Source organism: Saccopteryx leptura, chromosome 3 (assembly GCF_036850995.1).
Source record: "Saccopteryx leptura isolate mSacLep1 chromosome 3, mSacLep1_pri_phased_curated, whole genome shotgun sequence".
Classification (NCBI taxonomy): domain Eukaryota; kingdom Metazoa; phylum Chordata; class Mammalia; order Chiroptera; family Emballonuridae; genus Saccopteryx; species Saccopteryx leptura.
In genome coordinates this window covers 341,470,914-341,759,271 of record NC_089505.1, presented here as the reverse complement: position 1 = coordinate 341,759,271, position 288,358 = coordinate 341,470,914, and the positions used below count along the sequence as shown (strand labels likewise).

The window sequence follows — 288,358 nt, the reverse complement described above, 5'->3', positions numbered from 1 at the left end:
AATAAGTGAGGTGGGCCCTGGCCGGTTGGCTCAGCGGTAGAGCGTCGGCCTGGCGTGCGGGGGACCCGGGTTCGATTCCCGGCCAGGGCACACAGGAGAAGCGCCCATTTGTTTCTCCACCCCCCCTCCTTCCTCTCTGTCTCTCTCTTCCCCTCCCGCAGCCAAGGCTCCATTGGAGCAAAGATGGCCCAGGCGCTGGGGATGGCTCTTGGCCTCTGCCTCAGGCACTAGAGTGGCTCTGGTCGCGGCAGAGCGACGCCCCAGAGGGGCAGAGCATCGCCCCCTGGTGGGCAGAGCGTAGCCCCCTGGTGGGCGTGCCAGGTGGATCCTGGTCAGGCGCATGCGGGAGTCTGACTGTCTCTCCCCGTTTCCAGCTTCGGAAAAATACAAAAAAAAAAAAAAAAAAGTGAGGTGGTTAGCCAGAATAAGCCAGTGCAAAGGTCCTGGGGCAGGAGTATACTTGCATATTTGAAGAACAGCAAGAAGCTAGTGTGGCTAGAGCAAAGATAGCAAAGGGGTGCATAGCAGGAGAGGAAGTTCTGGATATAAATGACACTTGCTTCTGTTGAATATCAGAAGCTATTGCAAGGATTTGGGCTTTTACTTCGAGTAAGAGCCATTGTGATTTCTGAAGAAACACAAGGCATGACTGACCTGAATCACTCTGGCAACTATGTTGTGAATACTAGGAAGAAAGGAGAGAAAGGATGAAATTGAAAAGACTGGTTTAGAGGCTACTTCAGTTAATAAATTCTTAATCTTTTTTTTATAATAGAATTAGTTTTTATTCCTCCTTTTGCAAATTTTTTCATAGATGTGCTAACATCTGCCTTAGAATGTGGACCTACTTAAAAAGTCATTTTTCTCAGCTTTGAGTCTTCACACAAAACCCAAAGAATCCTATTTTAACACCCTATCACACTCACCTTATGTAATGGAAAGAGCTTCTCCTCAGGCCTGGCTATCTCCAGGGGCAACCCAAGAGATCAAAACAAAGGTTAGTCTGTGAGGAGGATTGAAGGGCAGATGATGGGGGCAGAGAGGAGAGTGTGCTGAGTCACTAGGTGTGTTGACATTGCGCTAACAGAGGAGAGCCAGCAACAATATTTAGGCCAGGGAGTGATAAAAATTGTATTTTAGATTTTATGAAATAATCTAAAATGTGGAAGATGAATAGAAAGGAGGAAATAATCTCAGAATGGCATCTTTCAAGATAAGAGAGCCTAAGCCAGAGCAGAAGGGAACAAAGTCAAGGGAAATCTTGAAGGTAGAATATAAGGGCTGGATCATGATTATCATAAAAATAATAGAGAAAAGAAGAGATAAAAATATGCAAAGGAATTTCCAAACAGTGATACTATTAACAAGCTAATAAACATTGGACTAGGTCAAGGCTGATGAACATCATGATTTTTCTACATACCAAGATTATTTTCTTCACTTAACCAATGCTTATTACCATGCCAGTGTTTCTGTATCTTAAACATTTCATGCTATCAAAATTTGAACGTAACCTGACCGGGTGGTGGCACAATGAATAGAGCGTCAGACTGGGATGCGGAAGACCCAGGTTCGAGACCCTGAGGTTGCCAGCTTGAGTGAGGGCTCATCTGGTTTGAGCAAAAAAGATTTGAGCAAAAGGTCACTGACTCGAGCAAGGGGTTACTCAGTCTGCTGAAGGCCCATGGTCAAGGCACGTATGAGAAGGCAATCAATGAACAATTAAGGTGTTGCAATGCACAACGAAAAACTAATGATTGATGCTTCTCATCTCTCCATTTCTGTCTGCCTGTCCCTGTCTATCCCTCTCTCTGTCTCTGTAAAAAAAAACAAAAAAAAAAAAAACCAAAAAACAAAAAACAAAAAACAACTTGAACGTAAGGATAAGATGAGTAAGGAAGCAGAAAAAGAAAACTGAGAAGATGCAGACAGGTAAGAGGCCACATCCCCAGAAGATGAGAAATGTCCTAAGCAAATCAAGCAGGATCCCAGAATCCAGAGGGCGAGACAACAGCCCTGTGTCCCCTGCCTTGTCTCACTCACTCTGCCTGCCCAGTGCAGATGGAGAGCCCTGGTCCGTGAGAACGCGTGACAGCTGAAAAGCAGTCGGGAGCCTCCGGATGGCTGCTGCCCTTGACTGTGGGACATCCCTGTTCCTGCTAAAGCTGCTTTCTGCCAGACTTGCTCTTCAACACAAAATATTTCATCATGCAGTAAAACACTTTTCTTTTTGAATACTTTTACACCTATCAGCACATGCAGTACATACAAAACTGGCTTTAAAGTACAAGCAGCTTCTACGCCTGATAATGGGTCCTACAAAAGAAGGAATTGGGACTCTCCCCCCCTCCCCCGGAAAGAGAAAGGGAAGAGGCAGAGGGGAAGAAGCACTTCAGGGAGGGAAAGATGTGGGTGGATGGAAAGGGAGCTGGGAAGGCAATCGGAGAAGGAGTCATGGAGAGGGAGAGGAGAGAGGAGAGCCAACAACTGAGCCAATTAAAATACCGAGGAGCAACTTCTGCCTGAAGATTAGGATGAAGGAACGAAGGGAGGAAGGGAAGAAAGAAGGGAGGGAGGGAGGAAGGGAGGGAGGGAGGGAGGGAGGAAGGAAGGAAGGAAGGAAGGAAGGAAGGAAGGAAGGAAGGAAGGAAGGAAAAGAAAGAAGGAGTATAAAAGGGGTGTGAACTGTCCTCAGAAACAACCTTCAATTATACATTCCTGTTCCCTGTGAGGCCAACCTTGAGAGTCTTCCCAGAGTGAGTGACAGCAGTGAGACCTGTATTTCTCTTCTAATGGAGCCTGGAATTAGACAAGACAGGTGTTGCCTTATTTATTTTCTAGTTTTCACAGTCCTGAGCCAGCATCTCCATTGCACATCTGCCTCTCTTTTCTCAATTAGTTTAAAAGCATCAGCTCTCTCTTCTGCCACCTCATCCCCTCCTAATTGTTTCACTGTGTCCTTCTCTCTGACTTCTGGTCGACTCCTGTGTCCCAGACCCAGCTAAAGTCCATTTCTGGATCATTTGTGAGGTAGGCAAAGCAGTCAGACATATCGGGGTCACCTCATTGCAGAGTCCTTGTTTGCTCTCTGTTCTTCCTGCATCACAAATAGTTCGAGAGGCCAGCTTTGTGTTTTAGAAATTGAACGAGTCTCAAGTACAGTATGTCTGTATGACTTTATTCCTGACATTCCAGAAGGTAGAAGCTCAGAGGTTCTTAAAGGTCTGGAGGGGCCTCCTAGGAGGAAGGACAATGTGCTGGGGAGTGGGTGTTCCTTAGTGGCTGGAACACCTGGTGTGGCTCTCTGTTGAGTATGAACAGCCACTTCCTTCAGCTCCCTTGGCCTAATCTCATCTGTGATATTGTGATTATGCTGAGGCTTTTGTTAGGATCAGGTGGGACAGAGTACGTGACAGTGCTGTGTGAACTAAAAACCCTATACCAGGGATGTGTAATTTGTGTTTCAGAAAAACCTGGGATTCCTCAGAAAAGCCTCTGCAAGGTGAGAAAAATCACTGACCCGGCTTCCTGGCTAACTCCCACCAGTTCAACCAGGGAAGTTGAGCTTTTATTCATTTTCTATACAATTTAATTCAAAGAAAATAGGTTCAGTAACCTTAAAAATTGAAAAATGGTTGTATTTGACAAGTTATTTCTTTTCTTCTACTTTTCCCCTCAAAAATATCCCCAGTTAAGATGAAGCCCCTCTTGGCCCCTGCCAGTGGCGCAATGGCAGAGCCTCTGCCTGGAGAGATTTTGCTGGTTCCAGCCCGGGTCAGGGCACACATGAGAAGCAATCAATGGTACAACTAAGTGAACAAGTTGATGTGTGTTGGTGTGTATGTGTGTATGTCCCTTCCTCTCTCTCTCAAAAAAAACAGAAAAGAAAAAAAAAGAAAAAAGATAAACCCCTCCCTCACTCCTGCTCTATTTTTTTTTTAAAAAAGGACAACAATCCTTCCTCAACTCCAGCCATGATGCTCCCTTACCTTGCATTTCACTTCCTTCTGGGTTTTTTTTTTAATTAGAAAATTAAATTTAATAGGATGACAATGATCAATAAGGGTACATACATAGGTTTCCGGTGAACATTTCTATAGCATTTGAACTATTGATTATGTTGTTCACTCATCACCCAAAGTCAAATCATTTTCTATCACCTTATATTTGTCCCTCTTTACACCCTTTACCCCACCCCTGGGCTTCCCCTTCCCCATATCTCCTTCCTCCATACCCCTCCCCCGTAACCACTGCACTCTTATCTATGTCCATGAATCTCAGTTTTGTATACCGACTATGTGTGAAATCATAAGAGTTCTCAGTTTTTCATGATTTATTTCACTCAGTATGTTCTCAAGGTCCATCCATGTTGTCATAAATATTACTATGTCATTTCTAAAGGCTGAGTAGTATTCCATTATATATATGTATCACATCTTCTTTATCCAATCCTCTATTGAGGGACACTTTGGTTGTTTCCATGTCTTGGCCACTGTGAATAATGCTGTGATGAACATGGGGGTACATGTGTCTGTACATACCAATGTTTTTGAGTTTTGGGGGTAGATATCAGTAGAGGGGTTACTGGGTCATACAGTAGTTCTATTCTTAATTTTTTGAGGAACCACCATACTTTCTTCTATAATGGTTTTAGTAATTTGCATTTCCACCAGCAGTGAATAAGGGTTCCTTTTTCTCCACAGCCTCTCCAACACTTGTTATTACCTGTCTTGTTGATAATAGCCAATATAACAGGTGTGAAGTGGTATCTCACTGTAGTTTTGATTTGCATTTCTCAAATAGCTAGTGAAGATCATCTTTCTTATATCTGTTGACCATTTGTATGTCTTCTTGGGAGAGGTGTCTGTTCAAGTCCTCTCCTCATTTTTAATTGGATTTGTTTGCTTGTTTGCTGCTAAGCTTTGTGAGTTCTTAATATAATATAATTCACCCCTAATTGGAACTGTTGTTTGCAAATATAATCTCCCATTTAGTTGGCTGCCTATTTGTTTTGTTGTTGGTTTCTTTTGCTGTGCAGAAGCTTTTTAGTTTGATATATAGTCCTATTCATTTACTTTTGCCTTTACTTCCCTTGCCTTTGGGATCAAATTCATAAATTGTTCTCTACGGCCAAGGTCCATGACTTTAATACCTATGTTTCTTCTATGTAATTTATGCTGTAGTTTCAGATCTTATATTTAGGTCTTTGATTCATTTTGAATTGATTTTTGTGCAGGGGACAAACTGTAGTCAAGTTTCATTCTTTTGCATGTGACTTTCGAATTTTCCCACCACCATTTATTGAAGAGGCTTTCTTTTTTCCATTGTATATTTTTGGCTCCTTTGTCAAAAGATGATTTTTCCATATATAGGTGGTTTTATTTCTGGACTCGCAATTTTGTTCCATTGGTCTATGTGTCTATTTTTCTGCCAATACCATGCTGTTTTTATTATTGTGACTCTGTAGTATAATTTAAAGTCAGGTATTATAATATCTCTGGCTTCGTTCTTTTTTTCTCAGGATTGCTATGCCTATTTGGGTTTTTTTATGGTGATTTTTTGTTTTATTTCTTTTAAAAATGACATTGGAATTTTGATGGGATTTATATTAAATTTATATATTGTTTTGAGTAATGTGGTCATTTTAGCTATGTTCATTCTTCCAATCCATGAACATGAAATATTTTTCCATTTTATTGTGTCTTTTTCAATTTCTTTTAATAATGCTTTGTAGTTTTCAATATATAGATCCTTTACATCCTTCATTAAGTGTATTCCTAGGTATTTTGTTGTTGTTGCAACTGTAAAAGGGATTATTTTTTAGTTCATTTTACAAGGTTTTATTGTTAGTATATATGAAAGCAGTAGACTTTTGTATATTGGTTTTGTATACTGCGACCTTACTGTATTGGTTTATTGTTTCTAATGGTTTTTCAGTGGAGTCTTTAGGTTTTCTATATAGAGGATCCTGTCACTTGCAAAAAGTGACACCTTTATTTCTTCTTTCCTGATATGAATGCCTTTTATTTCTTCCTCTTGCCTGATCGTTCTGACTAAAACTTCCAGCACTATGTTGAATAGGAGTGGAGAGAGTGAGCAGACTTGTCTTGTTCCTGATTTTAGAGGTTTCCTTTCTTCTGTGTGGCCCTCAGAGCCAGTGGAAGACAGTGACCCTCACCCCATGTGAAAGTCCCTTAGGACGCACCAGAATGTTCCTACAATTGCTCTCCAGCTCTATCTCTGCCAGGCAGCATTGCCCACTTCCTGCCATCTATGTGTGGTGTGCACCCCCATCCTCTTCCTGTTCAAGCCCTTAGCTCAGGTGCCTGTTGCCCACCAGCTCCCTCCCTGGGTGAACCAGCAAGGAGGCACACTGCCAGCAAGGCTGTCTCAACACTGAAATGGCCCCAGGGTGAACTTCAGAAGGGTGGGGGAACCAGAGACAGAAGGGGCTGGGAAGGAATGGGGAAGGCTGAGTGAGGATAGAAAGCGTAAGGCAAGCTGAGTGGAGGTAAGGCCAGAAAGTGCTTTAAAATAAGGACACATTTGCTGACTGTCCTCCCCTAATAACTACTTCCCCTCTGAAGGGACACTGCCCTGGCATTGTACAAAGAAGCCATAAATAGCCACCATCACCAGCCCCTCTGCCAGACACCCACCCGTCCTTCCCTGGCAAGGAAAAACGCGGCAAAATGTAGTTTGATTTGTGGCCTCCTTCACCATCCCTTTGGACTCCCTCCTCCCAGGCATAGCTCTCCAGATTCGTTCATGCTAAGGTGATAAGGAGCTTAATGAGTTACCTCTCCTGAAAAGATTGGTACTTTTAAGGAGCAGCTCAGCTAAGCATCATTTAGCACAAAGGATGAGACTGAAACATGAGATGTCAGACTTAGACCAGCAAGGGAGATGATTGACTGCTGAATCTCACAGCACCTGACACCAGTTCCTGTGCTAACAATTATTTCTGGACCTTCAGTTACACTTACTCCACACACCTCAACCAGGCCCCCTTCCAGAAAAATGCCCTAGCCCTTCTCCAGGTGGAGGAAGTTGACTGCAAGGCCCCCTTCTACAGACTCCCATCTGCCCCACCCTTACCATTTTCTGCTTCTGAATTGTACCAGGTTCTGGCTAGAGAGCTATAGCTTCTGAACGCATGTAATAAAATGAGATCTGTGATTGAATGGGATGGCTTGATTGCTACTTTGATGAGAATTCCATTTTCTTATACATATAGAACTGTATAGAAAGCATTTGAAGGCATTACATGACCTTCCATCCAGCCCCTAGGACAACAATATAATTAACTTGCTTAGTCTCCCAACTCCCCCTGGAAAAGATTTAGCATTCTGGTCTATGGGCATGGCCATGGCTGTATTCCTTAGAATAGAGTTGTTATTTTCCATGATAATTGCAAACATCTTTATGTTTGTTTTAAGCTGTCTATTCTCTGCATTTGTAATTCATTAAGTATTAGTTATGGCTTATCTAGGACTTAAGAACAAGAAAGTGGCTAGTACTTCGAAGTGCAGTAAATAATGTAATATGTAAGCTCCAGCTGGGTAAAGAAATTGTAAAGCTAAAGAATTCAATTTGGTTTCCAACTCCCTCTGGGCTATGTAACCTTACAAACCTTTTGAGACAAATCTTCGACTTCCAGCAGGGTTGAAATAGAATATTTTTTAAAATATTGTTTGAATAAAATGGAGATGGGATCACCAGGATTCCACAAAAGATAGTCTAAGGTAATACAATAATTTTTTCTCAAGGAAATGTCTTCTTGAACTATGAAACAATTTGCCTCTAATTCAATAGTCTCAATCTACTGGAGAAAACCAGGAAGTAACTTTTCCCCCAACCTAGCTTCAAAATGGAGCCCCATTGACCCATTGTCTATTATCATTGAAGCTTAAAATATTTAGCTTCTGCATAGACATGCTCCCAGATGCCTCAAATGACCTAGATGCTGCTTTCACAATCTACTTTGGGTTGATTATCTGGGAGACTCCCAACAGAGCAAATTGAGGACAAATACAAAATTCTTTCAGGCAGTCATCTGGAAGAAGAGAAGAGGACTGTCCTGCCCCAAAGGGTTGGTGCTATAAGTTGGCGTCTGCTTAGCTAAATCAAGCTGCCTTTGAAAGATGCTTAATGAAGCGGCCAGAAGTGGAACAAAAACAGTTCTCCCCTCTTATGCCTTGGATGTGGTTGTGAATAGGTCTTTATAGGGAAAGAGCTAAAAATATTTTAAAAGTGATAGTAATTCTTTGCCCCTGAACACAACACATAGCCAACAACAAATGACCTATATTGTAACTCCAGCAGTGCTGTGTATGGCAAAGAACACATGTTCACATATGTTCTCTTAGCTAATAACCACAAAAACCCATGAGGGAAGACATTTAACCCCTGTTTTACAAAGTGGTTACACAAGGTCATACAACTATTGAAAAGTAAAACTTAGTTGAAACTGATAGATTCTCATCTGATTCTTGGTTTTGTGTTACTTGTAATACTTTTCTGCATTGCTTCCCAGTCTGACTTTGCAGTAAGCTTTTTAAGAAATCCAGACTCAGGGGACAGAACTGTCTGCCATCCACTGAGGAGAGAGTTAACCAAAAGGAAGGAGAGAATTGGCTGGATGTGAAAACACTTATGGGCTGGAGCAAGTTATATTTCTAGATGCACAGAAGGACAATTTGCCCAAATGAGTGAGTGACTCATTGTCTGTTAGGTGCTAGGACTGAATACAGATTACGTGCTGACAGAAAGTTGCAAGCTTGAAGACCCAATCAAAATAAGATTAATGGCTTATGCATTCATTTTAGGACATACATTTTAGGCTTCTGTAGGATTGCATGATTAAGGACACTTTCATTGAGTGGATAATAAAGAGAGAATTGGACTAGCCAGATTCAAGGGAGATAGGTGTCCTATTATTTGCTTCTGATCTTATCTTTATGATGTGCAAGGTAAAACCAAATCTAGAAATTTCCACTAAATGCTAACCTAGAAATTTTTACTGCTTGAGATTTTTACATTATTTCAGGCAACTGTATTTTTAACAGAGAATGTTAAGGCAATTATTATCTAATAAAAAAAAACTTTGTAGAGTATAACATGCATACAGAAACGTACACTTCTTATAATTATATGACTCAATTATCACAAACTGCACAGTCTACAACAGTCTTGCACCTGTGTCAAGAACTTGATCAGCACCCCAGAGTGCCTCTCCTCTGTTCTTGAAATCAATGTTCTTCCCTCAAGAGTCACCTCTCCCCTAACTTCTAGGCTTTCTCCTTTTCTTTAAAATAAACCAATTAACCTCCTATTAAAGTATTTCACTTTAAAGCACTTTTTATCTGTATGAAAGATAAGGAAGACCTTAAATAATTACTAGTTTACAATAGACTTTTCTAATAACAATCCACTCAGCATTGTTGAATCACATAAGACCTATTTTGTAAGCTTTCTCTTCTTCATAAAAACCACATGGGAGACTCAGACAAGCCATATTTGGACACAGTAAGGCTTGACATCTGAATCTTCAATTTTTTTCTCAGAAAGAATTATTTCGTAAGTTGATAAGCAAGAGTAAATATTTTCAGATCATTTCAAAAAATGTTCTTGGCCCTGGCCGGTTGGCTCAGCGGTAGAGCGTCGGCCTAGCGTGCGGAGGACCCGGGTTCGATTCCCGGCCAGGGCACACAGGAGAAGCGCCCATTTGCTTCTCCACCCCTCCGCCGCGCTTTCCTCTCTGTCTCTCTCTTCCCCTCCCGCAGCCAAGGCTCCATTGGAGCAAAGATGGCCCGGGCGCTGGGGATGGCTCTGTGGCCTCTGCCCCAGGCGCTAGAGTGGCTCTGGTCGCAATATGGCGACGCCCAGGATGGGCAGAGCATTGCCCCCTGGTGGGCAGAGCATCGCCCCATGGTGGGCGTGCCGGGTGGATCCCGGTCGGGCGCATGCGGGAGTCTGTCTGACTGTCTCTCCCCGTTTCCAGCTTCAGAAAAATGAAAAAAAAAAAAAAATGTTCTTGAAATCTCTCCTATAGGAGGTTGGGTCAAGCTCTCTATTTCTATCTGTCTTCTTTCTTTCTGTTAAAATCTTGATCTGTTGTTCAGCACAAGGATTTTTCCCCCTCAAACCCAGAGCTACACACGTGTTGTTAGAAAAGTAGTTGGTATTCAAGGCACCAGAAGAAGCCCATTCTAAATTAAATGAAATTTCGGTGTGGTTATATAATACCAAATCAGATTGTCTGATTTTAACAGAGATTTGGTTAAACTCAATTTTATATGTAATTTCCTATTTGTAGAAACTAATAGAAGGAAATTGTAATAGACATGAAAGAGAATAGGAGTCTTATAGAGTTTGTCATACTCTGTTATGTATTAAAATGATAACACTGATTTCATGGTCCACTATTTTATTAAATTCCTGCTGTCATTAATGCTTGTATAATTAAAATAGCCTTAAATTTAATCCAGAATTTACTACATATTTACAACTTTCCCCTAACACTTGGAAATCAGATTTTAGAGGTTTTCTCCTTAAAGGGATGTGATTAACCTTTGCACCAGAGCCTATATTTGATTTTAGCAGCCCAAAGAAACAGGAAAGAAGAGCTTATTTGATGAAAACTGTACATAAAGTTTTTCCTAGTGGGAAGGATTACATATCAAATAAAGTAGTGTGCTTTAGGGATTTTTTTTTTGCATTATTAGTCTGTTGAGGGGCTATCTTTACATTGAATGCAACACTGACATCCAATCATTTGAAGCTCACACATTATATGTATGTGCGTATATACATATACTCATATATGTATAGACCTTAAATAATTACTATTATTCCCCTGTGATATTCCCTTTATTTAAATGATTGGGTCTGTACTACATATGTTTATATTGTATATATATATTTGTATGTATATATTTTTGTGCCTCAATACTATATATATAGTGTATATGTGTATGTGTATATATATAATCTTCTGTGTCTATATTCTATATATGTATATTATATATATGTGTAAATTTTTCTCTACACTATATAAGTACATAAATATATACATACAATATACATATATAAAGTATAGACACATAAACATTTATAATAAAGGAATTATCACAGGTGAATAGAGAAGGGAAACAGAAATATGTTTTTATACATAGTATGTTTATACATAAACATATGATGAGGTGTCAATTTCACAAGGTTGGCAGTTAGTGCTGCATTCAATAAGCATACATACATTTTTATGTGCGTGTTTTCTCTAGCTGTCACTGATATTTCCTTTGTTATAAATTACATTCAGTAAATGGGTAGGTAGATGGATCAAAGAAGATAGATAGATTGTGATTCATTTCTCTGAATTCTTGTGCCAGTTCCAAATAGCTTTGTGATATATTTAAAAATCAATTAAAATTTCATGACCTGTGGTGGCGCAGTGGATCAAGCATTGACCTGGAATGCTGAGGTCTCCGGTTCAAAACCCTGGGCTTGCCCAGTCAAGGTACATATGATAGTTGATGCTTCCTGCTCCTCCCCCTCTTCTCTCTCTCTCTCTGTCTCTAAAATGAATAAATAAATTAAAATATTTAAAAAATCAATTAAAATTAATAATAGCCACCATTTATTAGAGTATTTTCCTATATTAACTTTAGAATTAAGTAGTAATATCTCCAAGAATTCTATTTAAATTTTTTTTTTTTTTTTTTTTTGAGAAAGACACAGACAGACAGGAAGGGAAAGAGATGAAAAGCATCAACTCGTAGTTGTGGCACTTTAGTTATTCATTGATTGCTTTTTCATATGTGCCTTGACCAGGGGGCTCCAGCTTAATCAGTGACCCCTTGCTCAATTCAGCAACCTTGAGCTCCAAGCCAGCGACCTCTAGGCTCAAGCCAGCAACCATGGGTTCATGTCTATGATCCCATGCTCAAGCCTGCAACCACGTGCTCAAGCTAGTAAGCCCGCAATCAAGCTGGTTACCTCGAGGTTTCAAACCTGAGTCCTTAGCATCCTAGGTCAACGCTCTATCCACTGAGCCACCCCCTGATCAGATTTATTTGGATAATTAAAGTTGTATTTAACCTCAAAAAATTTTTCAGAATTTATTTTTCATAAACATATAACCTTCTTATGCAATAATATAGCATTGTTTTCTATTTTCTGGTCTTCTTTTTTAATATTAATAAAATATTACATTTTTCTTCATATAAGTCAAAGTACTTTTTCCATAAGTTACCTTATATACCATATTATTATTGCTGCTGATAGTAAGATCTATTTTATTATGATATTAAATATCTACTGTAGTTACTGTCAAGAACTGTGTAGGATCTGAGGTTTAATACTAGTTACAAGCTAATATGCCAGCCTGTTACTGGTTCATGAATGCTGGTACAAGACATAAGACTCCTGGGTAAGAAAACAACTTTATTATTCACAGCAAAAGCATTAGCCAGAATGTCAGCACGATGCTCACATAGCTTCTCCATCTCCCCATGGGAATGAAGTAAAGGACTCATCATGGTTGCCCACACACACAGGGGCAGCACTTACAGTAGAACACAGAGATGGAGGTACTCTCCACTTGAATAGTAAGCAGAAGTACGTCTGTTCTTCTTCCCGGGGTGGAAATGTTATCTTATCTGTCAGAGAAGTTTCTGGAAAACATAAACCTGAGAGATAGCCAGAGCAAAGAATGGTCAGGCCAGGGCTTTTTATTCTTGGTATATCCATCAAGTATGCACATGGACATTTAAGGCTAATAGTGAATTGCCTCTCACAAAATATGAATACATGAGTGGTCTTGGGTTTTATGGACTTGTCTCATATGCAACAACTTTATTCAACTCTTAATTTGAATAGCTTTTCAACTGATTCTTTTGAATAAGGTATAATCTTTTTTTTTTTTGTACATAACATATATTGATACATCAGTGGAGTCAAATAAATAATCAAAGTTACCTACGTAACATAGTAAAGTCTATATCTGGAACTTAAACTTTAATATTCTAATTTCAAGTGCTTAATCTTCCCAAGATAAATTATATATTTCTTTTATTTGAAAATGTATTTTTAATAGCCATCACATTGCCATAGAGCATTACCATCATCTGTTTATGTATTTGTCTCTGAACTTACATTTTATTCTCCTTGAACAGAGGCTGAGTTTATTCATCTTTGCAGCCCTGGTGTCTTGTAAAATGTTGGAGTGGGTCAGGATAGATATGGATGGATGGGTGGATGGGTGAATGGGTGACTAGATGGATGCATGGATATATAAATGCATCTTAGCTCTATATTTTCAAACATCCAATAATAATTCTTTCTTTGCCAAATATTTTCCAAGGAAATTCTCTATCTAAACTGTATTAGATTGTTTCTGGGTAAACAGAAAACACTAGCATGAATTTCTAAACTGACCTGGCAAATGTTCATTGATTTGTTTTATTTTTTATTGAATCTATAGGGTAACAGTGGGTAATGAAAATTATATAGATATTAGGGGTTCAATGCTATAATACATCATCTGTATATTGTATTAGGAGTTCGCCATCCCATGACAAGTCTTCTTTCATCAGTATTGTATCCCCCCTTTACTTTTTCCTACCTTCCCCACACTCTTTTGCATCTAGTAATCACCATACTATTGTCTTTCTTGAGGGGTTTTGCATAATCCCATCATCTTTTTCACCTAGTTCCCCCACCTCCCTTCCCTCTAACAAATTGTCAGTCTGTTCTCTACCTGTGAGTCTCCTTCTATTTGTTTGTTAGTTTATTTTGTTTATTAAATTCCACACATGAGTGAAATCATATGGTGCTTGTCTTTATCTGACTGGTTTATTTCTTTTAGCATTATAATCTCTAGGTTCATCCATGCTGTCACAAAAAGTAACATTTACTTCTTTTTTCTGACTAAGTAGTATTCTGCTGTGTAAATGTAACAATTTTTTTAATCCATTTTTCTATTGATGGACACTTGGGCTGCTACTGTAAATAATGCTGCAGTGAACATGGGTGTGCATATATTCTTTTGTATTAGTGTTTTGGGTTTCTTCAGACATATTCCCAGAAGTGGAATGGCTGGGTCAAAAGGCAGTTTCATTTTTAATTTTTTGAGGTAACTTTACACAGATTTTTACAGTGGTTGCATCAATCTACATTGAAACCAACAATACATAAGAGTTTCCTTTTCTCCACATCCTAACCAATGCTTGCTGTTTGTTAATTTATTGATGATGGCCATTCTGACAGATAGAAGGTGATATCTCATTTTGGTTTTAACTTGCACTTCCCTGATGATTAGTGACATTGGGTATCTTTTCATAAATGTCTTGGCCACCTGAATGTCCTCTTTCGAGAAGTATCAACTCAGGTCCTTTGCAGATTTTTTAATTGGGTTGTTTTGGGGGAGAGGTGTTGGTGTTGGTGTTGAATTTTATAAGTTCTTCATAAATTTTTTATATTAACCCCTTATCCCATGTATTTGGAGAATATGTTCTTTCACTCAGTGGCTTATTTCTTTTTTATTTTGTTGATGGTTTCCTTTGTTGTGCAAAAACATTTTAGTTTGACATAGTCCCATTTGCTTATATTTTCTTTTGTTTCCCTTATCCGAGGCAATATATCAGAAAAATAAATATTGTTACAAGAAATATCCGAGAGTTTATTGCCTATGTTTTCCTCTAAGATTTTCATGGTTTCAATCTAAAATTTAAGAATTTAATCCATTTTGAGTTTATTCTTGTGTGTGGTGTAAGAAGGTGGTTTAGTTTCATTCTTTTGCATGTATCTGTCCAATTTTTTCCAACACCACTTATTGATTGAATAGACTATATTTACCCTATTGTATGTTCTTGCCTCCTTCCTCAAATATTAATTGACTATAGTGGCATGGGTTTATTTCTGGGCTCCCTATTCTGCTTTATTGATCTATAGCTCTGTTTTATGCCAGGACCATGCTGTTTTAATTACTATGGCCTTGTAGTATAGTTTGATATCAAGTAGCATAATTCTTCCAATTTTTTTTTCTTTTTTCTTTTTTTTTTTTTTTTGAGATTGCTGTGGCTATTGGGGGTCCTCTGTAGTTCTATATAAATATATGAAGTATTTTTCTAGTTATATAAAATACTCCAATAGCATCATGATAGGAATTGCATCTATAGATTGCTTTGGGTAGTATGAACAATTTAATGTTAATTCTTCCAATCCATGAACACATTGTAGCTTCCACTTATTTTTACCTTCTTCAATAGTCTTTCTTCAGTGTGTTACCATTTTCTAAGTACAGGTATTTTTTACATTCTTGGTTAAATTTATTCCTAGGTAATTTTTTATGCAGTTGTGAATGAAAGTGGGTTTTTTTAGTTTTCCTTTCTGATATTTCACTATTGGTGTATAAATATACAAGTGATTTCTGGATATTTATTTTGTATCCTGCTGCATTGCTGAATTTATTAATCAATTCTGATAGTTTTTTGGCAGAATCTTTAAGTCTCTCTACATACAGTATCATGTCATCTACAAATAATGGCAGTTTTACTTTTTCCTTTCTAATATGGATGCCTTTTATTTCTTCTTGTCTGATTGTTGGCTAGGATTCCAGTATTATGTTGAATAAGAGTGGTAAAAGCAAACATTTCTCTCTTGTTCCTGATGTTAAGGGAAACACTTGTAGCTTGTAGTTTTTGTCCATCAAGTATGATGTTGGCTGGGGCTTTGTCATATATGGCCTTTATTACATTGAAATATGTTTCCTCTATTCCCTTTATTCCCATAAATGGGTACTGACTTTTATTAAATACTTTTTTTTGCATCTATTGATATGATCATCTAGTTTTTATCCTTCATTTTGTTTATGTGGTATATCACATCAATTGATTTGTGGATATTGTACCAAACTTGCATCCTCCAAATAAATCCCACTTGATCATAGTGTATAATCTTTTTAATTTATTGCTTGATTCAGTTTGCTAATATTTTGTTGATGATTTTAACATCTATGTTCATCAGGGATATTGCCTATAATTTTCTTCCTTTGTAGTGTCTATATATGTTTTTGGAATTAAAATAATGCTGGCCTCATAAAATAAGTTTGAGAGTTTCCATTTCTCTTGAATTTTTGTAAATCATTTGGAAAGATTATGTTAGTTCTTCTTTGAATGTTTGGTAGAATTCTCCTGTGAAACCATCTGGCCCAGGACTTTTATTTCTTGGGAGTTTGTTTGTTTTTTAATTACTGCTTCAGTTTTACTTGTTGTAATCTTTTTATTCAGAGTCTCTAATTCTTCCTAATCCAGTTTTGGAAGATTGTATGTTTCTAAAAATTTATCCATTTCATACAGATTGTCCAATGTGTTGGCATATAATTGTTTGTAATAATTTCTTACAATCACTTGTATTTCTGTGGAATTAGTTGTTACTTCTCCTCTTTCATCTCTGATTTTATTTGAGTTATCTCTCTTTTTCTTGATGAGTCTTATCAAAGGTTTGTCAATCTTGTTTATCTTTTTAAAAAACAAGCTCTGGGTTTCATTAATCTTTTGTATATTTTTAGACTTTTTCATTTATTTCTGCTCTTATCTTTATTTCTTTTCTTCTACTCACTTTGAGCTTTGATAGTTGTTCTTTTTCTATTTACTATAAGTGTAAAGTTAGATTGTTTATTTGAGATTTTTTTTTGTTTGTTTCTTGAGGTAGATTTAATGCTATGAATTTTCCTCTTAATACTGCTTTTATGCATGTCCCATGGATTTTAGGTTGATGTGTTTTTATTTTCATTTATTTCAAGGTATATTCTGATTTCTTTCTTGATTTTACCATTAACTCATTCATTGTTTAGTAAGGTGTTACTTAGCCTCCATGTCTTTGTGTGTTTTTCAGGTTTTTTTCTTGTGATTTATTTCTAGTTTCATACCATTATGGTCAGAGCAGATGCTTGATATGATTTCAATCTTCTTAAATATATTGAAACTTGTTTTTTGTTCTAACGTGTGGTCTATCCTAGAAAATGTTCCATGTGCACTTGAAAAGAATGTATATTCTGCTGCTTTGAGCTAAAAGGCTCTGAAGATATCAATTAAATCCATCTGATCTATTGTGTCATTTAAGACCATTGTTTCTTTGTTAATTTTCTGTCTGGAAGATCTGTCCATTGATGTCAATAAGGTGTTAAATCCCCTACTATGACTATATTATTGTCAATCTCTCCCTTTATGTTCATCAAGATTTGCTTTACATATTTAGGTGCTCCTACACTGAGTGAGTAAATGTTTACAAGGGTTTCAACATCTTGTTGGAGTGCTCCCTTTATCATTATGTAGTGTCCTTCTTTATCTCTTACTATAGCCTTTGCTTTAAAGTCTATTTTGTCAGATATAAGTATTGCTACCCTAACTTTTTTTAATTTTTCATTTGCATGAAATATCTTTTTCCATCCCTTTACTTTTATTCTGTGTGTATCTGTCATTCAGGGTTGTTCTCTTATAGATAGCATATATATGGGTCTTCCACATCTGATCATGTCACTGCTCTATTTAAGGAGAAAACACACACACAAATGTGCCTTTCAAAGGTTCCTCTTTGCCTTCAAGATACAATCAAGTCACTTGACAAGATATCAAAATTGCTATAATCTTCTTACTTCTCAAGCTTGGCCACTTAGCATGACATTGCCCCAAATCTAAGCATCAACAATGTCATAATCGTTGGAGTTTCCCAAGCAAGTTCAGACCTACAGACCTTTTCCTGTCTTACTTCTTTTATCTACAATATTTCCTTATACTTCCTGCTAGACAATAATTAGTCATCTTTCAAGATTAATTTTAAATTTCATATTTCATAGAAAGCTTTTTCTGATTATTTCTCACAGTAAACTAACCTCTATTTTATGTCTCCAATAATCTCTAATTATACTTAATTACTTTGTTGCAATTACTAATCTGAAAGTGTCTGCATTCCTAATGTCTAGCTCATGTTTCATCTCTAGAGTCTAACACACTAACATGTGGTATGTACGTGTAACTATTAGCTTTTCTTCACTTTCTTACCCTTCTCTTCATGACCAAGTTTATTACCAATAAGGTATTTATGAGCTTTTGGCTTTGAGACATATTTCCTGTGAAAATGTGCAAAGATTTGTGAGCTGACACACTTACAATAAAAAAAATAAACTTGACTTTTTAGTTGTTGTTAGCTTATGCACTTTTATTGCAAAGTAAAGAAATAATGTTTAATCTTGATTTATTTTTCAAATATTAAAAACAACATATATAATCCAATTATTTCTTTCATATACCCCAAGTATCTACTCTAATTTTTTCCTTCTATTTTAGAAATAAGGAAACAAAGAAAGGAACAGAAGCCAAAATAATGATGTTTCATCAACAGGACTTCTATCCGTGATGACCACACCCACAAATAAACTGAAATAACCTACTGATTTAAACAAATATGTGTGTGTTCTTATTCATTAATTCATTAAGATCTCTTTTAAACTGGTTCTTTATTTAAACCAGCAAAATATCAAGACCCACTTGCTGACTGGCATCAATATCCAAAGTGCCAAAAGGAAAACAAAAACTTCTGTAGTGGTTTTATGAAACTATATTAATAAAGATGGCTTTTGATGAAAGCACATCCCCCACTGGCACAGCTAACTTACAGCAAAACTGTGAGGTAGCCAAACTGTTTATGGAACCCTCCACCCTCCTTCTTTACTCCTTCCTTCTAGAATCTTCACTCTCCCGAAAGACCCAGTATGCTTCTGCTACTCTGCCCTTCCGTTCTTTCTAGTACAACAAATAAGACATGGAAGCATGTCTGGGATTCTGTAAGATGCAGATTCACCACATTAGAGATTCTGATTCCTCCCCAGGTCTGGGGTGAGGTTCAGGAATCTGTATGCTTAACAAGTACCCCAGGGGCTTGGGATGACCAGCTAGATTTGGGAACTACCAATCTGAGAATTTCATTCTTATCAAGGGTATAAAACTTCATGGTTAGCCTTCTCAAAGGACTTGACTATTCAAGAGCCTCCTAGAGAAAGGCAATGCTTAACACAAAGGAATAAATTAGAGCAAAGAGTGAAGAGGATATTTAAGGCAATTAGACAATAAATATTCAACCTATCAAATCAAACCCTACAGAAATCATCTCCATATGCCCTTTGAAGTTCACTAGGGTCATTTGTGCCTGTCTCACAATGTCCAAGATGAAGGAGAAAAGGAGGGAAGAGCTGCTTCTCTCTCTTTCCTTCCCTCAGCCCTCTCTCCCTCTCTCTATTTTCATCCTCTTTTTCCCTCTCTCTCTCATTTTTGTACCAGTCCTTTCCTTTTTGAGAAAAAATAACATAATCATCACAAGCTGCTGCAATTGATAAAGGAGTTCAAAGGCCAAAATTAAGTTGAAAGCTCAAGATTAAACTGACTCCATACAGACAGGCAACCTAAAATGGCCCAGTTATAAAGAGCTGCCTGCGAAGGAGGTAGCAGCCGCTTCCTAATGACTAACACCAGCTAAACAGCTCCCATGCTCTGGAATTGCACGTGTGTGTTGTAGCTGCCCACCCTCTGATGCAGGCAGACAACACGAGGGCTTTAGTACCAGTTGTTAAAAATAAACTGTGAGCTCTCAGAGGAGAGACAGTCTTTGCATTGAGGACACACCGCAGGGCCTTCAGCCTAGAAGCTCTCAGTCCTCAACACTGAAAACAAACTCAGTGGACACAACTGGCCCAGCCCTCCAACCAGCCCCAGAGGTAAACCAAGCCAGAGACCGCTCCTTCAGAATCTGAAAAGGGTTGCCGAACAAAGAAGCAATCTGTCAGGTTCAGTGTGTGGTCGTCATTTGTACCTCTGGATTTTATGAAGAAATAGAGCCAGCCCCTGACAAGTTAGGAATCAAGTACCTGTCATTTTCTTGTGTTTGACACATGTGTTAATAAACACCCCTACAATTTTCTGAGGATATTTTTCTCTGCATCTTGAGTTCATGGGACTGTAAGGGAAGATTAATCCAAGGATTTGTTATATTATATATATAAAATCATGTTCAGGAGTCACATCACAACCCCAGTACTTTGTTAAAATACTGATTGGGTAATGTGTTTAATACTCAAGAATCCTGCTGATCCTCTTTATTAAGTTCCTTATAGGAACTCTTTAAGCAGTGAACAGAGCTGAGTAACACAATATTCATTTAAGCTCAAGGCTCACTTTAACCCGGGTGCTTACAATCAAGGTTAAATGATCCCCGAGGACATTTACACACAGACTCAGTGTAAACTATATGTTTTCCTGATCTTTTCCAAAGATAAAGAAAATAGGAGGATCTGAAGGGAGAGAATAACATTTGAGTTGTTATTCTCAACACCTCTCCCTCCCCTCAACCACACTGTGTTGACACTAAATAAAAACTGAAATACAAGCACTTTTTATGTGGTGAGCACTGTCCTCACATAACTCAACCACATTATGAGGTGGGTGCCACTGGAACTCTATTTTACAAATGAGAAAACCAAGGCAGATAACTTGCCAGGGGGCCACCAAAATTCATCATGTGGTCAGTCAGGCTATCACCTATTTTTCAAATCTCTCCCTCATGGAACTTCTAGTCCTGCTGACTCTGCCTAGCTTGTCTTTGGTATTCTTCTCCAGTCTTACTGAATTTTAGTATCTCACCCCTGGGATCCCTCTTCCATCTTAAAGTCACTCATGACCTAAAAGGGAGTCAGCAGAAATGTTAGAGCAGAAACAAGGGTCCTTGGCTTCGGAAGAACCCGCTCCTTTCCTGACTTGTCCATTTTTTCCTGGGTCATCTTGAGCAAGACTGAGCCCCCATATTCTCCATGTCAATGGGGGCAGGAAGTCACTGCCCCTGGAGGACAGGGAATGGCCAACACCCAACAGCCACAGGAGTCCCTAGCGAAGAAAGTAGCTAACACTCCCACCTTCCCTGCCCCCCTGTCTGGTAAGCTCTGACCCTGGAGAAAAGGATCAGTGCCAGTCATTGAAGAAAGAGAAATACATCAATCTCTAGGAGAAAATGTTTTGTGGAAATGGTTAGCTATTAAAGCAATCTGTTTCAGACAGATTATTTTGAGGAAATAGATTCCTGTGGTTCCAGAGTGAAATGTTATTCTAGTCTATTTCCCCAATACACCCTTTAAGGATTTGTCTGCAGGCAGGCTGAGCATGCTAATGGGGAATCGAGACCTCAGGGAGACCCAGAAAGACAGTTGACTAGAAGTTCACATGGTAGAAAGGAGCTGATCACCAGGCTGGTGGACATTAGAGAACTTGAGCTCTGGTTGAGAACTAGGGCTCTACAATCAGACAGCATATATCAAATTCAGCTGACTGGCTATATGAACTCTGGTGAAAATAAGGCCTATATACCAGACTGAAATCAAACAGTGAATAACAAACTTATATACCAGTCTGAAATCAAACAATGCATAACAAACTTGATTGTGGTAAGTCAGGTAACAAAAAGACCCAGTGCAGTAGGTGGGGGTTGACAAAGGAAATTGGGGTGGGGGTGTATAACTTTTTTGCCCATGTTTTCAATCTTATGAATTTGGCTTTTATAAGGCTACATTCCTATGTTGGAGATGAAGGTCAACCTGATGTGAGGTGGTGGGGAGAGGCATATAGGACCTGCCTGTACTAGCTGCTTGGTTTTTCTATAATTCCAAAAGTGTTCTAAAAAATAAAGTCTATAATTTAAAAAAAAAAAACCTCACAAAGATCCACCCTAAGAATACCTAATTGAGACACTTATCCATGGCAAGTGATTTAGGACACTACAAATGACCTATATTTCTGTATAAGGATAAAAAATGAATTATGCAACTAGAAGATTATCAGAGAAAATGTTATGATCATCATTTGTTGGGCCACTGTTTGACCTTGTCAACAATCAAGAATCCAAACTGACACCTTTTTCTCTTCAAAATGCAACCTTACCTTATTATAGTAAAACTTAACCAGGAGGAGGAGCACACTGCCGTTTTAACGCCATGACTCTGACCTTCACATCTTCCCATGATGGGCTGCTTGACTGAAGAGAAAAAAAATAACGGTAGAAAGTGCCAAACAAGTGGTACTTGACAGAGGGCTGGAACAGAACAGTGAGTCCCTCACAATAAAGAAACTTCTAACAAGAGCCTTTTCAGACATAATCAGCTCAGGGAAAGAAACGGCAGAACAGACTGAACATTCAAATTCAATTTATATTATTATATTGATGCTGCATTTATAGAGTGCTTGTTTTTGCCAACACTGTCAAGCACATTAGGCTAAGTTCTGCACAACAGAATTCAGAATACTGAATAGGAAAGCTGCACTGTAAAATTCATCACCTTCAAAAATCTTTTAAAAACTCCACAAATACCACATCCTTGGGGAGATATGACTTGGGAATCACAGCAACCTCAGGAGAGATGTTTGTCAATGTTTTATTTCTCACTTTTTTTCAACTGGTTCTTAAAAGGCAACAGCCATGCCAGGTTTCCGGTCTTCATGGCCAAGAATGGAAACATAAAAGCCCCGTTTGGCACTGGCCATGCTGGGGAGCGTCTTTCAGAGGCTGAAGATGGTGGGGGCTGTGACAGCAGCCCCTGCAGAGCCCTGACTGTGGCCTGCCCTGCTACCTGTCTCTGGGCACACTGCTCTGTCCTAGTAAGGCGGTCACGTGCTACACTCCAGTCCAGGGGGGTAAAAGGGATTTTTATTTGAAAAACAAAACAATCTCATAGATGTTCTAAAAGCCAGAAATGAAATAGTCAGCCATGTAGAAACAAGAACTGGGGAATTTGATAGTAAGACTACGCCTTCCATTCCTCAGCGAGCCTCTAGATCTCTCAACATCACTTCCCATGGGCATCTGTCTACCCCAGGGGTCGGGAACATTTTGGCTGAGCTATGAATGCCACATATTTAAAAATGTAATTCCATGAGAGCCATACAACGACTCGTGTACATTACGCATTATCCAATAAAAATTTGGTGTTGTCCCGGAGGACAGCTGTGATTGGCTCCAGTCATCTGCAACCATGAACATGAATGGTAGGAAATGAATGGATTGTAATACATGAGAATGTTTTATATTTTTAACATTATTATTTTTTTTATTAAAGATTTGTCTGCAAGCCAGATGCAGCCATCAAAAGAGCCACATCTGGCTCATGAGCCATAGGTTCCCAACCCCTGGTCTACCCTATCGCCTCTCAGCAACCTGGTTTTTGAGACCTGCTCAAGGCCTCTCTGCTCTCCCCTAATTCAGCTATCATGTGGCTCTGGCCTGTCCCAGTGCCAGTTCTGGTTCCCTTTCAGCTTAAGCACTCATCATCTGGCTCTGCCTGTCAGTGTCTCAATTCCAGGTGAGGTCCTGTGACATAAAAGAGACCTACTTCTTTCAGGTACTGAGGGTTGGGAGAAGGTGATAGGGAGAGGGGGGATTCTAAGAATGAAATGTAAGAAGGGAGGAAGTAATTGACTTATCCATGCTCCATCTCCCCTTTAAAATTTAACTTATTATGCCAATAACTCGTATTTCTTTTATTTTTAGTAAGGGAGACAGAGACAGGAAGGGAGATCGATGAAAAGCATCAACTTGTAGTCACTTTAGTTGTTCATTGATTGCTTCTCATACGTGCCTTGACAGGGGTAGGAGGAGGCTCCTGCTGAATCAATGACCCCTTGCTCAAGCCAGTGACCTTGGGCTCAAGCCAGCGAGCATGTGATCACATCAATGATCCCACACTCAAGCTGGTGACCCCGTGCTCAAGCTAGTGAGCAAGAATCAAGTCAGCAGCCTCAGGGTTTTGAACCTGGGACCTCAACATCCCAAGTGGACACTCCACTGCACTACCACGTCAGGCCAATAACTCATATTTCTTACAGAAAAACAGAAAATAATGATAAATACACATTTTAAATGCCTGTAATCCCACCACCCAAATAGAATTACAATGTGCCAAATGCAAACATTTTGGCACAACTTTTCAGAATTTTTAAAATACACATATATTTATAAATACATGAATATTTATAACAAAAGCAAGGTTGCTTTATGCACACTACTTTAAAATCTGCTTTTTTTACTTAAAAATGCATGTAAATATATTATATATATATCTATATCCCTGTAAAAAATATTGTAAATCAATATCTTTTTTTAACTGCTGCATAATGTTCATTTTATGGATGTGCCGTAATTTAACCAGGCTCCTCTTTTTAACGTTTAAGTTGTCTCAATTTATTTCTTGTTATTAATGAAAACACTTGATCAACATCCTTATACACATATGTCTGACAATGTCCTGAGACTTTTATTAGTATCAATCCTTTTAATCTTGGTTAGAAGGCATGAGACATATGACCAGAGTATTCAGAACAAATGTAGTTCTGATATACATTCCCATGGATACCATATCTATATTTGGTCTTAGTCTCATTCTGGCAGAGTTCCTAAAGCCCTTGGAATTTACTGCATTGAGAGTGACAAAGGTTCCTTTGTTATGTTAATGAGGTGGCTTTTAGTGTGCACTTACGGAGGGGAGTTGGTTACCAGTAGAACCAATCCTGATTAGAAAGTTGAAAATTTTAGTTAACCCCTCTACTCCCATCATCTCCTGAGAGGGGAGAGAGGCCAGGGATTGTGTTTAATCACCAATAGCCAATGATTTAGTCAATCATCCTGTGTAATGAACCCTCCATAAAAACCCAAAAGGATGGGATTCAGAGAGCGTCTAGCTTGGTGACTATATGGACATTGGAGATTTGAGGAGAGAGGGCAGAGAAGCCTGGTGTCCTTTCCACATGCCTCACCCTGTGTGTCTCTTCCAGCTGGCTGTTCCTGGGTTTATTCTTTTATAATAAACTGGCAATCTAGTTGGTAAAATGTTTCTCTGAGTTCTGTGTACCATGCTAGCAAACTAATCAAACCTCTGATTGACAGGCAGAAGGTCAGAAGCATAGGGAATAACCTAGACTAGTGATTGGCATTTGAAGTGGTATATGGACAGTGATATAGGATGTCCAAGTCCTGTGGGATCTGACACTATCTCCAGGTAAATAGTGTCAGAATTGAGTTAAATTGTAGGAAACACAGCAAGTGTCGGAGCATTGTTTGGTGGTGGGAAACCCACAGGCACTCACATTAGAATTGGGAGCAGAAGTTTACCTGAGAACTATCATTCTTTTTAAACTTCCTACATTTCTTCTTAACTGGTTTATCTTCACCTAACTTGCCATTCATGTGACAACTTGATCTAAAGTTGTATGCAATACAGCTCCCTTTAGACCAAGCATGCTGCATCTGTGGCTCTTCATGGCCAGATGTTTCATTTGCAAGAACATTATGTTCGGTCTGACCTTTTTCTTCCTCACTGTCTTTGAAACTTGCTGAAATATTTGGATCTGCCTTTCCTTTACCAGCTGGGTTGAATACAGAAGTGTAGCTCTCCTTCTCTATTTGAAGCCGTCAAACACAGCATTACCAGGTGTAACCCAGAGAGTTTATGAATATTCATCTCTGACCAAAGAACATAGACATATCCTCTGAAAGAAACTGGAAGAGTCTGGTAAATTATCTGAGGGCCTTATACTGAATCAGGCTTTACCATAATGCTAGCTTCTTTTTCTTATTCATTCAACTATCGATAAATGTCTTAGGCGAGATTTTTTTTTGATACAGTCATCTTGAGGTGCAACATTTAATAGTAAGGAGTGTACCAATAAGGACAAACAGGAAAGAAGTGGATATTTGACAAATTTGGGTGATCAAGGACAAAATATTTTAATGGTTTTTTAATAAAAGCAAAACATGTTTATTGTAGGAATTTTCTCAGATATAAGGGGAAAAACAACAACAACAACCACAAAAAAAAAAATCATCTGCGATTACATAACCCAGAGGTAATCAACAGGAATAACACCTTTATGTCTATTTTCTGAACCTAACTTCAGCTTGATCCCAAATAATGTCTTCCAAGAATCACTTCCAAAAGGGCCTTCAGGATGCAATTGAAAACATCTTTAAAATGGTTGTTTACATAAAGTAAGTAATAATTAACCACTAAGAAGAAAGAACAGGGGGCATCTCGGTAGTGTTTTTAGGAAAGAAAGAAGGAAGGAAAGAAGGATGGGATGGAGGGAGGAAGGGAGGGAGAGAGAGAGGGAGAAAGAAAATATTGTGAGATTAAAAAGCGGAGAGGAGATAAATTGAGAAATTTATACACAGAAAAATGGAAATCACTGGTGTTTATAAAAGTAAAGGGAAGATATAGAAGAAGAGGAGATAAGTAGCCAAATCAGAGCAGATCCTTTCATTAATCAGGACTTTGTAAAAGTTTCAAGTGATGAAAACTCAGTGTGAAGCAGAACACATAAAAAAGGGGCTATTATTTGTGACCACACTGGTGTATTTCTAGTAACTGAAGGAAGATGAAACAACCATATCCATGCAGAGTTAAGCTGTGCCTCCTGAACAATAGGAACGAGGAACTCAAACACCACCTGTATTGTTTTAGTGCATCTCTCGCTTTGCTTTTCTCTATGACTATGTATATCATCATATCGCACTGCAGACCACCTGACACCATGAGATAGAAAACATAACGCCCAGAGCTCACAGGCTTCCTACCCCAAGCCTCCCGCAATTTAGAGGGTCTTTCTTCAGTTCCAGTTAGGAAAATCCCAGGAAGTACTCTGCTTTGCCCACTTTGGATAATTTGTACACTCCTGAACCAACCACCTGTGAGACTGATCTGACAAATTTAGGTGATCAAAATATAGATGATGTCAAATAAGAACATGGCAGGTCCCTCTAGAATCACACAGTTAGAGTGGAAAGAAAAAGAGAGTATAGGATTGTTTCTAGACAGCTCTGGAAAGGCAAACTAGAGATTCTCATGACTGTTCTCAAAGAAGCATGGTTTTAAATATTTGGAAGAAGTTTGAGAGATAACAGCAAATCATTGTAGCTTACTGTTTTTCCTAGAAAGCATAAAACAGGTGCTTCCCCCTGGGTCACCCACCAGTGCCTATTTGGTTGGAGGTGTTTCATTCAGTTCCTAGAAGTAACCCCACACCCTTAGCATACTGTGCCAAGAAACATGGAGTGCCCAGAGAAACAGATTCCTACAAAGCCTATTAATGCATTTTCGTGCTCCAAAGACTTTCACAAATTTCAAACTTTGAAACTGATCCCTTAATATTATAGATCGTGAGCAAGCGCATCAGTAGAGGGCGTCTGTGAGGCACGGAGTTTTGGGAAGGAGTGGCACCATTGTTGGGTGGAAACTCCCTTGTGTTGAGCAGTTTATGTCAAAGCCCAAGGGAGTTAGTTACCTCTGAAGAAATGGGAAAATGGGCAGGGAGTCAGCATGACTTTAGAGAGAAAGGGAACCAGCCTGTGAGTCAGGTCTTATCTGGAACTAAAAATCCTGGCTTTTGGTGGAATGGCTCCTGAAGCATTCATTTACCCTCAAAAAAACATTATGTACCCAAACCTGCTTCTTCTTATTTTTTTTTTCCTTTCTTCTTTTTTTTTTCTTCTCAATATTTGGCTAGGCATCTTGTTTTCTTTTCATTTATACAAAACTCTTGGTAAGTGAAGTAAGATCTTGCTTCAACTTTTTAAAACAGACCACCATTCTAGTGCATCTGTCCTTCTGGATTATAAACTCCGTAAGAGCAGGGATCGTTTGCTATTGTCTGGCACTACTATCTCTTCTCTACTTCCAGGCTCTGGGTGGAGTGTGGCTCCTAGGGCTCAGTAAATATTTGTTCAATTTAATTAATATATAGTCATTAAGTACTTGGATATAGTAACAATGCCAACAATTAAAGGCAGCTTAAATGCATTCTATAAATAAGATTTGGTTAATCCACCCTTTCCATTACTTTTAAATTTTATTCAGTTCCCTTTAACCAATATCTACTAAGTGGCTTACTATGTACAACTAATTGTGCTCAGAACTCATAACAAGTTCAGTATAATTACCACTACAGCTCAGAAGGAGGGATGCTCCCAAGGACCATTTAGACTTGTACAGAAATAAAGAGTAGGCAAGCTAAGATTGAACCACTATTTTCTGTCAAGATGTGGGGGATGAAGCTAACAGATTCGAGCTGGCTACAGCTCAGCCCCCTTCAGTATCAAGAAACCCAGCAGGCTAAACCCAGCATCTTGCTGCTGCTCTTGTTGCTGTTTTAAGAACAAGCAGAGTGAGTCAGAGGGCCAATTTTTTTCTCTAGTGTGTTCTCCAAAGAAGAGCATGGAGAGCCACTCCATTTGAAGAGTCGCAATTAATGTGCCATATATTAACTAGATTATCTGGGAACCATTTGCAGACCACTTCAGACTCTACTTTGTAATTGCACATTTGGACAGTTCACAGCATTGTCTAGTTCTAATTTATCCTTATTTTGCTACTCCTTTTCTGCGTGTTTTTAAAGGTTCTTCTTTCAATTTAAATTTTAAAAAGGTTCTTTTTCATTTGGGAAAAAAATGTTTTGTTTTATTTTTTTTAATTCAGTGTCCAAAGCATTGTCAAACAGGGAGTCCTTTCCCTTCTCTCCAGGTATGATTCTTCTAATGTTGAAAAAAATTTAAGGAATAAGTAGCAAAGCCAATCCAAACAAGAAACTTAAACCTCCCAGGTTATCTAGGTCCAGAAATGCCATGAGATTGAATTTTTGCTTCTTAGTCATCCTGGAAATAAATAGCTCTGACATTAAGAGAGAATACGGCCCTGGCCAGCTGGCTCAGCGGTAGAGCATCAGCACTGCATAGGAAAGTCCCAGGTTCGATTCTTGGATGGGCACAGAGGAAAAGCATCCATCTGCTTCTCCACCCTTCCCCCTCTCCTTCCTCTCTATCTCTCTCTTCTCCTCCTGCAGCAAAGTCTCCATTGGAGCAAAGTTCACCCGGGCACTGAGGATGGCACCATGGCCTCTGCCTCAGGCACTAGAATGGCTCTGGTTGCAATGGAGCAATGCCCCAGATAGGCAGAGCATCGCCCCCTAGTGGGCATGCCAGGTGGATCCTGGTCGGGCACATGCAGGAGTCTATCTCTCTGCCTCCCCGCTTCTCACTTCAGAAAAATACAAAAAAAGAAAAAATGGAGAGAGAAAGAGAGAAGATACAACATTCACTAGACATATTATACATCTGTCATCACCCATGACAGATATAGGACCTAAGGAACAGTAAACAAAATTGTTAGTCCAACCACATCTCATTCATAATTCTCCAATGAAAGCCCGGATTCTCTTTCCCTCAATTATAAATAAAGGAACCAATAATTCCTGCAGCCTCTCCTTCCTACCCACATTCAATGTACAGAGTTGATTATCATCTTTCATCCTTCTATCAGAAAAATAATGTTAAATAGAAGTATGTGTGTGCATGTATGTACATAAATATATATATAAACTATATATGCATATATACAAATTATTATGTATGTGTATATTATGTATGTGCATGTGTATATTATGTATGTGTATGTGCATGAAGATAGGTATATACAGTATATGTTTTTTTGTATATATATATGCTTTCTTTGTGATTAGATTATAGACTGCTTTAAAAACCCCTGATTTTAAACCCTTGACTACTTGGATGCTTTGTTCCTTCACGCTTTTTCCTTTTACTTTGCTTTTTTTACTTTATTCCTTTGCTTTTTTCCTTTTACTTCCTAATGTGTTCTCCAGCTCTCTGAGCTCTAGTCATATTAGCTGACCTCCAGCTGCTAAACCACACCGAAATATAGCTCTCCTCAAAGCTTTAAATGTGTGCTTCTTTCTGGCTGGAATGTCCTTCTTCCCAACCCAAGCCATCAACCTTTGCTTAACTATATACTACTCTCCGTCATTGCTTCATAGCATTTCCTCAAAGAAGCTTCCTCAGAGTCCCTCAGACTCTGTTTGCCCTGTGGATTTCTTTTTTACCTGCTTTTCTCAGATTTCTATTGAGTCTTAGGAGTGAGACAGTCAAAAGCTTTAGTAAGCCTGAGAGCACAGTGACACTTGTCTGTTCTGAGCTTTACTGTGGAGTGACCTGACTGAACCATTTGACTGGCCAATCCCAATGTCAGCATCCATCCTGACTGGTCAGGTCCCCCAGAGAAGACTCTTCCAGCCTCCTACCCAAAGGGTAAAGGCTTGGCTGCCAGTATTCTGGAAACTGTGTCAACTAAAACTAATGGCAGTCTCCGCATTTAGTATGTAAATATTTACTCAGCCCTCCTGTTCTCAGTAAGTCTCCACATTAGTTTCCTATGCTGGTTTAACAAATTACTACACACTGAGTAGCTTAAAACAATACAAATTTATTATGTTACAGTTCTATGGTTAGAATCTGAAACATTTATACTGAGATAAAATCAAGATGTCAGCTGGGGTGGATTTTCTTTTGGAGCCTCTAGGAAGAATCCATTCCCTGCCTTTCTCAACTTCTGGAGGCTGCCCACTCTCCTTGGCTCAGGCCCTCTTCTTCCATCTTCAAAGCCAACAGTAGCAATCGAGTTCTTGTCATGCCACTACCTCTCTGGCCTGGACTCCTTCCTCTGCCTCCCTCTTCTACTTATAAGGACCCTCGTGATTACACTGGGCCGCTCAGATCATCCAGGATAGTTTCCCAAATCAAGGTTAATAATTAGCACCCCTAATTCCACCTACAACAATAATTCCCTTTTACCATATAACCTAATATAATCCTAGGTCTGGTGACTAGAATGTGGTTATCTTTGGGAGCCATTATTTTGTCTACCACAGCATCTCAGTCCTCGGCCATGCCGAGGGCATCAACAAGTCCAGAGACCATTGGTTTCATCCTCTTTAGACACTAAATCTCGTTTTCCATGTGACAGGATATAAAAGGGGTAGCCATTAATGACTAAGAAGAGTGGGGAATAGATTTCGAGGGTCTAAATACAGTACTTCTTAAAGAGAATTTCAACAAGTCCTCTTGTTTCTATCTCTACTTTCACTGCCTTCCCACACACACCCCTTTTATAAATGCCTAGTATATGTACCAGATACACCAATCCCTGAGACTTGGGAAGATTTCTCGATTATTCTAATACACTGAGTTGCTTCTTGACTTTCTCCACAGCCAGTTTGGGGATTTAGATTTCTCACTGTCTTTAAGTCAGTTGCCACTCATTCCACCTTCCACAATTTTATTACTTCTCCTTAGTTCTCTCTATTCTTGTGGGCTTGTCCCCTTTTGGTAGATTGATACAAAAATATCTCTAATTATTCCCTTCTTCATATCTATGCTCCTTGAAATGTAAATTTTCAGCTCCTTCCATTAAGATATAGAGTCAGTTTTCCCATCCCTTAAATCTAGACAAGCCTTGTGACAAGCTTGGGCCAATAGAATTTAGCAGAAAAGATGATGTGTCAGATCTGAGGGTAGACCTCAGGAGACCTTACACACTCCCACTCACTTTCTTGAGATCCCCTTCTTTTATACATGAACAAGCCCAGTCCGGTCTGATGAAGGACGGTAGCCTGAGTCTATCCAGTGTTCCCAGTGGAGGCCAAGAGATGAGGAAGCCCAGCCAAGATCAGCAAAGCTGAACTTGTCCTTCAACTGCCTGAAGCCACACAAAGGAGTCCTGATGAGACCAGATAAATCAGCTATTTGAGTCCAGCTCACACTGCTGATCCATAGCATTATGAAATAAATCAGTGATTGTTGTTCTAAGCTGCTACATTTTATGGTGGTTTTATTGTTGTTGTTATGCTGCAACAGCTAACTCATATAGCCTTTAAAATCTATTTAGTATTGTCGACTATAAATTTAGGGACTCAATGTTGACACATATATGATCAATCCTCCGTCTTTTTCTAAAACTCTTTTTTTTATTATTCTTTTTAGAGAGGAGGGGCGGAGAGAGAGAGAGAGAGAGAAGGGGGAGGAGCTGGAAGCATCAACTCCCATATGTGCCTTGACCAGGCAAGCCAGGGTTTTGAACCAGCAACCTCAGTGTTTCCAGGTTGACGCTTTATCCACTATGCCACCACAGGTCAGGCCTTTTTTCTAAAACTCTTAACTGATTTATTTCCCAATATGAGACCCATTCAATAGGAAACTACAGAACTAAACGTAGATATCATATCAAAACTTAGTACTTAAAATTTATCCATTTATTTTTAATTTACTTACTTGATTTTTATAAAACACTAACTTTATCTAACACACAGCTGACACAGCTTTTCATTTAGGATCATCCTTGTTGGTCAAAGAAGCAATTAACATGATGATACTTAATATTCCATTTGAAGCATATTTCTATTCCTGATACCCACAAATAGAAGACAAGATGTGTTTTTCTTTATCTTACACTCCAGTTATATTCTCTCATGGTATTCTCAAATAAGAAGTCCTTTAGTATCTTTAGTTAAAGGTTAGTATAGAAAATAATTTTGAAATGTGGCTAGTTAACGATTAAAATCAGTTCTCCTGGTAGTTTTTTTTTTGTTAATTTTGCATAAACAGCCCATTTAAATTGGGTATAAATAGCCCATCTAAAATGAACTAGAGCCTGACCAGGCGGTGGTGCAGTGGATAGAGCATCGGACTGGGATGTGGAGGACCCAAGTTTGAGACCCTGAGGTCGCCAGCTTGAGGACGGGCTCATCTGGTTTGAGCAAGGCTCACTAACTTGAGTCCAAGGTTGCTGGCTCAAACAAGGGGTCACTCGGTCTGCTGTAGCCCCCCCCCCCATCAAGGCACATATGAGAAATCAATCAATGAACAACTAAGGAACCGCAACGAAGAGTTGATGTTTCTCATCTCTCTCCCTTCCTGTCTGTCTGTCCCCTATCTGTCCCTCTCTCTAACTCTCCCTGTCTCTGCCACAAAAAGATAAATAATAAATAAATAAATAAATAAATAAATAAAATGAACTAGAGCTTTCTAACATACTAACAGTACATAGTTCACAGTTCAATGTTTCAAATCAAAATAGTAAGTATTAAGATCCAGATATTTTAACTTATATTTCCTAATATGTGTAAAGCCTTGTTTTGTTGGCATTCATCAATTTATTTTATTTTTATCAACTCTTTATCATCTTAACTGTTATTTATTTTTCAAGCTTTCTCATAAAATAAATCAGTTGAAATATTGTATTGAGGCATTTAACAGAACAGGCCTTTCATATATTTGAAGGAAGACTGCTATGTCTTTAGCTCTGATTATCAACCCAAAGCAGAGTATAGCTCTAATCAATACAATAATTACTATATCTCATCCTAATTATGAGGCCCTGGAATGTAATCATTATTACAGAGAAACTTATAATAATTTTCCTAAGCACTTTGCTTTTGTCAACTCAGTCACAATTAAATGTGCTTATTTTAGGCCCAAATTCAGCAATAATAGCTGATTCACAGTCTTTGTAGGCAACATAAAGGATGTCTGAGAAATATATAGCAAACAATAAAAGTAAAAGGATGCAATCTTCTTCTGACCTTGGTTACTAATGGATTTGATGTTTCTCTAGCATCTACCAATGATCATGCCATTTCCTAGATAAGATAAAATGCCAATACCTTGAATCGAGCAATTTCACAAAACACATGAAAAATATAGATATGTAGCAACTTTATAGGAACATCTGAAAAAATACACAATATAAAAATCAAATGAAAGAATCAAGTGCCAGTGAGCATATATGCTAAAAAAAATGGTAAAGATGAGATATAATAAGAGCCCAAAGAAGAAATTAATGAATGGCAATAAAAGCTCGTATTTTTGAGAGTTTACTATTTTGCATTCTCTCAATAATCCTATAAGATAGGTATCATTATCCTTATTTTATAGATAAAGTAGCTGAGGAACAGAAGTTATATAACTTTCCTAATATGTATTATATAGCTAGAAGCAAGTGGAGCTGGGACTCATATCCAGGCAGCCTGCATTCAGACCAGGCCCTCAAGCACTGCACTACATTGATGAATAATGCACTCCAAAATAAAGCTGGATGCACATTACTTTTCATGGAAGTCTATCTTTTCTAACCCAACTTCCTCTGTTAACTCTAAAATGCCCCACAAGACATAAAAATGATTATATTAGCATGAGTGGATCTGGATGTGGAATTGCATCACTATATTTAAAAAATTCTTTGCCTTGGTGATTATTCTCAAATGTCCTTCCTATAGTCTGCCTTTCACCTTTTGCTTTTTAAAAAATTTTTATTTATAGGCCTGGCCTGCGGTGGCACAGTGGATAGAGCATTAACTTGGAGCAATGAGGTCACTGGTTCAATACCCTGGGCTTGCCCGGTCAAGGAACATACAATGAGCAAGCAATGAACAGCTAAAATGAAGCAACTGAGTGGATACTTCTTGCTCTCTCTCACCCGTAACAATCAATAAATAAAGTCTTTAAAAAGGATTAAAACTTTTTATTTATTGATTTTTAGAGAGAGAAGAAGAAGGGAGATATATATATATATATATAGAGAGAGAGAGAGAGAGATCAATTTGTTGTCCCACTTATTTATGCATTCATAGATTGATTCTTGTATGTGCCCTGACCAAGGGTGAAACCTGCAACCTTGGCCTATCTAGACAACACTATAATGAATCGAGCTATTTGCCCAGGGCTTCACCATTTGCTTTTATCTGACTTAATTTTTATAAAATACCAATGTTGGTGGCCTATTTAAAAGAGTGATACGCTTTCATGATTACTGCAGTAGTCATAATCTCTTTTATATTGAACAGGTGTGTAATCAATGCTCCTTTTCAATTCTGTGGAGTGTGGTCCTCCTTCTAATTGCAGTAAATTGGTTGCACTAATCACTTTGAGTTGTTGGCCAACATAGTTATAGATTTCTACCTGGTGTTCTAGCAGAAGATAATTGCTTGACAATACAGAGTATTTCAACAGAGTTTATTGTAAAACAAATCCAATGGTAACTTCAAATGCTGGCTTCATAGTTCATTCACTCACTCATTTATTGACTTATTCAAAAGAAGACACTGTGCATTGTGTGTGTGCCAGACATTGGACGACACCCTGGACAAATAGAAGGCATAAAATACACTTTCTGCCTTGAAGAATCTCACAATAGAGTGGATATCATAATGAACTAAAGTATTTTATGAGCCATGAGAAAAAAGGATGTATAAAAATTTACACAAGAGGCCAAAGAAGTGAATGACTAAGTGCTTTGGAGTTACAAGGTCAAAGCCAAAAAGGAGGTAACAGCACGAGCTAAGCCATGCCAGATGAGTAGGGATTCACCAGCTGTGGGCAGTGGTGCAGGTCCCAGGACTGGCAAAAGGTCTGAAGATGAGGCTAGGTCAGCAGATTGGATTCAAATTGTCAAGGGTCTTTTATTTTAGGGGAGAAACTTAAACTTTTGTTCTTTTAACAATAAACAAGCATGAAAAAGCTTTAATCAGATAAAACTCATATCACATTGTCCTGTCAATTTCTGTGTACAAGTCTTCCCCCCCCCCACTGGACTTATCACAAGGACCTTAACATCACAGATGCTCTATAAAGTTAAGTTAATCTTGAATACTTGGATTAATGACTTAATATTTCTAGAAAGATGACTTGGTCAGCCATGCAAACCATAAATATGATTAGGGTCAGTTGGAAGGCAAGGAGACCATTTGGAAAACATATATGTGCAGCAATGACATAATGAGAGACCAGATAAAGCACGACAAAAAGAACCAAAATGCAAAACCACTTAAGCACTGTAGTGAAATGGGCCACCATCCATTCTACTGATTGACCTTATGAACTCCTGTGAACAAGTGTGAAAAAAAAAAAACCTGGCCTGTAATACTATTGTGCCAGGTATGCAGCTTATGGAGGGGCAGGCATTTACCTGTTCTGCCACCCTCTTCTTGAATGCCCAGAATCTGTTGGCAGCTGATGCTGACAAATTCCCCATAAGTCAGTGCTGGGCCGTGTGCACCCAGGCCCAGCAGTCTTTCCTGAACTGAAAACTGTCCTTTGTTGTAACCCACATTTTTCATCAAACACTTTAGGTATCATCACCTTGCTCTGATATGAAGTCTACCTGAACTGTCAGAAATTCAAACTCTAGAGAGGAATTACAAGATGGCCACGGAATAGACAGATGTTCCAACTGCCACCTCCCAGGACCAAATTGGATTACAACTTAATTTAAGAACAGTCATCTTGAAAAATCAACTTTGGACTAAATGAAGAGAAGTCTATAACCAAGGATCACAGAAGAAGCCACACCGAGACTGGTAGGAAGGGTGGAGATGCAGAAAGGGCTGCCTGCTTGCAGGAGCCAGCAGAGCTGAGGGTCCAGAGGGACTCTCCCCATGGGGAAGGTCACCCTGAGAGGGGAGGGTCCTCAGCCCCAGGCTAGACACCCCAGTCTAGAGCCCCAGAACCTAGAAGAAGCACCACAAAGCATTTGACGGTAAAAAGAGCGAGGTTTCTATCTGTGAGAAAGAGATGCAGACTCTTGTCTTAAAGGGCTCGGGCAGAAAATCTCATTCACAGCCACTTATCCGGGACTCTGGCAGAGGGAGGGCTGAGAGAACTAGAATTGCATGAGGAGAGTGTAAAGTTGGTGGCCCAGGGACAGATACTGTAGGGGACACCAAAACCCCTGTGCTGAGTCATTCTCCAATACCACAGTTGTCATCTTTCTTGGGTGGAGCAGTCCCCTCCCTGTGCCATCAGCCTGGAAAAAAGCAACTGCCCCACCCTCGAGAATCTCTCCTACCTGACCCCATAAAGACAAGGCCATTCTGAGAAGTCAGCCAGGAAGCAGGGGGCACATCAGTGACTCAGTGTTCTGGCATTGAGACTGGAGCTTTCCCCGACACACTCCCAAGAATAAGATCATGGGAGATTCAGTAGAAACCATCCATACTATGAACAGACCACATCTCTGGGTCTCAGAGGCCACACCCACTGGACTCCTTGGGGCCACACCCCACTGAGGTTTGTGAAAAAAGTCTAGACAGACTGACACCTGAGGCCGAGGGGCAGAGCCACTCCTACCACCCTTCCTGATCCCTGAATTGCCCCAGGTTCTAGACTCTAGCAGAGGTTTTATTTCAGTGGCCGAGTCCAACAAGCAGTCAGCAGACAGAGGCTGCAGGCAACAGGGTCTCAGGGAACCTTGGCTGTTTGTGGACCTTCCCCAGATCAAGTGGGGGTAAAAGCCAGTTTAGGTGTGCAATTTGATGTTTTCATGTGCACCCAGGCCAGCAGAGGCAGCCACAAACTCTGGATTGCTTGTAGCTCCAGGAAGGTTGCTGAGGGCCAGTCACGGGCAGTGCCCCCCTCTGGTCTACACTGGGTTCCCTCTAGAGAGCCCCAGGGATGGCATATCTAGTGGCCAGCTGCAGAGAGGTTCAAAACCTAATAACTTTTGCTGGTGACCTGTCCTAAGGAAGGGCTCCTCACACCTGGGCCAGCTGAGGCCAGTTCCACTTTCTGTGATTAGCACCTGAACAGTGGCTCGTATGCATTGGACAGGGAGGAGCTTCACAGTCACCTGGCCTTGGTGCTGGATATCCTGCTTGAAAGGCAAAAACCGTAGGCTGAACCAAAAACACAAGGCTAGTGTGTTCCAAAAAGAAAATTTGTTTTAAAAACACCTGGGTACAGGCAGGCTGAGACCAGCAAAGGGTGCCAGTCCTGAGGGAGGAATGGGGCAAGGGTTATATGGATTTGTGAAAGAGCCTTGAGCAAAGGCAGCTGCAAGATCACTTCTTCTGTTTGTGGTTGGCAGTGGCACCACTATTCCTCATAATTGTCTGCACCCTAACCCAATCATCCCTTTTCAGCATCCAGGTACAAGAGAGGTCTAAATTGGATTACTGAGTAGGTAAGTCCTTCTTCTTCCTTCAGGCCTGCATTGCTGTTAAAAAAGATGGTGGCTGAGTAACCTTTTTATCTATCACTGCTCCACTGGGTTCCATGGGGGAAGGGAGAGAGGCTTAGAACACTGTTGGTCAAATAAGTTTGTAAATATGATGTATATGTTTGCTCACTTTGGGTGTGGGAAACAGGCTGTAAGCTAGCAAAGTCATTATAGCCTAAGGCTTACTTTTAAGACTAAACATTTCCCTTCCTTCTAATACTAAAGTCTTCTTAAAACTAAGCCTTTCCCCACATCCTTGACTGTTGCATGATAGGGGGTGGTGCACTCTTATGAGGAATCCTATTTATGCCTCAGATAAGTGGTTCGGTATCAGAGACTTCCTTTTTTATATACTGGCTTAAAGGCTTTAATTTTCTACACTATAAAATGAAGTAGACCAGAGGGCTCTCACTCTCTCTCGGTTTCTGCTATCAGCATTGCAGAGGCCTCCCTGATCCCTTGCCCTCTATGGGAAAAGAAAATTTTCTGCTTTTCCCTTAGCTTTTCTTGTGTCTTGCCTGTCTTGGTGAGACACCAATAAACAGAATGGCCCACCATCCTCTGACTCCGCCATTTCTTTACTGTCTGCCCGAATTCAATGAGAACCTGCATATGAATGGCCATGATAGTGGTCCCTGGCCTTACAAACATGGACATTTAAAGTGTGGGTCCCCACAAGCCTATTGTTGGGTCTGGTCAAGGGGTTTAGCCATTTCTTGGTGAGGCACAGTCGGCCCCAGGAGAGGACTCTCTGTCTTCCTCCTTGAGACCAGGGTCTCACCAGCTGGAAGAACTTCTGCAGAGGGGACTGTTGGCCCCACTCTATCTGAACCTGCTGTTCACCTTGTTGGGGAGAAATAAAATTTGAGTATCTGTTGGTCAAATAAGTTTGTAAATATAATATATATGTTTGCTCACTTATAGTTTGCATTGGGTGTGGGAGACAGGCTGTAAGCTGGCAAGGTCCTTATAGTCCAGAGGTCAGGAACCTATGGCTCGCGAGCCAGATGTGGCTCTTTTGATGGCTGCATCTGGCTCACAGACAAATCTTTTTTTTTTTTTTTTTTTTTGTATTTTTCCAAAGTTGGAAACGGGGAGGCAGTCAGACAGACTCCCGCATGTGCTCTACCAGGATCCACCCGGCATGCTCACCAGGGGGCGATGCTCTGCCCATCTTGGAGTGTCACTCTGCCACAATCAGAGCCATTCTAGCGCCTGAGGCAGAGGCACAGAGCCATCCTCAGTGCCCAGCCAAACTTTGCTCCAGTGGAGGCTTGGCTGCGGGAGGGAAAGAGAGAGACAGAGAGGAAGGAGAGGGGGAGGGGTGGAGAAGCAGATGGACGCTTCTCCTGTGTGCCCTGGCTGGGAATCAAACCTGGGACTCCTGCACACCAGGCCAATGCTCTACCACTGAACCAATTGGCCAGGGCCTGACAAATCTTTAATAAATAAAATAATAACGTTAAAAATATAAAACATTCTCATGTATTACAATCCATTCATTTTCTACCGCTCATGTTCATGGTTGCGGGTGGCTGGAGCCAATCACAGCTGTCCTCCAGGACAACACCAAATTTTTCTTAGATAATGCATAACGTACACGGGTCGTTATATGGCTCTCATGGAATTACATTTTAAAATATGTGGCGTTCATGACTCTCTCAGCCAAAAAGTTGCCCGGCCCCTGTTATAGCCTAAAGCTTAGTTTTAAGACTAAGCCTTTCCCACACTTTTAATACTAAGATCTTTTCAACATCCTTCTAATACTAAGATCTTCTCAGAACTAAGCTTTTTCCCATACACTTTACTATTGCATGATGGGAAGTGATACACTCTTATGAGGAATCCCATTTATGCCTCAGATAAGTGGCTTTGTATCAGAGACTTCCTTATTTGTATATTGGCTTAAAGGCTTTAATTTTTACACTATAAAATAAGGCAGACTGGGCTTTCTCTCTTGGTTCCTGCCACCAGCATTGTAGAGAGAGAGAGAGAGACAACGTTGTTCCAGCGGAGAGAGACCACGTAGTTGGAGATGAGGCAGGCAGCCAAGATAGAGTCCTGCAGGGAGAAAAAGATGGGGAACAAAGGTGAATAAGGCTGGTGGGGCCTTTGATTCTAGGAAAACTGGAAAGATTCTCCTGGTTGTGGAACTGGAGAGACACGTGAGTGGGTTTTGGTGCACCATGTGTTTGTTTTTTACTCGTTGGCCTGTACAAGTCTAGAATAAAGGTGATGGCCCACCAGTTCTTGGCTCTGTTGCTTCACTATCGTCTGTCCAAATTAAATGTGAACCTGCCCAGGCCATGTGGCTCTGCTGGTGGTCATGGCTACTGGTCCTACAGTATCCAACAGTGGCTGAGGAATTAGGCTCTGGAATAAGAGCCACTTTCCCCATGCTGAGCTCCTGACCAAGAGAACCCTGAAGTAGAGGGTTCCACTAATAATGTATTCTCAACATCAGCTTCCCTAACCCACCAAGCTTGCAACATGTAGAGGGGTTGCTTGGGTGAAGCCAGTCTGAGCCCTCACTACAGACTTTCTACAGAAGACTCTGTGGGAAGACCAGGCAGCTGCAACAGGAGGTGAAGCAGCTGAAAAGTGGAGGCAAATCTTATGGAGCTTGGGAATTTTACAGAGCTGCTGTTATCTGTATGCAGGAAGAAACTGATCCTTATACACAGGTTGGCCCCTCTCACATTACCCATGCACAGAAAACACAGACACAAACAGCAAACAGAGCAGTAGCTCCAGACAGATAGCCCACAGCAGGTTACAAACAATGGCTGATGCCAACCCAAGAAGACCTAGAGCCAACACAACCAGTAGTGGGTGGCAGACAGCACCAATGCTAGACTCAGCTAGCTACACAAGCAGCACACCCAAAGGAGAAGTCCAGCAGGCACCAGACACTGTGGAGAATAAATATGTCCAATAGGACAGACACTGTACAGTGTCTAATACATATAATCAAGGTTGACCCTTAGAGCCAGCCAGCCTGAAGAGATAACTGCACCCATGAAAGGACCAACTGCATTCAATACTCACATACAACAGGAGGATAAATATTACCCTTAAGAAGCTTTCATAGAGCAAGGCACTCAGGTGGCCTGGAGGTCAGTACCACCGAGCTCATCTTCCTCATAAAGACACCACTACAAATTTTAAAGTCAGACAGTGGTATGTAATACACAGACAATATGGGCAGACAAAGAAATATGACCCAAATGAATCACCAAGAGAAATCCCTGGAAAAACAACTAAATGAAGTAGAAGTAACCAAACTACCAGACACAGAATTTAAAATAATAATTTTTAGGATGTTCAAGGATCTTAGAGCAACAACAGAGAGTCACAATGAGAATGTAAACCAAAAAATAAAAATAAAAAAGGACATTGAAATTAAAAAAAGAACCAGTTAGAAATAACAAATAAAATGTCAGAAATGCACTAGAAGGAATCAATAGCAGGCTGGATGAAGCAGACAACCCAATCACCAATTAAGAGGACAAGATAAACAAAATCATAGAAACAGAGCAGCCAAAAAAATAAAGGCTCAGAAAGACTGGGGAAATTCTAAGAGAACCCTGTGACAACATGAAGAGAAACAACATCTGCATCACCATAGGGGATCCTGAAGGAGAAGAGAACGAACAAGGGATAGAGAACCTGTTTGAAGAAATTATAGCTGAAAATTTCCCTAAATTGGTGAAGGAAAATGTCACACAGGTTTAAGAAGCACAGAGAGTCTCATTAAAGAGGAAACCAAGGAGTCTCTTTTAAGAGGAAACCAAGGAGGCCTACAACAAGACACATCATAACAAAGAAAGAATACTAAAAGCTGCAAGAGAAAAGTAGTTAATTACCTACAGAAGAGTCCCTATAAGGATAATGTCTGACTTCTCAACAGAAACATTTGAGGCCAGAAGGGATTGACAAGAAATACTCAAAGTGAAGCAAAACAGGAACCTACAACCAAAAATACTTTATCCGCAAGGCTATCATTTAAAATTGAAGAAGAAATAAAAGGTCTCCCAGACAAAATAGGATTCAAGAAATTCATTACAACCAAACCAGTACTGCAAGAAATGTTAAGGTACCTGCTATAAAAAAGCAAAGGAAAAAAGAAATCGAGAGAAAGAGGATTTTAGATTTAAAGAATAAAATGGCAAAAAAAACAAGTACATATAAATAATAACCTGAAATGTAAATGGATTAAATGTTCCAATCAAAAGAAATAGGGTAGCTGCATGGATAAGAAAATGGTACCTGTATACATGCTGTCTACAAGAGAGCCACCTCAGAACAAAACATACACATAGACTGAAAGTGAAGGAATGGAAAAAAACTATTTCATACAAATGGAAATTTTAAAAAAGCTGGGGAAGCCATGCTTATATCTGACAAAATAACCTTTAAAACAAAAGCTATAGTAAGGGATAAAGAAAATCACTACATAATGATAAAGGGAGCAATCCAACAGGAGGCTATAACATTGTCAATATTTATGTGCTTAACATAGGAGCACCTAAATATATAAAGCAGATTTTGATGGACATAAAGGGGGAGATTGACAGCAATACTATAATAGTAGGGGATTTCAATAACATCAATGGATAGATCCTTCTGATGAAAAATTAACAAAGAAACGGCCACCTTAACTGACACACTAGATCAATTGGATTTAATTGATATCTTCAGAATCTTTCACCCCAAAGCAGCAGAATATACATTCTTTTCAAGTGTTCATGGTACTTTCTCTAGGATAGACAACATGTTAAGACACAAAACAAGTCTCAATAAATTTAAGAAGATTGAAATCATATCAAACATCTTCTCTGATCACAATGGCATAAAACTAGAAATCAACTACAATAGAAAAACTGAAAAACATTCAAACACTTGGAGCAGTGGTAGTCAACCTGGTCCCTACCGCCCACTAGTGGGTGTTCCAGCTTTCATGGTGGGTGGTAGCAGAGCAACCAAAGTATAAATAAAAAGATAGATTTAACTATAGTAGGTTGTTTTATAAAGATTTATTCTGCCAAAGTTAGCAAAAATTAGATGTAAAGTACTTGGTAAGTAATTATTATTATATGCTTTAACTTGCTGTAACTCTGCTTTATAAATTTTATAAAGTAAAGTTACTTCCCTACTTTATAAATCACCATTACTATGGAACCAGTGGGTGGTTAGAAAATTTTACTACTAACAGAGATACAAAAGTGGGCGGTAGGTATAAAAAGGTTGAGTACCCCTGACTTGGAAGCTAAATAGCATGTTATTAAATAACAAATGGATTAACAATGAGATCAAAGAAGAAAATAAAAATTTCCTTGAAATAAATGAAAATGAACCTACAACAACCCAAAATCTATGGGACACAGCAAAAGCAGTCCTGAGAGGGAAGTTCATAAAATTATAGGCATACCTTAAGAAGCAAAAAAAAAAGCTCAAATAAACAACCTAACCCTGCACCTAAAATAAGTAGAAAAAAAACAACAAATAAAGCCCAGAAGAAGTAGAAAGGAAATAATAGCCTGACCTGTGGTTGCACAGTGGATTAAGTGTTGACCTGGAAACACTGAGGTCGCCGGTTCAAAACCTTGGGCTTGTCTGGTCAAGGCACATATGGGAGTTGATGCTTCCTGCTCCTCCCCCCTTCTTTCTCTTTCTCTCTGTCTCTGTCTCTCTCCTCTAAAAAAATAAAAAATAAAAAAATTATAAAAAAGAATAAATAAAGAGTGAAGCACAGTTTTTTATTTTTTTTTTATTTATTTTTTTATTTTTTTGTATTTTTCTGAAGCTGGAAACGGGGAGAGACAGTCAGACAGACTCCCGCATGCGCCCGACGGGGATCCACCCGGCTCGCCCACCAGGGGCGATGCTCTGCTCACCAGGGGGCGATGTTCTGCCCCTCCGGGGCGTTGCTCTGCCACGACCAGAGCCACTCTAGTGCCTGGGGCAGAGGCCAAGGAGCCATCCCCAGCGCCCGGGCCATCTTTGTTCCAATGGAGCCTTGGCTGCGGGAGGGGAAGAGAGAGACAGAGAGGAAGGGGAGGTGAAGAAGCAAATGGGCGCTTCTCCTATGTGTCCTGGCCGGGAATCAAACCCGGGTCCCCTGCACGCCAGGCTGACGCTCTACCGCTGAGCCAACCCGCCAGGGCCAAAGCACAGTTTTTAAAAAAAAAAAAAAAAGAAAGAAAGAAAATAATAAAGATCAAAGCAGAAATAAATGACATAGAGGCTAAAAAAAAAAATACAAAAGATTGATGAAACCACGAGCTGTTTCCTTGAAAAGATAAATAAGATTGACGAACCTTTTACCAGACTCATCAAGAAAAAAAGAGGACCCAAATAAATAAAATTAGAAATTAAAGTGAAAACATAACAACTGGCACTGCAGAAATACAAAAAATTGTAAGAAAGTGTTATGAGATCAATATGCAAAAAATTGGACAACCTAGATGAAATGAATAAATTCCTAGAAATATATAATCTTCCGAAACTCAATCTGGAAGAATCAAAAAATCTAAACAGATTGATTACAACAAATAAAATTGAAACATTTAGAAACATTTATCAAAAAACTCCCAACAAACAAAAGCCCTGGACTGGCTGGTTTTACAGGTAAATTTTACCAAAACATTCAAAGAAGAACTAACACCTATCCTTCTCAAACTATTCCAAAAAATCTAAGAGTAAGGAAGACTTCCAAGCTCATTTTATGAGGCAAGCATTATCCTCATTCCAAAATCAGGTAAAGACACTAAAAGGAAAGACAACTATAGGCCAATACATCTGATGAACATAGATGTATTCTATGTAAAATTCTCAACAAAATATCCAGATCCAGCAAACCAGATCTAGCAATACATTAAAAAGATCACACATCATGATCAAGTGAAATTTATTCCAGAGAGGCAAGGCTGGTACAATATTCACAATTCAATAAATGTGATTCGTCACATAAACAAAAGGAAGAATAAAAATCAAATGAATATATCAATAGATGCAAAAAAAAAGCATTTGATAAAATCCAGCACCCATTTATGATCAAAACTTTCAGCAAAGTGGGAATACAAGTAACATACCTCAAAATAATAAAGGCCATCTATGACAAAGCAACAGCCAACATCATACTCAATGGGCAAAATTTAAAAGCAATTCCCCTTAAGGTCAGGAACAAAGCAGGAATGTCCCCTTTCACCACTCTTATTCAACATAGTTCTGGAAGTCTTAGTCACAGCAATCAGGAATGAAGAAGAAATAAAAGGCATCCAACTTGGAAAAGAACTAAAACTGTCATTATTTGCTGATGACATGATACTGTACATAGAAAACCCTAAAGTCTCAGTCAAAAGACTATTAGGCCTGATAAATGAATTCAACAAGGTGGCAAGATATAAAATTAATATTCATAAATCAGTGGCATTTTTATACATGAACAATAAACTATCACAAAGAGAAATTAAGGAAACAACCCCCTTCACTTTTGCAACAGAAAAAATAAAGTATCTAGGAATAAAATTAACCAAAGAGGTAAAAGACTTGTACACAGAAAATCATAAGACATTGAAGAAAAAAATCAAGGAAGATACAAACAAGTGGGAGTATACACTGTGTTCATGGATAGGAAGAATAAACATCATTAAAATGTCTATACTACCCAAAGCAATCTATAGATTCAATGCAATTCTTACTAAAATACCAATGGCATACTTCAAAGATATAGGACAAATATTTCAAAAACTTATATGGAACCCAAAAAACCCCCAAACATTAATAGCCTCAGTGATCTTGAAAATGAAGAATAAAGTGGGAAGTATCAAACTTCCTGATATCAAGTTATAGTACAAGATCATTGTGATCAAAACAGCTTGGTACTGGCATAAGAACAGGCATACAGACCAAGGGAACAGAACAGAGAACCCAGAAATAAACCCACACCTTTATGGTCAATTGATATTTGACAAAGAAGATAAGAGTATACAATGGAGTAAAGACAGTCTCTTCAATAAATGATGGGAAAATTGGACAGGTACATGTAAAAAAAATGAAACTAGACACTAATTTACACCATTCACAAAAATAAATGCAAAATGGATAAAAGACTTCAATGTAAGTTGTGAAACCATAAACATCTTGGAAGAAAACATAGGCAGTAAACTGATACCTCTTGTAGCAATATATTTGTCGATATATCTCCACAGGCAAGTGAAATAAAGGGCAAAATAAACAAATGAGACTATATCAAACTAAAAAGCTTTTGTACAGCAAAAGACATCATTAACAAAAATAAAAAGACACCCCAAACAATGGGAGAAAATATTCACCAGTACATCTGACAAGGGGTTAATAACCAAAATTTATAAAGAACTGCTAAAACTCAACACCAGGAAGGTAAACAATCCAATTAAAAAATCAGCAAAAGAACTGAATAGACATTTCTCCAAAGAGGACATTCAGATGGCAAATAGGCATATGAAAAAATGTTCAATGTCACTAATCATCAGAGAAATGCAAATTAAAATCACAATGAGATACTACCTCACACCTGTCAGAATGGCTCTCATTAACAAATCAACACACAAGTGCTGGTGAAGTGTGGAGAAAAGGGAACCCTCCTGCACTGCTGATGGGAATGCAGACTGGTGCAGCCACTGTGGAAAACAGTATGGTATTACCTCAAAAAATTAAAAATGAAACTGTCTTTTGACCCAGCTATCCCACTTTTAGGAATATATCCTAAGAATCCCAAAACACTGATTCAAAAGAAGATATGCACCCCCATGTTTATTGCAGCATTGTTCACAATAGCCAAGATCTGGAATCAGCCCAAGTGTCTGTCAGTGAACAGGTGGATAAAAAAGCTGTGGTACATATACACAATGGGATACTACATGGCTGTGAAAAAGAAGAAAATTTTACCTTTTGTGATGGCATGGATGGACCTGGAGATTATTATGCTAAATGAAATAAGCCAGAAAAAAAAAAGAAAAATATCATATGATCTCACTTATATGTTAAATCTGATGAACAAGGTGGGTGAACTGAGGAATGGAATAGAGGCAGCGGCGGGGTCACGAGGAGCAGAGGGAAAGCTGTAGAGGAAAGTGGGATGAGGGGACGGGATCAGAGAAGATGAAGGCATTAGTTAAATTATATACACGTAACACATAGATACAGATAATGGGACAGCAAATCCCAGAGGGAAGGGGGGAAAGGAGCCAGAGGGAGGGGGTGTGTAACAGGGGGCATGTGGTTGGGGGGTGAGGGTGTTATATGAGTGGGACACTTGAATTTATTTTAACACAATAAATTTAAATTTTTAATTAAAAAAATAAATTTTTTTTAAAAAAAGAAATTTAAACTGTCTTTTCTTGGTTTAACAATGGTGCCTTCCTACATCAGCAAAATTCTGTAGCAGCAGTGGTAAGAGCAATACTAGGCAAAAAGGCTTATAAATAAGAGAGAGGCTGAGAGTTGACAACGCATGGAGAATGCAGATGAGAAAAGAGAGTAAAGCTTCGGTGCACAGTTAAGTACCATGCTTTACAGCCAAAGCAGAAACCTCCGATGGCCCAAAGAGCTGAGGGATACATGAAATCACTGTGAGGAAAGTGCTTAGAGAATGTAATAGACCAATATTAAAAACCATTACAAAAGGGAAACTACCCTTTTACTACATTACTATTAGCAATATGTATTTATAAAGATGAATAGAAATTGTTTTTTACCTGATTCTTGGAAGGACCTCTTGAAACAAAAGCAGTAGCAACATCTTTTTTTAAGTACGGTATGCTGTTTTCACCGTCTAGAGTTCTTCCTGTGAACTCAAATTGTTCTTGATTAAAAAAAACTGTTTTCTTCCCTAAACTCAAACCAGGAGTATAAGCAATGATTTTTTCTCATTTCCTCCATCTCCCACCATCCTTAGAAGCTCAAAGGGCCTTAAAGATATACTATTCACAGGTATCTTGCCAGTGACAATTTTTCCTAAATGTGAAAATTACAAGTGAAAAAAAACACACAAAATAAGCGAATGGCTTACCATTTGAAACACAAACATGATTAATCCCCATATCACATACTCATAAACAAAAGCACAATCAATATTATACCACGAAGGCAAATGACATTTGAAAAATCATCAAGCTTTGAACAAAAACAAGAAACTAAGAGAAAGAATTGGTCTCACTTACAGACGATGAGTTTGGCCTATCTAAAGAAAGGAATATACCCACGTCTTGGTAATTGTCTTTCCTCCTTTCCTATTCAGCTTTAGATAAGAGTGTAACAACAACAACAAAAACAATAAGAATCAAAATGTTTAAAACCTATAAAAACATGTCTGTAGTTTCAATTTTAAGAGATTAAGAAACAAGCGCACTACAAAATAATCCTATTTTTATAGAGAACTCTCATGACAAAAAGTTTCAATTTCAATCTTTGTCCTTAACTCTACAGCGTGGTATCTCCCTTATCAGAACCACACCCTTGAAGAGTCACAGGAAACAAGACATTTTCATATTTAAAGCTTTAAAACTCACCTACCTAAATATGTTCACTGTGATGATAATCATGGCAGTTCTTTAAGCTGATGAGTAAAACCAGAAGTGTATATCTATCTAATTGGCACTTCCATCCCAGCTGACTCACCCATGGGGCCTGATAAGCTGTGGTTTGCCAGCAGACTCACATGCCAGAGCTTGGGCCAGGGTGTCACCATATAACCTTCCTATCAATGGAATCAAGTTCAGGTTAAACAGAAGTCCAGAAATAGGTTAACAGATTTTCGTATGCCAACCAAGCACAAGGCACATTGTTTCTCATTAATTGTTAGTACCAAACCATAATGATGTCTTTAATTACTTTTACTTACTTTTATTTACTTTTTTTTGAGAAAGGGTTGCATTAGTCAGCCCATAGATTGGCTTGTTTATTTTTGTTTTACCAGTAAATCAATTGATGTGGAAATGTTGCTTCATTTAAACAGCTATATGTCAACAATGTACTTTTAAAAATACCAAATATTCACACAAATCATCTCTCTCTCTCACCCATGCACATGCAGATACATTCAAATGGCCACATGATAGGGAAATAGTTTTATGTCTGTATGAGACAAGCGTGTGACATTCAGCTACACATGTCCAACAAGTGCTGAGATATTTGTCCCTGGAGTCAGAGAGGTTCAGTATGGAGTAGAGATATGGGAGTCATAGTATAGAATTAATAATGAAAGATATATCAGTGAGTAAAGTCATCAGTGGAAGAGAAGGTACCTTTGTGAGTGCCATATTTGAAATGTTATCTTTATCTCAAATGAAGGAATTGAATTAACAATGTAGTGAGCATTAGTTCTTGCTTCTGTTGGCCGAGAATGTGTTTTGTTTGGTTGATTTCGTTTTTGCCTGCACAGCATCCATTCTCATTTAAGAATCAAGTGGGTTAACACTTTTCCTTTCCTGGTGTTGGGCAGATAAAATATATTATGCTCACTTTGTTAAAGATGGAACTGCCCACATGGAAGCCCATCGCCCAGGTGATTGCTTGGGATGGGCATGATTATGTCAATATGTGTTCAGGGAGGGCTTTCACGCCAAAAGGTTTTAAAAGGAAGAGAGATCACATTGTTCGGGAGAAGAGTGATTACGTTCTAGGAGAGGCCCGTGCTGTAGGAGAGCAGAAAAAGTTCACATGGAGGAGGTCAGGAGAAGCAGCTAACATGGTGGAGTGCTGAGCAAGAAGTCAGTTTGTGCAGAGTTTGTGCAGAGAGAAGGAGATGGGAAACAGAGGTGTATAAGGCTGGTGAGGTAGAAACCTTTGATTCTAGGAAAACTCAGATAAGTCAGTGGCTTTGGGAGCCCTGAATGGAAAGGGAAGTGTTTTCCCACTGTGTGTATTTCTTGCCTGCCAGGTGCAAGCTAGGATTAAAGCAAATGGCCCACCAGTTCTTGGCTCCATTGTTTCATTACCGTCTGTCCGAATCCTATGAGAACCTGCATGGGCCAGGTGGCTGTGATGGTGGTTGTGGCTACTGGCTTTGCACCTGGGTAAGCACACCTGCCAACCCCAATCTGTGCCAGTAAAAGTGGGTCCAGAGACTTTTGCTATCAGGAAAGATCAACCACTTTTTGCAGCAGCTGCTGAACTGGAAGACTCTAAGCCTGAAGCTATTATTCAAGATTATCTTCTTCACCCCTTGGAGAATGCTTGCTTTGAGATGATGTTAACCTGAAAAAAGTAGCTCAGAGAGGCAAAGAGAGGGCCTCCTAGTGGTATCATTTGGTCTATCAGATTAAGTTATTCCCAAAGCTGAAGTACCTCAGGACTTTTCATGTAGTACTCCAGCCTGCTGGGAACTACCAGTGTCAAGTGGAAGAAACCTACTCAAGACATAAACTGATGTCAAGAGGAAGAGTGGGAGTGTTGAGCAGATAAAATATATTATGCTCACTTTGTTAAAGATAGTGCTGGAAGCCCTTCGCCCAGGTAAATTAATGTGTGTGGGGGACAGGCTGTAAGCAGGACAGGTCATTATAGCCTAAGGCTTAGTTTTAAGACTAAGCTTTTCCCCACACCCTTGACTGATTGCATGATGTGGGTGGTGCACTCTCATGAGAAATCCAATTATGCCTCAGATAAGTGACTTTGTCTTAGAGACTTCCCTATTTTGTATATTGGATTAAAGGTTTTGATTTCTACACTATAAAATGGGGTCAGAATGGGAGTTTGCTCTCTCTTGGTTCCTGAGATTAGCATTAGAGAGGAGAGCAGGGAGAGGCCATGTGGAGGAGGCTAGGAGAAGCAGCCAAGATGGTGGAGTGCTGAAGGAAAAGCCAGTTTGTGCAGAGAGAAGGAGATGGGGAACAGAAGTGAATAAGTTTGTTGAGCTAGAAACCTTTGATTCTAGGAAACTCGGATAAGTCAGTAGCTTTGTGAGCACTGAGTGAGTGGGTTTTGGAGCCCCGTGTGTGTTTTTACTTGCCCAAGAGATGCAAGCTAGGATTAAAGATGATGGCCCACCAGTTTTTGGCTCCGTTGTTTCATTACCATCTGTCCGAATCCAGTGCAAACCTGCATGTGAATGGCCGTGATGGTGGCTCCTAGCCTAACAGGGAGGCTCGCCAAAGGAGGCAAGGAAGACCTCCTGAATCCCCTTCTCCCTTAGCTTTTATTGATCAGAAGCAGAACAGAGGTAACAGGATTACAAGGGAGGGAAGCCAGATGATAAGGGAAAAGAATGACTAATGGCCATTTTGCTGACAAGGAGAAAGGGCTAATTTGGGTCAGCACATTCTTTTTCTTTTGTTAATTAACAAGCACAAAGGAAGGGGCAATCTAGAACCTCTAGGATAATTTTTTAAAGATCGTTCACATGCATTCTTTTGTGTCTGCACGAAGGTCATTCACTCAGATAGCTTCTTGGTGTTTGTATCCAAGAGACTTTCACTCAGGGCTTTCAACTAAAGTTAATCCAATCCAAGTAGTAGAGAGTTCAAGGTTAGGTGGATGATTCCCTACATTTTCACTTGCAACTGAAAAGATCCTGATTTATACAAATACTTGTGGAAATGAGTCAGTGTTGGGCAGATGAAATATATTATGCTCGCTTTGTTAAAGATGGCTCTGCCCACAAGGAGGCCGTTGCCCAGGTGATATTAATGTGTGTTGCCAGTGAGCTAAAGGCAGGCAGAATCCTTGTAGCCTGGGGCTTAGTTTTGGGCTTAAGCCTTTCCAACTCTTTTTGATGTGGGGTGGTACAATCCCATCATGCCCCTGATAAGTGACTTTGTATTAGAGACTTCCCTATTTTGTATATTGGATTAAAGGTTTGGATTTCTACACTATAAAATATAGGGGCAGAATGGAAGCTTGCTCTCTCTCTTGGTTCCTGAGATTAGTATTAGAGAGCAGAGAGCAGAGAAAGGCCACATGGAAGAGGCCAGGAGAAGCAGCCAGGTGGCGGAGTGCTGAGAGAGAAGCCAGTTTGGACAGAGTTTGTATAGGGAGAAGGAAGGAGATGGGGAGCAGAGGTGAATAAGTCTGGTGAGCTAGAAACCTTTGATTCTAGAAAACTCGGATAAGTCAGTAGCTTTGTGAGCACTGAATGTGAGTGGGTTTTGGAGCCCAGTGTGTGTTTTTACTTGCCCGCCAGGTGCAAGCTAGAATTAAAGCTAATGGCCCACCAGTTCTTGGCTCCGTTGTTTCTTTACCGACTGTCCAAATCCAATACGAACCTGCATAGGCCAGGCTGCTGTGATAGTAGCCTTGTCTTCTGGCTTTACAGTCAGCATCAGAATAAGAGGAAAAGAATATTCTATCTGTAGCTATTTGAAGAATAAAACTTTTTTTTTCAAAATACAAGTTTCTATGATTTTACTTGTTTGTTTATTGAGCTGTATAAGCATTAATCTTTTCAGATCAGATATATAAAAACACAAACATGGCCCTGGCCTGTTGGCTCAGTGGTAGAGTGTCGGCCCACAATGTAGATGTCCTGGGTTTGATTCCTGGTCAGGGCACATAGGAGAAGCACTCCCCTGATTCTTTACCCTCCCCCTCTCACTTTTCTCTCTTTTCTCCTTCTGCAGCCATGGCTTGATTGGAGCGAGTTGGCCCTGGGTGCTGAGGATGACTCCATAGCCTCCACCTCAGGTGTTAAGAAGAGCCTGGTTGCTGAGCAATTGAGCAACACCCCAGATGGGCAGAGCATCACCCCCTATTGGGCTTGCCAGGTGGATTCTAGTCAGGGCACATGTGGGAGTCTGTCTCTCTGCCTCCCCTCCTCTCACTAAATTAAAAAACAAACAAACAACCAAAAAAAAAACCCCCCACAAACATTCAGAACTGTGGCAAAGATAGAGTCTTCCAAGAGCAGCAAAGGAAACAATGAACTGGTGATCCACCATAACAGCCCCTCCTTCCTCAAGAAGGCTGCCTCTCAGTGGCCTTGTCCAGCACATAGCCATGGTTAGTCAGCTTCTACCCAAATCTTTTCTAAGACTTACTTAAAATACACACAACACTTTTATAGTTGTTGATTTTTCAATTAAGATATTTCTCAATTCTCAATCTACTAAACTATACAACCTCTCAGGCAAAATTCATACACTGCATTAAAAAGTAAAGAATAGTAATTTATAAGAAATTTGAACTTTTTTGGTACTTGTATTATATGGTAAATGCTCAGAAGAGAAACATCAGCTTGGCTTACATGTGCCCTGACAACAATTTGAAACCATCAGAACCCAGAATTACAACTGCTTTTACATAATGAGCCCTACTATGTGCCAGGGACCAGGCTAAGTGCTTAAACTTCAACAGCACTAAGGGGTTGATATCCTTATCCCATCATACAGGTATAAAAAATGAGAGAGTCAAATACAGTGAGTAGCTTGCCTAAGTCATAGAGCTGTGAAATTATAAGCTACATCACCTTATGCTGAATCCAAAACTGATGTTCTTAACCATTCCATTATATTGTCTCAGCTCCACTTGAGGGGCTATGAGATGACTGACCACTTTTGCTACTGGGACTTGATTTGCAAGGCTTCCCCAGAATTTAGGCAAACTGGGGGGAAATGGTAAGAGAAACTTAGAATGTTTTTCAACACCTTAATTAGTGGAGTTTAAGCTCTTACAAAAAAGAGAGTGATGAGCTCAGAATTCATTGCTCACAGCACAGTGTCATATCTTTACCTTAGCACTTATAATAGTACAAGAATTAGTTATTTCCTAGTTTCTTTCCCCATTGGACTGTGAAATTCTGAACTAGGGATCATGCTCCACTGATCTCTGAATCCCTTGAGCCTGGTAAATGGTTCCCACAAAGAAGTTTAATACATTTTTAGTGACTGGGTGAATATAGTCTCAAGAGGTCCTTTTCTAAGCTGTATGTCAGATTCTCCTCAAACAAGGGTGAGTTAGTAGGACTTTTCCTCACCCTGAGGCCCCAAGAAAGGACCACTGGGGCAGTTAAACCTACAACGCCATATGCTTTTGAGTAAATTTACTTATCTAATGCAATACCAAATGAATCAAAAATGTTCTCATTATAAAAGTAAGACTTGCACATTATAGAAAATATAAGAATAATGATGAATTTTTAACCACTCATAATCTTACCAATGAGAGATAGCCACAAATAACATTTTGTTGTTTTTCCTTGCAATCTTTTACATGTATACATACATACAACTATAGATGTGCTTATATAACACATTTTCTCTCAACATTGTATTATGAACATTGCCCATATGTTTACAAAATTATTGGAAACAGTTTTAATCACTGCAATAAATTCTGCATTTGATCTTAGCCAGAAGGCTGAGAAGTGATAACTGCAGTAAATTCTATCATGAGGTGGCTTCACAATGCATTTAATCTCTCAGCAACAATAACAGTCAACAGTATTTATCGAGTACTGTGCCTACTCTGTATGAGGCTTCAATGCTAAGCTCTGGATACAATCAATGGTGTAGATACGATATGTATGAAATGTGTAACCCACTCTTGAACCTTTTGTTTGTTTGCAATGTTTTACTACTTTAAGAAAGTGTGATATTTTTATACAAAAATCTTTCTAGAAGCTTTTTACTAATTGTAAGCCAAGTCATTAAGGAATACATATTTTATCACAAATATTTTCATATATGTGTGTGTATGTGTATAGACACATACAAATGGATATATAATGATATAAAAATTTTACAAAGCAATACTAATTCTTACTATATACAACATATTCCTATTTTTCTACTCTAGCCTTTTTACATTTCTTTTTCAAAATGACTGGTCTTGGTCCACTCCATTGATTTATGACCCAGTAATGAGTAATGACCATAGTGAAAAACATTGCCTTGAGCATGGCAAAGCACCCTGTTTTTCACTAGGAATGCTAATAAGAACTCTAGAACTGCTAAGGATCAAACTCAGTTATTAGCTATAGAAGAGGCAGGGAGCTTTCTGGAAAAACAAAAACACTCCAGCCAAGTCTTAGAAAAGATGATGTTAGGAGAACTGTTAACCATCAGCTGAAGAAGCTACTACAAGCATTGCTATCTCTCAAAGCTAACAACTAAACGGAGGAGTCCTCACTAAGAGTGTGGGGGTCTCCAAACTTTTTACACAGGGGGCCAGTTCACCGTCCCTCAGACCACTGGAGGGCTGCCAAATACAGTGGTCCTCTCACTGACCACCAATGAAAGAGGTGCCCCTTCCAGAAGTGCAGCGGGGGCTGGATAAATGGCCTCAGGGGGCCGCATTGTGGCCCGCAGGGCCGTAGTTTGGGGACGCCTGGTGTGGCCAATAACAGCATGTGCCAGAGGCCTTCACTGTCAGGATCCTTCTCTGAGGAGAGCAATCGCCAGGAGCAGTGGAGTTATCCCTGACAGATGATTTGAGGTTAACAAGACCATCATTAAAGTATCAGATAGAGTATCTGGATGGAGGGATTTAAATGCCCAGAGATCTCCATAGACCTTGTTATCTTTGAAATCAGAGCAATTGTTGAGTTTCTCAACACAGTAGGCACCAAGGATGAAGAATACTTGTTTTATTGCCTGGAAATCCAATAAAGTTAGAGGCCCGGAAGACCACAGAGACACTGAGCTGTAAGGCTTTCGATTTCCTGGGGCCCAGAAAAGTGGGTAAACGGTTTTACAGCAAAGGCAACAGTGAGCACAATCTACTCATTCAGCTAGTAGAAGCATTCGGGTAGGGTGAATGAGTGTTACCAGGAATATAGCAGGCTAAATATTTTAGAGGGAGCTAAATATTTTAGAATCTGAAGCAAAAAGATGAAGACTATAGAATTTCTTAATTCAGACCCTGGAGTGACCAACCATTCTGGTTTGCCTAGGTCTGCCTCATTGTTGGCCCAAAAGGTCCTACAACCCAGGAAGCCCCTCATTCTGAGCAGACTGAGACAGTTGGTCACCCTGAGTTGAAGCCCAGAGAATTTGCAGCTTACCAACAGTGTGATCTATTTATTCAACATCTCTGAGTAATATACTTTACAGTTCTGTGTTTCAGTTTTCTCATCTGTAAAATGGGAACAATAGTGGGTAATGGGAACATTACCTACCACCAATGAAAGGAGATCATTCGCACTTTTTTAGCAGTTCTATTCCTACACAGATGTAAGGGTTTGCCTCAGAGCCAACTCTAGCCATAAATGACCTAAGCTCAGCTTGTAGGAGCTTGATGGAAGAATACAGCTGTAGGCAGTGTGTAGTCAGAAGAGTGAGAATACTTGGGTTCTAGTACCCATGGCAGGCTTTTGCACCCCAATAAAGTAGGGGTGATTTGGGCTATACAAAAATGGCCTGGAAACCAAGCTTTCAAAAACAAGAGAAAGATATTGTTTGTAAAAAGAAAAGTAAGCTTATTGTAATTTTGCAACTATGTCCTAAAATATCTGCGACAAAATATGCAAGCTACCTAGCTTGTTTTTGCCTTAAAAACAATCAAAAGGGTGGATAATTTCATTAGATGTAGCCTGTCAAGTGTAAGAAAAGTGATCTTGTTCCAAGAGAAATGTTGTAGATAATTCACATTTTATTGCCTTTATATTGTTTCTCTCATATTCCAGGTAGCTTCTTGCCTTGTTTGGACTCATGGAGCTGTTTTTATTGAATAGTTTCACTCTCAGATTCATATGTTCCAAACAAGTTAATGGCCCTTGTTTTCATTATTGATATAGGCCATGACTAAGTCATTTTATACTTGTATTTTTACTTCTTACCACAAATATTTCCACACAATGACTATAAAAATGATTCAAAAGCAATCCAAACTTCCTAAAGTAATCAGAATATCCTCTCAAACTTTTATGCCCCAACTTTTCAAAAGTATGGTTTGAGAGAAACTCTTTTAGGGTAACATCAAAAAAAGCTATGACGTAGAATTATAAAAGGTTAACAGTGGTAAAATACAAGCTGTTAAGCAAAGACTATGGTCAAAAAGGGGTTCTGGGAAGATTCAGTAAAGGGAAAAGTGAACCTTAACAGCAATAATGATGGTAAAGGATTTTTTCATCCAGTGATGCATAAATCTTAGGAAATGAATTAAGATTTTTTTTTTTGACAGAGAGAGTGAGAGAGTCAGAGAGAGGGACAGATAGGGACAGACAGACAGGAACGGAGAAAGATGAGAAACATCAATTCTTTGTTGTGATGCCTTAGTTGTTCACTGATTGCTTTCTCATATGTGCCTTTACCAGGGCACTTTGGCAGAGCTAGTGACCCCTTGCTGAAGCCAGCAACCTTGGGCTCAAGTCAGTGACCTTGGTCTTCAAGCCAGTGACTTTTGGGCTCAAGCCAGCAATCATGGGTCATGTCTTGATTCCATGCTCAAGCCAGCGATCTCGTGCTCAAGCTGGTGAGCCTGTGCTCAAGCCAGATGAGCCCATGGTCAAGCCGGCAACCTCAGGGTCTCGAACCTGGGTCCTCCACATCCCAGTCTGACATTGTATCCACTGCACCACTGCCTGGTCAGGCAAGATCTTAAACTCTACCTGAGGCAAGAAATAAAAAGAAGAGAAATAAAATTTTAACATAAAGATTAGGTGAACATAAAATTTAAGGAAAGAAAAGTTTCATGACCAAAAAAATTTCTCAAACATAATACTTAAAGAAAAAGAACTGATATTTTTCCCTCTGTTCTGTGGGCTAGCCACTGAATTAGCCGCTCTCCTGGCAAAAATTTTAAGATAGGTATTAAAATTCACATTGTCTTAAAAGGGTAGTAACTTGTGGGGCTGGGGCAAGTTACACAACTATTAAATGATTCTTAGGCTTTGAATCCACATCTCTGTCTCTAAAGTATGCATATAACTCAAATTAATAAAGATGAACTCTTTAAAAATTGATTTGTATAAGACTTCCATTGATCAGGACCTAAATATTATTGAACTTGACTTCTTTCTTAACTTCTAAACCCAGTTCCTGCAATGTCCCTTAGGCTCACCTCAGACTGTGAGCACTCATTCATAGCAAATAGTCATAATTTTCCCAGAGGTTATAGGCCACATCAGAGCAGGACATCATGGCCGATTAGACAGTAGGTGTCATCTTTGGAAAGAGTCAGCTGGGCTTGCACCCTTTTCCTACCAGATGTGGGGCTGGGGCAAGTCACTTATTTTCTCTAAGCTTCAGCTTCCTCATCTGAAAAATGAAGATGGTAATAGTATCTGTTTCCAGATGTGTTTGAAGATGAACATAAGTGGTATTAAAATAATTAGCATAGTGCCTGGTGAATAGTAGGGTTTAACCTGGTTAAGTACTATATGTATAGTCTTTTGCCGGGATTGAGGAACTAGTCATTTTGAAGCCATCTACAAACGTACATTGAAACAGAAATGCCCAGGATTAGTTCAGGTTGACTTAATGTCCCAGGAGCGGTAAGTGCCTACTGAGGCTGCTCTGGCTTCATACAAACCAGCAATGCCTGTCAGGACCTAGATAAGGATCACTTCATGTTGAGTCTTGGGCACTCATTGAGACAGACCGTAAAAGCTAATTATACCCACCTTAGTGGGCTGAGCTGGAAGAACAACACAGCAGCTGGCAAAAAGCAAGCATTGCCATGTATCTTCCATCCAGCTGCACTCCGCGCCTTGCCCTTGCCAATCCCTCATGTAAGATCAGAGGCAGGCCTCTACCTTGGTCTGCATCCTGAAGACCATGCCTTAATTCACCTGCACTGTTCTAGGGACTAAGGATGCTGAGGTGAACAAGACAAATGAGAACTGTCTCCCTAAGCAGCTCCTATACTAATTAGGAATATAAACAAATAAAAAATATGATTTTGAATAGCAATAAAAGTTATGAAAGAAATGAAATAGGACATTGGGGAAGAGAGTAATGGGAGGGTTTAGAGTCATTTTACAAGGCATCTCTGAAGGGTAACATCTGAACTGAGATCTAAGTTCTTCAGAAAATAAATGATGCTATAGGAAGGAACAAGGGAATAGTACAGAAACATTATTACTACAGAAGACCCTGGAGTGGCTCAGAGATATTATAGGATTGTAAAATAAATGCATCTAAGTACATTTATAATGAAACATTTCATAAATAAAAATTAACCATAAAGATGTGACCAGTTCTATTTTGTCCAAACATGTCACTCTATCCACTTCAATGTCCTTCCCTCTCTGTTAAAGACCAAAATCCTGTCCTTAACTGAACAAATCTTTTTTATTTATAAGCCTCATATTCTCATTTATAAAATGGAAACAATCTCACAGTTGATCCGTGGGCTGGTAAGGACTAAACAAGAGAATGTGCTCAAACTACTTTGCTCAGAGTCAGTTGGTCAACAATAGTAGCCATCCACAGAACATAGGCTTCCAGTGCACCTGAAAACAGAAAAGAACAAATCTCTGTGCCTTTGAATAGACATGGGACAAACTCATAGTGATGGTTTTAATGTATGCATGTAGGATTTATTAAAAGTAAAAGTTTAAATACCTGAAATCTTTATAGTAACATAAACATAAAAACCTCAAGACCAAATTAAAAAAGAAAAAAGAATAAACAGATGAGCATTTAGAGGGTCAGGAATAAATTGAGAGAATAAAAAATAATGACATCAAGGCTCGGAAGGAACTTGGTGCTGTTTTGCCGTCCAGGAAAAGCACTATGTTCCTAAGTCATAGTCCCCTGGGACTCATCCCTGAAAGAAACATCAAGGGGCCTTACTAGAAAATCTAACAGGCCCAGACTCATGTTTTCCCAGACACAACATTACTTCCCATCTCCCTCCGTTTAATTCAATCTGGATATATTGTGAGCAGAAACTGTATGGCAGAGAATTATGGTGGTTGTTTTTCATTGCATCTACAAATATCTCTGGAGGCCCTTTGATGTGTTCCTGAAGTAGGTATCACACAGGCCCCTGGAACTGGGAGAACTGGGCGCTCCTGTCACTCACGCTCACCATATAAGGACAATGCTGGGTGTGAGTTTTTGATGGACTGAAATCAGTTTACACAGGGCTTGTGCACAAGTTCCTGAGTGGATTGTGAATTAGAAGAAACAGAATGTTAAATCATTGCTCTAAAGTTAATAGTTAATCAACGTATTCCCTTTGGAGTGTGAAAAAGAGCGAGACCCTGGTTACTTCTCAGCCTTCCAGAGGCGCTCTGAGAACACTAGTCAGTGATCTAACAACATTTTTCAATGCTGTTTAACATTCAAGAACTGTTTGTGGGAGCCAGCTCTGACTACTACTTAATAAAACTAACAGGGCACCATCTAGAAGGATTGTGGTTTCAGCATCATCAAAACATGCATTTCCAACAAAAATAAAAATCAAATGGGAAAAAGAAATGCTATTTGGGGCTTAGCAAATACTTTGGTATCATCTATAATTCACACTACAAAACCTTTAAAAACATAGAGCATATCAAAAAGTAAAACATCCACTCAGTAGTGAAATCGATATAGCATATAGCATTTCAACATTATGCATTACAAATACCTCAGCTTTCTTTCCAATGGTCTTAGTGTCTGCATTTAAATGGTTGTTTTCTCAAACTGAGCCAATGTTATGAATTTTTTTCCCAAATTAGTCTTTGGTAAACTTCAACTTCCCATCACTGCCATTTATTTTGCTCAAATAAACCTAAACTGAAAACACTCCAAAATATAACAGTTTGGGGAGAAAGGAATTCTATGTGCAAAACATGTAACAAAAAGATTCATTCTGGGTTTGAATGAGAGAGTCATTTACACAAAAACCCAACAGGTAATTTAAGAACTTTTATTTATAACTAAGCCATTTTCATAGAACTTTAAAACAGGAACTCAAATTCTACACATCAAACTCAAGAGTAGATTTAGCATATGGTATTTTACTTGGTGTTTAACAGTGAAGTAGGTATTACTACCTCCGTTTTACAAATGACAAAACTGAAACTCTGAGGTTAGGCAAAGTTCCTAAGTCATTTAGCCAGAATTCAAATCCATGTTTGCATGGTTCCAATATCTATGTATGTGTATAATATCATGTTACTCATATTGTTCTTGGCTCCCTTTCAATCTTCCCCACGTGATGACAAGGGCACAAACCAAGTCACACCCTACTGTCTACATGACTTTATACAACTAAAGACTCTACAACTGTCTGATTAAACATCTGATCTCTGATGAATTTATAATATTTACCTTCAGTGTTCAACGGTGATAGCAATACTACTGAAAATTATAATCTCGTAGATTCCTTTTGCTACAAAGTGTGTTATTTTTTTAATTTAGAAATTAAATTTAATGGGGTGACATTGATCAATAAGAATAGATAGGTTTCAGGTAAACATCTCTACAGCATTTGAACTGTTGATTGTGTGATGTGTCCATCACCCAAAGTAAAATCATTTTCTGTCACCATATATTTGTCCCTCTTTATTCCCCTCCCCCACTCCTTTCCTTCTGGTAACTGCTTCACTTTTATAGTCTGTTATTTTTAACACCAGAAGAAGTATTATGACGTTTTTAGTTCAGAATTCTTTTTGTCTCAGTGATGGGAAGGAATATTTATTCCTCAGATTCATGAATTGTATTTATAACAATTCAGAAGAGTCTTCAGTTCAATACTATTAACTTTAGCTTTGGATTTAAAAAACTTCAAGAACCCATCTAGAGGTCAGGAATCTTTTGATTGCAAGTGACAGAAATACAACACAAATTGGTTTATGTGAAACAGTAAATGTGATGGCTCATGTAACTAACTAGTCCAGACACAGTGTGGAAGATGACCACCAGCACCTTCAAGCTTATGTTTTGTCAGCTTATGTACCTTAGCAGAAGGAGATAGTCTCTTTCTTAATAGTACCAATAAAAGTCTTGGGATGAACTTCATTGGATCAATTCACTGTTGAACTAATACCATAACTAGCAACTAGAATAGGCTGACTGACTATACTTAAGTCACCTGCTAATGGCATGGACTCAGAGGTAGAGGTAAGAGGAGGGTTCCAAAGGAAAACTGAGATACAGTTGTCTGGAGAACAGAAAATGGATTCTAAGCAAAAATAGTATGTGTGTGCACTGCACGTTTCTTACTTTTATTGTTTATTATTCTATCGATTTTTTTGTTTGTTGTTAACATAAAGGATCGTAGAAATTCATAAAATACATTCTTGCAAAATACCTTCTGTTCTCAAAATATTAGCATTAATTCAACCTAACCAGTTCAAAAAGTACTTGGTATATACTTTCTTACACCATATACAAGAATAAACTCCATAGATTCTACAGAGAAAAAATTCACTCAAGTATGGCTATCAGTTTCCTTCTTCTCTCACCACCCTTGAAATGAATGAATTTGGTTGATAGTATCTCTAGGTGAGTGACTTCTTTTAGGCAGCATGCCTAACATAATGACAGAGGAAATCCCTCCTAACTTTCCCAATGTGCCTCCTTAGTCTTTTTGTTTTCAAAATAAAGTTTCCGGTCAACTAAAGCTTTTGATTTCCTCTCTAAAAAGACCAACAGTCATTGAAAACATCTTTGTTTCTACGTCCTGATAACATTCTCACAACACCAGTTTTATACATCTTTTTGGATCCCTGACACACAGTTAACCTGGATCCCAGAAAGCTAAGATATGAAGACTATAAAAGTTAAAATAACTCCTAATCAACCTGCAACCATCTAAGTAGTTCACATTCTATTCTACATTTTATTTAAAATCTAACAGGTCAAGTTAACAAACATACCATGAAAGAGGCATGGCAATGTGTGCAAATGACAGCACAGAATGATTTCAAGAAATACAATTCTGAAAACATTATAGACCCGGCCTAGCCAGTTGGCTCAGAGGTAGAGCATCAGCCCATTATGTGGAAATTCCAGGTTCAATTCCTGGTCAGGGCACACAGGAGAAGCGACCGTCTGCTTTTCCACCACTCCTCTCTGTCTCTCTTTCTCTCTCTCTCCTCTCTCTCTCTCTCTCTCTCTCTCTTTCTCTCTTCTCTTCTTGCAGCCATGGCTCAAATGGTACAAGCAAGTTGGCCCTGGGTGCTGAGGATGGCTCCAGGGCCTCACCTTAGGTGCTAAAATAGTTCAGTTGCCAAGCAATAAAGCAGCAGCCCCAGATGGGCAGAGCATCACCTGGTAGGGGGCTTGTGGAGTAGATCCCCATTGGGACAAATGCAGAAGCCTGTCTGTCTGCCTCCCTACCTCTCACTTAATAATAAAAAAATTATAAGTTACAAAGCTGAATATCAGCTGCCATTATTAAATTAAAAAATAGAATAAAAGGTCTAAACCCCAAAATTTAAGCCCTTCTCTTTTAAGTTAAAATTAAATAAAAAGTTTTCAATTAAACCCAAAAGACAAAAAGATTAAATTAAAAATAAATTAAAGACTTAAATGGAAGACTTGTGACCATAAAACTCCCAAAAGAAAATATAGAGAGAAAATCTTGGACATTCCTCTTAAAATATAGAGAGTAAAATCTTGGACATTTTCCTGATATAGCTCCTCCTCAAACGAAAAAATAAATAAATAAACTGGGTTAAATTAAAAGTTTTTGCATAGCAAAAAAAAAAAATCAGAAAATGAAAAGATAACCTACTGAATGGAATAAAATACTTTCCAATGATACCCAGATCCTGCCTCCCTCACCTAACGGTACAGAGAGTGGCACAGACAAACCCCACAGCTAGCTCTCAGAGCCACTCTTCCCCCCTGAAAAACAGAGGTGCTCTACGTCTGTCCCCCAGGTCTGTTGAGACATGGGAAGGAGCGCCTGAAACCCTGAGATTGCCGTTGCTAGAGCCGTAAAGCCAGAAAGCTGAATCCGTAAAGCTGAAGCCATAAGGTTGAAGCCATAAAGCCCTCACACACGCCCCAACCACCAACATAACAATGGTCCGGGCTACATTATTGGGACAGCAACGTTTCAGTGGAAGACAGCCTAGGGCCTCACAGACCTAAAAAGCTATAATACAGTGACACCAACTAGAAGAAACCTCTCAAAACTAAAATTTGCTTGAACAGGTGGTGATGCAGTGAGTAGAGCTTTGGACTGGGATGCGAGGGACCCAGGTTTGAAACTCTGAGGTTGCCAGCTTGAGCACGGGCTTGTCTGGTTTGAGCAAGGCTCACAAGCTCAGCCCAAGGTTGAGCAAGGGATCACTCGGTCTACTGTAGCCACCTGGTCAAGGTATATATGAGAAAGCACTCAGTGAGCAACTAAGGTGCTGCAACAAAGAACTGATGCTTCTCATCTCTCTCCCTTCCTGTCTGCCTGTTCCTATCAGTCCCACTCTCTGTCTCTCTCTGTCTCTGTCAAAAAAATTATTTTTCCTTATTATTTTTCTTTTTTTCTTCTTTTTGTTCTTATTCTTTTTTCTCTTTTTCTCTTTTGAGTTTAATTTTCTTTAATTTTTATACTTTTTATTCCTATTTTCATGGGAGTTTTGTTTTTTATTTTTCTGTTTATTTTTTATCTTTTTTTCTGTGTTTTTTTCCTGTCATCTTTTTTAAATTTTTATATTTTTTATTGTCTTTTTTAAATTTTATATTTTTTGGTTTTGTTGTTGTTGTTGTTGTTAGGATTCTTAACAATACCACACTCAAATGTCATCAAAGAAAAAAGAAATCAGATACAATGGCTACACTAGACAGAGACGTAGTTCAGAAAACAAATGAAAAATCTCCAGAAAAAATCTCAATCACATGGAAACCTTGGAGTTAAATGATAGAGAGTTTAAAATTGAAGTTCTGAAAATACTCAATGAGATGTGAGAAGACACCAATAAGCAATTTAATGAGATCAGAAAACAAATTAATGAACAAAACAAATACCTTACCAAGGAAATTGAAACTTGAAAAACAGATATGAAGAGCTCAATACATAAATTCAAGACTGAGATAGCAAGTTTAGTTAATAGAACAAGCCAGATAGAGGAAAGAATCAGTGACATCAAAAACAGGCAACTAGAGATGCTACAGAGAGAAGAGGAGAGAGACTCACAAATAAAAAAAACCCACTGAAATAGCTCTACAAGAATTGTCTGACTCCATCAGAAAGAGCAATATAAAAATAATGAGTATATCAGAAGAAGAAGAGAAGGAGAAAGGAATGGAGAGCCCATTCAAACAAATAATAGATAAGAGTTTCCCAAGCCTATGGAAAGAGGCAGAGTCTTGATCCAAGAAGCAAACAGCAATCCAAACAGACCTACTCCAAAGCACATCATATAAAATTGTCAAAAATCAATGGCAAAGAAAGTTCCCTCAAGGCAGCTAGGGAAAAGAAGACCATAACATATAAAGGAAAACCCATTAGATTATCATCATACTTCTCAGCAGAAACTCTACAAGCCAGAAGAGAGTAAACCCAAATATTTAAAATACTGAAAGAGAGGAATTACCAGCCAATAACACTATATCCGTCAAATTTATACTTCAAATATGAAGGAGAAGTAAAAACTTTTACAGATATACAGAAGCTGAGGGAATTTATCACCAGAATATCCGCACTGCAGGAAATAGTCAAGGGGGTTATCTGACCAGATACAAAGAACAAAACAAATCAAAACTACAATTAAATCTTCAACAAGGTCACAATAAAAACAAGGATACTCTGTGACAACAATAACATATAAGGGGAGAGGATAAAGATCTTCAGTATCAAAGGAGGATGGGATGCAGATGCACTCATAAGACAAAGGACTATTGCACATATGAACATTTTTCTCTTAATGACCTAATGGTAACCACCCATAAAAAAAGCTACTACAGGAGTGATGTCAGAGAAATGGTGCTGTAAAGAGTGATACCAATAAATCTCCCCCAAAATTCAACAAGATCTTCAACCAGAGACAGAAAAATCTATCCTTGGAGCCTCCAGAAGTTCCACACTAAACATGAAGGTATGATTGAGCGAAAAAATGACTAAATATATAATCAACCCCGAAGAAAATAAGGAGGAAGAAACACTCCACCTTCCTCACTAAACTAAATAAGGGCTGCTTTCACTGGGAACTGAAAGTATAGGAACTAAGGCAGGCAGAGGGTGTGAATAGAACCAGACGGCAGCACAAACGTCCGAACCAGGCTGTGGCACAGACATCTAAGCCAAGGAAAACCTGTGCTTGTGGCAATCCGGTCAACACAAGCTAACGCTCGCGCCAAACCCAGACAAAGAAAGGCACTTGGGACAGCCATCCGCCCCGATCTCCTAGTTGGCGCGCGCAGATAGTGGGCAAGAGATTCCTCCTAGAGCCCCGGGAGTGGGCGCCCGTGTTACCGGACAGAAGGACAGAGTCAGAGGTCTTTTTATGGGCCAAAAACAGAGTCTTGAGATCGCCCCTCCGCCCTGAAAAGCAGTGCGCGGGGATTGAGTGGGAGCAAAATTTCCTATGCTAGAACTTTTCTGTGTGGGCGGGGCGCCTCACCGGGAGTGAGAGGTGGCTGGCTGGATATCCTGGTTGGTGAGCGTGATTAGAGGGCGAGAGATTTCCCCGGGAGTGGGCACCCGTGTTCCAGGACAGAGGGGCAGAGTCAGAAGTCTTTGTGTGGGCTGAAGCCCCGCCTGATTATGCTAGGGGCTCTGACTGATTGAGCTTTACCCACAGCCCTGTGCTGAGTGGGAATCGAGTGGGGATTTGCCAGCTCTTTGAAGCTCTTACTCTCCAGGCAGAGGCAGCAGCAAACCCATAGCTGGATCATCAGGCTACTAATTCACGAAGGAAAGACTAGGAGAGAGGTTCCAGGAACACGGACTCTCTCATTGGCGGAGCCTGCAAATGCTAATGAGCCTCGACTGCCAACGAGACTGAAGCCCAATATATGACATCGCCATAGAGACTTATCAACTGCAAACCTCTACCTAAGCATGCCACAGGGGCAGAACCCGGGGTACAGAGTCACCGACCAGTAAGAGGGAGAGAAAAGAAAAAGCAAGAAGATAACCTCTCAAAATCAAGAATAATCCACAGACTTTATAACCTATCCCATTTTATTATATTTGCTTGTTTGTTTCTCTTATCTTCTTGTCTTGATTATTTCTTCCTCTTCCAATTTGGTCGTTTAATTCTCTGCCGGTATTACTCTCTCCTTTCCTTAAACTACACTACCCATAAGTGTTACATCTCCTATTATCTTTACTTTCTTCTTCCTTTCTCTCTATGAGGGTTGCACTCCAAAATCCTTAACTCTCTCTCTCTCTCCTTTTATTCTTTTTTCTTCTTTTTGTGATTTCCTCTCTTTTTTTTTGTCTCCCTCTATATTAGTTTCTTCTTTTCTCCTTTACTTGTCCTCTCATTCAATCCTCAATCACGAACAAATTATTTTATCTGGGACTCAAATTTTTCTTTGTGGCACTTTGGGGTTTTTTTACTTCACTTTTTTAACTCACTAGCAGTGCTCCCAACCCTGGCTCTCCATTTTATCTAGTTCTTGCTCCACTAAATACAATAGTAATTTTTTAATCTTTTTCCCCTTTTTCCTGTTTCCCTCTTATTTCTTTCATCATATCTCTTAGTCAACCATGACCTAAAAGCAAATCATTTTATTCTTGACCAACTTTTTTCCTTTTTTGCATGTTGTGGGCCCATACCCAATTTTTGACCCTTTATCACTTCTCCCCAACTCAGGCCCTTCATTATAGGTAGTTTTTGTTCTATTTAGCGTAATATAATTCACAGTTCACCACAAGAGGGAAAAAAGGGGGGGAATAATAATTTTTTTTATTCTTTTTTATTTTTTATTTCTATTTTTTTAACTTTTTATTCTTTATTAATTCTCATTAATACTATCAACAAAACCACCCTCAGATGCCATTAAGAAAAAGGAAATCAAATATCATGGATACAAAAGACAGAGAGGTAGCACAGATAGATGAGGGAAAATCTATGGAGAAAAAATTTAATATATTGGAAAACTTGGAGCTAAATGACAGAGAATTTAAAATAGAAATCCTAAAAATACTCAAAGATATACAAGAAAATGCAGAAAGGCAATTTAGGGAGCTCAGAAAAAAACTCAATGAACACAAAGAATATATTACCAAGGAAACTGAAACTATAAAAACAAATCAAACAGAGATGAAAAACTCAATTCACGAACTGAAAAACGAGGTAACAAGCTTAGCTAATAGAACAGGCCAGATAGAGGGTAAGATTAGTGAAACAGAAGACAAGCAACTTGAGGCACAACAGAGAGAAGAAGAAAGAGACTCAAAAATTTTAAAAAATGAGAAATCCCTACAGGAATTGTCTGACTCCATCAAAAAGAATAACATAAGAATAATAGGTATATCAGAGGGAGAAGAGAGAGAAAATGGAATGGAGAACATATTCATACAAATAATAGATGAGAACTTCCCAAGCCTGTGGAAAGAACTAAAGCCTAAAATTCAAGAAGCAAACAGAACTCCGAGTTTTCTTAACCCCAACAAACCCACTCCAAGGCACATCATAATGAAATTGGCACAAACCAACGACAAAGAAAAAATTCTCAAGGCAGCCAGAAAAAAGAAGGATACAACATATAAAAGAAGGCCCATTAGATTATTGTCAGATTTCTCAACAGGAACTCTACAAGCTAGAAGAGAGTGGACCCCAATATTTAAAGTCCTGAAAGAGAGGAACTTTCAGCCACGAATACTATACCCATCAAAGCTATCCTTCAAATATGAAGGAGAAATAAAAACATTCACAGATACAGAAAAGATGAGGGAATTTATCATCAGAAAACCCCCACTCCAGGAATTCTAAAGGGGGTTTTCCAACCAGATACAAAGAACAAAACAAAAGAAAACCACAAGTAAAAGCTCCACCAAGAACACAATAAAACCAAATTTAAACTGTGACAACAACAAAAAAAAAGAGAGAAAGGACAGAGATTAACAGTAGCAAAGGATGAATGGAGTGCAAAAGTACTCACAAGATAGTGCACTACAATGAACAGGATAGAAACCCTTTTCATTACTTAATGGGAACCACCATTGAAAAAACCACCACAGAAGCACATACATGATTTAAAAAAGATAGCAATAGAGGAATGATGTATGGAATACAATCAAACAAAAAAAAAAGAGAAGAATCAAACACGACACAAAACTAACAGAAAGCAATGTATAAAATGGAATAGGGAACTCACAAGTGTCAATAATTACACTAAATGTAAATGGATTAAACTCACCAATAAAAAGGCACAGAGTAGCAGAATGGATTAAAAAAGAAAATCCAACTGTATGCTGCCTACAAGAAACTCATCTAAGCAAAAAGGATAAAAACAAATTCAAAGTGAAAGGCTGGAAAACAATACTCCAAGCAAATAGCATCCAAAAGAAAGCAGGTTTAGCAATATTCATCTCTGATAATGCTGACTACAAGACAGCAAAAGTACTCAAAGACAAAATGGTCATTTCATAATGATTAAGGGGATGCTGAATCAAGAAGACATAACAATTCTTAATATATATGCACCCAAGCCAAGGAGCACCAAATATATAAGACAGCTACTTATTGACCTTAAAACAAAAACTGACAAAAACACAATCTACTTGGAGACCTCAATACACCGCTGACGGCTCTAGATTGGTCATCCAAACAGAAAATCAATAAAGATATATTGGCCTTAAACAAAACACTAGAGCACCTGGAGATGATAGATGTCTACAGGACATTTCATCCCAAAGTGACAAAGTATACATTTTTCTCCAGTGTACATGGATCATTCTCAAGAATTGACCATATGTTGAGCCACAAAAACAACATCAGCAAATTCAGAAAAATCGAGGCTGTATCAAGCATATTTTCTGATCATGAACCCTTGAAACTAGAATTCAACTGCAAAAAAGAGGAAAAAACTTCACAAAAATGTGGAAACTAAACAACATACTTTTAAAAAATGAATGGGTCAAAGAAGAAATAAGCGTAGAGATCCAAAGATATATACAGACAAATGAAAATGACAATACGACATATCAGAATCTATGGGATGCAGCAAAAGCAGTGATAACAGTTCATATCACTTCAGGCATACATGAACAAACAAGAGAGAACCCAAGTGAACCATTTAACTTCACACCTTAAGGAACTAGAAAAACAAGAACAAAGACAACCCAAAACCAGCCGAAGAAAGGAGATAATAAAAATCAGAGCAGAAATAAATGAAATAGAGAACAGAAAAACTATAGAAAAAATTAATAGAACAAGGAGCTGGTTCTTTGAAAAGATCAACAAAATTGACAAACCCTTGGCAAGACTTACCAAGGAAAAAAGAGAAAGACTCATATAAACAAAATCCAAAATGAAAGAGGAGAAATCACCATGGATATCATAGATATACAAAGAATTATTGTAGAATACTATGAAAAACTTTATGCCACTAAATTCAACAATCTAGAAGAAATGGATAAATTCCTAGAACAATACAACCTTCCTAAACTGAGTCAAGAAGAAGCAGAAATCCTAAACAGAACAATTAGTAGGGAAGAAATAGAAAAAACTATTAGAAACCTCCCCCAAAATAAAAGTCCAGGCCCAGACAGTTATACTAGTGAATTCTAACAAAAATACAAAGAAGACTTAGTTCCTATTCTACTCAAAGTCTTCCAAAAAATTGAAGAAGAAGTAATACTTCAAAACACATTTTATGAGGCCAACATAACTCTCATACCAAAACCGGGCAAGGACAACACAAAAAAAGAAAACTACAGACCAATATCTCTAAGGAATACAGATGCTAAAATACTAAACAAAATACTAGCAAATCGAATACAACAACATATTAAAAAAAAAATACATCACGATCAAGTGGGATTCATCCCAGAATCTCAAGGGTGGTTCAACATATGTAAAACAGTTAATATAATACACCATATCAACAAAACAAAGAACAAAAGCCACATGATCTTATCAATAGATGCAGAAAAGGCATTTGATAAAATACAACACAATTTTATGTTTAAGACTCTCAACAAAATAGGTATAGAAGGAAAATATCTCAACATGATAAAGGCCATATATGATAAACTATCAGCTAACATCATATTAAATGGCACAAAACTGAAGGCTTTCCCCCTTAAATCAGGAAAAGACAGGGTTGTCCACTCTCTCCACTCTTATTTAATGTGGTTCTAGAGTTTCTAGCCAGAGCAATCAGACAAGACAAAGAAATAAAAGGCATCCATATTGGAAAAGAAGAAGTAAAGGTATCACTTTTTGCAGATAACATGATCCTATACATCGAAAACCCCAAAGAATCTACAAAAAGACTACTAGAAACAATAAGCCAATACAGTAAGGTCACAGGATACAAAATTAACATACAAAAGTCCATAGCCTTTCTATATGTCAACAATAAAACATTTGAGAATGAACTCCAAAAAATAGTCCCCTTCACGATTGCAACAAAAAAAATAAAATATCTAGGAATAAACATAACAAAGAATGTAAAGGTCTTATATAATGAAAACTACAAACCATTGTTAAGGGAAATCAAAAAAGATACAATAAGATGGAAGAACATTTCTTGCTCTTGGATAGGAAGAATAAATATAATCAAGATGGCCGTATTACCCAAAGCAATATACAAATTTAATGCAATTCCCATCAAAATTCCAATGACATTTCTTAAAGAAATGGAACAAAAACTCATCAGATTTATATGGAACTATAAAAAACCTCAAATAGCCAAAGCAATCCTAAAGAAAAAGAACAAAGCTGGGGGCATTACAATACCTGACTTCAAACTATATTATAGAGCCACGACAATCAAAACAGCATGGTATTGGCAGAAAAATAGACATTCAGACCAATGGAACAGAATAGAAAGTCCAGAAATAAAACCACATATATATGGTCAAATAATTTTTGATAAAGGGGCTTACAACACACAATGGAGAAAAGAAAGCCTCTTCAACAAATTGTGCTGGGGAAACTGGAAAGCCACATGCAAAAGAATGAAACTCGACTACAGTTTGTCCCCTCATACTAAAATTAATTCAAAATGGATCAAAGACCTAAATATAAGACCTGAAACAATAAAGTACATAGAAGAAGATATAGGTTCTAAACTCATGGACCTTGGTTTTAAAGAGCATTTTATGAATTTGACTCCAAAGGCAAGGGAAGTGAAGGCAAAAATAAATGAATGGGACTACATCAGACTAAGAAGTTTTTGCTCAGCAAGAGAAACTGACAACAAATAAACAGACAGCCAACTAAATGGAAAATGATATTTTCAAACAACAGCTCAGATAAGGGCCTAATATCCAAAATATACAAAGAACTCATAAAACTCAACAACAAACAAACAAACAATCCAATAAAAAAATGGGAAGAGGACATGAACAGACACTTCTCTCAGGAAGAAATACAAATGGCCAACAGATATATGAAAAGATGCTCATTTTCATTAGTTATTAGAGAAATGCAAATCAAAACTGCAATGAGATACCACCTCACACCTGTTAGATTAGCCATTATTAACAAGACAGGTAATAGTAAATGTTGGAGAGGCTGTGGAGAAAAAGGAACCCTCATTCACTGTTGGTGGGAATGTAAAGTAGTATAACCATTATGGAAGAAAGTATGGTGGTTTCTAAAAAAAACTGAAAATAGAACTACCTTATGACCCAGCAATCCCTCTACTGTGTATATACCCCCAAAACTCAGAAACATTGATACATAAAGACACATGCAGCCCCATGTTCATTGCAGCATTATTCACAGTGGCCAGGACATGGAAACAACCAAAAAGCCCTTCAATAGAAGACTGGATAAAGAAGATGTGGCACATATATACTATGGAATACTACTCAACCATAAGAAATGATGACATCGATTAGCCCTGGCCGGTTGGCTCAGCGGTAGAGCGTCGGCCTAGCGTGCTGAGGACCCTGGTTCGATTCCCGGCTAGGGCACGCAGGAGAAGCGCCCATTTGCTTCTCCACCCCTCCGCCGCGCTTTCCTCTCTGTCTCTCTCTTCCCCTCCCGCAGCCAAGGCTCCATTGGAGCAAAGATGGCCCGGGCGCTGGGGATGGCTCTGTGGCCACTGCCTCAGGTGCTAGAGTGGCTCTGGTCACAACATGGCGACGCCCAGGATGGGCAGAGCATCGCCCCCTGGTGGGCAGAGCGTCGCCCCATGGTGGGCGTGCCGGGTGGATCCCGGTCGGGCGCATGCGGGAGTCTGTCTGACTGTCTCTCCCTGTTTCCAGCTTCAGAAAAATGAAAAAAATAAAATAAAATAAAATAAAGAAATGATGACATCGGATCATTTACAACAAAATGGTGGGATCTTGATAACATTATACGAAGTGAAATAAGTAAATCAGAAAAAAACAAGAACTGCATTATTCCATACATAGGTGGGACATAAAAACAAGACTAAGAGACATTGATAAGAGTGTGGTGGTTACGGGGAGGGGTAGGGGCACAAAGAAAACTAGATAGAAGGTGAAAGAGGACAATCTGACTTTGGGTGATGGGTATGTAACATACTTGATTGACAAGATAACCTGGACATGTTTTCTTTGAACATATGTATCCTGATTTATTGATGTCACCCTAGTAAAATTAATAAAAATAAAATAAAATTTTAAAAAAGCCACTACTGAAACAGCTTTAAAAAAACAGAAATAATGTAAAGAAGTATGTAATACCACTAAACAATATCAACTAACAGAAACAAGAAAGAGAAGAACCAAACAATATAACATAAGAGCCACCAAAAAATATAACATAAAATAGCTATAGTAAATCCTTAAGTGTCAATAATTATCCTTAATGTAAATGGACTGAACTTACCAATAAAGAGGCCCAAAGTAGCAGATTAGATCAAAAAGCAAAACTCAATCATATACTGCCTTCAAGAGACACATCTAAGCTGCAAGGATATAATTAGATTCAAAGTGAAAGGTTGGAAAATGATTCTCCAAGCAAATAATATCCAAAGAAAAGCAAATGTAACCATACTCACATCTGACAATGCTGACTTAAGATAGCAAATGTAGCCAGAGAAAAATATGGACATTTCAAAATGATAAAGGGGACATTGCATCAAAAAGACATAACACACCTTAATATATGTGCTCTGAATCAGGGAGCATCAAAATACATAAGACATCTACTAACTGATCTAAAGATAGAAGCAGACAAAAACACAATCATACTTGGAGATTTTAACACACCATTGAGGACTTTAAATAGATCATCCAAACAAAAAATTAACAAAGAAATATTAGTTTTAAACAACACACTGGACCAAATGATCATAATATTCATTTCTGGGAATTTCAACCCAGAACATAAGATTATATATTTTTCTCCAGTGTGCATGAAACATTCTGAAGAATAGACCATATGTTGGGCCACAAAACTAACATCAACAAATTCAAGAAGGTTGAAATTATACCAAGCATATTTTCTGATTATAAGGCTTTAAAATTAGAATTCAATTGTAAAAGGAAAGTAAAGAAACCCATAAAAAAGTAAAAATTAAACAACATACTTCTAAAAAATGATTGGGTCAAAGAAGAAACAAAAGCAGAGATCAAAAGATATAACAAACAAATGAAATGGCAACACAACATATCAAAATTTCTGGGATGCAGCAAAAGTGCTAATACGAGAAAATTTTATATCCTTACAGGCTTATATCAAGAAACAAGAGAGGTCCCAAGTAAACAACCTAACATCACTCCTTAAGAAACTAGAAAAAGAAGAACAATGGCAACCCAAAGTCAGCAAAAGAAAAGAAATAGTAAAAATTAGAGCAGAACTAAATGAAATAGAGAACAAAAGAAGTATAGAAAAAATTAATACAACAAAGAGCTGGTTCTTTGAAAAGATAAAAAATTTAACAAAGCCCTGGCTAGACTCACTAAGGAAAAAAGACAATGAACTCATATAAACAAAATCTGAAATGAAAGAGGAGAAGTTACCACAGACATTATTCATAGCTATACCAAGAATCAGAGTAGAATATTATTAAAGATTATATACCCCTAAATTAAACAACCTAAGGGAATGGCTAAATTCATAGAATTATACAATTTTCCTAGACTGAGTCACGAAGAAGTGGATAACCTAAATAGACCTATAAGCAGGGAATAAATAGAAACAACTATAAAAAACCTCCCCAAAAACAAAAGTCTAAGACCAGATGGCTACACTGGTGAATTCTACCAAACATTCAAGGAAGATTTGGTACCTATCCTCAAAGTATTCCAAAAAATAGAAGAAGAAGCAATACTCCCCAACACATTTAATGAGGCCAACATAGCCATACCTAAACCTGCAAAACCTGGCAAGGAAAACACACACACACAAAACTACAGAGCAATATCACTAATAAATACAGATGCAAAAATCCTAAACAAAATATTAGCAAATAGAATTCAACAACACATTAAAAAAATAATACATCACAGTCAAGTAGGATTCATTTCAAGAGCACAAGAATGGTTCAATATGGAAACTGATCAACATACTACACCACATCAACAAAACAAAGAACAAAAATCATATGATTCTATCAATAGATGCAGAAAAGGCATTTGATAAGATACAACATCCCTTTATGTTTAAATCACTCAATAAAATCAGAAAAAAAGGAAAGTACCTCAACATAATAAAGACCATATGTAACAAAACATCAGTTAATATCATACTAAATAGTGAAAAAAAATGCAGGCTTTTTCTCTAAAATCAGGAAAAAGACAAGGTTGCCCACTCTCTTCACTCCTATTCTACATAGTTCTGGAAATTTTAGTCAGAGCAATCAGGCAAGAGAAAGAAATAAAAAGCATCCATATTCGGAGAAGTAAAGGTATCACTTTTTGCAGATGACATGATCCTGTATATAGGAAGCCTAAAGACTCCACTGAAAAACCATTAGAAACAATAAACCAATACAGTAAAGTCACAGGATACAAAATTAATATACAAAAGCCCACTGCTTTATTATATGCCAATAATGACACATCAAAAAATTAACTAAAAAAAATTCCTTTTACAATTACAACAAAAGATAAAATGAAATACCTAGGAATAAAGTTAACAAAGATGTGAAGGACCTATACACTGAAAATTACAACACATTATTGAAATAAATTGAAAAAGACACGATGAAATGGAAAAATATTTCATGTTCATGGATTGGAAGAATCAATATAGTTACAATGGCTATATCGCCCAAAGCAATATACCATATTTGAAGTCAGGCAAATGACAGCCTCAAAGTTTCCTATAGTTTTTCTAACCAACTACACAGCAGAGAACACTGATAGGAGGTTCCAGGAAAAGGAGACTAAATTTTTGATAGAGTTCCATTCCAACAGGGACAGCTGGAATGTTACACAGGAAGACAAGGTCGACATGGCATACTAAATGGACACTGGATTCACAACTGTTAACTGATTTCACTTATTACCTGCTAATGAACCCTTTGTCACAGGAAAAATTCAGCAGTCTTAGAAATGTCAACAAACAAATATATGCATTGTATGGGCTAAGTCCTTCACAAGCAATACTTGATAACACTGGGGAACAAAATTTTTGTTGCATCCACAAAAACACTTGTTCTTACCTAATTCGAGTGTGCTGATCTCCAATCTGACATTAGTTTTTCTCTGTAAGCTACAGTATTTTGCAATTCAAGATTTTAGGTTTTCATCTTATTGTAAAATTTTCAACATTTAATTTAACATAATTAAGTATAGAATGTCTTCTTGGGCATCATCTTTGCAAAAATATAATAATTTATATAATGCAATAAATACATGAATGCACTAAAAGATATAATTGCATCAGAATTTGTCTACAATTTCAAAATAGAACATATTAAAACACTTATTTTGCCCTGGCTGGTTGGCTCAGTGGTAGAGCATCAGCCTGGTATGCAGGAGTCCCGGGTTTAATTCCCAGCCAGGGCACACAGGAGAAGTGCCCATCTGCTTCTCTCCCCTCCCCCTCTCCTTCCTCTCTGTCTCTCTCTTCCCCTCCCACAGCCAAGGCTCCACTGGAGCAAAATTGGCCCGGGCGCTGAGGATGGCTCTATGGTCTCTGCCTCAGGTACTAGAATGGCTCTGGTTGCAACAGAGCAATGCCCCAGATGGGCAGAGCATCACCCCCTGGTGGGCATGCCAGGTGGATCCTGGTCGGGTGCATGAGGGAGTCTGTCTGACTGCCTCCCCGTTTCCAACTTCAGAAAAATACAAAAAAAAAAAAAACCCCAAAAAACACTTATTTTAATCATAAAATTTGTGCAAAACTTATTTAAATTCTATTCAGGCAAAAATTTGCGTTTGTAGCTCTTGCATTTCTGTACTTGTTGAAGACAATTTCGTTTGATGCTCCAGCAATAGTCTGCTCATCACTAAGAACTCCAAGATTTTTGGGGAACTTATCAAGGTGACTGTTCAGGAAGTGAATCTTAATGTGCATGTTACATCCAATGTCACAGAAAGCCAACAGCATCCTTTGAACCAGAAGTTCATAGTTTTCTACTTTTTTGATGTTCTTTGTAACTGCCACAAAAGACTGCCATGCTGCTTTCTCCTCTTTATTTATCTTCCTGGAAAATTCTTCGACACGTATGAGGGTTCAAATTTGAGGTCCATCGAATACACCTGCTTTTATCTTCTCAAAAGACAAGGCAGGAAAAGCAGAAATAATATGTTAAAAGCATTCACTTTCTCTATTCAAAGCCTGAACAAACTGCTTCATTAAACCAAGTTTGATGTGAAGTGGGGGGAAAATGATCCTCTCTCGATTAACTACAGGTTCATTCACAATATTTTGCATCCCTACTTCCAGAGCTTCACGTTTCGGCCACTCCTTCTGTGTCCGGTGTTTCTTCCGAGCTCGGCTGTCCCACAAACACAGAAATCAAGGATACTTTGTGAAACCTTTCTGTTGTCCTAGCAGGAAATTGACCATTTTAAGATTCACAAAAATGACCCAGTTATGCTCCTCATACTTCAGAAAGTCAAGGACAATTTTAACATCATTATAATCTTCTTGCAGATGAGTTGAATTACCAATTGGAACTGCTGCATAAACATTACCGTTGTGTAGGAGAACACATTTCAGACTCCATTTAGAGCTGTCAAGAAATAGCCACCATTCTGTTGGACTCAGTGGTAACATCTAGCTGGCTGAGAAGACTACTGATATAATGACAGCAAACAAAGTGTCTTCAGGAAAAAAGTCTACAAAAAGTTGTTCACGCTTCCTGAAACAGGATACTTTAGCTGACCGGTGAAGTACATTCTTTTCTTGAAGCCTGGAGGCTAATAACTCAGCTGCTTTCTTTGATAGGCCCAAATCTCTTACTAAGTCATTCAATTTGGGTTGGCTAAACTCCTGAGGGTTAATGACTGGTTGGCATCAGAAGAAGAACCTTCAGATTCTACAACCATTTCCTCATGCATCTTATCAAAATACACTTGATTATCATATTCACGTTCTTCGTCCTTAGAAGAAATAAAACCATTGAAAACTAGAACCAGGAGTGTCTCAGAGTGTGGGATAGGTTGTATTGCTGAAGGAATATTAGGATGTGCGATCATATGCCATTTTTTCTTGCCTATGCCCTTTGTATGGATCAGACAGAAATAACAGTCACTGCTGTGGTCCTTAGGTTCACGCCAAACCATGGGAATACCAAAAAGCATTCCTTTGCATTTTCCTTTTGTCCAGTCACAAAGCATTTCTTCACAATTATGACACACAGTATGAGGAGCCCAATTCTTGTCTTGATTGCCAAGGGGAACTTGAAAATAGGCAATATATGCACGTGTCACAAATGATGAAATATTGCACCTTTGACGCTGAAGTGTGTAACAGCCACATATATATATAATAGAAGGTGTCAGGACTATTCTTACATTTACGCCTACTCAAAGAAGCCATGATTCAATCTTAAAACAAAATAAGAGAGTGTTTTTATCAGATAATAATTTTTTACATTTAAAAACAACTACAATTATGTAAAAGTGATGTTTGTAAAACATTAATTGCCTTGTGGTTATGTTCAATCCAAGAGTCATAGCCTTTTAACTTCATTTTAAAAACCAATGCATGCCATTAACTGTAACAAAAAGAAATTAAAATTGCATAAAAAGTAGAGCATGCACCGAAAAACGAATTTCAGATTTGAAATCAGCGATGCAGAAATACATAGAAAAAGTTCTAAAACCTCATGCAACAAAAAATGAAAAATAATTGTTTCCAAGTGTAATGAAACTGAGACCCATGAAGATGAAATAGTTTATTCCAAGATTAGTCGGCAGCAGGGCCAGAATTTCAAAGCAGATCTGTCTGCTTTAGAAAGCCTGGGCTTCTCTCAGGGATCAATGGTTCTCTGCTGCCCAGTTTTGTGATACGGTCCTTGCCTCTTTGCAGCAAATATTCCTAATGCTAACCACCTTCTTATTGCCTCCCTAGACCTCCAAATAGCCTCTACTCCTGAATTCCCCTACAGAGCTCAGCCTTGGGCCTCTTCAGTGCCACCTGTTCTGACTACCACTGTCCTAGTGAATGAATCTACTCATTCTATGACTTGTCACCTGGACCAGATGTTCCCCTAGAATTTCTAGCTGGGTTTATTCTCTTGCTCACTCCCATCTGGATGTTCTAGATTCTGTTATTTCCTAGCCTTTCCTTTTTTGCTGAAGTTAATTAAATTAATTTTTACCAAATTCCAAAGCTATCAGTGTAATCCTTTGTTGGTTACATGGATGATTTTGTCAGCAGAAAAAACAAGTTGTTGGAAAGCCACATGCAAAAGAATGAAACTGGACTACAGTCTCTCCCCCTGTACAAAAATTAACTCAAAATGGATCAAAGATCTAAACATAAGACCTGAAACAATTAAGTACATAGAAGAAGACATAGGTACTTAACTCATGGACCTGGGTTTTAAAGAGCATTTTATGAATTTGACTCCACAGGCAAGAGAAGTGAAGGCAAAAATTAATGAATGGGACTACATCAGACTAAGAAGTTTTTGCTCAGCAAGAGAAACTGATAACAAAATAAACAGAAAGCCAACTAAATGGGAAATGATATTTTCAAACAACAGCTCAGATAAGGGCCTAATATCCAAAATATACAAAGAACTCATAAAACTCAACAAACAAACAAACAATCCAATAAAAAAATGGGAAGAGGATATGAATAGACACTTCTCCCAGGAAGAAATACAAATGGCCAACAGATATATGAAAAGATGCTCATCTTCTTTAGCTATTAGAGAAATGCAAATCAAAACGGCAATGAGATACCACCTCACACCTGTTCGATTAGCTGTTATTAGCAAGTCAGGTAATAGCAAATGTTGGAGAGGCTGTGGAGAAAAAGGAACCCTCATACACTGTTGGTGGGAATGTAAAGTAGTACAACCATTATGGAAGAAAGTATGGTGGTTCCTCAAAAAACTGAAAATAGAACTACCTTATGACCCAGCAATCCCTCTACTGGGTATATATCCCAAAAACTCAGAAACATTGATACGTAAAGAGACATGCAGCCCCATGTTCATTGCAGCATTGTTCACAGTGGCCAGGACATGGAAACAACCAAAAAGCCCATCAATAGATGACTGGATAAAGAAGATGTGGCACATATACACTATGGAATACTACTCAGCCATAAGAAATGATGACATCGGAACATTTACGCAAAATGGTGGGATCTTGATAACATGATACGAAGCGAAATAAGTAAATCAGAAAAAACCAGGAACTGTATTATTCCATACGTAGGTGGGACATAATAGTGAAACTAAGAGACATTGATAAGAGTGTGGTGGTTACGGGGGGGAGGGGGGAATGGGAGAGGGAAAGGGGGTGGGGAGGGGCACAAAGAAAACAAGATAGAAGGTAACAGAGGACAATCTGACTTTGGGTGGTGGGTATGCAACATAATTGAACGATAAGATAACCTGGACTTGTTATCTTTGAATATATGTATCCTGATTTATTGATGTCACCCCATTAAAAAAATAAAATTATTATAAAAAAAAAAAAAAGGAGAAAAACAATCAAATTAGAAAACAAGTAATGAGATAGTAGATTTAAGTCCAAAGATGTCAATAATTAATTTTAATACAAATTAACTAAATCATATTTAAAAGGAAAAATGGTCATTAAGAATAATGGCTCATGGACAAATCTTTAATAAAAAAATAATGTTAAAAATATAAAAAAAAAAAAAAAAAGAAAAAACAAGTTGTTATGCTTTCTGTCTAGTAAAAAGCTTCTGCATTAGGCTTTTGATCCACAAACTTAAAGTGGGACCCCAATGTAAAAAGATAAGATTGTGACCTCAGTAATTTAAAAGTATATTCTGTTATTGAGAAAATATGCAAGGAATGAGAACTGCAGCAGCTACTCTGGAGAGTAGCCTGGCAATAGAAAGAAATTTATATACATGTGACCTTTAACCTCTCAGTCCTGCTTCTGGGATTCTACAGAGATCGAAGCTGCAGGGCCTAAGGATGTATAACAAGGATGTTTGTTACAGAACTGAGGAAGGTGGCAAAAACTTACAACAACCTACACAGGGAGAGTTGAATAAATCATGGCACATTCAAGCTAAGAATGCCACCCTTTTAAAGAATGAGCTAGGCCAATAACTATTAAGCTGCAGGAAAGTCTGGCAACTTAGACCAGCCTGACACACCAATCACTACATACATACCCACTGACCAAAAGACCTACCTGAGCCACGGACCATCTTTATATTGTCCTCACCTAACCTCGCCCCGATTGAGCTCTACCCAGCTCTAAATTCCTGGCACATCATCTCACTTTGAACCCACGCTTGGCCCTTTGCCTCTTGGTTCTTGTTCATCCTAACATTTGATTCTCAATGCTCCTCATGACTCTAAACGCAGCCCTTTAAAAGAAAGAGTTGTATCTACAAATATCGAGCTATAGAAAAGTCTAGGGTATTGTAGAAAAGTTATATTATAGGATCTCATTTTTGGAAAAACAAGCAATAGCCAAAGAAATATATATAGATATAGATATTCACATTTAGACATTTGTATGAGATTTAAAAAATGTTAATTTTTTTTATCCCAAGCTGTTTTAATTGACAACCTCAGATGGTGAGAATGGGAACGGAAATGTAATGAGAGTATATTACAGTAGTTCTAAAATTTGGAAACCTTTGGAGATGACGTCAGAATAAAATTTGGAAACCTTTGATTTATTTCCAAGTTAAGTAATCACATATAATTAATATGATAATTTTGAAAGAAGACGTAAATAAATTTTAAAGGGACAAAAGTCCAATAAATATACCTGTTAGGAAATGAACAGTAACAAAAAAACACTCCCTGGTCAACTTCAGGGACCCTGTTCACCTTTGTGAATGCCATTCCCTCCTGCTACCCAGAGGATATCACCAGGGTACAGAAGAAAGGGTGCTTTCTGGAATTAGTCACTACAGTAGCCCAAGATTATCCATTCCAGGCAAAAGGAAGGGCAACTGAACCACATGCTGAGGTGAATCCATAGGCAGTGTGGTGAGTCTGACACCTGCAGAGGGGAGGGAGCCGTGAAGCTGTACAGGACAGCACAAACAACCTAGCTTGATTGGCAGAGCATATCTCAACATGTTTTACTCCAAAAGAGACCAGACAGAAAACATTCTCATTCACGACACACAGCCTATGGCCACACTGCAGTTTGATGAAGCCCAGCATTACAATAATTCAAAATTACCTTTTGGTAATAACTTTCAGCAAATTTCAGTAGTAGTTAGCAAATTTTCAGCATATCTAAGATGGGTCTCTGGTTAGATGCAAATCCTCAAGTCCCACTTATAACACTGGACCTTTCATCTCCACTAAGAAAACACCTCAAATGCAAGAGAGACTATCAAAATACAAACTGGAGAATCGATCTGCTCTAATTCATATTGAAAAAAATGCTTCACAAACTCTAGCACTTTACTACAAGCAACAGATGACATGAGACACACCTAAATGTGACTGCACGCCCCTAGCTGATTGCAACACAGCAGCATACTGTGATTCCACATCAGAGAGCGTTAATGAGGGCAAGAAGTGGGGTTCTGAGCAGAACCTGAAACATGTTTGTCAGAAAAGGTGTTACATGATGTAATTCATGTTTTAGAAAGTCCTTTTTTTACAAGTGAAGGTAGCAATATATTTATATATCCCGTGCCAATCCCAGCCTGGCACTTTGACCACTATGCATACACCCATTGATCAATAGACATGACCATGGACCATCCTTGCATATGTCTCACGTAATATCACCCTGACCTACCTACCCAGCTTCAATTCTTCACTCATTTCCCAACTTTGTAGCTATCTTTAGCTCTCTGGCTTTGGTACTTAAACTTTCTAACATTTAACTCTCCACATTCCCCAGTGGATTCATATTTCAAAACATGCCTATTTACTTCCTCCATTTCTAGACCGCTTTTGGCAGGAGAGCCTGGACTGGTTTTGCCCCTTGATGGAAACCTCAGTTGGGCCAGTCCCAGGCACTCCCCGAGGAAGTGGAGTGGCTGGAAATAATGAGGAGAAGTAGAAACTGGAGGCAAAACAAACAAAACCACTGGTGAGAGCAAAATCCCAAGAATTCAGACCAGAGACAGTGGGGAATGAACTAAACTTAAAAATATAACACCACACAAAAAAGAGCTGAATTGACAATGACTAATTCCCTGCTAAGAAAGGAATTGTGAAAGGTTTACTGAAGTGTTTGTGTAGCTTAAGCAAATATCTACTACATACACACATAGAATAAAGAACACAAAATGAACTCTAGGTATTAACACTAATCCTTCCACACTTGGGAACTTACTGAAAAAAACACCCATAGTCACACATGCTTTTAAAATATGATTCTGAAATATTCTCCTTTGATCTTTCTTGATTCCATTAGAAGGAACAGTTTCTGGTTTCAGGGCTTTTACAGTCACTGTAGGAAATTCTCTCACAATACAATTGCTCAAGTTCAAACTCTAAGCACAGTACCTTAAGGGTCACAAATCAACCTCAGTGTTTTTATAGGGTTATTTTTCTTTTAGCTCAGATTGTATCTTAAAAGGCACAATAAGTTGATGGGTTTTGTGCTTGGTGTCAATAAAGACACGAATATCTTACTTGCATCCTGCTTCACACTTTTATAGGACCCCATCTGTTCCCTGTTTACATTCATGTTTTTGCTTTAACCCTGTATGCATTTCAGTTTATTATCTCTGATACTATTTTTATAGCATTGTCTATATATCTTTCTATCTACTACTACTCAGATCTAGACAATATGGAACTTAAGTTGGCTTCACTCTCTCCGAACACTCATTCTACCTAGTTGTCTGCTGCTTGCTGCAGCTGCTGCAGCCGCCTGTTATGTAGAAATTCTCTTCCCTGCCCCCTCTTTCCTCCCTCTCTCTGCGCTTCTCCCTCCCTTGCTCCTTCCCACACCTCACCCAAAGATATGCAGAAGTACCCCCATTGTAAAAAAGCCATGATACCACCTCAGTTGCTGGGTTACACTCTTATGCACTAGCCTGAGTGTGGCCAACCAACCCGTGTACAGACACTATTTAGTGGTTTCATGGCCTCCCATCTACAAAGCCTGAATGGAACTATTTTTCAAAGAGGCTGATTCACGGCAGCATTTGAAAGATCTTTCACCCAACTCAGTTCATTTATACATCACATGACTGTGCAAGTTCAGGCACATTTCTAATCAAGCATCTTATCTCTTATCTCATCATATCACATACAAACTGTTTATATTATTTATTTTCAGACATAGTCTATTTATTTATTTATTTATTTATTTATTTATTTATATTTTTCTGAAGCTGGAAACGGGGAGAGACAGTCAGACAGACTCCCGCATGTGCCCGACTAGGATCCACCCCGCACGCCCACCAGGGGGCGACGCTCTGCCCACCAAGGGGCGATGCTCTGCCCTTCCGGGGCGTCACTCCGTCGCGACCAGAGCCACTCTAGCTCCTGGGGCAGAGGCCAAGGAGCCATCCCCAGCCCCCGGGCCATCTTTGCTCCAATGGAGCCTCGCTGCGGGAGGGGAAGAGAGAGACAGAGAGGAAGGAGAGGGGGAGGGGGTGGAGAAGCAGATGGGAATCGAACCCAGGACTTCTGCACGCCAGGCCGACGCTCCACCACTGAGCCAACATGCCAGGGCTGTCTATTTATTTTAATTCCCAACATTTTATGTCTCTCTACTTGGGGAAAATGTAGCAGCACTAAAAACATTTTAGTTTGGGTGAGAATAGGATGGACACTGTTCACTATGGTGATCACCCTACTCCCCTGGTAATATATGCAATAATCATAAAAATCAAAATGAGTAAACTGTAGTTGCAAACCTAAAAATCAGTTGTCGGCACATTAATTTCCCTACATGCCAAACTAGTAATGTTGATTATTTGTTGTTGACGCAGAATGAAATGGGTTGCATTAGGACGACCATCTGCTCTGTTTGAATTGATAAGTGGAAATGAGACAAGAAGCAGCCTGTTTATAGTCAGTACAACTTAAACTTATGTAACAGAAGATAGTTTTTCATTTGGAGGGACTGAACAGAATATTTTCCAAAGATATAACTTAAATGAACACCATTTTCCATAACAATTCAAGTTGGATTTTTCATTTGGATAGTTTTGTCTCCAGTTGATAGAACAAAAGCTGAATATTCATTCCTTTTGTGATTTGCACAGTTGAAATGTGACATTTCATCACTCATCAGTGCTTCATCTGTGATAAGCAACAAACATTCTATAAAGCTTTAAGGCCAATGAGGTTATTCAATAATTATTTTTACTATCCATCCTGCATAGACTTGTGATGGCATCTCGGTTATCACACTTCCCATTCATTACGGTGATTAGAGGATACTTTGATTCTTTCATGGCAGGAGTGAGGCTGTTCCTAATATTTAACACGAATGGCCATCCTCCTGCAGGCTCTCCAAATAGATGGTCAGCAGTCATTCTGTCAGAAGTAGAACTTAAAAGCACTGGCAAACAGCTGCTTTGCTGAACCAAACAGCACAGAGGTCTCAGAATGAAAACAACATGGGGCAAGACGTGCTGTTGTTGACGCTGCTCTCTTCCCTGAGACCTGACAAAGTCTCAGATGTTTTATGGATGTGTACACAGATTGTCGGGATTGATACGGCTAGTGATAATTTTTCTAACTTTTTTTTTAATTTAGAAAATTAAATTTAATGGGATGACCTTGATCAATAAGCTAAGCTTTAAAAATAGGTCTTTCCCCATTTTTATAGATAATTTCCTATTACTGCCTACGAGACTAATCAAATTATTTTATCACTTCTTCTAGGATATTAAAAAGGGCATTTGGTGTAAGTGGCCTCATAATAATAAAGCCACTAGCATTCTCCCAGAAAACCTCTCTCTACCAGTTCACACCAGGACTGTCTTTCATTATGCCTTATGTGCATAATCCAATCTCCACACAACAGTTTAGAGCAGTGGTAGTCAACCTGGTCCCTACTACCCACTAGTGGGCATTCCAGCTTTCATGGTGGGTGGTAGCAGAGCAACCAAAGTATAAATAAAAAGATAGATTTAACTATAGTAAATTGTTTTATAAAGATTTATTCTGCCAAACAGCGAAAATCTGACATAAAGTACTTGGTAAGTAATTATTATTATATACTTTAACTTGCTCTATAGTAAAATACTAAATGTAACTCTGCTTTATAAATTTTATAAAGTAAAGTTACTTCCCTACTTTATAAATCACCATTACTGTGAAACCGGTGGGTGGTTAGAAAATTTTACTACTAACAGAGATACAAAAGTGAGTGGTAGGTATAAAAAGGTTGACTACCCCTGGTTTAGAGAAATCTTTCAAAATATGTCACTTCTCAGTGTAACACCTTTTCTGGGCCTTCCATTATACTTAGAAGAACATCTAAAATCTTCAACCCCTTTTAAAAGGCTCATCATGGGCATATTCCTAGCTAATTCTATAGCCCCATATTGTGCCAATTTCTTCTTATTTAATAGTTTAGGCACTTTGGCTTCCTTTTGTTTTTTAAAACATGGCAAAGTACACTTCTCCAAGGGGCTTTACACGTACATGGGGGAGGGAGACTGGATCCTACAACTTCAGTTCTACTAGGCTCACACTTACTTCCTCCTCTCCCCTCTGAATTTCTTCATGCTGTGGAACGCAACTTAGATAATATTTGCTGACTGTCTTCCCAGTGTGACTGTGAGCCCCATGAGGACGGACTTGTGTTTATCATATTTACCACAATAGCCTCTTGTACGGATTATAAACACTCAATGACTATTTATAGAATGAGTAAGTGAATACATTTTTTAATAATAAGCTTGCATCAGAACCATTTAGTATTTTACTATAGATATTTTTAAGACAAAGAGAACATTGATTTGATTGAACTAGCAATAAAAATTTTACTTCAGAAAGATGTAGTTCTTTCTCCTTTTCAGTCATCTCAGTAAAACATGCTCCCTCCCCCCAAATTGACAATATATAGAAAATACATTTGTGACACAAAATCAAGGTGATACACTTCTATTACGCTTGCACATTTCAAGTTTTGGATGTATCATAAGGAGACTGTCTAGTCTTCCATCAACTGCCTACATATCTAATAGTTCCAATAAGTCATTTTTCATTTCTCATGAGGTAAAAAAAGGACATAGTTTGTGTAGTCTTTGAGCATAAAAATAATACTGAGTGAAACAGGAGTGTATCAAGTGATCAACTAGTAAATGTTTAACAACCAGCTGGGTCCAGGGAGAGCAGAGCTATGACCTGCAGCTCTTGCTGGTATCCATAATGTAAATACTCCCACCCTGGTCAATTTCAAGCTGACTGTGCTCAATAAATGATTTGAAAAACTCCTGAAAATTTAATAATTGGCTCTTATAAACCCATGTGATCATCGCTAGCATACTACTAGCTGTATCATTCCACAAAATACCCATATTTTCCACATGTACGCACATAATCATTCACCGTCACCCCGCAAACATGAAATTGTATAGGATACAGAATAAATTTGTTAACTTTCAAAAAATATGCTCTGTGCAAGATAACGTGATATGTGGAAAAAGAAAAAAAAAGAACTTGTAGGTACAAAGAATATATGTGGCAGTTTACTGTGATAAAGTTATTTTATAATTATTTGAGTTCCTCCTTCTGTTTCCATTTATATAGTCCACCCCATGGCAATTCCAGAGCTTAGACCTCATGTGTTTTACTTTATCTAAAACTTTTAAGTAGTTAGACTGCAAATGTTAAAAATCACAATAACACTTTTTCCTAATTGTTAGGGTTGATAATCATGTGCCCTTCTTTATCCCCCTACCCCTGCCACACACACACACACACACACACACACACACACGTACACACACACACACACACACACACACACACACACACAGTTACTTGTCCACTTTGTAGTATACGTGAATGTTTACCAGGAGCTACTTACTGAACTGATAGGCTCTGAAGACTCAGAAGGACACAAGCCCCAACTTCAAAGAGTTCACAGCCTTGTGAAGAAATAGACAAGGACAATTCTTAGCAGAAAGTCCTGCCTGACCAGATGGTGGTGCAGTGGATAGAGCGTTGGCTTGGGACACAGAGGACCCAGGTTCAAAACCCCAAAGTCACTGGCTTGAGCACAGACTCATCCAGCTTGAGTGCGGGATCATGGATATAACCCCATGGTCACTGGCTTGAGCCCAAGGTTGCTGCCTTGAGCAAGGGGCCCCTGGCTTGGCTGGAGCACCCTGGTCAAGGCACGTTAAGAGAAAACAATCAATGAACAACTAAGGTGCCACAACAAAGAATTAATACTTCTCATCTCTCTCCCTTCCTGTCTCTCTCACTCATTCACTCACTCACTCACTCAACTCACTCACAAAAACAAACAAACAAACAAAACAAAAACAAAAACAAAAAAGAAAGTCCTGGGATGGAGGTAACCTAGTTATTCACATAATACCTGAGATATTACATGTAATACCACCAACATTGAAGAAGCCAACACTGAAGATGTTGGCTTAAAGAATGAATAGGAACTGACTGAAAAAAAGTAGGCAAAAAACATTCCAAGGAGAAGGAAGAGAAATAGATTAGGTGCGTGTAAGGTGCAGTCTTGATGGACGTAATTGAACAGAATATAAGAGGAGCATGGGAGGAATTCTGAGGCTGTGGAAACAGGCACTGGCACAGGCATTGACACAGGTCAGGTTCCTAGAGATCCTTGTGTGCCACCAAGGAGCCTTGCTTTTATACTGAACACAATGCATCAGGGAGTACTAATGGCTTTTAAGTGGGTGAGAGGTGAGATTAATGCCTTAGAAAGATTATCCAGTACGTAAAGACACATGCAGTCCCATGTTCATTGCAGCATTGTTCACAGTGGCCAAGACATGGAAACAACCAAAAAGCCCTTCAATAGAAGACTGGATAAAGAAGATGTGGCACATATACACTATGGAATACTACTCAGCCATAAGAAATGATGACATCGGATCATTTACAACAAAATGGTGGGATCTTGATAACATTATACGAAATGAAATAAGTAAATCAGAAAAAACCAAGAACTGTATTACTCCATACCTAGGTGGGACATAAAAACGAGACTAAGAGACATTGATAAGAGTGTGGTGGTTATGGGAGGCGGAGGGAGGGAGAGGAAAAGGGGGAGGGGGAGGGGCACAAAGAAAACTAGATAGAAGGTGACGGAGGACAATCTGACTTTGGGTGATGGGTATGCAACATAATTGATTGACAAGATAACCTGGAAATGTTTTCTTTGAACATATGTACCTTGATTTATTGATGTCACCCTAGTAAAATTAATTAAAAAAAAAAAAAGAAAGATTATCCAGGCCACAGTGAGGACACTGCCTGGGAGGTGAAAGAAGTGGGTGAAAGACCACCTGCTGGGATCATGTCCCTGAGCCCAGGAATCAACTCTCCTTCCATCACCATTTTTCCCTGAGTCTTCTGCAGCTCCCAAGTCACTTCTTTTTATATTGAAGAAAAATGATTCCAGTCTGTTGTCTCATTTGGTCCCTAATGCTCTCTCAGGCCCATGTTCTCTAAAAATATTAATCAACATGAGTCAGCATTTTGCATTATAAACTTCAAAGGAAAAACAACACAGGCTTAAAAAAGTTAGAGGATCAGATGCCTAGCACAGAGTTCAGTTTTACCAAGGGGTTATTACAGCTGTTCTGGCCATCTATTGCTAAATCACAAACGTCTTCACAAACTGCAATAATCATAAATTAGCTCTCAGGATTCTGAAGGTTGACTAGATCCAGCTAGTCACCTGCAATTCCAGCTTGTCATGCAGTTGCAGTTAAATGGTGGCTGGGAGCAGAAGCATCTCAAAGGCCTCTCCATTCACATGTCTGGTGGTTGTTTCTGACATTTGGGGATCTCAGTAGGAGCTGTCAAGTAGCCCTCCCTATGTGGACTGGGTTTCCTCAGAGCATGGTGCTGGATTCCAAAGTGAGAGGAGAGAAAGAGGGTCAGGCTATTTCTAATCTAGCCTAATTATTCACATAGTGTCACTTCTGCCAATTCCATTCTTCAGAAGTGAGTCACTCTTACACCATTCACAAAAATAAACTTAAAATAGATAAAAAGCTTCAATGTAAATCACGAAACCGTGAACATCTTGGAAGAAAACATAGGCAGTAAACTCCCCATACCCCTCGTAGCAATATTTTTGCCGATTTATCTCCATGGGCAAGTGAAATAAAGGGCAAAATTAACAAATGGGATGATATCAAACTAAAAGGCTTTTGCACATCAAAAGACACCATGAACGAAATAAAAAGAGAACCCACACAACGGGAAAATATATTCTCCAATATGTCTGATAAGGGGTTAATAACCAAAATTTATAAAGAACTTCTAAAACTCAACGCCAGGCAGGTAAACAATCCAATTAAAAATGGGCAAAAGAACTAAATAGACACTTTTCTAAAGAGGACATACAGATGGCCAATAGGCATATGAAAAAAATGTTCAATGTCATTAACCATCAGAGAAATGTAAATGAGATACCACCTCAAACCTGTCAGAATGGCTCTCATTAACAAATCAACACACAAGTCCTGGTGAGGGTGTGAAAAAAAGGTAATCCTCCTGCACTGCTGGTAGGAATGCAGACTAGTGCAGCCACTGTGGAAAACAGTATGGCCAGGGGTAGTCAACCTTTTTATACCTACTGCTCACTTTTGTATCTCTGCTAGTAGTAAAATTATCTAACCACCCACTGGTTCCACATTAATGGTGATTTATAAAGTAGGGAAGTAACTTTACTTTATAAAATTTATAAAGCAGAGTTACAGCAAGTTAAAGCATATAATAATAATTACTTACCAAGTACTTTATGTCGGATTTTCGTTAAGTTTGGCAGAATAAATCTTTATAAAACTACATACTGTAGTTAAATCTATCTTTTTATTTATACTTGGTTGTTCCGCTACCACCCACCATGAAAGCTGGAATGCCCACTAGTGGGTGGTAGGGACCAAGTTGACTACCACTGAGTATGGCGTTTCCTCAAAAAAAATAATAATGGAACTGCCTTTTGACCCAGCTATGCCTCTTTTAGAAATATATCCTAAGAATCCCAAAACACTGATTCAAAAAAAGATATGCACCCTCATGTTTATTGCAGCATTGTTTATAATAGCCAAGATCTGGAAATAGCCCAAGTGTCCATCAGTGGACAAGCGGATAAAAAAGTTGTGGTACATATACACAATGGGATACTACATGGCTGTGAAAAAGAAAGAAATCTTACCTTTTGTGATGGCACGGGTGGAGATTATTATGCTAAGTGAAATAAGCCAGGCAGAGAAAGACAAATATCATATGATCTCATTTATATGTGGAATCTAATGAACAAAGTGAGCTGAGGAATGGAATAGAGGCAGAGGCAGGGTCACGAGGAGCAGAAGGACAGCTGTCAGAGGGAAGGGGGATGAAGGGATGGGATCAGAGAAGGTGAAGGGATTAGTGAAATTATATACACATAACACATAGGTACAGCTAACAGGACAGCAAATCCCAGAGGGGAGGGGGGAAGGAGTTAGGGGGAGGGGGGCAAAGAGGATATAATGGGGAATAAAGGGGTGGGGGTAAGGGATTTATATTCAGCGGGACACTTGAATCCATGTAAACACAATAAATTAATAAAAAAAATTTTTAAAGTGAGTCACTATGGCCACTCTATATAAAAGGAGAGAAGACTTACAGCCTGCCTTTTTTTTTTTTTTTTTTTTTTTTGTGACAGAGACAGAGAAAAGGACAGATAGGGACAGACAGACTGAAAAAGAGAGAGATAAGAAGCATTAATTCTTTGTTGCGGCACCTTAGTTTCTCATTGATTGCTTTCTCATATATGCCTTGGCCAAGGGGCTACAGCAGAGCGAGTGACCCCTTGCTCAATCAAGCCAGCGACCTTGGGCTCAAGCTGGTGAGCCTTGCTCAAACCAGATGAGCCCGTGCTCAAGCTGGCGACTTCGGGTTTTGAACCTGGGTCCTCCGTGTCCCAGTCCAACACTCTATCCACTGCGCCACCACCTGGTCAGGCCAGAGTCCGCCTCTTGATGGAAAAGTGTCAAAGAATTTGCAGGCATCTTTTAAAAAGATCATAATCACTTTCAGGGTTTTGATCAATGCAGGGGACATCCATCTTCACTTCAGTGCACCATGCAGGAAGTGGCCAAATATAACCATAACCGACAGTTTCTAGAATACATTGAAAGGGAGCAAATTGCCCCATCTAGCCATCTGCTAGAGAGTCAGGTCTCAAAAGATTTGACTAAAAGATAAATATATAAAGTAAAAGTTGAGACCAGGTCATAAGGGACCCTCTTAAGAAGCAAACATGTAAGGGGTAGTAGAGAAAGAACCCAAGCTGTTCCTTTAGCACAATGTGGGATAGGCTAATTCAATTTCCAAAGAGAGATGAATCTGAAAACTAACAGCAGAACCTTTCACTTTGAGATATATACATTATATAGCAAGTTATAAATATTTGTCACTAGAGATTACGTGTTGAATAATTCTCCAAAAATTCTTTTTATCGCTTTTATCACCTTTACAGAGGTGATGAGCATATCCATATGGATACTTGGAACTCAGAGTGAATAAAACTAAGTAAAAGCTTCCCTAAACAGAGTTTTCTCTTAACAAGATTTATTTCTATCCAGGTGTGCTATACTTTACGCATCTACTTTATAAGCTGAGGAATATTTAAAATTCACACAGCTTATAAGGAGGTTACACTCACATAATTTATAATACCTGAACATCCAACAGTTGTTTTATTTTTTTTAGTTCTAAATAGAAGAGGGGAAAAGTGAACACACTAGTTGTAAGAGAAAGGCTGAAGGGCATTATTCCTTCTGCCTGGTTCTGACAGTGCTAATAAGAGGTAAAAAGAAAGCACATCTATTTTTAAGCCTTTATAAATTGCCCGATTCCTCAGTCTGTCCTTCAAATAAGGCAACTTGGGTTAAAAATGAATAAATAAAAATAAAATCAGAGACTAGTCCCTTAATCAGCAATTCTTGGTAGCCATATATTTATTGATCTTGTAAAGATTGTTTTGATATAGGATTCTCAAATTTTAAAGCTCGTAAGATTCATCTCTAGAACTTACTAACATGCAGATTCCTGGGTATAGTCACAGAGATTGGGCGTCAGCAGCATATTTGAGTGCCTGCAGAGTTAATTGGTATTCCAGGCAGAAGGGATACAACCATGAACAAGGCAAAGTCTCTGCCTTCATAGAGTTGACATTCTAGACAGGGAGATGGGCCATAAACAAATAAGCACATGATATAATTTCAAGCAATGATGTGCTATTTAAAAGAATAAGCATTCTAAGAAAGGAGAATACTGAGCGATACTGTCTAATTTATTTTAAATGGAAGTGTCTTTATTGTTTATAAATGTAACACATCTAAAGAAAAAAACTGTAAAATGCCATATGTGTAAAATAGAAAGCAAAAGTTTCTTGAGAGATAAAAATCACTAAATTTTACCCATTTCCCTATGCTGCTCCTTGAAAAGAAAACTATAGAAAACATTTGAATATAATTGTGCAGAGATCCTCAGATTCATTTGTTCACTTGGCTGTTATTTATTGAACACCTATTATTAGGAAAAACAAAGCAGTGAGAGGCAGAGACCCGGTGGCAGGCCCAAGGCTGACAGTCTTTCTAGTGGGGTAGAAACTCAAGTACTAAATAAATAACTAATATACTTTCAGGTTGTGATAAATGTTATAAGGGGAAAAAAGCAAGCTGGGATGGAATAATGTTCAAGTTTAAATTAAAAGGTGGTGGGGAATAAACAGAACCAAGAGTGAATTCTTGGCAAATAAAAGCAAGACAGTTTATACCAGAAACCCGATAAAAACAACAGTGAGTAAGGATAAAGGAATCTTAAAGTGAAAAAAGGAACCGAGTGAGCTCTTGTCAGCTGACCTTGACTTTCTCACTCCAGTTTGAGGTCTTGTCCTAGGGAGTTGATAGGTACCTGGGAAGCAACCTGGGGATCCTGGGGTGAAATAAAGCTTTTGAATGACAGGAATGGAAAATCTAATTGAGAGTCAACAAGACAGAAATCAAGAGATGACTGAAAAGAACAAATATTCTGAAAACTGTCTCCAACCTGGAAAACTTAGTCCAAGCTCCTGCCTTCTCTCTCTGAACCATTCCCCTTTCACCTCCCCACTTCCCTCAAAACTTCCTGTCTCATCCCTATAGTCACTCCATTCCCTTCTCTACCCTGCAGCCTGAACAAAGTGTTTAATGTGGGTTTGTTTTGTGTTTTGTTTTTTTGACCATCAGTCTAAATACTCACTGGGCTCTTCCAATCTGGCCTTCAGTTCTGGGGAAACCTTTAAAATTATTTCTCCCCTTCATTTTAAAGTCTTTTTTTCTACTGTATAATATAGTGCTTAAAAACCAAAAGTTTTAGTGTAACATATATTTATAAGTAACAATCTCTGTACAGTGTCCACTACTCAGGTCAAGATTAGAACACCACTGGTAGAAGCCTGGGGAGACTAACTGAGAGAGGACAGTCAGGGTGGGCCTCTCAGAAAGGTGACACTTGCTGAGAGACCTGAATGAAACCTGAAGATCTAGGCAGGAATGACATTCCAGGTAGAAGAAACAGTAAGAGCAGAGTCTCTAAAACAAGAAAAACCTTGACATATTCCAAAAGCAGCAAGAAGGCCCATGAGGCTAAAGCAGAGTGAGGGAGAAGCGCGGTTGAAGACGAGGTCAGACATAGGCACAAAGCAGATAGAGGGCATCACAGACTAATGACAAGGAATCAGAACCTCATTTTGAGTGTGCTACAAACCACTGGAAGATACTGAGTGCTGAATTATGTGATATAATAAACCTTCTGAAATGGTCATTCTGGTTTGTATGTGGGAAATTGACATATAATGAGGGTTGTGGGCAACCAACAGTCTAGAGAGGAGATGGTGGTGGCTAGAGAAAGAGTGTTTGAGATTAAAGTGATTGGATCCTAGGTATTTTATAAGATAAGCCAACAGAATTTGCTGATGGGTTGGCTATAGAGCATGTAAAAAAGAAAAAAAGGAAGGAAGGGAGGAAAGAAGGAAGGAAGGGAGGGAGGGAGGGAGGGAGGGAGGAAGGAAGGAAGGGAGGAAGAAAGGAAGGAAGGAAAGAAGGAAGGAGAGGGAGGGAGGGAGGAAGGAAGGGAGGGAGGGAGGGAGGGAGAAAGGAAGAGAGGGAGGGAGGGAGGGAGGAAGGGAGGGAGGGAGGGAGGGAGGGAGGGAGGAAGGGAGGAAAGAAGGGAGGAAAGAAGGAAGGAAGGAAGGAAGGAAGGAAGGAAGGAAGGAAGGAAGGAAGGAAGGAAGGAAGGGAGGGAGGAAGGAAGGGAGGGAGGGAGAGAGAGAAAGAGAGAGAGAGAAAGAAAGAAAGAAAGAAAGAAAGAAAGAAAGAAAGAAAGAAAGAAAGAAAGAAAGAAAGAAAGAAAGAAAGAAGAAAGAGTCAGAATGACTCTGAGGTTTTGAACCGGAACAATTAAATGTGAAATGGTTCCATTAATTGCATTAAGATATCCTGGGGAAGGAGCAGGTTTGAAGACATGGACATAAGAATTAAGTTTGAAATGCATGTTAGATATTCAAGTGAAGACGTGGAGGAGGCATCAAATGTTAAAGACTGGCATGGGGAAGGGGGATCAAAGAAACTCAACAGTGAAATTGTTCACCTCAGAAGTGAGGATAAATTAAGAGAGCAGAGGAGAACCCTTTGGTTCTCCACAATTTATCAACAAGGAAAGGGGTTAGGGGAACCAAAAAATATAAGCCAAGACAGCATGTTGTCTCTGAAGACAGTGAAAAAAGTTTTTCAACAACAAGAAAGTGACCAACTGAGTAAAGGCTGCTGGGAAGATAAGAACTGACCATTGGGTTTGACAAAACTGAGATTATTAGTAACCTTAGTAACCTTAAGAAGATCAATGTCTTGGAGTAGTGAGAACAAAATAGTGGGAATAGCCTGATTGAAGCTGGCAGGGGAGGGGGAGTGGAGAATGAGAAGAGAAAGTATAGACAGTTTTCCTAAAAGAAAAACAAAACTATGGGACAGTAGCTACATGGGAATAAGGTATCTAGAGAACTGTGTCAGGGCTGGAGATACTCTCCCACATTCGTATGCTGAAGGGAATGGCCCAGGAGACAGGGAGGTCTGGGTAGTGCAGGAGATCCAGGGGAGTAGCTATGATGCGATGCACTGTCCTTGAGTGAGTGAGAAGGGAAACCCTCAGTATGCAAGGGGAAGAATCACCTTACACAGAAATAAGGACAATTCACCCATCATTACAGGAAAAAAGATACAGGGACATAGGTTTCTTTTCATGACCCTGGGTGATTTTGGTGTGAGTGCCCCTAACCCCATTTTGAGAAATATTAATTTAAATAAGTACTTCTTATACAAGGAAAGAAAATAGATTCTTTCATGCGTCAGTGTAAGGGAGGCATGAGGAAGTGGAGGCCAAGAGAGCAAAATGACTTTGCCAAGTACTGTTTTCACTTTAGTGCAATCCATGCTGTCCGCATCACCCCTAAAGCGGAGATGCAGCACAGAAACAGGAAGAGGTACCGCGATGGTTTGCTCCCCTACTCAAATACTACAGAGAGCACACTCTAGCCTGCCCCCTGCCCACCACCACCTCCTAAACAAAGTCAGATTTCTTTCCAGTTGCTTCAGATCAGCATATCTAACATCCTTGAGGTCACTGACTGGAATGCAGATCTAATAAAAGTTTTAAACCTTGTCCTCAGAAAATAGTTGCACAGTGACTAGAGCTCTTTGGTTGCAACCCACAGAACCACTTTGATTACACAAAAGGAAGTAATTTGTGGAAGATAAGGGGAGAGGTCACAGATACAAAGGGGAGGCTGATAAATTGACTTAAAAATTCAGAATTAAGTAATTCTAAAGGGACTTAGTTTATTTTAGGAATTACTCAAGGCAGCTGATGGAGAATGAATAAACTGTAAATGATTTCAGTCTTCTGTTATTTGGATTATGACTCAAATTCCAAAATGCGACTGGTTCATTAATTTAACAAAGATCATGGACCTTGACCTGGACTAGAGAAGTGTGGGACACTTTCAAATAGCCTTCCAGGGTGTATCTAAAGCAGGAGTTTTACTCCAAAAGACAATCAGGGTGATGCTGCCACTACAAGAATATGGAAGGCAGCACATTAGAATACCAAAAAATATCTTATGTTTCAACTACATATAAATACAACATTTTATATACAATTCTGAAAGATTCATAAACCCTCCAGAACCCATAAGGTATCTTCTGGGATTCTTGCCCCAACCAAGTCAAGAACCCCTATTATAAACATAACGACTATATATTCTTGGTTATCACCTTAGTAAATACATGGAGTCCTGGATTGTTCTGGATAAAAGAAAGAAAGTAGTGGCTTTTCTTCCCCATCTCCTTCCATCCCTTCCAATCTGAATAGGTTGGGTTGTTCACAACCATATGACAAAGAAAGATGGCACTTAACTGTTGGTCAGACTTCACTGTGACCCCACATGCTACAGGAAAAGAGCCCAAGTTCTGAAACAAGAGGATCTGGGTTTGAGTTCCACTCCTCCCAACTACGAACAAGCAAACTTCAGCTTGGCAGCCTCTTTGAGATTCAGGTCTTTAACATTAAATTTCTCTGCTTGCCTCAACAGATACTGTGAGGTTCACATTATTACCTCAGAATACATAGTGTAAACTATAAGGTTATGAACTAGTTTTATATATAATGTGTATGTCTATGTAGATACAGATCAAGATGTATAGATAGATTGATGCTAGAAAAATAGATAGATGATAGATTAAAAGATTAATAAATAGAAGAGAGGTATATAGATAAATATAGATGATTGAAAGATGATAAATAGATAGATAGAAGATAGATTAGATATATATAGATAGATGATAGATAGATAGATGATAGATAGGTAGATAGATGATAGATAAGTGATAGAGTACTTCAGTGGCTGTCAATTCTGGTTAATGAAAAAAAATCTAAGACTGTTTTTTCAATTCAAATTCTCAGGTTTCTTCCTCTACCTATAAAATGAAAATCTCCAAGAGTGAGGATATATGTGCAAGCTTCTCATATTATTGTGAAGTTAACTAGACTTGGGATCACATTTCAAATCTTGATTATTCATAGTGATCTTCTGTGTGTTGATGACTGGAAAAAGTCAATATTACTACTTGTGAGACTATCTAGATTTGGACTTAATAAGGAAATATACTATTAACTTATTCTATACCATAATCATATACAGTATAGTAAGAGAATCCTATAGCCCCATTGAGGAAATGCCAGTGTAGCAATAACTTGTTTAGAACAAATTCTGCTCTCATTTATATGCTAAGAACCATTAAATTAACATTTTATTGCTCATGATCATTATAAGCACCACCGATTTATGAATATGGCTGTTTCCACAGTTTCAAAAACTTTGCAGAGAAGTCTGTAGATTCCTGTAGTCCTTTACTATGGAGATGATGTAATGTATTCTTCAGTTGGGGGGAAATGAGAAAAATGAATGAGAATGTAATATAATACAAAAAAATTTAAAGGTACAGAGCTTAGCCACAACATTTTCTTTAACATCAGAGGTGGCTTATGATTTTTTTCAGTCTTCCTTATAGAAGAAAGAAATCGCAAGGCAGAGGAGACTTTCCAAAAGCACATTGAATTCCCTCAATCTTCTCCAGTCTCAGCTCTGCACTGTTTTATACTAGATCTTAATAATGTCCTCACCCTGTTTCATATTTTTTTAAATGTTAAATCTTAATAACATAGGTCATGGATAAGCAGACAGAGGTCCTGTGACCTTTCTTGTGGTGAGTATTACGTTTCCTACCTGAGAGTAATGTTGACCCTAGTTCTCTTGTCCTGAGAGAATGAAGGTACAACATTTCTCCTGAGCGCTTTGTCATAACCTTCCCAGGTGGCTGCTTCCAGACAGGAGCACCAGCCCCTTCCTTGCTGACCTCCCCTAGACAGAAGGCCATCTAAGAGATGTCAGGCGGAGTCAGGAGCATCATACATCAAGATGCTGATCCTTGAATTAGGCAATAAAAACGTTTCAAGTTTTTTTTGTTTTTTTGTTTTTGTTTTTGTTTTTTTGCATTTTTCTGAAGCTGGAAACAGGGAGAGACAGTCAGACAGACTCCTGCATGCGCCCGACCGGGATCCACCCGGCTCGCCCACCAGGGGCGATGCTCCGCCCACCAGGGGGCGATGCTCTGCCCATCCTGGGCGTCGCCATGTTGCGACCAGAGCCACTCTAGCGCCTGGGGCAGAGGCCACAGAGCCATCCCCAGCGCCCAGGCCATCTTTGCTCCAATGGAGCCTTGGTTGCGGGAGGGGAAGAGAGAGACAGAGAGGAAGGCGCGGCAGAGAGGTGGAGAAGCAAATGGGCGCTTCTCCTGTGTGCCCTGGCCGGGAATCGAACCCGGGTCCTCCGCACGCTAGGCCGACGCTCTACCGTTGAGCCAACCGGCCAGGGCAAAAACGTTTCAAGTTTTAACATTTTACACAAACTGACTGAAATTGTAAATTAAAAAATGAATATCTTCCTTGTATAACCAGGTTATCCCCTTTATAGGTTCAGGTGCAAAAGGCCCCAGAGCTGCACCATGCACTGGAGCCCCTCACCACAGATTAGAAAGGGCTCAGTCTCTCCTCCTGGACCCCCTTCTCTGAATGTTCAATAGTCCCCTAGACTGCTTTCTGGAGGACCAAGTTCCAGCTGATCTACTCTCAAATCACACTGAAACCAGAATTTATACACATTCCCTTGAAGTTGGTAGAAACCCAGTTGAAAGAAGGTTAGGTTTTCCCAGAGTTAACACAATGCTGCTTTTGCCACCAGCATCTAGATAGCACATCGGCCCCTGATGTTGTCACTAATTGCTAATACTCTCACCAGTATTTGAGTTCACGGCCACCACTGGTGGTTTTCACTCTGTTGTTACCACTGCGCCACCTCAGGTCAGGCTCAATAGGTTTTTATAACTGACTTTTATGGCATCTCAATCTCTTTCGTCCTACAGATTCCCTGGGTTCCTAATACTATCGATATTTAGTTTGCTCTTGTCTTAGCCACCTTTGAGCTCCATCTTTAAGGTACCTGAAAGAAACCAAGTGTGACTAAGGGCTGTTAATAGATTTTATCGTTTTGGATGATAAACTGTAGTTAATAGATTCAGTATATTTTTGTGTGTGTGCGTGTGTGTGCACAGACACAGACACACACACACACACACACACACACACACGGGAAAGAAGAAATTACAGCAAGAAAAAAATGTGCAAGGGTTCTCTTTGTGATGAGACTGCTATACACCCAGGCAGTTCCATACAGAATGGCGGATTAAGTATTAGGCTATCCAGGAATTAACAGTCGTCCTTGACATTGTATACAGCCCAACTCCTAACACTTAGTAGCAGTAAGCCTCACAATGGTAAGCACAAATGTGAGTACCTCCAAAGTAGGTAAGTAAACAGGTAAATCTTTTTTATGATTGTTGACCTTTATTATTTAAACATGGTGTTTTATTATATATGGACCCTAGTAGGTTAGAAAATAAATCTTAATAATAACAAAATTCTACATTCTGGCCAACGTGTCCTTATTTGATATGTATAGAGTTTTAAATGCATAACAATGGCAAAATTTGCTCAAGGTTATTCATTACTAATGTTTACTCTATAAAATGCCTGAAGGCATTCTCAGTATAAAGGGTATTATGTAAAATATTACATATTTTTTCCATTTTTATTGCTAATCTAATAGCTAGAATACCTTCTGGTATGGTTTAAAGTAAGAATAAATCACTTATCAGCGTCTTTTATGGATAAACAGCAATGAGGTAGCAAATAAAAATCAATAAGATGTTTCTATTGCAGATAAAAACCATGTTTTATTTAATAATTTAAGCATAAATACAACAAAATATCATCAATAATTTTTAAATTTATCTTCATATATGTTTTTTGTCTTTTTTACATTTTCAAAAGTAAACTTTGATTATATTTTTATTCTGTTGTGCAGTAGTACTCAAATTATGCATGGGTTGTGCTTTTATGATTTTTTTTTCTTCTGTGAAATATAACAGTTGCATGCACAAAATAACAATGTAGAATTTAAGAAAGTATCACAAACAGAAGATGAATCTAACTATAATCTACAAGTAAACGCTGTCACTATCCCAACAGCCTCCGACTGACTGGAGCACTAACCACCCTCCGCGGAGGATTACTATCCTCATGTAAGAATAATAATCACCTTCTCGCATGCTTTCAAATTTACCACCTAAGCTTGCACTCCCTAAACCTAGACTTTATTTTTTTTAATTTTATTTATTTATTTTTAGAGAGGAGAGAGAGAGAGAGACAGAGAGAGAGAAAGAGAGAGAGAGAGAAAGAGAGAGAGAGAGAAGGGGGGGAGGAGCTGGAAGCATCATCTACCATATGTGCCTTGACTGGGTAAGCCCAGGGTTTCGAACCGGCGACCTCAGCATTTCCAGGTCAACGCTTTATCCACTGCGCCACCACAGATCAGGCCAACCCTAGACTTTATTTAGCTTTGTCTTCTTTTTGAACTTTAAATCAATGGAGTTACACACCACGCATTGTGTCTGGGCTTTTTCACTTAATATTGTGTTCGGTAGAATCACTCATAATGAGAACGTATATATAATTCATTCTCATTGCTGAAAAGTATTCCATTGTATGAAGTAACACAATTTACTTAATCATTCTATTATGTATGGATATTTGGGTTGTTTTCAGTTTGAGATTAAAAACTGTGAAACTCTGTAGGTGTATGGAGCAATAAATTTTTTAGTAAATCAATAGCCATCAGAAATGCTGTACAGTTCATCCCAACTCCACATCCTCAGCGCTAAGCGCTGTGAGGCTTGCACAGCTGTGAACATCATTACTAAGTAGATAAGTAGACAAATAATCTTCCTACATAAGTCCTGGCCCAGACATGCTAGCAGTTCTGTTGAGTATAATATTTCTGGGCAAGAAATTCCTGTATCACAGGACATACGTGTCATCAACTTTCCATAGATTATATATACTAAAGTGTTGTTAATATATACTTTCACCAACATTAAGTAGGTGCTTCTGCTGCTCTTCACCCAGATCTTAGTTCAAATTTATCTCCACTGAACATTATTTCCTCGCCATCCTAGTACAAGTGCCTTGCCGCTAACCATCCCCTTATTCTTTTAGTCGATTACTCTAATTGATTTGCTTCAAGCTATTTCCCACTATCTGAAGTCACCTTATTTGCTTTTGCTCTCCTCAATTGGGAAGTAAACATCATGAGAAAGGGACTTTATCTTGTTCATGACTGACACATAATGTCTGGAACATAACAGACTCTTGATAAATACTTGAGTGGATAGTTGGAAGTTTCCTATACATCAGAAATAGTCACAATAATATCAATAGAAAAGACTTTACAGAATATAAACTTTGAATCTCCTCTTTGCAAGGAACAATACTTTTTGAATAAGAGTTTCATGCTCCATGTAGTATGTTTAATAGTTAGTGATCAGGAAAATAATTAACCATTCAGATTTCGCTGTAATATGGCCATCATGACATGTGTTGAATAATTTTCCCTGTCTTATGAACACAGTGGACACCAGAATTTCACAGTTGCTGTGAGAAAACGTATACCTACAAATCAAGGCTTCTTATTTTTTTAAATACAGTTCATAATAATCAATTGATATGCCTGCTCTAAATTATAATGCATGGTTTCCCAAGGAACCTGGTATGTAATTGATTCTCTGTTCTGAAGGCCTATGATTTTTTATATTTATAGAATCCCTCAACCAATATTGTTGTCTTGTTTTTAGCTAGCACTTGAAATAAAGGTTCATGAATCTTTATCATGTATTCCATTCCTCTGGAATAGAGAAGTAGTAGCATGTGACTTGGAATATGTTTATTCATATCTTTGCATTTCTACTGTAAGTTCATAGTGACAAATACCCACCAATATAGCCCACCGTGAGCAACTTGTGTGACCAGAGCCATGACCAATTGAATCTAAATACCTGAAGCAGACAATGATGTATTAGACTATATTTTCACAATAACCTTTAAAAAATCAACACAATAGTCTATCTTAAAAGCTCTAAATAACCAAATAATAATCTGCCCACATATTCAGAGATAAGTTTATATATAAGTTCTTCATTGCTCCATAGTTTCTTTCTTTCTTTCTATTTTATTTTATTTTTAGAAGCACTGACCATGTGACCTTACTATTCGAGCCACAGTAAATTGAACCAAGGATGGGTACCTGACTCAAGGCTGGCCAGGGGCATGTGAAATGGCATGAGACCTCTGCCAGCAGGGCCACTCTACTTGGGAAAGTAAGAAACTAAATAATTCAGGTTATCTCTCTTGGAGACTTTACATGCAGGGCATGTGTAACATTGCAGGAAGACTGGGGGACATGATACAATATGTGGTTTTAATTATATAACTTGGGAAATATAAATCATAGTTTTATTTCTTCTATAATCCTACAGATATTAAATTATTCATGAGGATAGAAAATAAAAACTATGAGCATTATCTTTTTCAGAGATCTACTAATCTCTGATTTAAGACCTTGTGCACCAAATTCTGCTTGGACAATGACAAAATCATCAGTTGAAAGGGAAGGCAGAGAAAACAAAACACCAGAGAAAAGGCAAGAAGCATGGGTAATAGAAACCTTAAGAAAGCAAAAATTGCCTGACCAGGTGGTGGCACAGTGGATAGAGCATCAGACTGGGATGCGGAGGACCCAGGTTCAAGACCCCGAGGTCGCCAGCTTGAGCACGGGCTCATCTGGTTTGAGCAAAAGCCCACCAGCTTGAACCCAAGGTCGCTGGCTCCAGCAAGGGGTTACTCGGTCTGCTGAAGGCCCGCAGTCAAGGCACATATGAGAAAGCAATCAATGAACAACTAAGGTGTTGCAACGCGCAATGAAAAACTAATGATTGATGCTTCTCATCTCTCCGTTCCTGTCTGTCTGTCCCTGTCTGTCTCTCTCTCTGACTCACTCTCTGTCTCTGTAAAAAATAAATAAATAAGTAAAGTTAAAAAAAAAAAGAAAGCAAAAATCAGGAGCTAGCAAGTGGGAGAGTAGAGAATGCTAGTTGTAAGAGCTAAAGAGGTAGTGAGTGAGCGCTGCGGACCAGCGTGGCTAGTAATTGTCCAGGTCCTGAGTTAGAATGGTGTGAAATGAAGAAAGAAACTCAGAGAGAAAAAGGATGGAATTGGGAGGTTTCTTTGCACAATCGATGGCTTGCAAGAGCAAGTCTTCACCCCCAAACCGCTTTATTTATAAGGCAGAGCAAAGTCATTAGCAAATCAGAGATATATCTCTGATACAAAGTCATGTTTCCAAGGCAACCCAAGAATTCTCCCAAGTGCAGAAAACCCTCCACCCTGCATAACATCTTAACTTCACAAAACAAAGGGTAAACATAGCTAACACGGAGATGGGGAGAAAGGCATGTAAATTGCCTTTACCAACTTAAACAAACAGTCAGAGGTTGTGGAGAAGAGCTTAGCCTTTAGCTTAAGCCTTAAACTGAGAGGGCTTTGCCAGCTTTCAGTCTCCCACAACTGAGAATAAAAAAGCAGAACCATTCTTTTTTTTTAATTTAGAAAATTAAATTTAAATGAGGTGACATTAATCAATATGAGTACACAGGTTTTAGGTAAACATTTCTATGGGATTTGAACTGTTGACTGTGCTGTGTGCCCATCACCCAAAGTCAAGTCATTTTCTTTCACCTTATATTTGTCCCTCCTTATTCCCTCACCCCTCAAAAGCAGAATCATAGTGGTGAGATACTAAGATAAGTAACAATACTACTAAAGAGACAAAAACTATCATGAGAATCCCACTATATCACAACAGTTCTTACAGTTTGATGTGAAGTTCTATTGTGTGGCCATAGTATTTAGTGGTCTTCCTTTCATCAGAAATATGGTGTACACAACAATCACCTGAGATGTAAGTTAAAAATCTGCTAACTTCCAAACCCAAGAGTTTCTGATTTGATAGATCCATGGCATTGTCTAGAAATTTTCATTTTATATATCTAAGCCTGATGAATCACCCCTTAATAAACATTAATTTAAGCCATCCTGAAATTGTATATGTTCTCTGCAACCAGAAAGAAAATCTACCTAATACAGTTCCCATGTGTGACTTGAATTTTGCGATCATAGCTCAGAGTTCTATTTGAAAACACATTGCTGTATTGGCTTTTATAATTATTTTCACATTAAATCTGATTGTTAAGGATGCTACATTTCAAGTACAGCAGACTGTATCAGGCTGGTCCTCCACTGTTCCATCCAAGAACTCTGCTCCATCTAAACTCATTGATTCCCAAATACAGATCAAATATTATTTTTGTCTGAACCTACCCATATCTCATCCACCCTACCCCCACTTAAGGAAATAGTGAAAAAGAAACCCAAGAGTTGGCCTGCTGGAATATTGGGTGAGGACAGTGTTGGCGCCCCCAAGACTGAGTTTGGGGGCTGGAATGAAAACTAGAACTTTTTGCTAGAGACAGTCCACAAGACCAAAAATCAAGACAATAGCCAAGTCAAAGTCCACTGGTGAATACCAAGTTGTAAAACCAATGCAGAAGTGGGAGGCAGGATTCAGGGCAGAGGTCTCAGAGCTAGAGGGATATAATAGGCAGAAATAGAAATAGAGTCTAGGTTAAAGGTACCAGGCAACCCCAAGCCAAATGGCATGAACACCATTGGGTAGTTGTGACTTAAATTCATAGGCTGATGGGTACATAATGAATGGGTGACTCAAGCCAGATCAGAAACTTTGTGTAAAAACCCATCTCCTAACAACTTGTCTATTTCTCAGATGCTTGTAGGTCTGGAAATTTCCCAAGATAGCGTTTGTCCAGATACTATTTGTGGGCAGAATTCCCTTGTGCCATTTGACTGGAAAATATCATTTATTTTGTGGATTGATGGCTCAATGTCTTCATTGTAAAATGAGAATTATAATAGCACCTAATCTAAAAATTAGTGAGGATTAGAAGAATTAATACATGACATGAGATAATGTATATGTGCCTGACACTTACCAAGCACCAGAAAGTTGTTGATTACTGCTGCACCACTGTTATTGTTCATTGTTATTGTTGCTATAATTAACTGTTATCTGTGTACAATCAATTCTCTTGCCATCATTATCCTTTATGCTGGATCTTTTCACACTGACTTCTTGCCAAAACCATACTTTCACTCTAGGCTCTATATTACAGACTGAACTCCCTCTTAGAAATTTCCCTGTCCAATCCCAGTGCTTGACACATAACCCATACTATGGTCTGAATGTTTGTGTTCCCCCAAGTTCATACATTGAAATCCTAATGCCCAATGTAATGATATGAGGTGATTAGATAATGATGGCAGAGCCCCCATGAATGAGATCAATGCTCTTATGAAAGAGACCCAAAAGAGCTCTCTCGCCCCTTTGACTCTTTGAGACTAGAATGAGAAGTCTGCAATCCAGAAGAGGGCCAACACCTGACTATGCTGGCACACCAACCCCAGAGTCTCCAGCCTCCAGAACTGTGAGAAATAAATGTCTGTTGTTTATAAGCTACCGGGTCTGTGGTACCTTGTGATAGCAACCCAAATGGACTGACAACCCACTACCTACCACTTCCTGATAGACAGTGTTACCTGTGTCTCCAGGTAACAGGTCATTTCGTTCCAACTCACATCTCCAGACAGGACAAATTTCTTTTCCATTCTCAAACACTTTTGATGAACTAACTGAGATACTTCTTGCTTCGTGAGCTTTACATAACCTAAAGCCATTTTCTGGAATGCCTACTATATGTAGTCTGAATAATTAGTCTACCAATTAATCACTTACCAATTAATCACTTGCTGTCTCATGAAATCTTTTCAATGAGTCTCTTGGACTGTTATTTGAATCATGTTTTATTATTTAATTTATCGCACATCTGTCTTGTATACCCAATAAAATAGTAGCCCGCTAGATGATAGCAACCATATCCTATTTATCTTTGGATGCCCCATAGCTGAGCATCATGCTTTTCACAGAGCTCAATAAATTTATGTGATTTGATTTGAAATGCTTAAGTTTGAATACCATAAAAGACTACACCATTCCACACACCAAGGAAGTCATTAAGATTTAAAGGGGCCATTGAGGACTAATCCTATAACTGAGAGAAGAGTAAATTGCTTACTTTTAGCATATGTGTTAACTTTCTAAGTCACTAAGGTTCCATTTAAGCTATTTACAAATAAATTACTAAAGGGATCCAGGTAGCTCTACAAGGTTAATTCCTTTCACTTCCCCCTAAGATCAAAACCAAGCCTCCCTTCCTTGTTCTGAGCAACCCCAGCCAAGTCCATGTATTGCTTATAAGATATTGAGAATTATATTTACACAGAGTAACCACTTTAACTGAACTTACAATGCTGAACAAAGCACTTCTGTAAACTGCAGGATGCAGTGCACTGCTGGTACCCAGTTGCTATTGATTTACTATGTTACTAGCATCACTCCTCCCTTCTTCCCACTCCATATTCTAAGATGCTCGTGTGTAACATGGGAAAGAGGAAAACAAATGAACTCAATTGCACTTGCTATTAATTGATGTTAGGACTGCATCAGGAGTAGGGATACAAAAAAGATTTAAAACGTGAAAATATCACATCTGGTTTATGGAACTGCTATCCTTTGTGAGGGTGAAGTGGCTGGAAGAGGAGTGGGAAAGGAAACATATGAGTATAACATATGTGGTATATACTAATATAATAAGTGACATTCGCAAAGTGTTCTGGGAAGAAAAGTGAGGAGTCCTGCAACTTTGGAAGTGGGAGCAGCAGATACTCGAGCTATACCCTAGAGGTTATTAGGAATGCTGCAAGGGAGACAAGAGGGGAAAAGGCATTCCAAACAGAGAGCTACATAAAGCAAAGAAAAATGGTTTGACTGGGAAACGGCAAGGAAATGCAAGACAGAAAGAGACCTTAAGTAGAGGACTTTAACCTGAGCTCTGAATTTTATAGACCAAAAAAAAAACCCCAAAAATGAGCCCAAGGGATGATGGGTCATTTGAACCTGCATCTGTCTGACCTTTGTAAAATCTAGTGCTGAGTAAGTTGCATATTTAATAGAAATTTAATGCAAAAAGGAGGATTGGTGAGCAAATGCTGCTTAATTAGAAGTTCTTCACCAGTTGGGTTCATTTGTTCACTCATTCACTCACTCACTCAACATCAGCTGTGTACCAGATACTCACTAGGAAATAGGAAGCTAGCACTGCATACATAAACCAGGATCTTTCAGAAGTAACAAATTAGTGGGGGTTAGATAGTACACAGAAATGGGCTGTTGGAATCGGGCTTCTGCGTTGTGGCAGGGGACACAGAAAGTGCAATGAAAGCTCAAAGTGCTTGGGAGAAACTTTGCTGCAGGTAGTAACATCTCTGCAGGCTAAACCCTGAAGGTTGAGAAGGAGTTGTCACTGTTGAGAAGAGGTCATATAGCACACGTAGAGGTCCAAAGATAGACAACAATCCCCAAATAAGAGAATGCACCGTGCCTAGGGAGAATAAAACATGTTCTATTTGAAAGTACAATACATATGATGTACGAAAGTAAGATGGGCCCCCTTCCTCCCATGCCACCCCTTAGCCAACTCCCACTTATCCTCTAAGTTGCAGTGGCATGTTACTGCCTCCCTTCCCTGACACTCTCAAAACCAGGTTCTCTTAACACCATGGCCTTTTCATCGTAGACTGTAATTGTGGATTTATTATCTGGCTTTCCCACCAAACTGTAAGCTCTTTGAGGACAGTTACAAGGTCCTGACTCACTGTTGCATCTCCCATACCTGGTAAAGTGTCTTGCACAAATGTTTGTAGGGGTTAATGTGTGAACATTGTGGTAGCCTGAAAACCATCTCCCAAATGATATAATTCTAATCCCTAGGGCCTGTAATTATTATCTTATGGGAAAAAGGTGACTTTGCAGATGTGCATCAATTCAGAATCTTGGGAGGGGGGATATTATCCCGGATTATCTAGGTGAGCCTTAATTGCAAACACAAGTGTCATTATATGAAAGATGCAGCAGGAGATTTGACTACAAAAGGAAGAGGAAAAAGCCATGTGACGACAGCGGTAGAGATTGAAGCGATACAACCACAAGCCAAAGAATACTGGTAGCCATCAGAAGCTGGAAGAAAAAGAATGGATTTTCCTCTAAGACTTTGGAGGGAACACAGCCTTGCTGACACCTGGATGACAGCCCAGTGACAAGAATTTTAGACTTCCACCCTCCAAAACATAACAAAATAAATTTCTATTGTTTTAAGCCACCAAATTTGTGGCAACTTGTTATAGCAGCCACATAAGCTAATACAAACACTGGTACACATCTTCTCCCATAAGGAAAGTTGTGATGTTGCTGTTAGAAATTAATTCTTTTGGGTAGATTCCTAGAAGTGGAAAGGTAGGCCAAAATATATAAGCATTTTTTAGACTCAATAAAGATTACTAAATTGATATCAAAAAATAATTTATATAAACACCAATAATGCAAGAGAAGGACTATTCACCATACTCTTTCCATCAGTAAATATTTTTTATTAATTTGTGTGCTATTTTGATATGTGAAAATAGTATTTGAATCTTATTTTAATTTATACTTCTTTGGTTGCAAATGAAGACAAATATTTTTCCAGTTGTTTATCAGTTTTATTTCTTTTGAATGTGTGTGAAGATAATTTTTTTTTTTTTTCATTTTTCTGAAGCTGGAAACAGGGAGAGACAGTCAGACAGACTCCCGCATGCGCCCGACCAGGATCCACCCGGCACTCCCACCAGGGGCGACGCTCTGCCCACCAGGGGGCGATGCTCTGCCCATCCTGGGCATCGCCATGTTGCGACCAGAGCCACTCTAGCACCTGAGGCAGAGGCCACAGTGCCATCCCCAGTGCACGGGCCATCTTTGCTCCAATGGAGCCTTGGCTGTGGGAGGGGAAGAGAGAGACAGAGAGGAAAGCGTGGCGGAGGGGTGGAGAAGCAAATGGGCACTTCTCCTGTGTGCCCTGGCCGGGAATCGAACCCGGGTCCTCCGCATGCTAGGCCAACGCTCTACCGCTGAGCCAACCGGCCAGGGCTTGCTTTTTTTTTTTTTTTTTTTTTTTTTTTAAGATAATTTTTAAAGAGAGATTTGTGTATATATGAGACAGAGAGAGAGTCAGAGAGAGGGGTAGATAGTGACAGACAGACAGGAACGAACAGAGATGAGAAGCATCAATCATCAGTTTTTCGTTGTGACACCTTAGTTGTTCGTTGATTGCTTTCTCATATGTGCCTTGACCGTGGGCCTTCAGCAGACCGAGTAACGCCTTGCTCAAGCCAGTGACCTTGGGTTCAAGCTGGTGAGCTTTACTCAAACCAAATGAGCCCGCGCTCAAGCTGGTGACCTCGTGGTCTCGAACCTGGGTCCTCCACATCCCAGTCTAACGCTCTATCCACTGCGCCACCACCTGGTCAGGCTGTATATATTCTTTCTGTAATAAAGACATTATACTTCTGTTTCTTAAATTTGCTAAAAATACTTTATCTTATTCTGTCATTTGTAAGTTTATTTAGGTTAGATTGAGGTGGGTTTTTTTTAAAGGGGCTGTGCAAAACTTTTATCTACAAGAGTAAGACAAAGCTATCTTTCCTTGTTGCTTTCTTGTTTGGCTTCTAAGCTTAGAAATTCCTCTTCCCTTTCTAGAAGCCTCATAAAAAAATAAATTCTGTTTTCTCTTATCTTATTTGTGGGTTAATTTTATATTTAACCTTTCTATCTGCCTGAAATGTACTTCTGTGTATGGTACAGAGTGAATAACTAAATTGATTGTTTTCACAATACATCAATGCTAATTGTTGCTCCACTTATTGAATAATCGGTTTGTTTGCCACTGCTTTGTAATGCTTCTTTTGTTATGTAGTAAAGTCTCATAAATAATAGTTTGTGTTTCAGATCTACACATTGTGCTTCTCTAATCTGACTGTCTATTATCATATCAGTGTCGTGCAGTTTTAAATACCACATTTTGAAATTAGTTTTCAAACATGGTCAGTCTCAGCCCTGTCCATATTACTTCTTTTTTTGAAGTGTTTCTTTACATTTTTAATCCTTCAGTAACTTTTCAAAAATTGTTTTTAAAAAATTATTTATTCTTGTAAAACAAATTTATTCTTTAATTTTTTCCACAACAGTAAGTATAGTTAGATTCATAAGTGCTTATAAATAGTAGCTATTATTAATACTGCTAAAGAATATCTTAAAACATTTTTTCTGCTTATTTGTTTTCTATGTTATGTAGAGTAGTTCATAATTTTGCCAGTTTAGAAACAACTTAGTCCAAAAATTATAGCCAATCTTTTTTTAGTAAATGAAATTATTGCTAGTATCTGAGACAAACACACACACACACACACACATCACTAAGAAGTATCTATTTTAAAAGATTTTGAAATACATGATTAAAAGAATGGTTATTCTCACAGAAAATGAGACCCACAGTCTTGTACATGATTCTTCTTCAGTTTCCAAAACTGCTGAGTTGTACTTGTCTTGTGAGCCCTAAAACCATACATGCACTTCAATAAAAATTAGGTCAGTGGTGAACTCTGACTAATGTAAGAAACCACTTGCTTCTATATATTACTAAACATCTTGCTATAACTTTCAAAATACAAACACACAACATTGCTTATTAGATTTAGCTTATCTATTTGGCTCCTTTTTTAAAATTTATTTCTTACCATATATGAACAAAGCTAATCCTTAAGGATCATCTACTTTTACAGTTAAATGTTATCTATTTTCTATCATTTGCATCTTCTGTGAGCTAAGGGCAAGAAATACAAAAACTAACAAGACACTGATCCTGCCCTTAAGATGCTCAGACATTGCAGGAGAAGCAGACAAGTAAACTGCAATGAAACCCTGAGATGATGACTCACTTCCTGTAAATAAAGTCAGCAAAAGTGTTCATCTTGAGAATAAGGTGGGATGGACACCACAGGGATCCCTCCTCCTAACCCTACTTCATTTTCTTTGAAATACCAATTGGTACCTTCTATAACAACAACACAATAGGATGAAAATTTCAATGGCCTATGGGAACATAAAGAATATGATATTTAAACTAGGCCCTAAACATTAAGTAAGAATTTAATTATTTTTATTATTGATTTTAATTTATTGTGTTTACATAGATTCTAGTGTTGCCCCAAATACATCCCCTCTCTCCGGTATTTCCCTCAACATCTCCCTTGCCCCCCTCCCCATAGCGCCCTCCCCCCTTCCCTTCAGGTTTATCCCATCCTATCATCCCCATTCCCTCTATTCTCTTTTCCTCTGGTCCCTTTGATCTCTCCTCTGTCGCAACTCCGTTCCTCAGTTCACATTGTTCATTGGATTCCTCAAATGAGTGAGGTCATATGATATTTTTCTTTTTCTGCCTGGCTTATTTCACTTAACATAATAGTTTCCAGGTCCATCCATGTTGTCGCAAAAAGTAAGATTTCCTTCTTTTTCATGGCCCTATAGCAGAGGTCCCCAAACTATGGCCCGCGGGCCACATGCAGCCCCCTGAGGCCATTTATCCAGCCCCCGCTGCACTTCTGGAAGAGGCACCTCTTTCATTGGTGGTCAGTGAGAGGAGCATAGTTCCCATTGAAATACTGGTCAGTTTGTTGATTTAAATTTACTTGTTCTTTATTTTAAATATTGTATTTGTTCCCGTTTTGTTTTTTTACTTTAAAATAAGATGTGCAGTATGCATAGGGATTTGTTCATAGTTTTTTTATGGTCTGGCCCTCCAATTGTCTGAGGGACAGTGAACTGGCCCCCTGTATAAAAAGTTTGAGGACCCCTGCCCTATAGTATTCCATTGTATATATGTACCACCGCTTTTTAATCCACTCATCCACTGAAGACACTTGGACTGTTTCCAGATCTTCGCTATCGTGAACAATGCTGGCATAAATATGGGGGTGCATTTCTCCTTTTGAAACAGTGATATGGTGTTTTGGGGGTATATTCCTAAAAGTGGAATAGCTGAGTCAGAAGGCAGTTTGATTTTTAATTTTTTGAGGAATCTCCATACTGTCCACAGTGGCTGCACCAGTCTGCATTCCCACCAGCAATGCAGGAGGGTTCCCTTTTCTCCACATCCTCGCCAGCACTTATTCTGTGTTATTTTGTTGATGAGTACCATTCTGACAGGTGTGAGGTGATATCTTATTGTGGTTTTAATTTGCATTTCTCTAATGATTAATGATGTTGAGCATTTTTTCATATGCCTATTGGCCATCTGTATGTCCTCTTTGGAGAAGTGTCTATTCATTTCTTTTGCCCATTTTTTTATTGGATTGTTTATCTTCCTGGTGTTGAGTTTTACAAGTTCTTTATAAATTTTGGTTATTAACCCCTTATCAGACATATGGTCGAATATGTTCTCCCATTGTGTAGTTTGTCTCTTTATTCTGTTCTTATTGTCTTTAGCTGTGCAAAAGCTTTTTAGTTTGATATAGTCCCATTTGTTTATCCTGTCTTTTATTTCACTTGCCTGTGGAGATAAATTGGCACATATATTGTTGCGAGAGATGTCAGAGAGCTTACTTCCTATGTTTTGTTCTAAGATGTTTATGGTTTCACAGCTTACATTTAAGTCTTTTATTCATTTTGAGTTTATTTTTGTGACTGGTGTAAGTTGGTGGTCTAGTTTCATTTTTTTGCAGGTAGCTGTCCAGTTTTCCCAAAACTATTTGTTGAAGAGGCTGTCTTTACTCCATTGTATACTCTTACCTCCTTTGTCAAATATCAGTTGTCCATAGACCTGTGGGTTTATTTCTGGGTTCTCTGTTCTGTTCCATTGATCTGTATGCCTGTTCTTATGCCAGTACCAGGCTGTTTTGAATACAATGGCCTTGTAGAATAACTTGATATCAGGAAGTGTGATACCTCCCACTTTATTCTTTCTTTTCAAAATTGCTGAGGATATTCATGTTCTTTTTTGGTTCCATATAAATTTTTGGAATATGTGTTCTATCTTTGAAGTATGCCATTGGTATTTTAATTGGTATTGCATTGACTTTATAAATTGCTTTGGGTAATATAGATATTTTAATGATGTTTATTCTTCCTAACCATGAGCATAGTATATGCTTCCACTTGTTTGTATCTTCCTTGATTTCTTTTATCAATGTTTTAAAATTTTCTGAGTATAAGTCTTTAATCTCCTTGGTTAAATTTATTCCTAGGTACTTTATTTATTTATTTTTTTTGGTTGCAATAGTGAAGCAGACTGTTTCCTTAATTTCTCTTTTTGACAGTTCATTGTTGGTATATAAAAATGCCTCTGATTTCTGAGTATTGATTTTATATCCTGTCACCTAGCTGAATTCATTTATCAGGTCCAATAGTTTTTTGACTGAGACTTTAGGGTTTTCTATATACAATATCATATCATCTTTAAATTGGATCATTTACATTTAAGGTTATTATTGATATGTAGTTGTTTATTGCCATTTTATTTTTTAAAGCTGTATTCCTCTTTTGCTATATTCTTTTCCCCCTTTGATCTGTTTACAACAGGCCCCTTAACATTTCTTGCAGCATTGGTTTTGTTGTAATGAATTCCTTGAGTTTTTTTGTCTGGGAAGCTTTTTATTTCTCCAATTTTAAACAATAGCCTTGCTGGATAAAGTAGTCTTGGTTGTAGGCTCTTGTTCTGCATTTCTTTGAATATTTCTTGCCATTCCCTTCTGACCTCAAGTGTTTCTGTTGAGAAGTTGGATGTCATCCTTATGGGGGCTCCTTTGTAGGTGATAACTTTTTTTTCTCTAGAAGCTTTTAACATTTTCTCTTTATCTCTTAGCTTTGGTATTTTAATTATGATGTGTCTTGGTGTAGATTTTTTTTGGTTTCTCTTTAATGAAATTCTCTGTGCTTCTTGAACTGGTGTGACTTTTTCCTGCATCAATTTGGGAAAGTTTTCAGCTATGATTTGATTGAACAAAGTCTCTGTCCCTTGTTCTTTCTCTTCTTCTTCAGGAACCCCTATGATGCAGATGTTATTTCTCTTCATGTTGTTGCAGAGCTCTCTTAGTGTTTCCTCAGACTTTTTGAGTCTCTTTTCTTTTTGATGCTCTGCTTCCATACCTTCGTTTATCTTGTCCTCTAACTTACTGATTTGATCCTCAGCTTTATCCATCCTGTTTTTTATTCCTTCCATTATGGTCTTCATTTCTGATATTGTATTTGTCATTTCTGACTGATTCTTTTTATTATTTCAATGTCCTTCTTTATACTCGCTATCTTTTTATTTAGGTGTTCGTTATGTCCATCTACTGTTGTTCTAATATCTTTGAACATCCTAACAATCATTGTTTTAAACTCTGTATCTGGTAATTTCGTTATATCTGACTCATTCAAGTCCTTTTCTGGGGATTTCTCTTGATTCATTTGTGTTGCATTTCTCTGCCTTCCCATTTTGTCTGTATGTAAGAAGGGTGTGGCCACTGGAGTCCAATGGGTGTGGCCTGTTTGTTCCCTAGGTGTTGTCTGTCTGTAGGCCTGCCACCCCCTGTGCCACTGCCTCAGGCGTTGGGGTATGGTGTTGCCTGCGCTTGACCACTGCAGTTTCCACCTCTCCTCCACAGAAGAGACTGTGTTCACGTGCCCAGGCTTACAAGCCTCAGCAGGCCTCAGCCTTTGCCCCACCCCGCAAATGGGGTTGCAAGCATTGGCACCACGGGCAGGGCTGCGCACCTAGGCTCAGCCATAGGTCTTTGTTCCCGGGCTTTTGCCCTGCCCCCATAGGTGGATCTGTGCTGTACATTGGGCCACAAGCCCCAGCTCCACAGGCCAAATGGGGCTGTGTGACCATGCTCAGCCACTAATCTCTACAGTTCCCAGGCTTTCGCCTTTCTCCTGCAGGTGGGATTGCAGGTGGGACCACTCTTGCTTGCCCAGCCCTGCAGCTGGGCCAGACCGCTTTCATGTCCCCCCCTCCATTGGGCGAGACTGAGCTCACTCTGGCCCTCATTCGTGGCTGTCCATGCTTCCACCCCCACTGATGGGATTGTGCTTCTGTGTCCTGCCACCACCCACCCTCCGGCAAGCCCTCAGCAGTGTGGGTGGAAGTGCAGCAGCTCAGACCCTAGCACTCAATACTGTATTCCTGAAGGCTCCCTCCTTCTAAACGACTCTGCTCTGAGTGTGGTGAGAGAACTTGTTTGGCTGATGTCCTGCTTCCCTTTGTTGGTATTGCTGGTTCCAGGGGAAATATTCACTTTGGATTTGGGGGGTGACTCTGCTCAGGGGTTAGGGTGGCTGCCCCTCAAATTGTTTCTCCCTGTGCCTCCTAGATTACACTCTCTTCCTGATACTCCGGTCCTCTTATCTATCTCCATCCCCCAGAGTCCCAGGTGAGTGGTTTTGAAAGAGGTTTTCTGCACGGTCCCTTTAAGAAGAATTCTGGGTCTGAGAAATCTGTCTCTCACAAACAGTATCGTGGCTTGTTTTGCAGCTAAATACTGTCCATATGCTTCTAGGCTCTGGGGCTTCAGGCTGGGGCTGTGTTCCTGGGGCTCAGGACCCTCCCCTCCACTAAACTCACTTCACGCCACGGGGGTATTTCCAGGCTGCTGTTCTCTCCTGGGAGCTGGGCAGCCCTCTCTGCATTTCCACTTTTCCTACCAGTCTCACTGTGGCTTCTTTGGTGTTCCTTGGTTAAAGAGTCTTCTTAGTTTAGTCCAAAGTTGGTTTTTCCAGATAATGGTTCTTAAAATTAAGTTGTAATCCATTTTGGTTCTGGGAGGTAGATGTTGGACATCCACCTACTACATCACCATCTTGCTGCCCCAAATTTTATTTTTAATGTAGAAAAAAATGAGAAGCATTTCAGGAAAATGGAACATGAGGATGTATTGGATCAAAGACAGACTTGTTTCTTCCTTGTCTTTACCTCCTAAACTATTCTTTCCTAATATTCTCCATCATAGTAAGGGACACTCAGTTACACAGTCCACAATGCATGGGTCAACCCTGATCCTTCCCTTACCCACATCTACATCCCACTGGATTCATTCCATCCATCAGTTATACCTCAAAAATATACTTTGAATACTTTCCATTTCTCTCTAATCCACTGCTGCCATCCCAATCTAAACTACCATCATCTCTCACCTGGACGAATCCATCAACATCTGATTGATCTCCCTGCTTCTGACATGTTCTGGTCCAATCTAGTCTTCATGCAGCTGTCAAAGTGTTTTAAAATATATGTGTGAATCTATGTAACTCCTTGTTTCAAAACAGTTCACCACCGCTATCTGACCTGTGGTGGCACAGTGGACAGAGTGTCGACCTGGAATGCTGAGGTTGCCAGTTTAAAATCCTAGGCTTGCCTGGTCAAGGCACAAACAATAACCAATCAATGAACAACTAAAGTGAAACAACTATGAGTTGATACTTCTCACTCTCCCCCACTCTCTCCTCTCTCTATAGAATCAATTAGTAAAATCTTTAATGAACAAATAAATAAATGAATAAATAAAAAATTTTTAAAATTAAAATAAACGCTCTACTTCCCAGAGCATTTGGGATATGCAAGTCCCCACAAAACCTCACTCAAACCTCTTCTCTTAGCCCATCCAGCCCCTCACTCCTTGGACTGTAGCCGCATTGACCTTTCTGATTCCTAGATCCTGCTTGACTCTCTTGTTCCCTCTTCTAGGAATGCTCTTCCCTTAAGTCTTCACGTGGTTGCTGCTTTATCTTTGATTTGGCTAGTAACTGTTACTTCCTTAAAGAGGTATTCCCTTGGACACCATATCTAATAAAGCCTCCCCCTTATACACATCTCATTCCCTACCACAGAATCATCTTCATTTCCTTTACAGAACTCTATGACACAAATTATAAATATTTTGTTTATGTTTTTATTTATATATTTATTCTCCAGTTCCTCCTTAAAATGTAAGCTCCACAGGGACAAAAGCTATGACTGGTTGTCCCTTGCTGTGTTCCAGTGCCAAGCATAGTGCCTAGTACTTGGCACCCAATAAAAGATTGCTGGAAGGAGAGAAGGACGGAAGGACAGAGAGAAAGGAATGAGGAAGGTAAAGGGGGAGGAGAGAGGAAAGAAGGAATAAGAGACAGACTATAGGTAACCGGAAATTAATGGTTTGATGTTCAGGACAACTTCAGAGCAAATTACATAAGAAGAGTAGCTTCAGATTTTGAAGTGTTTAAAGACATAGCAGAAGAACTTCTGCAAGCAGACATTTTGGATCTGCTTATGACACCAACACTCACATAGCTGAGAGAACTAAAGCTGGCAATTAAGGCTGGCAATCAGGATTTTTCAGCTCTTGCGGATTTAATAACCCTCAATTTGCAAATGCTTGTGCCAGAAAAACTGCATGTGAAAAAAATGTTTTAAAAAACATGAAAACAACTAATAAACAAGCATCAATGTTTGTCTAAATATCAGAAGAAGACTAAAAAGTAAAGAAAACATCTCAATAATTCAGTATATCCTACCAAAACAGCAAGGGAACATGAACTAGAATGCTTTGTTCAAAATAATTGTGGTTGTACCAAAACTCACCTCTTTCTCCTAAATCTGACCCTAAGTCTAGCCCTAGTTGTCGAATCCTTTTTCCTCTGGTAACTTACTACAAAGGTATTTCTTCTTTTTCTTGTATTTCCATATCTTGCCCTCTCTGTAGGCTCCTTTCAGAAGTCCAAAAGAGTTCAAATTCCTGTTTCAAAATATATACTTTTGGCTTTTAGTTCCCCACTAGCAATCCTGTCCCTTCTCGGCAAGCTCTTCCAAAGAATGGTCTTTCTTCCCTTGTCACTCTGCAGTGAACCATAGTCAAGATTCTGTTCTTCCGACTCCCCTGACGCACCGCTCTGGCAAAAGATCATGCCTGACATCCTGGCCTACTGGTCTCTTTGTATTCGAAATCTTGACTTCTCTCTATCACCTGACTATACTGATATCTCCCTGCATGGAACAACTCTTCCTTTGGTTAGCAGGAAGTATTTCTTTTGAATGCCATGCTATTCATCTTGTCACTTCTTGGTTTATTTTCCAGATTCCCTTCCTACCCAGTCTTCCAATATTGGTAATAGCTATAGATGGCTTTCCTATTGTTTTTCAATATTAACGTTCTCCTATGTAATTTTATCAATTCCTGCAGCCCCAACAGCTTGACACATACATGCAAATTAACACCCAAATCTATGGCTCTGTGTCACACCTGTCTTATATGGTCCAGAAATATTTGTTTACTGCTTAGCTTACTCGCAGACATCTCAAAATCAGCTCGAATCTGCACTCTGTATTTGCTCTTCTTTTGAATTTTCCCCATTTTAGTGAATGACCCATCATCTATCCCTTCATCCAAACCATTCTAAGGCTCTTGCTGCCTTCAATCTAACATCCCTTTTATCTATTCACTATGTGATAGGCAGAGAAATTTTTTCTCAAACTGCAGTTTCTTTCATTTGTCCCACTTCTTTATACCTTTGTGTCTGCTCACCCACCCTCTTTGGCTTAAGTGTCTTAGTCCATGGAGATTTCTTTTTTTTTTTTTATTCATTTTAGAGAGGAGAAGGAGAGACAGACAGAGAGAGAGAGAGAGAGAGAGAGAGAGAGAGAGAGGAGAGACAGAGAGAGAGAGAAGGGAAGAGGAGCTGGAAGCATCAACTCCCATATGTGCCTTGACCAGGCAAGCCCAGGGTTTTGAACCTGTGACCTCAGCATTTCCAGGTCGACGCTTTATCCACTGTGCCACCACAGGTCAGGCCCATGGAGATTTCTTAACTCTCTCAACTCAATAAAATTGATGATTCGGCCTTATATTCCCATTGCATTCTATGCTGACAACTGTCATGCCACCCTAAATACTCCACTGCACCTAAAAATGATTCTACTATATTCTAAGTTCTCCTAACTTTATTTTAGGTTCTTTGATGTCAGAAATGGAACTTACTCATCTTTCTACTCCTGGCATGAACATAGTACGCAGCATATAACTAGCAACAACATAAGTCCATTGAATAAGTGACTACTCCTTACATTGTCAGAAGAATAAAAACACCATCACAAAAGGCAGTCCTTCATTTCTAAAAATGGTAATAACATAGCACATTAAAAATTCACCACATCAACCCCTGGCTGGTTTTATCAGTGGTAGAGTGTTGGCACCAGCGTATGGATGTCCCAGCGTATGGTTTAATTCTGGTCAGGGCACACAGGAGAAGTGCCCATCTGCTTCTCCACTGTGCCCCCTCTCACTTCTCTCTCTCTCTCTCTCTTCTCCTCCCTCCTGCAGCCATGGCTCAATTAGAGCGAGTTGGCCCCCAGGACTGAGGATGGCTCCATGGCATCTGTCTCAGGCATTAAAAAATGGCTCCAGTTGCAAGGGAGCAAGGGCCCCAGATGAGCAGAGCATCACCCCCTAGTAGGCTTGCTGGGTGGATTTTGGTCAGGGTGCATGCAGGAGTTTGTTTCTGCCTCCCCTCTTCTCACTAAATTAAAAAAAAAATTCACTACATCAATACTCATCTCTCTCTCAATGTTTGGTTCTCCCTTTAAGATACAGTTCTAATTATAATAGTGTAGTATTCCAGCCGGCTGGGAACTACCAGTGTCGTGTGGAAAAAAAACCTACTCAAGACACAAACTTATGTCAAGAGGAAGAGAGAGGGAGGCCTGCCAAGGGAGGAAAAGGGAGACCTGCTGAATCTCCTTCTCCCTTAGCTTTCATTATCAGAAGCAGAACAGAGGTAATAGGATTATAAAGGAGGGACATCAGGTGACAAGGGGAAGAATGATTAATGGCCACTTTGCTGTCATGGAGAAAGAGCTAAATTGATCAAAACATTCTTTTCCTTTTGCCAATTAATAAGCGCAAAGGAAGGGGCAATCCAGAACCTCTAGGCTAATTTTCTAAAGCCCATTCACATGCATTCCTTTGTGTCTACACAAAGGTCACTCATTCACATTCTTGGTGTTTGTATCCAAGAGACATTCACTCAGGGTTTTAAACTAAAGTTTCCCAATCCAAGTCATGGAGGGTTCAAGGTTAGATGAGTGTGATTCCCTACATAATAGTAATGAAATATCAAATGCCTGCTGAATAGTATTTTCCAAGGCAAATGTAAAGCATGGGTTTTCTCGATCACCTGTAGATTTGCTGTACAATGTAGCAAGACTCATTTGTTAACTGCAGCACATCTGCTCCCGCCCCAAGTACAGTGTGTCCATAAAGTCATGGTACACTTTTGACCGGTCACAGGAAAGCAATAAAAGACGATAGAAATGTGAGATCTGCACCAAATAAAAGGAAAACTCTCCCAGTTTCATACCTATTCAGTGCAGTTCGATGTGGGCTCACGCACAGAATTTTTAGGGCTCCTTAGGTAGCTATCCCGTATAGCCTCTACAGACTCATCACTGACTGATGGCCTACCAGAACGGGGTTTCTCCACCAAACTACCGGTTTCCTTCAACTGCTTATCCCACGCAGTAATGTTATTCCTATGTGGTGGTGCTTCATCATAAACGCGCCGATATTCACGTTGCACTTTGGTCATGGATTCAAATTTAGCAAGCCACAGAACACACTGAACTTTCCTCTGTACCATCCACATCTCAACTGGCATGGCCATGGGCTGCTCCGCTGTATACATGGTGTTACGTCATCATCTGCGCATGTGCACATGCTGCCACATCATCCTACAGAAACTGGGAGGGTTTTTCTTTTATTTGGTGCAGATTTCACATTTCTATCGTCTTTTGTTGCTTTCCTGTGACCGGTCAAAAGTGTACCATGACTTTACGGACACAATGTAGAAACAGTGTGCCCCTACTTTGAATGCTACACACCTCTGGGCCCTGCGCCCTGGGCCCTGGGCCAACCATGTGCTCCTGGTGCATCAGATTGTAGAAAGCGAATAGCAGAAGCAGCTTTATTTCACATTGACACTCCAGCCTTGGTCTGGAGCCATGTTCATATTGGGGTTCTCCTGAAGGTGTTATCCAGTACTCAAAATCCAGCCTTATTCAACTTTCTCCTCCTTCCTGAATCTAGTTTGACTACCTGAATCTGACCCATATCTTGTTCTGACCTTGAGATTTTCTATAAATTAATTCCAAGAGGACATGGCCTATATCCTACAAGCAAATGGAAAACAGCAACTAATTAAGGGGGAATACACTAGAATTTGGTAGGAATAACAAGAAGAGAGCCAGAATTGAGACCCACCAGTGACAGAAGTCAGAGACCAAGATTTATAAGAAACTACTTATATGTATAGTCAAGTCTCAGACCTGGTTCCTTAAGACCAGAGATTACCTGATTCAAGGGGGAATTCACTGGATAGAGTTTCAGAAGTAGAGATAGGGAGAAAAGACCTGTCAGAATCAGAGGCAGGAAGGCATTTCAGAAATTGGCTTACTCCCTAAGAACGTGTGTGAGTGGAGTCATAACAGGAACACCACTGTCGGGTTCTGAAATCTGTGCTTATTGGGCAAATACCCTGAACCCTCAAGGGTGTTGGTAAAAATCAAAGCTAAGATACATACATAGAACACCTTGCTCAACCTGCGGCATGTACGATGTTCTTACTGTTCAGTTTGTTATCATTATTATCTCAAACTCACAAGATCATCAGCCACTTTTCCCCCGTGAGATTTCTCTTCGTTGGTTCAGCATTTCACTATCTGAAGAAGCTTTGCAAACTCTTCAAGCTTTACAACTTTAGCATGCTCATCTTTCTTAAGAATCTTTTTAAAGATGTTGATGAATTGCTGTCACTTTTTTCTAGGGAATTCCACTGTGAATCTTTCTCTGTGCAGAGAATTTTCTGGTATACTCAGCCTTTCTTCAGTATATTTAAATAATACCACTGTGATTTTAAAATATGGTCCTCATTGTATGGTGACTCTACTTTGCTTTGTTTTGATGATAAGTTCCTGTACTGTCTCTGGATCTACCTTCTTGGGGTCTTCAACGGACCTCTCTTCCTCCACTTAACTATGTCTTAGAAAGCCAACATTGATCCTCCTCACAATCTGAAGAGTCGGAATATGGTATCTTGTCAGGGGTTTCATAAAGTTCTTAAATATTATTTATTAACTTGCTAAATATTCGTAGTTTCAATCCCAACACTTTTTGTACTAACATGCTACTATTGCTATGATTTCTTTCCTGCAAACATAGACCAAAAAATCACACATAATACATATTTTATTAGCATAGGCAATAAAACAAGAAGATATATTTGTAGTATGAATAATCTGACTAAAAATAAATGTCCTATCATAAAGGCCACATAAAGAAACAAAACAGCCTCTAAAATTTCATTCTTACATAAATGATACATACATACATTTCAAAGAAGGTTAGAAGGGATCTACAAGAAGAACTTTGTCCATTTCTGTCATGCTTGTATTTTGAATTTCAAATAATTGATTGCACATAGAAGATGAAGGATCGGCGATTTTAAAATACATTCCATGTAACATATATTGTCACTCAATAATATTCAATATAAATTTATCAACACAGAATCCTTCAGATAGGTAACTGCATTAATATTTCACTAGACTGACATTCCGTCTTTTAAAACTTGGTTATAATATCTGGAGACTCTTAAAATTGAAATCTGAATTCCCATAAAAGTATAAATTTCTTCACTATTTTTCCTTTACCTGTCTGAAATTTTGTTGTTATTATTCCATATGACATGTGTGTGAATGAGTGCAGAATTTCTACCAGCCTAGACCAACCATGGCTACTGGAAATAATAGTATAGTATCCAGATAATCAGGACTGAGATCAAGTCCTGCCCAAACAAAAATTATTTTTATTACTAAAACTTATTCTTAGGAGTAAATGTTATACTCACTCCTGAAAAAAAATAGAGTTAGAAAGAATTTGGAGTTCTGAAATGGACTCTTTTAGGTTCTTAAATTTCGAGTTACAAACTTCATCGCATGGATGAAGTCATAATTGCTTGCAGTTTAAATATTGAAAAAAAAACTGACCAAAGTGAATCAGCTATTAAACATGGAGAAAAGAGAATAAGGAAGATATATACTCAAAAGGTTATACTTATTTCATAGATTAAAAAATACCTTTGCAATTGCTAGTGACATTCATTTGTTTCCAAAGTGCAATCTAATTTCAGATTTCTGCATGCTCGGTTGGACCATCTTTTATTACTGTTTCTCAATGGTCCACAGTTATCCTTCATGATGTGAAATGGTTCTTCAGTGTTTTTTAATGTACTTCTTCTGCATCCCTTATTTGCATTCATTTCATTTAATTCCTATATACAGTAAATGCTTAGAGTTCTCATTATACAGCTCTCATACCTTTCAAGGAACATTAGGAACTCTACTCTTTAAAATAATTATTATACTAATCTTGTTAAAGCCATGAAGTTTGGACCTATAAGACCGAATGGGTTCAAGCATCAGCTTCAGGTGCTGAGGATAACTCAGCTCATTTGAGCATCAGCCCCAGATGAGGGTTGCCAGGTGAATTCCAGTGGGGTACATACAGGAGTCTCTCTCTCTCTCTCTCTCTCTCCTCCTCTCACTTAAAAAAAAAAAAAGTAGAGTGAGTTTTCAAGAAACAGTGATCATTATACTGCCTCTGGAAGTGAAAGCAGCTTGCAAATCGTTACATAAATGTATTTATACAAAGTTAGCAATCAGAGACATGTGAAGTTCCTATCTCAAGTCTTACCAGGAAGAGTAAGAAGAAAAAGCATATGGAAAAGAAACAGGAAGGCAAGCAACAACAGTGAAATGGCACAAATCTATGACCATAGTAGAATAATGAATATGTCAGCAAAATTTACAAATGAAGAGAGAGGTCATCAGACTCACAGCTACAATCTTCTGCTTGGTAGGTTGGCCAAATAGCAACTGGTTAGTTAGACATAGATGTCTCTCTTAGAGAATCAGACTTAGTCAATGGCTGGCCCTCACCATAATCATAACAAACATATTCTCTATCTAGAGCTAAAAAGAAAAATATATACGTATTTGGCTTAACATAATAGTATATGGCATAATGTAAGTCTCAAAAGTCAGGATAGTGACTTCTTGTTGGCAGGGTCTGACATGCTAGGCTAGGATGGGGATTATGTACTAAGATATTCAGTTCTATTTGCTCAAGTAAAGTTGGTAGAAGTAGAATCTTACTTTAGAATGACACATCAGTTAATCCATGATGAAATTCATGGTGACAGGAAAACTACTAATAATCATTACCATTGTTGCTATTATTAAAATCAAATGTCCAATACTCATTATCACATGACATTTTTCTAAAACTATTTTTATATTTTAAAAACAGGAAGTAGGAAAAGTACAAAAATATTTTTATATTTTTATTCAACAAATTGAATAAAAATAAGCATAGAAAATTCTTTTGTTTATTTTTTCAAGATTTTATTTATTGACTTCTTTTTTTAAGATTTTATTTATTGACTTTTGGGTTTTTTTTTTAAGATTTTATGTATTGACTTTTGGGTTTTTGTTGTTTTTTTTTTTTGTATTTTTCAGAAATGAGAAGTGGAGGAGGCACAGAGGGGGGCATCAGGCAGACAGACTCCCACAGGTGCTTGACCAGACATCGCTCCACCACAACCGGAGCCATTCTAGCGCCTAAGGCGGAGGCCATGGAGCCATCCTCAGCACTCAGGCCAACTTTGCTCCACTGGAGCCTTGGCTGCGGGAGGGGAAGAAAGAGATAGAGAGAAAGGAGAGAGAGAAGGGTGGAGAAGCAGATGAGTACTTCTCCTGTATGCCCTGGCCAGGAATCGAACCTGGGACTTCCACACGCCAGGCCGATCTCTACTGCTGAGCCAACCAGCCAGGGCTTATTTATTGATTTTACAGAGGGGTGGTAGTGAGAAGTATCAACTCATCACCAGCAACTGCTTCACTTTAGTTGTTCATTGTTTGCTTTTGCTTATTATATGTGCCTTGACTGAGCAAGCCCAGGGTTTCAACCCGATGACCTCAGCATTCCAGGTTGATGCTCCAGCCACTGCACCTCCATAGGCCAGGCAAGTAGTATCTTTAATGTTTTATATCTAGTATGAGGAGAAGTGAAGCAAAGTATTATAGCTATTAGGTAAGTATATCCAATATGTATGGCTAAAATGCCAATGACCCATAGCAATCATGCCTTGCTATAACAATTAAAAATTGGTATGCCTACCTGTTGGGTTGCCCTGGTTTATGATTCTAGAACAGAAATCTTATTCCTGTATATCAGGACAATAAAACTTTCTAGTTAAGTAGCTAAATGACTCAACTAAGTCAGACTGATTGGGTGGTGGGTATCCTCCTTGTTCGCCATTGCTGCTTCTACACCATTCTCCCTCTCTCTGTCATTCCATTGCCCCCTGATTCTCATTTCTACTGACTATTTCACTGTGATGGTTAAATTTGGTAAATATGGTTAACCAGTCATGGTTCATTTGGGTCATTTAGACTATAACATCATGATGTGTCAATTTGGTTAGGCCATGGTACCCAGATAATTGGTCAAACATCAGTCTAGATTTTACTGTGAAGGTATTTTTTAGGTAACGTTAACATTTAAATCAGTAGACTTTTAGTAAAGCAGATTACCCTTTCTAGTGTAGGTGGGCCTCATTCAAACACTTGAAGGCCATACAGGAAATGTTGAGGTTTCTCCAGAAAGAGAAAACTCTGCCTTTGGTCTGCCTTTGGACTCAAACTGCAATATCAACTCTCCTTGAGTCCCCAGCCTGCCAGCCTATCCTGCCGATTTCAGACTTTTGGACATGTCAATCCCTATAATCACATGAGCCAATTCCTTAAAATAAAATTACTCTCTCTCTCTCTCTCTCTCTCTCTCTCTCTCTCCCTAATGGTATAATTTTATATATTTGTTTTGTTTCTCTGGAGAACTGTGACTTATATGGTCAGCTTGAGATACACGATTAGTTCATATTTACTGTTGTTTAAAACCAACCAATTCAGATCTCTATTTTGATTTATCTCAATAATGCATGTTCTTCCTCAATTGAAGGTTTCTCCCTCATTTCCCAGCCACAAGATAAGTCAAAAACTCCAACTGGCTGGAAAATTGAGTCTTCCCCCATCCTCCCTCAGCTGATGGTCTTGCTTCCTATTTCACTGAGAAAACAGAAGCAGCCAGAAGAGAACTTCCTCAAGCCCCTATTACCAAAAACCTATCCACCTACCTGTTATTGGTCCATATCCTACTATTGGTCCATATCCTTGGACTTCCTGCCAATGCACTTTTGACTGAGATCAGTTTCTCCACTTATCCACCAATCCCTTCTCACTGACTCCAGAAATCCTCCCCCTCTTTTTTGTCTCATCAAATTCCCCCTGTCTTTTGCTTCGATGGGAACAGCATTCAAATATACTGTCATTTATTCCATTTTAATAAATAAATTTTCCAAAAACTCTTTAATTGCACATCCCCTTTCGGCTGACATCTAAATTCTCTGTTCCCTTTATAACAAAGTGCCTCAAAACTCAAAAGCATTGTTTAAACTTGCTATCTCCAATTCCTTTTCTTCTCTTCTTTTTTGACCCATTCCCTTCTGGTTTTTACCCCCTCCACACTATTGAATCCAATCTTGCCCAGGTTACGGAAGACCTCCATGTTGTAAATATAATTAAAGTCAGTCTTTATTTTGCTGGACTTACTAGCAGCCTACATCACAGTTAATGTTCTCTCCAACTTGAAACACTCTGTCTTGGTTTTCAGGATACCAACATCTTCCTAGTCTTCTTCCACTGACTGCTCCTTCTCAATTTGCTTTTGCTGATTCTTCTTGTTCTGCAAAATGAGATGGATCCCGAGGCTGAGAGCCACTGTCTTCCTTATCCTTCTGTCTTCAGTTTCTTCGAGATTTCATTCAGCCTCAGAACCCACAGATTTATTATAACTCTAGATCTCTCCGCTCTCTACTCTTCCTTCAGATGTCCATATGGCTCACTCTCTCACCTCTTCTCAGTCTCGGCTAAAATGTCACCTTGTCAGTACAGCTTTCACCACATAAAATTGAACCTTCCTCTCCCCACTGTCCCTCTGCCCAGCTCTGACAATCCTTATCTCTCCCTTCTCTCTTACATTATTATTTTTTACAACGTTGAACATGCTCTCACATTTACTTATTTGTTTTGTTGCTTGTCTCTTCCACTAAAAACTACATTTCTTAAAAACAGGAACTGGGGTTCTTTTTGTCCCCTGTTTTTTGCCCAGAACCTAAAGCATTTTATACATTGTAGATGCTCAGTATGCTGGCTGAACAAATGGTCTTGCACAGTTTTTTCCCCCATTTTCCCCTGTGATGCAGGAACTAAGATTCCTTGCTCAGTTTTCCTACAAATTGAGGTCTTCAAAATCTGCTGATAGACTTCCCTGATTCTAAACACGCTCCTGCCACTTCAACTACATAATTGCCTACCACTTGAATCACACCAATTATGTACCCCTTTTTTTGCACAAATAGTTTCTTCTGAACATTTTACTAACATTATTTATTATCTATGTCCAGAGATGAGAGGACTATTGATCTGCTCAAAGAACACCAAGGCGGCTGGTGTGACCGGCTTCAGCAGATCGAGCCAGGAAGATAGTAGTGGGCGATAAGGTCAAAATGGTAACCAAGAGGCAGTGAAGGAAGATGGAGATAAAGTAGCAGCTTGTAAACTTGAAAAGACTTGAGGTTTTTCTCAGAATAAGTTGGGAAGTTCTTGAACATTTTTGAGTGGGTATAACGTGATCTGACATGTTTTTAAAAATTCACTCTGCCTGCTAGTTGAAAATGTCACTATTCAAAGACACTTAATTTTTCTGTACCTCATTTGCAAAAACCAGTAAGCTAGATTAGAGATCTTTCTAGGTTGTATCAACATTAAGAAATCATAAAAATATGAGTAGAAAAGTTTTGTTTTGTTTTTTAACCCCTGGTTTAGTTAAGGGTTTTTGTGATTGACAACAAGGAATAAATCTATTGATTAACTTGACACTATTGTTAAATAAATACTTGGAAACAGTTAATTCATGATGAATGAGGCTGCTTGTCAAAGTGCCTTTCAAATTCTCAGATTCTCCTATTTGCTATGGCTTCAAAGGTATTTTCACATGTCCCCACTAAAACTCGGATTGAGGAGCTTCTCATAGGAAAAACGGCAGAAATTCAGCAGATGCAAGATTTATTGTGATTCAAATTTGAATAAAATTAATCAAATCATGGCACAAGAAACTGAAGTACAATACAATGTATTGAAATGTGTTCTTTTCCTAATAACACTTTTTAAAACATGCAAATGGTACTGGCTTAACCAGACTAAGATACCACAGATATTGAAGGTTTTTCTGCTTTTGATTTATTCTCAGTGTGAGAAGAGTCCATTTTTTAATCAGGAGTCCCCACAGAAACAAAACAAGTAAGATGGATGGATGGATGAAGATAGATTGATGATAGATAGGTAGGTAGATAGATGATAGACAGATGATAGGTAGATAGATGATAGATTGATAGATAGATAGATAGATAGATAGATAGATAGATAGATAGATAGATAGATACATAGATACATAGATACATAGATACATAGATACATAGATAGAGATAGATATTTTAAGGAAATGTCTATGATTGTAGGAGTTGACAAGTACAAAATGTGTAGACTGCAGGCTAAAAATTCAGGCAAGAGCTGACAGTGCAGTCCAAATTCCACAGGGTAGCAGGATGAAAACTCAGGCACGGTTTCTATGTTGCAGTCTTGAGTAGAATTATTTCTTCAGGAAATTTCAGTCTTTGTTGTTAAGGCCTTCAACAGATTGAACGGAAGGTAATCTGCTTTACTCAAAGCTGATTTAAATGTTAAATGTTTTTTGTTTGTTTGTTTTAGCAAGAGAAAAAGAAACAGAGAGAGACAGAGAGAGGGACAGATAGGCAGAAAGGGAGAGAGATGAGAAGCATCAATTCTTCGTTGCAGCACCTTAGTTGTTCATTGGTTTTTTCTCAAATGTGCCTTGACCAGGGGACTGCAGCTGAGCCAGTGACTCCCTGCTCAAGGCAACGACCTTGGGCTTCAACCCAGCGACCTTTGGGCTTAAGCCAGTAACCATGGGGTCATGTCTATGATCCCATGCTAAAGCCAGCAACCCCATGCTCAAGCTGGTGAGCCTTGCTCAAGCTAGGTGAGCCTGCACTCTAGCTGGCGACCTCAGGGTTTAGAACCTGGGTACTCTGCATCCTAGGCCGACGTCCTATCCACTGTGCACCACCTGGTCATGCTGATTTAAATGATTACATACAAAAAATACCCTCACAGCAATATCTAAACTGGTATCTGAGCAAATATTTTGACACCATAACCTAGCTAAGTTGACATATAACAGTAATTATCATATCATGTTAACTGCAATTCAAAGCTCCTTCACATGGTAAGGTCTCAGTAAATGCTGAACTGAATAATATATATATTTTTTTCTCTGTATTTTTCTGAAGCTGGAAACGGGGAGAGACAGTCAGACAGACTCCCGCATGCGCCCAACCGGGATCCACCCGGCACGCCCTCCAGGGGCGACGCTCTGCCCACCAGGGGGCGATGCTCTGCCCCTCTGGGGCGTCGCTCTGCCACGACCAGAGCCACTCTAGCGCCTGGGGCAGAGGCCAAGGAGCCATCCCCAGCGCCCGGGCCATCTTTGTTCCAATGGAGCCTTGGCTGCGGGAGGGGAAGAGAGAGACAGAGAGGAAGGAGGGGGGGGGGTGGAGAAGCAAATGGGCGCCTCTCCTATGTGCCCTGGCTGGGAATTGAACCCGGGTCCCCTGCACGCCAGGCCGACGCTCCACCACTGAGCCAACCGGCCAGGGCCTGAACTGAATAATATTAATCCTCAACCAGCACAGATTATTCCACTCACCTGACTTTTTTTTTTTTTTTTTGCATGATATTCCAATTGCATTATTCTTCCCTTTCTCTTTTTGCTGGAAACAAAAGCAAGACCTATAATTTGAATTTCTATTATTAAATCCATGCACGAGAACCATCAGTACTATTAATGAGGAAGGAAATGTCAAATTTTCTTCTACTTCTCTAGCCCTGTGATGCTTACATAAATTATATTTGAGACTTGCTAAGGAAAAATCCCTAGATTAGATTCATCTATTATATGTGGAAAGTAACCTGACAATGGACAAAAGTGTTCTAAATGAAGTTGGGTCTGCAATGTTAGGAGAGACACAATGTATTTTCATGGAACTTAAAGCCCTCTTCTCACAGCTAGATTTTCACATACTAGAGTTTCTTAGAAAAATCCTTTTCTTAAGAGGAATTTAGGAAGTTGTATCCTAGCATCTTAGAACACACCTGTCTGTCTACTTTGCATTGACTAGTTTTCACCCTGTGTTCTGGAGTGAAGATGAATAACAAAGGTGAAAGTTACCTGCTCAGGATCCACTATCTCCTTGAATTTCCCAGTTCCAACTGCTGACCGTCCAACTGCTGTGCTCTCTGTCCATCAGGAGTCTCCTGCTGCCTCAGTCCTTCCTGCTGAGGCTATGTTTCCCCCCCAGGACATAACCTCTTCCCTGTTGCTGTCGCTTCATATATCATGCTCTTTCCATAAGATTAGGCTTCCAGTTTGGAAGCCAGTCCCTCTTAACTCCCCCACATCCACTGAAGTGTATAGGTCTAGTTCAAGGTCCTCATCTCTCCCAGAATGCCTGTCCTGTAGCAGAATTCACAGAGTATTATTACCCCTATATAAATGGGCCAGGGTTTTCTCACCTGTAAAATTAGGAGATTGGACTAGAGATGACCCTTTCAGCTCTGACAGTCTTATGATTCTATAAATGCCTCTTCTATTTAATGGTCCTTGACAGCACCTCAAGGAAAATGAAATCACACCAAGTCCTGAGTAGATTATTTCTCGACCTACATTTCTATGCCTAGCTCTCTTTTCTGATGATCAATTTCTCATAGTTCTCTTGGAGTAATGCTTCCATTTTTGGAGAGTAATTTTTTTTTCCTCTAAATATAGTTATTTCTCTATAGTTATTATCAGTTCACCCAATGATTTTAGTCAGACCATTAGTGATGTGCTAAAGATTTCCCTTCTGCAGTTCTTACACAACACAAATTAAATTTAAACAGCAAGCATTGCTAATCTATGACTTCCTGCCCCTCAGAAGCTTGTCACTGAGTTTTCTGGCCAACACTCACACGTGCTTCTGGTCCTGGGCCTTTGCTGGCAAGGAGTTGCTGGGTTTCCCCACTTCCTCCTCTTTTGGGAGAAGAATATTTCTATACAGTGTGTTTATTAGGAACCTTATTTCCGGAAGCTTGAAAATAGAAGCTTAAGAACAAAGCTAATTTACATAAGATACAAACCTATCCTTGAAAGCATAACACATTTGAAATGATAGATTGAGTAAAAGTTAATGTAGTTTTCCATTATGTATAAGAATAAGGCAAATTCTCTTGTCATTTATTTTTACTTTTCTAAACAAAGTTTATAACAACGAAATTTTTATTCACTGAAATACTGTACTCTTTTTTTCCAAAGACCTTTAGCAAAGACTGTTTTAGGAAAGACAGTATCTGTACTGCATGCATAAACCACATCTTAGAAAAAATGATTAATGAGATTGTTTCCCTTTCCTAAACAACTGAATTAAATTAAAGGCACAATCAAGCTTCTGGGCTGCACAGAAGTCAGTCATTAAAGTTGCTTTAAAAATTCAATAGGAAACAGCTGGTTCAGTGGACATGGATCTATGGCTCCTGTAGAGTTGAACTTGTCTGTCCCAAACCACACTGAAGTTATTCCAATAGCTCTGAGCAAAATGGTGACAGAGTAACCAGCATTAAACAAGATAAAGGATATGTGTTCTTTGGCTATTATGTTAGCAACTAAGTACATTGAAATACAATCAGCCAAAAATATAATTTCCAAAAAGAACATTACTGATATAATAAATGTTTATGACCTTTAAGTCTTCTAAAGGTTTAGCATGGTTCCAGGAGAAAAAAATTAGGCATTTTTTGCACTGCCATACTTTCTAACTAAGGCAAGAACTCCCTCGTGGCAAGAGGTCACCTGAGAGGGGCTTTGGGGAAAACTTCTTGGCCCCAAATCTTTCCTGCATCCACTGACATTACACTCTGAAACATCCACTAAGGATGTTTAACAAGGATGTTTAACATTTTCTCCCTTGTACTCCTGAAACTATATTTGGCTTCGAGATACATTCACTTATAAAGTTTTTTTCCTAAGAAGAATTTATGTTGGAGGGAAGGTTGGTGACAAAAGCAGAAAAATGCCAGGAGTCTGAAGTCAAAGGAAGAGAATAAAAACAAGGCTGGGAGGAGAGAGGGGAATCATTGGGAAAAGGAAACAATGGGTGATGAAGACAAATTTTATGTACTGTGCTTCAATGTCATGTCCAGGGTCCATGCTTAGCTTAGAAATCCTTAAATTTAAATTCAGAATGGATAATTTTGTGATTTAAAAGGCTGAGAAAAAAAAAAAAAGGTAAAAGGCTTGATGGAATAAGAAAATACACCGAGCACCAGAATTCAGCTTTGAACTAAATTAAAGGGCAAACATATCTATAGAAGCCTTCAGATAAGCATATTAGACTTTCTTGTTGCCAATTGTATTACCTGCTCTTCACATCTTGACCTTTAATTATTTAAGCTCTCTTTGGCACTGACACTCTTTACCTCTCCTTTCTTCTTAAAATTCTCTTCTTTGCCTGTTTTCTGTGATACCAGGCCTTTATCAGTGCTGGTAGCTTTCTTGAGCTCAATTTTCTCCTATGGGATATATAGTATATATAACCAACTCCTTATTGGGCTTCTCTACCTGACTATGTTGCTCAAAGTTAGGCTCATCATTTTCTTTGTCTATAGGAATCCCAGTCTTAACCATGGGAAATTCTTTCTAAGACCCCTAGTGAATGCTTGGGGTAGTAGTGAATGCTTCTGAGAGTAGTGAATACTCTCAGATGGTACCAAAACCTATGTATACTATGATTTTTCATACACACACACACATTATATTGATATTATGATAAAGCTTAATTTGTAAATTATGCACAATAAGAGATTAAGGACAATAACTACTAATAAAATAGAACAACTATAATAATATACTATAATAAAATTATGTGAATATGACCTCTCTCTTTCTCTCTCTCAAAATACCTTACGTACTGTACTCACATTTCTTCTTGTGTGATGTGAGATGATAAAATGCTACATGACAAGAAATGTTTGCAGTTTCAGGTGTGACAGCAAAACTAGCACAAAATTATTTTTCCTTCTTCACAATTTCATCGATAGAAGATTCATTTATACCCTAGAGCTTAGCATACAGTTTTTTATTCTTTCCTTATAATTGAGAACTCTCACTTAAAGGAGGCACTTTACAGCTTCTCTCTAGCATAAGGTAAATTGCCAGCATCATTATTCTTGCGCTTTGGGACCATTATTAAGTAAAATAAGGGTTACTTGAGTACAAGCACTCTGGTACTGCAATAGTCAATTTGGTAACTGAGATGGTCACTAAGTGATGGGTAAGGAGCATCTCAGTGTAAAAACACTGGATAAAGGGAGGATTCACATACTGGGAGGGACCAGTGGGACTCATGAGATTTTCATAACATGGTAGCATTACTCAGAACAGCACGCAATTTAAAACTTATGAATTGTTTATTTCCCAAATTTCCCATTTAGTATTTTTGGTTGCAGATTTTTGGTTGACTGCAGGTAACTGAAACTGTGAAAAGCAAAACCATGGATAAGGGGTGGGGGTTGGGGGCAGTACTACTGTACTGTATTATCCTCTTGACTGGTCTCCCAATTTGGGCCGCCTCCCATTCTGATAGAGGGGATTCAAGAGTTAAAATTTTAACTTGAGTAATAGTAGCTTTAGTTATAATCAATAGGCTTAATGGTTGATGCAAGTAAAAGCTTTATTCCAGGAACTGGGATACCTGACTTAACTGGCCTATATGACTTCATTAGATCTGCAAGCAATCCACCTTTGTGCCCCAGGGGTCTGTGAACAAAGCCTTTGTGCTCCAAGTACTCTGACTGTGATCCTATTAAATTTGACTCTGATATAATTAACTTTCCCTTGAAATTCTAAAACCCTTACCTACCCTCTTCTTCCCCTTATAAAAAGATTAGCTGGGATAGGATGTGGAAATGGCTTTTTAGGGTACCTAACCCATCTCCTCAGATCTCCAGCCATCTGAATAAAATTCCCATAAAGATTCATTCCCTGTCTCTACTTATTTGGCTGAGTGGTGACAGGTAGCACAAAGGCCAATATTTCCAGCTTTAATTCCTGGCCCCATCACAGATGGAAAATGGCTCATGGGCTCAGAAGGCTCCCATCTCCAACATCTTACAGAATTAAATCTATATACATCTGTATGTTATTTAAGACCCTTTATAATGTAATTTATGACTATAGTTTATTGGGGTGACACTGGTTAACAAAATTATAGGATTGTATGTTTATTTCCTTCCCACCCCCAACACACACACACACACACACACACACACACACACACAGCGCTTATATATCTGCAATACCAAACTACTTTATATCCTAAAACATACCCTATTCTTTTCTCCTATTTCCACCATCTGATGTTCTTTTGCCTGAAATGCTTTTCCATCACCTCTTGCCTATTTCTTTTTTTTTTTTTTTTTTTTTTTAACAGAGACAGAGAGAGAGTCAGAGAGAGGGATAGACAGGGACAGACAGACAGGAATGGAGAGATGAGAAGCATCAATCATTAGTTTTTCGTTGCGCATTGCAACACCTTAGTTGTTCATTGATTGCTTTCTCATACGTGCCTTGACTGTGGGCCTTCAGCGACCAAGCAACCCCTTTGAGCCAGCGACCTTGGGCTCAAGCTGGTGAGCTTTTGCTCAAACCAGATGAGCCCTCGCTCAAGCTAGGGAGCTCGGGGTCTTGAACCTGGGTCTTCTGCATCCCAGTCTGATGCTCTATCCACTGCGCCACCGCCCGGTCAGGCCCTATTTCCTTTTTTAATGTCAATCTCCTACTCATGCCTTGTTTCTCAAATCAAGATTTTTGTCTTTATGAGACTTTCTCTGATTTTCCCTGAGGCGTATCTTATGTGCATCTACTACCTCTACCATGAGATTACCATGTTCATTCGCTGAGCAGTCCCAGCATCTGCAAAAATGATGGGTAAATAGTAGGTGCTTAATAAATTTTTGTTGAGTAAATGAGTGCTGCTTATATTCACCAGTATATCTGTAAATTCTTTTGTATCAGCAATGACTAGCCTGACAGTGTAGAATCTCCACCATTAAGTGATTGAGCCAGGTAATGTAAACTTCTACACTTTACAATCTTTAACATATTTCAAGTATTCAAAATTATAAAGTGAATTATTATTAAAATTTTTACAATGTGATAATGTTCAGAAAATTGACTTTATTTTGCTGAACAATCAATTTTAGTAAATATATATTAATGCAGAGAAGACAATATTGATAACAAATGATAAATAATAAATGTAATTTACTTTGGAATTTTGAAGTAGGAAGGTGCTCTTTGCATTTACATTTTAATATAGAAGTAACTGATGACCCCAAAATTCATAAACATTGAACAAATCTTGAATTCATGCTGTAACGGTCTGGCCATCTGGTTACCTTTTCTGCCCTCTGATCCTGATTTCACACTGGGTATTGATTTCATTACCTCTTAGACTGGTGTTAATTAAGAACAACTTCATTTCATAGACAATAAAATTTGAATATTTCTGCACACCTGAAGCAAAGTGTTGGTTCACAGCTTCCCAAAGAACATTTTGAAAGCTTTCCTTTCTACGGGTTTTTGCTGGGTTAGAGAACAAAGGACCTGCTTATTTTAATAGTCAATAAAATTAGTGTGCAATTTATAGGTCATATAAGGCCAACTGGCCAGCTGAAATCATAAAAAGCCCATTTAATTTATGGTATTCAGAAAATATTACAACATTAGCAATAAAGTTGTAGAAAGCTATGGCTTCAACACCAGAATATTAAAAAATAAAAAAAAATTTTTAAAAAAAACTCAAGCAATATCTTGCACATCAGCACATAAGGTGATTCGGGCTTTGTCCAATAGTTTTACTGACTCTTTCTAAAAAAGTCTATCTGTGTCTAGACTCCAAAGAAAGCAGCCCTATTTGCCGGCAACCTGGGACTAATGTCAGGTAAAGCATGGGTCCTCTGACCTCTAGGCAAAGAGTTTTGCTTCTTCTTTCCCTTCTGGGACCTATTTTATTCCTGAACTCCCTTATCTACTCAATGAATGTTTACTGAGCATTTAATAGGAGACAGGTCCTCTTCTGGATGCTGAGGATACAATAGCAAACAAAAGAGCCAAAAGTCCTAGTCTCTCTGAAGATTTCTGTCCTCCCTTTCTTTATCTACCTCTCTCAGTGAAGATGGGAGAATCTGAGTACACTAGTTCTACCCTTCAGACCAGCAGATGCACCAGTCCATAGGCCACAGATGGGATTAGTGAATCAGAGTCCTCCTATCTTCAGAGATTGGCTCATGTCTCCATTCTTAACATGCTTTTTCTTTTTCTTTTCTTTTTTTTTTTTTTTTACAGAGGCAGAGATAGACAGCGACAGACAGACAGGAACGGAGAGAGATGAGAAGCATCAATTATCAGTTTCTCGTTGCGCGTTGCGACTTCTTAGTTGTTCATTGATTGCTTTCTCTCATGTGCCTTGACCACGGGCCTTCAGCAGACCAAGTAACCCCCTGCTGGAGCCAGCGACCTTGGGTCTAAGCTGGTGAGCTCTTTGCTCAAGCCAGATGAGCCTGCGCTCAAGCTGGCGACTTCGGGGTCTTGAACCTGGGTCCTTCCTCATCCCAGTCCGATGCTCTATCCACTGCGCAACCACCTGGTCAGGCTTAACATGCTTTTTCTGAGTTAACGGGAGGTGCTAATAAAGTGGCTTACCAATACAGATCTGAAATCTGTACTAGAAGGAGTTTCCTGGGGAAACTGCCTGTTCTGACGAGGGTGGACAACACTGAGAGCAGACCTTTTTTTTTTTTTTTTTTTTTTTTTTTTGTATTTTTCTGAAGCTGGAAAAGGGGAGAGACAGTCAGACAGACTCCCGCATGCGCCCAACCGGGATCCACCTGGCACGCCCACCAGGGGGCGACGCTCTGCCCACCAGGGGGCGATGCTCTGCCCCTCCGGGGCGTCACTCTGCCGCGACCAGAGCCACTCTAGCGCCTGAGGCAGAGGCCAAGGAGCCATCCCCAGAGCCCGGGCCATCTTTGCTCCAATGGAGCCTTGGCTGCGGAAGGGGAAGAAAGAGCCAGAGAGGAAGAAAAAGGGGAGGGGTGGAGAAGCAGATGGGCACTTCTCCTGTGTGCCCTGGCCGGGAATCGAACCCAGGACTTCTGCACGCCAGGCCGACGCTCTACCACTGAGCCAACCGGCCAGGGCCGAGAGCAGACTTCTTGAATGACATCATCCCCTGAATAAGGAAAGAGGGAGTGGGAAGAAATAAATGTGCATGGCAGGCAGCCCGACTCTCTGCTCTGCCTGTGTGAGGCAATGAAAAAAGGTCAAAATGTCCTGAGAAGCCTCATTCCCACATAGCCTGGTGGCGGGGGTAGTGAAGGTTAGAGCTGATGGGAATCAAATCTAGAAAGAGCACAGTCAGCACAGCTGCTGGGTCTGTGCCCTTCTTCTCATTTGCAGACCTGCTGCAGCAGCCTCCACAGAACTTGGTCTCCTGCTACTTGCCACTAATTGTCCTTATGCCATGCATTTAAAGTGCTAAAAGTGTTTAATGAAAATTTGTATATTTGAGTATTGATAAATTGGAGTTTCCATCTCAGGAGTGTCTGTACTTCAGCAGGCTAGCAATAACATGGAAAAAAAAATTGTGGTGACCAGAGTTAAGTGCCTGGGTGACTAGAACCAATGAACACAGTGCTTTGATGTACTTAACTTTTTCTCAGTTACTTAATTTATTTTTTTGAGTATGAGAATAAAATTTTTATATTGAAATGCTTTTGACACCTTTTCTTCCCTGTTCCCTGCTGCGCAAGTGAAGCAGTGGGCTACAGAGACCAGAAGGATTAGACTGCTCTTTTTCATCACAGCTGGTACACATTCAAAATGCAAACCCGCCTGGGTATTTCCAAGGAGAATATTCTTTTCATGATGGAGCTAGGGTGATCTATTCTTTAGTAGAAATGACCTGTTTTCATGGCCTGATAACGGAATGGTTTAATATAATTTGATGTATTCTTTGGGATCAGAAAAATCTGTCATAGATCTTTGCTGAAGATTAGGGCAATAAGCAACCTAAAGTTCTTTGATCTTCAAAGGAAACTATAAATAATGACAAGGTCACTAGTACAAGCAGCTAAAAACCAGATTGGTGCTTCATCTAAATGATACTTGATTTTTTTCCAAAGCTCAGGAAAATAAAACTTTAAAAAATGACTTATTTTTAAAAAGAAATTTAAGAGTTTATGGCTAACTTAAACCAAACTCAAGGTAATATCATTTACTTGCAGAAAATAAAAGACAGAAAATAATTATATATATTTTAAATTGTATAACGTTAGAGAATAAGGACTGTTTTACTTGTGTCGCTTATGTGTTTAATTATAGCAGCTGCCATTTACTGAGTACCTACTAAGTACCTGACATTGTATTAAGTACTTTACATAAAACATGGTAGAATGACTAAGAGTGCATGATCAGGAGTCAGACTGACTGAGTTTCAGTGCTGACAATTTACTATCTGTGTGATCCTGAGAAAAATGCTGAAACGCTCTGTATCTGTTTGTTCATTTGAAAAATGGGATAATAATAGTACTGACATCATGGGGTTGTTTTTGAGAATTATATGCATAGCAAGCATATACGAACTCAATAAATATGAGCAATTATTTATTTCATTTAAAACATTTAGATAATTTAATGAGGCCCTCATTTTTTTCAATTTTACTGGTGGGAAGATAAGGTCTAAAACATTAGATTACTTGACCAAAGTTAATTACCTAGATCAAATTCAACTCTGTTAAAATCTTAAAGCCTATACTTTTAACAACTACTGTCTATTATATTGTCAAACATACAGGTGAACTTCAAATCCATTTTGGACTTGAGAAGAGAATAAAGAAGTTATGTATGCCTGAAATGAGCAATATTTCCCTATAGAGTCATTGGGGTGCCATCCACAGAATCCAAATTCACTTCTGATGGGCTCATATAAGATTCCAACCTATAAGCATTTCCAGTTCATATCCTCAATCAATCATAAGAAGAAATTAAAAAAAAAAAGTTATGTACATTTTGAAAACTAGTAATTAAACAATAGATATTCATAGTATCTCTATAAATACCAATGTCTGTAAGTTCCACTTCTCTCCTTCTTTCTTGGTAGGTGCAAATGTTTCAGATGTCCACAAGAGATAGATGTTTTTAGTATTATAAATTCATACATGTTATACATTTGAGTATTTCAGTTTAAAAGTTGAGCTTATGAGGGCAAAACTAAATCTACGTAAATTAGGGATATTTAATTTTTTAAATTGATTTGAGAGAAACAATTTATTGTTCCACCTATGCATGCAGTCATTGGTTGGTACCTGTATGTGCCCAACTGGGGATCAAACCTGCAACCCTGGTGCATCAGGATAACACTCCGACCAACTGAGCTACTTGGCCAGAGCCTGAATTGGGGCTATTTAATACAAAGCCAGGATTATGTTTTTGGCTACTTGGTACAAGGCTGGGTATGCTGGCAGAGTACAGAACATAATAAATAATAACCACAATAATTGTGCTAGGGAACTGGTATAAAAGTTTCCTAGATTGGTGAATATCATTTGCTACACTATATTATGCAACTCCAATGGAAGTTACAATTTGCTTGTATAGATACTTAACTTCAATCTTTTTAAAAAATTCTTTCTGTTTTGGTACTTCTATGTGTTTATCAAGTTTGTTTTTCTTTTTTAAACATAATATCCTTCTGAGGGGAAGTTAAAAGATTTAGCCTTGTCTGGTAGCTTGCCAAGTAGAAAAACCACTATCATCATTTTTCTTTCCAAGAAAAGAAAATGATGCTCAGACTAGTAGACTTAAATTCCCACTTTAACATTGGTTTTAATGAGATTTTCCAATGATGCTAACTGGAGCAGGGTCTACACCAGAAAGGAACTTTTATTGGGGACAAGGATAAAAATTAAACCATTATATGTGGTGATAATAAAAAAAAAAGGAGAAGAGTTTAAAATCAAAACAGAAGGATCATTTAAGGACATGCCTCTATATAGTGGAGGATCCATGACCCTTTCAGAATATGTCAAGGAAAAGAGAAACATTCCATGTCTTTCTCCACTTCCAAATGCATCTATTTGAGGAGTTGGAGAACAATTTGGGAAAAAGATTAAGAAGCAACTCATATACTGCTCACAAAAATTAGGGGATATTTAAAAATGAATATGAAGCAATTAAAAAAAAGCATTTGATTTTTTTATTAAAAAAGAACATCAAAAAAGTAAATGACAAGTCAAAGAAAGTTGTTGAATTATGCAAGTGAGATGCAAAACCAACTTTGATTTCATTGGTGAAAATGCACTATACAAAAGGCTGAAAGTACTGGAGTATCTGCATGTTCCCTGATCCCCTGATTTTTGTGAGAAGTATAGTTGCCCTGTTCAATTTTTCTTAGACATTCTTTTAATGGTTGACACACCTTTTCAAGAATCTGTTGAAAATAATGAAACTTCTGCCTATAAAAACACAAGAGCACAAGTTTTCATATAATTTCAGGAAACTTAAAAGACCCCATGAAGACCATCTAGGGATCCAGGGACCCAGGCTGAGAATTGTATGTCTCAGGGGCATTCTTTATGCTTTATAGGGTGCAGATCAGAGTGCTGGCCAAGTTAAATCAACAGTCCAAAAGAAATAGAACTGATACCAATGCTAACCACTTTATTTTATAGATTTCTAAGTGCTTTCTCAGAAGTTATGATACATCATCCCAGAAGTAGACATCAGACATCTAGGTACTCAGCTAGATAGAGTAGGTAAAAGAAAAAAAGAAGAATATTGAAGACCTAATCAGTACTGTTGCTTACTAATGTCTGATATTCCATTAGAATTAGATTTTGTATAAATAAAAATGTTCCCTCATGAAACATAAATATCCTTAGCTGGTGAACATTGAGTTACTCAACTGCTGATACATTACAATGGATATTTATTAGATCTTTTCCAACTGGAAACAAAATACTTAGGTCTTGAAGGCACTGAGCTAGACATCTTGGGGGAAAAACAAAACAAAATTCACAGTCACCAGTACAGTGATACCAGAGGGAAAGGGAGCAGGGGGAGGTAGAAGAGGGTAAAGGAGGCATAAGTGGTGACTGAAGAAGACAACTTCGGGTGGTGAACTCACAATACAATATATAAATGATAAATTATAGAACTGTGCATTTGAAACATATAATTTTATTAACCAATGTCACCCCCAAAAATTCAATAAAAAATGTAAAAAAGACAGATACCTTGATTAACAGTTCTCAAAGTTTTATCTGAGAACCCTGCTGAGGGACAGGAGGGTCCCTTTGCCAATTATATATCTGTGTAAGCCTGGATTTTCTTCACATACTTCAACCAAAACAATGTATTACAACAGATTGGATGCAGACCAGATATAAGAATCCAGTTGTCTTCTATTACACCAGACAGTAAGGAGATTTACAAAGATGGAAATGCCACACTTCTAATTTTTTTTTTTGACAGCAGAGTTAACTTGTAATATTTTATTTTAAATAAATTTACAAATATTTCAAAATTGTTTTAATTTCTAAATATTAAATGGTAAGACATACAAGCCACATAAACAATGGCTCTTTAGAGTCCTCCGAAATTTTAAGTGTTTTTAAAGAGACCAAGACCAAAAAGTTTGAGAACCTTGTAAGTCCCAGAAGACAGGTCTGGGTGGATGAGCAAGTGTAGGGGTGGGAGGGGAATGAATGCATCTGGCCAGAGACTGATTAGGGCTCTGTGTGTCTTGCCTTGAGGATATAGTTCCTAGAAATGGTACTAAAATTGGAGAGGGGAAGGTGTAATCCATAGTCTTCCTTCATTTTGTTTGTGGCATGTTCTAAGCACAGCCCTCATGTTAGCACCACTTCTAGAGAAGAGCTCAAGAAAGAGCAAGTAGAATCTAGAATCCTAAAACTAGGAAAGACAGCTGCAAATTGTTCAACGAACACTGAAGCTGCTCCTCCTGAGAGTGGAAAATATTTTTGGAGTTCTGGGTTTTTGGGGTGGGGGGTAAGGGAGGTGTTTGGGGCCCTCCCAAATGATACAAAATTTGTTAATTACTAGAGTTTGTACTGTTAACGCATTTTTAAAATCTTTTGGATACCATTTCTGGGAAAAACGTCTTAAAGGGGACAAGTTGGTAGGGGATAGAGGGAAGGCCTAAATGTACCTTCAAAGAAATGTCTTCAAATTAACATTTACCTACTATGCACTAAGCATTGTACTAGAGAATGGTGTGTATAGGGGAAACAATCTTGAAATTGATAAAAAAATTGTTTTAAATCATTTACTTGCTACATCGTTTTGGGTAATTTAATCTGAGATTCATTTTCTTATCTATAAAATGTGGATAACAGTATTTATCTCAAAGATTGTTAGGGATTAAAGAGATAACCTATGTCAGTAGGACAGCATAGTGCATCATAGATAGGTCTTCAATGACTAAACGGGAGAGGACGTGTAAAAGCCAATGATAACTCTAGTAAAGGAGATAAGATGCGTAGACAAACACTTGAAAAATACAAGGCGGAAGGCCTGAAGTTGCCAGTGTCACTACGAATGCACTTAGAAAGTGCTACGGAGATCGAACATTTGTTGAGATCCAGGGAATTTGTTTAGGGAGATTGCAAAATGTTAAATGAACCCCCGCACTTCTCCATCTCTAACTAAGGTTGTCTCCAGCCAAGGATCACAGCCCAGTTCCAACCCAGCCTCCGCCCCCCTCTGCCCCGCGGGAGGTCAAACTGCCCCCCGAGGTTTCCACGCCAGACGGAAGAGCTCTGCGCCCCAGCCTCGCGGGGCCAGCCCCACACTTTGAGCGTGAGTGCAGCCCGAGATGCCCAGCAGGCGTCCACAGCGACCTGCGGCCGGGGTCCGCCGTACTAACCCGCGCCCAACACCCCGAGCTCCGCGCCGATGCCGAGCGAAGGCATGTAGGGGCAGGAAAAAGGAACTCCCAAGTTCCCTGCCTCCGACCACACACTCTCCCCTCACACGCAGCCCTCTCAGCCTCCCAACTCGCCCTCACAGCAGCCAAAGGGGCAGCGCCGAGGCCGGGAACTGCGGCGGAGCTCCGCAGCCGGCTGTCGCTCGGGATCCCCGGGGAACCTAGCGCCCGGCGTTCGCGCGCTCGCTCATCGATTGGCACTGTCTTGCTCCTCCAGCTCCAGCCGTCGGGAAGCCAGCCCCGAGACCACTCAAGTCTTACTGAGCGCGGGGCGGGAACCAAGGCAGGCGAGCCAGGGGATTGCCGATCGCACGGATGAGGGCGGCTGCCGGCTCGCGTTCTGTCTGGCGGGTGGCGGCGCCCGCCAGCCTGTGCCACACGAGGCTAGAGTCGCGAGTCCACCGCTCCCTCGCCTCGCGCCCGCGCGCGCTTTGTCGGTCAGCCCCCGGGAGGGCCGCCCAGCGTGGGGCTCTCACGCCGCCCGGGGTGGGAGCGGGAGAGCGGCGGAGAGAGAGAGGGAGCGCGCGCGGGCGGCGGCCCCTCCCCTCCTCCTCCCGCCGCCGCGGAGAGCGCAGGGAGCAGCCGGGGGCTCGGCGGCGGCGGCGGCGGCGTCTGGCCCCAGCTCCTCCTCCTCCTCCTTTCTCTCCTCCTCCATCTCCTCGCTCCCTCCATCTGCCGTGGTTATGGCCCGTTGCTGGAGCACAAAAGAGTCTCCGCGGTGGAGGTCTGCGTTGGTCTTGCTTTTGCTCACCGGAGTGTACGGTAAGTGTCCGCGTCCCGGCGCCCCACTGACTGGACAAAGCTGGGGGCGACCCTGGGCCCCGAGGCCTCCAGGACAGGGGTTCCCCGGGAGGACCGGGAAGAGACCCCTGGTGCCGGCGGGACAAAGACCCGGCGAGGGCTAGACGCCGCGGAGGGGGTGGCCCCGCACGGAGATGCTTTCGTCCGCTCTCCGCCATCCAGACCCTCGCGAGGTCGGGGAGGGCTGGGGTGTCCCGGCCCGGGAGAACCCCAGTGGAGCACGGAGGGGTGGCGGGCGGACTTCCCGAGCGGGGCTGGAGGGCCCCGGCTCCGTGCGCGCACACAGCGGTGTCTGACTGTGAGAGAGAAAGGGAAGTCGCCCCCGCCGCAGCCGGGACGGTCCTGCCAGCCCCCTCCCCTTTCCCGAGGCTGGGAAGTTCTCTCCCCGGTGAAATTCCCACTGCACCCGCCCCCGTCCTCCCCTCTCCCCGGAGAAGGAGCCCGCTGTGTTCTTCCCACATCTGCACCCGGGGGCCGAGGCTCGGTCGATCCCGGGCGTGCAGGGTCCTGTTCCTGCCCCCGGAGCACCGCACAAGAGAAGGCCAGAAAATAGTTTCCAGCCCCACCTCAGTTTCTCCCTCTTAGGGCAGACGTGTCTGCGCCGACTCCTAGTTCATTTGTCATTTCATCCATCATGGTCCGCTAACGTTGTCACGGTTGCTTTATTCTAGTTTACGGATTGCGTTATTTATATCACTTTGAGGTTGAAAAAAGTCTGAAAACGATGTGTGAGAACTTAGTTTTATGTTACATTGGGGTCCGAACAAGAGCTAAGGAATTAATTGGGAAGAACCTTTATTGTTTGAGAGACTTGAGTTCCACTACTGACTTCACCGTTCTTAGTTTATCAGTTAAAACATTCTGGTCGGTGTTTCAGAGAACACAGATAACCTTGACTTTTTTTGGAGTGGTGCTTTGATATCTTCAGAAGGAAATAAGTAGAAGTTACCATTCCATGGTTAAATTTTACTTGTAAAAAGTCAAAAGCGATTTGCCACAAGCGTTAATAAAACTAATGAAGTTTGGTGGTGAAGTTCGGTTAACATGTAATTCATGAGCAAGTATTAACTCCTTTGAAAGCGTTTATCTATGGAATTAAATGTGATGGTAACTTTTAAAACGCGGGAGCTAAAATAAATAAATAAATAAATAAAACGCGGGAGCTTACACATGAAAAATTTAATGAACTTAAATTGAAATGAACTGACAGCCAAGAAATAGGTTTTGTGTGTGTGTGTGTGTGTGTGTGATAGAAAGAGAGAGAGAGAGAGAGAGAGAGAGAGAGAGATTCAGAATATATTGCTGCCTGACCTGATTCATTATTATTTTTGTTTAGTGAGGGGAGAATTTTGGTCCACATTTGATGTGATAATTGCCAGTGTGTGTGTGACCAGAAAACCCAGGCCAAGCATGTGATTGTTGTTTCCAGCTAGTGACTGTGATCCCTACTTGCCTGATGACTGTGGGTTTGGGTCTTACACCAGAGATCAATAAGCTATTAAATTGTTTCTTCTAGCCTGAAGGTGGGTATAGTTCTGTTCTAGGTTTGGTGTAGTGGCCCAGGAGAGAGACAAAAGTGAGAGGGATCTTTAATCTAAGGTGATTAGGATTGTCTAGCTTTATCTTCTCCTATAATCAGACTTGCATTTTAGTGATGTCTTATCCGAATGGATAAATAAACAGGTCCTTTTGCTCTTCTCTCATTAAAGCCTATGTCATCAGTGTTTGAACTAAAAGTCTTTTTGCCTCTAGGAATAAGAGGCTATGAACCCCATAGTTTGCCTTGGTGTATTCTTTTTTACTTGTACACAAAACGACGTTCTGTAGGTGCTTATCAAAGATTCCTGTTTTTGGAATTTGTGTTTAGTGAATAATTGTTAGGAGGCAAAGATTGCAACTTCTTTTCTCAACAGTGTGGGATCAGATTATAAAGCTAGCAAGTGATCTTGCCAAGAGTCGATGTCTCAAGCCACAGTATAAGAAAAAACGAGGTAGTGAGCCACCCAGAAAGTTAGACAATGTGAGCAGAGTTGAAAGGGACCCTTTACCCTGCTACTGGTGAAATTCTCTATAAAGCTCCAGTTTTGTCCCTCTTCTGTCTCTCCCACCATATGTGGGTTTATACAGAGAAAAAAGCCGTGACAATAGTGTGTGTGTGGGGGGGGGGAGGTGTTGCTTCCATAACAATAGTGAGGTTTGTTTAACTTGAATATGTACTAGCTGTAATGAGTAGTGGATTCATCCTGAGAAATTGTCATCACCACGAGCCTCTTAAAATAAATATTAGCTGTAATTTTTGAAACAGTTCCTTATACATTAAAAAGGTGTTTGTTTGTTTTTTTAAGTGGCTTCAGAAACAATTAGAAAGCTCTGTTAAAACAACCAACTGTTAAAAGTACCTTTTAACATAGACACAATGAAGAAAAGTAGGTTGATTTTATATTTCAATATTTAGGCAGTTCCAGTTAACTCTTCAGAGTGACTCTTTCTAGCTATTTAAACTACAATATTAAATGGCTCCCAATTGTACCTTGAATCTTTGAAACATTTCATATATCTTTTTTAAAAATCTGTGTATTTTGGTGTTCAGTCTCTTAACATGGCCATTTTAATGGACTATGTGACTATTAAATGTGACCATGTTAGTGGATAATGTGACTATTATACTCCAAGTTACTTTTCTGAATACCAAAGCCTTATTGGAAACTCTAAATTGTGATATGGAATACAGTTAATGTTTTCTAGAAGTAGTTGTTCCGGGACCAATAATTATATTCCAAAAGCTGCTGCTTTGAATGTTCCTGAGAGTTAGTAGAAAGATCTGGAAGTTTGAAGGGATAATAACATTGTGAGGGAACTGTGAGCTTTGGTAGGTATTGTTTTTAGGCCATCTGTAAAAGGAGAAGGTGCTTCTTCATAGTTCTCGTAGGGATGTCTGGCTTTTGTAAATGTAGGAGGTTCCCAAAACTGTCTCCTAGAAGCTGTTATTTGGTATAGTAATAATTTGGTAATTGTTAAGTTTCATTGCTTTATCCTTTTCCACTTCTGTTTGTCTCCCACATTAGTGTATTCTAACTTTTTATTGTCTTAACTCCCTCCAAAGTACATATTATATTACCCCCAGTATACAGAACAAAGCTTATGAGATAATACTTAGCCTTACTACCTGTGATGCACCCTAACATTTTATATTCTGTTTATCCTTTTCTCACTTGTCCTGTGCTGGTTTCAGCTGATGAAATTATTTTTGGACCCACTAATAGATTATAATCCATAATTGTAATGTGAAAAACACTGCCCTACATGAAGCCTTAACATGTAATTTAAAATGTTTGTTGTATTTGTGTATCCTTTACAGTAGCCTTGTAGATGGATAGTTTGGGTTGTTTGCTGGCTGCCAGAACACTGGGGCATGAAGACTCTTCCTGGCATGTACTGACTGACCTGTGTTGAAGCCTTCTTTATTTACTTTTTTTTTTTTTTTTTTTTCTGAAGCTGGAAACAGGGAGAGACAGTCAGACAGACTCCCGCATGCGCCCGACCGGGATCCACCCGGCATGCCCACCAGGGGCGGTGCTCTGCCCCCCAGGGGGCGATGCTCTGCCCATCCTGGGCGTCGCCATATTGCGACCAGAGCCACTCTAGCGCCTGAGGCAGAGGCCACAGAGCCATGCCCAGCGCCCGCCCATCTTTGCTCCAATGGAGCCTTGGCTGCGGGAGGGGAAGAGAGAGACAGAGAGGAAAGCGCGGCGGAGGGGTGGAGAAGCAAATGGGCGCTTCTCCTATGTGCCCTGGCCGGGAATCGAACCCGGGTCCTCCGCACGCTAGGTCGACGCTCTACCGCTGAGCCAACCGGCCAGGGCAAAGCCTTCTTTAAATTGGGTTTTAGCTTATTACAGCCAGAAGACTTTGTTGTACACCGTACTGTTCTAGATGTTGTGTAGCATAAAATATTGTTTTTACTCTTGCATTTTATATCTAATTGGTAAATCTTTTCCCATGAATTTTATAGACCATCTAGTAACATTTTCTTTAATTCCAGTTTAAAGATAGACTAAAATTTCCAATTTTAGAAAGATTGTAGAAATAACTGGAACATAAGAAAAAAGTCTAAACCGGATTCCAATTCTAAAAAGTTAAGCTTGATTACATAAAATATGTTAGATAAAACGGAATTACTTGCTCAACATAAACTCCTTGGGTTTATAAGCTAAATTCTATCCATATCTTCAGGAGAATATGAAGGTATGCAGCACATTCCACACAATTCTAGGTGGTTTTCAGGCAGAAAGTATTAAATAACCACTTTCAGAGGGATAACTATATTTCCGGAGGAGTGGGGAAGAGATTTGAATGATGAATGGTAAATGATTTAGAAGCTTCCTGGAAAGTAAAATTTCTGAAGAAAACATAAAAGTGATGTCAGGCTGAAAAGTGAGCAGTAGGTAAGAAAATGTTTGGAAAGAAAAGACTGGCTTTTGTGGTTCGAAAATGTAAAGCTTATCAAGAGAATAAGGGAACAATGAGACCTTTTTGTGTTTTCGATCTGAGGTGTTTTTGTGGTTGGGTTTTTTTGGTGTTGTTTTTTTCTTATACTTATCAATGATATTAGCGGTTAAAGAATAAAAAATAAAGGAGATAAACATATTTAATATAAATGTAATTTATATAAATTTAAACAATTAGAAAATGTTTTTATTTCAGAATTTTAGAATGAGTATTAATCCTGTTCTTGCTGCAAGTTTTTATAGGTAAATGAAGATTGTTCTAAACTTTGGAATGAAAGTTGAGTTAATGATCTCCAGTTTCTAAGGTCACCTTTCCCTCTTGTTTCTCCTCTTTTTCTCCTCACCACCCTGTCCCAGTACTATTTTTGGGAGGGGTAAGTAATAAGATGTATAGTAATTATTTCCATTTTTTAAGGTATAGGACTAGATCCTGCAAATACAGATTACTAGTTTATCTGTTCAGATGCATGCCATCAGTCTTTTTAAGTAGATGCCAATGATAGATGTGTGTGTGTGTGTGTGTGTGTGTGTGTGTGTGTGTGTGTAGAGATACTTTGTTTCGATACTAAATTAGCTTAAGAAATTCTTACTGTCTAAGCTATAGAAAGAAGAGATGGAACTACCATTTATTAAATTAAATTTGTAACATTAAATTAAGTTCGGATACAGTGCTTGGTCTTTATTTACGCCAGTTCATCTTCATTAGGTCTTGTTTAGCAATCCTGTGTAAGGTATTTATTTCTTTTTTTTATAGAAAATTGTAGCTCAGAGAATCTGTGACTTAGCTAAGACCAAGCTAGAAGTAGAAGGACCGAAATTGTAACCTGATCCTGTCTGTCCCTTCACTGTGTAAGGCACAACAACCTGATGGACATAGTTTCTGCCCTCAAAGGGTGTACAGTCTCGTGAATAAGTTATAATAAGCTCTCTTAACAGAAACAAGGGGCAGAAATAACGAATAACATACACAGGGTAGAGGAAGGCTTATTTGTGGAGGAGACATTTGTAAGACTTAAAGGATAGCTAACCATGTTTGGGATAAGAGAGCCTTGCACATGGGAACAACACAGAAAAGACCTACAATTATTAAAAAGTTGATGTGTACGAGCTGGCGTGTTGCAGGTAAATGAGTAAAATTGTAGCTGGAGCACAATGGTCCAGCTACAAGAGAGTGACAGGTAAACCTGGAATCTAAGCAAGACCTTGGATCTTGGACAACTATGGTAAAGGTACAGGTTCAAGTTTAATTATTAAAGAGGTGTAAGAGACATAATGTGACCTATGTTTTGAAAACAATTCACTTTCACCACTATGTAGACTAAGGATTGTTGTGAAGTAGGCAAGAACAGAGATGGCATGATTAGGTTTTGGCTGTAATCCACGTGAGAGACACAGGAGCTTGGACCAAAGTAGTAACAGTGGAGACAGAAGAGTATGAATTGCGCTTTTCATGGAGAAGAAAGTGGTACTTTCTCTTGTCCCAAGACGGAAGGAGAAAGATATTGGTGCAAGTGCACTTAGGTCTGCAGGTTTTGGGGGTGGGAAGATGGAGATTTTTCTAAGAAATATGACATGAGATCATCAGGTTAGAGTGAAGAGGAGGGATGAGAGATTGAGGATGTTTAGGTTTCTACAATTCAGTAGAACAGCTCAGACCCTTAGTTAAGTTGCTATTATTTAATCTAGCAAGTAGAGGCCTAACACTCAATGCAAGAAGGGACACTGGTGAGTAGTTGTATTAACTAACACACAGAACAAGAAGGGTGAGGACTTGAGTTACAAGGGAAGAGACTTGAGCTTTCTATGGAGAACCCAGTTCTAAGGACTATCATTTTTGTCAGTGAAATAACTACAGAATACAACTTTCAGACAGGAAACAAAGGGTGGGAAAAAAGATAGGTTTTTAAGGACTTTTTGCCCAAGTTAAATGGTTTGTACTAAGTGATGTATTAAAGATTGCTTTATGTCTTAGAAGAGTCAAGAATGCATTGGTAGATTAGAGAATTTCAGGAATTTGGGGGAAATAAAGTGACCTTTTCCCTTTTCCCTCTGGATTATATAGCTTATTCACAGAAGATAGAACTTTAGAAGGTCCTGAAACTTTAAAATAAATGAAGCAGACAGAACAGTTTTCTAGTTTTCTCTTAAGTTTTTGATAATTCACTGCCTTGGTGTTTGGTGAAGAAGTAACATGGTTTTACATTCATTTTCTTACCATTGAGTGAGAATAACTTGATACCTATCTTTAATTCTCTTACATTTCAGTTTTCAGAGAAATGGGAAATGTACTAATCTTTTCATATTGAGATTATGGAACATAGTACAATGTTTAGTAGTTGGAATTTACCTTTCAAATATAAGTAAGAAACTAAGTAAACTTTTTCCTATCTGACTTATTTTCATTGATTGTTAAAGTATCTTTTACTTTGTTTTTTTTTTTTTTTTTGGTTGTTTTTTTTTACAGAGACAGAGAGAGTCAGAGTGAGGGAAAGACAGGGACGGAGAGATGAGAAGCATCAATCATTAGTTTTTCATTGTGCATTGCGACACCTTAGTTGTTCATTGATTGCTTTCTCGTATGTGCCTTGACCGTGGGCCTTCGGCATACCGAGTAACCCCTTGCTTGAGCCAGCGACCTTGGGTCCAAGCTGGTGAAAATTTTTGTTCAAACCAGATGAGCCCACGCTCAAGCTGGTGACCTTGGGGTCTCGAACCTGGGTCTTCCACATCGCAGTCCAACAGCTCTATCCACTGCGCCACCGCCTGGTCAGGCTCTTTTAGTTTTTAAGTTAGTAAATTGGTGAAAAGCTGAATCTTAGTATCTGGTGTATTCTGAAATAGAATTCAGTTTCTTGAAATTATAATTGCCTGTTCTAGTGACACTAAACCTTTTAGAAAGAGTAGGAATGCAAAACTCCTTTACAAAACAATGTCTTGCTTAAATACTTAAGATAACTGTGGACCCTGAGAAAGAAGATACCTACTAAAAAGAGTTCCTCATGGCTAACTGGGCTTAAATTTAAAAAACAAACAAACAAAACCAGTGCCTAGCAGCCATTTCTGCAGAAGGGCCTCTCATGCAATGCATTTGGACCAATCAAACTGTGAAGATTTGGAGTCCTCATTTGCATGAGGACAGACCAGTTGGGGACCAGGGGCGAGGACTCTGTCCATAGAAGTCAACTCCCCTCTAGATCTAAGAGCACACTTTCCCATTCCACTGAAGACTGATGTCTCCCTGGAGTAGTGTGGAGCAGACCAGCTGGGAGCAGAGCAGAGCTGTCTACTCAGAGAGGGGCCTGGCCCCAGGCCTCTCTCACAGCCGTGCTGTATCACAGTTGAGCTATTTTGCACTAAATAGTTTCCTTCTTCACCACACCCCAAATTAGGGATTTCGGTTAGCATTGAATTGATGCCAGTGACCATCAGTTGACATAATTCTGTGAGGTAGGTATTATTAGAAACTGAAGCTTTATTGAGAATAGTGGTTTTGTCTAAGGTTCATATCTCCCTAATGCTGTTTATTTTTTGTAGAGATCCATTATTTTTTGTCTATATTATTGTTACAGCCCCCACCTACTCTTGATTCTAGTCTTGTCCTCATTCAATCATATCACATATAGCAGCAGCCAGAGTGACTTTTCTCAAGTACAGATATGATTATGTAATTTTCTTGCTTAAAACTCAACAATAGTTCCCTATTCTTAAAATACAAGCATAACTCAATAGGCCCTTCAGGATCTGCCTATTTTTTACCTTTCTTGTCTCATGTCACTCTTCACCCACTAGTCCCCTCCCCATCATTACCATATTGAACTCATTTTTCTTGTCTCCTGGCCTTCACATACATCATTCTCTGCCTGGCTTTATCTTCTTTCCTCTACCACTTTCTTAACTGGGCTAATTCCTGCCTGTTTTCCTTTTCTCGAGTTGTTTCCTCCTTTGGGAAGTCTTTCCTGGTTCCATTAAATGAGGTGCCCTTCTCATAAGCATCTCAGACTGTTCTGTGCAGCATTGGCATTGGCCTGTTTTACTTTGCTCTTTCCCCCTGGAGCAGTGCTGTCCAACAGATATATACAGTATCTCTCTCTCCTTTTCCACAGTTTCGCTTCTGCAATTTTAGTTACTGGTGGTTAGCTGTGGTTTGAGAATGTTAAGTAACGTATTCCAGAAATAAACAATTCATAAGTTTTCATTTGTGCACCAGTCTAAGTATCATAAGGAACTCTTATGCTGTCCCACTTCATCCTGCCCAAATCATGAATCATCCCTTAGTCCAGCGTATCGACAGTGTGTGCTACTCGCCCAGTAGACAGTGAGTAGCCATGTTGGTTATCAGAGTGACTGTTGCAGTATCACTGTGCTTCTGTTCAAGTAACCCTTATTTTATTTAGTAATGGCCCCAAGCATAAGAGGAGCGATGCCTGCAATTCGGCTGCGCCAACGAGAAGCCCTGAAGTTCTTCCTCTAGATGAAAAGATATGCAGTATGTATAAGGGTTTGGTACTATCCACTATTTCAGGGATTCACTGGGGGTCTTGGAAAAAATACTAAAATGTGAGCCTCAAGTGTTGTTATATATATAAATTTTTTGGTATTAATGTAAATAATATACTTAACGCAGTATATCTAAAATATTATTTTGACATAATCAATAGAAAATAAATTTTCATACCAGGTCTTCAAAATTCAGTGTCAGTTTTATACTTATAGCTCATCTTAATTAGAGTAACCGCATATCAAATGCTTATTAGCCATTTTGGAAAAACAGTGTCTTTTAAAGCTGAATATAAATATGCCCTGTGATCTAGCAGTTCTACTCCTAGGTATAAACAGAAGTGGGAACATAATGTGCACCAAAAGACATGTACGAGAATAGTCATAGCATCCTTATTTGTTATAGTTCCAGACTAGAAACAGCCCATATGTCCATCAGTGATAGAATGGATGAATCAATTATAGTATAATAGCTTCAGGGAAAACTAAACAGCAGTAGTTCTCAAATATTTGGGTCTTGGGACTCCACAATTATTGAGAAATCCAAAGAATGCTTTTTTATATATGGGAGATGTACATGTTCTTAAATAAAAGAAATTAAAATTGAGGAATTGTTAAAATATTTAACTCATTTAAAATGACATAAGAAACCCATTACCTGTGACATTAAATAAAATTATGTAAAATGACAAATGACTATAAATTTTTCAAAACAAAAAATAATTTAGTGAGAGGAATGATACTGCTATACATTTTTTGCAGATTACTGTAATGCCTAGCTTAATAGAAGACAGCTGATTTCTCATCCCTGCTTCTGCAGTCAGTCTGCTGTGACATATTTTGGTTGAAGTATACTAAGAAAATCTGGCTTCACATAGATATGTCATTGTAAAGGGGAAAGTATTTTAATAGCCTTTTCAGATATATGAATATTCTTTGATGCTTTACCAGAACTTGACAAGTAGTACTTTTTTAAAGTTAAGTTACAAGGTGGAATCTGAAACTGTATCATGAACTTTCTGTATTCTGTTATACTCTGAAAGGGTCTTGGGGTTTCCCAGGAGTTCACTAACCACATTTTGAGAATAACTTGCTACACAGTACTGGGAAAAAAACAAACTACTAGTATAGATAGTATAGGTGAATTTCACGTGTTGATCAACTGAAGTCAGATTAAGAATATTGGGGGCGAGGGGTTTAGTGATTAACCATGGTACCAGGGTAACTTTTGAGCTGCTGTTGAGACTCTATTTCTTGACCTAATTGATGATTTACACCGAATACAGGGTTTTTTTTTTTTTTCAGTTATAACGTGTGAAATTGTAAACTTTCAATTTGTACATTTTTTTGTATGTATATTTCAATTAAAAGCTAGATAATAAAATTTTTTTTAAAGAGCACTGTTCAATAATAGTATCCTTAGAAGGTTTTTTTGATAATTTAGATTCTCTCTAGTGTTTTTTTTGTCTTTTGAGTTTTTCTTTGTATTTGATAACTAACATTTTAAAAACATTGTACTTTGAAAGATTTCAGACATATTCAAAAATAGGAAAATTAGTATAATTAACCTAATAAACACTGTAAGGTATTTTCCCCGCTGAGGAAGAAAGAAGGGCATAGCCACGAAGTGTGGGATAGCAAAAGCTTTATTTAGTAGAGCGCTTCCTGGATGAGGTTCTCTGGTCCACAAGACGGGCCAGAGAAGTCGCGTGGATTCTTCCGCTGGGGGTAATTTATAGGGTCGGTATGGTGATGGCGAGTTGATATGACGTGGAGAAATTTCATTGGCTGACAGACAGTCGTTCTTTTTCAAAGGGCTTCTGGGAAGTTTTTTTTTTGGTGTGCATGGGTGTCAGCAGTTCCAGCCAAAGTTCCCAGGCCTGGTTCCTCACGTGACCTTCCCCTATTGCCAACCGACCTCACATTCCGACTTTTTATGTTAGGGGCAGTGCTATTCGTCTGGCTACTTCCTGCTGGTTAGGGGCGTCGTGGGGAAGGGAGATCTGAAGGGGTGGCTCTGAGGGGAGTTGCGTATATGGGTGAAGGAGTATCTGGTTGATAGTGACTCGAGAAACTTCGGGGATGCAGTCCTTTAAGGATTTAAAGAAAGAGGAATAAATATGAGTAATCTGCTGATGATTAGAAGAGGACCTAGGATACGAGCAGCCCAGGTGAGGATGGGTGGCCGCCACCAGGAGTTAAGCGGGTTGTAGAAGGAGAGGTCCTTGTGCAGATTCTCTTGTAGACAGTTGAGGACCCCGATGCTTTCTTCCATTGGGCCAGTCTCATTGAACAGCATTGCTTCTTGCTTTAACTCACTCTGGATGCAAGTTTCTGGTGGGAGGGACAGGAACAACAGGAGGGTCTGCAGGGCCCAACCTTTTGGTGAGCTGGAGACGGGTAGGACCCAGTGGTTCCAACTGCTAGCGGTCCTGCATGGGGGCAACCTTGAGGTGAGAGACATGATACCAAGGTGTTTGCCCTAGGAGCTTGGCTGCAGTAAGAATAGTCAATATTACCATATGGGGTCCTGTCCACCTGGGCTGTAGGGAGCCGGGCTGGAGCTGCCTCAGAAGAACCCTGTCTCTTGGCTGGAGAGGGGCCGTTGGGTGTGCTGCATCTGGACCCCATATAGGAGGAAGGGTCCAGTCCGCGTGTTCCCTGAGAAGATGGCGGAGTAAAGACAGAAAGGGGAGATATGTGGCAAGAGGAGGGGGTTGACAGGTAAGTTGTGATTGATTAGGAATGGTCTACCATAAACCAGCTCCAAGGGGCTGGGCCCAGTGGGGTTTCATGGGGTTGCTCTGATTCTGGTGAGTGCCAGGGGGAGGAGGTTCAGCCAGGAGAGTCTGGTCTTGATGGAAAGTTTGGTTAGCTGACCCTTCAGGATGCCATGGGTCCTTTCCACCTTACCCGACGATTGAGGGTGATAGGGTATGTGGAGTCTCCAGGTAATGTTGAGAGAGGTGGCAACCTGTTGGACTATTTGGGCAGTGAAGGCCGGGCCGTTGTCTGACTGGAAGGTAGTCGGCAGTCCAAATTGCGAGATGATACATTCAGCGAGAATGGAGGCAACGGTGTCTGCCACATCTTGAGAGGTGGGAAAGGCTTCTATCCACCCTGAAAAGGTATCAACAGAAGTTAAGAGATAACGGAGTTTTTTGTGAGGGGGCATGTGAGTGAAGTCAATTTGCCAATCCTGCCCTGGCGTGTGCCCCCTCAGTTGATGAGTAGGGAAGCGGGGGCGGAGTCCCCCTTGTGTAGAGGCTTTGGAACAGATAGTGCATGCTGCGTGTACCTTTTCAATAGTCTGCTGGAGGCCTGGGAAGAAAAAGAGTGGTTGCAAGAACCGATAGAGAGCTTTTGGCCCTATGTGTAAGGAACAGTGCATATCAGAAAGGAGAGTTTCAGCCTGTCCTTTTGGTAAGGCAATTCTATCTCCGAGAAATATCCATCCCTGGTTGCATATGTCCCCACCCTTTCTTCTGTTCTTCCTCAGGAGTGTAAGAAAGTTTCAAGGAGGTGGAGAGAAACAAGAGAAGAGTCAGGGAGGCTTCTAGGGTGAGGTTTCGAGCCGCCGCTGCATCGGGGCCAAGCACTTCCCAAGGCCACCGGGTCCTGAGAGATTTGATGGCTTGTAAAATGTACCAAGGCCACCTCAGCGGATAGCTGGAATGCCTGCAAAAGTTTAGAAATGAGGGTAGCATTGATTATGGGGGAGCCCTTGGTAGTGAGGAAGCCCCTTTCCTTCCAGAGGGCAGGGTGGCTGTGGGTGATAAGAAAAGCATATTTAGAGTCCGTATATATAGTTATGCGTTTTCCCTGGGCCAGAGTGAGTGCCCGCGTGAGGGCAATCAGCTCTGCCTTCTGGGAGGTGGTGACCACCGCATAGGCCGCCCATCGTTGCCCATCGGGTCCCTGTACAGAGCCCCCATCTACAAAGAGTATTAGATCTGGATCTTTTAAAGGAGAATCTGATAATCCATCTCAGGGTCTGTTGAGGAAATCTATTAGCTCTGTTCAAGAGTGGGTGGGTTCCGGAAGTGTCATTGGAGCTGGCAGTAGAGTGGCTGGGTTGAGTAGGGGAGAGGGTAAAAGAGTGACTGAAGGGTTTTCCATGAACACGAGGTGTTCTTGTAGGCGGGAAGGACCCAATAGAGAAAGGGCTTTGTGCGAAAGGAGGTCCGTGAGTCTGTGGGAGAAGACAATGATGGGTTGGGAAAGGGTGAGTTTAGTAGCCTCCTTGGTGAGTATAGCTGCCACGCCCAGTGCTCAGAGGCAGGGCTGCCGGCCTTTGAAGTTGGTGTCTAATTGTTTAGAGAGGTATGCCACGGGGCAGTATGTAGGCCCCACAGATTGAGTTAACATGCCAATAGCATTACTGTGCTTTTCATCAGTGAAAAGGTGGAAGGGGGTTCTGGGGTCAGATAAAGTGAGAGGGGGAGAGGAGATGAGGGCATCTCAAAGGGTAGGGAAAGCTCTTTTAATGGCGTTGGGGGATGTGAGAGGTCCCGTGGGAGTCTCTTTTGCAGCCTCAAAGAGGGGTTTGGCTTAGAGGGCAAAATTGGGAATCCAGTGTCTAAAGAAGCCCATCAGACCGAGGATAGAAAGAATCTGATCAGCGGTGGTAGGTGGTTGGAGACTGCGGATGGTCTGAGTTCGATCTAGGGTGAGACCTCGGGTAGTGGGGGTTAAGGCGATGCCTAGATAGACTACGGACTGAGAGTGAAGTTGAGCCTTAGTAGAGGAGACACGATATCCCTTCACTGCGAGGAAGTTAAGAAGGGTGGTGGTGTGTCTCCTTGAGGCAGACGGGGGGGGGGGGGGGCTGCAGAGGAGTAGGTCATCTACATATTGCAAGAGAGCACTAGTTTTGAAATTGCATGTAGCTAAATCCTGAGCTAGTGCATGTCCAAACAGGTGTGGGCTGTCCTTGAATCCCTGGGGTAGGACAGTCCCCGTAAGCTGCTGGGCTGCATTAGTGTCTGGAGCAGTCCAAGTAAAGGCAAACAGAAAGTAAGAGTCAGGGTGTAGAGCAGGGGTCTCAAACTCGCGGCCCGCGGGCCGCATGCAGCCCGCCCACCAATTTTGTGCGGCCTGCAGACTGGCCCGCAGATTAATCCACGAAGTTTGATTAGTCTGCGGGCCGCACAAAATTGGTGGCCCGGCTGCATGGCCGCGAGTTTGAGACCTCTGCTGTAGAGGAATGGTAAAGAAGGCATCCTTGAGATCTAGGACCGTGAAGTGAATGGTGTCTGAGGGAATGTGTGACAGTAATGTGTAGGGATTAGGGATTACTGGATGGAGGGGAACTACGCCTTGTTGATTAGGCGTAAATTTTGTACGAGGTGATAAGCCCCTGAAGGTTTTCGAATTGGAAGGACGGGGGTATTGCAGGGAGAGTCCGTGGGGATGAGTAAGCCTTGGTTCAAGAGGCGGGTAATTATTGGTTTAAGACCCTGGCGGTGACTTGCTGAAATAGGGAATTGGGGTCTAGATGGGAATTGGGAGGGATTCTTCAAGCGGTGTGTACAGGTGGGTGGTGGGTCGCTACCACAGGGGTAGAAGTGTCCCAGACTTGAGGGTTGACAATATCTGGTGGAATAAGGGGTGTTATTGGGTTAGTGTTGGGCAGATAAAATATATTATGCTCACTTTGTTAAAGATGAGGCTGCCCACGAGGAGGCCGTCGCCCAGGTGATATTAATGTTTGTTGGGGGTAGGCTAAAGGCAGACAGAATCCTTGTAGCCTGGGGCTTGGTTTTGGGATTAAGCCTTTCCCACCCTTTTTGATGTGGGGTGGTACAATCCCATCTTGACTCAGATAGGTGACTTTGTATTAGAGACTTTCCTATTGTGTGTATTGGATTAAAGGTTTGGATTTCTACACTATAAAATAGGGGCAGAATAGGAGCTTGCTCTCTTGGTTCCTGAGATTAATATTACAGGAGAGAGCAGAGCAGAGAGCAGAGAAAGGCCACGTGGAGTAGGCCAGGAGAAGCAGCCAAGATGGTGGAGTGTTGAGTGAGAGGCCAGTTTGTGCAGTTTGTGCAGGGAGAAGGAAGGAGATGGGGAACAGAGGTGAATAAGTCTGGTGAGCTAGAAACCTTTGATTCTAGAAAACTCGGATAAGTCAGTAGCTTTGTGAGCACTGAATGTGAGTGGGTTTTGGAGCCCAGTGTGTGTTTTTACTTGCCCGCCGGGTGCAAGCTAGAATTAAAAGATGATGGCCCACCAGTTATTGGCTCCGTTGTTTCTTTACCGACTGTCCGAATCCAATGTGAACCTGCATGGGCCGGGCTGCTTTGATAGTGGCAACCCTGGCCACTGGCTTTATAGTTAGGGTGATCTGTGGTAGTGGGAGAGCCTTCAGTCAGGAGTGGTAGGAATAGGTGGGAATGTACTGTCAGCTGGATAGTGACTCCGAGACTTTGTAGAATGTCCCGACCCAGAAGGGGTACAGGGCATGATGGTATAACTAAGAATTAGTGTGAAAAGGGGATTCTGTCCAAACTGCATGTCATGGGTGGCCTGCAAAGGGGAAAAGAAAGGATCCCATCACTCCTATAACTGAGACCTGTGAGGGACTAGAGGTCCAGAGTGTGATGGCAAAACAGAGAAGGTAGCCCCTGTGTCCACAAGAAATGAGATGGACTTACCCGCTACCGGCAGCATTACCCTGGGCTCGGCGAGGGTGATGGGGTTCTCCGAGTCCGGGCCTCGTCAGTCGTCCATGGGGCCTAGGAGTTCGAGCGGTGGGCCTGCCTGGCTGGCTTGGCCTCCCATTTGGGTGGCTTGTCCTCCACATAGAGGCGCTGAGGAAGAACCTGTTTCTCAAAGGGGGCAATCGCTCCACCAGTGACCGGGTTGCTTGCAGTCAGGGCAGGGCTTAGTGGGTGGCCTCGGGCAGGGGCACTACTGGGACCAGTGACCCTCCTTGCCTGATCTAAAGCAAGCTCCTGGTGGGGTTCCTCTTTGCAGCCCGGACTTGGGTCAGGCACCTCCTATGCCTTTCCCCTGTTGCTCTGCCGGCCTCAGGGCTGCCACAAGAGCCTGGGTTTGGAGTGTCTCCTTCTGCTGCATGCGGACCTGGTGAACAGCCTCGGCCTTTTCCTCCCAACCATTAAAAACCGTAAATGCCATGTTCATCAGGTCTTGGATAGAGGTCTGGGGGCCCTCCTCCACCTTTTTAAGTTTCTTCCAAATGTCTGGGGCTGATTGGGAAATAAAGTGAGTAAATACAGTGGCCCTGGCATTGGAAGTAGGGTCTAAACGAGTATGGAGGACCATAGCATCGGTGAGGCGATTTAAGAAGAGAGCCGGTTTTTCTTCAGGTCCTTGAGTAATTTCCCTTAATTTGTCATAGTTAACTACCTTTTGTGCTGCATCCTGCATGCCAGCTACAGGACATTCAATCATTTGGTCTCGTCTCCTACCTGTTTGTCCCGTTTGGTAATCCCAGTTGGGGTCCGTGTCAGGGACCGCCTCTGGGCCCACCGGCATTTGGCATTTGAGGGTTTGAGAGGTGGACCTTATCTGCATGAGCTTGTGCTGCTGTCCGGATACAGTCCCGTTCGTCGCGGTAAGTGTAGAAGACATAATAACATAGAGATCATGCCAAGTGAGGTCATATGCCTGAGTGAGATATTGGAATTCCTTGGTATAGTTGGTAGGGTTAGAAGAGTAGGAGCCTAAACTCCTTTCAGTTGCAGACAGATCAGAGAGGGAAGAAGAAACATGAACCCTTACAACTCCTTTCATTCCAGCCACCTCGCGGAGAGGGCATAAGAGGTTGGCTCCCTCTTGTGGCCCGGAGCGGGATCTGATGTGAGTGCTGACTGGGGAGGAGAGAGAGAGAGACTAGTATTTGCAGGCCGATGAGAAACAGGATCCAGCATAGAGAGGGGAGGAATCCAATAGGACGGAGGGAGTCTTGCAGGAGGAGAAGAGAGTTCCTCAGGGGAGTCAGCAAAGGAGGAAAGATCTGGAGTGGAGGGTTTAGCTGAGGTTTCTCTGGCCAAAAGGACGTGTACTGTAGAGCAGGCGGCACAGAGATTAGGACGAGAGTGCAAATGCCAGAAGCCCTGAATGTAAGGGATCTCTGATCATTTCCCAGTTTCTTGGCAATATGTCCGTATAAGGGTGTTAAAATCGAAAGTCCCTTCAGACGGCCACCTGGTCTGGTTATCCAGTGGGTATTGGGGCCAGGCCACATTGCAGAAGATTAGTCTCATTTTTTAGGGAAGGATCAGTGTTTGAGAGATTCCAGATAAGGCACCCCAGGGGTGTTTTAGAGTCAGGTTTGGATTCCTATGTCCTGATGGCCACTCTCAGTGCTTGGAGTAGTCAGAGATGAGAATTGGCGTCCTGCAACTCAAGCTCTGGCCACCGGATGGTTAGGTAGAGTGGGTGTGTCCGGGACGTCTCCACAGGCATACACTCACTCGGAATGGATAAGAGGTCCCTGATGCAGCTGCGATTAGGGACAGGGAGTCTTGGCGGAAGGAACTGAGGGGAGGCTGGAGGCAGGGGACTTACTGCACTGTGTGCTGAAGTGGGTAGAAAGTCAGAGGTCCTGGTTCTTTCTCGGAAGAGAAGGGGAGAGGAGTGGTCCCTTGCGGACTTCAAACTCCTCCCCCAAGAAGAAATAAGGGCGTAGCCACGAAGTGTGGATTAGCAAAAGCTTTATTTAGTAGAGTGCATCCCGGACGAGGTTCTCTGGTTCACAAGACGGGCCAGAGAAGTTGCATGGATTCTTCCACTGGGGATAATTTATAGGGTCGGTAGGGTGATGGCGAGTTGATATGACATGGCGAAATTTCATTGGCTGACAGGCGGTTCTTTTTCAAAGGGCTCTGGGCCGTTTCTTTTTGGCGGGCATGGGTGTGGGCGGTTCCAGCCAAAGTTCCTGGGCCTGGTTCCTCACCTGACCTTCCCCCATTGCCAACCAGCCTCACATACACTATATCCAGCTCCAAAAAATTATCATAATATGGCCAGCCTTGTTTTATCTAGACTGCCATCCCCTTCCTAATTACAAATGATTTTGAAGCAAATCCCAGACATCTAATATATCTATATTTCGGTATGTATCTCTAAAATGTGAGGGCTTAAAAAAAACTTAGGCCCAATACCATTATTACACTTAAATTAACAATTCCTAATTATCATCAAATATCCAGCCATGTACATATTGGCCTGGTTGTCATAAAAACATGAATATTTATAAACTGTTTATGCCTGATGTGTGGTGGCACAGTGGATAGAACATCGACCTGGAATGCTGAAATTGCATTCCAGTTCGAAGCCCTGGGCTGGCCTGGTCAAGTCCCCTTATGGGAGTTGATACTTCCTGCTCCTCCCCCCTTCTCTCTTTCTCTGTCTCTCCCTCCTCTCTAACATGAATAAATAAAATCTTTTTAAAAATTAAAAAAGAAAAGAAACTGGATTAAGATCCAAATAAAGCCCATTCTCTGCAATTGTTGCTATCTCTTAAGTCTCGGTTTAATGATTTCTTACCCCTTTTCTTTTTAAAGAATGTTAAGTGATATTTACTATAGCTTTATGGTGTTATTAATCAGATCAGATATATTCCTTAAATTCCTATATTAATAGTTTTTTGAGAATAGGTATTTAAATTTGTCACATAAGGTTTTTAGTTTCCAAGATAGTCATAGATGTTCATGAGGGCCAGAGTTAATGTAAGTGAAAGATACCTAGCATAACGTCACACAGTACTGGTTGAAAAATGAATTCATTTACCCATGAGCGAAATGAATTACAGTCATGTAATTGTATGTAATGAACTACTTTTTGCATTTATGGAATAGGCAATAACAAGTTGATAATGATTTATTATATTTTAATCTTCTGGGATACATTTGCTAATTATTTTTTAGACTTGGTGCTCATATTTACAGGACCAGACAGTCTGTAGTCAGTCCTTGCTTTATTCTTCCCTCTACTCCTTTTCTTTTCCTCTTCTGTAAGCTAACCTCTCCTCTCCTGCCTGATTTTTGTGTCTGTTAATCCATTCCTGTAGATACACTTGTAATCTTTGTTGTTGATTTCAGTGGTTACGAACAGTGTAAAAGATTTTAGTATTCCAGTTGTGATTATTTTGCCTTTTAAGATTAGGAAAGGAGAGTAAAGTATTTATAAATTGTGTAGGTACTAATCAAAGGAAAGCAAAAATTAACAACTTTGTTCTGACGGGAGAAATGTTTGTATTTATAGTGGTTAAACTTGGTTTCACTAAGGAAGATAATAAAGATGAGCCTATAAAAAGGAGATCCTTTCTTATGAATGGGCCTTAGGACCACGCTAGCCAATAAGATAACTTAGTGGAGATGGACTGGTCCCATGACAAATGGAATCTGAAGGAATGGTCTGGGGTGGAGGTGGGCGGCGGTAACATGGAAATGCTAAGTGAGCACAGAGCTCAAGTCAAATGGTAGAACTGTTGTATTCTATTAATTGGGTATTTCTAGTCTGCTGGGAATGATATTTTAAGACCAAATTTATTTAATGAAAAGGTAGTAGTGCCTGACCAGGTGGTTGTGCAGTAGATAAAACATTGGACTGGCACGCGGAGGACCCAGGTTTGAAACCCTGAGGTCGCCAGCTTGAGCGGGGCTCATCTGGTTTGAACAAGGGTCACCAGCTTGAGCCCAAGGTTGCTTGCTGGCTAAAGCAAGGGTTCACTCCGTCTGCTGTAGCCCCCCTCCGCCCCCCCTCAAAGCACATGTGATAAAGCAATCAATCAGTGAACAACTAAAGTGCCTCAACGAAGAATTGATGCTTCTCATCTCTCTTCCTCTCTGTCCCTATCTGTCCCTCTCTCTGTCACACACACACACACACACACACACACACACACACACACACACGCGCGCGCGCAAATAAAAGATAGTAGCCACAGAGTTAACCAAATATGCCCCAGTATTATCCTAAACCATGATCTAGTGGTGTCAGTAACACCACTAACGTGTACTGAAGAGTATTCACCCTCGTACAAAGAGAGGGAGATTAAGGGGAAATCTATTAGCACTACTGGAGTGGAATTACTACCCAGAGTTTAGATTATGATATAAATGAGTAAGGCTAAAATACAGTTCTTTTAAAAATTACTTAAATAATCTTTGAATACATTGTGTATGTTTTGGATATTCAGTGCTGAATAGTTTACTTTCATAATGTACAACACATCCAGTTTTCTCTCTAGCATTGGTACAGAAATTTCTTTGAGTATCAGATAAAATGGTTGTATTTAGGGGCCATATGAAAAATATGAGTGAGAATTACATAAATTAAATCTGAATGGTATTCAACTTCTCCATGTTACCTTTTTTAGTGCATTACAATAAGGGACCGTTTTGATTTATGTATATGGGTGTGTTAGAGAGAATTCAAATTAGGGTGCATGATTTATCTCTCCTTTTTATTTATTTTGTCTATTATTGATTTATCTTTTATTCCCTGACCTAAGTAGGGGGCTAGCTACAATAACATTAAAAATAACAGAAGTTATGTTTCCTAAAGGTTTGTTAGACTTCTACCCTAACACTACAAGGGCTTGGTCCTTTTGGGGAATAACTATCTTTTCAATATCTCTCTTTTAGTTAATTTTGCTAAATACTAAGTTATATTTTCCTAGAATATTTTAATTTTATCTGTATTTCCATATTTGATTTAAACTTGTAAATGTTCTCTCAAAAATATGTTCTACATCTGTGATTATATCACTATTGTCATTCCTAGTACCTTTCTGTTCTTTTTTTTGAACAGACTTATTACAGGCTTCTCTATTTTACATTTTTTCAAAGAATCAGCTTGTGGTTTTCTGGCCTACTGATTTTTTGTTAATTTATTTTTCTAACTTCTTTTTGGGGGAGGGGTTATCTTGTTTTATTTATTATTTTTTTCTTTTTTTTTTCCTTGTTTTATTTTTAAGGTATCTGCTTGTTTTTTAATTTTTTTTAAATTATGCAGAAAAAAGAGTAAAACTGACTTTTTCTTTTTGGTGTACAGTTCTGTGAATCTTAACACATATGCAGATTTGTGTAGCTACCACCAAAATTGGATACAATACCTGAATAAACCCATCCTGATATTTTATTGTAGTCACACCCTCTACCCCCCATAATCTCTGATAACCACTCATCTATTTTTCATCACTCTAGTTTTCTTTTTATGAATGTCATATAAATGGATGTAAAGTACATATAACCTTTTTGAGACTGGATTCCTTTACTCTGCTAATGTCTTTGAGATCATCTACATTGTTCCATAGATCAGTAGTTTAGTATTGCTGGGCAATATGCCCATTGTATGGACGGATGTACTACAGTTTGTGAGTTTAGCTGGTAAAGGACATTGGAGTTGTTTTCAGTTTTACGCTATTATAAATCAACCTGCTATGGGTATTTATATACAGATATTTTGTGGACATGTTTTTCTTTCTCTAGGGTAAATGAGTTACACATGTATGCTTAACTTTGTAAGAAACTGCCAAACTATTTTCCAGAGCTGCTGCACCGGTTTGCATTCTGATTAGCAATATGTGAGAGTTCTGGTTGCTCTACATCCTTCCAAGCACTTGGTATTGTATTTTTCATTTTTGTCAGTTTAATAGGTATTACTAACTAATATCTCATTTGACTTGGGTTTGCATTTTTAAATAGTTATTGATGTTCAACATTTTCCATATACTTTTTTGTGCCATCTTTATATTCTCTTGAGTGAGGTGTTTAAAGTCCATTACCCGTTTTTTAATTTGGTTGGTGGTTTCTTTTTTACTGTTAGTAGAGTGTGTGTGTGTGTGTATGTGCATATATGAATCTTCTCTCTGAGTCTGTAGCTTGTGTTTCATACTCTTGACGGTGCCTTTGCAGTTCAGGTTTTTAAGTTGATAACATTTAATTTATCAATTTTTTATTTTGTGGATTATGTTTTTAGTGCCATTCCTAAGAACCATTCACCTAACCTCAGATGAAGGGTTTTTTTCCTAAAAGTTTTAAAGTTTTATGTGTACCTTTAGACCAAGATCCATTTGAATTTATCTTTCTAGAAGATACAAAGTTTTTGCAGGTCTTGGGTGGGAATGGTGGAGGATTAGAAAATAAACACAGAAGGAAAAGGATGGGATCAGGAGGTCTTATGATGGCTGATGGCCTACCCAAAGTGCCTGCACTCCCAAAAGCTTTATTTTTATAGTGTAAAGCGAAGTTATTTTGCAAAACAAAGCAAGCTCTGATACAAAGTCAGGTTTCCAAGGCAAACCAAGAATTCTCCCCAGAGCCGGAAACACCCCACCATGTATAACATCTGAACTTCACAAAACAAAGGGTAAAAAGAAAACTGCCTCCAGTCTCTCTGAGGGACGGGAGGGATGGGAAGAGTAGAAACAATCAGCATCACAGCTAACATGGAGGTGTGGGAAAAGGCATGTAAATTGTCTTTACCAACTTAATCAAACAATCAGAGGTTGTGGGGAAGAGCTTAGCCTTTTGCAATTTAATCAAGCAGGTGAAGTGGGGGGATGGGCAGCAAGGACCCTGTCAGCTTCCTGCCAGTCCCCCACACCTCTGTCCTCCGCAGATGCAAACTGCAGGACCCTGTGAGTTTACTGCCAGTCCCCCACACCTCTGTCCTCCGCAGATGCAAACTGCAGGACCCTGTCAGCTTACTGCCAGTCCCCCACACCTCTGTCCTCCGCAGATGCAAACTGCAGGACCCTGTCAGCTTACTGCCAGTCCCCCACACCTCTGTCCTCCGCAGATCTAAACTGCAGGACCCTGTCAGCTTGCTGCCAGTCCCCCACACCTCTGTCCTCCGCAGATGCAAACTGCAGGACCCTGTCAGCTTACTGCCAGTCCCCCACACCTCTGTCCTCCGCAGATGCAAACTGCAGGACCCTGTCAGCTTACTGCCAGTCCCCCACACCTCTGTCCTCCGCAGATGCAAACTGCAGGACCCTGTCAGCTTACTGCCAGTCCCCCACACCTCTGTCCTCCGCAGATCTAAACTGCAGGGCCCTGTCAGCTTGCAGTCTCCCACAATCCTGCTCAGCTTTTGATTGGAATAGTGTTAAAATTGTAGATCACTTCACTGTATTGAGTTTTCTAATGCATGAATGCAAGATTTCTCTGTTCATTAGGTCTTTGATTTTTTTCATTAGCGTTTTGTAAGTTTCAGCATACAGATATTGTATATGTTTTGTTAGATTTATATTATTTCATTTTTTTTTTGTAGCATGTTGAAAATAGTATTTTTTAAAGTTTTGGTTTGGTTTCCAGTTGTTCTTTGCTTATGTACATGAAATGTGATTGACACTTGTTTGTTCACTTCATAGACTGCTACCTAACAAAATTCATTCATTTGTTCCAGGAGTATCTGTCTAGATTTTTCTGGATTTTTCTACATTATTTTATCTATGAATATAGATAGTTTTATTTTTTGTCTTTTTAAACTATATGCCCTTTATATCTTTCTCTTGCCATATTGAATGAACTGAGACTTTCAGTATATATCCAGCATGAGTGGTGAGAGTGCTTGCCTCGTTTCCCATCAAAGAGCAGAAAGTGTTCAATTTCTACCATTAAGTAAATTAGTGATAATTTTTTGTGGATACCCTTTATCAAGTTAAGAAAGTTCTGCTCTATTCCTGGTGTGCTGAGGGTTTTTATCATGAATGGATGTTGTATTTTGAAACATGTTTTTTTTTTTTTCATCTATTTTTGACAGTGATTTTTACTTTTAGATTTTAGTATAGTGAATTATATTAATTGATTTTTAAAATAATATTTTGGTGAAAAACCACTTGGTCAGAGTGTATTATTATACTTTACACAAGAGAAGCAACCATCTGCTTCTCTCTCAATTTCTTTCCCCCTTCACTCCCTTTTCTCCTCTCATAGCCAGTGGCTTATTTGGTTTGAGCATGACCCCAGGCGCTGAGGATAGCTTGGTTGGTCTAAGCACGACAGCCTCAGGCACTAAAAATAGCTTGATACTGTACCATCAGACCCAGACAGGTTGCTGGGTGGATCTAGTCGGGATGCATGCCAGAGTCTGCCTCACTATCGCCTCTCACCTTAAAAAGATAATAATAAATAATAGTAATAATTTTGTGTAATGAAGTTCAATCATTTTAAATATACAATTCAGTTGTTTTAGTACATTCACAAAGTCTTCCAATCATCACTACTATCTAATGCCAGAATGTTTCAACCCAAATGGAAACCCTGTACCTATTAACAATCACTATCCATTTCCCTTCTCCTTAGGCGCTGGGAGTTACTGATGAACTTTATGTCATTATGGATCTGTCTATTCTAGACATTTTATATGAATGGAGTCTTACTACACTACTCACAAAAATTAGGGGATATTTTATCACGTCATTCATTTTGAAATATCTTCTAATTTTTGGGAGCAGTATATATGTTATCTTTTGTGTCTGATTTCTTTCACTTAACACAGTGTTTTCATGGTTCATGCATGTTGCAGCACGACTTGCATTTCCCTAATGAGTAATGATGTTGAGCTTCTTTTCGTGTGTTTTTGGCCTTTTGTGTATGTTCTTTGGAAATGTCTTTTTAAGTTCTTTGCTCATTTCTTATTTCATTGGATTATTTGTCTTTTTGTTGAGGTGTAGGAGTTTTTTTATGTATTGTAGATATTAATGCCTTATCAGATATATGCTTCACAAATATTTTCTCCCATTCTGTAGTTTGACTTTTCACTTTCTTGATATTGTCCTTTGAAGCACAAGTTTTTGTTCATTTGTTTGTTTAATTTGAGACAGTTCAATTTACCTGTTTTTTTCTTTTGTTGCTTGTGTTTTGGTGTCATATCTAAAAACCCACTTCCTAATCCAAGGTCATGAAGATTAATTCTTGTTTTCTTCTAAGAGTTTTATAGTTTAAGCATTTATATTTTTAGGTGCCTGTTCCATTTTGAGTTAATTGTTGATTACTATGTGAGATAGAGGGTCTAAATTCATTTTTTGCATGTGGTTAACCAGTTGTCTCATCACAATTTAATGAAAAGATTATCCTTTCCTCATTGAATTACCCAACACTCTTGTTGAAAACCAGTGGACCATAGCTCTGGTTAGATACTTGGTTGGTTGGAGTATTGTCCTGAAGCAGCAGATTGCTGGTTCAATCCCCATTCAGGGCCCTGGCCGGTTGGCTCAGCGGTAGAGCGTCAGCCTGGCATGCGGGGGACCTGGGTTCGATTCCCGGCCAGGGCACATAGGAGAAGCGCCCATTTGCTTCTCCACACCCCCCCCCCCCCTTCCTCTCTGTCTCTCTCTTCCCCTCCCGCAGCCAAGGCTCCATTGGAGCAAAGATGGCCCGGGCGCTGGGGATGGCTCCTTGGCCTCTGCCCCAGGCGCTAGAGTGGCTCTGGTCGCGGCAGAGCGACGCCCTGGAGGGGCAGAGCATCGCCCCTGGTGGGCAGAGCATCGCCCCTGGTGGGCGTGCCGGGTGGATCCTGGTCGGGCGCCTGCGGGAGTCTGTCTGACTGTCTCTCCCCGTTTCCAGCTTCAGAAAAATACAAAAAGAAGAAAAACAAACAAAACAAATCAATCCCCATTCAGAAAACATACAGGACCCGATCAATATTCTTGTCTCTCTCCCTCTCAGGACTGCCTGTACATGTTAGTATTGGTATTACCTGAGAGCTTGTTAGAAATGCAGAATCTCAGGCCCTGCCTCAGATACCAAATTAGATTATTTATTTTAATAAAGTCACCAGGTGATTTCTTTCATATTCAAATTTGAGAAGAACTGCTGTGGTATTGTTGAATATGTGGTCTATATTGATTGTTCTCCCTCTCTTTTTTATAGCAATTATATCTGGCATATTATCAGGAACCATTAAAAAATTGTACCTCGATTACCCAAATTGTTTATTAATTAAAATATAAGTATTTTGACATAGTCACAGCACAATACAATATTTGAGTAACAAGGTTATGCTATATGAAGTAGCAGAGACAAGGAGGGACTGATTTATAAATTCTTTTTTGTCACAGTAGTAAACACATGGTAGTTACTATATGCTAGAAAGTGTTGTAATCACTGTGTGTTTGTGTATATCTGTGTACATGTATGTATACAGATATACACACTGGTTTTATTCTCATATCAGCCTATGTACTGTTACTATCTTCGTTTTATAGATAAAGAGCCTGAGATCTAGAAATTTTAAGTATATTAGACAAGGCTGCATAGTTAGTAAGCAGAAGAACCAGGATTTGAACCCAGAGAAGGTGGTTCTGGACACTGCTCTTAACTATAAGGTATATTGCTTCTTTGTAGTTTTTTTAGAGATCTCCCTAAATTCAATGTAGTTTATGTGCCAACTAATTAATTCCTGATGCATTTGCTCTTTTAAATTCATTACTAGAACTCATCTGCTTATAGTGCTGATAGATGAGCCACAGATGCCAGATCATTAATATTTTCTGAATTAATTTTGGTTTCCTATTAATTGATATTTTTAAGTAGCAAGATGCTGTATTATTGGCTTTTATGCTACCTACCCTCAAGGTTTTTGTGAGTCTATTAAATAACTTATATAAATACTTTCTACATAAAATGTTAATTTCCTTTCTCAGTAAATGGACAAAAGATAATTATGGAAACAGTAATTGGGTGGCTAAGAAAATTAGAAACAAAAATTAACTTAAATGCAAATAAATTCCCCCTACTAATTTAGTAAATATACAAAATCAAACTGTTCTGTTAAGTTTTCAAAATTTCCCTTAATGACATAAAAATATAAATGTGTTTAGAAGGTAGTGAAATGAGCATTCATACTTGATTAGTAGAAATGGTAATTTTTGGCTGATAGGTTTATTGATATTATTTGATATATATGGCATTTTTCTCTATTGCTTTTTCTTCATAAATTATTTCTTTAATATTGAATATAAGATTGTTCACAGTTATGTTCACACTTACAAATATTATAATTAACATATTCTTATTAATTTTTATTATTTTTCTTATGGCTAAGTAATAAAGGTAGAGAATTCAGAGGAATGACCACATAAGAGATCCTTTTGTCTCTCTCCTTGAATTTGCAACAGGTTAAACAGCTATAACTCAACAAAGGATTCCCTGCTTAATGCACAAACACTTCTGAAAGAGCCACTCATTGAAACATCTGAAGTTGGGGAAGTGGGAGTGAACTGGGAAGGTGAGAAGTAAGAAAAGCTGAACTGAGCCAAGGATACAGCCCTATAGCTGGGAGCTCACAGCCAGGCTCAGCTTGGAGGGGGAGAAATCAGGTTGTGTCTGGCACTCCCTGCAGCTGGGAGAAAAGAGATTCAGTTGGCATTCTGACAAGAGTGGTCAGTACCAGCCTCAGCTGAGCTCAGTGACCTGGGCAGGGACCAGCTCAGAGATGCAGTTGCAGTTGTATGGTGGTCAGCATTCCAGACAAACAAAGCCATGGAGCTTTGTTGTCCTGTAACCTCCCAGTGCTTTCCTCCTTTAATACTTGGTGTCGAGTTGCAGGGCACATTATCTGCTAACCTGAGAGCAAGTACTATATAGAATTGCTTTTTTCCCTGAGCATAGGGTGGACTCTGTGACTGGTTCTGGGGTCAGGGCAGGGTTTGAATTGGGGAAATTTAAGAATGCCATTATTGGGAAAGCAAAGAAACAATTCTGCTGGGTTCCCCAGCCCACCCTACCCCCACGCATCATTGCTACAGTGACAGCTGTGGTATTTCACAGACTTAGAGCCCCATCGCCCACTGCATTCCCCTGTGGGGTTAGCTCCTTGGGACTGGGGTGACCAGAACACTGGAGATGAAACCATTACCCAGGGAACACCATCTGGCAGAGATCTGAAAAGCCAGAGGAGTGCAAGAGAGCTGAAAACTTGTGACTCAGCACCACTTACTGGAAAATTACTGCTTACAAAAATTAGGGCATATGTTAACGCTTCGTATTCATTTTGAAATATCCCCTAATTTTTGTGAGCAGTATAGTAGAAAGATCTTTTCATATTAATCTTCTAGAGAAGTGCTACTACTACATAGATGCCTAGACAGAAAAGGAATTCATCAAATACCATGAAAAACCAGATAGCAAGCCAACTCAGAAAGAAAATGAAAACTCTCCAGAAAGCAAACCTAAAGACAAGGAAATATGTGATGTAATTGACAGAGAATTTAAGATTGCAGTTCTGAAAAAACTCAACGAAATGCAAGAAAATACAGACAGACAATATAATGAGCTCAGAAAACAAATCAGTGAACAAAATAAGTACTTTACCAGAGATTGAAATTAAAAAAGAACAATATTTTGGAGATGAACTCAATAAAAGAAATTAAGACTGAACTAGCAAGCACGGGAAATAGAGCCAACCAGATGGAGGAAAGAGTTAATGATATCAGAAATAGAAATCTGCAAATGATGTAGAGGGAAGGAGAGAATTGAGCCTAAAAAAAAGAATAAAAATGAAAGAACTCTATAAGAACGCATTACAAAGAGCAATATAAGAACAATAGGCATACCAGAAGAAGAAGAAGAAGAAGAGAGAGAAGAGAACAGAGAGAGCCTATTCAAACAGATAGTTGATGAGAACTTCCCAAACCTATGGAAAGAGCTAGGTCCTTGAATACAAGAAGCAAACAGAACACTTAATTAACTCAATCCAAAAAGCCCTTCTCCAAGGCACATTGTATTAAAACTGTCAAAAATTAATGAAGAAAAAAAAAAGAATTCTCACAGCAGATAGGGAAAAGAAGTAACTTATAAAGCAAAACCCATTAGGTTATCATCAAACATCTCTGCAGAAACTCTACAAGCTAGAAGAGAGTGGGACCAAATATTCAAACTACTAAAAGAGAGAAATTACCACCCAAGAATAGTATATCCAGCTAGGTTATCCTTTAGATATAAAGGAGAAATAAAAACTCTTAATACATAGAGAAGCTGAGAGAATTTATCACTAGAAGATCTCTGCTGCAGGAAATACTCAAAGGGTTATTCTACCTGAAACAACAAAAGGTCACAAAACTAGGAATAAGACCAACAAACTTACAGCATAAAGAGAAATAATTTGTGACAACAAAACATAAAAAGGGAGAGGGTAAATGTCTGAATTTGCAAAGGAGGATGGAGATCAGATGCATTCAAAAGAAAAAAGACTGCTATGTATATGAAACATTTTTCCATAAACTTAATGATAACCACACACACACAAACCCAGAACTGAGATACATACATGGTTTAAGAAAAAGAGGAAACAGGAAAGAAGTATGGAATGCCACCAAATAAAAGCAACAGATAGAAACACAAAGGAAAAGGACCTGTGTAGGCACAGAGCTACAGAAAACAAAAAATAAATGGCTATATTAAATCCTCATACATCAATAATTATTGGCCCTGGCTGGTTAGCTCAGCGGTAGAGCATCAGCCTGGTGTGTGGAAGTCCCAGGTTCATTTCCTGGTCAGGGCAGACAGGAAAGGTGAGCATCTGCTTCTCCATCCCTCTCCCCTCTCCCTCCTGCAGCCATGGCTCAAATGATTTGAGAAAAGTTGACCCTGGACCCTGAGGATAGCTCCATGGCCTCACTTCACATGCTAAAATAGCTTGGTTGCTGAGCAACAGAATAGCAGCCCAGACAGGCAGAGCATTGTCTGGTAGGGGGCTTGCTGGATGGATCCCAGTTGGGGCGCATGCAGGAGTCTGTCTCTGCCTCCCCGCCTCTTAATAATAAAAATAATAATATTATTATTACCATAAATGTAAATGGACTGAATTAATCAATAAAAAGGCACAGAGTAACATATAGGGTCAAAAACAAAACCCAACCATAAGCTGCCTTCAGGAAACACATCTAAGTTGCAAAGACAAAGTTAGATTCAAAGTGAAAGGGTGGAAAATAATTCTACAAGCAAATGACATACACAGAAAAGCAGATGTAGCCACACATATAGATTTTAAGATAACAATAGTAATGAGTCAATGATGAACATTTCATAATGATAAAGGGGACACTACATCAAGAAGACATAACATTTTTAATATGTATGAACCCAGTCAGGGAGCACTGAAGTACATAAAGCAACTACTGACAGAACCAAAAGGAGAAACGGACAAAAACAGTTATAGTTGAGTACCTTATACTCCATGACAGCTGTATTAGATCATCCAAACAGAAAATCAGTAAAGGAATATTAGTCTTAAATGACACATTTGATCAAATGGATATAATTTACATTAGCATTTCATCCCAAAACATCAAATTATACATTTTTCTCCGGTGCACATGGAACATTATCAAGGATAGACCATGTATTGGGTCACAAAATTACAATCAACAAATCCAGGAAGATTGAAATCATACCAAGTATATTCTCTGACCACAGTGCCTTAAAATTAGAAATTAACTGCAAAAAAGAAGTAAAGAAACCCACAAATATGTGAAGAGTAAACAACATACTACTAAAAATGACTGATCATAGAAGTAGTAAAAAGTGAGATCAAAAGAAATATAAAGATAAATGAGAATTACAATATTATGTACCAAAACTAGGATGCAGTGAAAGTAGTAATAAGAGGGAAGTTTATATCATTATAGGCCTATCTCAAAACACAAGAGAAATTCCAAGTAAACAACCTACCATTACATCTTAACTAGAAAAAGAAGAACAAAAGCAACTCAAAGTTAGCAGAACAAAGGAGGTAATAAAAATCAGGACAGAATTGAATGAAATAGAGAACAAAAATACTATCCATAAAACTAATACAACAAAGAGTTGTCTCTTTGAAAAGGTTAATAAAATTGACAAACCCCTAGATAGACTCATCAGGAAAAAAAAAGGAAAGACTCGTAATAAACAAAATCAGAAACAGAAGAGAAGTTGCCACACACATCACAGATATACAAAGGATCATACAAGAATACTGTAAAAGATTATATTAAAATTCAATCACCTAGAAGAAACAGATAAATTTGTAGAAAAGTATAACCTTCCTAGACTGAATCATGAAGAATTGGAAAATGTAAATAGACCAGTCAACAGTGAGGGAATTGACACAACTATCAGAAACCTCCAAGAAAAAAAAAGTCCAGGTTCAGATGGTTTTACTTGTGAATTCTACCAAACATTCAAAGAAGATTTGATACCTATGCTTGTAAAACTCTTCCCCCGAAATTGAAGAAACAACACTTTTTAACATGTTCTGTAAGGCCAATATAACTCTGATACCAAGACCTGGCAAGGATAACACAAAATAAGAAAACTATAGACCAATATCTGTGATGAATACAGAAGCAAAAATCCTAAACAGAATGGTAAGAAATCAGACGTAACATAAAAAAAGGAATACATCACAGTCAAGTGGAGTTTATTCCAGGGGCACAAGGATGGTTCGACATACACAAATCAACCTATGTAATACACCACATTAACAAAACAAAGGATAAAAATCATGTGAGGTTATCAGTAGGTACAGAAAATCACTTGATAAGATACAAGATCCGCCTGACCAGGCGGTGGTGCAGTGGATAGAGCATCGGACTGGGATGCGGAGGACCCAGGTTCAAGACCCCGAGGTCACTGGCTTGAGCACGGGCTCATCTGGTTTGAGCAAAGCTCCCTAGCTTGGACCCAAGGTCGCTGGCTCGAGCAAGGGCTTACTCGGTCTGCTGAAGGCCCATGGTCAAGGCACATATGAGAAAGCAATCAATGAACAACTAAAGTGTCGCAATGAAAAAGTGTCGCAATGAAAAACTGATGATTGATGCTTCTCATCTCTCCCCGTTCCTATCTGTCCCTCTCTCTGACTCTCTCTCTGTCTCTGTAAAAAAAAAAAAAAAAAAAAAAGATACAAGATCCATTTATGAATAAAACACTCAATATCAAATGTGCCATTGGTGAATATATTCTCCCAGGCAGTGAGTTGAGTTCCCTTTTCATTTTGTTGATTGTTTCTTTTGCTGTGCAAAAGCCTTTTAGTTTGGTGTATTTCCAATTGTTTATTTTTCCTTTGCTCAAAGAGATATATCAGCAAAGATCTGCTATGAGAGATGTCTGAGATTTTATTGCCCATGTTTTCTTCTAAGTTTTTTATGGTTGCAACTTACATTTAAGTCTTTTATCCATTTTGAGTTTATTCTTGTATGTAGTATAAGTTAGTGGTCTAGTTTCACTTTTTGCATGTATTTGTCCAATTTTCCCAACACTGTTTATTTTTATTTATTTTTATTTTTTTACAGAGACAGAGAGAGTCAGAGAGAGGAATAGACAGAGACAGACAGGAACGGAGAGATGAGAAGCATCAGTCATTAGTTTTTCGTTGCACGTTGCAACAACACCTTAGTTGCTCATTGATTGCTTTCTCATATGTGCCTTGACTGTGAGCCTTCAGCAGACTGAGTAACCCCTTGCTTGAGCCAGTGACCTTGGGTCCAAGCTGGTGAGCTTTGCTCAAACCAGATGAACTCGTGCTCAAGCTGGTGACCTTGGGGTCTCAAACCTAGGTCCTCTGCATCCCAGTCCGACGCTCTATCCACTGTACCACCATCCAGTCAGGCCCAACACTGTTTATTGAAGAGTGGTCTTTACTCTATTGTATGTTCTTACCTCTTTTGTCAAATATTAATTGACCTTAAAGGCATGGGTTTATTTCTGGGCTCTCCGTTCTGTTCCATTGATCTATGTACCTGCTCTAATGCCAGTATTAGTCAGTGTCAATTTCAAATGGCCTAGTAGTATAGTTTGATATCAAGTAGGGTGATACCTCCAACTTTTTTCTTTCTTAATACTGCTGAGGCTATTTGGGGTCTTTTGTGGTTCCATGTAAATATTTGGAATATTTGTTCTAGGTCTGTGAGATATGCCAATTGATATTTCAGTAGGAATTGCATTGAATCTGTAGATTACTTTGGGTAATCTGGACATTTTAATGATGTTAATTCTTCCTATCCATGAACATAATGTGTGCTTCCACTTGTTTGTATGGTCTTGAACTTCTTTCTTCAGGGTCTTATAATTTTCTGAGTATAGGACTTTTACACCGTTGGTTAAATTTATTCCTAGGTGTTTTGTTGTTGTTGCAATAGTAAATGGGAATCATTTTAAATTTCTTTTATTGGTGTTTAAAAATGCAACTGATTTCTTAATACTAATTTTGTATTTTGCTATTTTACCAAATTCTTTTTTCACTTTTATTAGTTTTTTGTTGCAGTCTTTCAGGTTTGCTCATATACCGCAACACCAGGAAGACAAACAACCCAATTTAAAAATGAGCAAAGGATTCGAGTAGACACTTCTCCAGAGAGGACATTAAGATGGCCAATGTGCCTGTCAGAATTGTTATCAATAAATCAACAAACAACAAGGACATGGAAAAAATAGAACTCTCATGCACTATTGGTGGGAATGCAGTTGGTGTAACCACTGGCAAATAGTATGGAGTTTTCTCAAAAAAATTAAAAATTAAACTGCCTTTTTGTTCAGCAATTCCACTTCTGGGAATAAAAATGAAGCAACCAAAACACTAATTCAAAAGAATAAATGTACCCCTTTGTTTATTGTAGTGTTATTTACATAGACACAGACTACTGTATAGTGCTAGCTATAGGGAAAGGAGGTGGGAGAAGGTAAGTGGGCAATAGGGATAAATGGAGGTGGAGAGAGACTTGACTTTGGGTGGTGAGTGCAGAATGCAGTGTGCAGATGATTTATTGAGTTGTACTCTTGAAACCTGTATGGTTTTATTAACCATGTCACCCCAATAAACAATAAAAAAGCTATAGACAAAAAAATTCAATGAAATGGATATAAAAGGAAATTACCTCAGTAAAATAAAGGTCATATATGACAAACCCTCAGCCAGTATCATACTCATTATTGCAAAACTGAAATCTTTATCTCTAAAATCAAGAACAGCACAAGGATGCCCACTTTTACCACTCTTTTTAACAGTTCTGGAAGTTCTAGCAAGAGCAGTCAGGCAAAGAAAGAAGTAAAAGCATCTAAATTGGGAATGAAGAAATAAAAGTGTCTTTCTTTGCAGATGACATGATTCTGTATATAGAAACCCTAAAGACTACACCAAAAAACTATTAGAAACATTAAACCAATACAGTCAAGTTGTAGGACACAAAATCAATGTTCAAAAATTCACTGCTTTCCCATAGACTAACAATGAAATTCAGAAAAAGAAATGTAAAAATTAATTTGCAATTGCAATGAAAAGAATAAAATGTCTAGAAACAAACTAACATAGGATATGAAAGATCTTTATGCTGAAACTGCAAAGCATTATTAAGAGGTTGAAGAAGCCACAGTGAAATGGAAGGATATTCTGTGGTCATAGATTGAAAGAATGAACATAGTTATGATGACTAATTTATCCAAAGCAATATACAGATTTAATGCAATCCCCATCAAAATCCCAGTGTCATTAAAAAAAAAAAATAGAACAAAAAAATCATCAGATTTATATAGAACCACAAAGGACCCTGAATAGCCAGAACAATACTGAGGAAAAAGAACAAAGCCAGTGGTATCACACTACCTGAATTCAGGTTATACTACAGAGCTACAATAATCAAAACCGTATGGTATTGGCAGGAAAATAAACACACAGACCAGTGGAACAGAATTGAGAACCCAGAAAGAAAACTATATGTAGATGGGCAAATAATTTTTGACAAAGCAGCCAAAAACATACAATGGAGAAAAGAAAGCCTTTTAAATAAATGGTGCTGGGAAAATTGGAAAGCCACGTGCAAAAGAATGAAACTAGATTGTTTATCTCCATGTACAAAAATTAATTCAAAATTTAACAAAGATCTAAGTGTAAAATCTGAATCAATAAATTACATAGAAGAAAACATAGGTATTACTAAACTTATGGACCTTGGCTGTAGAGAACATTTTATGAATTTGACCCCAAAGGCAAGGGAAGCAAAGGCAAATATGAATGAATAGTACTATATATCAAATTAAAAAGCTTCTGCACAGTGAAAGGAACTGCCAACAAAACAAAAAGGCAACCATCCAAATGGGAGATATTTACAAACAACAGCTCTGACAGGGGAATAATATCCAAAATATATGAAGAACTTATACAACTCAACACCAAACAAACAATCCAATTAAAACAGCGGTTCTCAACCTGTGGGTCGTGACCCCGGCGGGGGTCGCCTAAAGCCATCGGAAATACATATTTTATTTAAAAATGTATTGTATAATAAATATGTATTTTCCGTTGGCTTTAAAAATATATTGTATAATATGTATTTCCGATGGCTTTAGGTGACCCCTGTGTTTTGGTCGTTCGACCCCCGCCGGGGTCGCGACCCACAGGTTGAGAACCGCTGAATTAAAAGATCAATAGAGGACCTGAATAGGCACGTCTTCAAAGAAGACATACAAATGGCCAACAGACACATACATGAAAAGATGTTCAACTTCACTGTTAGGGAAATACCCATCAAAACCCCTGAGCTACCACCTCACACCTGTTTGAATGGCTGTTATCAACAAGACAAGTAATAACAGTCGTTGAAGGGGCTGTGGAGAAAAAGGAACCCTCAATTTATTGCAGGTGAGAATGTAAACAGGTACAGCCACTGTGGAAAATGGTGTGATGGTTCTTCAAAAAATTATGACTCAGCAATCCCTCTTCTGTGTATCTATCTGAAAAACTCAAAAACACTTATTCACAAAGATAAATGCACCCCTGTGTTTATTGCAGCATTGTTACCATGGACAATACATGGTGACAACCACAGTATCCTTCAGTAGAGCATTGGTTAAAGAAAATGTGGTATGTATATACTACAGAATACAGTACTACTCAGCCATAAGATATGATGACATATTGCTATTTACACCAACATGGATGAACCTTGAGAATATTATGCTAAGGTAGCTAAGCGAAATAAGTCAATCAGAAAAAGCTAAGAGCCATATGATTTCACTCACATGTGGGATATAAAACTGAAACTCATAGACACAAATAATGATGTGATTAGTAACCAATATATTCAGAATAAGAAAAAGATAAAAGCAAAGATAAATAAAAGCCTTGTGATCTTTTTTTTTTTTTTTCTTTTTCTACAGAGACAGAGTCAGAGAGAGGAACAAATAGGGACAGACAGACAGGAATGAAGAGAGATGAGAAGCATCAGTCATCAGTTTTTCATTGTGGCACTTTTAGTTGTTCATTGATTGCTTTCTCATATGTGCCTTGATGGGGGCAGGGGGAACTACAGCAGACCGAGTAACCGCTTGCTCAAGCCAGCGACCTTGGGTCCGATGTTCTATCCACTGCGCCACCGCCTGGTCAGGCAAAGCCTTGTGATCTTTAATTTTAATTAGATATAGCAATATAAACTCCTGGTTAATTTTTTTTTCATTCTAAAAAGAACATTTTTTTTAAGCTAGGAATCTGGCAAAGGTTGCCAGAGGGGAGGGGGTGGGGTTTGGTAGTAAAGGGTAAAGGGACCAAGGGGCCAATGGTACCGAAGATGATTTGACAGTGGGTGTTGGGCACCCAATGCAATATACAGATCATTTATTATAGAAATGTAAACTTGAAATCTGTAAAAGTAGAATTATTGGGTCAAATGTTAGAGTACTTTTAAAGCTCTTAATAAAAATAATACCTCATTTTTATTGAGTGTTTACCATATGCTAGTCATTGTTTTAAATGCTACATATATATGTATATATAATCTATATATTAAAACAATGAGATGGGTCCTATTTTAACTCTATTTTACAAAAATAAAAATTTTTAAAAAGCCATAGAGAAATTAAATAATTTCTTAAGGTCGCCCAGTTAGAGGCAGGGTTCGCTTTCCAGAAAGAATATACTTTAAGCTTCTGCCGATGGAATCTAAGATTATATATCTTTTAATACCTTATCAGTAAGATGTTATCATTTCTCATTAAAAGGATCCAAGAGTCATGTGGGTGAATGGCTGAATTCACCCCCAGTCTGGGGCAGTAAATACAAAAGATAAACCTGGGACATTCTTTTGTATGCTGAAGCAAGAAGACTCTTAAAGACTAGTGCAGGGTCCCCAAACTACACTTGCAGCCCCCTGAGGCCATTTATCCGGCCCCCACTGCACTTCCGGAAGGGGCACCTCTTTCATTGGTGGTCAGTGAGAGGAGCACATTGACCATCTCAGCCAAAAGCAGGCCAATAAGTTCCCATTGAAATACTGGTCAGTTTGTTGATTTAAATTTACTTGTTCTTTATTTTAAATATTGTATTTGTTCCCATTTTGTTTTTTTACTTTAAAATAAGATATGTGCAGTATGCGTAGGGATTTGTTCATAGTTTTTTTTTATAGTCTGGCCCTCCATCAGTCTGAGGGACAGTGAGCTGACCCCCTGTGTAAAAAGTTTGGGGACCCCTGAACTAGTGGTTTAAGCCTGAAGGATACAGAGGCCAATAATAAGAGGATCCCGTTGGCCAGACATTAAAAAGCTTAAATGTCAAAAAGAGTAATGAAGACAGTTGAAACTTCTTGGTCCATAACAACAGACTTGTAATAAGAAACATACACATACGCTCATGCACCACTACAACAGGTTACTGGATACCAGTGGTAAAATGGGGCACTAACTCCATTCTCTGAAAATGAACAATGATAAGGAAAGAGTTAAGCATTTATTCTCTTTTTCTATATGAACTGCGTTTAAGACTAAGCAAGTAATGTTTGTTGAGGAAAAGTTCTTTTGCAGAATTTCAGTTAATGAAAGTATAAAGAATGGCAGGATTAGAAAATAATGTTTCCATGGTGAAATAATTTATCCAGGCCATGATCATCAGTTTCATCTAATGAAACTATTCTACAGATGGTAATGTGGGAACTTTACAGTGGAGGGATCAGGTTGCCCGACTTGGACCTATTGATTAACCTCAGTCTTTTGAAAAGTAGGACAAGCGGAAAGTGCGTGCCTCCTTCTGTGATACACATGAAACGTATCGCATCAGCTCTGAAGTATTCCAGCCAAAAATGGTGAACCTATGTCAACTCAAGCATCTACCACAGGGGTTGGCAAACTGGCCTTTGAGCTAAATCCAGACCACTGCTTGGTTTTTGCTTTGTTTTTTCACAATGTTTCACTGAAGCACAGCTACTCTGATGTATGTAAGTACTGTCTATGACTGCTTTCACACAACAGTGGCAGAGTTGGAGTAGTTGCAGTAGAGACCATATGGCCCCCAAAGCCTAAAATATTTACTCTCTGGCCTTTTTACAGAAAAAGTTTGACTCTGGAGCCAGGTGAGCAAAGTTTAGTGATACCAAAAGGTGGTAAACACCACTGAATATGGCCTTTTACCAGGCACCTGGTCTGGTTTGTGTAACAAGCCAACAGTATGGAAAATAAGGGAGTATTAAAACACTAACCAAATGAAACATTGAGACTTACTTTGGATCCTGTTTTAAATAAGCCAACAGTAAAAAGACATTTATGAGCTACCAAGGGAAATCTGACTATGGCCTGGCTTATTATTAATTTCATTGAAGTAATATCATTGTAGTTAGGTAAGAATGTCTGTCTATATTTCCTTCATTCACTTGGGGAAACATACCTCTACAGTAGGGATAGATACATTTACATTAGGTAATTTTTTAGAGGTATTTGAAAAAGGATAATCCTTAACTTCATATATGATATTTTAATAGGAAAATGTCAAGTTGACAGGAGAAACTATAGGATACTATTTTAAGATTCTGTAAAAGAGCAGAAAGGTTATGGTATGACCTTTAGTAAACATAAGTGAAAACTAGCCATTTGCTCGGGAAAATAAAATTCTTTAAATATATTTATTAAATTATAGGCTATAAGCTCTTGGCAAAAGCATCATGCCTTTTTGGCTTGGTGTCCCCCAGCCCCAACAAGTTTGCTAAAGTTAATGCAGAGATGAGTCCCTTTAAATCTAAAGACTGAAGTAGCTCAAGAACTTTCAATAGTCTTGTACCAAACATTTTCCATTTTAAAGGTCAGTGAGAAGAAACAACTCTCTTTACCTGTAATCTAAGTAAGCATTTGAATCTGAAATCTGTTTTCCCTGTGATTTTCTAACTTAATTCACCCGTAAAAGAATGCTTATCTTCCTCCTTGTATTTCTCTTCTCTTTTCCTTCTTTCTTTTTATCCTGTAGGCAAATGGTAACCTGAAATCAAATTGTTAATTATACAAAGGATGTTTCATGCTTAATTTCAAGATCTGGTAATTTTGACTTATTTTGACTCATTAAATCAAACATTCAGCGAGATCTCTGGGTCAGAAACTGGGAAATAGGAAGGCAGGTAGCATGAAAAAGAGAGGAGAAAAGAAAAAGAGATGAGGGAAAGACTTTTTTTGCCCCTAAGATACTCAGACTTTTGTATAGAGAATGGGTAGTTAAATTGATAACCCAAAACAGGATCATAAGAGCTGTGACAGTTATGTGCTTGCAACTGATTACTAATTTAATGTACTGTGAGAACATTAAGGAGGACTCCTAATTCATCCTGAGATGGATGGAGATCTAGTTCTTGAGCTGAGTGTAAAGAGTTAGGTGGGTGCACTCGACTGTTCCAGGCAGAGAAAAAAACATCATGTTCAAAATCTGAGGCAGGTTCAGGTACAAATGACATGTAAGGAAGCTCTGTTAGTGAGTGTAGATTCTTTCAAAAATGTAGCTAAGAAAGGAAAGACCAAGATAGGAAAGCAGATACAGGGTGGTGCACTGACAACAAAGAAGTTTTCTTTATGGAAGAGAAAGACCTGACTATCACTATCAGGAGACAAAGGGACCAGAAGAGAAGTCTGAAGGAGGAGAGGAGAGGGACTAATGAACGACTTCAGGATCCAGAACGATTTTACTTACTGTGTCCTTGGCTCCCATAATAAAACCTCTAATAAATTTGAGAACAATTTTCCTTATCAATGAAATAATTTATTATTCATCATTTCCTGTTCTCTCAAAATAGATATTATTAGAAGTGGAAACAAGCTACTCCCTGTCTCGTCCTTTATAAATACTAAAGGTAGGGAAAAGACAACAGGATAGATATTTGATGTGAAAAAAGAAACAGAGTTAATGTCAAGAACAACTTACATCCACAAATGGTATTGACTAAGATTTTAACAATTTAGTAATATCTTTTAACTTTTTAAAAAGTGTACTTTAAAATTTTAAATGGTTACTGAACTTGTAAATTCTTTCTTTATAATTCTACCTCTAAAAAGCTATTTTCCACATCTAATACATTATGAATCGCATATCATTGTTATTACAGAAGCCAGCACTTTCTATTTGTCCATGTTAGTCTGTACGTAAACATCATAGTGTATTAGTGATATCAGCAGGGATAGGAAAGTTGTAACCACATATTAGTCTTCTCATTATTGGTTCTCACATATAAAAACACCTTTTTAAAATGACCTGTTGCTATAGAAGAAGATAACAAATATGCTTTAGTATTTATATTAAATGATAGTTCTTATACCATTTTATCAATAATATTAAGAAAAAACATTACCTGTGATCATTTTAAGTATAGTGTTATAAAGAAAAACTTCAAATTATGTAGCTATAGAATTCTGTGCTTTTTTAGAGGGTAGCATACCAGTACATAATATTCAATCTACATGAATTAACTTACAAAAATAATATATACTTTAATAAGTCAAACATTATAGTAATGTATCAAAAACAAAATCTGATCATTTCTCTTCCTTCCTATCTTAGGGATAGGAGTAAGAGGGTTGGATAGACAGTGTTAGTTTATTCTGTATCCTTCCATATACTTTTTTTTTTTTTTTTTTGTATTTTTCTGAAGTTGGAAACGGGGAGGCAGTCAGACAGACTCCTGCATGCGCCCGACTGGGATCCACCCGGCATGCCCACTAGGGGGCTATGCTCTGCCCATCTGAGGCGTTGCTCTGCTGCAACCAGAGCCATTCTAGCGCCTGGGCCAACCTTGCTCCAATGGAGCTCCAGTTGCGGGAGGGGAAGAGAGAGACAGAGAGGAAGGAGAGGGGGAGAGGTAGAGAAGCAGATGGGCGCTTCTCCTGTGTGCCCTGGCCGGGAATCGAACCTGGGACTCCTGCACGCCAGGCCAACAGTCTACTGCTGAGCCAGCTGGCCAGGGCCTACTTTTTTTTTTTTTTTAATGAGAGAGACAGGAAGGGAGAGAGATGAGAAACATCAACTCATCGTTGTGGCACTTTATTTGTTCACTGATTGCTTCTCATACGTGTGTTAACCAGGGTCCTCCAGCCAAGCCAGTAACCTCTTGCTCAAGCCAGCGACCATGGGGTCATGTCTATGATCTCATGTTCAAGCCGGTGACCCTGTGCTCATATTGGTGAGCTTGCATTTAAGCCAACGACCTCAAGGTTTCAAACCTGGGTCCTCAGTATCCCAGGTCAGTGGTCTATCTGCTGCACCATGTGGTCAGGCCCATATACTTTTCTACACATGTAACTTGGACTCACATAATATACCAGAGACCACAAATTCAAATGCTTAACGAAGAACAGAAAGGTACCACAGAGGAAGAGAGCCTGGTTGGTGTCAGAGTCAGAATGACAATAGAAGGTAACAGGGCTATTGGGCACTTGAAAAAAATGCATACCTCTCCTAGAAGAGATCAGCTCAGTATATTTGTATATATCAGGGGTTGGGAATCTGTGGCTCACGAGCCAGATATGGCTCTTTTGATGGCTGCATCTGGCTTGCAGACAAATCTTTAATTAAAAAAATAATAACGTTAAAAATATAAAACATTCTCATGTATTACAATCCATTCATTTCCTACTGCTCATGTTCATGGTTGCAGGTGGCGGGAGCCAATCACAGCTGTCCTCCAGGACAACACCAAATTTTTATTGGATAATGCATAATGTACACAGGTCGTTGTGTGGCTCTCATGGAATTACATTTTAAAATAGGTGGCGTTCATGGCTCTCTCAGCCAAAAAGGTTCCCGACCCCTGGTATATATGAATACATATAGACAGTTATTAATTTTTTTTTCAGAGGAAGCCAAGAAATTCAGTATTTTTAGGTGAAAATTCTCAATATCTAATGTTGGACTTAGATAGGTCTCGATTTGAACCCATCCCTGCCACTTACTAGCTAAAGAGTCTTGGGTGATTTACTTAAACTGAGTTAGTTTCCTCATTCATAACATGGGGATAATAGTATCTATTCTTAGAGGACTTCAGGAAGAAGGTTACATAATACATCGCAAGGTCTGACTTTAGGAATGTAGAAAGCGGACTGACTACAAAAGAGCCCAGAGACTTGTTTGGGCCGCAGTGGTTGGCAAACCACGGCTCGCGAGCCACATGCAGCTCTTTGGCCCCTTGAGTGTGGCTCTTCCACAAAATACCACATGCGGGCGCTACTTCGACAAGGAATGTACCTACCTATATAGTTTAAGTTCAAAAAATTTCAATCGTTGTACTGTTGATATTTGGGTCTGTTGGCTAATGAGTTTGCCGACCACTGGTGGGGTATAGAAATGTTGTGTGGCTTGATTGTCATGGTGGTTGCAGACCTGTGTGTTAGAATTCATCAAACTGGGTACTTGGAATTAATAAATTTTTTGCATATGAATTACACCTCAAAGGGCTGATATTTGAAAAAGTTAATGTCCTTTCCCTTCTCCCGGTACTTCAGTTTAATCAGCTACTAAAATAGAGTTGACATCAAAAGTTTCCAATATTTTTATCACCAGACTTCTCCTACTATCTTTTCCCAACCCCAATCACAGGCCCCACATTGTGAAAGATTTTGCCTGTTGGGAAACAAGAAAGTAAGAAAGAAAAACTAATTTATTTGTCTGTTATACTTTTGTCCTGTACTTGTCTGACCATGTACTGGATATATCTGTTTGGGTACTGTGCCTGATAACGTTATTTGAGTAAAGCAGGCCACTGGTCACTTTCTGGAAATGTTATGATGTAATCAACAACCTGATTACCTACTACTATTCAATAATAAGCTGTGAAGTTTAATATTCACCAAGAAGAAAAAATAGAAGTCAAAGCAATATACTTGGTGTTTCCTTAAATGGGAATAAAATATGTAACAGCACCCAGTGTGTATGTATTTGTATATATGGATATGTGTGTATATTTTATTTCAAACATAAAATCTTACTAACATAGTATTATAGGAAGCCAAAACATTTAAAAAATATTGAACTCCTAAATGTCTATAAGAATGTGGTTTGAAAATCAGAGTGTGTATTTCCAAACACATAATATTATAAATGATTATTATAGTGGTACTATTTTTAAAGGCAGGTTCAGCCTAGTTCATAAGTCTATTAAATCCATAATAAATAGCTGCAATTAAAGAGCTATAGAATAATACTTTTAGAATACCAATAATTAAATAAATTAGAAAAATAAACTTTTCCCAGGGTTCTAAACTTTTTTTTTTTTACACAAAACATTTCATTACAGGTATTTCTTAGACACTATGGAGCCTCTCTTCAGAAGAATGTACTGAATTTTTCATAGACTTTCAAGAGATTCACAAATATCTTGGTCCAGTTATGTGTATATTAATCTTCTTGGGCTCCCATAACAAAATATTCAGGACTGGGTGGACTTAACAGCACAGACTTATTTTGTCACAGTTCTGGAAGTTAGAAGTCTGAAGATCAAGGTGCTTTTAGGATTGGTTTCTGATGAGTCCTCATCCTGGCTTACAGTGTCCTTCTGGCTGTGTCCTCAAGCGGCCTGTTTTCTGTGCACACATGGTGAGAGAGAGCTCTGATACCTCTGGCTAAGGAAATCAGGTTTACCAGATTAGGTTATGATTTCCTTCATCTTAATAATCTTCTTAATGATTGTATCTCCAAATATAGTCAAACTGGGAGTTAGGGCTTCAACATATAAGTTTTGGTGACCTAATTTAGTTCATAACAGTGTGCTATTCTATACCTTATTTTGACCGGACAGAAAGAAAGAACTATGTTGCAATAGCTTCAAGAGAAAGAGGAAGCTAGAGACAGAGGGATTGGCACAATTAGAGTTGAAGATCAATAGATTCAGAATTAATTTAGAAAAAAAATAGAATATGGCTTCACAACATAAAAATCTAGAAAGAGCCTGACTATAGTAGCACAGTGGATAATGAACGTGTCAACATAGAATGCTGGGGTTGCTAGTTCAAAACCCCGGGTTTGCCTGGTCAAGGCACATAGGAGAAGCAGCTACTACCAGTTAATGCTTCTGCTCCTCCCCTTTCCTTTCTCTCTCCTCTTTCTAAAAATCAATAAATAAAATGTTAAAAAAAATTTTTTAATCTAGAAAGATAATCCAGGGATGTTAACATCTCAAACATAATTTCTGGTTATTAAAAGAAACAATCCCCAAAAGAATGAATTCCAGAGAAATTTAAAGAAATTAAGTGGTTTTTCAGTGACTTCAGACTAATTAAGAATATGTCCCCAAAATAAAAAGGATATTTAACAAAGGATAAATTATAAATATTGCTAATATAGAGAAAACTCAAGGTACCAAGGACAACAAAATGATCTTTGAAACGTTTGTAGTAAAGAATAACAGAAAGTTATATAGTTCTGTTGCCTGTTAAGTGGTGTAATACTGATGGATGTTTATGTCCCCTCTGTCATATATGCTCTTCAAACTCAGAGGTTAAGAGTAAACATTTCTGAACCCTTAAAGGACACAGGGGCAAAGATGATAAAAGTTCATTCAGGTATTTTAAACAACTTCAGTTCCACTGGGTACTAAAATACTTTCAAGGAACGAATGAAGGAAAGATCAGATTACTAGAAACAGGAAATGCAGTTTTGATTTTCCAGAAAGAATGGAATGGATGAGAATTTCATATACCAACAGTGAGTGATAATGCCCCTAGGGAAGATTATAAATAGAGAATAAAATAAGTGGTTTTTGAATACCTAGGAAAGGAAATAAAATCTATCACCAACATGAATTTGATAAGAACTGTGTTGAAGAAATCTTATTCCCGTTATAGATTCATAATCAAACTAGTAGAAATATTAGAGAGAAGTGCATATTAACTTCTACAAGGGTCCAGCAGAGTGTCTTAAACCATCGGATTCCGATGGCTTTAGGCAACCCCTGGGTTTTGGTCGTTCGACCCCCGCTGGGGTCGCGACCCACAGGTTCAGAACCGCTGTCTTAAACCTTTTGAACATTTTTGAAAAATTTGATCTGGAGACTACAACAGTGTCTAGTACAGCATAAAACCTCACCATAAATTACAACTTCTTTTAAACTTTTTTTAAAATAACATTTTATTTGGAGCAGGAGGCTTCCTAAAAGCCATAAAATTACTTTTATGACCCTGAGCTCAGTCTTCCAAGCCAGAAAATTCACAGGTCTAAGCTTAAGTGACATTGTTTTTTTCTTGTTGTTGTTTTTGTTTTTTGTTTTTTTTTGTATTTTTCTGAAGTTGGAAACGGGGAGGCAGTCAGACAGACTCCCGCATGCGCCCGACCGGGATCCACCCGGCATGCCCACCAGAGGGCGATGCTCTGCCCATCTGGGACGTTGCTCTGTTGGGACCAGAGCCATTCTAGCACCAGAGGCAGAGGCCATGGAGCCATCCTCATTCCCCGGGCCAACTTTGCTCCAATGGAGCCTTGGCTGCGGGAGGGGAAAAAAGAGACAGAGAGGAAGGTAGGGGGAGGGGTGGAGAAGCAGATGGGCGCTTCTCCTGTGTGCCCTGGCTGGGAATCGAACCCGGGACTCCCGCACGCTAGGCTGACGCTCTACCACTGAGCCAACCGGCTAGGGCCTGTTGTTGTTTTTAATTAATTAATTTATTTAGACAATTAAATTTAACAGGGTGACATTGGTCAGAGTACATAGATTTAGAGAAAACATCTCCAAATCATTTAGACAGTTGATTATGCTGTATACCCATTACCCAAAGTCAAATCATCCTCCGTCACCCTATATTTTGTTTCTCTTTAAGCCCCTCCCCTACTCCCATCTCCCTCCCTCTCCTCCCTCTCCTCCCCCCCCTCCGTAACCACTGAACTTTTATCTGTGTCCATGAGTCTCAATTTTGTGTCCCACCTATGTATGGAATCATACAGTTCTTGGCTTTTTCTGACTTATTTTACTCAGTATAATGTTATCAAAGTCCATCCATGTTGTCATAACTGACACTATGTCATCATTTCTAATGACTGAGTATAGTATTCCATAGTATATATGTACCACATCTTTTTATCCAGTCATCTATTGACGGGCATTTTGGTTGTTTCCATGTCTTGGCCACTGTGAACAATGCTGTGATGAACGTGGGAGTGCATGTGTCTTACATACCCATGTTTTCAGGTTTTGAGGGTAGATACCCAGTAGAGGGATTGCTGGTAGTTCTATTGTTAATTTTTTGAGGAACCACCATACTTTCTTCCATAATGGTTGCACTAATTTGCATTCCCACCAGCAGTGAATGAGGGTTCCTTTTTCTCCACAGCCTCTCCAGGTTTGTTATTACCTGTCTTGTTGATAATAGCCAATCTAAAAGGTGTAAGGCAAGGGTCCCCAAATTACGGCCGGGTCGCATGCGGCCCCCTAAGGCCATTTATCTGGTCCCCGCCGCACCTCCGGAAGGTGGTGGTCAGTGAGAGGAGCACATTGACCATCTTATTAGCCAAAAGCAGGTCCATAGTTCCCATTGAAATACTGGTCAGTTTGTTGATTTAAATTTACTTGTTCTTTATTTTAAATATTGTATTTGTTCCCGTCTTAAAACGTTTTTTTACTTTAAAATAAGATATGTGCAGTGTGCATAGGGATTTGTTCATAGGTTTTTTTATAGTCTGGCCCTCCAATGGTCTGACGGACAGTGAACTGGCCCCCTGTGTAAAAAGTTTGGGGACCCCTGGTGTAGGGTGATATCTCATTGTAGTTTTGATTTGCATTTCTCTAATAGTTAGTGAAGATAAGCATTTTTTCATGTATCTTTTGGCCATTTGTATTTCTTCTTGAGAGAAGTGTTTGTTTATGTCCTCTTGCCATGTTTTATTGGATTGTTGGCTTTTTGTTGTTGAGTTTTGTGAGTTCTTTATATATTTTGGATATTAGCCCCTTATCTGTGCTGTTGTTTGAAAATTTCATGTCCCATTTAGTTGGCTGTTTATTTGCTTTGTTGACAATTTCTTTTACTGTGCAGAAACTTCTTAGTTTGATGTAGTCTCATTCATTTATATATATTTACCTTTACTTCCCTAGCCTTTGGGGTCAAATTCATAAAAAGTTCTCTACTGCCGAGGTTCATGAGTTTAGTACCTATGTTTTCTTCTATGTAATTTATAGTTTCAGATCTTATATTTATATTTATTTAGGTCTTTGATTCATTTTGAATTAATATTTGTGCAAGGAGACAAACTGTAGTCAAGTTTCATTCTTTTGCATGTGGCTTTCCAATTTTCCCAGCACCATTTATTGAAGAGGCTTTCTTTTCTCAATTATGTGTTTTTGGCTCCTTTATCAAAGAGGATCTGACCATATATATGTGGTTTTATTTCTGGGTTCTCTATTCTGTTCCATTAGTCTGTGTGTCTATTTTTCTGCCAGTACCATGCTGTTTTGATTATCGTGGCTCTGTAGTATAGTTTGAAGTCATGTATTGCAATGCCTCCAGCTTCATTTTTTTTTTCTTAGGATTACTTTGGTTATTTGAGGTTTTTTATGGTTCCATATAAACCTTATGATTTTTTGTTCCATTTCTTTAAAAAATGAAATTGGAATTTTTTATGGGAATTGCATTAAATTGGTATATTGCTTTGGGTAATATGGCCATTTTAACTACTGTATATTTATTCTTCCTATCCACAAACAAGGAATATTTTTCCATTTCATTGTGTCTTCTTCAGTTTCCTTTAATAATGCTTTGTAGTTTTCAGTATATAGGTCCTTTACATTCTTTGTTATGTTTATTCCTAGGTATTTTGTTGTTGTTGTTGTTGCAACAGTAAAGGGGATTATTTTTTGAGTTTTTCCAAGGTTTCATTGTTGGCATATAAGAAAGCAGTAGACTTCTGTATATTATTTTTGTATCTTGCGACCTTACTATATTACTGTATTGGTTTATTGTTTCTAATAGCCTTTCTGTGGAGTCTTTGGGGTTTTCTATATACAGGATCATATCATCTGCAAAAAGGGAAACCTTTACTTCTTTCCTAATATGAATGCCTTTTATTTATTTCTCTTGTCTGATTGCTCTGGCTAGAATTTCCAGCACTATGTTGAAAAGGAGTTGAGAGAATGAGTAGCCTTGTCTTGTTCCTGATTTTAAAGGAAAAGTTTTCAGGTGTTTACCATTTAGTATGATAGTAGCTAATGGTTTGTCATAAATGGCCTTTATTATGTTGAGGTATTTTCCGTCTATACCCATTTTGTTGACTGTTTTAAACATAAAAGGATGTTGAATTTTATCCAATACCTTTTCTGCGTCTATTGATTGGATCATATGGTTTTTGTTCTTTGCTTTGTTATGGTGTATTATGTTAATCATTTTACGTATGTTGAACCATCCTTGTGTTTCTGGGATGAATCCCATTTGATCATGATGAATTATTTTTTTGATATGTTGTTGTATTTGATTTGCTAGTATTTTGTTTAGGATTTTTGCATCTGTATTTATTAGAGATATTGGTCTGGAGTTTTCTTTTTTTGTGTTGTCTTTACTAGGTTTTGGTATGAGGGTTATGTTGGCCTCATAAAATGTGTTTGGAAAGCGATCAGAGAGAAAGTAGAAGAGAAGATAAGATCAGAGAAGGAAAAGAGATTACTGAAATTATATATGTCATACATAACACAGCATTATAGAGAACAGGACAGCAAATCCTGGAGGGAAGGGGGGAAGGCATTGCGGGGGAGGGACATGAGGGGCTGAGGTGGAGTAAGGGAGTGGGGGGAGATGTATTCGGTGGTGGAACACTTGAATCTATGTAAACACAAATTAAAATCAGAAATTTACAAAATACGTGTTTGGAAGTATTGCTTCTTCTTCAATTTTTTGGAAGACTTTGAGAAGGATAGGAACCTAATCTTCTTTGAATGCTTGATAGAATTCACTAGTATAGCCATCTGGGTCCGGACTTTTATTTTTGGGAAGGTTTTTGATAGTTGTTTCTGTTTCCTCCTGCTTATCAGTCTATTTATTTAGGCTTTCTACTTCTTTGTGATTCAGTCTAGGAAGATTATATTGTTCTAAAAGTTTATGTATTTCTTCCATATTGTTGAATTTGGTGGCAAATATTTTTTCATAGTGTTCTGCAATAATCCTTTGTATATCTATAATATCTGTGGTAATTTCTCTTTCATTTTGGATTTTATTTATATGAGTCCTTTCTCTTTTTTCCTTAGTGAGTCTTGCCAGGGGTTTGTTGATTTTATTGATCATTTCAAAGAACCAGCTCTTTGTTGTATTAATTTTTTATTTAGTTTTTCTGTTCTCAATTTCATTTATTTCTGCTCTGATTTTTATTTCCTTTCTCTTGCTGGTTTGGGTTGCCTTTGTTCTTCTTTTTCTAGTTCCTTAAGATGTGGTGTTAGGGTGTTTACTTGGGCTCTCGTTTTTTCATATAAGCCTGTAATGATATGAACTTCCCTCTTATTACTGCTTTCGCTGTATCCCAGAGATCCTGATATGTTGCGTTGTCATTTTCATTTGTCTGTATATTTCTTTTGATCTCTTCTTTTATTTTGTCTTTGTCCCAGTCATTTTTTAGGAGTATGTTGTTTAATTTTCACATTTTTGTGGATGTGTTTACTTCGTTTTAGCAGTTGAATTCTAGTTGCATAGCCTTATGTTCAGAGAATATGCTTGGTATAATTTCAGTCTTTCTGAATTTGTTGATGTTAGTTTTGTGGCCCAGCATATGGTCTATTCTTGAGAACGTTCCGTGTACACTGTTGAAAAATGTGTACTCTGACGTTCTGGGATAAAATATCCTGTAGATGTCTATTATGTTCATTTGTTCTAGTGTTTCATTTAAGGCCGATAATTTTTTTATTGATTTTCTGTTTGGTGAACGATCTAAAGCCGTCAATGGTGTATTGAGGTCTCCAAGTATGATTATATTTTTTTCGGTTTGTACTTTTAGATCAGTTAGTAGATGTCTTATATATTTTGGTGCTCCCTGGTTTGGTGCATATATATTAAGAAGTGTAATATTTTCTTGATATAGTGTCCCCTTTGTCATTATGAAATGTCCATTTTTGTCGATGGTTACCTTTATTGTCTTATAGTCAGCACTGTCAGATATGAATATGGCTACATCCACTTTTCTTTGGATATTATTTGCTTGGAGAATTGTTTTCCAACTTTTCACTTTGAATCTATTTTTATATTTTAGCTTAGATGTGTTTCTTGGGAGCAGCATATTGTTGGGTTTTGCTTCTTGATCCAGTCTGCTACTCTGTGCCTCTTTATTGGTGAGTTCAATCTATTTACATTTAGTGTAATTATTGACACTTGAGGATTTTCTATTGCCATTTTATATATTGCTTTCTGATAGGTTTGTGTCTTGTTTGGTTCTTTTTTGTTTTTCTGTCATTTTTGTTTGGTGGTATTTGATACTTTTATCTTTTGTTTCTTTTTTTAAGCTATGTGTTTCAGTAGTGGCATTTTCAGGGGTCATTACCATTAGGTTATTACAAGAAAAATTATATTTCTAATAGTCCATCATCTCATGAGTGCTTTTGCATTCCATCCTCCTTTGCTGCAGCTGATCATTATCCTCTCCCCTTTTATGTTATTGTTGTCACAGATTATCCTTGTTTTTATTGTTGTTTTCTTAAAATTATTACTTGTAGTTTTGATTTGTTTTGTTCTTTGTATCTTGTCAGATAACCCCCTTTAGTATTTCCTGTAGTGGATGTTTTCTGGTGATAAATTCCCTCAGCTTCTCTATGTCTGTAAATGTTTTCATTTCCCTTCATATTTGAAGGATAGCTTTGATGGATATAGTATTCTTGGTCGGTAGTACCTCTCTTTCAGTACTTTGAATGTTGTGGTCCACTCTCTTCTGGCTTATAGAGTTTCTGTTGAGGAATCTGATGATAGCCTAATGGGCCTTCCTTTATATGTTATATTCTTCATCTCCCTTGCTGCCTTAAGGATTCTTTCTTTGTCGTTGATTTGTGATAGTTTCATTACAATGAGCCTTGGAGTAGGTCTGTTTGGGTTGAGGTAACTCAATGTTCTGTTTGCATCTTTGATTTGAGGCTCTAAATCTTTCCACAGGCTTGGGAAGTTCTCGATTATTTGTTTCAATGTGTTCTCCATTCCCTTTTCCCTCTCTTCCTCTAATATACCCATTATGATATTGCTCTTCCTGATGGAGTCAGACAATTCTTGTAGGACTTTCTCATTTTTTTAAATTTGTGAGTCTCTGTCTTCTTCTCTCTGTAGTATCTCTAGTTGCCTATCTTCAGTGTCACTGATTCTCTCTTCTATCTGGCCTGTTCTATTGGCTAAGCTTGTTACCTCAGTTTTCAGTTCGTGTATTGAGTTTTTCATCTCTGTTTGGTTCTTTTTTATAGTTTCAATTTCCTTGGTGAAGTACTCTTTTTGATCATTAAGTTGTTTTTTAGCTCACTAAATTGCCTTTCAGTGTTTTCCTGTATCTTACTGAGTATTTTTAGAGCTTCAATTTTGAATTTTCTGTCAATAAGTTCCAAAGTTTCCCTGTAATTGAGATTTTTTTCCTGGAGATTTTTCATCATCTGTCTGAGCTATGTCTCTGTCTTATATATCCATATTTGATTTCTTTTTCCTTGGTGGCATTTATGAGTGGTATTGTTAAGAACTCCAACAAGAGATAATTGTCCCTTTTTCTGGTAGGGGGCATTGTACTACAAGAGTGGCCTCTGGGAGATTCTTGGGTGGAGTTCTGCTGAGGCATTGCTGTTGCTGTCTAATGATGCAGGCAAGGCCGTTGTGTGGTTTGGAGGTTGTTGTTAGGGTTTTGCAATTTTATAGCTCTAGCAGTGGGGGATCAGGGGTCTTCCAGGGCCCTCCCCCACATCTCAACAGAGCAGGGTATCAAGCGCCCAGGTACCCCTGCCTCTCACAGAAGAGAACAGCCTGGAGACCGCTGAGGGGGGAGTCTGCCACCACCACTGTTTGCACTCAAAGCACAGCCCTGGGCAGGGCAGGGGCTGCACGCCACTATCCGGTGTCCAAGTTTCAGGAGCAGTTGTGGCAGAGATCGTAGATCAGGGGCATCCTGCCCACACATGCGAAACTCCCAGCTGGCAAGCTGGTGCCCCCAAGCTTCCGAGCGATTGGGGCACAGATCCCAGATCAAGTGTGTCTGGCCTCACAAGGATAAACTCTGCAGGCAGATCAAACAAGTCTCAGTGTCCCATGGGCCGTTCTCCACAAGCTATTCATGTAGTTCTTAGAAGCACCCCACGGGCTTTGTGTGCGCCCAGCGCCTGTAAGCCTGTAATCACCCGGTGTCTGCAATCATGGGTGCGGCAGACTCCAGGAAACAGTTCTGCTCCCTCTTCTTGGTCGTTGCCCCTATCCCAGCTCCTTACCCCTAGACTCTCCTCTTCTCCCGGCTCAGCTCCGAGACAAAGCCTGCGCCAACAGAGCCTCCCTTTCTCAGGTCTGTGAGGAAAGAGACTCAGTCCTCTAGCATATTTTTTTCTGTGAACAGATTCTGTGTTTGGCCTGCCTTCTTGCACATTCCTACCTTTGTCTACCTGGTGTGTGTATATTTCAGGTTCATCTGGGGTTTTTTCTCATGTATAGTTGTAGAATTTGTTGAAATTTCAAGGGGAGAGTTCAGGAGTATCTCTCATGCTGCCATTTCTTTCTCTCTCTCTCTTTGTTTTCTTTTTTTTTTTTTTTACAGAGACAGAGTCAGAGGGATAGATAGGGACAGACAGGAATGGAGAGAGATGAGAAGCATCAATCATCAGTTTTTCGTTGCAACATCTTAGTTGTTAATTGATTGCTTTCTCATATGTGCCTTGACCATGGGTCTTCAGCAGACCAAGTAACCCCTTCCTTGAGCCAGTGACCTTGGGTCCAAGCTGGTGAGCTTTGCTCAAACCAGATGAGCCCACGCTCAAGCTGGCGACCTCGGGATCTCGAACCTGGGTCCTCCGCATCCAGTCCGACGCTCTATCCACTGCGCCACAACCTGCCTGGTCAGGCCGCCATTTCTCTCTTAAGTAGCATTGTGTTATTTTTCTTTTCCAATATTTCTCTTCATGCTGTAAATCAAGTAACCTGAGACACCACTCTCTCTATTCCTTCTCACCTGAAGTTAGAATCAGGATGTCTAATTTTAAGCCTTGTTCCTGGGTTTATGATCTGTGTGACATTAGCCATATCACTTAACATTTATGGGCCACAGTTTCATCATCTGTAAAGGAGAAATCACATATGTGGGAATTTTGAGTATCAAATGTGACAATATAGATCATAAAAACATTTTGAAAACTGCAAAAAACCATAATCTAAAAATCACCATTTAAAAATTCCCCTTGCTTCGAATCTCAGCTAGATATGGCTTTGATACTTTCACTTGGCTTTACTGAATATGTATAGCAGGCACTCTATGGTAACAACACTGTGTAGTTTGATTGCATCTATGAAGTTCTTTTAAATTTCCATGGTCAACATTTTGCATCCTTTAATAAATCACACACACACAGAATCTGAAAAAGAGTGAAGATCCCTTAAGAGACTTACAGGACAGAATTAAGCAGACCAGTATATACGTTATAATTAAATTGTTAAAAGTTAATCAAGAAGAGAATCTGAAAAGCAGCAAGAGAAAAACACTTGTTTTATACAAGGTAACCCTCACAAGTCAGTTAGGAAATATTTCAGCCCGATCTTTGCAGGGTAAAAGGCAGTGGCATGATATATTCAAAGTGCCAAAGGAAAAAGAATGCCAACCAAGAATAGTCTACCCAGCAGAGTCGACCTTCAGAATTGGAAGAGATAAACAGTTTTTCAGACAAGCAAAAGCTGAAGGAGGTTATTGCTATTAGACCAGGTTAAAAGACACTTTAATATTTGAAATAACTATTTTTTGAGATAACTGTTTTGAGTTATTTATAAATACAGTATTTTAGTATTAAAATATACAACAATTTATTCTGAATACACAAGGAAAAATATATAACTTGTAATATAAAAAAACAAAATAAGAAAGAGGAAAAGTATAGAGCCTTAGTATGCAGTTGAAGTTATCAGCTTAAAATAGACTGTTATAAATGTTTTATATAACTTCATGATAACCACACAACAGAAACCTATAGTAGACAAAAGATAAATTATCATATCACTACAGATAATAATCAAACCACAGAGAGAGTAAGAGAAGAAAAGAACAAAGGGATTTAAAAATAGCCAGAAAACAACAGAATGGCAGTAATAAGTCCACTTTGGAATTCTTTCTTGCACAGTAGTATCTTGCAACTCTGTGGGATTGAAGTGTTTAAGCTTTCAGCTTCCAGTAGTTGTTCTTTGCCTATCCTTGTGAAATCTCATTTTATACATGTTCAGCTTATCACTCAGCCTAAGACTAGAACCCTGACACAGAGTTTTGGAGTCCTTTTTATTTTTACATATTTCCTCCTTCCCCAATACTCTGAATATTTTAGCTGCCTCAACCTCTCTTAATGCCAGTCTCTGTCTTGTCAGCTTGTGAAGAACTTGGGTTCTCCCTTAACATGGAGGGTCCAGAAAGTCTCCAGGCGTAAAGCAGTGCCGTAACGGGCTCATCTTATACCTTTTCCTTTTTTCAAAAGATTGAAGTTTTACACTGCCTGTTTGTCCAGTGTCTGAACTTTCTTTCACATATTTCAACTTTTTTAGTTGTTCATAGTGGAATTGCAAATCCATAATTAGTCATGGCCCACAGTAGGAGTTTTATGTCTGAGTTCAAAAAACTGTTGTTCCTAAAAATGGCATCTTCTGCTGTGTATCTTCTTACTGGCTGTTGTTTGTATTTACAAAGACTTTTGATTTTCGTATGCTTTTTTTATATTCTGCTCCTTGACTAAATTTTTATTTTGTCTCTATTAACTGTCTTGGGTTTTTCAACTAGATATATAATCATATCATCTACAGATAGATTTATTTTTTTCTCTTTATTTTCAATTCTTATGCCTATAATTGTATTGTTGTTTAATTGCATTAGAAAATTTTAGTAACTATAGTGGGAATTCCTATTTTTTCATTTTCACTTTTAGTAGAAAAGCCTCTAGGACTTCCCACTTGAGTAAGAAACTTCCTAATTTTATTTCACACTTTGTATTGTTTGCTTTTTTTATTATTATTATTTCTCAGTATATTTTGAACTTTTCAGGAGTAGAGACTATGCCTCTTACTTATGTATCAACCTACAGTGCATTCAGTTATTTGAGCATCCTGACCAGTGGCACAGTGGATAGAGCATCAAACTGGGACGCTGAGATCCCAGGTTCGAAACCCCGAGGTCACCGACTTGAGCGCAGGCTCACTGGCTTGAGCATGGAATGGATTGATATGATCTCATGTTCACTGGCTTGAGCCAAAGGTTGCTGGCTTGAAGCCCAAGGTCTCTGGCTTGAGCAAGGGGTCACTGGCTCTACGTTAGCCTCCCGTCAAGGCATATATGAGAAGCAATCAATGAACAACGAATGTGAAGCAACTATGAGTTGGTGCTTCTCATCTCTCTCCCTCCCCCCCACTAAAAACATTAATCAATAAATATTTATTTCAGCAGCTATGAACAGAGTATCACCTATTTTATGTGCTATATTCTGTGCCAGGCACTGGATTGCAAAACAAAACAAACGCAGCTATGTCTTATTACCACTTCATAATCTCTGTCCCTAAGATTACGGTCTGGTAGGAAATAATAGACATTACACAGATAATGTCTATATGATAAATCTTCAAAAAGTGACATTGTTGGAAACTAGAGGAGCCTATAAACAGTATGACCTAATCAGGTGATGCCTCCCTAAAGATGTATTAAAAGTCCAAAGTCAAGAAGACAGCTGACACTTTTTTGAAAAAAATCCAGTATTTCTGGAGAGAAGAGATAAAGTGGGAAAGTTGATCACAGGAGATTGAGCTTTTTTTCTTTTTTCTTTTTGTATTTTTCTGAAGTTGGAAACGGGGAGGCAGTCAGACAGACTCCCGCATGCGCCCGACCAGGACCCACCCGGCATACCCACCAGGGGGCAACGCAATCAGAGCCATTCTAGCGCCTAAGGCAGAGACCACAGAGCCATTCTCAGCGCCCGGGCCAACTTTGCTCCAATGGAGCCTTGGCTGAGGGAGGGGAAGAGAGAGACAGAGAGGAAAGAGAGGGGGAGAGGTGGAGAAGCAGATGGGTGCTTCTCCTGTGTGCCCTGGCCGGGAATCAAACCCGGGACTCCCGCATGCCAGGCCGACGCTCTACCACTGAGCTAACTGGCCAGGGCCTGGCAGATTGAGCTTTTGAAATAGGAAAAACAAGATGATAGTGGAGACTTTGGTACGCCCTATTTAAATTTTGGACTTTTTTCTCACTTATAATGAAATAGAAATGATGTTTGCTTTTAGGATATATATATATATATATATATATATACGATGTATGTATGTTTGATTAATGTTTTCACTGTGCAGTGGAAATGATATTGTAGGATGCTGAGCATATAAATTACTTGTAACTGCCACCCATTAACTTTTAAACTAAAGATGTTTCCCCCATACAGATTGGAATAGCTGTAGCAGGTAAGATTTAACTCTGAAAGTTAAGAACTATTTTATTTATTTATTTATTTATTTATTTATTTATTTATTTAGACAGAGAGAGGGACAGATGGGGATAGATAGACAGGAAGGGAGAGAGATGAGAAGCATCAATTCTTCGTTGCAGCACCTTAGTTGTTCATTGATTGCTTTCTCATATGTGCCTTGACCAGGGGGCTACAGCAGAGTGAGTGACCCCTTGCTCAAGCTGGCAACCTTGAACTTCAAGCCAGTGACCTTTGGGCTCAAGCTAGCAACCATGGGGTAAAGCTGGTGACCTCAGGTTTTCAAAACTGGGTCCTCTGCGTCCCAGTTCGACGCCCTATCCACTGCGCCACCGCCTGGTAAGGCAGTACTATTTTTTAATAAGCAAGAAATATATTCATGTCTGAATTCTTTTTAAAAAGGTAAGGAATACAGACTTCTAAATGCCATGGAAATTAGGTGTAGAGCCTGAATTCTCTAAAAACAAGGAACATGATTGTGGATTTGAATTTTCAGTCCATCCAATTACTCGCTCTTTGAAAAAGTTACTAGCTTTAGTTTTCTTATCTGTAAAATGAACTGTTTTAAGGATGAGTTTAGGGAAGGCTGGTAAGGCAGTTAGGATTTTGCTGGCACATAGCTATCAAGTTCTTAAATTAAAACAAAGTTTCTGTAGAGACCATAAATTTAGATAGTGTTTTAATGATAACATTCTGATTATTCAGGTGAGTAAACCAAATGTTAGGAGGAGATGTAATTAATTAAGCTTCTTGACTAAATAAATAGTAGAGCTGGGATTTAATCCCAGGGATTCTGGTTCCAGAGCTCAAACCCAATGCCCTATGGCCTCTTTCCTAAAACAGTATCTCTTTTGGAAGATTCTTTCTCTGGTATTACAGTCAGAAACTGCAAAACCCTGTTTCAGTTTGTCATTAATAATGTGAATGATTGATCACCTTTGGTAGTTGGTTAGCAGGACTAAAAAAAAATTGTCATAAAAATTATTTCCTGACAATAGGTGACAATGAAACTTTTTCCTACTTGAAAACTGGTTGGGGAGGGGTAGGTTTCTAGTTAATTAACTGCTTCATTAATTAGCCAGCTGATAATGTATAGTTATAGAGGTAATGGTTTATCAGACCGTGTATCTTTTCCAGTATATATAGTTACCTCTACTGGGTGACTTCTGTGAGAATATTTAACATGGCTGCACTGTAGTTATGATAAGGAGGTAGTAGTGTATGTATATCTTCATATGGATTAGGTTTTCTTCTGGGGTGCGGGCTGGAGAAAGGATTAGGAAGAATGTAGTAAGCTTTATATCAAGGAAGCTACTTGGTGGTACTGTCTGCTTATAACATGGAAATAGTTATGTTGTATAAGTGGCATCTTTGTAAAAATACTTTTTAGAATGACAGTATACCTAAATTAAGTAGCCACTTAAAGTGACAGAATAAGAAATGTTTAATGTAATCAAACAAGGTGATGATTATTTGATGTTAACAGAAATTAATTGATTTTTTAAAAAACTTAAATAATACTGGTTCTAAGTTTATGGAAAATTAGCATTATCATGTTTTATGTTTTAAGTTATTGTTTATCTGTTTAAATCATTAATACTTTTATGAAATAAAAATATTTTATAATATTTTGCACAGTATTTATTAAAATTCTGTTTATTTGGAATGATGGGAAATGAACCAGTCCCTTCACCTATTATTTATTTATCTTTTTGGTAATATGAATAAAAATTTTTATAAAAACTTGTGCCTATTGTAACAAATTTGATCAATGCTTTAGCACTGTATACTTCAGTATACAAGGTTTTTCTTTCTAATTCCAGTATCAAAGTTTCCTTCCACAATTAGTATATACCTTGAAACTCATATATACAGATAACAGATATCATATTCTTATGTAAATGTATGCATATTAACTATTTGCATCATTTTAAAGTTAAAATTAGATTATATTCTAATATTCTGAAACATTAAGCTTAACATGCATATCTTTCCACGGTAGTACATAAGAATTACTTTAGTTTATTGAATATTTCATTTTAAAGCTTGTAAAGCCAGTAGTGTGGCCACCATCACAGCCGCCTGGCCCGTGCAGGTTTGCATTTGATTTGGACAGATGGTAATGAAACAACAGAGCCAAGAACTGGTGAGCCATTACCTTTAATCCTAGCTCGCACCCGGCGGGTAAGAAAATACATACAGTGGGAAAACACTTCCCTTTCCATTCAGGGCTTCCAAAGCCACTGATTCATCCGAGTTTTCCTAGAAACAAAGGTTTCTACCTCACCAGCCTTATTCACCTCTGTTCCGCATCTCCTTCTCTCTGCACAGACTCTGCACAAACTGGCTTCTCCTGCACTCTGCCATCTTGACTGCCTCTCCTCTGTAATGCTGATGGCAGGAACGGCACGAGAGAGCCCCCAGTGTGCCTTATTTTATAGTGTAGAAATTAAAGCCTTTAAGCCAATATACAAATACAGTAAGGAAGTCTCATACAGAGTCACTTATCTGAGTCATAAATGGGATTCCTCATAAGAGTGCACCACCCTACGTCATGCAACAGTCAAGGGTGTGGGGAAAAGCTTAGTTTTAGAAGATTTTAGTATGAGAAAGATGTTGAAAAGATCTTAGTATTAAAAGGGTGGGAAAGGCTTAGTCTTAAAACTAAGCTTTAGGCTATAAAGACCTTGCCAGCTTACAGCCTGTCCCCCACACCCAATGCAAACTAAAGCAAGCAAACATATACATCATATTTACAAACTTATTTGACCAACAAGGCTATATTAGTTTATTCATTTGCAGGCTGATGGGGATTTAGATTAATTCTGTTTTTTCTATTATAAAGAATTCCACTAAGCCCTATGAGATAGGTATTATTTTTGGTTTGGGGTTTTTTTCCCTTTTTTTTATTTTTTTCATTTTTTTTTATTTATTCATTTTTAGAGAGGAGAGAGAGAGGGCGAGAGAGAGAAAGAGAGAGAGAGGAGAGAGAGAAGGGGGGAGGAGCTGGAAGCATCAACTTCCATATGTGCCTTGACCAGGCAAGCCCATGGTTTCGAACCAGCGACCTCAGCATTTCCAGGTCGACGCTTTATCCACTGCGCCACCACAGGTCAGGCCAAGATAGGTATTGTTACTGGTGAAACAACAAAACCTTGATTCTTACCTTGCTTGAGAGAAAGAATTCAATCAAGAGACAAAGTATAGCAAGAAAAGCAAGGGTTTATTGGCTCTGCAGGAATATATACTCAGAAAGGCCTGAGCGGGCAACTCACTCCGGAGAATGAGTGCCTCAATTAGTTAGAGAATTTAGGTATTTATTGGCTTTACTTCTTCTTGTTTATCTGTCTTCATTGTATTGGTATGTGTCTGATACCGTATCAGGGAACTCGAGGCTATTAGTCTGGGTGTGGTGAGGTAGGTCTCTTCTAGCTTAAAGATTTACCTAGATCCTGCATACCAGGAGTGCATCCCTCCCTCTCCTTTGCCTGCCCTAGCTCATGTCTAACTAGCTACCTCAGTGGTCCCCAACCCCTGCGCCATGGACCGGTACCAGTCCGCAGAGAAAGAATAATTAACTTACATTATTTCCGTTTTATTTATATTTAAGTCTGAATGATGTTTTATTTTTAAAAGATGACCAGATTCCCTCTGTTACATCCGTCTAAGACTTACTCTAGACGCTTGTCTCGGTCACGTGATACATTTATCCATCCCACCCTAAAGGCCAGTTCGTGAAAATATTTTCTGACATTAAACTGGTCCGTGGCCCAAAAAAGGTTGGGGACCATTGAACTACCTAACCTAACATTATCTTCTTCATTTTAGAGGTGAAATTAAGACACAAAGAAGTTAGACACAATATAATTTGTCCTATATTACACATCAAATAACTGGTAGAGTGGTATTAGAATTATAACAGTCTAGTCCAGAATCCAGTCTTAAACGCTACTTTATGCTACTGTCTTCCTTCTGCCTTTTTATTCTGTTTACTGAATTAGAAAAAAATGTATAAAATATAGATAATATTAAGACTTTCCTGAGAATAGTGTAAATGCTAACTTAAGGATATTGGAAACCTTAGGAACACAGATTACACAACTTGAATTACAGTTGTAATATCAGTTCTGATGCTGGTTAAAGTGGGGTTCGAGTCTGGTGTTGGGTTCGAGTCTGGTGTTGTTTAAAACGCATTTTAAAAGACCTGCATTTGGAGAAGCTTAGGCTGTTGCAGTAAGATTTATTCTGAGTTAAATAGAAAGTTGCTTAGAGGTAGGCAGTGTCTCATTTCCTTCTGTCTTGCCAAGGAAAAAGTCCAGTCTTGTCTTCATTAAGCACAGTATAAAGATCAAAGTCCAGATATTCTGCACCATGATTTAGCCCGTATCAAAGCTTAGTCCAGTCCAGACATTGCTCAAAGTCTGTACATACTTGTTAGGCCATTGGGCCAACATCCCATGCAAACATGGCTGCTGCCTGGAGACCCTGTGAACAAATGAGCAGGGCAAACTTGTGTCCAAGCAGGAAGAAAGAGAACTTTCTAAACCTATGTTTATATATATTTTGGGGCTGAGAAGAACTAACTTTCCTTAAGCCAACCACTCAGTGGTTTAAAATTTCACAGGCCTGTATTGGTTCCTCCCACTAACCAATCAGAGCCTTCTTCTAGGCTATTGACAGACCTTTAAGGCAGCCATTCCGGTTTCCATTGTAAGCACAGAAGTACCTTCCCCCAGTTTGAGGATGAATTGGTTTTACCCTTTTTTTAAATTTTTATTTTATTTATTGATTTGGAGAGAGAGAGAGAGAGAGAGAAGGGGGAGGAGGAGCAGGAAGCATCAATTCCCATATGTGCCTTGACCAGGCAAGCCCAAGATTTCGAACCGGCAACCTCAGTGTTCCAGGTTGACACTTTATCTCATTGCGCCACCACAGGTCAGGCCTGGTTTTACCCTTAAGGGTAGAGAAACCTGTCTTTTTCTTAATGGTTCAGTGGCACAGTGGGCTTAATTAGCCTATGAATTCTTTAGCCTTTTAGCAAATTAAGTTAAATGGGATACTGACTCTTATTAAAGCACGCTTTCCAAGTTTTATAGAAGTCCAACTCCCTTTGCTCCCTTACTCATCAATATCTAGCTACCTGCTTATGTTAGCAGTTGTATCTAATATAGAAGTAGGGGGTTTAAGCTAGCACTTCTAGAATGTTAATGTGGGTACATATCACTGGAGAGGGAAAAGATCTTTAATGTAAGTTCTGACTCAGTAAAACAGGGCTGGGTTCTGACTCTACATTTCTTCCTCTCCCCCTCACTTTCTTCCTCCCTCCCTCCCCTATGCTCCCAGAACAGGACAACCTTGTCTAGAAGTCCCGCGGTCAAGGCACACATGAGAAAGCAATCGATGAACAACTAAGGTGTCACAACGAAAAACAATGATTGATGCTTCTCATCTCTCTCTGTTCCTGTCTGTCTGTCCCTATCTATCCCTCTCTCTGACTCTCTCTCTCTGTCCCTGTAAAGAAAAAAAAGAAAAGAAAAGAGCTTTCTAGTTTGAATTCTGTGTCAGCATTAACGTTGCTGGAAAAAGATATCATGGCTTAGATGGTATTAATGTGCAGTACTTAAATGAATGTCAGATTATTGCTGTACTAAAATTGGTTTATACACCTATTTCACAATTTCTACCATTTTTAAATTTTGTTTTGAAGGATATAGCTTTAAGTTCAACTAAAATGTTTTATCACTTTTATTCCTTTGTAATAATAATATATTTTACACACGGTGTAATGTGTCAGTCACTGTATCAAGTGCTTAATTGGTATGATTTCATTAAATCATCATGACCTCTTTCATTGATTCATCCATAGCGCCTCCTCTGTTCCAGAAACTGTGCATACAATGTTGAATGGCTTCTGTTTTCCTAGATGCTATGCATAATCAAGCAATCATAGAAGTGTGATGGTTGTAAAAGAAAAGTTAACTGCAGTATTTGCTACTTTCTCCAAAAAAAAAACTGTGATGGTTGAAGAGACACCATCAAAGGATAATTTCGCTTTTATTCCTCTGGCTTCTCCCACCTGGCTTCCTTCCTCCAAAGACAGTTATTTCTCTGTCCTCTGGATTCCTGAGCTGTTGTGATGCTAAATCAACGTAAGGGCCAGAGAGAGAGAAAACTTTAAAAGTAAAGATAAACAATTTGTACAAGAAAAAAAGAACAAAGGTAGATAAAAATAATTTATAGTAAAATCAAATTAAAATTTAAAAAAGAACATCTGAAGCAACACTATTCACCTTAACTCAAAGGACTAAATATCCTCTGTACTTTAAATAGTAGTCTTTAAAAACACTATTGGGTGATAATCAGTTCAAGTTATTTGAATGTTTCCATGTCCCCAACTTTGTGATAGGAGTGATAGAAAACCAGGGGTTACCAACATAGAATATAATTTTGCCCCAAATTGTCTTAAGACTATTAGAGTCATTGATAAAAGTTGAAAGAGACAATGCAAGACGTTTTTTAAATTGTACCAACATGTGTGACCCTAGCAATAGATACATTGTTGGATTGCACATGCTCTTAGAGGAATACCATTTTTAAAAGTACAAGAGCCTGACCAGGCAGTGGTGCAATGGATTGAACATCAGACTGGGATGCTGAAGACCCATGTTCGAAACCCTGAGGTCTCCAGCTTGAGTGTGGGCTCATCAGCTTGAACACGAGGTCACCTGCTTGAGCATGGGATAAGAAACATGACTGCATGGTTGCTGGTTTGAAGATTGCTGGCTTGAAGCCCAAGGTCACTGGCTTGAGCAAGGGGTCACTTGCTCTGCTGGAGTCCCCCCCCCCCCTGCTCAAGGCACATATGAGAAAGCAATCAGTAAAACAAATAAGATACCACAATGAAAAATTGATGCGGCTTCTCATCTCTCTCCCTTCCAGCCTCTGTCTGTCTGTCTATCCCCGCCCCCCTTCTCTTTCGCTTAAAAAGAAAAGTACAGACATCTCTTTTCTAGATGTAGTCTTGAGTTCTCTCTTGACTATTAATTGATGGGAATTCTTTCTGGTTTTAGTCAGATCTCTATATTTGACCTTCATATATTACACTACACTTTTGTGATTTCCAAACTGTTTTGTTTTCGCTACTATTGTTAAAATACTGAGCTTCCTCATATTGTTTTGAAGAATATTATAGGAGACTTTAATTTTACAAGTAATTCTATGTAGTTTTCTTTTAAAGGGAGAATCTGAAATTTTTCTTATAAATTTTATCTTGGAAATTAGTTTATTCATTATGTTTAATTTTAGGAAATGGTGCTCTTGCAGAACATTCTGAAAATGTGCATATTTCAGGAGTGTCAACTGGTAAGTCATTTTTTGTAATGTTTAAATTTCATGCATGACTTATACGGTAAATATTGAAAGCCACCTGGTATCTTATGAAGTGATATTTGATTATAAAAATTATTACTGCTTTTTGCAGCATGTAATAGGAATGAAGTAACTGGAACATGGAGAAATTCTCATAAGATAAAATTGATACTTGCATGCACATGGATTGATTATACTTTTCCAAATGGACTACATAATTATTTTTCATACAAACATTGAACCAAGAGAAGTTAGCCCAAGTTGAATTAGTACTTTCTTTACAAAGTTACGTGAAATGAAAATTATTAAATTGTAATTTTGAATGAAGCATTAGAGCCTTAGAAATTAAGCATTTGCTTGATTTTTAGATTAGACTACTATACATAGAAGTGTATTTAAGTGCACAATTTACATGCTATTAAAAAGCAACCCCCAAAAAATTTGTGTCTATGAAATTTGAAACTCATTTAGGTAAATAACATTTTTTCCACTCATCTAAGCTTTTGTTTTATTTTTAATTTTTATTTATTGATTTATAGAAGGGGCGATGCTCTTACCTACTGAGCTGTCTTGTCAGGGCTCCCCTCATCAAAGCCTTTATAACTTAATAATTAATGACCTGTAACTATTAAAACTTTCATTCTTAGTGACTTCCACAGCTTTGTTACCATTTTTGCTGTATTAACTGAAGTTACTAAGAGAGCAAAATCTTTTATTTTTGTACATACTGAAATAGTTTCTTACTGTTATTTTCCTATTCTTAAAATAAGTTTTGTGGTTTAAAAAATTGCACTTAGTGTATCAATCTGATTTCTTCTTGTCATCTTATAATTTGTTTGGTTATTTTTTTTTTATATGAAGCAAAACTGAAACTTTTTTATTTTGTTTTGAAAGGTTGAAACTGTGGGGCCAGTCCACTGGGGAGGGGGAGAAGCCTATTGTTAGTCTCCCGTGGCCACTGGCAGGTCGGTATAAAGCCCCGACTGGGTCAGACCTGGAGGGACTCAGGTTGGACTGCCTTATCCCTGAAGAGAAAGCTGACAGGCCAAGCCCCTTCCCAGGTTGGTGGGTGGGCACTGGGGAGACCGAACCAAAAACACAAGGCTGGTCTGTTCCAAAAGGAAAATGTATTTAAAACAGCCTGGGTGCAGGCTGGCCTAGACAGACAAACTGTGTCAGCCGAGGAGGGATGTAGCAGGCTTTATATAGGCTGATCACGGGTCTTGGAAGAAGTGTCTGACCTCGCTGCCTCAGTAGATACAAGGTAATGTTTCTTTTTTTTTTTTTTCTGTATTTTTCTGAAGCTGGAAACAGGGAGAGACAGTCAGAAAGACTCCCGCATGTGCCCCACCGGGATCCACGTGGCACGCCCACCAGGGGCGAAGCTCTGCCCACCAGGGGGCGATGCTCTGCCCCTCCGGGGCGCCGCTCCTTCGCGACCAGAGCCACTCTAGCGCCTGGGGCAGAGGCCGAGGAGCCATCCCCAGCGCCCGGGCCATCTTTGCTCCAGTGGAGCCTCGGCTGCGGGAGGGGAAGAGAGAGACAGAGAGGAAGGAGAGGAGGAGGGGTGGAGAAGCAGATGGGCGCCTCTCTGTGTGCCCTGGCTGGGAATCGAACCCGGGACCTCCGCACGCCAGGCCGACGCTCTACCACTGAGCCAACCGGCCAGGGCCCAAGGTAATATTTCTTCGTATGTAGATTAGAGTGTGGATTAGAGCCAGAGCTCCTCCAAATTGTTCATGGCTCAGCTGTCTAAAAGAAGGCCCAGGCTGCTTCAAAGGTCCCGGGCTGTGACTTTAAGCAAGCTAGTCCCTCTCCTCCCGTGGGTTTGCACTGCCCTCAGGGTGGCGGCCGATCTATCAATTTATGTCTGATTTTATATTCAGAAAGTTAATTGATTTAACATATATTCTAAGAGTTAGCATGTACTAGCCAAACACATCAACAAGCTTGATTTTCTGATAGTGAAAAGCAAAACAAGTGCTTTAGTAGCCTTTGTTAATTCTTTCACAGTTTCACTATTTTCATTTTCTTTCAAATGCTATGTAATTATATACATCAAGTAAAAATAATGCTATTTTAAAGATGACTTAAATTTTCTTCTATTCTTTCTATTTTAAATTGCTAATGAGAATTATGATTATTTTTCCAAGTTTTGTAAATGTGAAGAAGTTTGTTTACCAACATTTTAATTCATACAACTGAATGGTTATTGTCTAATTCATTAGTTTTAAAATTTTTGATTTGAAGACCCCTTGTAAGCTTCTAAAAATATGAGGACTCTGTTAGTCCTCTTGGACTTCCATAACAAAATTCCATAGATTGAGTTGCTTAAATAATAGATACTTATTTTTTTCACATTTCTGGAGGATGTAAGTCCAAGATCAAGGTGCTGGTGAGGTTGATTTCTGGTGAGACCTCTCTTCCTGACTTGTAGATGGCCACCTTCTTGTGTGTCATCACGTGACCATTTTGTGTACTTAGAGGTCTCTGGTATCTTTCCTCCTCTTATAAGAACCCTGTTCGATAGGACTAGGGCCTTACTCTTGATACTGTTTTTAACCTGAGTTACCTCTTTAAAGGCCCAATCTTTCAAATTCAGTCACATTGGGCTTCAACAAATGAGTTTGGAGGTAGACACAATTCATTCTGTTACAAGGACCTCGAAGAGTTTTTATAAAAAAAGTAAAGTTATATTTCCTGTTAGAAATTAAAACAAATTATTTAAAAACTTACTAATTCACTTGCAAATAACAATGATTCTATTGCATGTTTACATCCATAATATTATTTTATAAAATGTATTTTTCTTTTTTTCAAATTTTTTTTTTTTAATTTTTAATTATTCATTTTTAGAAAGGAGAGAGAGAGGGGGAGAGTGAGAGAGAGAGAGAGAGAGAGAGAGAGAGAAGTAGGGGAGGAGCAGGAAGCATCAACTCCCATATGTGCCTTGACCAGGCAAGCCCAGAGTTTCGAACCGGCGACCTCAGCATTTCCAGGTCGACGCTTTATCCACTGCGCCACCACAGGTCAGGCCTATAAAATGTATTTTTCAAAACAAAAACATCAGTAGGAAGACTAGCATTCTTTTATATAATTTTGCATAGTTCTAAAATTTATCTTAAAAGAAGATAGCTGAATTCACACATCAGTTTTGGCATTGTCCTTGAACATGTAGCTTCTTTTATTTTTATTTTTGACATATGAAAGACAATTCAGCTTCACATGGATATGTAATTAGAAAAGAAAGGAGTATTTTAACAGCTTTTTCAGATAATTGTGAATATTCTTCTTTGATACTGTAACAAAACTCAACAAGTGGTAATTTCTTAAGGTTAGCTGCTAGTGAAATTTGAACCTATAACAGTGAACATTTTATTTTCTGTTACTTAAAGATCCAATGGCCTATCTTGCCCATTCAATGGATTTTTTGTTTTTTACCATGCATCATTTTGTAAGATGCATTAGTTATTTGCAAAATACTGATTTGCTGAATTAAGGAAATTTTTATATAGTATGAGAAATTTGGACAGATCCAGTATTTACTTAAATTCTGAATTTTGCTTTAGCTCATTGTTTGCTTTTATCTGTTTGCTTGAAATTATCATTAAATAAATTCCTATTTGAAAAAAATTTAGCAGTTTAAAATTTTAGCACTTAGAATGTGTAAAACCTGTGTTGCATATTTTAATACTGCCTATTTTCTTTAATCCTGTTTATTTTCTCCTGTATTTCAGACATGTATTTAGATATGAGTATTAGTTTGCTAGGGCTATCATAACAAAGTACCATAGAACAGACAAGTTAAACAACATAGTTTTATTTCCTCAAAATTCTTGAGGCTAGAAGTCCAAGATCAAGGTTTTGGCAGGGTTGGTTTCCTCTGCGGACCTCTTTCTTTGACTTGTAGATGGGAGTCCTCCCTGTATCTCCATATGGTCTTCCTCTGTGTGTATAATGTGTCCTAATCTCTTCACCAGTCATATTGAATTAGGACTCTCCCTTCCTCATTTTACTTTAATTACCACCCTATCTCCAAATCCAGTCACATTCTGAGGTACTGAGGGTTAGAACTTTAACAGAAGCTTTTGGGAGTGATACATTTCAGCCCATAACAGATTGTATTTTAATTAAGTGTAATTTATGCACCAGTAAAAAATATTTAATTTCAGAGGTCGGCAAAACCTTATTGACTTACTGTTTTACCTGAACATGGATCTTATAAAATCTTTCTTCTGTGAAAAGAGAAGAATAATAATGAACTCTATTCTAATTATACCATTAAAAAAATAAATGGATGCTGTTTCAAAAGGTGCTTTTGAGTACACAGATTCATGGCAGTTTTTCTTTGGCTAGTGGAGCTATGGAAAATGTGATGCTTGAGATAGTGTAAGTTCTGAATTCCTTGTATCCCCATTTCAGGGCCCCTTCAACACTGATCTAACTGAAGTCCTAGCCTTTGGAAGAATCGCTAAATGTAGGACTGGCTCTCTCTTGAGACCAGTAAGCGCCAGAAGCAGTGAGGTTGCTCACTGCTCTGTCGTTCTGTTTCTGCTCCTCACCAGCTCTTTGACCTTGCTACTCCACTGGACAGTGCTCAGTGCCCTAGTTCAGTCATTCTTTGCATTTTGGAAATTTTACTGGCAATCTTTAGAAAGACTTTTAACTTGTCTGCCTGACCAAGCGGTGGCACAGTGGATGGAGTGTCAGACTGGGATGCAGAGGACCCAGCTTCAAGACCCCGAGGTCACCAGCTTGAGCGCAGGCTCATCTGATTTGAGTGGGGCTCACCAGCTTGGACCCAAGATTGCTGGCTCGAGCAAGGGGTTACTCGGTCAGCTGTAGCCCCACGGTCAAGGCACATATGAGAGGGCAATCAATGAACAACTAAGGTGTCGCAATGAAAAACTGATGATTGATGCTTCTCATCTCTCTCCGTTCCTGTCTATCTGTCCCTATCTGTACCTCTCTGACTCTCTCTCTGTCTCTGTAAAAAAAAAAAGACTTTTAACTTGTCTATAATTAGCGTTTTCAGGTAATTTATTGTCCCATTCAGGACACTTTGAAAGTGCAGTGTACACTATTTTTAATTATGCTGGCACCACCCATAGAACCAGAATTAGAACTGTCCCTGACAGTTGGGGATGTTGGTTACCCTGTCTGTAATGAATAAGTTCATTTAGTGTGTATGAAGCAGCTAACATATCTGTGGACCTTGTGCCAAGAGACATGGGAGTAAGCAGTGAGTAAAACATTGTCTCAAGGAACTCACAACTTACTGTAGGAAATACCCATGTACAAAATGCACCTGTAATGTCTTAATGTGATAAATCCTATGGTGAGTAATGGGCATATTTAGTTAAATAATGAATTTATAAAAGGCCTAGTTACAATGTCTGGTAAGCAATAAATGACAGTATTAGTTTTTCTTATTTTGATTAATAGTGCTAAATCTTAGTTTTGTTTATTCATAGGAATTTTTATGAAATTTTTAATTGATAATGTATATTTAGTTCTTATTGTTGGGATAATTTGTTTCTATTTTTGATAGTCTGCAGTATTCATCTTCATCTTCCTCCTCCTCAAATCTTTGCCAAGAGAGATAGATGAGTCTTTGTGGTTTTGCTCGTTCTTACGCTACAGGTATTGACATAAGAAAACATAAATTATCAAAAAGTATGCATCTGGTAATAATAAAATGAAAGTTATTAAATAAAATCTCATTTTTTATACTTTTGTATTTAGTTTAGAACGTTTCATATTTTGGAATTTTAAATCTTTTAAATATAAAATAGTGAAGGAGAAAAGACAAATAGTAGTTTTGCAAATGTAATAATATGTGAAAATCATTATGAAATTATATCATAGAAATGGCCAAGTAATTTAATTTTACATATCAAAGAGTAAGAAAGCTAGTTTTATGTTTTTTTAAATGTCTGAATTAAATGTCTGATGTTCTTTTTAAAATGTCTAATAAATTTTTAAATTACAGCTCATCTGAGACATTTCTAGGTCAGATTGATTTATAAGAAGACCTTTGCATACAGTAAACAAATACGTATGATTTTGTAAATGTATCTACTCCAAGTCTGACTCTGATCTGTGATACTATTTGAATCAGAATAATTTCAGGAATAATTTAATCATGTCTTTTGCACTCTTACTTTTGAATCAAGTGCTTTTTTTACTTGTTTTCATAAATTCTATTTATTATAAGAGGTTTCAGCAAACATTTAGAAAAACTGGAAAAATAGCAAAAAGATTAAGAAAGTCACTCACTAATCATGCATTGTTAATATAATTTAAAATAGGCCCTGGCCGGTTGGCTCAGCGGTAGAGCGTCGGCCTGGCGTGCAGGGGACCCGGGTTCGATTCCCGGCCAGGGCACATAGGAGAAGTGCCCATTTGCTTCTCCACCCCCACCCCCTCCTTCCTCTCTGTCTCTCTCTTCCCCTCCCGCAGCCAAGGCTCCATTGGAGCAAAGATAGCCTGGGCGCTGGGGATGGCTCCTTGGCCTCTGCCCCAGGCGCTAGAGTGGCTCTGGTCACGGCAGAGCGACGCCCCGGAGGGGCAGAGCATCCCTTCCTGGTGGGCATAGCGTCGCCCCTGGTGGGCGTGCCGGGTGGATCCCGGTCGGGCGCATGCGGGAATCTGTCTGACTGTCTCTCCCCGTTTCCAGCTTCAGAAAAATACAAAAATATATATATATATAATTTAAAATAGTATTTTAATTTATTTCATTTCTTTTTCTGTATATTTACTTAGAAATAATTGTATATGTGTTTGAATTTTAACTAATTTTATCTCCTGCCCTTTCTATTTAACATAGAATACTTTTTCATAACCATTGTTTTAATACCTGTATAAAATTTCTAGCCATCGTCTATATTGTAATATTCTTAAGCGTATCAATGCGTTGTGTCTTGGTGGGTTCTCCCTAGTCTGGATCATGTTACAAAGGACATATTAATACATATACGGCCCATTTTTTTTCATTTGCGAAAGAAAGGGTGGGGAACAGACAGGGACAGACATGCAGGAGGGGAGAAAGATAAGAAGCACCAGTTCATAGTTGTGGCACTTTAGTTGTTCGTTGATTGCTTTCTCATATGTGCCTTGACGGGGCCGGGGGGGGGGGGGGGCGGCGCTCCAACCAGGCCAGCGACCTTGGACTTCAAGCCAGCAACCATGGGGTTGCATCTATGATCCCACGCTCAAGCTGGTGAGCCTGCACTCAAGTCAGCCACCTCAGGGTTTCAAACCTGGCCCCTGAGTGTCCCAGGCTAATGCTCTATCCACTGCACCACCGCCTGGTAAGGTGCCCCCCCCCCCCTATTTATTTCTAGGACTTTCTTTAGCATAGATTTTAGAAGTGGAATTATTGTTTCAAAGGTCATAAATAATTGAATGGCTCCAGAAACTTTTTTAACAGATTGCCTTCAAAAAAGACTGTACCAATGTACACACCTATCTGCAATGTACGAGAATAATTATATTGGGTACGATCCTGTTTTCTCTGTTTAACTTTTTTCTTATCATGTTTCTACTAATGTCCCGAACTTTTATTTTCCCCAACCTATTCAGAAAAGTGACTCTTTGATTCGTGGCCTGAAAAATTATAATACAACCATTACTTCTCTTTCTGAAACTTTCATGGAGTACTCTCTCAAAGAATAAGAGAAAAAGATTGGCTTTCCCTTATAGTTAGTAAAAAACTACTCTGAGATTTAAAAAATATTTTCTGATTCCTAATAGAAACAGATGTTGGGACTTGCTGCTTTCTGAAGTATAAGGCTTTTACCTATGAGGATTAACATACTATTCTCAGTCCACCAATGATACCGGTTCTAAATGTTTCTATCTGATAACATCTATACCTGAAAGCTCTGAGGTTAGGAAGCAATCTTGAGTCTGCTTTACATTTGACTTGGAATCTTTGCTAGGCAAAGCTGACACTTCTGAGAGCAAGAAAGAGAATACCTACTTTAGAATTTCTCTTTTAAACTTTGCTCATATTAACTGAATTAGGAGAGTATATAAAATAGACTTCAAGTAGTTTTTAAGCATTATCTTTCCTTTATTCCATCAGAATTTTTATTCCAACAAATCTTTACTCTTTTGCTTTTGTATATTTGCATTTTATAGTTCCTATTCTAGTACTGAAAGGCCTAAGGACACTGCTGGTCCTGTCTGCTTTAAAACAATTTAAATGGTAGCTATTTTAATTATGATATATTATTTTCTAAATTGTAAATAATTTGCTTACAAATTAGCAACATTTTGAAATAATATAGAGCACTATAGTACAGTGGCTTTTGTTTTTAACTACAGTTTTAGACTTAGGTATTATAATGTGGTATTTTGACATATCCCTAGGAAGAACATCTAGTCTGATAACACTTATTATCCTAGAATTTTCAGGTCTTCCAAATAAAGAATCTGAAAGAAAATAAAACTTAAACTATAGTTATTTGATAGCAGCTCATAATTATTTTTTAAAAACAGAAAAGTTACGTGAGCAAAGCAGCAAATGCAAGTGTTCCTTTGTACCTTTTCTATGTGATCTCAGTGTTATTTTCAATTACTCAAATACCCATACCTCTTGCTAAAGTTACTAAAAAGAATTTCAGTAGTTTTTTTTGACCAATATTGTACAGAGTGTCTTTTGTTTGTGTTTTATATGGAGAAGGGAAAGAAAGCTTATTATATTTTGGGTGATAATGAATTCATTACGGTTTTTAAGATTCCAGAATATAAAGTAGAACATAGTGTAAACCCAAGAAACTATCTTTCAAATGAAGAAAGTGAGTAGAGAATATAAGATAGAACTTTTTTTTAAAGATAACACACATTAGTTTAGGATATTACTAATTTTTAAAGGCATGGTCTGCCTTAAAGTTTATTTATGAAAAACTTAGCTTTTGGAGTAGAGTACTCCATGAAAGTTTCAGAAAGAGAAGTAATGGTTGTTTTATAATTTTTATAAATATAACATACATATTTTTCCTACATATATAATATACAGTTCACAAGAATTAGAGGATATTTCAAAATGAATATGAAGCTATAAAATATCCTCTAATTTTTGTGAGCAGTATATGTTTTATGTGGAGCATATTTTTATATTATATATTTATAACATTTCCTGTATTATCAAGTATTTATTGAACAATTATATATTTATAGCAAGATTATTATGCATAATTTTGCATTATAATTATAATTAAACTCAGCATTGGAACAGTAAATGTGAGTACTGGGACCATAGACAGAACAGGTCATAATGTGACAGAAGTGTGCTATAATTAGCTGGTAGAAGTGAAGTTCATCCACTGGAGTGAATGAGCTAGACTCAGCGAAGATATGCAACAAGTTGCATTTAAACATTTAACATTTTCTTTTCTACTCTAACTTTGAGCATAATTCTTGAGTGTGCTTGTGTCTTAATTACTGGTACTTTTGGTAAGGCATGAATTTGAATTGGATGTACTGTGAAACTTGTGCAAAAAAGTCAGTCACTTAACAGGTGAGCAAACTGGACTTTGGGATTTCAGTTGAAATAGAAGTTAGGGGTGGTTTGATCTTAAACTGCAGTAATAGAAATACAGTATTCAGAACAAAGTAGATGATAGTTGTTCTTTACTCCTCTCCTAAACACATTCTGAGTATTATGTTTATTTCTGGGTGTCACCCTTAACAGAAGACACTAAAATGGAACACTTTCAGAAAAACATGTTAATGACTCAGAATTATGTCAAAGCCTATACAGTTGGCTTTGAAAATTGTGAGCCCTAGGGCCAGTTTATCTTTGTGCAAGTGCTCATTTCTGCCTTACTTCTACATTTCCAGCAAGAATCACAGTAAACTTCAGAAATTAATAATTCTTACCATTCAGGAAACAGAAATAGTAGCTTGCTTAGCATTTTATCTTTTGTAGTGCTTAAAATTAGAAAATGTAGGTACCATATTAATAGCTTTTATGCCCTTTCAGGGGAAAAATTGCCCTTTTGTGCCCTTAAGAAAAGGTACAAAAGGTTGAATCTTCCATATTCATCTTATCTTATGCTTTGCTAGCAAAATTTAAAAATATTCTCACTCCTTAGGAATTTTAGGGTAGCTGGTTAGATAGTTCCATTAATAATATTCTTCGATCTTATTCTTATTATGCTGTGACTTTATTGGAACTAGAAAAATTATGTTTGATTTTTCTATTTTTCCTTCTGTATTTTTCCATCCTTTTTACTTTTTAAAAATATTTTTCTGCCATATAGCCCTTGATTATTATTTGTTTGTTTTGGACTTTCATGACCTTCAAGAACCCAAGGAATTATCTGCCTTAATTAGAACTAATGACCAAGTGAAATATTTTGGTCTTTAAAAAACATTACAGCCTGACCAGTCAGTGGCGCAGTGGATATTGCATCGAATTGGGATGCAGAGGACCCAGGTTCAAGACCCCGAGGTTGCCAGCTTGAGCGAAGGCTCATCTGGTTTAAGCAAGGCTCACTCGCTTGAGCCCAAGGTCGCTGGCTCGAGCAAGGGGTTACTCGGTCTGCTGTAGCCCCCCAGTCAAGGCACATAAGAGAAATCAATCAATGAACAACTAAGGAACCGCAACAAAGAATTGATGTTTCTCATCTTTCTCCCATCCTGTCTTTCTGTCTCTATCTGTCCCTCTCTCTGACTCTCTCTATCTCTGCCACACACAAAAAAAAATTACATAGAATACTACAAGTAAATAATAGAAATAAATATTGCTGCATTTATTCGTAAGTAACTGTGCTAATGCAGTTTATTATAATTAAATGTTCATTTAATTACAAGCAGCTGAATATAGGACTTTCTGCTTGCAGTAGAAGTGTGTGATTTCTGGTAATAGGTTTGAGAGATGGGAGGGAATCCAAAGTATGAGTGATGCATAAATTCATGTAAGTTTTTCTGCTTGCACTGATTCTTACCTTTCAAATAATTTGAATCTTTTCCATCGTAGATTAGTAAATATTCCTATTAGAGTGCTCGTAATTATATCCAGAAGTTCAGTTTTCTAACTTGGAAAAATAAGAATGAAATTTGGAGTCATTTTAAGGGAATTACTCATGTTCAATCTCTGTCTCTTTCCAACTCTTTCTATCCTCAGAGTGTTCCCTGTTCTAACATTTCCATATGACAGAGCTCAGCTCAGGTACCAGGTGGTCAGAAAACCAGTTCAAGAAATCTGGACGCAGAGGGCCAAAGACATCAAACCCAATCAAGCTGTAAGAAGAGGACTTTCAGACAGAAGTAGTTTCTTCCCAGCATGAGCTCCTTGTCTTTACTGCTGAGGTTGCAGGGCTGAGCTGTCATAGTGACACTCTGACAAAGACTCTTGTATTTTAACTTCATTCATCTTGCAGATTCTGACACTCAGTTGATCACTTGCCCAGTGTTCTCAGTGGCACAGAGACTTCATACTCAACATACTTGCTTTCTAAACTCTATCTGTCCAATATTAACCATTTTCAGAACACTGCACCTTCCTAGTCACTCAGCCCTCTGCTTTTCCCCTTCTCTCTGCCTTTTCTTTGAAATATCTCCCTCAGCCTTCACTGTATCCCCTTACTGCTACCGTTCTTACTCCTTTATTGTTAGGTCTACTGTTCAATGCCTTAATGATCTCACCTATAATTAATGTATACATGTACATTTTTTAAAGGTATATTCTAGAATGATGTTTGTAAAGTTTTTTATTAATTTCAAGGAGACTAAGAAGCATTTTAGTCCTGCCTGCAGTTCCTGCATAGATTAATAGCAATAGAAATCAATCTTTAGAAACTTTAAATCTAAGTATACTTTCTTTCTGTATATTACCTTTCTGTGTCTTTTCTGTCCATGTTAATATAGAACCAATGAATCTTTTTTCCAAAATCAACCACTTTTATCTTCCTTGAATTTTGACTGAGGCAGTTCCCGCAACCCCCAGATGCTATTCCAGGTGTCATAGGGAGCTCTGTAGTAGGCAGTCGTGTGCCCCTTGGGTAGGAGTGCAGTTTCTGAAGCCCTGGGGTCCACTCTCAGTTGTGACACTTCATTTGTGATCATGTCTCCAATTTTTCCTCATCTGTTAAATAGCGATAATAATACTAAGAATTAAATGAGAAAAGGGAGTGCCTAACACTTAGTAACATCAGCAGCAGCTATGGGAGCTCCAGACCTGACCACACATGTCTCACTTGAAGTCACAGGGCTTCAACCTATGAACCTTCTGACCTGCTACAGAAATTTTATCTTTAATACAGTACACCATTCTTAGCCTTTATTTTTTTAAACTGCTACCCTTCTCCTAAATTAACAGTAAAACAATAGGTATCTGGTTTTTATACTAATCATCTAACTACATATTCTAGTTTTTCTTTGTCAAAGTGCCTTTTATGGCTTGCTTAGACACAGTACAGGGTGGGCAAAAGTAGGTTTACAGTTGTGCGTACACAAGAATATTCTTGTATTAGTATATATTTATTAATCATTGTATTGTTTATATTGTGTAAACCTTCTTTTGTCTCAGTGTATCAGTATTCTTTTTATTTTATAATCCTTCATATATCTAATGTTCACTTTTTTTAAGTTTTTTTTGTTTTTTTTTAATTTATTTTTTTACAGAGACAGAGAGAGAGAGGGATAGACAGGAACAGACAGACAGGAACAAAGAGATGAGAAGCATCAATCATTAGTTTCTCATTGTGCATTGCGACACCTTAGTTGTTCATTGATTGCTTTCTCATATGCGCCTTGACCACGGGCCTTCAGCAGACCGAGTAACCCCTTGCTGGAGCCAGCGACCTTGGGTCCAAGCTGTTGAGTTTTGCTCAAACCAAATGAGCCCGCGCTCAAGCTGGCGACCTCGAGGTCTCGAACCTGGGTCCTTCCGCATCCCAGTCCGACGCTCTATCCACTGCGCTACCGCCTGGTCAGGCAGTGTATCAGTATTCTGCATGATTCATTTAACCTTCAGAATCCTTGTTCTCATCCCATAGGGCTATTTAAGTTACCATTTGCTTACTAATTTTTTTTTTTTGGAGATATTTTTAAAGATTTTATTTACTGATTTTAGAGAGAAGAGGGAGGGAGAGAAAGGGCTGGGATGAGCAAAAAACATCAACTTGTAGTTGATTCCCATATGTGCCTTGACCAGGCAAGACCAAGGTTTCCAACCAGTGACCTCAGCATTCCAGGTCGACACTTGATCTACTGCACCAACACAGGTCAGGCAATTTTGGAGATATTTTTTAAGTACCTTTATTTCCATTGGCATCAAACCTTTCTTACTAGTATTTTCAACTTTCAAATTGATTTTTGTATTTATCATCTATAATGGAGTTAATATCTATAAAACACTTTATACTCTGAAATGTAAGACAGCCCGATAGTGACCAGCACTGATGCTTATGCTTATGAACAGGATGAGTTTTGTTCCATAGTGAAACTTTCATAAAGTAAAACTTGGCAAATACGGGAGCTTCTGTATTTGCTTTTTAGTTGATTTCCTTACCTAACCAGTTTCTCTTCCCACAAGTTATAACACTGCAAAGAGATTTTTTTTTTTTTTTTTTACAGAGACAGAGAGAAGGATAGATAGGGACAGACAGACAGGAATGGAGAGAGATGAGAAACATCAATCATTAGTTTTTCGTTGCTACACCTTAGTTGTTCATTGATTGCTTTCTCATATGTGCCTTGACCGCGGGCCTTCAGCAGACGGAGTAACCCCTTGCTCAAGCCAGCAACCTTGGGTCCAAGATGATGAGCTTTGCTCAAACCAGATTAGCCCACGCTCAAGCTGGCGACCTCGGGTTCTCGAACCTGCAAAGAGATCTTTACAAAGGGATCATATAAATCCCTTTTTAGTAGACTACCTTGGCTTGACTAGTGTCAATAGGATTTAGTCATTAAATTCTTCTCATTAGAATGTGCTCTTTAATCTGGCTCTGACTTTTCTGTTCTATGAAAGAAATCTTATGTTAATAGTCAAGTAAACCCTCTCTATTTGATACTTACATAATCCAGGGTATTTTTTATTGTTGGTCCTTTGTTTTTGTTTAATAAAAATTCCACATGCCTATATACTACATTGCTTAAGATTACTTTATGTATATATCATTTAGGACTGCATTGTCTTATATACTGTAATAACTGTTTACATGTTTCTTGGATTCAGTAAATAGGCCTGTACAGATCTACAGTTTCCATGACTTTGAGTTCTCTTCATGTTCTTTTGTGCTTTTCCTATGTTATCTTACGTACTTAGGTGGTCAGTAAGCAAAGCTAATTTTTACTTACATTTCTGGTCTGTGACTTACCAAAGGCATCAAGATTCCATGTCACTTTTAGTGTCACCTGCTTTTAGTCATAAAGTGTCAACCCTTGTCAGTTTTTAAAATAACTCAGCTCTTCATCTTAAGAACAGAGAATTGTACTTTTTTTTATAAGTTGTTCAGCTCTAATAATAAATTTTTATTTTGTCTTGCCTATTTTTTAGGCTTTAAAACCATGAAATCTCAAATATAAGGCAAGTTTATTTTACATTGTTTTAAAGTCATCCTCTTTTCTTCGCATATGTTCTCTAAAGTAGAGGTTGTTTGAATACTTTTTATTTTTAAATGATAGCTTTAAAGATAATAGGCATAATTTATTAATCATGTTTTAAATTCATCATTCTTTGCTCTTCTATGGGATTATTGAAATAGTATCAAGTTAAATAATGGAGGAGTCGAGTATTTCTCAGTTTTGGCCTGTTTTCTAAATTTTGCAGTGGGATCTTTGTATTTTAAAACCAGAAACTGATAGCCTGACCAGGCAGTGGCGCAGTGGATAGAGTGTCGGACTGGGATGCAGAGGACCCAGGTTCGAGACCCCGAGGTCGCCAGCTTGAGCGCAGGCTCATCTGATTTGAGCAAAAGCCCACCAGCTTGAACCCAAGGTTGCTGGCTCCAGCAAGGGGTTACTCGGTCTGCTGAAGGCCCACGGTCAAGGCACATATGAGAAAGCAGTCAATGAACAACTAAGGTGTTGCAATGCGCAACAACAACAAAAAAAAACGAAAAAAAACCACCAGAAACTGATAAAAATAAAATTTTTATTAAGAACTCCATCAAAGAAGTTGTACCTTATTTATTGTTCAGTTAATTCTCCCTTTCTTTCATTTTTTATTTTTTTAATTTATTTGTGTTTACATAGATTCTGGTTTACCCCATCCTATCATCCCCCTTCCCTCTGTCCTCTTTTCCTCTGGACCCTTTGATCTCTCCTCTGTCTCAATTCCATTCCTCAGTTCACATTGTTCATTGGATTCCTCAAATGAGTAAGGTCATATGATATTTTTCTTTTTCTGCCTGGCTTATTTCACTTAACAATAGTTTCCAGGTCCATCCATGTTGTTGCAAAAGATAAGATTTCCTTCTTTTTCATGGCCCCATAGTATTCCATTGTATATAGGTACCACTGCTTTTTAATCCAATCGTCCACTGACGGACACTTGGGTTGTTTCCAGATCTTCGCTATTGTGAACAATGCTGCCATAAACATGGAGGTGCATTTCTTTTTTTGAAATAGTGCTATGGTGTTCTTGGGGTATATTCCTAAAAGTGGGATAGCTGGGTCAAAAGGCAGTTCGATTTTTAATTTTTTGAGGAAATACCATACTGTTTTTCACAGAGGCTGCACCAGTCTGCATTCCCACCAGCAGTACAGGAAGGTTCCCTTTTCTCCACATCCTCGCCAGCACTTATTCTGTGTTTTGTTGATAAGCGCCATTCTGACTGATGTGAGGTGATATCTCATTGTGGTTTTAATTTGCATTTCTATAATTCTCCTTTTCTTAATTGACAACATATATGATAAATTAAAAACTATGTATTTAGTTCAGCCTTGCTAGCTTTGTAATAATCCCGTTTTCTTTTCACTTCAGTTGTTCTGTACACTAGAGTCACCAGGAATTAAATAGGCTTTGGGGGGCACTAATCAAATAATCTACTACATACTCCTGTGAAGAAGATGGTATCCTACTTGAAAACTGCTGCCTTTTGATTGAACATTTAGAATCCCTTTAATTTGACAGTTTCTCTTTCTAGACTTAAGAGAAATTTATGAATAGTAGAGACATGTATCATCATCCAAAGTACTTGAGTGTTTCTTTATATATAAAGATATGACCAAAGTCAATTTGATGTTTTTTTGTAGATGTTTGTTTCAAGAAGAAGAAGTTAATATTAGTGAGTAAGATATATTAAGCTAAATAAACAAAGTAAAAAATACAGTAATTTTTGCCATCTGGCATGTATGTGTTCTGAAAATCTCACATTCTGCAAAATCAAACACTAAACTAACAGGGCTTAGGGGACAAGTAATGTTGGTACAAATATGAAACTTTATAAGTATAGCTCTAACAGTATCAAACCAAGATATTGAAATTTACACAAATATCTTCTGACATATACCTAGAATCAGGCCCTATTTGCAGCCATAAACTCAGGGGTTCATACTTCCTCCTTAGAGACATTTGCTTCTAGTTTAATCAAAACTAAAAATACAAATCAGATATTTTTCATCAAGTAAGATATTTTGTTTGTTTTATTTTTATAGTGAAGAAATGTTTTTACATCCCCATCTGTACCTGCAGCCTTACAAGGTAGTTTACTACAGAGGAAAGTCAAGCCATTCTTTAAGCCAGTAAAGTAACCACTTCTTGGAATAAAGGAAGGTCCTTCTATAGGGTTTCTATATATTTTCTTAAACTGTGAGACCTCTTGCCTCTGTTGCTTCAAATCATAAGCTGGAAATAAAATCTTTCACAACTTTGCATTATACTGACAAGATTTCTTTATTTGTCATTTGCACATAAACTAATTCTCATTGAAGAACTAATCAGAATGTAGCTAAAATAATTATGCATAAACAATAGAGAAGATAGGGGTAGAATAAGTACAGGTAAAAGAAAGTCAGATTTGTTATATCCTAAATTGTTAGTATAGTCAAAATCTAAAAAGATGATGTTCAAATTAGCAGAATCATATAAACATTTTGGTTTAAAACAGAAATTCATTTTCTAAAACAAGGTTTTGTATGTGCCCTAACCCCTTTCTTACCCTGGCTTCTACCTACGTCAGATAAAACCAGTTAATCATGGCATCATTTCTCATTCTTTGCAGAGCATAGTGGCGTCCGGCTCATGCTAAATGAACAACCACAGCCTTCTTTCCCACTTAGCTTTCTTTTCCCACATGGCCTCAGTCACCCTCCCTAGACAGTGTTCCTGGTATTGCTGCCAGCCAGCAGTCTGATCTGGCATGTCAGATGATGTTATTTATTGACAGTTTACTGTGATTCAAGCAGAGTGCTAAGTCCTTGACCGAAATAACCGTATTTAATCTTTGTAATACTCTATGCTGTAGGTAGTGTTTTAATCCCCATTAACAAGTGAGGCTTACATATTTACAATGAAGGCTTAAGTATTATCAAGTTGATTACAATAATAAATCACCAAAAATATTTTATATAAAAAGGTGTAATGTAGAATTAATAACATTAAATATAATAAACTAAGAAAAAATGAAATTACAGTTGATGGCAGGTGCTTGAGCTGAAGTGTTATGATGAGCTGGGAATGGAAAATTATAAAAAACTGAAATAATTGAAAGATCAGGGCAAATGTGTAGAAGATAAAATAGGTCTTGATCCCTAAGAGGTGGTGAAGGCAGCCTCAATTTCTAACTTTGAAATATAGAGGTTTAGTTGTTGTGGGGCCTGGCTTTACTTTATTTCCTGTGCTTGATTGAACATCTTTGAGATTGCCTGCGGTATTCTTAAGTAGATTTCCTGAACTAAAAGATGCCTAAGACAGTAAAGATTCAGACTACAGTAGGTGCTCTGCCACCACCACCACTGTATTTGTGGATAGTACATTCTAAGACCACCAGTGAATGCCTGAAACAGCAGTTGATACTGAACCCTGTATATACTGGTTTTTCTATACATACATACTTATAATAAAGTTTAATTTATAGATTAGGCATGTAAGAGATTAACAATAATAATTAATAATAAAATAGGACAATTATAACAATATACTGCCGTGAAAGTTATGTGACTCTGGGCTCTCTTTTTCTCTCTCTCTCTCTCTCTCTGATAATGGGTCTGGTAACATACGGCAGTAAGTGACTGACAGGAGGTAGCGTAAAGAGACTGGGTACACTGGACCAAGGGATGGTTTACATCCCAGGTGGGACGAAGCAGAGTGCCATGAGATTTCATCATGCTACTCAGAATAGTCCATTTAAAACTTATAAATTGTTTATTTCTGGAATTTTCCATTTATTAATTTTGGACCCTGGTTGATCAAGGATAGCTGAACCATAGAAAGTGAAACCTCAAATGAGAGGGGACTACCGGATAGGATTAAGAGAAGGATTAGGGAAATATCCAACTCTGACCATGTTGTATTGAGGTTGGAATGTCCAGTGGGTATTTGACTAGGCAGAATATCCAGGTTAGAGATTATGAACCCATGAACTATAAGTCGTAGTTGTAACTATAGGAGTGAAGAGGACTTCCGTAGATAATGAGGAGAGCAAGAGCTCCTAGGAATGAACCATGAACACTAACATATCAGGAGCTGACTGAGGAAGGTGAGTCTAGTGCTAGGGAACTGTCAGGAGTTAGGAAGAGAACCAGAAGGGGTGATGACAGCAAAGTTGAGGCAGTACAATATCAAAGAAAAAATTATCACTGTCAAGTGCTCTGGAGAAATCAAGTACCATGAGGACTGAGGGTCAAATGGATTTGTCAGTGAGGTCAGCAGTGGCCTTTGCCTGCTGGCAAGGTTTTTATGGTATTAAGAATTGGAGTTCCAGTTTCATGGGTCAAAGAGAAAATGCAAAGTGAGAATATAAGGAAAAATGTGTCAGTGCATCCTGATGAGCTATCAGAAATATAGTAGAAATATATCATGATGATGGGCGGGGTTGAGGGCAGGAGGCATGATTTAGGGCTGAAATAGACTTCAGAGTTAGTTAAAGAGCAACTCTTTATTGTGATACCTGAGGAAGCCAAGACCCAAAGAGGTTTAGTAGTTAACGCTATAGTAAAACCACTAAGTCTAGGTCTCCTGATTCCAAATCTACCCGTATGTAAGGGCCAGCTGTTAACCTAAAAGGGAAGGAAAGTTCTCTTTAAAATGGTTTCTAGTGTTAATATGACTGTATTCTTTTTGCATTTAATTTATTCTTTCTCAGATAGAGAAGTAAGTTGTGATTGTACTAAAAAGTATCTCCATGCCCCCAAATGTAGTGTACATGCAAAAATGTGTTGATAAAAAGCCACTGGCTGGATCTGAAACAAAATGCCAGATTCAGTCATGTTGCAAATGTGCAAAATTAATATATCAAAATGTGTATTCATCATCAGTTCAGGGAGAAACATTATGCTACTATAGTTTTGTTTTTAAAAGTACTCATTGAATTAGAATTGTAAAATACTGAATTTTAAGATAACAATTTTTATTTATGGGAGCTGTGTCTTATCCTTGGGCAGTTGTGTGAAAATATTCATGACAGCATTTTTAAACATTCATACCAGAACATGAGTTCTTCAGTTTCTGGTATAAGAGCACCACCTATGGGTTTCTCAGGTATTCAAGGGAAAAAATTTTTGAACAAAACCTAGTAAAATTTTTTCTAGTTTCCCCCTAAAACTAGTCTATTCATTTACATAAAAGTTAACAGTTGCCTACTTTGTCGTAAATTATTCCCATGTAGTTTTTGGATGTTTCTTTTTTTTGTGACAGACAGAGAGGGACAAATAGGGAAAGACAGGAGCGGAGAGAGATGAGAAGCATCAATTCTTCATTGTGGCACCTTAGTTGTTCATTGATTGCTTTCTTATAAATGCCTTCACCGTGGGGCTACAGCAGACCGAGTGACCCCTTGCTCAAGCCAGCAACCTTGGGTTCAAGCTGGTGAGCTGTGCTCAAACCAGATGTGCCAGCACTCAAGCCGGTGACTTCGGGGTTTCGAACCTGGGTCCTCTGCGTCCCAGTCTGACGCTCTATCCACTGTGCCACTGCCCGGCCAGGCTGGATGTTTCTTATTGCTGTTAAATTAGCTAACAAGTATTTGAGTACTGATATAGGTGTATCTCAGTACAGTATTTTGATTCTAAGTTAAGTATAATTGAACTCAAAATGGATTATTTTCTTTAGTGTAGATGAATTTTTTAGAATTTATTGATTGATTTTTTAGAGAGATCGGAAGGGCGAAAGAGACAGACAGAAACTTTGACCTGTTTTCTGTATATGCCCAGACCAGAGATCGAGCCCAGCAACCTTTGTGCATTGGGACTATCCTCTAACCAGGCAAACTATCTGACCAGCACTAGGTGAATCTTTTAATGCAAATGATAATGATCTAACGTCTGGTTGAGGAGTGATGATTATTTTTGCCTGTGTATTTGTGTTTGTTTGTATCTTCGTGAACTTTAAAAGTTCATTGGTATACAACTCCAGCATGCTTTGGCAAGACATTAAAAGAAAGAGAAAAGTCTTATGGATAACTTAGGGTAGGGGTCAGGAACCTATGGCTCACGAGCCAGATGTGGCTCTTTTGATGGCTGCATCTGGCTCCCAGACAAATCTTTAATAAAAAAATAATAACGTTAAAAATATAAAACATTCTCATGTATTACAATCCATTCATTTCCTACTGCTCATGTTCAGGGTTGTGGGTGGCTGGAGCCAATCACAGCTGTCCTCCGGGACAACACCAAATTTTTATTGGATAATGCGTAACGTACACGGGTTGTTGTATGGCTCTCATGGAATTACATTTTAAAATATGTGGTGGTCATGGCTCTCTCAGCCAAAATGGTTCTTTTCATTAATTATTCAATAACTCATTAGAGCAACAATTTTCAACTTGTCTGCGACAACACACCATTTTTAAACCATGCAGTATTTGGCTGTTTAGTCAGGGGCACTGACCTCTTTTCCCTTAGATAGTTGAATAAAAAAATGACAACAGCCAACACAGCAATGCCTCCTGATGTGAATGTATCAAAACTATACCTATTAATTGTTTGTCAGATTGACAAAACATATATATAATATGTATTTTGGTATGATGAAGAATTTTAGGAATTAATTCTTTGTGCCATGAATGAAAAAGATTGAAAACCACTGCATTAGAGCATAGTTAAAGCAAAACTCTAGTACTTCATTGTTAATAAGCTCTTAAAATATATAGAATCACATTTAAAATTAGTCTTTTCTAAAGGATCATTCATTAAATTAAAGCTTTTTTGGTAAGGGAAATTTTGCTCTTAATGTAATTCAACGAAAAGATAAAAAAAACACTGGAAGCTCTGCCTGTATGCTAGATTTCTGCTATATTAAGTTTTTTTGTTCTACATGCCATGAATCTGTATGTTCTAAAAGTGATTGAAAACCAGATCCCTTTGCTTTGGCAATGTACCCTGCGTCCAGGATAGGCCCATTCTAGGCATGGTCACTTTTTCTGTGGTAAAATGTACTTTTAAAACCTTAATTGCATGTGTTTTTGTTTTTCCAGGGAATGGGTTATTCTATAGAAATAAGGATTGACCAGGCAGTAGGGCTTGCTTTATTTTGATTATTGTGGATAAAAACTTTTAAAAATTATTTAGTATACTTCCTAGCATTCTAGTCTAAATTAAAGAGACTATAACCTCTGTTACAAAAAAAAAAAAAGGTCATTATTTTAAACTATAATTGTAATAGGGATACTTGCCTTTTCATAAATTGGGTTACCTAAATTTTAAACTAACAGCAGAACTAAAAAAGCATGAAATTTCAGACCACGTACTATATCAGGCACTTGACTTGCAATGATTCACTCAAGTCCTTTAGCTAGGTATGACTAATTACTATATACTGAGTGTTCTCTTACCTTTGGGAAGATGGGTGGTATTGAACAGGCTCTGGGCTCTCGTGGTTTTTTGAGTTTAGTACATACTTTTTATTTTTCTGCAAATTGCCTCCCATCAATTCTGATCATTATCTGTGTACCCCTGGCAGCTACTCTTTACTTTTAATTTGCCACTTTTAATCTGTTACTTTAAAAATCATATAATCCACTTGGCCCGTGGTGGCACAGTATAAAAGCATAGACCTAGAATGCTGAGATTGCTAGTTTGAAACCCCGGGATTGCCCATTCAAGAAGGAATTACTATGAGTTGATGCATCCTATTGCAGCCCCCCTCTTTCTCTCTCCTCTCTCTAAAACCAATCCATAAAAAATAAAAATTGTTAAAAATTATATAATCCAACTTCTCAAAATTATACCAAATAGGAGGTTCTAGGGTTTTCAATTTCACTGAAGCTTAAACATTTATTATATACATTTTTGTAGCCCAGTGACTATTATTTTAAATTGAAGGAGAATAAATTGTCAGATTATGAGCTAAATTATGGATAGGTAAAATGTTAACTGTATTTATTATAGGAGCTCAAGATAGTTAAGAATAATAATCCAGGAAAGGGTTGGTAGTAGTTTGAACTTAGTCTATATTTTTATATGATATTAAAATATCAAATCACTTAATGATACTTTAATCACTGATTATTTCAAGCCTTTATTTTAAAAATAATTTAAGATTTATTCATTCATTATTCTATAATACAGTTTTAGAAGTATTAAGAATAAGTTAAACAACTATTTTGCAGTCATTTTGAACTAATGTTTGGCTGTCTTTATCCAATCATCCCCTAAAGTTGTAACAATCTAACTTCTTTACTGTCATGTTTATATGTGCTTTCCCTTAATTATTTTGTTCAGAGGACTGTTCCTATAATAGCTTTTAGTTTAAAGTGTCCAAAAAACCGACCTGTGGTGGCACAGTAGACAAAGTGTGGACCTGGAATGCTGAGGTCGCGGATTTGAAAGCTGGGGCTGGCGTAGGTACCAGAAGCAACTGCGCGTCATGCTTCCTGCTCCTCCAGCCCCCCACACACGCCTTTCTCTTTCTTACTGTCTCTCAGATCAATAAATAAAATCTTAAAAGTATCCAAAAAGCAAAATAGCACTCCTAACGACCTAAACACAGTAGTTCAGTAAATATTGAACATTAGGTAGTTTATAATAAAGAAAATAAATGTAAAAGGTGAGTTTTGACAAAAGGATGGATGGAGGATAGAGGATGATGAATGGACGGAGTGAGCAGTTGATTGATTGATCACCATGGCTAATGATAGCAGTTCTGACTCTTAAACTGTCATTCAGAGATCCAGTTTGAAAACCTTCATGCCTCCTTGAAATGTGTACTTAATTAGAAAAAGGTACTTTGTCTAAAAGGAAGGAAATAAATCTCATTAGAATAATAAGAGCTTTTGAAAGTTGGTAATACCATATTTTATTGTATATGATTGGATGTCTGAAGTGTTGGGTTTTTACTTTTTTTAAGTAAACACTGATTTACTTAATGCTTTGTGTTAAATTATAATAATTAGCTAAGATTGCATTGGCTACCTTCCAGCTTGCGGAGAGACTCCAGAACAGATTCGAGCACCGAGCGGTGTAATCACGAGCCCCGGCTGGCCTTCCGAATACCCTGCCAGGATCAACTGCAGCTGGCTCATAAGGGCAAACCCAGGGGAAATTATTACTATAAGGTAATTCTGGCATCCTTCTGTATTATTATATACTATTTTATTTTAAAATAATTCCATTTCCAAGTATCATCACTCAACATATAAAAGAAATAGATTTTCAGAAAATGTAATAAATTATAGTTATCAGTATTATCATAATGGTAAGAATAATGGCCCATTCTTTCACTATTAGGGCATGTGTTTTAAATATTTTCTACTGGTGTTAAAGTATTTGCACTAGCCATTCCTATTTTAGAGGCTACGTTTTAACAAAAGATACACATTTTCAAAACAGCTTATTAGGTTCCAGAGTGTAATCTTTGGCCATGAGACAGATAAAACTCACTTATCCACTTGGAAACCTAGCACATAATGTCAATCTTATTAATAGAGTCCTCTATCTTAATGAGTTAAAACAATAATAGGGTATGTATGTGTGTATATACATATAGTGTAATGTATGTATGAATGTATAAAACTTGAAACAATCTCTAATAGTGGATAAATACTATGTCTAGAAAAGCCTGTTATCATATGTTTGAAATAAAGAATACACAGTGAAAGATATATTCTACTGAGCCATAAGAAATATATTGCCATTTACAACAATGTGGATAGACCTTGAGAACATTATACTAAGTGAAATAAGTAAATCAGAAAAAGCTAAGAACTTTACGATTTCACACATAGGTGGGATACCATGACTCATGGACATAGATAAAAATGAAGTGATTACTGGGGGAAGGGAATAGAAAGGGACAAATATACTATGACAGAAAATGATTTCACTTTGAGTGATGGGCACACAATACAATCAATAGTCCAAATGCTGTAGAAATCTTTTAATTTAATCTCTCATTTAATTAAAACCTGAGGCCCTGGCTGGTTGGCTTAGTAGTATAGAGCATCAGCCTAGTGTGTGGATGTCCCAGTTCAATTCCCGGTCAGGGCACATAGGAGAGGCGATTATCTGCTTCTCCACCCCTTTCTCTCCCTTCTCTCACTTCCCTCACACTCTCCCTCTTTCTTCCCACTCCTGTAGCCACGGCTCGATTGATTCGTGTGAGTTGGCTCTGGGTGCAGAGGATGGCTCAGGTGACCTCTGCCTCAGGTACTAGAAATAGCTCAGTTGTGGAGCAACGGAACAGTGCCCCAAATGGACAGAGCATCACCCCAGATTGGGCTTGCCACGTAGATCCTGGTCGGGGCACATGTGGGAGACTGTCTTTATGCCTCCCTTGCTCTCATTTAATTAAAATTAAAAAAAAAAAGAAAGAAATCTTTTCCTGAAACCTGTATACTCTTATTGATCAATGTCATCCCATTAAATTTAATTTCTAAATTAAAAACAAAATTCAATCTACATTGTCTAATGTAAAGGTTTAAAAGTCTCTGAGAAAATGGCAATAATACACAATTTATATTCCACAGTTAATAAACAGTTCATATTAAGTTTTTTAAAAGGTAAGTTATAAAATGGTATATGTATTATTTTTCTTTTAGCTATGTTTTAGAGAAAAGTTCTTATAAGAAAAAGGATTGTAAATAAACATACCAACATGTAAAACAAAATTTTTTTTAAATACAAACTTGAAGATAGTCCTAGGGAAAATAGCCATAAGTGTGAGATGCTAAGAATAAATATGTTATCAATAGGAAAGATTAAGATTCATTATAAGAACATTTAAAATTGCAGAGAAAAACTGTAGTGATAAGATATTAAGGAGAAATGTTTAATGGAACTAGATATTGCTTGCTTATGGAAATTATATAAAGGCTATCAGAAAAAAAAATTGCCTGAAGGGGAGAGAAGGAGATGGTGTGCCTAAACAAAGACCTGCAGTTAGAACTGAAACACAAATAATGCATTTCTGTCAGAGACGGCACTTTGCAACGGCACAGAGGCATCTTCGACATTCTTTCATGGGCAGTTTTATAGGTAAGAATCATGGAATTTTAGAATTAGAAGGGACTTGGCAGATCATAGACTTAAATTTAGCCTACTTTTGTATCGTTTTCCATCTTTTTATATGTCCATTAATTAATGAGAGAACAGTTTTCTTTTGAGAAACACAACTGTTGTCTATTACCTTTTTTTATATGGAAGCTATAAAACAGGGACCATATGGTTTGTTTTCCTTTGGTCCCCTCAGCCCCAGGCCACGTCTTCTGGAGGGTTGGAACTGAGCTTGTAGAGACTGTTCCACTTCCGTGCGGGGTGTGACGCCCGCACAACAATTGGTAGGATGGACCATTAAGGTTATCCTGCAAACATACCAGTGATGGTATCTGAACAGTATGCCTGCGTTTCTGTTACTTGTAATATGATTATGTATAAATGTGTTTACAAAATAACATTTTTGTCATAGGGATTCCAAATATCAGATCTTTTTTCAACATAAAACTAGAATTGTTGGAGCTATTTATCTTTTAACCTAAAAACCAGCCCCAAAAACTAAATTTGTAGCCTACCAGCTCAGTTATATAAAACTTGAAAACTCTTGGAAGTTCAGAGAGGCTGCAAGAAGTAGTGCCATCTGGTTCTGGTCCTGTGTGGGAAGCGGGAGCTTTCACAAGTGAGCTGCACTAGACAGCAAGCCCAGCAGTACTGGCGTGCAGAGTAAAACTAGGCTTGGACTCCACATCCTGAGGAAGGGTTCCTGCATTCCAGAAAGAGCTAATGAATGTAATAAGATCAGGAGGTGGTTTTAGTAATTGTTCTAGTTCTTACTAAAGTTATTATCATGGTGATACCAAACTTCCTGTGTACATATATACAGTCAAATGAATACTGATGTAAAATCTTAAATTGTTAAGAACAATACATTACAATTATCAAATGTAGCTCATTTAGATATGCAAATAAGTCAATGTTAGAAATTTTAAAATTAATTTACTTTATTAACAGACAAAGAAAAAGTGTGATTATCTAAAATAAATAGATGTTTTAAAGCATTTTGGTTAAAAAAAATCAATATTCACTCCTGAGTTTAAAATAAAATTAAACTGTCAATAAAAGAAGGAATCTAAAAATAAACAAGCAATACTTAGAGCTTTCCGTATAAAATTATTTGAAGATGGTGAGATAAAGGCATTTTTATTTCATTCCCCTTTTTTGAAACCTACCAAAATCAACAAAGACTACCTTATCCAAGGAGATCGAGAACTGGGCTCTGGTTTCCTGCTCTGAAGCCAAGGCTGGGGTTAGGATATTTTGCTCAAAAAAAGGAAGCTGAAAAAACTTGCACTAACCATTGCCTCCACTTGTCTGGAGCTGAGAGCTTAGAGAGGTGGGAGGACATTCCCTAACAAATGGGAGTTTACTAAGTCACATTCAGACTCCCTGAGCCACCATGTTCAGACAGGCTCTGAAATGGAGACCCAGGTGGAGGTAGCTACAAAGCAGACACGGTGGGGAAATTTAGAGGAAGAGGCATAAAGAGCAAGAGAGAGAACCAGAAAACCTTCTGTAAAATAAGCCTACCTGCAACCCAGATTTCCAGGATGTATAAAAAAAATTAATGCCAATAAAAACAGCCAACAGCCCTGGCCGGTTGGCTCAGCGGTAGAGCGTTGGCCTGGCGTGCAGGGGACCCGGGTTCGATTCCTGGCCAGGGCACATAGGGGAAGCGCCCATTTGCTTCTCCACCCCCCCCCTTCCTCTCTGTCTCTCTCTTCCCCTCCCGCAGCCAAGGCTCCATTGGAGCAAGGATGGCCCGGGAGCTGGGGATGGCTCCCTGGCCTCTGCCCCAGGTGCTAGAGTGGCTCTGGTCGCGACAGAGCGACGCCCCGGAGGGGCAGAGCGTCGCCCCTGGTGGGCGTGCCGGGTGGATCCCGGTCGGGCGCATGCGGGAGTCTGTCTGACTGTCTCTCCCCGTTTCCAGCTTCAGAAAAATACAAAACAAACAAACAAACAAACAACAACAAAAAAAAAAACAGCCAACAGCCTGACCAGTGGTGGCGCAGTGGATGGAGTGTTGACCTATGATACTGAGGTCCCAGGTTCAAAACCTAAGGTTGCTGGCTTGAGTGCAGGCTCATCCTTGAGCAAGGAGTCACTGGCTCTGCTGTAGCCCCCCCCCCCCCCCGTCGAGGCACATATGAGAAATCAATCAGTGAACAACTAACATGTCACAGCTATGAGTTGATGCTTCTCATCTTTCTCCCTGTCAGTCTCAGTTTCTCTCTCTCTCACTAAAAACAAAATAAAATAAAAAACAGCCAACAAAATCAAGTTGGAACACAAATTTATTCTAAATATTATAAATATAATTATATCAGGGTTTTTTCCTTAACATTTTTTATTCCATGAACTGGTGGGTCCTAAACATCATTTCCCAGAAGAATGTTTTTAAATTCATAAAATAAAATATGTAATATTCCATTATATTGAGATACAGCTATGATAATTTTTAAATTTTGTAATATAGTAATATATGCTCATTTATTAACATATTAGCAAGCGATAGTTCTAAAAATTTGAATTTTAAAGTGTTTTTTTGAGTTTTTATAATTATTCCAAATACCTGTTGAAACTGAACTACAATGTGAAATTATATGTGATTGCTATTGGTGACAGTGATAGGTTCAGTAAATATGAATACTATCATGGTTTGTTGTTTACATTCATAAGTGAAGGAAATGCAAATTTTCAGTTAGAGATTAGTGAAAATATGCAAAAATTTCCACCATATTTGAATGTGAAAGAATAGAAACATTGAATGTTCTTACTTGAACTTTATTAAAACAGTAATATATTTTAATATTTGAATACAACATCTCAAGATAAATGCTGAAAAACAAATAGAAATCTTGAGCAAATCTTAAAAAGATTCTCTTTAACCCTTTGAGTAGTACGAACGTTCATGTACTTCTTCGTGCCTCCTGACCATCCAGAGTATGATTGATTTATTTTAAAAATCTGTAGTGCAACATTAAAAAAAGGCAAATGTATGTTCTTCTTATTTCCATAAATTGGTTATCAAACAGATTTTAAATTAATAAAACTGTAACTAGAACTAATTTCATTTTTTTGAAAAAAACTCACTCCCGGGGGTCAGTGAGCATGAAAAAACTCATTACGCAAAGAGTTAAAAAAGCAGAAACCGCCCTGGACGGTTGGCTCAGTGGTAGAGTGTCAGCCTGGCGTGCAGGAGTCCTGGGTTCGATTCCCGGCCAGGGCACACAGGAGAAGCGTCCATCTGCTTCTCCACCCCTCCCCTTCTCCTTCCTCTCTGTCTCTCTCTTCCCCTCCCACAGCCAAGGCTCCATTGGAGCAAAGTTGGCCCGGGCGCTGAGGATGGCTCCATGGCCTCTGCCTCAGGCGCTAGCATGGCTCTGGTCGCAACAGAGCGACGCCCCAAGATGGGCAGAGCATCGCCCCCTGGTGGGCATGCCGGGTGGATCCCGGCCGGGCGCATGCGGGAGTCTGTCTGACTGCCTCTCCGTTTCCAACTTCATAAAAATACAAAAAAAAAAAAAAAAAGCGGAAACCATTCATGCAAAAGAAGACAGAAAAGAAAGACAATAAGAACTCTCCCAAATTGAAAGATGATTGAATAAAAACTCATTTAACTTTTAAAAGACAGACTATCTGATCAGGTTTATCAAAGGGCTTACAAAAACATCCTTACCACAAAACTAATGCAGAAAGACTGAAAAAAGCAGGATAGAAAAAGATAAGCTTTGGCCTGACAAGGCAGTGGCGCAGTGGATAGAGCATCGGACTGGGATACAGAGGACCCAGGTTCAAGACCCCCAGGTCGCCAGCTTGAGTGTGAGCTCTTCTGGTTTGAGTAAGGCTCACCAGCTTGAGCCCAAGGTCGCTGGCTTGAGCAAGAGGTTACTCGGTCTACTGTAGCCCCACGGTCAAGGCACATATGAGAAAGCAATCAATGAACAACTAAGGTGTCGCAACAAAAAACTGATGATTGATGCTTCTCATCTCTCTTCGTTCCTGTCTGTCTGTCCCTATCTATCCCTCTCTCTGACTCTCTCTCTCTCTCTGTCTTTGTAAAAAAAAAAAAAAAAGAAAAAGATAAGCTTTGCAGATACTGATCACAAGAAAGCTACTGTAGAAAGGTTAGCATCAGATATAATTGAGTGTAAGGCACAAAATTTTAATGACAATGAAATAATCCACCAAGAAGATATAATTGTGATAAACTATATACCTAATAACACAGCCTAAAATACATACAAAGCAAAATGCAGGGAATTACCAAACAGGTTTGACTATTTCACAGTTGTAGTTGAAGTTTATAAATATACCTTTGATCAGAATTGAATAAATAAGAAAAAAATACTAAAGATACAGAAGATTCGATAAAAGAAAATCAAAAAGCTTGATACAGTTGGAGCATGTATATATACATGTGTGTAATGTTTATACCTATTTCAACAAATAGAGACTGAATATTCTTTTCAAAAACATGTGGAACATTTATTTTTTAAAAATTATGTGGTAAGTCGCAAAGGAATTTGGAATGCATTTCCAAGAATTGTCATCATTCAGATTGTTATCTGACCACATGCAATTAAATTATAAACCCACAATAAAACAAAATGGGGAGAGGGATAACAAAACCCAGATGTTTAGAAACTTATTACTAAATAACTCCTGCATTAAAGATGGAAATCACAGTGGCATTTATAAAATAGTTTAAAGTGGTATGCTTGCATAATGAAAATATTACACATTAAAACTGTTAGAAGACATTGAAAGAGTACTTTGAGAAAAATTATAGCTTTAATGTGTTGATTTAAAGTTTAGTAAGATGGGAAATAAGGTCAGCATTTACTCAAGAATTTAAAAGAATTACAGGTAAATCTCAAATAAAAGAAAATAAGGGTAAGATAAGAACATAATTAAATAGAAAAAATGAACAGTAAGATTCACTAAAGACAAAAACTGGCCTTAAACCCTGGGGAGCCTGACCTCTGGTGGTGTAGTGCATAAAGCATTGACCTGGAACACGAAGGTCGCTGGTTCAAAGCCCCCAGCTTGCTGGTCAACTACTACGAGTTGATGCTTCCTTCTTCTCCCCAGCTTCTCTCTCTAAAATCAATAAATAAGATTAGTAAAAATAATAATAATAAAAATAAACTGGGGAAAATAGACAAAGACAAATCTCAAGTCAAGACTGAAGGAAAAAGAGAATAGATACAAATACATAAATAAAAATAGAACATAAGTAAATGTAATTACAAAAAATAGTAGAGATTTTAAGTCATAAGGGAATATTATGAATGGCATATGTTAATACTTTTATACAGTTAGATGAAATGGGTCATCTTCTAGAAAATGTATAGTACCAAAATTGATTCTAGAAGAATTAGAAAAGTGATTAATCAATAGGCATTAAAGAAATTGAATCAACATTTAAAATAAGATTCTACACCCAGATAGTTTTACAGGCACATTTTATCAAATGAAGAGATGAGGAACTTTATTTTTATTTTTATTTTTTTTACAGGGACAGAGAGTCAGAGAGAGGGATAGACAGACAGGAACGGAGGGAGATGAAAAGCATCAATCATCAGTTTTTCGTTACAACACCTTAGTTGTTCATTGATTGCTCTTTCATATGTGCCTTGACCGCAGGCCTTCTGCAGACCGAATAATCCCTTGCTTGAGCCAGCAACCTTGGGCTCAAGCTGGTGAGCTTTTTGCTCAAGCCAGATGAGCCCGTGTTCAAGCTGGTGACCTCGGGGTCTTGAACCTGGGTCTTCTGCATCCCAGTCCGACGCTCTATCCACTGTGCCACCGCCTGGTCAGGCAGAACTTTCTTATTTTGATAAAAGTATATGTTAAATTTTTGAATCAGTATTAATATTGAATGAATTTTAGCACCAACGAGCAGAACAAGGGTGTAGACTTTCTTTCACTGCATGTGCTGTAACGCTTAGTACAACGAGACAACATGATGTAGAAACTGGAGGAAGAGATGAAACTCCTGTTTTCCGCTTCTGTCCTTATGTACAGAGAAAATCCAGGTAAATTTAAAAACCACAGTTACGACAATATTTTAAACGGTATGAAAGTAACAATAAATTTTACTGTCAAGATAAAATAATAATTTCTAAGAAACTACCAAAACTGACTCAATAAAAATTTAGCAAAAGCTGATTAGCTCAAAACCATGAAGAATCAAAAATCTCTACCTTATACTCTGAAGAGGCACAAGGCACAGTTATATGAACTTGTCTTTGTTATGTAAACTATTATGAAGCATAACAAATGAAAAACTAACAGCTAATTCTAGTAATGAATGTATTTTTAAATCGTAAATGAAATACCTGTACTAGAAAATCAAATCCAGTAATATATATATAAGGTCTACCGGAAAGTTCTGTCCGCTTTTGGAATAAAACAAAATACAAATTTTTCTTACCGTCAATAAACTTTATTAAATAATATAATTGCCATTATTAATGATTTCTTGCCAGCGTGAGGGCAATTTGTATATCTCATTTTTAAAAAATGTTTTATCTTTTGATGCGAAAAATTGAACCAGTGCTTGTTTGATATCTTCTTCATTTTTGAAGTTTTTGCCCTTCAAAAAATTTTGTAAGGACAAAAACAAGTGATAGTCAGAGGGTGCTAAGTCCGGGGAATATGGTGGATGCAACAGACATGCTCTGTAGCATTTCTTCCATGTTGAAATTCGTAAAAATTACAGTGGTGTAAATGAACTTTTTCAGTAGCCATGGGTACACTAGGGCTTGACACATAAGACTAATGTGAATCAACTTTGTTTTAGTTAATTTGCTACATCAGTATGTATACATTAAGTCAGTGATTTTCAACCTTTGTTTCTCACGCACTCATAAACTAATTACTAAAGAAAAAGGGGCCCTGACCTCTTCTTCCTTAGTAACTAATTTATTTGTGCCATAAGATGAAAATGGTTGTATTTAGCCAGGCAGGGGCACTGACCTTAGTAATTAGTGTGTGTTTGTACCATGAAAAAAAAGGTTGAAAATCACTGCATTAAGTGATAAAAATAGAGAGGCACACATGCGCCAAATAAACGTGCTTATGTGTCGAAACTTGTGATAGAAACAGACAGAACTTTTCAGTAGACCTTATATATATGCATAGATATTTATTCATTGATTATTTCTTTTGTTCTGGACAAGGCCCCTGCTTACACAAATCTTAAACATTTTATAATTAAATTTATTAGGTAGCATTGATTAATAAGGTTATATAGGTTTCAGTGTAAAATCCTATGATACATCACCTGGATGTGCATTGTGCACCCACTACCCAAAGTCAGATCTTCCTTGGCCATGGATTTGGCCTCCTTTACCCTTAGCACCCCTGAGCCCCCTCCCTCTGGTAACCACCATATTGTCTGTATCTGAGTCTTGTTTGTTCATTTGTTGCTTTCAGTTTTATATCCCACATGTTAGTGAAATCATATGGTTCTTAACTTTTTCTGTCTGAAACTTTTCTGTCCTTTCTTATGGCTGAGCAGATTAGTAGTTTAAAAGTATATTAAGGACTCCCTAGCTTGAATGGGAGTTGTGCTCCCATAAACAATTATTATCAACTTTGGATAAAATTTAAGTTAAAAACTATTTGAAGGTACTGGAGAGTAATCAAAAACTGGAAGTGACTGGAAGGTAGGTCCAGCCCTGGGAAGAGGGAAACCGCGCTGAGGAAGAGTGTGTCTGCGTCTGCTTCCCAGTGCATCAGAACGGAGTGGCTGGATCTCAACAGATTGCCACGGTCTTAACTGGAGAGGCCAGGAAGTGGAGAACGGCCGGAAATTGAAAAGGAAACACTAGAAAGGAGAGTGCCACAAAGTAGGAAGCCTTCATATCTGCACATAAATTCTCCTCAGATCCTTGGCTGCCCCTGAACTGTGCGTGCTTGGAGACGAGAGGAACCAGTAGGACGGGCTGCGCAGGGGTCAGGGGCTGTGCACTGCCGCTGGGCAGCACTGGGCTCTGAACCCTACCCAGTAGGACGGGCTGCACGGGGGTCAGCCGCTGGGCAGCACTGGGCTCTGAACCCTACCCAGTAGGACGGGCTGCGCAGGGGTCAGGGGCTGTGCACTGCCGCTGGGCAGCACTGGGCTCTGAACCCTACCCAGTAGGACGGGCTGCGCGGGGGTCAGGGGCTGGGCAGCACTGGGCTCTGAACCCTACCCAGTAGGACGGGCTGCGCGGGGGTCAGGGGCTGGGCAGCACTGGGCTCTGAACCCTACCCAGTAGGACGGGCTGCGCGGGGGTCAGGGGCTGGGCAGCACTGGGCTCTGAACCCTACCCAGAAGGACGGGCTGCGCAGGGGTCAGCCGCTGGGCAGCACTGGGCTCTGAACCCTACCCAGTAGGATGGGCTGCGCGGGGGTCAGCTGCTGTGCACTGCCGCTGGGCAGCACTGGGCTCTGAACCCTACCCAGTAGGACGGGCTGTGCAGGGGTCAGCTGCTGTGCACTGCTGCTGGGCAGCACTGGGCTCTGAACCCTACCCAGTAGGATGGGCTGCGCGGGGGTCGGGCTGTGCACTGCCGCTGGGCAGCACTGGGCTCTGAACCCTACCCAGTAGGACGGGCTGCGCGGGGGTCGGGCTGTGCACTGCCGCTGGGCAACGCTGGGCTCTGAACCCTACCCAGTAGGACGGGCTGCACGGGGGTCAGCCGCTGGGCAGCACTGGGCTCTGAACCCTACCCAGTAGGACGGGCTACGCGGGGGTCAGGGGCTGTGCACTGCCGCCGGGCAGCACTGGGCTCTGAACCCTACCCAGTAGGACGGGCTGTGCAGGGGTCAGCTGCTGTGCACTGCCGCTGGGCAGCACTGGGCTCTGAACCCTACCCAGTAGGACGGGCTGTGCAGGGGTCAGCTGCTGTGCACTGCCGCTGGGCAGCACTGGGCTCTGAACCCTACCCAGTAGGACGGGCTGTGCAGGGGTCAGCTGCTGTGCACTGCCGCTGGGCAGCACTGGGCTCTGAACCCAGTGCATCACAGTGAGACAGGTCTGAGTCTGAAACCTGCTGAGTTCAAGGGGTTGGGTAAATACCTTAGCATTTTTACTGAACCCCAGAGGTGTCATACTTTGTAAGTGAAGACAATGTCCTAAAGTTAAGAATTCATCTAAGACTAAGGACAAAGCGAAATAAACTCACAAGCCATAAACCAAAACCTCCTCAAGTTCAGGGGGATCAGACAGTAATTTAATTACATGATAGGACAAAAATAGAATCTCAGTCTATCCCTGAGAACACACAAACACAAGCACTAAACATAAAGAAAGAAATAATCAAGCTTGATCAAAACTGAAATTAAAAACTTATGCTCATTAAAAGATATCGTTAAGAAACTGAAAAAGGCCTCACCGGTGATGGCACAGTGGATAGGCGTTGACCTGGGACACTGAGGTCCCAGTTTCAAAATCCCAGGGTCGTCAGCTTGAGTGAGGGGTCGCTAGCTTAAATGCGAGATCATCAACATGATACCAAGGTTATTGGCTTGGCTTGAGCCCTGCCCCTGGTCAAGGCACGTGTAAGAAGCAATCAGTGAACAACTAAAGTGACACAACTATGAATTGATGCTTCTCCTTTTTCTCCCCCCCTCTCTCTATCTCGCTCAAAAAAAGAAAGAAACAAACAAACAAACTGAAAAGGGCCCAGGCTCTGTTGTTTAGAGTATCATCCTGAAGCTCAGAGATTGCCAGTTCAGTCCCCGGCCAGGGCATGTGCAGGAACAGACCATTGTTCCTGTCTCTCTCTCTCTCTCTCTCTCCTTTCCTCTCGCTAAAATAAATATATAAAATTAAAAAGAAAAAAAAGAAACTAATAAGGCAATTTATATAAACTAGAAGAAAATATTAGTGATACATATATCTACTAAAGGACTCGATTCCAGAATATAAAGAATTTTAGAACTCAAGAAGAAAATCTAATATTTGAAATAGGCAAAAGAATTAAAAAACAAAAAAAAATTTTTAAATTCACAAGAGATAGGAAGGGAGAAAAATGAGAGGCATCAACTAGTGGCCCCTTGGTTGTTCATTGATTGCTTCTCATTCATACCTTGACTGGGGGGCTTCAGCTGAGTCAGTGACCCTGTTGCTCAAACCAGTGATTTTGGGCTCAAGCCAGCATCCTTGGGGTTTCCAGCTTGAGTCCTCAGCGTTCACGTTGACACTATCCAGTGTAACACCAAACTGGTCAGGCGAAAACCCAGAATTTTTTTTTTTTTTTTTTTTTTTCTGAAGCTGGAAACAGGGAGAGACAGACAGACTCCCGCATGCGCCCAACCGGGATTCACCCGGCACGCCCACCAGGGGGCGACGCTCTGCCCCTCCGGGGCATCGCTCTGTTGCGACCAGAGCCACTCTAGCGCCTGGGGCAGAGGCCACAGAGCCATCCCCAGCGCCCGGGCCATCTTTGCTCCAATGGAGCCTTGGCTGCGGGAGGGGAAGAGAGAGACAGAGAGGAAGGAGGGGGAGGGGTGGAGAAGCAGATGGGCGCTTCTCCTGTGTGCCCTGGCCGGGAATCGAACCCGGGACTTCTGCACGCCAGGCCAACGCTCTACCACTGAGCCAACCGGCCAGGGCCAAAAACCCAGAATTTTTAAGTGGGCAAAAGACTTGAACACTTTGCAGAAGAAAATGCCTAAAAAACACATGAAAAGATGTTCAACATCATTTAGTCTTCAGGGAGGTGCATATAAGCTGCAGTAAGAGATATTTTATGCCCCACTAATGACTGAAATTAAAAAGACTGACAATACCAACTGTTAGAGTGTGTGTGTGTCTGTGTCTGTCTGTACATATATCTTCCATAACACACACACACTGTAAGTAGGTACTTGTTTATACTATGTAAAGAGCTCTTTAAAAAGTAAGAAGAAAATTTAAAGGATGAAGGATATAAAAAGGCAGTTCATAGGGAAAAAAATAGTCGATGAACACAGGAAAAAGAGTTTTAATCTCAGTAAATAAGGAAATGAAAAATAGAGCAATGATCATCTTTTGTTCACAATTTTGACTAATTTTGCCAACAAATTTTTTAAAAGACAGAATATCTCGTTTTTCCAGAGCTGTGGGGTATAAGGTACTTTCCTACACACTCCATGGAATAGTAAGTTGGTATAAACATTTCTCTGTGTCAATCACATTGAATGCAGAATTGTGTCCTTTGACCTAGCAATTCTACTTCTAGAAATGTATGTTCTAGAGAAATGCTTGCATGTGTATAAAGAGAGGTGCATGTACAAGATTCTTCAAAACACTGTTCATAATAGAGAAAAAAGTGGAGTCAATCAAATTGTCTATCAGCCTTTGTTATAGTTATTCAGCAAATTTAGAGAGGAAAGTATCCTAGTATAATCACCCTTACATAATTTATTATCACTTGGTTTAAGGCAGACACAAGGAGATAAAGTCAAATCTTCACTTTTTGGCGAGACATGTTATTGGAAAGTGAATTGGTTTCTTTCTTTATAGCAGTGGCTAATTATGTATGTGCTTTTATTTACTTGACTTTTTGCCCTTTACTCATGCTCATGTTTTGTGAACTACAGGATAATGTTGAACCATAAAGTAACATATGTAAAAAAAAAAAGCTATTTTCAAACCGTGGGACTTTTAACTGAAAAACATTGTTTGTTTGCTTTTCTCCTTTTACTTTGCTCGGATTGATGCGATTTGCTCTCCTAAAAATATAAGCTAAAAACTTTTTGTGGATGAGCCGGTCTAATCTGAGAGACTGCTGGTTTTCTCTGGTGTACTTCAGTATACAGAGTGGTGTTTGGGGTTCAAACACAAAATGATTTAGGATGTTCTGAATTCGAAGTTTAACTACACACAGAGAGAAGAAACTGAAAAAGGTGCCAGCCGTCTCCTGTATTTTAGCATTATTTTGGAATCTGACATTACTTATAAAGAACTATTACTCTGGAATCTGGAAACAGATATAAATCTAGAAACAGTGGACAGTATTATTTTTTGCTGATGATACGGTTGTATGTCTTGAAAACCCAGGAGGGTATATGGAGGCTTTGTCCTCTGCAGTGTATTATGATGATAATTTTTTGCCAAAATTACCCTTTCTAAGAGCCTTTTCTGACACTTTATTTGTAGTTTTCAGGATTTTGATATCCAGGGGTCCAGAAGATGCAGCTTGGACTGGCTGACGATAGAGACGTACAAGAACGCGGGGAGTTACCGGGCTTGCGGCTCCACGGTTCCGCCGCCGTACATTTCCTCACAAGACCACGTCTGGATCAGGTTTCACTCCGACGACAGTATCTCCAGAAAGGGTTTCAGACTGGCATATTTTTCAGGTGTGTTTTTTAAAAAGAACAATACTAAACAGAATTATACAGTATTAACTTCTCAGTCATTTGGTGGCTAGTCTTCTAAACACTGTTGGTGTAATTGAGACGTAAGTTCTCGAGGCAGGTGTGATTGAGGAATTAAGCTAAAGGTTCACGTGCTCTACAGCTGGATCTTGAAAAGGCATTTTGTATAATCCTAATAAAAGATTAATTTTATAAACAAAAGTCAATTTTTAAAAAATACTTTAAATCCATCTACTTTGAAAGAACTTTTTTACTCCATCTGGTGTTTACCCATATGCTGAAAGTTACTTCAGAACACATTTTATTTGTGAGTTACCACTGTCTTTACAAAAAGACGTACTTGGTTTCACCTTCATAGTTTGTAGTATCAGAAGCCTTTTGTTATTTTTATTTACTTTTGTTTGTTTGTTTGTATTTTTCTGAAGTTGGAAACGGGGAGGCAGTCAGACAGACTCCTGCATGCGCCCGACCAGGATCCACCCGGCATGCCCACCAGGAGGATGGATCTGCTGCAACCAGAGCCATTCTAGCCCCTGAGGCAGAGGCCACAGAGCCATCCTCAGCGCCCGGGCCATCTTTGCTCCAGTGGAGCCTCGGCTGCGGGAGGGGAAGAGAGAGACAGAGAGGAAGGAGAGGGGGAGGGGTAGAGAAGCAGATGGGCGCCTCTCCTGTGTGCCCTGGCTGGGAATCAAACCCGGGACTCCTGCACACCAGGCCGACGCTCTACCACTAAGCCAACTGGCCAGGGCCCTTTTGTTATTTTTAAACTGTATCCAAAAAGAGTGACCGGATCATACAAAGTGAATAACTCAGAGCATTTGAGTAATGTATATTTTTTGCTGAAAATAATTTTATATCTTCTGAAATTACATGATCTCCTTAGCAAACACATGCTCCTTTCCCTCTTTTATCTTAAAAACAGTCTCTGTAGTATTTAGGTTCTCAAGCACGTTAGTTTACCTATTCACCAGTGACCAAGTTGTTAACGGAGAAGTTAGCATTGGCCCAACATTGTCAACTTCAGGACTGTACAGACCTGTTGTTTGGTTTTCTTTCCCTACCTCATTGATTTATATTTAGGGTGGTACACTAAGATAATCAGAATTCTATAAGCATTTCAATTTTTTCTGACTCCTTCCTCCTACTTTTTTTTTTTTTTTGTATTTTTCTGAAGCTGGAAACGGGGAGAGACAGACAGACTCCCGCATGCGCCCGACCGGGATCCACCTGGCACGCCCACCAAGGGCAACACTCTGCCCACCAGGGGGCGATGCTCTGCCTCTCCGGGGCATCGCTCTGCCGCGACCAGAGCCCCTCTAGCACCTGGGGCAGAGGCCAAGGAGCCATCCCCAGCGCCCGGGCTATCTTTGCTCCAATGGAGCCTTGGCTGCGGGAGGGGAAGAGAGAGACAGAGAGGAAGGAGGGGGGTGTGGAGAAGCAAATGGGCGCTTCTCCTGGCCAGGAATCGAACCCGGGTCCCCCGCACGCCAGGCCGACGCTCTACCGCTGAGCCAACCGGCCAAGGCCCTTCCTCCTACTTTTTTTTTTTTTTTAATTATTTCTTTTTTATTTATTTACTTTTTTAGATTTTATTTATTCATTTTTATTAGAGTGAGAGGGGAGAGAGAGAGAGAGGGATAGATAGAGAGAGAACAGGGGGAGGAACAGGAAGCATCAACTCCCATATGTGCCTTGACCAGGCAAGCCCAGGGTTTTGAACCGGCGACCTCAGTATTCCAGGTGGATGCTTTATCCACTGCGCCACCACAGGTCAGGCCACCTTCCTCCTACTTTTATGATGATTAAACTTATAATTTAGCTCAGATTCATGCAATATTTTGAAGTGTTAAAGCAATATAAGTTATAAATGGAAGTGCTGTGTTATGATTCCATGAAACATTACAAACATTATGCAGTTGATCTTATAATCTCAGCAAACATTTAAGCAGCCCTGGCCAAGTAGTTCAGTTGGTTCAGTGTCCTTCTGGCATGCCGAGGTTGTAGGTTTGATCCCTGATGAGGACACATGCAAGAATCAACCGAAGAATGCATAAATAAGTAGAATTATAAATCAATAACTCTCTCTCTCTCTCAAATAAAAAATTTTAAAACATAAAAAAATTTTAAGTAAATAATAGGATTACAAAATATGCTGTGATATATACATGCAAAATATTATAATTTATATACATATATAATATATATATAACCAACTAGAAAAGAACATAAAAAATGTATTTGAAGAGGTGATTAGCTGTGGATGAATTTTATTTCAAATTGTATAATTCTGATGTTTATGTGATAGGTTATTTAAAATTTTTAGGCACTGTATCCTGTTGGCTCATGTGTCTTACGTCATCTTACTGGATGTTCTGCAGTAAAATAGCTTTTTATAGAAACAGAATGGGTTTCTTCTCCTTAGATCAAACTGCAAAGATCTTTATGGAACAAATCATAATTTTTTAATGCATTGTTGAGTAATTAGTGAGCCGATATTAATTTGCCATTAGAACTTAACCCTTTTTTATAACAAGACTTTTGAAGCCCTTCACTTGGGTTTAATCAGCATTTATTATAAAAAATAATGCTATTGCATATCTTTTAAAGAGCACATTTTTTTTTTCCCTTACCTCTCCACCTCCCTTGTCCCCTCCCCATGTCCTCCCAGGGAAATCTGAGGAACCAAACTGTGCTTGTGATCAGTTCCGTTGCGGAAATGGGAAATGTATTCCAGAAGCCTGGAAATGCAATAACATGGATGAATGTGGAGACAGTTCCGACGAAGAGATCTGTGCTAAAGAAGCTAATCCCCCGACATCTGTCCCCTTCCAGCCGTGCGCTTACAACCAGTTCCAGTGTCTGTCTCGGTTTACCAAAGTTTACACTTGCCTCCCTGAGTCTTTAAAGTGTGATGGGAACATTGACTGCCTTGACCTAGGGGACGAGATAGACTGTGACGTGCCAACTTGTGGGCAGTGGTTAAAATATTTTTATGGTACTTTTAATTCTCCCAATTATCCAGACTTTTATCCCCCGGGCAGCAATTGCACCTGGTTAATAGACACTGGTGATCACCGTAAAGTCATTTTACGCTTCACTGACTTTAAACTTGATGGTACTGGTTATGGGGATTATGTCAAAATTTACGACGGCTTGGAGGAGAACCCACACAAGCTTTTGCGAGTGTTAACGGCCTTTGATTCTCATGCACCCCTTACAGTTGTTTCTTCCTCTGGACAGATAAGGGTGCACTTTTGTGCGGATAAAGTGAATGCTGCCAGGGGGTTTAATGCTACTTACCAGGTAGACGGCTTCTGTTTGCCGTGGGAAATACCCTGTGGAGGCAGCTGGGGGTGTTACACTGAGCAGCAGCGCTGCGACGGATACTGGCATTGCCCAAATGGGAGGGATGAAGTCAACTGTACCATGTGCCAAAAGGAAGAGTTCCCGTGTTCCCGAAACGGTGTCTGTTATCCTCGTTCTGATCGCTGCAACTACCAGAATCATTGCCCAAATGGCTCAGATGAAAAAAACTGCTTTTTTTGCCAGCCTGGAAACTTTCATTGTAAAAACAATCGTTGTGTGTTTGAAAGCTGGGTGTGCGACTCTCAGGATGACTGCGGGGATGGCAGCGATGAGGATAACTGCCCAGTGATTGTGCCCACCAGAGTCATTACCGCGGCCGTCATAGGGAGCCTCATCTGCGGCCTGCTGCTCGTCATCGCGTTGGGATGCACCTGTAAGCTTTATTCTCTGAGAATGTTTGAACGGAGGTCAGTATCAACGCAAACTTGAGTGGTCATGCTCTCTACGTTAAAAATGAGGCCCAAGTATTTGCAACAAGTGCTTCGTTGTGATGAACAATGTGTTTTTGTTTCATAATGTTTTAGAAATAAATATCATTAATGATTTTTACAATTAATGTGAAAAGCTGAAGACTCAAAAGTCTAAACACTAAAAAAAGTGACTAAGTCCTTAGAATTAGGAGGTGAGACTAGTCGATCTTTATTTACCAGTTCCTATTTTCAGGTTGATCTGTTTCATAGGAATTTTAAGAGCTACAACTGTTAGCTGTAGTTCTTAAGCTCTAGTTTTATAATAATTTTAGATATTTGAGAACCCACTATGCTCAAAGCACTAGATGAATAGAAAAATGAGTAAGACAGTCTCACAGGCAGTTTATAATTAGGAGGAAGGAATTGGTTAGTGGAATAAAATGACAAAAATGTAGATGTTGTAAGAGCTATAAAGCAGAGTGCTATTAAAGTCCAAAGATACCTGATCTGATAAGAAGGATGCAGAAGGCCTTCATTGAACAAGTGCCTTTTGAAATCTCTGAGTAGAATGTTGATAGGGAAAAGGTATTGCAGTTGAGCAGATAGGCTGTGAAAACACATAGTAGTAGAAACTCCAGCATTACTCAGAGAGCAGGCACATAGTCCAGTTTGTCCAGGCCCAGGGTACATGCAAGGGACTAAGGAGAGAAGACTGGAACACAGGCTGATGTTGGGTTTTGGAGCCATGTGTTAGAATTCTCAAGTAAGAAAAGGTTAGATGTCAATGGGCATACTTCAGGAGAATTGTCTTCCACGTGGCCCCCTGGTAAACTACTGTGGAGACATGACCCTCAGTCCCAGGAGAGTTACAAATAACAGACTGCATGCACCAGACAGCTGGGATTATAGATGCCCACAGATGCACAGTATCACAATACCCATGCTGCATATTTTCTCTGGACAAGTATAAATGGCCCCATAAGAGTGCAGTGAAGAATAAAAGGTCTTGAGTTCAAGAACCAGTTTTTCCAGAAAGTTATTTCTGACAATTTCACTTTTTTTTCTTTTTTTTTTTTTTAGTCAGAGACAGACAGGAAAAGAGAGAGATGAGAAGCATCAACTCGTAGTTGTGGCTCTTCAGTTGTTCATTGATTGCTTCTCATATGTGCCTTGACTGAGGGACTCCAGCTGAGCCAGTGACCTTTGAGCTCAAGCCGGTAACCTCAGGGTTTCAAACCTGGGTCCTCAATGTCCCAGGTCAGTGCTCTATCCACTGTGCCACAGCGTGGTAAGGCTACTTCGCCCTTTTTCTTATCTGAAAAATAAATTTGTTGGGCTTGATGAATAAAGTATCTTCTAAGAGCTTTTGATACTTTCACCTAGCACTTCAATCCCCCTATAGTCGTAGGGGTAAAAAGATCTTATACGTTCACCTTTTACAGGATTTCTAATTTATTAAAAGTTACTGGCCTGACCAGACAGTGACGCAGTGGATAGAGCACCGGACTGGGATGCAGAGGACCCAGGTTCGAGACGCCGAGGTTGCCAGCTTGAGCGCGGGCTCATCTGGTTTGAGCAAAAAAAAAGCTCACCAGCTTGGACCCAAGGTTGCTGGCTTGAGCAAGGGATTGCTTGGTCTGCTGTAGCCCCATAGTCAAGGCACATATGAGAAAGCAATCAATGAGCAACTAAAGTGCCACAATGAAAAACTGATATTGCCTGACCAGGCGGTGGCACAGTGGATAGAGTGTCCGACTGGGATGCAAAAGGACCCAGGTTCGAAACCCCAAGGTCGCCAGCTTGAGCGCAGGCTTATCTGGCTTGAGGGAAAAAAAAAAAGCTCACCAGCTTGGACCCAAAGACGCTGGCTTGAGCAAGGGGTTACTCAGGCTGCTGAAGGCCCGTGGTCAAAGCACATATGAGAAAGCAATCAATGAACAACTAAGGTGTCGCAACGAAAAACTGATGATTGATGTTTCTCATCTCTCTCCATTCTTGTCTGTCTGTCCCTATCTGTCCCTCTCTCTGACTCTCTCTCTGTCCCTGTAAAAAAAAAAAACAAAAAAAAACTGATATTGATGCTTCTCATCTCTCTTTGTTCCTGTCTGTCCCTATCTATCCCTCTCTCTGACTCTCTCTTTTCTCTGTAAAAAAAAAGAAAAAGTTGCTGACCCAGGCTCCCGGTTTCAGGCCCCATGCGGGCACACTGCTTTATCTCTCGTATGCTCAGTGCAGGGCTTGTACAGATACCAATAAAGGTTAGTTGACTAAGCTTTTTAAAATTATCAAGTATATTAAGATTCACATTGTTTTAATTGGTGATGATAAAAAATTGTTCACTTGCCTTTTTTCTAACCCTTTTTATTCCTTGTTTCTTCTCAAAGATCATTTGAAACACAGTTATCAAGAGTTGAAGCAGAATTGTTAAGAAGAGAAGCTCCTCCCTCTTATGGACAATTGATTGCTCAGGGTTTAATTCCGCCAGTTGAAGATTTTCCTGTTTGTTCACCTAATCAGGTATGTTGTAATTTAGGATTTCTATTTCAGTACCTCTCAATGAAATCTCTACTTGTATGTATGGTAAAGGACCCCCTACTCTCAAAATTTTTGCAATGAGGTCAAGAATTAAATATATGGAGTATTTGAAATCACAGTTGTTTCATTGTGTTTTAACAAATACCACATACAAAATAGACTTTCCAGTCTTCTGGTTTGGTTATGTGGTTCTTAAGCATTTTACTGTTTAGGTTAATTCAGTACACTAAAGCCAAAAGTAAACTTTTCCAAATTACTTTCTACTTTAACTGAACATTCAGAAGACTTAAGAATGAATACTAAAATTAATATGCTAGTAATATATTGCTCACAAAAATTAGGGGATAGGCCCTGGCCGGTTGGCTCAGCGGTAGAGCGTCGGCCTGGCGTGCGGGGGACCCGGGTTCGATTCCCAGCCAGGGCACATAGGAGAAGCGCCCATTTGCTTCTCCACCCCCCCCCCTCCTTCCTCTCTGTCTCTCTCTTCCCCTCCCGCAGCCAAGGCTCCATTGGAGCAAAGATGGCCCGGGCGCTGGGGATGGCTCCTTGGCCTCTGCCCCAGGCGCTAGAGTGGCTGTGGTCGCGGCAGAGCGACGCCCCCTGGTGGGCAGAGCGTCGCCCCTGGTGGGCGTGCTGGGTGGATCCCGGTCGGGCGCATGCGGGAGTCTATCTGACTGTCTCTCCCCGTTTCCAGCTTCAGAAAAATAGAAAAAAAGAAAAAAAAAATTAGGGGATATTTTGAAATGAATATGAAATGATAAAATATGCCCTAATCTTTGTGAGCAGTATATATTAGTAACATGCTAGAGTGACCAGTTGTAACAATAATTGCAGTAATTGAAATGAAGTTAACATTTCCACTTGGATTGTGGGAAAACTTTTTGTAGCTGGATTTTAATGCTTCAGAATTTATAACATTTTCTTTAAATAGTTACTTTTTTTAGAGAGAGAGAGCGAAGATAGGTGGCAGTAGAGGCAGAAGATAATAGGCATCAATGCACAGATGCTTCTCTTTAGTTGTTTGTTGTTGTTGATTGCTTCTCATGCATGCCTTGACTGGGGGGCTTAAGCCTAGCCGCCTTGGGCTTCCGCAACTCTGGGATCATGTTGCAGGATCCGCACCTTGGAACCTTGTCAGCTACACCCTAGCTTGACGACCTGGGCGCTTTGAACGTGGGGCCTCAGCATCCCAGGCCAGTGCTCTATACACCATGCCACCAGCAGTCAGGCAGTAGCTTCCTCTTCATTCATGTTTCTGAATTCTTTACATTTCTGTTATGATTTTTTAGAAATTCTTTTACATTGCTTAAAATTATGCGAGGGCTCATAAGGGTTTACGCATTTAAAATGTAAATTCATCCAGAAACAATGAAAATTGTCCCCAGTATTAGAATTAAGAAAAATTAATAAACAATGTTTGCCAGTGATTTAATTTTTGTTCAAAATGGAAGAGCACTTTTCTTTTTGGTAAATGAGATTGCTAATTTGCATCTTTTAGGAAATATTTGGTGAGAATTTATAGCTTAAAACATTTATCTGGCCATGGCCAGGTAGCTTAGTTGGTTAGAATGTTATCCCAAAGCACAGAGGTTGCAAGTTCAGTCCCTGGTCAGGCACATACAGGAGCAGATTGATGTTCCTGTCTCTCTCTCTCTTCCTACCTCTCTTCTCTAAAATTAATAAAATATTTTTTAAAAAATTTTCTCTGGATATAATTTGCTAAGTAAATAATTTAGAAGTTTTACTGCTTGGAATTCTGGGTGTAAAATGAGAAAAATGTACATTATGGCTTCTGTATATTGTCCCTGCCATGGGGACCACTTCCTTTTAGGTAAGAAATGAGATGATGGTCAGTTCTATCCACTTACTTCACCACTGACCACTGACCACCACTATACCTTCAAGAGTTTAGCCAACTGTGAAGTTAGCGGAAGTCTAATCCACATAAGACAGTCCTTACTTCTGACACCAAATTCAAGTTCAGGGTTTCCTAAAGCCATACTAGGGATTGATAATCCACTAGAAAGACTCAGAACCCATTGAAAGCAATTGTAGTTGGTGGTTATAGTTTATTACAGGGAAAAGGCCCAGATTAAATCAACCAAAAGAAGAGACATAGGACAGGGTTCAGGAGGGTTCCAAACACAGATGTTCTATTTGTCTTCTCCCTGTAAGTCAGGACAATATTACTTTTGACACAGATGCATGATAGTGCATGATAATGTGCAAGGAATATTGCCACCAGGGGAGCTCACCTGACTCAGTGTCCAGAGTTTTTACTGGGGCTCCACCATCACATTGTCATAATTAATTGACACATAGCTGATCCCGGAGATTGACTGGTACAGCTGACCTGAAGCCCCCACCCTCCACCTCCTGGCTGGTGTGAAACAGAGCTTTCACCTCAGGCCCAATTTCACTATCTGCTGGCCCGAGGCTCCAGGCAACGGCATTCCTATCATTAATGACATTCCAACAGCTGAGATCCTAGAAGCAGAGGCTACACCAGGCGTGGCCAACAGTTTTTGCCCCCCTGCCAGATTAGAAAGAAAACCTTTTTCACGGACCAAACAAAATATTAAAAAATGTTAAATACAAAAACAATTCGTTTAAGTAAACAAAATTTTATTATATAATTTATTTATGAATAAATGTGAGTGAAAAATTTTAATGTACAATATTATTTTAATAAAAATATATTTTAATAAAAATATAATTGCATACCGTATAAATATCCAAACTGTATTACAATCAATCAAAACAATATTTAATTAATAGAATGAGCTTGAAGGGGTTATATCGCAAATAAAACAATTATTTCATTTTACAAACAGACTGGACATGTTTTTAGTTAACAACTGCAGCTATTGTCTATGCTACAGTGCCACTTGATTCAGCACACTTGATCACAAAAATAACAAATTGTTTGACCTTGGGTGCGTACTGGCAAACTCCGCCTTAAAGAATGTGGGTTTCACATCGCTGCTAAACGTCAAACAGTTCATATCGAGTACAGATGAGTATAAAAGTTGTAAATCTTTATAATGGAATTTTTTAAAAAAAATAAAGAAGTATCACGAATCCATTTAACCAATTATTAGAAATTAACCCTAGATTAGTCACACGCGGAATTCTTTTCTGCGTATCACTATCTTCCTAAATATCTCGATTCCCAATAATCAAAGACGCTTCCGCTTCTGAATAGCTGAGATTTTAAAGTAGCAGAGAATATTAAAAATTTAATCGCAGGCTGCATAAACTCATTATGCAGGCTGGGTGTTGGCCATGCCTGGGCTACACCTTCTAGGGTTATAATTTACCCTTGTGAGGGAATTCTATTGCAATGTTTTTTTTTTTGGGGGGGGGGTTGTGGGGGTTTTTTTTGTGATGGACAGAGTGAGAGACAGTGAGAGGGACAGACAGACAGGAACGGAGAGAGATGGGAAGCATCAATTCTTCATTGTAGCACTTTAGTTGTTCATTGATTGCTTTCTCTTATGTGCCTTGACCGAGGGGCTCAAGCAGAGCGAGTAACCCCTTGCTCAATCCAGTGACCTTGGGCTTCAAGCCAGCTACCTTTGGGCTCAAGCCAGCAACCATGGGGTCATGTCTATTATCCCACACTCACGCCAGCGACCCCACATTCAGGCCAGCGAGCCTGCGCTCAAGCTGGTGAATCCTTGCTCTAGCCAGAGACATTGGGGTTCAAACCTGGGTCCTCCCGCATCTCAGTCCGACACTCTCTTCACTGTGCTACCGCCTGGTTAGGCTATTTCAAAAATGTTTTAAAATAAAATGTATATGACAGTAAGCTAGATTTCATTCAACTAATGAGATTAAACTCCCAGGTTTGAAACTTTTGGTAATAAATTAAGAGATTTTCATAGCAGTTTTTAAAAAGTAGTATTATCTTCTAAGTTATTTCATTCAAAATAGAAAAGCTTTCTTCTCTATAAACTAAAGAGGTATATAAAATTATTCCTAAAACATTCATAATATCCTCTTGTAGAAGCTATTGTTAAATTGGCAGTTTTTAATGAAACAGTCTTAAGTAGTGAGCGTCCCCTCCCCGTGCAGCCTGAAATGTTCAGGTCAGCAGGAAGGCGGACGGGAGGCTGCAGGGGGACCCTGAGGAGCCTCGGTGGGGTGCCGGGGATAACGCAGGCGGTGCTGACACAGCCCTGGAACCTGAGTGGTGATTGGTGAGCACCAAATCTGCGGAGAGGTTCATTAGGGACAGGAACCACATTTCTTTTTAATAATGAGGTACTTATAGGTGAAAAATCCTTTTCTTTAGAAATTAAATTTAATGGGGTGACACATTGGTCAATAAGTCTACATAGGTTTCAGGTGAACAGCTCAAGCATTTTGAACTGTTGTTTGCATTGTGTTCCCATCACCCAAAGTCAAATCATTTTCTGTCACTATATATTTGTCCCTTTTAATAATGAGGTACTTGTAGGTGAAAAATCTTACTCATTTGTATAAGTAAATCTATGTGTGCTGATATCCAGATTTCTTATTAACAGTCTGTGCTTTACTAAGGCCAGACTGAAGCATTCCTATGACTAGGGCTTCTTAGCTTTCTGTGAACCATATTCCTGGGGTTAGGTTCAGACGGGCTGCCCAGGCATCACCAATTCCGTAGCAGTCATAGAGCACTGCAGTCACCGGGCCCTGACTTCCGCCCGTGAGGGGAGGCCAGAGCAAAGCCGGACCGTCTGAACGGGAGTGAGTCCGCTCACCACTGTCTCTAGGAAATGCTGTGTGTTCAGTACTAAGAGGCCAGCCTGATAAAAGCTGTGTTTGTCCTCATCTGAATAATTCTCTTTTTTTATAGCCACTAGATGGAGCTTGAAGACTGGTTTCTAAAATGCTCTAGTTTTGTTTTTGTTTTTTTAAATAATCTGTATACTCATTCATGTAGAAAAAAGATTTTCCTTTCAGTTGTGCAGTATATACTAATTAAGTCATTCCCAAATGTACTAATTAGAAATCATCAAGTGAAAAAAATAAGGATATAATTTATGCTTAATACTAAGCTGGAAAGTAAAACTCAGAGTTTAAGAAGGAATTCAGATGTCTCAGATACCACTGTGTAGTGCTATAGACAAATTATTTTCTTTAGCTTTTTATGTTTCCTGTGCTGTATTACAAATGCTAATTTACTTATTCCTCTGCTGTATGACAAATATATTCCTCTATTTATAAGTCCTCAGTATTCATTCATTCAACAAATCCTTGAGAACCAACTGTGAAAAATATTTTCACCTTTTAGAAAGTGTCAGCCATGTAAATCAAGTCTCACGTGCTCTGTGTTAAAAAACAACAGCAGCAGCAAAAAACAAAAAGAAAGAAAGAACAGTAGAGCAGATACAGGCCTAGTTTCCACACCGCTTTAGGTTAGTTACTTAGTGAATTATGGTGGAGATTTTTCTGCCTCCCTAGCCAAAGCCAGAGTAGTGTCAAATAATTTTATTTGGCACACTTTTAGAATTGGATTACTCAGTGAAGTTTTGAAATAAAGTAGCTGTTATAATTGATATTAAATATCACTTTAAAGTTGCATATAAAAAATGAAGTGTTGAGAAAATATTAAACACTATGAGCAATGGTCCAAGGTAGAGATTAGATTCTATGATAACTTGAACCTGTGCAGGCAAGAAAATTTCATTCATCCTCCATAAACCGTAACAGTAACAGAATCTTTAGCCACAACACATTCTTATTAGAAGGGTGTTCTCAATCTGAGTACTTCCTTGCTAGCTGTCTTAAAGGTCTCCTCTTCTCTTTGTAGGCTTCTGTGCTGGACAACCTGCGGCTAGCTGTGCGTTCTCAGCTGGGATTTACTTCCATCAGGCTTCCTATGGCCGGCAGATCCAGCAACATTTGGAATCGTATTTTCAATTTTGCAAGATCACGTCATTCGGGGTCATTGGCTTTGGTCTCCGCAGATGGCGACGAGGTTGTCCCTAGTCAGAGCACCAGTAGAGAACCTGAAAGAAATCATACTCACAGAGGTTTGTTTTCCATGGAGTCGGACGACACAGACACAGAAAACGAGAGAAGAGATACAGCAGGAGCGTCTGGTGGGGTCGCAGCTCCTTTGCCCCAGAAAGTCCCTCCCACGACGGCAGTGGAAGCAACCGTGGGAGCAAGTGGAAGTTCCTCAACTCAGAGTACGCGAGGTGGTCACACAGATAATGGAAGGGATGTGACAAGTGTGGAACCCCCAAGTGTGAGTCCAGCACGTCACCAGCTCACAAGTGCGCTAAGTCGCATGACTCAGGGGCTGCGTTGGGTACGTTTTACATTAGGGCGATCAAGCTCCGTAACTCAGAACCAGAGTCCTTTGAGACAGCTTGATAATGGAGTCAGTGGAAGAGAAGAAGATGATGATGTTGAAATGCTAATTCCAGTTTCTGATGGAGCTTCAGACTTTGATGTGAATGACTGTTCTAGACCTCTTTTTGATCTTGCCTCAGATCAAGGACCAGGCTCTAGGCAACCATATACTGCAACAAACCCTGGAGTGAGGCCAGGTAGTCGAGACGGCCCCTGTGAGCGCTGTGGCATCGTCCACACTGCCCAGATACCGGACACTTGCTTAGAAGCAACACTGAAAAATGAAACGAGCGATGATGAGGCTTTGTTAGTTTGCTAGGTACGAATCACATAAGGGAGATTGTATACAAGTTGGAGCAATATCCATTCATTATTTTGTAACTTTACAATTTAGTATTAATTTAAAAGGAAAAAAACATGCAGGTTGATTTCTTATTATTATATGTTAGCCTGCATGGTTAAATTAAACAATTTGTAACTATGAATTTTAGAGTTTGCTATTTTAGCAGCTAAAAATGCATTATGTATTCATATTGTTCAATAATGTTCTTCCATTTGTTTCTAATTGTTTTTATCCTGGTACTGTAGTTCATGTTAGAAATATGGCTGCTGAAACTCATTTGATGTCTATTTATCTTATGTTAAAGTGATTATTTGTACAAAATATCTTCTTTTAATTGAACCCTTTCTGCTTTTGCCAATACATCTTGTAACTTAATATACTAGATGTTAAGGTGGTTATGTACTCCCAAGAAAAATACCCTTATTCTCACCTCTGTTTTTATTTGTATAACATTTGTCTAAATATAAATATTATTGGATTTCAACATAAGAGCTTATCAAAGGAAAAAAAAAACCTTGCCTAAAATTTTTCTCTTATGTTGAACATGCAGTGATGTGAAATTTAGATAGATAAATTAATGGCAAAAACAAAATTCTTTTGTAGGTTTTCTAATATTAACTTTAATACCCTAATATGGTACAAACCAAATGGTAAAGTCCCAAGTCATTTCTTTTTTCATCTCTATTTAGTGACAGGATTAAGTGGATGAATATACTATACTATGCATTAAATCTTGAACTTTATAAAATACGTACAAAAATTGTACAAGTTAAGTTCCAACTGGTAATGTCTTTCCCTGATACAGGGTTATGCTTGTATTGAACCCTAGGGATTTGCACTAAAATCATATCAAGGTCTCAGATGAGTTTAGTGCATAAGCACTATCACTTTAAATACTATTATTTGCTACCACAATGACTATATATTTCCATAGCTTTGGGGGAGGGGGTAAGAGGGGACATTTTTATTACAACTTGAAATTGCTTTCCTGGTTTTATATTTATTTGTTATATTTAAATACTGCATTATTTTAAGAAAGTGACTTTTTCAATATATTTTATTCATGAGGGGGATCATGCTACATGTTGAAAAACAAATTAAGAAACCATTTAGCTCCGCCCTCTATTTTAAGTAGAGTATTTGCAAACCCCACATACTATTTTTATTGTCAATTCCTGTTTATTTATTCTTTGGCTGTCTGTTTTAGTAGCTTAATGATTGAGTATGAAAAGTGTATTTGTGTGTGATTATTGCTATTTATTAAATTTTAAATACTTTGCTGAATGTCATTTTAAAGCATGTTTGAGGTCTTGTGTATTTGTCATGTTATGCTGTCAGGAAGAACTGACTGAAATGTTTTAATATGTATCAAAAATTAAAATGACTTTTTTTTGTATTGCTTTGGGGTACTTTTTAAATCGAAGTTGCTCTTTATTTTTGTTTCAGTGTGGTGCATATACAAATTCAGGCCACAAGATACATAGCATGTGTAGAAGAAATATTAAAATGAGGGGGAAGATATTCTTCCTTAACTGCTTTATAGTGTAGTAGTAGCCTATACCAGTGCTGCAGGACAAGAACCCCTGAGGGTTGTAATGAACCTTCCTGGGTCACACAGTGAAAGTAGGTCTGTCTCCTACCCCGGCCTCCCATCTCTCAAAGAGACCCACCAATAACAGCTTCTTCTGTACCTCTCCAGAGATACCACGCAGATACATAAATATATCCATATATATAATGATATATATAATTAATTCTACCATACTATGCATACTGTTTCTGTACCTTTTTTCAAGGAAAAAATATATATCTCTTTTAGATATATTAGAGTTTTAATATTAAAAGTAAAGTTTTTATTATTTGATTTTTCACGTTAAATCATTTATCCTGAATTTAAGTCTCTAGCATTTTCCCCCAGGTTGTCCTAGTTATCCCCAAGCTGTTTATCAGATGAGTCCATCCATCCTTTCTTCACTATTTGAAATGACCCTTTTATCATAAACTTTCACACTGGCTGTGCTTTTAAACTCAAAGTCTACCCCCTTCAGTTGATCTGCCTTTTTTATACCAGCCCTACACTTTTAATAACTAATTTTATATGTTTCAAATATTCTTGCTTGTTTTTTCATTTGAACATTAGTATCAACTTGGTGAGCTCTGCGAAACAAATCCATGGGTACTTTTATTTCTTTGACATAATTATTATGTTAAATCTTCTAAATCATGGTGCCCATTTGTTTAGGTCTTTTCTTGTTTATCTCAGACATGTTTTACATTTTACTTTACAGATATCTTGTACATTTTTCAAGCATTTTTTCATAGTAATTTCATCATTTGTGTTACCGTTATTAAGGAAGTCCTGTGTCTTTACAGTTTAGTCTAATTTTAGTATATATGAAGGTTAATGGTTTATAATACGTTTCTATCCAGCTATCAGATTCCTATTTTCTTATAGTTTATAATAGTATTTCCAGTTACACAATCATGTCTTCCAATTTGCATACCTCTTTGTCTTAATTGTGTTGTCTAGTACAGTGCCCCCCACCCCCCAGGCCGCGGACCGGTACCTGTCCATGGGCCATTTGGTACTGGTCCGCAGAGAAAGAATAAATAACTTACATTATTTTCATTTTATTTATATTTAAGTCTGAACGATGTTTTATTTTTAAAAAATGATCAGCTTCCCTCTGTTACATCCGTCTAAGACTCACTCTTGACGCTTGTCTTGGTCACGTGATGCATTTATCCGTCCCACCCTAAAGGCCGGTCCATGAAAATATTTTCTGACATTAAACCGGTCTGTGGCCCAAAAAAGGTTGGGGACCACTGGTCTAGTACATCTAGAGAAACTTTAAATATATTTGGCTATATTGAATTGGGTTGAGATAGATATATTTAATCATGTTAAGGAAAATCCATTGATCTTTATGTTTTAACAAAACTTTAACTGAGAATGCATGTTGAACTTTGTCACATGCCTGTTTATTATCTATGGAGATGATCATATGATTTTTCTCATTTGATCTTTTAATATGATGTTATTAATATATTAATACATTTTGTCATTTTGAACCATCTTTGCATTCCTAAAATAAACTCTACTTGGCTATTTGTACTATTTCTTTAATATCAATATATTGCTAGATTCCTTCATAATTTATTTAGGATATTTGCATCTGTATTCATCAGTGAGATTAGACTATTGTGTGTTTGTGTGTGGTATAATAAAAAAAATTTTTTTTATTTAATGCTGGTGAATCTGGAAACTTCCCTCCTTTTCCTGTGCTCTGGAACAGTTGAAATAGCATTGGACTTTTTTATTCCTTAAAATTTCAGTGAAGTTATCTGATCGGATGGATGTTTGGCAAGTAGCTCTTTGACAACTTTTTTGGTATCTTCTATGCTAATTGGTCTATGTAGTTTTAATATTTTAGCTGGGACCATAAACCAACCATGCCATCCAAGTTCTCAAATTTATTTGTCTAGAGCAGTGGTTGGCAGACTCATGAGTCAACAGAGCCAAATATCAACAGCACGATTGAAATTTCTTTTGAGAGCCAAAGTTTTTAAACTTAAACTATATAGGTAGGTACATTGTTATTAACTTAACTAGGGTACTCCAAAGCTGGCCTTTGCGCCCGCACGTGGTATTTTGTGGAAGAGCCATACTCAAGGGGCCAAAGAGCCTCACGTGGCTCGTGAGCCGGGGTTTGCCGACCACTGGTCTAGAGAAAGCAAAGCTCTCCTGTGCATATGCCCCCCTTATGGATTATGCTTGCTCTCTTATTTTCTTAAGATAGTGAACAGTTGCCCTATTTCTATTGTGGGGTGGTTTTATGGGGGGTTCCCCCAAAGTGGTACGCCTTGAATGTCTGCATTTTATAACTTCTATTTTCTAATATTGATTTTTACTAATAAACTTTTAGTTTACTTCTTTATATGCTTTATTTGAATTAGCACTTCATTTTTATTTCTTCTTAGTATCATAAAATGAGATATAAATTGACTTAATTTTCATCATTGCTTAGATATAGTATTGTCATTTTATATTCTAGATGTTCTGAAGTTTCCGTTGTTACTACCTCTAACCCAAAAGTTTATTTAAAGAGACATTTGGTGCCCTGGCTGGATGCTTTGGTCGGTTAGAGAGCATCATCTCGATATGCAAGGGTTGTAGGTTTGATCCCCGGTTAGGACACATAATCAGATCGGTTTCTCTCTCTCTAAAATCAGTAAATATATTTTTTAAAGGCTTTTTTGCTGGGAGACGTTATTTTCCTGGGGTTTTTTTTTCCAAATAAGATTTTTTATGTGGGTAGTAGCTTTGTTTTTTACTTATTTTTATTTTTACAGCATCAAGATCAGAGAATGTCATGTGCAGTATATCTATATATTTTAGGGAATTGATTGTCTTCTCAGTTTTTTAGATATTCCAGGAGCACTTTTCAAAGTTTATTCTTTATTTACAGGTTGCAGATTATAGTAGACATTACTCAGTTTTATCATATGTTGTTTAAGATCTTCTCTGTAGAACTTTGTTTTTGTCTTTTCAAGTCTCGAAGAGTTCCAGTATTAGTGAGGGAGAAAATAGGAACAAAAGAGGTTGTGGAAGAAAAGTTCTGTGGGCAGCACCTTAGCTCATATCATAAGCTAGGACTGAGAAAGTAAGCGCAGGGTGAAGAGAGGTCTTCCTATAAACTGTGGAGGTTTTAGTTATTACTCCTGCTTACCACCATTATCCCCTGTTAGGCTGGGAATAAATGGGTCAGACAGACTAAAAGGACAAAGGAAAACACGTGGTATTTATTGAGCCCCTACACACACACCCAGTGATGTTGACAGCAGTGTATTTGCTGCTGCTCTGCGTTTGAGCGGCGTAGGCACCCCTCACACCGTTCCCCTGAATCCTAAGGAAGAAGATGACAGCAACTTGACAGGACCTGTCTTACTCAAGTGGGTCCCTGTTTATAAAGTCACAGTAAGCAGTAGAGAGAAAGGATGGTTCTCAGAATATCTAAACCCTTTTTCAGGTACATGTTACAAGTTGCAAGTGGATACTGTCATGGATTAAAAGTTGGCTGATTGTGGTAGAATGAGGCAAAGTAAGACCCACAGATTTTAGAGTTAGAAGGATTCTAAAACGGAGGCAGTAACAGACATATCTGACGAATCAGGAATGTTCTCTACTTCAAAGGAATTGGTATTCTACACCAGGGAACATAAGCTGTATGTGCCATGCATAGTTTACAATTACCTGATTTTACAGGACTTTTGTCTTTAAAAAGTTAGGTAAGTTTTCTGACATGTTGACATATCCGACCTCCAAGTGAGTGTGTATCCTATGTTTACATTATCAAAGACCGTATCTGAGTGTCACCACTCATCAGCTGCTTTCTCATCATAAGAAAGAACTCGCAAAGTGAGTAATATTTACCCATTGTTGAATGCCTACCATCTGCCAAGTTCTTTCATAAGTATCTTTGGAATCTTCACAGCCCTATGAAATATAAACTACATACTCTGTTTCTCCAAGGTCATATAGCCAATAGGAGCAGAACTATCGACCCTAGTGTAAGGTATTTTTCCTCGCCGAGAAGGAAGGAAGAGGGCTCGGAGCCGCAAAGTGTGGAATAATAAACGGCTTTATTGAGTACAGAGCACACACCCCGCCCGGCAAGGTTCCCTGGCCCCAAGGAAAAAAAGATGGAGAAAATGGAGGCTAGGGAAGTTGCAAAGATTAAACCGCGTGGCAGATATTTAAAGGGTCCCTCTAGGGAGGTGGAGCTACTATGACGTGGTGAAATTTCACTGGCTGGCAGACGATTGCTTCTTTCCAAATGGTTCCTGGGAATCTTCCTTTGGCGGGCTTGATTGTGGGCGGTCCTAGCTAAAGTGGGCGGGTCTGAGTTCCTATGTGACCATGCCCCCATCCACGGACCTTACATTCTGACCTTTTGTGTTAAATAGAAAAAGGGCGCCGTTTATTCATCTGGCTACTTCCTGCTGAATAGGGGCGTCGTGGGGAGGGGGAGATCAGAAGGTGGTGGCTTTAAGGGGTGTCAGGAGGAACATCTGTGTGGCTGTGACTGCAGAAACTTCGCAGATGCGATCCCACTTGTTGCAGAACCCTGGGTTCTCCGAGTCCAGGCCGTGTCCTAGGAGTTTGAGCGATGCACCCACCTGGCCGGATTGGCCTTCCATTTGGGTGGTTTGTCCTCCACATAGAGGCGCTGAGGAAAAAACCTGTTGCCCAAAGAGGCAATCTCTCTGCCAGTGACTGGGCTGCTTGCAGTCAGGGCAGGGCTCAGTGGGCAGCCACAGGCAGGGGCCCTGCCGGGACCAGTGGTCCTGCTTGCCACACTTAAAATAAGCTGCTGGTGGCTCTGCTGGTCTCAGGGTTGCCACAAGAGTCGGGGTTTGGAGCATTACCTTCTGCTGCATGGGGGCCTGGCGAACAGGCCTGTTTCTACTAGTTGGGACCGTTAAAAACTTTAAATGCCATGTTCACAGGTTCCGGATAGGGGTTTGGGGGATTGGGAATAAGTGGAAGGGGGCTCATGAGGAGCCCGGCACCCAGATCCTGCAGGAAAAACGCTGAAGCCAAAGGCAGGACAGGGCAGGAACTTCCTGTAAACCGGTGTAAGAGCCAATGCCAGGCTGAGAAAGGCCTGACGGAGGTGGGACTAGAGAACACAGTGAAGGGAGGGGCCCCTGGCCAGCAGGGGAGGAGAAAAAGATGGTAGTTAGTAAATGGCAATAAGAAACAGGTTTTTTCGAAGGGAGGGGAGAGAGAGTTTGGAATTCGTGGAGAAGGAAAGATTAGGAGTAGAGGTTTCAGGTGAGGTTTCTCTGGCCAGAAAAAGACCTACGCAGTGTGGAACAGGCGGCACAGAGATTAAGGACGGTTGCGCAAATAATTAGGAGCCGTGTATGAAAGAGATCTCCAATTAGTTCCCAGCTTTTTTGGCGATAGTTAAATTGGTGAGGGTGTTAACACCAAAAGTCCCTTCAGGAGGCTAGTTGAGTGGGTTCTGTGGCCTGGCCACAGTGGAGAAGAAGAACAGTTTCTTCTTCCTTAGGGAGGGAAATTCCTGTGCCCCAACAGCCGCGCTCAGTTCTCGGAGTGGTCAGACCTGAGCATTAGCGTCCTAAAAACTCAATGTCCAGCCACGGATGAAAGTGGATGTGCTTGGGGAGGTCTCCACAAGCACACGCACTCGGACGGACGGAAAAGACTTTCCCTGACGTAGCTACGGTTTCGGACAGGGAGTCTCGGAGGAAAGAACTGAGAGGAAAGCTGGAGGCAGGGGACTTACCGCACTGTGCGCCGAAGTGGGTGAAATTCGGAGATCGGAGATCCTGGTTCTTTCTCCTGGTTCTTTCTCGGAGGGGAGGTGAAAGGAGCGATCCTTGCGGACTTCTAACTCCTTCCGGGTTTTCGGCACCAAATATGTAAGGTATTTTTCCCCGCCGAGAAGGAAGGAAGAGGGCTCGGAGCCGCAAAGTGTGGAATAATAAACGGCTTTATTGAGTACAGAGCACACACCCCGCCCGGCAAGGTTCCCTGGCCCCAAGGAAAAAAAGATGAAGAAAATGGAGGCTAGGGAAGTTGCAAAGATTAAACCGCGTGGCAGATATTTAAAGGGTCCCTCTAGGGAGGTGGAGCTACTATGACGTGGTGAAATTTCACTGGCTGGCAGACGATTGCTTCTTTCCAAATGGTTCCTGGGAATCTTCCTTTGGCGGGCTTGATTGTGGGCGGTCCTAGCTAAAGTGGGCGGGTCTGAGTTCCTATGTGACCATGCCCCCATCCACGGACCTTACACCTAGCCTTGTCAGGCTCCACAGTTTTGTGAATGAATTGGATCACAAAATGGAGTATCTATCAATCAGGAGAAATAGCCAGTAGATTAGAGCCAACAGACCTGGATTATTATGCAAACTCAGTCTCAGATTCCTCATCTTAAAATAAGGATAAGAAGAATTTACCTCAGGAGGCACTGTGGAGGAATAAATTAGGATAATATTTGTAAATGCCTTAACACACATGGTCTGGTCATCCATCGCTGTGTAATAAACTTCTCCCAAACTTCATGCTGAAAACAGCCACAGTTATTCAGTGTGCTCACAAATAAATAATCTGGGCAGAGCTCAGTGAAATCAGCTCATCCTGCTGTTGGCATCGGCTGGCGCTGGAGGCTATGCTCCCCAAAGAGGTCCACACGCGGTCATCGAGGAGCTCAGCCAGAGAAGCCTGGGACCCCTCCATGTGGACCTCTCAGGGAGCTGCTCAAGTTTCTTACGGTATGAGAGCTGGGATCCAAGAGGGAGCATTCCAAGACACTGCTGAAATTGCAAGGCTGCTTCTGATCTAGTCTCAAAAGGCCCAGAATATCACTTCTTCAACGTTGCATTTGTCAAACAGCACCAAGACCAACTCAAATTCAATATAAAGAGATAGACTCCACTCTCAGTAGTAAATGTAGCAAAGAATTTGTGCCATCTGTAATCTACCACCACACAGTACCTGATTCATAAGAAACGAAGTTGCCAGTATGAATATTTTCAGCAGGAAAAGATTTATAGTCCCAGTAAGAAGTTCATTTGCTAAAAGGATACAAGTTAACTCCGGTCATATGCTGAGTACATTAATTGTGCACATTTTATATTTGTTTATTACAAATACAAGGGTAAAACCATTTGCCTTAATGTATTGAGCCAGAAATCATAGCATTGAGACAAATTTAAATAAACACCATCTAGACAGATGGTAAATGTTCACAATTGACAGTTATTTTTCAACTACATTTAAAATAACTTCTATTTCAACATGATATCATAACCTATACAATGTTTTTAAATTTATTAGAGGCAACATAGTGGGGAAAAACCTGGAGCCAGATTGCCTGGATTTTAATCCTGTCCTGTCCTGTCCTGACCATCATGCAGTCTTGACCAAGTTTACTGAATCACTCTGTGTGTCAGCGCTTCCTTTGTAAATGGGGATCACAGGGCTGTCAGAGGATTAAATAAACTAATGTACGTAACGCTCTTGAAGCCAAGCCTGGCTTCTAGTAAGTTGCATGTGAGAGTTTGCAATGATTGTCTTTGTCTGAATGTTAAACAGAACGTCTATGAAGCTTGACTTGTGAGATAAATGTGGAAAGTTCTGAGAAAGTCCTGATTTCTGAAGATAGGACAGTGTGCTTACCCCAAGTGCTCTCAAGTGCGGCCACTATCCCTGGGATCATGGAAATCAATCCCGACCCAGGATAAAGGTCAAAATGGGAGCAAGACAAGGGAGGAGAAACTAGCAGCCCATTTGGGATGAGTTGAAGGGAATTCCAAGTCCTGCTGGGCCCATTCCCCCACCCCCCAGGGCTGAAAAATTATCTTAGTAACTAAATCTGGAGAGAGGTCTTTATGGGACTCCTCTAGTGACTTTCGGATCACACAATTCCCTGCTTGTAGCAAACTCTGCTAGCTGCATACCCAATATCCAGGAGAAAAGCCTCGTTTCAAGGGTTTGGGGAAAGGAAGAGAGAAGGTCTGATATCTGAGCAACTGCCCCAGCCTCAGAGGCTACCCTGACCTCTGGTTATATTGAAGCAACTGTAGTATCTCAGTTAAGCACAGAGTAATACATTTCTAACTCATCTGCTGATTCTTAAACTGAGAATAATAACAGTGGTTTGCTTGCAACATGAGACAATGTATGTAAAGCAGTTAGAACAGTGACATTTAAGTGCAGTGTAAGTCCTTAGTAAGCAACGTTAGTGGGTGATCAGGTTAGCAGTAAACTGCTCACCCTGTTCTCTTCCAAAATCTGTTTATATCTTGAACTTTCCTGAGAGATTTCATTTAAACAAAGGGTTTTGAGGATTAATAAAAATTGGAAATTAGTGCTAGACATTACAGGACTAAGTTACCATATTCTTACCTAGAGTTTATTGATAATAAAATACCTTTTGAAGGCCCTGGCAGGTTCACTCAGTGGATAGAGCATTGGCCTGGCATGTGGATGTCCCAGGTTTGATTCTGATCAGGGTACACATGAGAAGCGACCATCTGCTTCTCTTCTCCTCCTTCTCTCCCCCCCCCCCTCTTACACTTTCGCAGCCAGTGGCTCAGTTTGTCCAAGTGTCAGCCTCAGACACTGAAGATAGCTTGGTTGACTCAAGCATCAGCCCCAGATAGGATTGCCAGGCTGATCCCAGTTGCAGCATGTAAAGCCAGGAGGCACGGCCAGGGCCACTATCACAGCAGGCCAGCCCATGCAGGTTCGCGTTGGATTCGGACAGTCGGTAAAGAAACCATGGAGCCAAAAACTGGTGGGCCATAGCCTTTAATCCTAGCTTGCACCCGGCGGGCAAGTAAAAATACACACTGGGCTCCAAAACCCAGTCACACTCAGTGCTCACAAAGCCACTGACTTATCCGAGTTTCCTAGAATCAAAGGTTTCTAGCTCACCAGCCTTATTCTCCTCAGTTCCCCATCTCCTTCCTTCTCCCAGATACAAACTCTACACAAACTGGCATCTCACTCAGCACTCCACCATCTTGGCTGCTTCTCCTGGCCTCCTCCATGTGGCCTTTCTCTGCTCTCCTCTGCTCTCTCTTCTAATGATAATCTCAGGAACCAAGCGTCAAGTCCCGTTCTGCCCCCAGTTTATAGTGTAGAAATCCAAACCCTTAATCCAATATACAAAATAGGGAAGTCTCTAATACAAAGTCACTTTCTGAGGCATGATTGGATTGTACCACCCCACATCAAAAAGGGTAGGAAAAGCTTAATCCCAAAACCAAGCCCAGGCTACAAGGATTCTGCCTGCCTTTAGCCCACCCCAACACACATTAATATCACCTGGGCGACGGCCTCCTTGTGTTATCTTTAACAAAGTGAGCATAATACATTTTATCTGCCCAACACAGCACATGCAGGAGTCTGTCTCTCTATCTCCCTTCCTCTCTCTCTCTCTCACACACACACACACAAAACAAAACAAAACAAAAAAAAAACCTTTGGAAAAACTTTTATTAAGAGTAATTTCAAGTAAATGTACTGAGATGTCAGCTTCCAAAGAAGCTTAATATTCTCATAAGAGTAATGCAGAAGCTTTACTAAGGAGAAATAACAGAGTGAGTGGGAAAGCATGGATTTTAGTGTCAGACACATCACAGTTTGAATCTGGCTCTGCTACTTAAGAGTTTTATAACTATGAATCAATTATTTACTCTCACTAAGGCTTGTCTCTCACCTGGAAAATGGGATTTCACCTACCCTTAAGGGTTACTGTAAGGATTAAACAAAAGAGGGGGAAAAGGCTAGGAAAGAGTCTTTATTGGAGCCTTAAACATAAGAGGTTGAAAATTTTAATTACCAATATTAAATATTTATTTCTCAAATTAAAACAACCTGTTTTTCAAGCTCCTCTCTGCTGTGTGTTATACCTTGCAGAACATTGGTCCTGTCCAAAATATCCATGAGCATGTTTGAGCCATTCCAAATGGTCCTTGATATTTGGTCTTATCAAAAATGTCCATGCTTAGAAAACATCCCCAGGTTGAAATAGCCCAAAACATTTATTTATATTTTTGGTTTATAGGATTAACGCATTAAAAATATTATGTTTTATTGGTCTAATAATTGTAAATAGGACCAAATATCAAAGACCTTTAGATATAGACTAACTGTCTTTATGACATTTCTGGACAGGACCAAATAATCCTTTTGTATGTTAGCAGAGCTTTCTGAAAGAGCAGATTTCTCATAGCCTTCGTTGTCCTGTTACCTTGATTAGAGGGCAACTTACAGCTCTGTCTCAATGAAACGTAGGTTCACTAAACAAAAGTAGAATGGCGTCTTGGCACAGACCTCTCTATTTCATTATAAAAAAGCCAAAATGAAGAACTTCTGTAGAGCCTGGAACAGGAAAAATGTGTCTACAAGCTATATAAACTTAGTAACATGTTGAGTGAATATAAATAACAGAAATGTGAGGACATTATTTCTATTCACAAATTACGATTTTTTTAAAAACATAAAAACAAAAATATTTTAAAACCTTTCAATTACATTGTAATAGAATCAAGTTTTACCTGAATATTTATATACATTTGTCTTATCTGATGAGCTCTGATTTCAAGGAACATAAAAATTTCTTATCTAATTTGGTTTTTAGATTTAATTTTCCAAAGTCTGACTTTCCTTAATACAGACTTTGTATTTGTAGTTGTTCATTGCATGATTTTAACTTCATGTTCCTATTAGTTTCCTCTGGTTGGAATTTGCTTTATTGCTGCTTTTAATTGAGATTTTGTTAAATTTGGAACATAATTTCCACCTCTCTAGCTCTTGAGTTACCATTAGAATTGTTAGCCAAGTGTGCAAAAACAATTCTTTGCATCATTTTCTTGATTTGGAATGAAAATAAGCTCTCGTTCATTAAGTCCTTACGGAGTACCAATCATAGTGCTAGATGCCGTATGTCCTTCATTTCTAAGCCTCACCAGAAATCTGTATAATAGATGTTATCCTCTCCAATATCAGCAGAAGGAGCGCCAACTGCCTTTGTCACTGGAACTGGAAGCAAAATAACTTCTGGAACTTGAACTACAGCTTTACTGTATCGTATTTTCACATGGAGAATAATGGAGAGATTTTACTTTATATTTAAGGGGTATTTTCACAGGCATGCAGTAAATCTTTCTGTTTTATTTTGGAACAATGTATGTTTTATTTTTTAAAGTAGCATAGAAAGATTAGAAAACAACCACTCCATACCCACTAGGATGGTTATGCTCAGACAGGGAATAACAAGTGTTGGCAAGAATGTGAAGAAATTGGAACCCTCACACACTGCTGGGGGGAATGTAAAATTGTGCATCTGGGTTGGAAAGCAGTTTGGCAGTGCCTCAAAAGTTAAATAAAGAGTTACCATATAAACCTAGAAATCCCCTTCCTAGGAATGTACATACCCCAAAGAAATGGAAACATGTGTCTATACAAAAAGTTGTACATGAGTGTTTATAACAGCATTATTCAAAACAGTGAAATAGTAAAAAACAACCTAAATGTATATTATTTAATAAGTAAATAAACAATGCGGTATATCCATATACTAAAACATTATTTGGCAATAAAGGGATGACGTGCTACACCATAAATGAACTTTGAAAACATTATCCTTAGTGAAAGAAGCCATTCACAAAAGACAACATATTGTATGATTTCATTTATATGAAATTTCCTGAATAGGCAAATCTAGACACAGAAAGTAGATTAATGGTTGCCTAGAGCTAAGAAGTAGGTGTGAAGAAGGAGGTGGTGAATGACTGCTACTGGACACAGGTTTCTTTTTAGGTTGGTGCATGTTGCAAAACACTATAAATATATTAAAAACCATTATCCTGACCTGTGGTGGCGCAGCGGATAATGCATCCACCTGGAATGCTGAGGTCACTGGTTCAAAACCCTGGGCTTGCCTGGTCTGAGTTGATGCTTCCTGCTTCTCCCCCTTTATTTCTCCCCACTTCCTCTCTCTAGAAATCAATAAATAAAATTTAAAATATAAATGAAATAAATCATTAAATAGCATACTTCAAATGGATGAATTTTTGATACACAAATCATATCTCAATAAACTGTCAAAGATTAGAGAACAAAAACACAAGTAATATCCTCCTTTTGTTCTGTTTGCTGTTAAAATTAGGTTGAAACTACAAATAGCCTTGCATATTGTGCAGGAGAAAAGTAGTTTTACCAAATTAAAGGTAGAGAATTCTGTCTTCATCTATTTAGCAGTATAATCTAATCTGATTAACTCTGTTACTTAAGCAGTTAAACTCCCTGGGTCATATTTCTTACGTTTGTAAAATGGAAGTAATACTTCCTCCCTTGTGGAGTTCTGTGGAGATTAGGGCCTTAGCCTAAGGCCCTAATATTCAAATTTGACAACTAGTTATTCTATAAATATTCATGGAGGGATGACTATGCTCAATAATTATGTTCAATTCATGTGTTCTTTAAATCATAATGTGAGGAGATGACGTCAGAGTAATGGCGGGGTAGGAAGCGATACCGATAAATCTCCCCCAAAACTCAACAAGATCTTCAACCAGAAACAGAAAAACCTATACTTGGAGCCTCCAGATGCTTTGCAATACACCCAAAGGTATGGTCGAGTGAAAAATTGGCTAAATATATAACCAAACCCCGAAGGAAATAGGGAGTAAGAAATGCTCCACCTTCCTCACTAACCTAAACAGGGCGACTTTCTCTGGTAACTGTGAATATAGAAACTGAGGCGGGCAGGCAAAGGGGGTGAATAGATCCAGGCCGCGGCACAAACGGCCGAACCAGGCTGTGGCACGGAGATCGAGGCCGAGGAAAAACTGATCCTGTGGCAACCCGGGCAATACAAGCTAACACTCGCGCCAAACCCAAACAAAGAAAGACAAGCGGGGCGGCCATTTTACCCAGTCTCCTGGTTGGCATGCGTGCAGTTAGTGGGCGAGAGATTTCTTCCTAGGCCCCGGGAGTGGGTGCCCGTGTTGCCCCACGGAGAGGCAGGGTCAGAGGCCTTTCTGTGGGCTGAGGGCAGAGTCTCTGGGCAGCCCCAGCGCCCTGGGAAAGCCATGCACGGGAGGGAGTGAGAACTAATTCCAACGGTGGAGATTTTCCGTGCTGGAGGGGTTTTCACTCAGAGGGAAATGCGGCCGGCCTCATATCCTGGTTTGCGCGCGCAGATAGTGAATGAGAGATTCCTCCGAGTGCCTCGGCAGTGCGCGCCCGTGTTATCGCACAGAGGGGCAGAGTCAGGGGCCTTTGTGTGGGCCAAAGCGGAATCTCGGGCCACCCCAGCGCCTTGCGGGAGCCGCGCACAGGGACGGAGCGAGACTCAATTCCAACGCTGCAACTTTTCCCTGCGGTTGGGGGTTTCACTCAGAGCGTGAGACTGCTGGCCGGATATCCTGGTCTGCGCGTGCAGCCAGTGAGTGAGAGTTTCCTCCAAGCGCCCCGGAAGTGGGCGCCCGCCTGTGTTACCGGACAGAGTGGCAGACAGAGCCAGAGGTCTTTGAGTGGGCGGAAACCCCGCCTGATTATGCTAGCAGCTCTGACTGACTGAGCCTTACCCAGAGCCCTGTGCTAAGTGGAAATAGAGTGGGGAGCTGCCAGCTCTTTGAGCCTCTTACTATCCAGGCAGAGGCAGCAGCAACCCCATAGCTGGATTATCAGGCTACTAATTGAGGAAGGAAAGACTAGGAGAAAGGCTCCAGGAACACGGACTCTCTCACTGTCGGAGCCTATAAATGCTAATGAGCCTCGACTGCCAACGAGACTAAAGCACAATACATGACATTGCCATAGAGACTTATCAACTGCAAACCTCTACCTGAGCGTGCCAAAGGGGCAGAACCCGGGGTACAGAGTGACCGACCAGGAAGAGGGAGAGAAAAGAAAAAGCAAGAAGATAACCTCTCAAAATCAAGAATAATCTGCAGACTTTATAACCTATCCCATTTTATTATATTTGTTCGATTGTTTCTCTTATCTTCATTCTTGATACTTTTTTTCCTCCTCCAATTTGGCCGATTAACTCTCTGCCGGTCTTACTCTCTCCTCTCCTTGAACTACACTACCCATAAGTGTTACATCTCCCATTATCTTTTCTCTTCTCTTCCTTTCTCTCTATGAGGGTTGCACTCCAAAACCCTTAATTCTCTCTCTCTCTCTCTCTCTCTCCTTTCTTTTTTCTTCTTTTAGTGGTTCCCTCTTTTTTTCTCTCTCTCTCTTTCTTTTCTCCCTCTATATTAGTTTCTTCCTTTCTCCTTTACATCTCCTCTCATTCAAACCTCAATAACAAACAAATTATCTTATCTGGGACTCAAACTTATGTTTGTGGCATTTTGGGGGGGTTTTACTTCATCTTTTTAACTCACTAGCAGTGCTCCCATCCCTGGCTCTCCATTTTATCTAGTTCTTGTTCCACTAAATACAATACTAATTTTTTAATTTGTCCCCCCATTTTTCCATTTTCCTCTTATTCCTCCCATCATAACTCTTAGACAACCAACACCTAAAAGCAAATCATTTTATTCTTGACCCAAATTTTTTCCTTATTTGCTTTTTGTGGGTCCATACACTCTTTTTTTTCCTTTTTTTTTTTTTTTTTCGTTTTTCCTTTTTTTTTTCCCCTTTATTACTTTTCCCCAATTCAGGCCCTCCATCACAGGCATTGTTTGTTATAATTCACAGTCCACCACAAGATTTTATCAAGAAAGAGGGGAGAGGAGAGGAGAGGAAAAAAGGAGGGGGGGAATAATTTCCTTTTTAAAAAATTTTTATTTTATTTTATTTTTCTTTATTTCATTATTAATTTTTTTTTTAAAAAACAACTCTTTTCGATTTTTAATTTTTTTTATTATTTTTTTTAACTTTTTATTCTTTATTAAATCTCATTATTACTATCAACAAAACCACCATCAGATGCCATTAAGGAAGAGAAAATCGAATATCATGGATACAAAAGAAAGAGAGGTAACACAGCTAGATGAGGAAAAATCTATGGAGGAAAAATTTAATATATTGGAAACCTTGGAGCTAAATGACAGAGAATTCAAGATAGAAATCCTAAAAATCCTCCAAGATATACAAGAAAACACAGAAAGGCAATTTAGGGAGCTCAGAAAACAACTCATAGAACACAAAGAATATATGTCCAAGGAAATTGAAACTATAAAAACAAATCAAACAGAGATGAAAAACTCAATTCACGAGCTGAAAAATGAAGTAACAAGCTTAGCTAATAGAACAGGTCAGATAGAAGAGAGGATTAGTGAAATAGAAGACAAGCAACTTGAGGCACAACAGAGAGAAGAAGAAAGAGACTCAAAAATTAAAAAAAATGAGATAGCCCTACAAGAATTATCTGACTCCATCAAAAAGAATAACATAAGAATAATAGGTATATCAGAGGGAGAAGAGAGAGAAAATGGAATGGAGAACATACTCAAACAAATAATAGATGAGAACTTCCCAAGCCTGTGGAAAGAACTAAAGCCTCAAGTTCAAGAAGCAAACAGAACTCCGAGTTTTCTTAACCCCAACAAACCTACTCCAAGGCATATCATAATGAAATTGACACAAACCAACAGCAAAGAAAAAATTCTCAAGGCAGCCAGGGAAAAGAAGAATACAACATATAAAGGAAGGCCCATTAGATTATCATCAGATTTCTCAGCAGAAACTCTACAAGCTAGAAGAGAGTGGACCCCAATATTTAAAGTCCTGAAAGAGAGGAACTTTCAGCCACGAATACTATACCCATCAAAGCTATCCTTCAAATATGAAGGAGAAATAAAAACATTCACAGATACAGAAAAGATGAGGGACTTTATCATCAGAAAACCCCCACTCCAGGAATTACTAAAGGGGGTTCTCCAATCAGATACAAAGAACAAAAAAAAAAACAGAGCCACAAGTAAAAGCTCCAAGAAGAACACAATAAAAGCAAATTTAAACTGTGACAACAACAAAAAGAAAGAGGGGGAGAAGATGGAGATTAACAGTAGCAAAGGACGATGGAGTGCAAAAGTACTCACAAAATAGTTCGCTACAATGAACAGGGTAGGGACCCTTTTCATTACTCAAAGGTAACCACCATTGAAAAAACCACCACAGAAGCACATGAGATAAAAAAGATAGCAACAGAGGAAAGATGTATGGAATACAACCAAATAAAAACAAAAGATAGAAAAACAAAAGAGAAGGATCAAACAAGACACAAAACTAACAGAAAGCAAGGTATAAAATGGCAATAGGGAACTCACAAGTATCAATAATTACACTAAATGTAAACGGATTAAACTCACCAATAAAAAGGCACAGAGTAGCAGAATGGATTAAAAAAGAAAATCCAACTGTATGCTGCCTACAGGAAACTCATCTAAGTAACAAGGATAAAAACAAATTCAAAGTGAAAGGCTGGAAAACAATACTCCAAGCAAATAACATCCAAAAAAAAGCAGGTGTAGCAATACTCATATCGGATAATGCTGACTACAAGACAGGAAAAGTACTCAGAGACAAAAATGGCCATTTCATAATGGCTAAGGGGACACTGAATCAAGAAGACATAACAATTCTTAATATATATGCACCAAACCAAGGAGCACCAAAATATATAAGACAGCTACTTATTGATCTTAAAACAAAAACTGACAAAAACACAATCATACTTGGAGACCTCAATACACCTCTGACGGCTCTAGATCGGTCATCCAAACAGAGAATCAACAAAGACATAGTGGCCTTAAACAAAACACTAGAGCACCTGGATATGATAGACATCTACAGGACATTTCATCCCAAAGTGACTGAGTATACATTTTTCTCCAGTGTACATGGATCATTCTCAAGAATTGACCATATGTTGGGCCACAAAAACAACATCAGCAAATACAGAAAAATTGAAGTGTACCAAGCATATTTTCTGATCATAAAGCCTTGAAACTAGAATTCAACTGCAAAAAAGAGGAAAAAAATCCCAAAAAAATGTGGAAACTAAACAACATACTTTTAAAAAATGAATGGGTCAAAGAAGAAATAAGTGCAGAGATCAAAAGATATATACAGACTAATGAAAATGACAATACGACATATCAGAATCTATGGGATGCAGCAAAAGCAGTGATAAGAGGGAAGTTCATATCACTTCAGGCATATATGAACAAACAAGAGAGAGCCCAAGTGAACCACTTAACTTCCCACCTTAAGGAACTAGAAAAAGAAGAACAAAGACAACCCAAAACCAGCCGAAGAAAGGAGATAATAAAAATCAGAGCAGAAATAAATGAATTAGAGAACAGAAAAACTATAGAAAAAATTAATAGAACAAGGAGCTGGTTCTTCGAAAAGATCAACAAAATTGACAAACCCTTGGCAAGACTTACCAAGGAAAAAAGAGAAAGAACTCATATAAACAAAATCCAAAATGAAAGAGGAGAAATCACCACGGACACCGTAGATATACAAAGAATTATTGTAGAATACTATGAAAAACTTTATGCCACTAAATTCAACAACCTAGAAGAAATGGATAAATTCCTAGAACAATACAACCTTCCTAGACTGAGTCAAGAAGAAGCAGAAAGCCTAAACAGACCTATCAGTAGAGAAGAAATAGAAAAAAACATTAAAAACCTCCCCAAAAATAAAAGTCCAGGCCCTGACGGCTATACAAGCGAATTTTATCAAACATTCAAAGAAGACTTGGTTCCTATTCTACTCAAAGTCTTCCAAAAAATTGAAGAAGAAGCAATACTTCCAAACACATTTTATGAGGCCAACATAACCCTCATACCAAAACCAGGCAAGGATGGCACAAAAAAAGAAAACTACAGACCAATATCTCTAATGAATACAGATGCTAAAATACTAAACAAAATACTAGCAAATCGAATACAACAACATATTAAAAAAATAATACATCATGATCAAGTGGGATTCATCCCAGAATCTCAAGGATGGTTCAACATACGTAAAATGGTTAACGTAATACACCATATCAACAAAACAAAGAACAAAAACCACATGATCTTATCAATAGACGCAGAAAAGGCTTTCGATAAAATACAACACAATTTTATGTTTAAGACTCTCAACAAAATGGGTATAGAAGGAAAATATCTCAACATGATAAAGGCCATATATGATAAACCATCAGCTAACATCATATTAAATGGCACTAAACTGAAGGCTTTCCCCCTTAAATCAGGAACAAGACAAGGTTGTCCACTCTCTCCACTCTTATTTAATGTGGTACTAGAGGTTCTAGCCAGAGCAATCAGACAAGACAAAGAAATAAAAGGCATCCATATCGGAAAAGAAGAAGTAAAGGTATCACTTTTTGCAGATGATATGATCCTATACATCGAAAGCCCCAAAGAATCCACAAAAAGACTACTAGAAAAAATAAGCCAATACAGTAAGGTCGCAGGATACAAAATTAACATACAGAAGTCAATAGCCTTTCTATATGCCAACAATGAAACAACTGAGAAGGAACTCAAAAGAATAATCCCCTTCACGATTGCAACAAAAAAAATAAAATACTTAGGAATAAACATAACAAAGAATGTAAAGGACTTATATAATGAAAACTAGAAACCATTGTTAAGGGAAATCGAAAAAGATATAATGAGATGGAAGAATATACCTTGTTCTTGGCTAGGAAGAATAAATATAATCAAGATGGCTATATTACCCAAAGCAATATACAACTTTAATGCAATTCCCATCAAACTTCCAGTGACGTTTTTTAAAGAAATAGAGCAAAAAATCATCAGATTTATATGGAAATATAAAAAACCCCAAATAGCCAAAGCAATCCTAAAGAAAAAGAATGAAGCTGGGGCATTACAATACCTGACTTCAAACTATATTATAGGGCCATGACAATCAAAACAGCATGGTATTGGCAGAAAAATAGACACTCAGACCAATGGAACAGAATAGAAAGTCCAGAAATAAAACCACATATATATAGTCAAATAATTTTTGATAAAGGGGCTTACAACACACAATGGAGAAAAGAAAGCCTCTTCAATAAATGGTGCTGGGAAAACTGGAAAGCCACATGCAAAAGAATGAAACTGGACTACAGTCTCTCCCCATGTACAAAAATTAACTCAAAATGGATCAAAGATCCAAACATAAGACCTGAAACAATTAAGTACATAGAAGAAGACATAGGTACTCAACTCATGGACCTGGGTTTTAAAGAGCATTTTATGAATTTGACTCCACAGGCAAGAGAAGTGAAGGCAAAAATTAATGAATGGGACTACATCAGACTAAGAAGTTTTTGCTCAGCAAGAGAAACTGATAACAAAATAAACAGAAAGCCAACTAAATGGGAAATGATATTTTCAAACAACAGCTCAGATAAGGGCCTAATATCCAAAATATACAAAGAACTCATAAAACTCAACAACAAACAAACAAACAATCCAATAAAAAAATGGGAAGAGGATATGAATAGACACTTCTCCCAGGAAGAAATACAAATGGCCAACAGATATATGAAAAGATGCTCATCTTCTTTAGCTATTAGAGAAATGCAAATCAAAACGGCAATGAGATACCACCTCACACCTGTTCGATTAGCTGTTATTAGCAAGACAGGTAATAGCAAATGTTGGAGAGGCTGTGGAGAAAAAGGTACCCTCATACACTGTTGGTGGGAATGTAAAGTAGTACAACCATTATGGAAGAAAGTATGGTGGTTCCTCAAAAAACTGAAAATAGAACTACCTTATGACCCAGCAATCCCTCTACTGGGTATATATCCCAAAAACTCAGAAATATTGATACGTAAAGACACATGCAGCCCCATGTTTATTGCAGCATTGTTCACAGTGGCCAAGACATGAAAACAACCAAAAAGCCCATCAATAAATGACTGGATAAAGAAGATGTGGCACATATACACTATGGAATACTACTCAGCCATAAGAAATGATGACATCGGAACATTTACAGCAAAATGGTGGGATCTTGATAACATGATACGAAGCGAAATAAGTAAATCAGAATAAACCAGGAACTGTATTTGTATTATTCCATACGTAGGTGGGACATAAAAGTGAAACTAAGAGACATTGATAAGAGTGTGGTGGTTACGGGGGGGGAGGGGGGAATGGGAGAGGGAAAGGGGGTGGGGAGGGGCACAAAGAAAACAAGATAGAAGGTGACAGAGGATAATCTGACTTTGGGTGGTGGGTATGCAACATAATTGAACGACAAGATAACCTGGACTTGTTATCTTTGAATATATGTATCCTGATTTATTGATATCACCCCATTAAAAAAATAAAATTATTAAAAAAAATCATAATGTGAAACTTTGTTTAATGTGAATTATGTATTTTTAAATCTAGAGGGTCAAAATTATATGATATTGTGCTTATACATTACAAGATGTCCATGAAATGATGCATTAGTCATATTCAACTAAAGAAAAATTATTTTTTCCTTTCTAATTTAAAAAAAAAAGGATAACAACTATATATCAATAAAGGTCAAGTCATCGGGAGTGGCATCCCTTATTTGTATAGCAAATTGCAGAGCAAACCAGAGGAATAGCTGGCCTTTTCAAGAAGCCATCTAGTGGTTTATTTCAGCATTACAGTTATTTATTTTGCAACAGCTCAATTCTCGTTTTTTGTTAAAACTCAAATAAACTTCTTTGAAGGCAAAAGTGGAAGTTAAATAGTAAGTGAGGCTAAACCTGAGTTTGGAATGCCAAAGAAATCTAAGAGACTTAATTGTATTCTTATTAATTTGGACCAAACAATGAAAGTTCTTCAGTGGAGTCCCAGACTGCAATGTTGACAAGGTGGAAGTGAAGTCAGTGAGTTTTTATGTGCCACTGAGCTCTGTGTCAGGTCACTGAAGATAAATATGACGCAGTTTTTGTATTCTACAAGTGCACAAATCAGTGCCCTTAAGAGCACAGATGGGTGGTTAGGTAGCATTGTAACTGCGTAGACATTTCATTTCTTGAGTATAATCTTTCTCCTTTCTTTCCTTTTGATTCACACTGGCTTCATCCAGCATCCTGGTTCACCTGCCTCCTTCTCCCTTGTCCATTCCTTTCATCACTAAGCCCTCAGGACCGTGATGGCGAACCTATGACATGCGTGTCAGCACTGACACGCGTAGCCATTTTCGATGACACAGAGCCGCATGCACCTGCATACCAGAAAAGTATGGGGCCGCATGCCGAGAAGGACGTTTCATCCTTGGCTCCTGCACGGCCAGGTGCAGTAGCTGAGGATAAAACATTTGCTGTAATGTAGACACTCTGTGCCGGAGGTCTGTAGGCCAAAACATCAGAACTCCCGCACGGAGTGTCTAGTTTTGGGACTTCCGGTTAGGCCGTTTTTCTCAAAGTGACACACCACCAGAGTTATGCTTGGTTTTTTGGCAAATTTTGACATACCAAGCTCAAAAGATTGCCCATCACTGCCTCAGGACAAGGAGGTTCTGGTCAGCATCAAGTAATCTTAGGAACAAAGCCTCAGAGACAAAGTTTCGATAAAACTAAAGATAACATTTAGTTTTCAGTTGTGTTTCAGCTCCAGGCCCAGAAAAGTAGCAAAACCAGAGGGAGCTGCCCATGGCCTACATCAGGACCAGATGCACTGATTAGCTACCCTACCCTAGCACGGACCATCAGTACAGAGCATGCTGGCCATGACCGTGTCTCCCTTAGCCACCATGATTCAGGATTTCTGTATAACCCATTCCCTGGAACCCATCGGAAGCCAGGTTTTTGAGCATTAGCTTATCTGTGACTGGGCATGGGCCACTTCCTAAAAATAAACCCTTACTTTCTTTGCTGCAAGTTCTCATCTATCCGCACTGGATTTTTTTAACATATTGCTTTTTTTTTTTAATTTTATTTATTCATTTTTAGAGAGGAGAGAGAGAGGGAGAGAGAGAAACAGAGAGAGAGAAGGGGGGAGGAGCTGGAAGCATCAACTCCCATATGTGCCTTGACCAGGCAAGCCCAGGGTTTCGAACCGGCAACCTCAGCATTTCCAGGTTGACGCTTTATCCACTGCACCACCACAGGTCAGGCCTATCCACACTGGATTTTGATGCATGCAGGCAAACAAACCCCTTTAGTCTGGTAACAGTATCCTTCACCTGCAACGTTTTCATGTCTGGTACTAAACACTGCTTAGAGCAAAAAGTATTTGTTTAAGATGAGAAAGACTTTTAATGAAGAAGGACTATCTACAACTCCATTACCTTCGAGTTATATTAGAGAAATAAAAGCATAAAATTAGCAGAGAGAAGTCAGAGATTTAAAAAAAAAAAAGCTGAGTCAGAGGAAGTAAGCCTCCGTGGGACAAGTTCATGTAAGAGGGTCCACTCGCTGACCGCTGTCTCTCCATGCCTCATGCTCTGGCGTTTACACCGGTTCCTCCCACATCTGGGGCATCAGTCTCAACACTGTCATGTCTACACAGCTACATAACTTTAAACAGTGTTGTAGGAGCTCTAGGGTAGCAAATGCTGCTCTCGCTTCAGCCCCAGCTGAGGACTAACTCAGCGCCTGACGGGATTCCTAACAAAGCTGGAGCGAATCCCAGGAAGGTTTGCCTCGAGTCCCTTTCGCTCTAGACCTTGCCTGCCTCAAGGGTTTGTTTAAATGCAGGGCACAAGAAAAATGATACTTTTAGAAACAAAGTAGGTAAACTTTCTTGCAGACACCCTGCAATGTATTTATTTTGTATCCAAGTCTAAAGTCAACATAATGCACAGGGTGGAAAGGAGGTCAGTGGTTGCCAGGGGCCAGGGTTGTGGGGAGAGGATTGACTGCAAGGAGACACAGGGAAACCTTGGGGGGCCCTGGAAATATCTTCCATTTGATTGTAGTGGTGGTTACATGACTGCATGTCTGCCAAAATTCATAGTACTGTATGCTTTCAAAAGATTAATTTTACTCTATTTAAACATTAAAACAATATATATATAATGCAAATTTTCAACCCTATTTTGTCTGGGTAACAAAAATCCAAGTAGTATATGCTTTTATTGATTTGTTGAGGCAGGATAGGAAGAAGCTAGGGGAAATTCCTTGGCAAGTAGAATGGGGAAACTGAGACGGACAGTTAACTGGCCAAGCGATTTATAACCAGATAATAAATCACAAGATCTTATCTTCCCTAACAAAGGACACTTAAGAGCAAATGGTTTGCACATTCCAGAATATGTCTGGGGTCAAACCCACCTCTGTCTGGGTCCCAGTTTGGTGACCTTCTTTTTTTTTCTTTCTTTTTTTTCTTTTTTTTTTTTTTTTGTATTTTTCTGAAGCTGGAAACGGGGAGAGACAGTCAGACAGACTCCCGCATGCGCCCGACCGGGATCCACCCGGCACGCCCACCAGGGGCGATGCTCTGCCCACCAGGGGGCGATGCTCTGCCCCTCCGGCGCGTCGCTCTGCCGCGATCAGAGCCACTCTAGCGCCTGGGGCAGAGGCCAAGGAGCCATCCCCAGCGCCTGGGCCATCTTTGCTCCAATGGAGCCTTGGCTGCGGGAGAGGAAGAGAGAGACAGAGAGGAAGGAGGGGGGGGGGGTTGGAGAAGCAAATGGGCGCTTCTCCTGTGTGCCCTGGCCGGGAATCGAACCCGGGTCCCCCGCATGCCAGGCCGGCGCTCTACCACTGAACCAACCAGCCAGGGCCGGTGACCTTCTTTTTAGTGAGAGAGACCGAGACAGACAGGAAGGAAGAGAGATGAGAAGCATCAACTCATTGTTGCAGCACCTTAGTTGTTCATTGATTGCTTCTCATATGTGCCTTGATGGGCGAGGTGGGGGGTCTTCAGCCTAGCCGGTGACCCCTTGCTCAATCCAGAGACCTTTGACTCAAGCCAGTGACATTGGGCTTCAAGCCAGCGACCATGGGATCATGTCTATGATCTCATTCTCAAGCTAGTGACCCTGTGCTAAAGCTGGTGAACCTGTGCTCAAGCCAGATGAGCCCCTACTAAAGCTGGCGACCTCAGGGTTTTGAACCTGGATCCTTAGCATCCCAGATTGATGCTTTATCCACAGCACCACTGCCTGGACAAGCTTTGGTGACATTCTTTGAAGGTAAATCTGACTAGAGAATGACCCTGATTCCTTTATATGCTCATTTTGATACATCCACATATTAAAGGACACACCTGGAATGCTGATGAATAATCTATTGAGATCCTCCCCTGAGCTCTCCTCTCCAGTTCCTACCTTAGAGAACAGATAAGGCCCTGGGTAGTTGGGTCAGTGGTAGAGTGTCAGCCCAGTGTGTGGAAGTCCCAGGTTCGATTCCTGGTCAGGGCACACAGGAGAAGCGATCACCTGCTTCTCCACCCATCCCCCTCTCTTCTCCTCCCTCAACCATGGCTTGATTCAAGCAGAAGTTGGTCGCAGGCACTGAGGATGGCTACAAGCCTTGCCTCAGACGTTAAAATAGCTTGGTTGCCAAGCAACTGAGGAGCGGCCCAGATGGGCAGAGCATTGGCTGGTAGGGGGCTTGCCAGCTGAATCCCAGTCAGGGCGCATGCGGACATCTATCTCTGCCTCTCCACCTGTCACATAATGGGGAAAAAAAGAAAGAAAGAAAACAGATAAGACCCTGGTCAGTTAGCTCAGTCAGTTAAGAGCGTCCTCCCCAAACAACAAGGTTTCAGGGTTTTCTCTGGTCAGGGCACACACAGGAAGCAACCAGGAAATGAATGACCGGAGGGAACAATGAATGCTTCCCTTTCCCCTGCCCCCTCTCTCCCTTTCTCTCTCTGTCTGTCTAGAAATCAATAAAAATTAAACCCTGGCTCCATAGCTTGGTTGTTGGAACATCATCCCGGAGCGTGGAGGTGGCTGGCTTGATTCCCTGGTCAGGGCACATAGAGGAGAAGCTCAGTGCTCCTGGCTCTCCCTCTCCCTGCCTCTCTCAAAAAAAAAAAAAAAAAAAAAAAAAAAAAAAAAAAAAAAGGAAAAAGAAAAGAAAGAAAGAGAGAGAGAGAGAAAGAGATGAAGGAAGGAAGGAAGGAAGGAAGGAAGGAAGGAAGGAAGGAAGGAAGGAAGGAAGGAAGGAAGGAAGGAAGGAAGGGAGGAAGAAAGAAAGAAAGAAAAGATAAAAGATAAAAACCCTTAAGACAAAGAATCTGTGTATACTCTTTCTGGAGCACGCCCTCACCTTTCCTCCACTCCTTCTTTCCTCAGACGTGTGTCTTTGCTTTCTTCCTTCCAAGCTCTAAAGTTTCTCAAGAGACTTGAAACGAGAGGAGCAGCAGGCAGTGGCCGCTCATCCCAGGTTAAACCCCTGTCTGTACCTGTCTCCAAGGGCCCTGCTTCTGCCTCTGTGACGTGTTTCCGGAGTCCATACAGCCCAGCTGGCTCACTTCTCCTGCCTCTGTGACTTTCTCTCTAAAGGGCCGAGGAAGCTCCGGTGACACTCTTGGTTCTCAAAAAAATTCTCAAAATCAGTAGAAGCATTTCATATGCTTGTGGATCTCATGATTAAAAGGTAAAACTATTAATAATAAAAAAGTTGCTAGAATAGAGAAATAAACAGTTTTGCTAATAACCTCTAACAAGCATTAGCTCCAGGCTTTACACGAGTTACCTCATTTAAAGTGTGCAGCACCCAGTACTACCATTAGGGGAGACATGAGGCTTAGAACAGTTAAGAAACTTAGCTAACAATTCGAGACGCTAAGCAAAAGAAAAATCCAGAACTCAAATCCAGATCAGTTTGGCTCCAAAATGCAAATGTATTTATTTTACTTTATTACATCTTTCTAATCAAGAGAGCA

The 288,358-nt window shown here is 39.2% G+C and overlaps 1 protein-coding gene across 2 annotated transcripts; it reads left to right on the top strand.

Moving 5' to 3' along the window:
- Positions 1–145,352: 145,352 nt before the first annotated feature.
- On the top strand, positions 145,353–262,382 carry LRP12 (LDL receptor related protein 12). 2 transcript variants are annotated; one of them, XM_066379343.1, is made up of 7 exons: positions 145,354–145,816; positions 209,963–210,019; positions 233,559–233,694; positions 247,767–247,969; positions 250,656–251,760; positions 254,148–254,280; positions 260,096–262,382. In XM_066379343.1, the coding sequence occupies exons 1-7, from the start codon at positions 145,738–145,740 to the stop codon at positions 260,960–260,962; spliced, it is 2,580 nt and encodes an 859-aa protein (XP_066235440.1). In that variant the 5' UTR covers positions 145,354–145,737; the 3' UTR covers positions 260,963–262,382. The 2 variants fall into 2 exon arrangements, with proteins under 2 accessions (XP_066235441.1, XP_066235440.1); XM_066379344.1 differs by lacking the exon at positions 209,963–210,019 and having other exon boundaries at positions 145,353–145,816.
- The last annotated feature ends 25,976 nt before the right edge of the window (positions 262,383–288,358 follow it).

Excerpts from the sequence above, each read along its gene's own strand:
- LRP12 (XM_066379343.1), top strand. The coding sequence starts at position 145,738 with ATGGCCCGTTGCTGGAGCACAAAAGAGTCTCCGCGGTGGAGGTCTGCG. Across the intron at positions 145,817-209,962 it reads TTTGCTCACCGGAGTGTACG|GAAATGGTGCTCTTGCAGAA; the intron begins GTAAGTGTCCGC and ends GTTTAATTTTAG. Across the intron at positions 247,970-250,655 it reads CAGACTGGCATATTTTTCAG|GGAAATCTGAGGAACCAAAC; the intron begins GTGTGTTTTTTA and ends ATGTCCTCCCAG.